This window comes from Bombus pascuorum, chromosome 15, assembly GCF_905332965.1.
Source record: "Bombus pascuorum chromosome 15, iyBomPasc1.1, whole genome shotgun sequence".
Taxonomy (NCBI): Eukaryota; Metazoa; Arthropoda; class Insecta; order Hymenoptera; family Apidae; genus Bombus; species Bombus pascuorum.
In genome coordinates, this window is record NC_083502.1 from 1,175,903 (window position 1) to 1,380,118 (window position 204,216).

Sequence of the window (204,216 nt, forward strand, 5' to 3'; positions counted from 1 at the left end):
GTGATAAAATTCTTAATAAATTCAATTCCTTCTCAATATATATAAATTGTACATAATTCATTTCACAACGTAAGCGTACGCATTTCATGCGCGCGAATTCTATGCGAACATAATGTACAGAATCGCGCATGCGTGTACGTACATACATATCTGTAAAATAATTACAATAATTATATTTTTAAGATCGCTAAATCAACACAGTACTATTCATTAATCGACTTTTTATTTTAATTTTAGTTATAGAGCTTCGTGATTGAAGAAATATATGAATATAGCTAACTATAACTGTTGAATATTTCTTTTAATTTTTCGTCATGCTTTGTTAAAATTCAACGAAATATAATTAGGTATTATCCATTTACTCGTTACTTTGAACTCCATAAAGTCGTTATTAATTATAAAATAATACTTTAGAGTTTTATGTTATGTAATATTTCATCGGCTGCTTTTAATGTACGAAAGTAAGTTTCGCGATTATGAATATATATGAAATATAATTTATGAGTTACTGATGATTGGTATTAATAAATTCCTGACACAGGCCAATGGCTTAATAAAATTACATTCATATCATGTCAATTTCATTCCTTCTTCCCTAACGAGTTGTATTCTATATATATTTATAGAAATAACATATTAAAGGAAAGCTTTACGAATATACAATGTAACAAGTATACATTCTTCGAATAACAAAGACTCAAATTTCAAGTCTAAGCATTGACTTATGTTTAAGTCAAGAACTTCTTATATACGTGTATATATATATTCTGTACTTATATATAATAAAAATATATTATGTCAATATTGAAATTGTTTTACAATTCATAAATAAAAATCTGATATTACATATAACAATTTCTGTAATACTTTTCCCTTGACGCAAACCGCTTTTCAAAAGTAACAATTTTTTCATGGTGTGCGTCTAATATGAGTGTGTATACAGTGTTTAATGAAGTTGTATATACACGCTCATGTACACACATAGTAGTATAATATTACAATTATATACATCCATCTCTACATTATGCACAATGTTTTCCGATCATGTGCAAATCATATGAAAGCTAAAGTTAGCTATAACACATTTAAATAATTGATTTTGAAATATCAAAATAGCCGCAGTTAGATCTCAAACTTTGTTTTGACAACTATAGCTGTTTTTTTATTTATACTATAATATATATTAGATGAATTGTTTTCTAGACTAGAATCAAACACGTACTAATATTATCCCTAATACACATGAATGTGTATATGGGTTTGTATCTTTTTCACCTTCCCTGTTCATAAATTTAAACCTTTGAACTAAAGCTGAACTGAACTAATGTATAAAACACTACAAATTGTCTATATATATACAATAACATTTATAAGATTTACCTATATCTTTTCTTTTGTACAATATAATTTCCTTGGAACGACTCTATGAGCTGAACTTGTGTTCTTACAAAACCATCACGCACTATTAAAGCGGTCAAATAATACGTAGTTTTAGATCCTCCATTTAGCATACTGCTGATACTTTGGTTCAAGATCCATTGTCAGTTGCTTGAATTCGTCAATTTCATCGTCAAAATCGTAAAGATTGTTATTTTCCTCCATATATCTTCTCTTTAATTCTGTGTCTTCATATTCAACAAGATGCAATTCTTCTTCTTCTTTTTCTTCTTCAATATCATTGATTTTATTTTGTGCTACAAAAATCACGTTAATGATTCTTATAAAGTAATTTTATACCGTCTCATTTTTATGATAAATTAATTCATAACATACATAATCATTTGATACAGTAAAGTAAAATCTTTACCACAACTTCTTAAACAGTTCTTAAGAGGTTCAAAACGGTGACTCAAAAATAAATGATACTTCAACAAAGTATGATAAATATCATAAATATGATAAAAAGAAATTGGAGTATTGTAACTCTATTCAATGCTTATATCTTATACCTTATATGATAAGGATAATATATAAATATTAATGATGAGGATACAATAAAATAAATAATATATACTTCTTAATTGCTTTAATGTGATCAATATATCATATACATATTATAAAAAAATACAGTAATTGTTTTTTCTAAAATTTTATGTTTAACAATGAATCAAATAAAATGTATATTCAACTTTTAAAAAATAAGATCTGTCATTAATTCAAATATCACTTTTAACTAAATAATGTCAGTTACATAAAATTTACAAAACACATACATATTTGTATCAACAATTTATATAGATTAAAAGATTTTCGTAGCACTTTACTGTATCAATATAAATAAATAGTTCTTACAAATATAAAATTCTTAAAAAAGATGCGATAAAGCTTTTAATTTCTGCTTATAAAACACTAGTGTTATGTGTTAAGTATTAAATAAGTTAAGTATTATATGGATCAAACTGTTAAGATTTTTTATTAGCATAGGAAATATACAAAAGTGAAATGAATTTTTATAGTATTTTTTAAAAGGAAAATTAATACGATTCCATTAGTCGAATGAAAGTTATTATAATAAGTGCAAGCGAGACATAAGATACTGTTGAAATCAGCATAAATAAAAGAAAAAGCATTACTTCTCAAATAAAATATAAAGTCTCACAAATTTTATAGGTATTATATTTTTCCACCAGATTCAAATCGTTTTTACAAAACAATGCGTTTTATAAATTTTTATGTTTATGGCTGTTGAATCAGTCCACTTTATACATAGATTAATTATATACAATTCTTAATTTCATATATCAAATATGATGCAGTATAATGAAGAATAAGCAGCATGAAATCATTTAGATAACATTAAGCATTAAAAATCTTTCTTCGCTATAATATATACAAGTATTCAGTTTGACTTTAATTATTTCCATTATTACATTATAATTTTATTTTAATAACATATATAAAGCAATTACTTAATAGCGTGTGTATGCGTGTGCGCGTGTTTGTGTTGCTTCAGCTCATGTTTAATTCAGAATAAAGAAAATTAAATTTATCTAATAGCTTCAATATAACAGAAGAAAATCATATCATAAGATCAGTCCAGTTAATTATACATGTGTGCCATAATACCAATATCATTCCAAATTAAAGCTAGCTTGAATATTTCAGATTAAAGGATTTTGTAAAAAATGAGACCATGTTCAATATATGGAACTTTGTTAATACAAAAAGCTTTATATTCACAATAAAAAGAATTTATTTTAAACTTCTTCTAAACATCAACTATGAAATATATGAAATAGCTCTTTCATATCGCTTTTCAATATTTAAGATCAAAATTACAATAAATTACATGTTCTTCAAATTATATATATTGGAGAGAAATAGAATATAAAAATATTAATATTAAATATTAATATCTAACTACAACGTTTAATAAATATTTTCTTCTGAAATACTTTCAGTGTAATATAGATTTATAATTTTCATCAATTCTGATAGCTTAATTTACTCACCTGTTTGCACGAATTACTGATGAAGGCTCAGCAATATTAGTATTCTGATCAGAAATAATGTCAACTGTTGTATTGCCCCTTGTGTTCACTACAGCTGTTGAACACATAGTTGTGGCAACTGCACATTTAATTGCATTTAAGTATTGTTGAGTCGTATCATTTATATCATCCGAATTTGTGCATTTTAAATGTTGAGCAATATTTGATCCAAAGTTACTGAGCATATGAATATTCTCTGGTGAGTTACTGCTTACATCATCATTGTCTTTCAAATAAGATGCATTTTCTTTTGAATGGACAATAGGATCAGCTATTACAGGTACTGAAGAATATTCGGAAACAATTCCAAAAGCCTCGTTTTCTTTGACTTTCTGTTCTTTGTAAAAACTCATACTTTCTTCGGCATTATCCTCCAGTGAAGAATTTTCATCGATTTTTAACGCTTCATTGTTGTTATGAATGTTTTCTGGCTTTTCAGTTATAGCATTCATTGATGAATGAGATATCTGAGATAGATCACAAAATAAAGTCTTTACTTTAACGATATTCGGCCAATTATTAGTTGTAATATCTAATGAAAGCTTTTTGATCGGAGTTTCATCAATAGAGATATCAGCTACATGATGTATAAGATTTCTAAGAATTAACACATTGAAGTTTGTCATAGAAGAGTACATTCTTGGTATGGGCATAACAATATTCATATCCTTGAACATATGATCCATAATATTTTTCATAATAGAACTATTAATTTTCATTTCAATTATATTACTTATTTCAATATATTTGTTATGTTTTATAACAAATGGCTCTACCATTTCTTGCTTTATTGGTGTATTTACATCTCTATAAAGTACTGAAGTACATGAATGTACACTATGATCGCTAAATTCGGAGTTAGTATCTTTACATGTACAATTTATTTTTGATATCTTTGCTTCTGGTATGTTATTTACAATTGCGCTTTTCCAATTCGTACTATTATTTACACGATATACATTTATTCCTTCTACGTCATTGCTTGTTGGCATATTATGAACATTTATAAAGACATTTCTATCACTATTACTGTCAATACTATACATTCTGGTAACTTCATTATTTAAACAATTCGTTTCTACATTTATCTTCAACGTATTATAACATTCAAGTGGTTTATTATTTACATTACAGACACATTTTTGATTACATACAAAACATGCTGTATTACTTCCTGTACTATTTACATTAAAAGCAGAATTATTTCCAACATTATCTTTTGTACTTATATTTAATATTACTAAATTGTGCATTCTGTTAGACGTATGTACAGTATGCATATCATTGCTTACATCATACATCATACTACACGACAAAGATTTGCTATCACTAGTAAAATTAATACTGTCTGTTAAAGTTTCATTATTCGTTTCTTTTATTAGTATAGGATCTACTTTATCTAGTATTCCCGCTATATTTCGTTTCTGTACATCGTTTTTAACTGCTTTTAAAGCAGAATATTCAGGTATACCTATTAATTTAGGTACAGGTACAATCGTGTTACTATTTGAAACATGCATTAATAAATTATTATTCACAATTTTAGAACAAGTATCAATTATATTCGAAACAATGCAATCTGCAGCTAATACTACATCTTTGTTAGTAACACCAGGAGGAAATTTTGATTGTATATTTTCAGATAATAATTGATTATCTAAAGTAGGACTGGACTTTCGTCCTTCTAAATAGACACGTAAGGTTTTGCTTTCTTTACTATGTTCAACAGATTTTTTTTCTGTATCGACTGAATCATTTTCACTATCTTTCTTGAGTAAAAGATCTACTTCTTTGGAACAAGGCTTATTACTTTGTCCAGAAGCATTTATATTACCTTCGAATCTAAACGATGGGATCATATTCGCTAAACTTTGTAAACTTGGCAATTGAGAAACATTGAAAAATTTTGATTTACTCTTTAGCGATACCGAGGACTCTTCCGTTTCACGATTATAAATCCTATCTCTCTTATCTTTTATGTAATAATGGAATTTATCTCCAAGAGTCATCATGCTGTTTATGCTACCTTGAAACGTATTTTTACTTTTCAACTGATTAATAGGAGTGGAATCAGAAAAAAAACAACTAGAATGTTGAAACAGCGAAAGTAATTTTCCTAAATTAGAAGTACTTTTTTGTATTGGATCGTGTTTCGTTTGCGACTGCAATTCTACACTTTCATTTGTACGAGTATTTGTTACTTTATCCGTTGCATCGTAATCTTTCTTACAAATTATTGGTTTATCACTTATTGTATTATAAGGACTTTTTCCGTTCCTATCTGTAAGTGTAAACGTTTTTACATCTTCTGTATTTTCGTTAAAACGATTTTCTACACTCTCGATATCTGTCATCGTTGAAACATCTTCCAATCGATTCGAAATAATTTGATTGTCTGGCACATCATCTTTCTTGCGTTCTAGATTAATAGAACTTATATTATCATCAGGCTGAGTTTCAACCCTTGTCTTAACAAAAGATTTATTTGTATTTAATTCTTCTACGGGATATCCAAGTATCGTTGGTGTATACGTTTCTTCTACAACATTTAAAGCTAGACGAGACAAGTCGTTTGAAATACTTCGAAAACTTTCAATGGTTTGATTATTTTTTTCTGATTCAGATACAAGTACGGTATTCAGATCATCTAAATCAGTAGATTCTGTAATATTAACTTTCGAACTTAAATCAGTCGATTCTGTAATATTAACTTTCGAACTTAAATCAGTCGATTCTGTAATATTAACTTTTGGATTTAAACCAACCATGATATCAGCCTCGGTCGTAGTAATAACAGGTTTAGATAAAGATACAGTATTTGCTGATTCAACAACTGAAACACGAAATCTAGATGACCCACTTGCAGAAGTGACAAAGGTAGGTGATGATCCAAGGGATGGAAGAACAGATGATGATGATGGTACTGAGGATTCTGTAGTACGTAACGTTTCTGGAACTCGGGATACCACAAACCGACTTCGCGAGGGACTTAATATCGGACTGGCTATGGGTGAAGAGGCGGGACTAGGGGCTGGAGAACGAAGACGACCTCCATTAATACGTTTCGGTTCGAGCATCGATCGTCCAGGCTCATCTTTTTGTATTGAAATCATGGGTGATAAAGAACATGGTAATGTTTGACAAGTAAGCGAAATTTTACGGGTGGTTGCACTACAGAATCTGCTATGATATGAATTATCAAAACCTTCGCTATTTTCTTCTAATATACGACTTTTCTCGTTTTCCAAACAACAGCTTCGAATTTCAGCTACAAGTTGCGTGTACTGAAGCAAGGTCTCGTTTAAATCATCCTATTATTAACATAAAAAAACAAATAATTATAATATAATATTTTTAAATATTTTTCTAGTGAAAAATGACACAGATTTGTTCACTTACCATTTTTATATCAGGTTTATCATCTAAATCTATTTTAGTAATATTTTTATTCTTTTTCATAGCAGAACTGAGAGCTTTCATTCCAGTCAAATGTATTCTATTATTTCTTAAATCTATCCTCTAAAACAATAAAACAAACATAAGTTGAATACAAAATGATTTTATATCTTTTTTTATATTCTAAAGCTTATGCTATTTACTTGTAATGCATGGTTTATTTCAATGATTTCAGATAATGTAACAATTCCATCACATGTAAGCTCAGTTGATTGTATTCCCAATTGTAATAGAACATGGTTCTTTTTCAGTGCATCTTTTATAATCAATAACAACTCATCAGACAACATATTTTTTCCAATATTTAGTGTCTCTAACGTCTTAGACAATGTCTATATAAACAGCATTAATATAATACAAGTGCATATAAATACATAAAGCAATAACTATAAGTGTATAATTTATACATGCGTAACTATAATGATAAAATAAAATTACATACTATAATACGTGCGAAATAGGGAGATGATTTTTTTGTCAGTTGGTTATTCCATAATACTAATATGCTTAAACCTTTACCATCTTTGTCCTCGTTTATTTGATTGATGAGACCTTCTAGGATATCACGTACACCATCGTCTTGAATGACATTATTACTAAAAGAACATTTTACTTAAGAATAATTTTCAATATATATTGTAAAATATGTAAATTAGTTTTTTATTAGAAAGATTCGTTAAAAACACATGTAATCATAATTAAAAGACAAATGCTACAGAGTTATAAATCTTATTGTTTTGTTTTATTATCCATTACCTCTGTTTTTACGTACCTAATATCAAGTAGCTGTATATGATTATTTAATCTAAGAAGAGAACCAAGCTGTATTGCATCATATAAATTCAGCCCATTGTCAGCTAAGTAAAGTTCTCTTATTCCAGTGTTCATTTTTAATGCTGCAACTGTTAAAAACACTATGTTACTGTAACATTATCAGAAACTTATTTCATCAATTTTATTTGAGTAAAGTAGTAAGTAACAGAGAGTAATCAAAATTATAGAATGCAATTTCAGAAACTTTTAATTAATACTATAGAACAAATTTTTTTTCTCAAGTACTTAAATAAAAGTACAGCATTTTATTATTATAATTTTTCTTAATTCTGAAATGTTTAAATAGATCTAATAAATAGAAGCAATCTACTTAACAACTGTATATAAAATGATGCAGAGAAAGAAAAATATAACTTCTTACTGCAATGAAATTGTATTTATATATAGAAACTAGTTAAATATCTTATAATTTTAGTAGTAGTTCTAATTATTTTATTAATATAACGAAATTTTAAATTATTAGGTTGTAACATACATAAGTTTAGTCAAATAAGAAATAATATTGAGTCAATTTAACTAAACTCATATTTATATTACAATCCAATAAATTGCATGAATAATTTCAACATTTTTAAAGTTTTTAAGAAACTTTTCATTTACTACAAATAATATTATTTAAAGATAAAATAGATAAAAGTATTTAAAACGCTATATTTTGTTCATTTTTTATAGAATTAAAATTTTTACATTATATTGGTTTCTATAACTAATCATAAATGATTGTATTAACAGGAGAGAAAAATACAGTACAATTACAGTATTAATATTCTGTAAAAAAATGTAAAGATGATATATCCGCAATTATTTAAAAAATGTCAAAATTATTCTCACTTTATTATGTATGTTTTACTTATGTCATATTTAATGATTTGTGAACCTCAACTAATAATCTTTATGAGCACTATAACATGACAATAAATTAAATTGTGACTACTTAAAAATAAATTAATTAAAGAAGAATGGAATTAACAAATTGTATTGCATAATAAATACCTAGTGTGACGATAGATCTTCCTGAAAGTCCACAATTTTCTAATTTAAGCACATGTAGATGACAGACTAATCTTAATGCACGACTCAAGATATTCATGTATTGTTCATTAAGGACTACATCCTTAGCTTCAAGATGTTCTAAGCATTGGGTCTAAACAAATAATGAACCATTAATTATGTATTAATCAACATGAAATTTAATTTTAAACACTCATATATTTAGTGTCATTTCTAATTTTTTCATTATTCATAGTCATTCTATACACAATAATCAATGAAATAATAAAAGATAATATTTGAAACTAATAACCATATAAATCTTTTCAAATGAAATGTATCATATTATATATACCTTTCTTATCATATTTGCACATGCTTGCCAACCATAAATTCCAATGCCTTGATTAGATGAAATGTTCAAGTGCCTTGCAGATTCATAATATTCTAACATATCAAATAATATCACAGAACTCTATAATATAAAAATAACAAATGATATCAAATATCATTTCAAAAGAAATTACTATTTTTGATCAAATTTTTAATTAATAGAAATACCTCATCATCCAAAGATGTAGCTTCTAAATTAACTTTATTAAATCGAACTCTTTTGAAAATTTCCTCCAATGGTTCCGCATGATTAATATCCAATGTTTGTCCTTTTAAATCTAACTCTTCACTTCTCAATTCAAATGTATCTATATTCTGCATAGTAATCATTATTATCAATACTAAATATCAAATAAATATATATATGATAAATGTATTTTCATGATACGTATAAACTATATTCATAGTTATGTTTAAAATAATTCTTTATATATTTAAAGTATTTAAATATTATTTTGAAACACGAAGTAAAATATGATGCAGATATCTAATCTTAAGTATTTTGAGCTTCAATTTAATATAATAAAAATCTTTCTTCTATATATGTATACATTTTTATATTTATATACTTATTTAAATAGATATTGTGTAAATATAATTTTATATTCCTGCTTTTTATGTTCTCCTCATTTCCTTTATTTGTATTTCAATATTTTATAACTTAAATATATCATATACATTTGCGCATATACTTGTTATATCTGTAACTACTAGTTTGAATATTAGTTATAAAACTACAAATAATTAATAATTAGTATGATTAGATATGTAATCATTATTTAATATTAGGTGCTTTGATATTCTTTTCAATCCAAACCAATATTGCATACAAATATTCGGAAAAGATGCACTTTTACCTTAAGTTGATTTATAACAATCTCCAGAGGATCTGAATTGTGTTTTAAACAGGATTCCTTGTATGATGAGATTACATCTTCACAATTCACATTTTCAGCTGTGAACAATTAATCAACATATTGTTAAAATATTAAAAATTAAAAGTTTAACATATTAAGATATATATGACTAACAGATGATGCTGGAGGATTCTGTCAATTATATAAGATGCAACATAATACATGTGATATCCACTTCAGAAATAGTTCAACAATTGAAAATAATTGAAAAGATTCATACAATATTCATACATATTTTTATTTTATTTTGTTTTTGTATGTTATTCATAAGAACATTTTTTTACTACTTTCAAATACTGAATACACCTCATGTAGTAGGTCTCACATATTATATTCTATTCATGATCAAACCCATTTGACAAAATGTTACTAACAACACATATTATAAATATAACTCTGAGCTTCAGTTTATTATTTGCATTTCATAATTACAATGTTTTTAACACGTTCGCTGCGGCATTCATTGGTGACTCACCAAACTTTTCATTTGTAGCAATGACTTGATCATTAACTAGTGTCTATATTTCCATTGAATGTTCACCTCTCTATCACAACAAAGCAAGTTGATAAATTTGACCCTAGAAGCAGAGGATCAAGCGGAAATCAACTCTCCATCTTTTTCTTAAAAATACAGCCAAATATTTACTTTAACATGAATGTAAGACATATATCAAAAATCAAATACTGTTTTTCTGCAGAATATAATTGTTTTTATTAAAAAAATTAGCTTCCATTTTATATGCATTATTCCACAGAGAACGTATTAATACAATGATGTAAATTAAATGTAACTGCATAAAAATTACAGATATACTAAAATACTCTCACATATCATAGTTTCATATTATTTCATTAAAAAAGAATTTATTTAATTCTCATGTAATGTTTTTAACAGTCAAATGTGTACTTGAATAAAATTGGTATAAATTCGAGAATATAACAAATTCTTTATTATATAAGACAATTTTATAATATACATTGTTCTATTTAAAATAATCTAATTTACAAATTACAATTAAAACAATACGGTTTAAGAGTAATTTACAGGTTAATTATATATTGTACATACTTCAATATTGCATCAAACTTATAATTAGTATATGGTTCACATTGTGAAATCTTAAACGTTCTGTATTTGGCATGACCTATAAAAAAAACCTAATGGCTTAGTGCACTACAACTATGTAAGTAAATAATTACAAAAATGATATTAACAAATGATGTAACTTATCATTTTATAGTTAAAATTATAGCCATTATGTTATGAGTGCTAATAACATCTTTAAAATAAAATTTAAAGAAGTTATTTTATCAATTTATAATTTATAAATTACAATTTAAATTTAGATTATAATTTTTAATTAATCATCCTATTTTGTTATTATAGAAAAGTATTATTAAATAAATACAGTTTCTATATAACTAAACATATATTCTTATTAATAAGTGCCAAAATAATATAATTAAACATATAAAATAAATTAAACTAGCTTAATACCTTCTGATATACTTTTAGATTATATGCCTTTGAAAATATTTGTGATTTTATTAAATTTTAAAAGTTCTAGTGCTTCTCCTAAAGAATTGTTGACATGTTAGATTAAACTTAAATTAAGTAACTTTATAAAATATGGATATTTTCTATAGTTAATTGGTAAATAATTTAAATGTCCATGTAATTAATTTAATGACAAATAAAGTACAGATTCTTGAATTATATAGTATAAGATATAGATCTCTATAAGTCACAAATTTCTCTAATTACGTTAATATACATTTCATACAGAGTTTTTACAAACATTTATATATAAATATTTTTTAATAATAACCAAATTTAATGCTTACATTATTACTAAGGATGTACAGTTTCTTGAATTATTAATGTTTATTAATCAATACAAGTATAAAGTACAAATCTCTGTAACTCACAAATAAGTAAACAAACATCATACATACATTTGTTAGAAACATTTATATTTACGTATCTATAAAGTTAACTTAATGACGATTAAAGTATTATCGTAGATAAATGGATTCTCGTGAATCATTAATATTTATTAATTAATACAATTACAGAGCATAAACCTTTAAAAGAGCCAGCAATATAAAATGGAGGAATGAATGTAAAGATGAGATGTAAGATAAAAATATTTATCCTCACCGAGTTTCCATGGATTGGCCGGTTCCAGGCATCCCGTAATCAAGTGATTGTCATTTGTTGGGAAATTCACACGTCGGGGAAGCTTTTTTTTGCTCAATGCCAAGGAGCTTCGCAATTTTCTACCATCGATCAAAATATAAGGCGACAATGGGACATTGCTTGTACCAAATCGCGACCTTCTCGTCGTGTGCGATATCGTTCTCGGAGGAAGTTCCTCAGGATCGACCTCATCTTTCAAGGTCGTAAGCGAATTCTCGCTGATTTGCGAAACCGAATTCGCTCCTTCGCTCATATTCAACAAATTTCTAACATATTTTCTCAAACAGAATTTATTTCACTATAAACACGCACACACGCATTCACATGCACATCGCACAATATGTCAACGCGGCTATTTCGTAGAATCGTTAACGTCGATATCGAAGCAAACATTAGCTACTCGTATGTTACATCCGCCATCTTTATTACTGTCAGGCAAGTCGACAACTGTGAAACTCAACACCTAAGTTGGTATTACTGTGCTGGTATAATTAATGTATTCAATATTTTTTAAATCCTCGTTTAATTGTTTTTGTAAGACATTTTTGATGCCATATAAAGTTTACTTAAAATATATCTTTATGAAAAATGACCGATCTATAAATTTATGGTTTATCAAATTTGTACTTTTCTCGCCTTATATGGTATCGAGTAAATTATAAAAGGAACAAGGATAGACATATTTTCTATCGCATAAACAATTTGACAGAAACGTAGATTCCTTATATGGTCAAACCGAAACCGCATCAGTAAGAAAAGCTTTATTTGCTAAAATTTAAAATACAGTAAAAATAAAATATTCTATAATATCGTATCAATTATCCACATATTAAAAAGTACTTATTTGTTCAAATATAAAATAAAAGCTGTTTATCTTTTTTCACATTGCAATATAAAATTACATATTAAGTTTGTATAATATAACCTAAAAGTTCCTCAGAATTTTATTTTTAAGTAGAAATGGAGACTATTTTGCAACAAAAAATAATAGAAGCAACTCACTGCGTTGAAAAACAATTAGACACAGAGATAGAAAAGTTGGAAAATCTGGACATTAGTGATTTTGAAAAGTTGCGTGAACAACGTTTAAAGAAGTTAAAGTTGCTTCAACAACAAAAGCAAAATTGGTTGGCATTGGTAGTATAACTTTTAGTATTTTATTATTATATAGTATTTTAATCTCTGAATAACACTGTCTTCCTGCAATCAATGTAATCTTTTTATCATAAGAAAAAGATAAACTAGTTAATTAGTTTATAATATTTAATTCACTATTTAATAATCCAATTTTATATACAATTAAAATTGTTAATTCAACGTTTATGACTATTTTTAGGGTCATGGAGAATATTCAGAATTATATGATGAAAAAGAATTCTTTGAAATTTCAAAAAAATCTCAAAACATTGTTTGCCTGTTTTGTAAAGACGATTCCCCAAGATGTAAAATAGTAGATCATCATCTCAAAATTCTTGCAAAAAAGCATATAGAAGCAAAGTTTTGTAAGTTAAATGTAATACGATGTCCATTTTTAACTGGTAAGTTAATTATTGTCCATATTTTCTATATTTCTTTAGTGTATTTTCTTAAATTTTCCTTAAATCTAAAAATTTGTAATATTAATCTATATTATACATTTATAGAACGTTTAAGGATCAAAATTATTCCCACAATTGCTCTCATTGTTAATGGTAAAACTAATGATTACATTGTGGGATTTACTGACTTAGGAAATCGTGATGATTTTTCAACTGAAACATTAGAATATAGAATTTCACTTTCTGGAGCAATAACATTTGAAGAGAACTTGTCATCAGAAAATAATAAAAAACCATGGTTATCACAAGTTTCAAAACCTAAAACTATTAAAGGACCTAATGGTTTAAATTCTGATGATTCGGATGAAGATTAAAAATAATTCATAATTTTTAACGATTCATTAGCTAATATTTATAAGCTTTTACGTGTATGTAAAATTTAATTAATAAAAATTAATAATCGTTAAACAAGTAAAGACAATTTTGATATATAAAATAGCTATATGACATAAAATATTTATATATTGTTTTATTTATAATATTATTATATATAAAATAAATCTTTTAATGTAAAAAATTTCTAAGAAATAAACATTTTAAATATTTTTTTATAAATAAATTTGCTTATAACTTTATTATTTACTTGTAACTAGCTTACTTAAATTTACTTACTAGTATGTACTATATAATTCTGTCCAAAACAATGTAACTCCTAAAGTCAAAAGATAATTTGTAAAGAATCTACGAATATTCATAAATAGCTTGCAGTTAAAAATATAATATATGAATATAGATAATGTACCTATGTGTAAAAAATAAAAATTCATATTTTAAGAAATATTAGAAAATATCTTTTTATTAATCAGATGTGATCACTCAAACAAATTTCAAATTATTTATCAATTACAACAGTTCTCAGAAAATTTTAAACATTATTCATTAATTTAATAATTCAAATTTGTTCAATACTTCAAAGAATGCTCTATTCATATTCAAATTTTATGTCACACATACATTGGCATGATAATAAGTTTAATTTAATTATTTTTTAAATCATTTTTATTTTTTACAAATTATTCTGTCTTTTCATATTAAAAATTTATGACTACTAAATAAATGTGTATTAATACCAATAGCAATTCCTAAGTTATTATATACAATTGGACAAAGGCAATTAAATATAATAAATATAATAAAGCAGAACTATTAATAAAATAAATCTAAACATATCTTCTTCCTAAATCATTTAAACCTATCAAAAGTAAAAAGTAAGAAAGTATAATATTTTGATGTTAAAGATAAAATAAACACTTTCTAGGAACAATCATATGAAAAGTTTATCAAAATATAAAATTATATCAATTTATAACTAAGCTTAAACAAAGATATACTAGAATAACTAATAAATGTTTAATTATGTCAAAATTGTATTAAAACAAGTACTAGATTAAAATATATATGTATACTTTTCCAATATATATTACAAGTATTTACGAGTAAATTTCACAGAAATGAAGGAAAAGCACAATATATTTTTAACACAGTTTTATTCTCTCACGTGAGCATCACTGACAAAGAGGTGTTATGAGAAGTTTATTATATGAAAATATTTAAAATTTAGATATAAATCAACTTCAAAGAAATAGTTGCGTAGACAAACATAATTATATTTTTAATTAAACAATTCATTATATAATTTTTATTATGATATAATGTCTAAAATACCTTTGCTACTCAGAATATCTACTGTGCAATTACAAAACCTTTCTAAAATTATAGCTTTAAAAAAGTAATAATATATAAAAATGGCAATATTTTTAAAATTATAATGATTTTAATCTTATGTTACAAAAAAGTAAAGCATGGAATTGTAACATCGTTGAAAGTAACTATTAAATTCATTTATGATCCAACTCCATTTAGTTATCATTTATCAAACCTAATTTGATTAATCACTCATGAAAGAATAACTTGTTATGTTACTTTACAATAGATTGTGATATTTTTCATAGCCATTTTATTACTAATATCATTCTTTTTATATTGAATTAATTTTAATTAAGAATATATATTGATATCATTATTACTTATATACATATGTCTTGTATTTATGTGTAAGAAATTTATATAATTTAAAATTCATAATATGTTAAATGTAAATTAAAACTTTTTGAATATTCTATTTCTTACGTTTTTTACATGTTTAATAACTAATTTTTAATATTATAATTATGCAATGTATCACAGAGATAATTTTGCATACATTCAAATTTTTTATATGTACACATCGAAATGGAAATTATATTTATAAACCCTTTACGGACGAGGTCGCTTGACGAGCGAGCGTCGCTGTGGACGAGAGATATTGACGCGCGCAGTGAAGAAAATATACACGTTGAATGTTTGCATTATTCATTGTCGAGGCTTGTATTATTTTCATCAATATTTAGTTCATCATCATTGCTGCTATTACTAGAAATATTGAAACGTCTGAACCGATTCCTTATTGAACGGAGTTCGTTCCACTGCCTGAAGCACTGTCATCACTACTATTGCTATCGAACATGTTCTTTCTGGATATTTTAGGCATCGTGTATAAGGTATTATAAAAAAAAAAAAACATATAAAAAGCTTGTTGATTCATCTGGTAATGTTAATGAAGGATTGAAATTCGTTTTAACTCCGACCATCATCCTACATCTCGAGTTTACGTTAAACGGAAGATAACATTTCTAAAGATCTATAATTTTCCTTCATCAAAAATATAATACTGTTTAATTTATTATACCCATACATAAATACGCATTAGATTATCGCTCAGAAAAATATACTTATGCCAGCCACTTCAAAATAAGTGTCCGGAACTGTGAACAGATTTAGGCGGCTATATGCCGACATGCGTCCGCAATGGTAAAAAGATTTGGGCGGCTATTAGCCGACACTCGTCCGCAAAGGGTTAACACTATGCAATAAACATACTTTAACAAATTACTAAAAGAATTTTTTAGAATATCATAAATGAAAATAAGCAAATATATAATACTGTATCTGCAAAAAGAACTGTAAAAAAAAATTACATAAATTACCTTATAATGCCCCTGCTTATGAATTATACGCTGTTCACACTTTTAGAAAATATTTTTATGAAATTACATTAATAAATATATTATGGATAGATAACATCTAGAAATCCTCTTTTACATAAAAGTAGAAGTATTGTTATTATAAAAAATATAAACATTTACGCATATATTTAAAGTATAAAAGCGTATGTTCTCTCTAAAACACATATGACATGGCAATTCAACTTTATTCAAATTATATATTCAAAATTAGATTTGTTAAAAATGTGTTTTATTACATATATATTATTTCTATAAAAAAAAAGAAAAAAGAAAGAACAACAAAGTGCCAAAAATATGTAAGAAAAATGTGATTACATTTTAACATAAACGATAGTCTGTTTTAAATTTTTTGCCTTATATAGAAGATATAAAGTAGAACATATTGCCTTTCCATGTATAAAATGATACCTTATTATTTGTTTTAACAGTACATCATAAAACAGATAGTAACTACATATAAGAAGTAATTACACACGATCATTCTTAAATACGTGTTATGAAACAAAAAATAATTACACTTTGTACATGCGTTTCTTACTACTTATGTTCTTTTTTAACAAAAATGCACACAAGTTTACTGTTACATTAACAAATAAGAAATATTTCATAGATAATTACATATAATTATGCTGACATTTATATGATATAACAAACTCAATTTATATCCAAAAAGAAATGCAAAAACAATCATTGTACTAAATATACTTCACACTGTTTTTATACCACAAAGAGTGTTCTCACTTAAGAAATTGAGATAACCTAGTAAAAGTTATCTTTCCAAGAGAACATATAAAAATTGTAATAAAGTTTGGAAAAGGCAAACATATTGCAGGAAATAACTTTGTTATTTAACCTGATTATTTAGCATTTGGAGTTGAATCAACTAGTCTAATTAGATTCTAGAATTCTTTTATAGACATTTTTAACTTTGTTCATTATCAAAAAGATTTTACGTTCATATAATTAATATAACTTTACATATTTTTAAAGCAAGACAAATATTTAAATACTAAAATAAAATTAAACTTTGATTCTTTTTTATTTAAAATCTATGTTAATCGATGAATGAATAGGTTTTGAAAAATTATACTCAATATATTCACATTATTTTAACAACTTATATATATTATTTTGTTCTCAATGATGAAAACAAACTTGACCAGCTAGTTTAAGTAATACGTCAATTTAACTCACTGTACATAGTTTGATGTTTAATAAAGTCATAGAAGTATATGCCTTCTACCTTTAATACGATTTACCAAATTGCATATTTTAAGTGCTGGTCCAAGTTTTAATCCCATATATTTCATCATCATATCAGAATTTAAAAGTAACAAAGCTTTCCCATCAATTTCCTGAAAATTTTCTTTGATTACTGATTTGAGCATATACTATTTGATATATAAATGAATCTATTACTCACTGTAATAAATACTATTATAAAATAAATACAAAATAACATAAAATGTTAACTTACATGTTTCCTGAATAAATCTGCATGCTGTCCTAATGCAGGATCAGTAACACCAATATAATGTATTACATCTTCAATAGTCCATTCTGCTGGTTCAATAGAAGGTGTGCGATTTGTGGAAGTTTCAGATTGGGTAGTAGATGTTGCAGCTTCAAGCTCTGATTATAATAATAATATATCACTTATTTATCAATATTTTTAAAAAAGAGAAATTACCTGGAACAGATTTTCGTGGTTGTTTTGCAGCTGTTGGTGAAGATGAATTGTTTATACTTTGTACAGAATTTTGTTGTGTTTGCTGCTGTGGGATAGTCGATGACAGGTTTTGCTGACTTGGAGACCACCTTCGTTTTTCTGCTGCAGTAGTACTATTAGTTGTAGCTGTAGCAGTATTAACTGCTTCTTCGCTATTGGTGGATTGTGGTTGCTGAGTATTTGGACATTTGTTGCAGGGTTCTTTCCTTCTAAATAACATATGTTCACATGCACAAAGATCCTCAAGTTGTCGCCTAATGTATATATAAAAATCTTCTTCTTCCATAAATATAGGTAACCTAACAGAAGTAGGTTTACTCTCTAAAATTAAGCTTATAGTTTCTCCTTCGCCACGTTTTAACAAACTCAACATCTGTCTTGGACTCATTGCTGCCATCAAGAAGGCTTGAAATATATCTCTTGTGACATTTAGTATAGGGCCAGTACCAAATTGTGCTGGCATTGCCTTTACTTTACGAGGATCAAAATAGGGACCACATGTGCAATTATGATTTACATAAATTGTAACTGTAACATAATAAAAATATTAAACAACAAAAGAAAGTATAAATTCAATTACCAAGAGATAAATTTAAGTGAAATAGTATATACCATTCTCTAAAGAATGTGGTTTGGTATTAGCTGTACTAGTATCAGGTTCTGTGGCTGGTTGTGGTGGAGCACTTGAACCAGCAGGGCTCACTAGAGCAACAGCTGGTTCTCCGTTACTGCCTCCACCAGACACTGCCATTACTGGTAAGATGTTACTTGTCCTAGACTTAAATCTATTAGGCCCTGTCGCTACAGATATTTATGTATATTACTTAATAAAAATATATACTTTAATGATATAAGTTAGGAAGATATTATAATTCTTACATTTCTGTCTAGGTGGCTGTAATGGATGACCACTTTTAAAACACCAACCAGCAGGGAAGATATCTCTAGAGTCAAAACGACACCAATAATCAAACGCTCCCCGCCAGCCATCAAATGTAATATGAATCATGTCTTCCTTAACTGCACCAACAGTTGCTGTGCAAATAAGTTGTGGATTCTTTTTATCTATGGCTTCCAATTTATGTCCAATTTCAAACATATTAGAACGCGGTGTTTTTGGCTCGCGTTTAAATACTTTTGCAGGTGCCATTTCAGCACCATTCAATGTTTTCAGAAGAAACATTGGCCAACTGGAAGCATTCATTCGGAAGCCCAATGGTGGTTGCAACATGCCACCAGATTTTTCGCAATGACCAATTGGATTAATTTCATTACTGTCGACTAAACGCCAAAAATCATTTTTATTATCTGAACCATCCAACCTAAGTCTGAGACGGGGACCAAGAACTCCAACTACAGTCGCGATACATGTTGATGTTAAATTACGAGGATCAAGAGCTTCTAATTTCATACCCATTTTGAATTCATTAGTTGATGGAATCTCATGCTAAAAGGTAATTTTAATATTATAACGTATACTTTTCTTTTTTATGATTTAATGTACCTGTTTAAAACATTCTATAGGTGCAGCTTGGCTGTTTGTTTCTTTTAAGTAAAGATCCCAATCAAAAGTTTGATACGTTTCATACTGAAATGGACCAGTAGAGGTTGATGGGGAGTGAGATATATTTGTATGACTTGTAGTTGTAAATGATTGAGTTGTAGGAGGAATATTATTTCCACTTATTAATCCCGATGGTGCAAGGGATGGTGCAGGAGATGACTGGTCCCTATTATCTATTTTAAAAAAATGCAATTCTCATTAAAATACATTAATACATACTCTAACTTTTTTTAAACATTTGTAAATTACTAACTTTTCTTTATATCCGTTTGCCCTTCCTTCTTTTGATGTTTATTTAAACAAAATGAGGAGCAAAAGTCTTTTGTAGGCCCATCCTTTTGCTCTAATCTCACTGGTGTACCTCTGATAACATTGTCGCATTGAACGCAAGCACCTCGTATATAAGCCTTGCGAAATTCTGATAAACAAGTTTCTGAACAGAATTCTTTCTTTCCATGTTGCGTTGGAAGAACATATTTCAAAGGCTGCTTAGTTTCTCCGCACCATGTACAGGAATTTTTTGATTTTGGTGGTCTTCCAGGACCTATATATTAAAGATATAATGTTTTAAATTAATTGTAACATAACATATATAATAATAGTTATCAATAATAAAAAAATTATTCATATCTACAATCGAAAATGATTGAGAAAAGAGAAAAATTTATAAAGTACAAGGTTACTTTGAATTCTAATATTTATATACCTCGCATTTTGGTTTGTGTAGACGACATAATTCTTCATAGAAAAACAGTATTTGATACTAAAACTTATTGCATAACATTACTACTTTAATTTAATAATTAAGGACATCTTTGCATCCATTAATAAAATAAATCTTGGAAGCACATCTAGTTTTAAACAGAAAAAAGTTACACTTTTATCCTACTAGCAAATAGGTTACAGTCTAGCTTATGTACCACCAGATAATTTCTCATACACCTTCACATAAATCAAAATTTAATCGGATTCTGTGATGATTATTTCGTTACAATCAAAATAATATATTCCGTATCAAAAGTTATTATGTCAAGCCGCCATATTGCTTTGATTTGGCCGCGCAATCCGCAGATAAAAAGGTAATAGAAAGGATTCATTACATGAATATCAATACCATAATTATACAAGCTATAATCTGTGCATATTATAAAAATTTTGTACCAATAAGTAATAATAATTGTTTGAAACCTTTTTTTACTAATTAAATAAAATGACAAAAATAATTTTTTTCATTTTGTAATTTTTCTTTCCCGAAAAACTATTTCTACCATTCCCCTCGATGTCTTAATGTTTATTTAAAAATCATAATACTATACATTCCAAAACTATCCTCCTTAAGATTAAAACGTAAAAACGATAAAATATCATTTAATTGATTTATGCGGTGAAATATATACGTAATTATGTATTTATGTAATGAAACAAGCAAATTATTAGTTAAATATTATCCGAAAACTTCATATCGTTTCGATGTTTCGTTTAATGCGAAGTATTCTTTTTTTTTTTTAACATCTGCCATTCTGCCATTCATTGTAAAGAAAGCTTTAACTTTGCTGTCGTTGGAATTGGAATTTCAGTTCAAGCAAATGGTATCTCACGGGTGGAGGTCGTTGCGTCAAATCTCACAAATCATGAATGAATTCTAAGTTCTGTTGTATATTTTCTACAAATTAGCAGCATTGTTGACAGTAGTAAGTCCAGCATTAACGGCTACATGTTTTTTACAAATTTGCATAATCCTACGTCGCGGAAATTCGCGAATTTATCAAACGGTTTGGTGGCATGTAAACAAACATTGAATCATGAAATGTTGTCATATAATTTTAACAGTTTTACGTACGTAAATTTATTAAAAATACATAAAGAAAGTTGCAATTTTACTCATTCTTTTGTAATTCATATTATAATAAAGAAGAAATTAATATATTTTTGGGAGGTACGAAAGTTCTTTCTAAAATTTATTACTTTTTTAACGTGTAAAACTTTCATCCTTTATGTTTGTAAATAACTTGTAATTAGTAAATATATAAATAAATTTGGTATTTATAAGCATAGTATTCTTCATCTTGTGATATAAAAACTTACTTTGCAACTTATGAAAAGACAAAATGTAAGGAGTGTTGATTAATATATTTTGTTACAAGATATTAAAAATAAAACATTGAGAACGTTACATATATAAAAAAGTATACAAATGTGATCAAATTTTATATGCATATGTAATAATTATGTGCTATAAAGTATCTATTAACGAAAATAATTGTGTCATATGTGTTATATGTGCTAAAGTATTTACCACAACGTGCATTGTACGATGAATGAAGTAAGTGGAGGAAAGCAAGACATACCAAATACTTCTTCTTGGGAAACTTTATCTGGCCAGTCTGCATCTTCATTGTCTACTATGCATCATCATCATCAGTCGTTACAACAAGATGCAACTCCAACTGTTGCACAAGTTATAGTTCCTACTCCTGTAAAACTTCAGACACCTATCTTAAGCTCAGCACAAAATATATCTGACCACTGTTCACAACTTGGTCATATGCAACAATCAGGTCTAATGACACAGGTAAATATTTATTTATAATCTATTATCTAAAATTATTAATTGCTTATATGAATAAAACATAAAACTTAATCTTTTATATATTAAAATTCAATTGTTGAAAATTAAAAGATTAAACTATTAATAATTATATTTCAAAAGTGAAATGAAATACAATATTTTTTTGTTTTAATGAAATGATAAATTATACAGATACAAGATTCATAAATAAGGAAATTATTATATCTAGGAGATTAACTGCTTAAAGGAGTTGAGAAATTTGAAGATAATGAAAACTAATAATCAAATATAATAATACTTTTTCCCCATAAATTATATATTTCTATTCAATTACAGGGTACACCACCAGGAACGTTCCCAGAACCTGAACTTTCACTTGAACTTCAGCAACAAGGATGGAAGAAGTTTTGGAGTAAAAGAGAAAATCGCCCATATTTTTGGAATAAATTAACTGGAGAATCATTATGGGTAATACCACCATTGAAACCTCAGGTACTAAGGTATAACCTTTGGTTGTAGATTAATAAAAACATAAACTTATATGTGTCAACTGCATCTATATTCAAGTTTGACCCAATTACGGATCCACTTGGTATATGCGGTGTACCACCTGTTTCTGGAAATGGAACGATTCCCCCAGGAGGAACACTTAAACGCAGAGCTTCTGAAGATAGTGTTGTTCCAGCTGCAAAGAAATTTGTATTAGCGTATGTTTACTTGACTGAATTTATATCATTTTTATATTAAGCAATTTTTTAAAATTCTAATATATTTTAATTTAATGATAGAGGACCATGGGATTTGGAAATTCCAACAAATGTTATAATATACGAGAGAGCTCCATCAAATTTACCTCATGTTCATCCTGAAGCAGAAGCATTACGGTGTAGTTTACTTGCAAAATTGAGACAATGCTATCAAGAATTGTGTCATACTCGTGAATCCATAGATGCTCCAAAAGATTCTTTCAACAGATGGCTAATGGAAAGAAAAGTTATAGACTGTGGTTCAGATCCCCTTTTACCAAGTCAGTGTTTCCCTGAAATTTCTATGTCTATGTATCGCGAAATTATGAATGATATCCCTATTAAATTAGTCCGGCCAAAATTCACTGGTGATGCAAGAAAACAGCTATCGCGATACGCAGAGGCTGCAAAAAAAATGATAGAATCAAGAGCAGCTTCATCAGAAAGTAGGAAAGTTGTAAAATGGAATGCAGAAGACACATTTCAATGGTTGAGACGAACAGTTGGTGCTACATTTGACGATTTTCAAGATCGTCTTGCACACTTAAAACGACAATGTCAACCACACCTTACAGAGACTGTAAAAGCTAGTGTTGAGGGTATTTGCCTGAAAATTTATCATTTATCAACAGAGTATGCAAAAAAGGTTAAAGATAAAAATAATCAAATATTAAAGGATAATGGTTTAGGAAATGTTATACCACTAGGAGGACCCGCTAGTGCACAAAGGAAAGTTTGGTGTTATCCTGTGCAATTTTCTCTTCCAACTCCTCGACTTCCACAAGTGGATTACCTTCCTGAACGTGAACAGACAATGTTACGTTTTCATGGTGATACTGCATGTATTAATAACATGCATCTTACTAAATTAGAACATCTATATAGATATAATTGCTTCGATGATAAAAAATTCGAAATGTTTTTACCTCGTGTTTGGTGTATGTTGAAACGTTATCAAACATATCTTGGAATTAATGAAGGACAAGCAACACAAATGGCTCTGCCTGTCACAGTTTTTGAATGTCTTCAACGATCATTCGGTGTAACATTTGAATGTTTTGCATCCCCTTTGAATTGTTACTTTAGACAATATTGTTCAGCATTTGCTGATACAGATTCTTATTTTGGATCAAGAGGACCTTTCTTGGACTTTAGGCCTGTAAGCGGCTCGTTTCAAGCTAATCCACCATATTGCGAAGAGCTTATGGAAGCTATGGTTAATCATTTCGAACGTCTTTTGGCTGATTCTACCGAACCTTTATCTTTTGTGGTATTCTTGCCTGAATGGCGGGATCCAGCACCTAATGCTCTTATCAAATTGGAAAGTAGCCATTTTAAGCGCAAACAAGTAGTGGTACCTGCAATGGAACACGAATATAGACATGGATTTCAACACATATTACCAAAGTAAGTTACAATATTTTGGTTTCAATATTTATTCAAGCAATAAATAAAAAATACATATAAAAGACCCTTTTTGCATTATAGAGGCGAAGTTAATATTAGAGCAGCGCACGGAACATTAGTTGTATGGTTACAAAATGCAGCTGGTACTGCTCGTTGGGGTCCTACTGAAGAAAGAGTCGAAGCGTTATTAGAAGCATGGCGTCCAGGAAGAGAAAGAGAACGAGATAGACAAGAACTTCTGTCACCACCAAGACAAACACATCAACAAATACCTTCTACGCCTATCCCTGTTTTAACAACGCCCACAAATCCAACAGTACCGTTACAAACATTATCCACGCATCCTATATAATTTTTAAACAATATTCGGAGAGTTGGAAAGAAAACTAAAATAAGTCTAACAATTTAATTTTAATTCTTTCTTAAAGAAATCGGTCTTTTACAGGATGTATTTGGCATGTAATTTAACAATTACATTTTATGTAGCAGAATTAACATATTAACAACACGAAACATCGATTTCTGCTAATACTGTTATGCCTATTATGGTAACATTCATGATATAGCGAATATAATCGTAAAATCGGAGACGTAATATAATTTACGTATTCGAGTATTTAAATAAGCGAATTACTTAAAAATTTATTAAAATAAAGGACAGAAACTTTTAATTTTGATTCACTGAGATCTCGCTATATTGTGAAAGATACTGTACTTCAATATTATTCATCATATGTGCTGTAAGAAATTTATTTCATCTAAAGAAGGTATACAAATAGATATTTACAATGTGTACATATGCGTACAGAAAAATTATTTGATTATCATGAATGGAATGAATATTATTATGCTACCTAAAATTTCATATAAAGTTTTTTTCTATTAAAAATTGCGAGAATTTATAACTTAATTTTAACAATTCTTTTGTGATGTTTATCATAGAGTGCAATTTCTTTACTTATTTCCAACATGAAATGTTAAAAATATGTGAGATGTGACAATGAAAAATATGTATCTATTATATAGGTATAAAAAATCATCATTCGACAATTGATACAAAATCACGTTGCGTGGAGTCTAATCTTTGTAATAGTGTTAATTGTTGGTAATTAATAAGAAGACTTTGTAAGACGTGATACCCTAATAGAGGTACTTGCCATGCAAGTAAAAATTGGTACTATTATGAAAAAGTTATGAGAAAATGCAATAGTGTGTATGTGTGTGTGCCCGTGTGTGTAAATAATGAAATACATAATTATATTTGCTTGTTTTTCATCGGAAAAATTAGTTTATATGGAAATAATTTAAAGTAATATCCCCTTTTTATACCTTTTATCCATGACAATCTGTTTCTTTTAACATGAAATGACAAAGTGCGATAGATACTCTGTTTTCTAAATGTATCATCAGTGCAATATTTTATATGAATTTTTAATAGAACTTATAAAAGAAAATATGTACAGAAATATATTAACTTCTTTTATAGAAGACATCTTTGTTACTTTTCGATGAATTTTTAAATCTTAAAACGAACATATAATTGATTTATAAATGATTTATAAATTTATAAATTTGATTTATAAATTTGTATAACACTGGATTATAATGATTCATCCCTCAATTTATGAAATTGTTCAAGATAAATTGATAAAAAATACTGTTCCATAAAATAAATATGTCTCAAATTGAAAATACATCTGTATATATATGTATTAAAAAATCAAATTAAGTATAGAATTTACAACTATTATTTTCACATGAAACGAAATATTTCTTTTTAATAATATAATGGCTTTTTCTTTAAGTGAAATATATATATATAAATCATATATATTATATATAAGAAATAATATAAAGAATATCATACAATATATTTTCATTATATTTCTATTATATTTATACTTTTTTTCTTTTTCAATTAATTACATAAGCAAATCCTTAATATACACATTTTATGTCATTCTAAGGAATGGTGATCAATTCGTAATTTTACACAGTTTAAAATAATAATTTGGAGATATTATATACACACATGTGACATAATATCACACAATTTACTTTGTAATTTTATTTTATAAATTTAAAAGAAACAACTGTGCTATATACATATTTTTCCCGATACTAATAAGTTTTTACAATTATTTGTGTTTATAGATAATATACATACTTATACATATCTTATACATTTTATATATGTTTATTAGTAGTAAATTGTACATAGTTGTACAATATGTATATGTATATATGTAGACATAAGACACTTATGCACATATAATTTGTAAGGCATAAGACAATATAAAAAAAGGTTTATGGGCACTTACTATTTTAGTACTTAAACTCCTATAAAAAAAATAAAATATACTCGTAAAAAGATTATATTATTGTTGAACACAGTATAAACAAGTAGAGTTCCACATTTTATAAAGCAACTTGCTACTGTTGAATTAGTATACTGCTTTTTTTTTAGATGTAAATATATTTACATTAATAAAAACTATATAAATAATTCATATTTCTAAAAACTGAAAAACTGTTTCTAATAAAAGTTATCCAATTGACAATGAAGTCATTTACTGAAGATTTTTTATTTTTAAGTGTTGAAGATTCAAAGATCACATTTTTTTTAATACAATGTCATATTTTTATATTTATATTGTGTTAGAGGTTGAAACATTTTGAAATAAAAAATAAAATATTCTAAAAATTATGAACAGAAAAGTATATTTACCACAAAGTAATGTATATTAATAAAACTTTTTATTACTCTTAAATTAATCATAGTTAAGTATTAGATGAAGAATAATACAAAATTTAATATAATATAAATATATTTTATGATTTAAAAATATTTAAATAAAAATATAATTGAATCTGCTACCTTTTTTATTTCTCATTATTTTATTAGATAGTTTACAGTACTTACAATATATCACTTTTATTTATGAAAATATATATTACAGATCTTTTTTTTCAATTCTAATAGGTGTAATAAAAAAACCAATGTTTTGTTTTTAAAAATTATGTAATTGCTTATATTCAATATTTACAGATTTATATAAAAATTTGTTGATTATATGTATTATATTATTTACATCATAATATTTACATCTATATAAACAGAAACAAGATTTTTATTTTCTTATTTCATTTTTAATTTTTTTGTCTTTTATCATGTAGATGAGTGTTCGGTTAAGTCATATGATTGCAAAAATAATAACAGCTTATTCAATAATTTATGGGCTTGTTGTTTTTCACAAATTAAATAATAAATAGATTTCTCTTCCATATCATTAATAAAGTCTATTAATGTCAATTTTATTGAATGGAGATCGAATACGCAATGGCTAAATCCGAGTTTATATCTATTAAAGGTAATTACGTCCTCTTTTTTTAAAACCATGCTTAAACGACGTTTAGCTATAAATGTCAGAAAATTAAAGAATAAGTTATAGTCCATTCCATACGTTGATTTCAATATTAATTGACACTGTTCTGCCCAATTGCTCATATCTTTACAGTCACTAACTTCTTTCATTACGGAGTTTAATTCCTTTTTTAATCCGTGCCACACATTTATAATATTACAGCCATTGATCCAATTATGATTGAGAGAAATTGTATCCTCCTAAAAATAAGCATCATAATAAGTATAGAATATTACTTAACTCAAATAATGATAATCAAATATACTTACTATATTCCAAACTTGATGGTGCCAGCCAGATGGTACAAATATAATTTCACCTTCCTTTTGAATTACATCAATATATTTTATCGATCGCTTATCATAGGCCTTATATACAGCATAATTTTCAAGTTCTTTGGATGTTGCATCATATATTAATTGACCATGTATATCTCTAAGAAAATCTTCTTGACCTGGAGGGAAAAGTAACCAACGTTTCTTTCCAACTATATTAGCAGACCAACTGTATGATCCAAATACATCTGCATGCAATGGTGTCCTATATGTGGAAACTAGTTTACCTTATTTACATAACATCAAACATTAATAATTTTATGTTTAAAAAGTATATTTTTACCATGTTCCTTTTGGGCCCATATACACAAATCTATAATCATCATTTAAATCAGGATGTGCCATGTAATATTCATTTAGCCAGTCGGATGCAAAATACTCAGGAACTGTATACATAGGAGCATTGGGGAATAATTTCTGACAATGCCAGTCCTTTAAGTACAAAAGCGCCATAGAATCTGCATAATTGTTTTTTGCATAATCCATCCAATAATCTAAGTAATCTTTCATTTTCATATCATCTTTAGACTGTGAATTGTAATATCTTTTTTTACAATCTGCGACTGGTACTATACAATCTCCTATAAGACAAATATTTTAATTAATAAATAATATGCGTATTGAGCAAATATAATATTTATAATTTGTTTACCAAACGATATATCAAGGACGTCGAAATCCGGTGCACCATCTAGATTCCATTGTCTTTTACACGACCAATTTTCAGTTATATTCGGCTTAAAAATACACGGTTTATTCTCCATTAAATATTTCGAAAAAAAGTCATCGTACGTTATCGATGTATCAACATAATCAATCCAATCGATTATGGTGGTCTTTTTGTTAACAGATAACCTCCTGTCTTGAACTTCGACTTCTTGTACCATCGCGCACTTTCACTTGAATTAAATTTAATAATAAGCGAACTTCATTATAATTTTTTCATATATATACATACCCATGTATACACGTATATATACATATATAGATACACATTAAAATATAGAAATCGACAATGATGTATAGTTGTTTTTAAAAAATTACGACACTTTTTTTGAATGGATACAATGTCACGAAACTAATTAAAAACTACCTTGAAATTTTGTTAATCTACGCGCATGCGTATATGTTATGTATGTTATATTTTTAATCATTATTATTTATTATTACATTTATCGTTATGTGATATTATGATTTAATACTTTTTGTTTGCTACATAACCATGCAATGTTGTAAACTATTCTTTTCTTAAAGTTGACTTATTTTGTTCGTTCAATTTAATTCATTTTACGTATATATTATCTTGCCTGAACTATATAACAATTTCATTAAATAATATTATACATATTTTTATTAATTTTTGTATATGGTTAAAAAAGTTATTTGATACCTTAGTATATATTTAATAAATTACTTTTAAATTTAATTTCGAAAAAGTATATTATAATAGATAAATTTATTTAGATTTATAAAATTGGAAATAAAATGGGAATAAAATGTTGAAATAATTTTTAAATATCTAACAAGTTAAATTCATATGTAACAAAATGTTGGATCTAGAATTTTTAAGTAATCCGAACTATTTTAGCATTATTGTATTATAAAAACATAATCTCGTTATAAAAGAAAATATCAATTTTCTTTTTAATTATATTTAATGTAAGATTTCTAGCAGAAATTTCACAATCGTAAAAGATCATATTATAATTTATATTTCAAATGTGTACAGGCGCAAAAGGCTGTAAGTACATACAAGAAATTCTAAAAATCCCTAGTTTTCGACCAATGATAACGTAGGTATATTAAGAAATCTGGATATCCATAGAAAATAGAAAACTTTTTGTCATAAAACCAATGAAAACATAACTTGCATACAAGGTAAAACTTGGTAAAACTGGAAGTCAAGCCTTTCTACCGTATATACACGTTATACTTTATGCATGAATATGCAATATCAAAACAGTAGACTAAGGCGTGCGATAAACACATAAAAGTATTGGAATATTCCCATTAAATGTTCCGTAATAATGAGAATGACGTACAACGACAACAAAAAGTATCACAGCTCGTGTACACGAGCAGAAATGAAATTTGACTGACCGATGATTTAAACAAATAAATCAACCGGCATGAACCGTGCTTAAAGGCGTTGTCAATGCAATAGACGTTTATCATATTACTAGCTGCAATCATTTCTAAAGTGGTTCTTCAAATTTTCAATCGTAATTTTCTGTGTGCAAATTAATGCAAATATTTTTTTCTTGATTATTATATGGATGCGTTCAAGCATCCATGTGGATGAAAGTAAAAGAAGAATGTATATTTATATCGCGAATAGTTTTGCCAGCTGATTGTCATCTAAACGCATCATGTGAAGGATGTGCCGTGAGAAATTTTAGATTATACCATCCATATAATTACCATAGTAACGAGTATCATACTCTGATTTATATTTTATGAACTTTCAACTGGAGGTAGAAACAGAGTGGAGACATCAACGAGTCTCTTGAAAGAATGGGAAATAAAAGTAGTTGCTGTGTTTATTCCAGTCCTCAAGTTGGACGTAAGGAATTAGGAACCGAAGGTGTTACCCGAGGTCTTGAGGAACATTTACCAGAAGGTGGAATTAGTGTTAATAATTTACAACATATTAGCGAACGTGAACCAGAAGACTGGGACTCAGATCCATCACTACACCCCTGTGCTGGCACTATTTTTATGGAACGATCGAAACAAGCTATTGAAAGTATGTAGACTTATTTGAAAATACTGGCTGAACTTATTTTCAGAGCATTATTATTATTTCTTTTATTAATTTGTTTAAAAAATATATTTTTTTAGATGGCATGGTAAGAAAAAAAAGTCAGCACCAAATTGCAGATATAAGGCCTTTAAAAAAGAGTAGCAGTTGCAGTACAATATATTTAGATGACAGTACTGTTTCACAACCAAATCTTAAGAATACAGTAAAATGCGTTGCCTTAGCTGTTTATTACCACATAAAAAACAGAACCTCACAGCGACAGATTGATATATTTGATGAGAAACTACATCCTTTAACGGTAATCTAGTTATATATATATTATTTGTTAGATCAAAAGGATAAAAGATGTACAATGTAATATATGGAAAGCACTATAGCTTTTTAGTTTGTGTTCAACATACAGCAATCTATACCTTTTACACAAAAATTTAAAAAGATGAATGTATAAAAATAAATTATTCTACAAAATGCAGTTTAAAAGTATATTTATAATGTCTCTCTCATTTATAGAGGGAGGGTGTTTCAGAAGATTATGATAAACAGAATCCAGAACATAAACAAATTTACAAGTTTGTGAGGACATTGTTTAATGCTGCTCAACTTACAGCTGAATGTGCCATCATAACATTAGTTTACTTAGAACGTCTGCTTACCTATGCAGAAATAGATATAACACCAGCCAATTGGAAACGAATAGTACTTGGAGCTATTTTATTAGCATCAAAAGTTTGGGATGATCAGGCTGTATGGAATGTAGATTACTGTCAAATTCTTAAAGATATTACAGTAGAAGATATGTAAGTTGACATCTATATTATGTTCAAATGTATTCAAAATATTTTTATTAAATATTTAATATTTATTTAGGAATGAATTAGAAAGGCAATTCTTGGAAATGCTACAGTTCAATATAAACGTTCCTTCAAGCGTGTATGCTAAATATTATTTTGATCTTCGCACACTCGCAGAAGCAAATGAATTAACATTCCCTAGTGAACCCCTCAGTAAAGAAAAAGCTCAGAAATTGGAAGCTATGTCCAGAGTTTATGAAGACAAAGTTACTGCTGAAGCTTTACGTACTGGTATTAAAAGATGGTCAAGTTTAGATAACATATGCATAGGTGGACCTAGACGTAGTATTGCCATTCTATCCTAAATTTTGGATATAAGTAGGTACATTACTTATATCCATACATTCTCAATCAAGGTACGTGAACAAGAAAAAGGTTTGCAGACCTATTTCTAACATAGTATTAATCAATTTCAATTTTTCATAAGCATATCATTTTTATTACTCAATAATTTGTATGTACATTCTTTTACTTAAGTATTTTAATGCAATACAAGTTTTATAAGCATTATTTAACGAATGTTCAATTCCTTTTCAATTACGTTTGTTTGATTGGATTGCACAGTTCTACATTTTTTATAGTTTCAGTTTGTACAATAATAAAATATTGTAATATCTATATATATGTATATTTATGTATATATATATATATATATATTTCAATTGTTAAAATTTGTTTTTATGAAAATATTTCTAATTTGATTTCAATTTGAATTCATGTTTTATAGAAATAATAAAATTATTGAGAATTGTCTACAGTTGCTGGAAAAATTAATTTTTTAATTGGGGACCTCTTAATATATTAAAGCAAATTATTCACGTGTTACATAAGTAAAAGTAATAAAGTTTTTACTCTTTAATTAACTTCTTTGATTAAAAGGAACAAATTGTGATATACGTCAGTTATTTTCTATTCAAAATAGTTATGAATTAATTAAATGATTTAATAGATAAACTTCTAACAAATTTGTTAATAATGATATAGACAAAGATGAAAATATTTCGCGTTATAAAAATTAATTTGAATCTAATTTTATCAAATTTTCTGTGCATTAATGTTATGCATTTTAATAGAATTTATTTTGAATAATTTCAATAAATATATTTGAGAAATTTGTAAGCAAAGTCTTATTAATTAACGTGATATGTGTAAAGTACCTTTTTATATTCAAATATTTTTCCAAATTTGTGTTCATATATAGTTTAAATTAACATTAGTGCGAAATATAATGAATATATAAAGTAATGTATATTTTATAGCATTAGCATAGATATTATATAAAATTTCAAATTTTTTCAATGTAAATTGCGTTTATGATTTGTATTAATTTTTCATTTATCATTTGATCGATTATCATTTCTAAAGTGCAGATAAAATTCATTACATATTATTAATCATGTATAATTGATTATATACATCTTGTATGATCAAAATCTTCAATAATTTAAAAACTATCATTTTTCCACTTTATTTTAACTAAACGAAATTATACAAATGTTATATTGCTTCGATCGCTAATTTCATACTAGTTACATCAGTATCATTAATCTCTTTCTTTCATACTTTCAATGTTATATATTTTGAAAAGATGTATTACTGAGGATTAATATAATATGATGGCCTTATACTGTTTGGTCTTATTAAGATACTGATGAGCTTATGTTTTGAAAAATAGTAAAATTCATTTCTATAAATATAGGCATGAATTTATTTATATTATTTGTAATTTTTAAATTATAATATGGCAAGAATATATTTTAACAAATTGCTTTACTTCTTGTGTAATTATCTCTGACATAGTAGCAAAAGATATAATAGCTACAAAAATAACAAAGAATATATTATTTGAAACAGTCATTTACATATAAACAAATCTTAATCGCAACTGTTTTTCTTTCTCTTTCAATTTATATATATCAATGTTAAGTTAGAAATTATGTAAATTTATGTTTGTAAAACTTTTGATTATTAGTGTAGAGATATTAATAATTAATTTGTCTATGATGATTTATAATTAATAAAATGAAGTAATAATTTGTAGCAATTGCAGCATTTTAATAAAATTTTTAGATCAGCCTGTTTATTATACAATTTATATAAGCAAAATGCAACTTGCATTTTTAATAATTTTCGATTATCTCAAATGGTGATAGTATTACATTCAATTAATTAGTAAAAGTCCTTTTTAATTAACAGCTTTGTAAAATTAGTACTAAAATTAGAATTTAAAATATATGCATAAATAAAAATTAATATTTCACAAAAATATTTAATACATTTTAATTTCAATATTTTGTTTAATTACTTTTAGAAATACATATAAATATCTAAGAACATATAAAACTTTTATTGCATTTATTAATTAATATGTTCTATAAATATTGCAATAAGTTTTGATGAATTAGTCCAATGAAATGTATTATGTTTTTTTTAAATTTCTGAAAAAAGACTATGTTTATTGTTGTGCAATGTTCTCATGTAAAGAATACTTCTAAATTATACTCATTTTGTAAAAAAAATTGTAATTAAATTGATGCATGTATTTAAACGAGTCACTTAATTTATTTACAATAGTTTGGTAATATTTGATACTCAGAGATTGAAATCACATGAATGTTAAAGAATGGCAGTAAGGTAACATTAATATTGTAACCGATTGTTTTTATAAAAATTAAAGTAATCTACATTTTTAATTGAATCTCAGATACATCATTGTAAAGTAATTGCAGTTTATTTTTATTTTTGTACTTTACTATCAGAAATTGAGCACACTGTTGTAAGGAAATTTAGAAAATAACAACTAAGTGTTAATACGAAATTGTATAATGCCAAAACGTAATAGCAAATAAGTAATTTTGAATGGCATTCATAGTGTATTGAAATAAGGATAATATTAACATATCTGCACTTTTGCCTAAAAAGGACTTTTTAATTTATGAACATAAAAACAAAAAATATATTTTTTACTATAACAAATGGATTGGTTTTATATATTATAAAAGATAAAACAGAAAAATGATGAAATGTAAATAAATGAATGCATTAAGACATGCCAAATACTTGCTTCAAAGTAGCCAAAAAAGTATATGCAATACAAGTTTTGTTTGTTTGAATATTCTTATTTCCCAAAGAATTAAGATTTACAGTTTTTTATGCATAACTATTTTTAGTATAACTATTTTTATAAATAGAATCGCATTGTAAAGACAATCTCGAAGTCTGGTTGCGTCCTATAATAAACTGCTATACACTTGGTCTATGTACTTCTCATAAGGTTGTATTATAAATGAAGTAATTTTATTGACACCTTGTTGTGTGCGTGTGACTACTGTAATATTAATACTGAATTGTTATTTATTTAAAAATTATTAATGAAACTTATTACCCCTGACCGCTGTATAATATTCTATATAATTTGTATATGTATAATATATATTTCTCTAAATTATTATTTCTAAAGATTATTTATATAAATGAATATTAATTTATGTTCTGCTACTATTTCATAATGCATTGTTTTGTATAATGTATCAATGCAATGGTTAATAAGATGTTAATATCTGTAGTACAACATATTGTACTTGGAAGAAAATGGTATAACGGTATCAACTTTCAAGTCTTCCATTTTGACAACAGTTTCAAGATTTTTTCTTAGTTTACAAGATAATACTTCTGTGGTATATTGCAGTAATGCTTCTAAAGAAATGAATTGTGATACATAGTTATATACACTTACTATAGACTTATATATGATTGCTTTAATATATTCAGAACAGATATCCGTTTTAATTATAAAGCATTCTATTATTAAAGTGTGTCATATTATGTACTACAATTACTCTTCTTTTATTTCTTTTCTATATTTTCTAATGTTCCTAATATTTTATCTGTGCTTACTTAATATCTAAAGACATTATTTTCTTTTTTATTCGTTTTAACTAAATCTACATAGCATGCAAGATGTATATTAATTAAATTTATGATGTATAATGATATTACGAAATTTAATTTATTCTATAATTACTTGTTATAATAACGAATTTAATAATTATATTTCGGAAAGTAATAGATGCATTTACTAAAAAGAGACCATAGTAGTGTAAGTTCTTTCCTTGATGAAAATTTTTTATAAGTAGAGACTTTGTAATTGATAAGATTTAAATAATACAATTTATATATATAGAAGTAATTTACGAAGTAAGAAGTTTAACAATGAGTGCCCCCTGAGATGTATTTCTGTGTATATGTATGTCATACATTTCAAAGGGATATTCGAAAAGATTAACTCTAGCGCATCTTATATATAATGTATATAACATATGCAATACAAACTTGCTTCATATTTCGTATAGACTTCTAACAAACTAATATTTTATAATAATAAACTGTATCTAAGAAAATGTCTTGGGATACGCATTTGTATTTATATTTTATATTATAACTTCTAAGATTTGTCAGAAATAAACAGAAATAAAAAAGAAAAATATTGCATTTCAAATATATTTTCTAAATATAATTTCATTCATATACACATTAGAAATAAATAATTACGTAATTTCTATGATCCAAATTTTTTTTTAATAAATTTTCAAGTGATTTATTTACATGAATAGAAATATCTTTACAGAACATATATTTATTATGTTTATATTTATATACAAATTCATTCTTTATATTTAAAATTTAATCAAATAAAAATTTTAATATTTTTTAATATAATTTTTTACAATAATTCATAAAAAATATTGAATAATATTCGAATTTAAAATACATATGTATGCATAATGAAATATAAGATATATTCATAATAATTTTATTACGCATTAGTTCTATTAGCCAATTTTCTTTTCATATAAAAGTCTCTAATATCGAATAATTTTTAAATAATTAAAAGCCTACAATTTGTTTATTAAAGTTGTTTGTCTCCTCTATACAATTTGTAATCTTCCAAATAAAAAGATTTATATCGGTGATAAAACTAAATTTATATTCATACATGTTTTCAAAATACTGTTAGTATTTATAAAATAATTCTTAGCGATATAATATATTTGTTTCTCCGTTCTTTTTTTTTTTCTTTTTTTTGAAAATCATTACGAAGTGATTTTTCTTGTAATTCTTTCTTCGTAATCGATTTATAGCTTTGGATGTGCAACGTTGTTTTTGTTGAGAACCACTGTTGAAATAGTTCCTATATGGCTACATATATACAGAACCTAAGTTATACGAAAACTGAATGGTATGCGTTTACTTTAACTATGTGTGTATCTGTTAGTATATACATGTATACAGATGCAGATAAGTTGAAAAACAACGTACTAAAAAATGTTTAAAAACTCACATGTAATTTCTAAATTAATAACGATAGTGCATGTTTTAATAAAAAACATGAAATAATATACATAATTGTATGTATTACTTTAGAAGATTTGCGACACAATCGTAGTATTTGTTTACTCATTTTTTGGAAAATTATAACTGTATATATGATAAAAGAACAATGATGTTGCATAAAACAAGCTTAAGGCTATGTCGCCTCTGTGGAAAAGAAAAACAGCAAGGCACAGATTTGTTTACAGATAAAGTTAAAGGGATTGTACTAATATCGATTATAAATAAATATTTCTCTAAAGAGGTATAATTCAAATATACTTTTTGTAAGGTATAATTTTTTAAGAATTTATTTTTACTCCTTTTTTGTTACAGGTGATAAATATTTCAAACTCTGATGCATTTTCCAAATATGTTTGTAGTGATTGCGAACAAAAGATATATGTATTTGATGAGTTCTGTTTGATGGTAGCTAATGTGCAGAAACAACTTGCAGCCCCATCTTTGGAAATTGATTTTGCAGAAGTATAAAATGATTTTTAACTATTTGCAATTAAATGTATAATTCTGCTTTAAATGTAAAATAATTTAAATTAAGAAAATTGATTTCCGCATCTTTTAAATTGAAGTTTTCAATAACTTCATATCAATAATATGTGCACAAAATATCAATCATATAATTTCAACAGATTTTTGACTGAAGATTTCCAAAAATTACTTCAAAATAGCTTATTTAATGTAAAAAGTATTCTATTTAATTATAGATTAATTATTACATCACAAATATTTTTTATTTTGGATAAATATATCAGTATTATATTTATAGGACATGTTATACCAATTGAAAGAAAGTGATACACTACCAAAAAATACCTTAAACAAGCAGGGAGTAAAGAAAAGTACATGCCCAATATGTGCTAAAAGTTTTAGATGTCAATCACATTTAAACAGGCATAAACGTATTCATACTGGACAAAGACCTTTTGTTTGTAATGTTCGTAATTATTTAGTTTATTTAAATAAATCAAAATTGAATACATTGAACACATTAAGAGATTATAAAAATCTTTTTGTATTTTAGTAAAATAGTAATATTTTTTTAGATTTGTAAAATGTCATTCAATCAACAAGAAATCTTAATGAAGCATAAAGAAAGACATGAAGGAAAGAAACTATTTCAATGTGCAAATTGTCATCAATCATTTCGTTATAAAGTTTCTTTGAAATCTCATATGATAAATTTTCACATAGACATGGAACAGTCTATTAATAATCAAAGTCTGCAAATGGAAAGCAATTCATTTACATGCCCTGAATGTGGTAAGCAATTTGTAACAAAATATAAATTACAAAGGCATTCAAGATGCCACACTGGTGAGAGACCATATCATTGTACTTTCTGTTTAAAAACATTCTCTCAAACTGGTAATTTAAAAGTGCATCAAGTGAAGTATCATCAAATGCATAGTTCTGTAACTGAAATAAGAAGACAGACTCAATACGATGATCAAATAGTTGACTGTGATATACCTACAACGTTAAATAATTTCCATACAGTTAACATGTCAGAGATCGAATTGCAAAATACGATAAACGAAACTATAAATTCTACAGAGCAGAGTAGTTCGTACGCCTCAAAAATATATGAAAATTCTTTATATATTGATGAGGAAATTGAAACAATTCTGGATCGCGATCTTGGCCAATTAGGACAAAATAAATATTCTACAAATGTACAAGACAAAGTACCGCTTTGCTTAAAACAACCAGAGACTCCTGAATTACTGCACAGTCTATTATATGATGATGGTTAATTTTCGCAAGTTGACTGTGTACTGTTAATTGTTTATTTAAAATAATATCAAAATTATTTATATTCCGAATCCGGAACTAAGTTATATACATATTGATAATTATAAAATTATACGTAGTTCTTTTCATTAATATACATTTCTATTTTGTTAATGATGATATATACATATATAATTTCTAGAAAGTAGTTTCAAACATGCATTATTAATAATTTAACAATATTTGTTAATGCTTTTTATAAGCTTTATTATTTAAAAATTTTTGTAAATAATTTTATACCTTTTATTTTTGTTGTGAATAAATAATTCCATGTGTATACAAGTTATATACATACAAATTAAGTCAGTCTTGTTCAACTTACTCCATAGCTTGGAAAACTTGTAATACTTTAGAATAATAGCTTTAAGCTTTAAGAATGAAATAGAAAAGGAAAGAGATGATAATAGATCTGTTGATTTCTAAGAGATCTAGAGGAGGACAAAGCCAAATAAGGGGCTTCTTCCATGGCCAGTAGTGGTTCAAATCATTATTCTGTATAAGGAATTTCATCTATTACGATATATTGAATGTGACAGTAATAACAATTCATTTATATTTACTCATCAGATATGGTATTATAAATATTATATAAAAGAATACTTTCATTATCATTAGTAGAAAAATTAACAATTCATACAATAACCTACTAGTTATCATATATTAAAATATTTACTTAAAATTATTTCTTTTTATATTTAAATGTTTATTAATGTAATAAAATTAGAAAACTCTTTAAAAATATATATGAATTTATTTATAAATCTTCCATTCAAGTACCCTGCGCTTTTTACTTTCAACAAATATGTACTAATATCAGCTAATACTAATACATTAGTCTTTTTGTAATATTGGAAATGAAAAAGTCATCTACACAAAAGGATTTAAAAATGAAAATAATATTGAAATCAAACAAAAATTAAATTTAATAATAAAATAAAAATAAAAGTGATATTTAAATTACAGCATTGTATTAAACTGCTTGTCGAAATGTATAATATTGGCAACTTAATAGTAACTTTCATTATGTTTCTGATAATATATCCCTTGAAAGACATGTAACAATAAACTTCTGTCTTCGTACACAATTGTTTTTCGATAAAATAATTGTATTGATAGTAATAATTTCTATTTTTACAATAGCATTATAATTACATTAATGAAGAATAGCTAATCGGCCAGTGTTAGTAGCATAAACTAAACCTTGGCCAGGTTGTGGTGCCCACCTGATACAATTTATGCTTGTATGTCCTCCAGTTGATTGATTATTTTGTAGTAAATCTCTAACCCACAACATAGTGTTCCTTTTACTCATGAAATGTAAAGATTTCGCTAGATTATTAAAATCCAAGTCTTGCATACGTGGTGTGTTATTTTCAGATTGTTTATGTGTTAGTCTGTAAATAATAGCCATAGTATATTCGTTTCCAATACCACTCCTTGCTAGACCTACTAAAAGATGCTCCTGTGTTGGCGAAATTGATACAGAAATCACAGAATTATATACTTCCGCCCAATAAATTTCTTCTCCTAACGTTTCCCACTGTAAACTGTAAACTCCTAAAAATAACATTGCGTGAGACTGTAATATGTGATATAAATATGTTATAATATCAAAATAATATTATTTAAAATTATACAAATACTATACACATATTACATTCATATATTAATTTTAAAAAGTTGCTCACCTGCAGCTCCTATAAAGCATGTTGCCAATAGTTTTCCGTCCGAGGAAATATTTATGCTAGCGTCATTACATATTTTGCACTTGTGTATAACAATATTTTTTTCAGCTATAATATAAGAAGTACTTTATGAATAAATTACTCTACTTCAAATATGGAATATAATAGTGATAATAATATTTACAGTTTGTAATATCAGGTATTTCCCCCTTAGAGAAGTCCCATGCTTGTACACGATAACTGTAGATTCCTGAGAAGTTTAACACTACTGCTGAGACATCTTCTAAAAAATTTAATATTTCATTGCATATAAATCCTATTAGTTCTGTTTTTATATAACGAAACCCATAATCACTGTCTGAAGGTGCATGTAAAAGTATAAGGTGCTTTAGATTAATTAAATAGCAGATACATATTAGATGATGATAAAAAACATTTTTTGTCTGATAAACGTATAAACTCATTTTATTTTTTTAGCATTAAGACTAAAATAATAAGGGGATAATTCTCAAAACTATTTTTACTTAGAAGTATGTTTTTATACCTAAAATATTTTTACAGAAATTTTGAATTAAAATCTTCTAAAAGACACATTGTGTACAAATAATTTCCTCAGCGTTATTTTCCAAAATTTCTTAACAATAAGTAAGTATTCAAATATGCTTTGTTCTAATTAGTCTTATAAATAACATACCATGATTCCTAAGTCACAAAGAAAATTTTAATTGAAACTCTATATTTTTTGTAGCATTACTTACCCGAAGAAGGTCTTTCGTCATCATCATGTGGAAGAATCAATTCCCCTCTTCCTCTTCCTGTTCGCCGCCTTGAATTATAGATATATTGTAGTATGGAGCTTTCATCATTATCTACTGATACACTACCGCGTAAATTCGATTGAGTACTGTGTGAAGGTTCGGGTCCCATGGTTCTAAACGATTGAATCGCTTCATTTTGATTAGTTCTTTCGGGATGGTTACTTGGTACTTGACTATCATGCGTCGTCCTCCCATGCCTTAAACGGGATCTGCATAATTTAATAAAAAATAATAAAATTCGATTACTAATATATTAAAGAACATCTAGTGATATGTATATCATACATACCTGAATAATCTTGATTCTTTTATATAATTATTTCCAATGCCTGTGATTAATTTCCTTCCTAAATTGTCAAAAGCTACATATCTGAAACATATAATCTAATATAACTATGTTTGATTCTAGCAAATATAAAATAAACATAAATCTTAGATTTTATTATTATAGATCAGTAGTTTTTATATAATAGGCACACTACAAATATTGCAGAAATATACACTTTTTAATATAGGGAAGCGGAATAATAGAGGAAGTAATAATATGGGAAATATTTTTAAATTATATTTTTAAAATATAAAAAGAAACTAATTTTTACAAATATCAAGTTTATATAAATTTGATTTACTTTATCTAGTATTTATCAAAATTTATAGTTTATAATTTACTTTATAACACACAATGTACCATAACTTACCTTACTTTTTCTATGCTAGTCTTTGTAGATATTACTGCAAAGGGTTCAGGTTGACTCCAATCCCAAAAGTGTATTTCATTATTTGTTGCTATAACAAGTAATTTTTCAGATGGATGGAAGGCAAGAGAAGCTATAACTGTCTGACTTTCCACATTCCAAACCTTGCTATCATCCTATTCCCATAAAATATGTTGTACATAAATAGTATACAGAACATTTTATAACTTGTAAATACTTTTATACAAAAAATACCAGTAATAAGACTAGTCAAATAATTGAGGTAGGAGTAAAGAAGTTATTAGGACATTATAACCCAAGATTATTATTTTATGATTAAGACTTTCAGATGTCCAATAGTTTATTCTTATAGTGAAATAAAGTTACTAACCCTTAAATCCCAAACCCGTACTTGACCACCAAGACAACCAGATGCTAATATGTAACTAGAAGAGGGATGAAATGCAATACACCATGGAGTGCGTGGATGACCAGAAAGAATTTTAATGTTTTTTCTAGTTGCTACATCAGTAATATAAACACTGTGATTTCCATGGGCTGATGCTATTTTAGTGCTTAAATTTAATAGAATAAATTAATTTGCAATAAAAAATTGCTTAATAATTAGTTTCTTACCCGTCAGGACTGAAAACCATTAAAAACGTTGCTTTAGGATATCCTGGCAGATCATATTCCTAAAAAGAATTAAAGTAATAGATGAGATGATATTAAATAGTTCTATAAGAGTAATAGTTATATAATTCTATAGAGTAATAGTTCTATAATTACCAATTCTTTATGCTTTTTTCCAACTAAATTCATTTCAGCTGCTGATTCTAATGCACGTCTTGTAGTTTTATAGCAATTGTAATATAAAAATCCCAAATCTCTAAGCATTAAGTCTTGTAATATGTTATGAGACTGATTGCAATGAAGCAATTCTGGTCTCTCCTTAACCTGCTCCATTTAGCAGGATATCCTGCAATATTTATAAAATTAATTAGGAAGACTGAACTAAAAATTAAATCTCTCTTAATGAAATTAATATACAAAATGTATAAAGCATAACAAAAATATTCATCAGCTTTCATAACTAAATCTAAGCATTTAAATCAGTGCAAATGTATTCAGGAGTCATTTTTACATTCATTTCAACTTTAAAATTCACAAAAACAAGCTTAAAATTTATAATATTTATTAATATTACTTGATAAATTGTTCTATGTGCAGACATTATACAAAAATAATATTGATCAAATAATTAATATTTCTGACCATAAGTGTTAAATAATAATACATACCACAAAACATAAATCATAATAATACATTTCTACAAATTAACTAAAAACATATAGCAAGTACATTTATTTACAGGAGCTAATTTATGCAATAACATTAGTGCAAGAACCTTAACTTATAGTTTTGTAGACATAATTAACTGTTGTATAATTTCTTTTCGCAACAAATGTATGTGAATAAAATAAAAATTTAACCTTAAAATTTAAGACCAAGATTCATTTTTCAAATCTCCATCGCTGCAGGTATCCATCTGTGAAAGCCATGATATTTTTTTTATACTCTATGCATAGGAATAATTAGAATTATTTTTCTTGTTTTGATATACATTTCCTGAATATCTGAATGCTTTTGCATAACTACGAATAAAATTTAAAAAATATTTCATTTACACCAATTTGCTTCCAGTCAGAATAAAAGAAGTGACAAAGAATTTATGAAATTATGTTATTATAGCAAGCATTTTCATTTTTGTTTTTATTGCATCCCTATTTTAATAAATTACTAAAGTTCTCTTGATAAAAATGAATTTAAAGGTTAAAATTGAAAATGTTAAATAGAATAACATTTTACAGGCTTAAATATTATTTTTAACACTTCTTCAAAGTAAAATTTTTAACATTATAGAAATATAGGAATAAATAAATAAATTTCTTATTCTATAAATATAATATAAACCTCAATAAATGTAATGTTATAAATATTATTATTTTTCTCTTTTTAATGAGAGAAACTCATAGTAGTTTTATATAAACAAGCCTACATAATAGTATATCTAATATTTATCAAATTATTTTAGAGTATTTCACAAATATCGTAAAAATTTAGAAAAAAAATTAATATATCTATAAATGTTAATTTTTTATCGCATTTAATTCGCTATATATATTTAAAAATAACAAAAAATACTTATATAAATAATTATTTAAAAAAAATGTATGATATTTTCTTAAACATGCTTATAAAACTCTATTATAAACGAAGTGTTGTATGTTTGACTGATTCCTCATTATGATAAATAAAATACATTCATAAATTTGAACAATCTGTTACTTAAAAATTCGTATGCATTAAAATAACTTTTAACAAATGAAATGCATTAAATTTAGCAAAAACTAATCTCGAAAATAAAAAATTCAATAACGAATAATCACTGAATTGTTGGAAACATCAAAAGTATAACATACAATTTGCATGCTAAACATTGTTATTTAACACGCGTATATGTTATCATAGGAATCTACATTACATTAATTATTCAAAAGCATAGCCAATACTACCTGGAAATACAGTGGTATCTTGTTAGAATGTGGCCGTATTGTCTGTGTTATCTGTTATCCCCACCGCTTCCTGAAGTTAACTCAAGCGAAAAACTAACCAGGTTATGTGTATTAGATATTCAAGCTTAAAGCTCAAAATACAAAAGCAATAGAGGATAAGCATCACCGATATGTATATATACTAATATACATAACAGTGATAAGCATAGTTTCATATCAAACACTTTAGGATCTATGAACTTTCACGCGGAAATACCTTATAGGTTATAGAATTGTTTTCACATGCATGTGTATTCCACACAACAGCGTTTATCTATAATTCGATACAGCTAGCGCCAATGTTCACAATTACTTCTTCATTGATATTTTGGCGCCAAAGTTCACAATCACTTTTTAATTGATATTTTGGCGCTAAAAATGGCTATAAGGCTTTTTTCATAATATAGTATCGGTAAAAAGGCGATTGTACGTGAAAAAATAAATTGGAAATGTAGAATAACAATTGTTCATAGAACCCTTAGTTTTAGAGAAAATAAAATTCAAAATTTATTAAATATAGATGTACCAATTTTTAAATTTTACTCCATATTCTTAATTGCTAGTTTTGAAATAATATCTATTTATTTTCAATTTATAAATTTTGTACATACGTCATCTGTAATATTAAATAAATGTACACTATATGCATTTTTTCTTGATTTTTATATTATGCAGCAGATAAACTTTCTTTTTATATATTATTTAATGATTCAAAATACGTAAATTTCCAGAAACTATCTTATTTTCTAAAATTGTGCCTGCTGGAAGATCGATGCGTTCTCCATGGTTTGCAATAATTATAACAGTTCCTTTTAGAGTTACACCTTTTCCAAAAGTAACATCACCTGATACCGTAAGGTGGTCTAATTCCAATAAATCTGGTATAGCTGGAAATCTAGTAAGGAATTCTTTAACCTATGCGGAAAATTTTACATTAATTACAAAATATTCCAGCTGTCAAATATCTGTGATTTATAATTATAGAAATGAAACAGTAACCTTTGAAAAATGATTATCGCCCAATTTTATAAGAGGTGTTGTAGGAAACATTCGTTGAGGACTCATTACTAATGAACCATTGCGAAGAATATACAAATTGCTCATAACAAGCATTAAATCTGAAGTCTTCTTCACTGGTAAGAATCTACTGCGTGGAACGTTTATACCTATTTACAGATTTATATATATGTACGTCCAACAAGAAAATTTAAAAGGTCACGCAGAACATACAATCTTGGTTTCCTCTTACCAATACTCCCTTCAAATGATTTCATAGCAGCTCCAACAGCTGTTTCTAATTGGATAATATTTAAACCATTCGAGAAGGTCTTATTATTTACAATAATCTCCATATTCAAGGAATTCTTCTCAAGTACCCTTTCAATAGCTAACAAGATAAGAAATAAATATTACATTTATGAATTGTATAATTGGAAGAGAGAAATAAGTACCGCTGAGTTTTATCCATAAATTATTTGTATTGAAAAACTTAAATGTTTTTATAGATTTGAAATCATCTACGTGGTCCTTTGGAACCTGAGCAATTTCAAGTAGGCGTAGCTTATCCTCATATTTGATTAGTGTGCCACCCTGTACAAATATATAAAAATATGCTTGTTTTAAAAAATTTTAACATTTCAATTTATAAGAAAAGATTATATTACCTTAACATCCGCTCGAGTTTTATCAGTAACTTCCATAACGAATTCAAGAGGCGAAGCTTCACGTTTGTCTAACAGTAATTTCAAAATTTTGAAATCTACGGTAGCACCTAGATTATCAATATTTGAAATGAAACAATATTCACGTCCCTGTATTGAGAGAAAATATTTATTAAATATAAATAATACTGTACGCGCATCACATATTTCTTAATTTAAAAAATCATAATGTATACATATGTACCTCTTTTATAAATTTTTTTAATAAACCTGAATTTCTGAAACTTTCATAGAAATCTCCATGACCAGGAGGATACCACCTATTAATGAGTATAAGTATCCATATATGAATAAATATGTGTATTTAATAAATAAGTGTCAAAAAATTGTTTGATATTAATCTTACGCTTCAATGTCATCATTAACATCACAGTGTTTTGCAGTCGGAAGTAAAGAATCTCTATTTATACGAGGATAACAACTTTGATTAAACGTATGAATATCAACATCTATTCCTTTATATTTTCTAATAATTCGTTGTGTATCATCATCCGTATTGAAGGAATTCATCAAAATAAGCGGGACATTTGCATTATAAGTTCTATTCAAATACTGCAAAAAAACAAAAAGAAAAAAAAAGAAATAATAAATAATAAGATAAATTTCCTTTTCTCTAAACATTTCCATATAACTTTAAATCATATATATTTTATAATACTATATTTACCTCAATTTGTTGTACAGTCAGATCTAGGAACGTAAGCCCATTACGTACTGCTATTACAGATTTAGGACCATGGCATCCCATACTAGTTCCCAAGCCACCATTCAATTTTATAACGATCAACTTGCTTAAAAGTGCCTTCATTTCTTCTCCTTCCGGAGTTGGTAAGGAATTGTAATCTCTTATCTAAAAATATAATTAAATTTTTTCTAATTATAATTAAATTTATCTTGCCTTTTCAATATCTTTTTCAAGGAAAAATGTTACAAAATTACGAGGTAATTCGCTATATTCAATTACGTTTGCAATTTTAAGTTAAAAACTATTATTTACCGCATCGTCGGGCAGCTTCTGTATGCGATCCCATTCTAGCGAAGGTCCTTCCTCCTGCAGAAACCGTTTGAAGAGGTGAGTGAAGCCGTCGAACTGTCGATGGACCTCCTCCTTGACCTCCCCTGTTGCGCTTTCCTCTAGTTTCTCTAATTCATGTTGGAGTTCGTTCAGGGCATCCCTCTTAGTCCTTTCGCGGAATGCCTGTGTATCTGAGGGACTGCGTTGATGACCGCGTGCCTGCGGATTTATTCACCAGGATATTTGAAAAACAGAGCGATAAATACCTTGTCTCTTGAAAAATACGCTGGGCCTGCCATCGCCACCATCCAATTTCGTAAGATCGTGCATGACGTATAGACGGTTCCTTATATTTTCTTTCCCGTTTTCTTTTTTTTATTTATTTATTTATTGTCTCTTTCTTTTTAGAATGTTATTTTTGTTTAGATTTGTTCGAGATTGTTACCGAAAGAACTTGTTAAGAAGGAGCAACTCGTTAGGCAGCCTTATGGAGAAAGAAGGTACTATTTTCCTGGTTCCCTTTAAACGATCCTTAATCAAACAAAGATCCTAATGGTTTGAATATATTTCTGTTTACGCATTCTTGGTGACATCGTCAATGATTATTTTGTTTCTCGATCGTAGTTTCTTTTTGAGAAAATGAATTGATATTTGATGAATGAATCAAGTTTTCCATATGTACAGTGGTACGAAAATATTTGGACGCTTATAGAAACCTTCTGCGAATGTATTATGAATCTTATGTGAAACATTTTAAAATTTCATTAGTGTTGTAATGAGACTATCGTGATTGTACTGATACATTCCGTGGCAAAACTACGAGACAGCTATGATTTTGCTGATATAAAAACATAATTTTGTAGAATTGTTAAAGTAGAATCGAGTTATTTCAGTAAACAGATATATGTATCCTGATAAAAATATTTGTAACAATTTCAGTTTAAGTAGAGATTATTTACAATTGTAGATTTTTCAATGAAAGACTAACTATGAGACAAGAAATTTTTTTATAAAATAAATAGGAATAATTCATGAAAAATAATTTATATTTATCCATTAATACGTAGTGTGTACTACCATCTTTGTTTCTTATCATTTCGATCATTTTCTTTAGTAATAATTCATGAAATTTGTGTATAACTATTGTATCAATTTTATACAATTTTATACAATTTATACTTTGTATAAATTTATGTTATTTTGATCCAACGATTCCTATTCATTTAAAATACAGTTGTTTAACTCTTTTATAGTATTGAATTGTCTGTCATGTGCATAAACTTGTTGCGCAAAAAACTAGCAGTTTTTAATAATATTCAGATTTGGAGATTTGAGAAACCATAATAATACTTCGATATTTTCTGTTTCCAGAAAATTTTTAACATACTTTGTTACTTGTGTTATTTGTGAAATTTTGTGTAGCCATTTCATAAGCATATTTAATTAACAGCATTTAAACATATTGTTTAAACATATAGAGTTTACTCTTCATTTTATCGAAAACAAACTTGACATTGCTTTTACCAGCGTAATCTATAGTTATCTACACCGTAACACCCTCTCCACCCATTTGTCTTTTCTGTTTAACGAGTTTGTCCTTTCTGAAGTCATAAAAAATAATGAAAGCCATTAGAAGCATCCTAAGTTAAAGCGTTCGTCTGAAAATATTACTTCCCTTCATGTTTTATTTCACTTTTCTCTCCGCGAAATCAAATCGTGCTTTTGTAGCGATGTCTTCAGCCGAATGCTTACAGATCCGAACACAGCGGATACAAAAAATATATAAAAAATAAAAAAATTTAGCCAACATTCACCGCATAGACTGTCACATCCTAAAACTAGCAAGAAATCACTTCGCACAAGCGTCAAAAATAAAAGAAAACAGCCTAATCTTCAGCGGCTTATACCCAAATGAATTATATTACAAAAATACAATGACAACAGGCTACATCCCCCCAGAAGCGTTCCTATACCTAGACGAGAAATACTACCTCCAAGACCAAAATAATATCCCGATAATTTTCCACATAAAAAGAAAAATAGGGATAAAGACAATACTCTACGAGGAAAACTTAAACGGACAGACCGCAGACACCAGGTGGAGGTACAACAGGGCCCTTCCCCTAAAAGACACTAAAGACAAACACAGAAAAATATTGGTGGATACCAAACCCATAATAAAATATGAGTGAAAACCACCAATTCGACAAAATCCAATTCTGCCACCGTGTAACCTAGGTGTAAATACTGTAAATATGTAAATACTGTAAACATTGTAAATAATCCAATTTAACATCCCCCTCCCCTTCGCTCTCATCCCGCCACCCCCCCAAAAAATCCCACAGCGCACAAAAGTAAACTACCGAAGAGTCCTGTTTTGCGGCCAAGTTTCAGAACAAAAAATACAACACAAATAAGAATACACAAAAGCTCCGCTCCCCAGCGGCTTAAATCCAAAAAACAAAAATAAAAAAGAAATAAACCACGACACATAATATAGCATGGCTACGTCTTGGCAAAATAAACGATTTAAAAAAAAAAAGCGATGTCTTCGGAAGTTTTGGCCGGTTCAAGTGGCTTACCCTTTAATTATTCATTGTACATTCCTTATACTTGTATCGACTACATCTTCTGTTGCAATTTGTCGTGTTATGAAAGCTGAATTCTATGTCACACTTAACAAGTTAGTTGTTGCGATCTCTTCGAGAAGTGTGTACCCAAAATGTGTACATTTAAAGTAAAATGTAAGCGATGACGAGTACACTCGTCAAACACAGAGTATGTGTGTTTGCTACAATATAGAATTAAGTTGTAATGAAATGACTGTTTGATTTCTTAATTTTATTACCAACAGAGTCCATTGTAACACAAAATATTGCTATTTCTTCATGACGAGTATACTTATCAAAAACAGCTAACAGCACGTCTTTCTCGAGTAATTGTAGCTTTTGGGCGTCCACAGGGATGCATCATAAAAGATATAACTTGGAAAAAACGAAGCTGGCACCCCGCTGGGGGTAGCCACCCACATGCTATATTTATTTTTATTTTATTTTTTGTTTTTTCACCAATAAGATATAACACTTTACCAAATGTCCATAAGGACAAATTGTAAAAAACTAAAATAAAAAAAAAAAAAAAAAACAGGGATGCTTTTTCGAGTACCTTTTCGTATCCTTTAGATAGTTACGTAAAGTAAGGCGGCTATTCTAATATGCGCGGTACTTTTGCCAATGAAAACTTTCCCTTTTACAAGCTACTCATTAATTTGCCTCCACGAGGCATCTTACTGTATAGTTAACATAAGGACTAGCATTTTTCATATATAACACATCCAGTAACACAAAACTAATTACTACAGTGAAAATTACACGAATAATTCATTACTTTCGCAAAGAAAATATGTTTATGTCGATTATCCAAATTCTTGGAATGACAGCCTTTGGTATTTCGTAGAACTGAACAATAGATATGTTTCTATATTGTAAACGATAGTATTACAAATGAAAGAAGATTCCTGAGTGAGAATTCCTCAGTTAAATATAATTTTTCTCAATTTTCGTGTACGTCTTGTAGTTTTGTCGCAGTGTGTAACTATTAATTGCAAGGACAAAGCTATAAATAAAATTATCGTAAGTAATTTTCCACATGAAGTAATACATTTGCAAATGAATAAATGAATTTTATAAATACTAATTTCTTGATAGAACCAATACGAAAGACATGTAACTGCGCACATTGATATTATTTTAAGCTACTTTTATCAAAATCATTATCGACATGCAAAAATCACTCGAAGCTGTCACCTTAAACTACGTGAATATTGTCTTTGTTCTAAGGAAAGACTAATTTCAAAAAGATTATCGTCAGATCGCAAGATAAGGTTGCAGTTGAATTTAACGAGTTCTTGTTTTACGTAAACACATAATTTTCTTTCCTACCTAACTTGAGATAAACATACCTTTTAATTATTATTATATTTAATTATTATTATATTTTATTTCTAATTGTCTCTGTATAATTGTAAAAAAATACATCGTTTTATTAATTGAAACCGAATAATTATCGGACTGGTTAAACTAAGTAACAAATAATATTAGAATTAGATATTTTCTGTGAGTAAAATGAACAGAAATAAGATAATGGTATTAGTCACATTCATTTTTTAAAGAACCTTAAGAGTCAACCGATAAAATTCATTAGATAAATATTCGCCGATTTATCGTCAATCGTCAAAGAAAAAAAATATGAAGAAAAGATTAAAGTGTTAAAAGTTCAATGCGATTATCAGCTTTTTATATCGTGTAAAATATTATTCTTTTTTAATTCGAACATTCATTCTCATAAATTTTGACTAACGACATTAAAATTCAAGGAATGAAATATTATCTGGATGAATTACATGGTATTTGGATTATTCTTGCTGAACCCTCAAAGTATGTAAATGGTTGCATTCTGATCAAATATGTCACGTATAATGTAAAAACTGAAACTTGAAAGTAATTGGAGATAAATATAAAAATTACGTTAAAATATCAGATTGTGAGAAATCAATTTTATGTTATTTATTAGTATCTTCCGTCGCTCTATCTTCAACATTAAACACCCTTGATAAATTATAGCAATAAATAATGATGATCAATATCAGTAACAAATGTGATAATAGACAATTTTTATAAATTTTCCACTTCTTGTATTTTTGAATTATTTGTAGAATTCTATTGTATAGATAAAAGGAGGATTTTTGAACGTAATATTCGAGCTAAGTTGCGAAATACATATTTGTATAATCAATATTTAAATAATCGGCACAAAAGCGAGAAAAATTCTTCATGATATCTTATAGTAAGAGTTTACGTCGTACATATTTGTTACGTAGCAATTCTTAGCAATTGTATTTTTTAGATTCCAAGAGTAAATAAAAATTTCTCGAAGTAATTTTTTTGATCTCTTAGTGTGAAAAGAGCTTCTGAAAGTACGTTTTTCCATAGAAAACGAAATTCACCTTACGACTTTTAAATAGCAACGTATACATTCCTTTTCACGCTCTTGTATTATACGAATAATCGATTCAAAGAGACATGTGAAAAGAAAAATACATAATGTCACTAAGAATAAGAAACCGCAAGTCGACTTCACTTTTTATGGAAATCAGATACTTTCATACGCTTCTTCGTATGAATAGATTCTTCACGATTGTGTCGAATCGTTACACAATTGAATTAATAATTTTAATATTTTTTTAGCTTTTTCTATTCAAATTTATCACCTACTAACTTACGAGGTAATATCGTGTTACGAGGAAGGAACGAAAAGTTCGTTCAACGAACGATAACGAATATTATTCAATCGTAGCGAATATATCAATTGGTCTTTGCATTCACTGCTCCTTCATAATTTTTATTTCTGAGAGAGATAAGAAACATGAAAAAGGGTGATTATTCCCTCTTTGTAACAAAGGACTATTCAAGTATTTAAAGGGATGATTGTAACAATGCTGAAACGATACATTATCTTCTACAATTTCTTTGAAAAGAAAACATTAAACAAAACGTTATTTATGAAAGAATGTTATCTCGTTGCATGAAAAATTGCATTTTATTTAATTAATTCACTTTAATCATTTTAACTGCATAATCTTACTTTTTATATTCTTATTTCCTTTGCAATTACTTACGATTTAAAAAGAATATTATATAATTTATGCTTATAGTTTCAGAAATCTTCAAAAGTTTATACATATAATATATAAATGTGATATACATACATATAATGTAATAAATTCGTTAATGAAATAAATGAAAATATTAATAAATCATAAATCTGTAATTAATAATCTCCGAATCTTTTATGTATTTTTTTTAAAGATACAAGGATACATATAGCATATGATAATATTATGATATCCAAAGTAAAGCACCTATTACTGTATATAGTATATGAAACAAATTTCTATTTAGATTTCATTCCATTAATTTCATTCATAAAAATAGAAAATTGCATAACTATCTGCAATCTGTTTATCACGTATTCATAAATTATGACACATAAAAAAAGTAGTAAGTAATATTAATTTCCATTCGTGTAGAACATTCTGAAATTATATGATAGGGGGCAAAAAGGGGGATCATGACACGCATTAAGAATTATCACTAGCGTAATACCCGTGACGAGTGCATTTCTGTTGATCCCTTTTAATAACACTGCTTTAAAGCAAACTCGAGATACCAACACTCATGATGTAACATACCGAACATATTTTAATCGTATTGTGTTAAGATGCAATTGCTAGATCTTAGATAACAGTGCGCATATGACAAAGCATTTATAAAGAACGATTGCACTCAATCTAATCGCGGCTTGAATTGACGTTTTCGATGATAGATTCGTTTGATTATCGTTATCTACCGAATGTGACAATGTGTTTTTCTAGAAGCAAAACAAAAAACTACCCTTTGGACAGATAACAGAAAATTTTAGAAGTTACATGAGAATGAATGGAAAGTTTATATGTATTTAAATTTACCAACTTGTATTATGTACAAAAGATAAATACAAAATACATAGAAGATCGGACGGACGTAAAACGCGACTTATATTTCATTGAACGTAGTAGACATCACGATTTGTTTGTGTGATGCAATATAGTAGATAAGTGGAACGAATTGTATATGTTGAATACAAGAATGATGTCAGTGTCGAAAGGAAGTTTTGAAAAAATTACTAAATGAACATCGCTGTGTATTCAACTGATTAAATAGGAATTACCAAATTGGATATTTTCTATACGTAGCAATATTTTTATAAAACTAACTATGATATTTTTATTTTTCTTCTTCTTCTTCTTTTTAAGTTTAATTGTTATAATAGGGATATGGTTATAAATTTAATTATTACATAAAAGGTTTAGAGAGGAAAAGCTAGACAAATATTTAAAATCATCCCAAAAGGTTGTTTTTACTTATATAAAGTCAATCAAATATAATTTAGGAAACGGTTATAAGAAGACAGTAATTTTCATACTACTTAAATATAGGTTAATAAAAGGAATTTTTGTATCTCTTCAACGAGAATTATTTTTCAAAATATAGATAAACTAGCTATTTATATAAATTAATAAACAGTTAGTAATACTTTTACATAAAATAGAGAGATATAATAAACAATTTTATTATCTACTTAATAGCTATGTAATATTTGAACAAACGTGCTAGTTAGAAAAATGTAATCCTCGAGATAAAAATAAAGATCGTGTTACATACAGGTTTCCGACAGAATACAAGTTCTATTAACACAGTCAGCATTGACTCGCAAAAGTCATAACGACTATTTCAGAACCATGAAAGCGAAATTTCCAACAGGTACGAAGAAAAGAATAAATTCGTACGTTTTATGCAAAACTCGCGTAAATACACTGACAACGTTCTTGCATTCGGTATTATGATTAACTTGGTCGCATTTATATATGGTATAGTCGCGTTTTGTAACGAACAATGAACTGGTGAATCGTTATCACTGATTTTGAAGAGAAATCCCAAAATCCTAGCAAAACCATGGAAAACAACACCCTCTGTTTCTTTTCTCCGGGTACACAATCACTTACATTCAACAAGTATACCATTCACATATAATATATCTGTATATCTCTCTCAAAGCTCAATGAGAAGAGCGAGAGCGTTTGCGCGCGCGTCAATTTTCCACTCGTGTAGAAAAACGTGCGAACAATTGTTTAAATTCTCGTCGGGGTTACGTGTGACGCATGCGGACCGAGCTTTTCGATTCTCGAACGAGCGAAACCTGACTGAACGCGACACGAGCGCCCGAGTCAATGTATCTTCGAGGAGCGTCGACGTGTTGTCATCGTGGTATAAATCGTCGTATCTCGATAGGAAGCACGTTTGCTATGGCTTCGGACATCATTTTTAACAAGTGAATCGCTGGGTTGTAAGCATTTATTAAACGATATAGCCGAGATATAACCAGGTTGTAAATTACAGAATTAATCAACGACAACCATTGGTTTAACGCTTAGCGTTTTAAGGTTAAACCGTGAGATTAAACTGTTTTAGTAGACTGAACAGCAGAAAGGAAAAATATTAATGATATATAAAAATAATATGGCGGAGATGTAGAAATAAAGAGAGCAATATTTTCCATGTTATTGAATATATCTAAATTTATGAAACTGTATATTACATATATACCTACGGACGCTTATGGTGGTACATAAACGTATACAAACAAACATTAATTACACTGTTTGATAACTTATAATGAAATAAAATTCATGTATGGTAACATTCCATCATGACAAACAATAGGAAATACTTATCGTTAGTACTATCTATTCCCACTTTATTATGAGTAGTTATCTGTTAAAGAGGCAAGCCTATAGAATATTATTTACAACATGGACATTGATTAATACTACTATACGAATTTTGTCTCGACAAAATATTATATTACCATGACGTGAATCTAGTCTCGTTATGATTTACCAAATAATATGACTAACCTTTATGTATACTTATAATTATCTTTTATCTTATTTACAATGTATGTAGGTGTCTGTGTATAATATATAGTTATGTATATTTGCATATATTTAATAATGCATTGAAGAGAACGTTTTTCCTTTATTTCTATATTCTAACTGTACGAATACTTTTCTCTTTTACTGTATGTTTATAAAAAGTATCTTGCGACTTCTTTATACGTTTTCAAATTGGTTTCAAATTCAACCAATACAATTGTAACGATCGTGTCTCATTACAATGTTAATACAATATTAAAATGTTTTATATAACACGTACGATATATATATCAAAGTTTTCCTTCGTAAGTAATCCATTACATGCGCGACGACCAAAGACATGTCTTTTGAAACTGTTATCGAGTTATCCTCTGGCCATGAATTTTATCATAATTGGACCAATCAACGTGACTCTGCAACTGTGGCAGTATAATCGACTCGATATCAAGTGATTTGTGATCGCTGACGAGGTCGTATAATAGCATCACAACATTAGAATTTCTTATCTGGCCGCGTGTCTGTGCTCCTTATCCCAATAAAACATTATTCAAAGTTCTTTCTCGATTTATATATATGTACTACGAAAGTGCAAATGATAGCAAATAGGAAAATATGCGTAGTGGTTGGCGACGTAAGCGCCACGATTTTAATGAGCAATGGAATAATTTGAACATTCTCAACGACGACACAGATTTGAACTTTGCTATACTTTTTGCATTCTGTTTCGTTCTATGGACGCAATTTAATCCAGATATGTGGAATTTTTTTCCGATGTTTACAAAGCGATGTTATTGTTGTTAGTCGAAAAATATTGGATATCTGAACAATTGCGAAACAATAAGATTACTTTTCAATCATCTTTTTGATTGGATAATAGACATATCTAAGTTAATACAATAGATACGACAAATACAGTACGCATGTAAACTATTGCACAAGTATACGCACGAGAATTGCCAAGTAATGGAGCAACTTGACTTTTTATACTCGTGTATTATATAATATACACGAGGAATTAATAATTCTTTCAATTGCGTGCTTGTTGCATCACGTTATTTTTATTGGAACTATATATTATATTTCCAACATATTAATTTTTAATTAGTATAAACTTTACGTCTTTTAAACTAGTAGTAGTTAAAATATTAAAACTCGAATAATAATTTAGTCGACTGATGAAAAATTTTAGTAAGTCGCTTTGTGTACATACAAATTTAGTAGCTTAATTGACGGTCGGCTAAATGGCTGACTGGCAAAGGATACCAGGTAAAGAACTCTAATCGACCAGAAAATTTATCGAGTTGGATTCAGTGATCGATGTTGAACACAACTACGTTTTACTAACAACTACATAACCAAAATTTGCGTTCGCACACGCAATTTTACTTGCCATTCGATCTTTAATCGACAGTCGATTAAGCTAGTCAATGAAATTTGCATTTACACAAAGCGACTTACTAAAATTTCTCGCCAGTTGGCCATTCAATCCACCCGCTTGTAGCCACCCTGAAGGTTATCATTCAATGAGATAAATCTTGACTCGTGAATTTTCCGTCGGTTTGAAACGAAACTTTGTAAAAAAAAAAATTAATCACAGTGAACGAATTAGAAGGTTATCAGTGTTTAGGATTGAAAAAGGTCGGAAATGTATAGTTGGAAATATACGCGAATCTATCTGTTATTCTTTCGGAAAAAAATTACTCGAATTGACTCGAATTACAATCCTTCGGTAAGATTATCTGAAGATAGCGTGTTACGAGTGCGAATCGTTGACTCGCTCCTACCTTGTAATAGTTGTATGTCTTGGCCTCAGAAAAAATATACATGTATATACATGTATGTATGTAATAATTGATAACATGAAAAAAGAACGATAATATTGAAATTTTAGGAATGATAATTTTAATAAATAATGTATGAATAATTTTTATAATAAATGAACTTAACGCATAATTGTTATAACAAGTTAATAAGTTGTTAATAACCAATGTTGATGCGACTCAGCCAATATTTAAAAGAATTTGATGAATAATAACTAACTTTCATAATAAATAAATTGTTTGCAGACAAACAAAATTGTTTTGATACATTTCCTTACAATTTATATGCATATAAAATAACAGACGAAATTTTATATACGATATACTTATCGTAAGTAAGCCTCTTGCGTCATAAATGTCTTACAAGGAAGAATATATACTAATGTTTACCCGTAGTCGAAATAAGATGTTTTGTACATAGGAAAACTGCCAAATAGTCTCACTACTGCAATAATTGAGAGCAATATTAAAAACACGTGTTTTCTAAATGAAACCAATTTTAATATCGTACATTTAATATTGAATATTACAATGTTTTCTATATAATAATTGAAACGAACCAAAATCTATTTTTATACAACATTCTCTGAAATAAACTTTTTACTTCCGATTTATTACAATTATATTATGGAATTTATATTTCATATTATGTTCTTCCTTGTGTTTACTTTTTTAATATAATTGTTTAATGTTTCATCGTCTTCTCACGTCGATAATTGTTTATTTGTGAGCCTCTATTACCCGAACTACGATTGAGTGTATTTCGTAATACATAAAAGACTTATTCTTATAACGAATACTATACATGCGTGTAAACGTCTATTATAGAAACTGTTTGGTTATCCGAACTACTTCATCCTCCCACTTGTTCGGATAAATAAGTTTCTAGGCATGTAGATTGGAAGAGTATGATCATAAAAAAGGATGAAACTCCGCACGATTAAAAATAACCGATGTTAAAGAAATTTTCTAAATTTTCTAAAAATATTACTTTTGTATCATATTGTCATACTTCCTATCATAGTGTGCCATGTACTCTTGTGACATGAAACAAATATTTTTATATTAACGTAATAAGCAAACGAAATTTTTATTTTACAAATTGCTTGGCAACATGAATGAATGAATGAATAAACCTGACCATAATATTTCAATGTAATTATTGTTTTCATACGATTTTTGAAATATTTATTATAGAATAAATATACGAAGTAAAAATCAAAATAAATCTTTAAATATTTAGTATCAAATTAGTAAACTGCAAGTTTAATATTCTAAAAAATATGAATTCGCATGAAAATCCGCAGTGTAGTAATAATAAATAATTGTTATACTGTATAACCTTATATCATTGAAATTAATAATAAGCAATATTTGCTTAATTCGTTACTATGACTTTTAGACTTCGTTACAGTAACGAATTAAGCAAAATGACTTTTAGACTTATGACAACTACGGCCTACAGATAACCTTCTGTTCTTGAAATAATATACACCTATATATTATACAAAACGTCTATAATTTGCATTTATATTTACGATCTTGACGTTTCATATTCACACATCTATTTTTATTTTACCATCCATAACATAATGACAAGGAAATTTATTTAAAGATATCATGCGTTCGACATGTCTTAAATGAAATAATCCAATTAAAATCACGCATAAACAAAAAGCAAAATAATTGATCATATGAAATAAATAATAAGGCATAATGATCGCAGAAAAAATACACATAACCTCAACGTGTAAAAAGGGTAAGATTTCTGTGTATATACAAAATTAAGACGTTATCAAAAAAATGCATCGATTATTATTTGATAATTTGAAAACATTTAATAGGTAAAGAAACATATGAGTATGTTATGAATTAACATTAAATTCTGAATAAAAATTCTATAACATAAAACTACGAATATTTATAGTGAATCAATGTTTCAGGATAAAAGTGGAGTGGGGAAGGAAACGAATAGATTTTTTACCTTTCTGTCATCTACTTGTAGCATCGTTATTAACCTCCTTAGTCCACGCAGAAGCTGTTTCCTAGTGCTCGTCTTCAGTAATCTTGCAAAGGTTACCAAAAGATAAAGTCTCCACTTTGGATCTCGGCCACCGTGTTTAGATTTTATATGTACCTATATATGTAGCAGTTGTACTCAATCTATGGATCCGGTAGACTATCAGACAACGTACAGTGCATACACATGCCATTGGCGAATTAAATCTGCATATATGTAAATTATATATATGTATGTATATCTGCAATATAATCAACTATTCATTCCTGTAATATATATAAATACAGACATGCATTAAAATAGCAATCATTATGTTGATAAGAATTATATGATTCTCATTCTTATATAGATTATACACTTGTATATGTATACTAACCTATATATATATATATATATATATATATATAGGTTATGCGTATAACCTAAGAATATTGTTTAACTTAATAATCAACAGTCAGTGATAAACTACACCAGAAAAGGTAATGTAATTTTATGGAAAGAAAAATAACGGAGGAAATGTTATTTATGTAATGTGTTTTTAATCAATTTTATGTAATTTATGAATTAACATTGAGGGCTGTTTGAAGAAAACGTCAACAATGGCTGAGATATCTTCTAATACCAGTGCGGATGAATGTACTCCAGCGAAAAAAATTAAAATAGAAACAGAAAATGAATGCAAAAATGCCACTAGTATACATGACGTAGAATTCTGCTCGTCTACATTTAATATAAAAAAAGTTTTGCAAAATAATTGCACAAGGAAACAGATATGTATAGAGGGTGCTTTTAAGGGATATGAAGGTTCGGCGGTTATTTTATTGGAGAAACAAAATTTTTCGGATGATGAAGCAGCTTTGAAAGAATTATTTAATAAAGATACAGTTTTACACAAACTTTATAACAATAATATTTATGGGAATTATGAGTGTTATCCTCTTAAAAAATATAATGGTAGACTATAGTAAATTTATAACCTCATTTTCCTTTTTCTTCTTCTTTGATTCTTGAAAACTTTTCTATCATTTAAGGTATAAATGCGACGATAATACATCCTGCAACGGCAAAACATATCGAAAAATTTCGGAGGAAAGATCTTCATATCATAGATGAAACTTATGAACTATATCAAAAAATTACTCTTCCATATATAGAGTCAAGCAGTTTTTCTATAGAAGTATGTGTACAAAAAAGTAGAAAAAGTATAATATACAGGAAAAAGCAAACAAATATTCGATAGATTTTCATACTAAACATATGAAAATTTAATTTGCTTTTACTGCTATAAGATTTATTTATTAGATTGAATTTTTATATTTTTTTAGTGGGTGTATAATATTTTGGAACATAAGGCAGAACAAGATAAAATTGTATACGAAGATAGAGATGAGAAGACTGGGTTTATAATAGTAAATGATTTGAAATGGGATGGGCAAACAAATACATTAAAATTTATAGCACTTCCATTTCAAAAGATTCAATGTATTAGAGAATTGAATGCATCTCATCTTCCTTTACTAAAGAATATAAGAGAAGCTGGAACTGCTGCAATTGCTGAAAAGTTTAATGTACCTGCTTCTCAACTTAGAATATATTTACATTATCAACCATCCTATTATTATCTCCATGTTCATTTTGCATATCTCATGTTTGAAGCTCCAGGTAAGTTTAGTTTGGTTTATTTTTATGACTTGCTACTGTGTCTGCATCTACGAAATAAGTTTGTTTTATAATAAATAATGTAACAGATAAGAAAAATAATTAATCTTCCAATCTTGTATAATTGTTTTACAAATTTATATTATGTTTTAAAAACAAATGTATCACAGGTTTTCAAATGTTTTTCTTACATAGGTATATATGTGGAGAAAGCACATCTTCTATCTACAATTATAAGAAACATTGAATTAATGTCAGATTATTATACAAAGGCTGTACTGTCATATGCTGTTGCTGAAGGAGATCCTTTGTACACTAAATTTGTAAAAGAAGGAGTTATAAATGAAGTATCTAAATCTAAAACTACAGAAGATTGAAAAATAGGACAAGAATAATTATGTATTAAAATGATTGTAATTGTTTTATAAACTGTGTATGAAAAAATGTATCAGCATTTTACAAATCAAATTAATATCATTTACAAGTGTAATTTTATAATTTTAAATTATTATAAATTCAATATACTTTGTAATTAATAAACGTTTTATATAAGAATCATATGAATCGCTTTTCATTTGAAAATTTCTAATTAAAAAAGAGTGTATCTGGAATGAATTCTTATTGAATTGACGTAGTCTCTTCGAAAAAAGATAGTATACAAATAAGACTGTAAAATTTAGAATATTTTAAATATATTTAGTTAATAGGTTATTGACAATAACATTCGTGAAGTATTTGTAATGATGTAGTGAAAATGAATATTAATTGTAGCAGTATATATTAGATATAAATAGTACAATTAAAAAACGGCTTTTCAAATATATTTTTCATTTTAATATTGACAAACTATATTTACTCAATTAAATAACAAAATATTATCTTTATATGTAATATCATTGATTATTATATTATTTAAAGTAAGTATATTCATCACATATATATTTACTTACGTATACATTAATTTTAAGTAACTTCTTAGGTGTTTTTATTCTTATTAATACGGAAAAAACAACTATCGTAATCAAGAAGAATAATATTTATGGAAATTTCAATTTCTCCCGATATTCTTGACCGCGTTAAGAACTAATCAATCGTTTTCAATTACAATTTCTTCACTCACATTAATCTCCTTTTCTTTCTTGCAATGTGTTCCATATGAAACGATAGGTGAGGTAGAAAATTGATGAAATAACGGTGATTTATATGTACACGTGACAATTTAATCATATTAATTATAATATATAAATTATACACGTGTCATTTTACAATATTTATTTTAATAAATATTTCTATCATATAAATGGTGGTACATAGTACACAATGAAAAGTCATTAAGTACCAATACCAAGAAGTACCTATTTTTTTTCCTTTTTTTCTTTCTTTCTTTTAAATCTTATAGCATAAAGGAAAGAGTATAGAATTTATTTACAAAAAATGTAACAAGATTGGGAGAAAGTACTGTTTATGCATACTAAAATATCATATTTATTACGTATGAAAATATTATGAGACATTTTGAGTTTTTAAATATGCACGAATATCCAAATTGTAATTCACTGTGCTGCAATTAAGAGAAGAATGAACATCTTTTTTGCTTATTATGTCGCATCGTGATCGATGTATTTGTATTCCTTTCATCACCATGCACGAAGAATTCAAAAAATTACGAAACGAATGAAATTTTAATAAAGTACGAATGATAATAATAACAAAGTACGAGTTGAGTACGAATTCCTTTTTAACCACCTAAAAACAATGATATAGAAGTATTTAAAAACTCAATCGAGGAAGTATAATCTTGTCACCGTTTTTTTTCAACGATATTCCTTAGCAATGATGTGTATTTTCGTCGAAGTATTGCGTGCACCTTTTAAAAACGAAGGAAAAAAAGAAAAGAAGAGATTAATATTAATTGAGCCGTTGACATAAAGACGTAGAAAAATTTACTTCCGAGATCAAGATATATAATTACAAAAAAGTATATATACGAATAAAAAAAAAAACCAACAACCATAATGTACTTACTTACTTACATGTCTACACGTAAGATTTTCTGATTTATTGTATAGAAGTCACGCAAAAACAAATTTCCGCCTCGAAAGATTCTCATCTTTCAAGCAAGACATTTCCTTCCTTTTTTTAAATATCTTTTATGCGAGAGACAGGGAGTTTAATAAAGTATATTTTTGTTTCGCAAAGTTCGCTTAAATAAATCGTAAAAATGTTCCACTCAGCTTGTCCTTAATGAACTACGCACATTCATACAGACTAGACCAATTTCAGTGTAATGCCGGCCATTCTATTCGAACTGAAACGATTCAAATAGTCGAGAATGGGATAACGAAGAACGTTAAAAGATCAGACGTTTTCCTTTCTTTCTTTAAAATATGAACGCATGGAGAAGAGAAGGGCATTTGCGTGCATTGTCATCACATTACGAGATCAAAATCATTTTTTTCATTTTTCTTTCTTTCTTAAGGTACATACCTTAACAAGATTTTGAAAATTACCTTAACACTAAACTAAAAGAGAGAAAGAGAAGCGAATGTACGATTATAAACGAAGATCACAGGAGAAAATCGTGATAAATTGACTGCACATATTTATGTAAATTTATATTTTTATGAATATAATTTAAAAAATGGGTCTTAGAAAATTGTTTTATTTATTAAACATTGTAAAAGTAACGTACTTTTGATGACATGATTTGATCCATAATGTACTGAATTTTAAAACTGATTTCTTGTAAAAAAATATAGGAAATGTGTCTTATCATGTTCTTTCCCTGTAGTCTTCAAATGATGAGATGCGAAAACTACGCGTTGTATTCTTATGAAATTGTTTAAAACGAAAGAAAAATTTATCACTATATCTGAATATCTGAATCGTATTAAACATAAAGTTCGTGATGATAGTACAGCTATAAAACATAACGATACATGTTCTCGAAAACATATTTTCGCTTTCATAATACACAAGGTCATTTTCAGAAAGATGTAGTAATTTCTTATTAACTCACACAATCACGATACACGTTACTTTTGATAATATACATTTTTTCAATCTTCTCTTTCTTTATATCACCGTCAAACTTTACATGTTTCTCATCTACGAAGTAAAAAAAAATACTTTATTTGTCCCACAAAGTACGAATGAAAAGTCTTAATATAGCAAACTGCCTAAAGTAATTAAATTTCTTCTAGTCTTGTTTCTTTCTTGTCAATACGTATGACGATAATAAATAAATTAAAAAAAGGAAAAAACCGTTAAAATGATTATCATCCTAATGCAGTGTTATTTCATCTTAATAAACTCATTAATTGATTTATTACAATAAAAATCACATAATACCATAGGGATGACGTTAATATATCACATGCATATACAAGTACATTACATGACTGTGCAATATTATACACTTCCAAAAGATCATTATGAACTGTACACCTAACATCTTGTTTTTATAATTGTTTATTTATAAAATCTCATAAACATAACGAATCAAGTACTTTGTATTCTATTTTTACGAGAAAAATTTTATCCACGAATCGTGTAATAAATATAATTATGTATATACATTTTAACGCATTTTAAAGCGTTCAAATAGAAACAAACAATCCAATTTTTATAAAATTTGATTGTAAAAGTATGTACATATCTTAAATTATGTTCATATTTTATTATTTAGCTGTAGTATGAAAAATATACATACAGCAACATCAGAATTTCAAGATATGGTTGTTAGAATACAGTAACATTATCTTTCTTTTTAGATTTCTTCACTGTTTCATAGTTAATCAATTATCCATCATATTTATAATTTCATTATTCAAAATTATCCTGTATAACAATATGTAAAAACATAAAAAAGAAATATTATGTTGCAAAACATAATTATTAATCACAATACAATATTCTATCATAAATTTAACTTGAATTCTAAAACAAACTTTCCTTTTTAAACTAAAAAAGTACTTTTTGTAACAAATCTTCATACTTCATTCGAAAACATTTAAATACATAACAAAATCAATATATCGTTATTGTCATAAAGAAATTATTTCAGTGCATTTCAAATAATATACTACAAAGTACTTTACTACAAAGTACGACATGAAACATACAATTCCTTACAAATGTGAGGTGCAATTACTATGCAGTCGCTCCGAGTCACATAGAAAGAATGCTTCTTCGTAAGCTATTACATATGTAATTAAATATAGACGACTAATCCCAAGCTGTTCTATACCAAACAATTAAATGTACGTGTATATGCTATATGAAAGTTAAATGGACATGTACAGCATGAATGTGAATGTCATGTGCCAAGTCATGTGCGTGTATATATGCTTATAAAATATATCACATTAACTCAATACAAACAATATGAATTAATTAAATAGCAAGAGTATATTCGTGAAACCAGCCTTATAGCGGAATTAAATCCATGATAAGTATATTAGCCGCAAATATTACGGCATCCCCTGATCAGGTACTTAATGTGCACTTGATAATGCGATACCTTGAAAAGAAAAGCATTCGTTTTTCAAAATGATATTTCCATACAAGCATTTTACACTTTTATCAAATTAACTCATTTATGTTCTGCATTAAAAACATTATTAAATTTCTTTTGTGTGTAATGCATTACACTCAACTGTATGTATATTCAATAAAAAAAGGTAATTAACAAAAATTCACTATGTTTTTTATATCATCTACATAATATTCTGTTTATTTATTTTTTAAATGATTTATCTGATAAATAATTTCTATTAAGTTGAAACATCATTTAGAAATTATTATATTTTATTTAATATTTTTAATTCGTTTAATTCATTATTTATCATAACATTTCTTGTTATAATACTGATTCTGCTTTGCTACTATGGTAAAGTAATGATGTATATTGAAAGCAATCAATTTCAATTTAATTTTTTCTAAATTTCATAACTGACTTAAGATAATATGATTAGAAAATTGATTAAAAGATTACGATCATAAATGAGTTAAAAGAGCTTTCACTTAAAATAAATTAAACTAATTAATTTTATATAATGTGCTTTAACTATGCTACGCAAGTGCCCAAACAATTTTAATAAGTTTTGCTTTGCGTTTAGTCTATTTTAAGTAATTATTTACACCGTTTCATTACATTATAAAGGCTTATGCACATAATGATACAAGTTGACATAGACACAAGTCTGATTGATCTTAACTATAAAGAAATTAATCTTAATGATAAAACAAATTTCCATACCAGTTGAATGATAATTATTGATGGAATAACGAATTTTAGCGTGTGTAAAATGAACTGTATCGTTTCCTTTATAAATCTTATATAAAGAAGCATTAACAAAATTAAAGTAAGCACATTATTCCCCTACAGTTTAATTGCCAACATCAGTGAATTATTAAATTTTAAATATTTTTTATGCAAATCTAGGAACGAAAAAAGATCAGCACTGTTTACATAGTAAAATAAAAAAGAAATATGAAGCATAGGTTTTCTCAGAGTTATATGACTTTTGTATTGATATGCTTTTAATTTTTTAAGCAAAAATGATGAAATTTCCACATTTTAATATAAAATAAAAATAGTTTTATAACCCGTAACATATGCATTGTGCATTAACATTTTGCAATTATATTTAGTACGTGGATCATCCAAGAAACACAAAATTGATTAATAAACTTAACAGTTTGATGATAATATCGACAAATCTTTTATAATTTTAATTAATGAGAAGAAACAGTAATTGTTATTGCTTTTTCATGTAAGGACAGAAATATCAAATGAATATTAGATATTTAATAAATATTTGTGCTTATAGAAATTCATTTGACTAGTTGGTCATGATCCACTATGTTATTAATAAATTGTCATGACAGTGCTTTATATATACAATCATGGAAGAATGACTTTTATGATATCAACCAGTCGTTAATTAATATTCATTGGAGCAAGCAGGTACTGGCTTTCTTGCGGATTTAAAGCATATATAAAATTCACATCTTTTTCTAGAGATCTTTTATACGTAATGCCATCTTTTTCTGAAACTTGCAACTCAACTATTTTTTTGTGAAGGAATTAACTTGTTTATTATACCTTAGAAAGAATATACTGGTATACACTCTAGTGTTGCTATTAATCTTTTAATACTTCATTAATGAAAAAAATTTAAAGAGAATTCAATTATTTTTCTACAAAATATTTAAGCGTTAATAATTAATTCTTATACATACACATCGTTCGGTGTTAAATATATTACTCTTAAAAATTATAAAAAATGAATTTAATGCTTTCAACATTAAACCTATAAATTAGATATGTAAAAAGTAGTATAAAAACGATGAAAGAGAAAGAGAAACGACGTATCGCGTAAGTAATATATATTATATAAATAGTCAATGATAATCAACTTTTACTAAATTACATCATCGCTGGTTGATAATAATGAAACTTATAGTATTATAAAAGGGACACACATTATACACATTAAATGTATCCATCAAATGTGTGAAAGGAAGACGTTTGCGGATAAATTAAAAAAAAAAATCTTTGTTTCATTCCTCCAGACTGCTCAATGAAAAACCGTATAATTCCAATATATATAACGCTATTAAAAATTAGAAGTTCAATTTGGAAAAATGATTCGGTTACCTATATGTACGATTTAATAATTTAGTACATAAATAAACACGCGCGTGGCATTACACATTAGTTTATCTCTTGAAGCTCATTAAACAAATTGGGTAAAATAAATCTATCCCTTCATTACCAATTATAATATACTTAACTTAAAAATTCCTTTGTTTACAAAATTTCTATCTATCACATAAAACACTGTACACGTTTCAAAAAATCATTATGAAACATTAACACTTATTTCGCACCGTTCGAAAGCCAATACACAATTGTACCACTAAACTAAAAAAGTTTACAGAGATATTTAAAAAATATAAAAAATGTAGAGAAATATGAGAGAGAGAGAGAGAGAGAGAGAGAGAGAGAGAGAGAGAGAGAGAATCAATAAGTTGGTGATTATTTCAAAATAAATTTGGCGTTTCTAACATTTACATCAATCCTCTCAAATGATAACGGCAGGTTTTTCAATGTGTATTAATGGCTGGTTTTGGATGATCACATGACTTAAAATGGCTTCATTTGCCAAAGACATTAAATACAGTTTGTATGCTGGACTAGCTTCGGATTACGACTTGAACAAGATTTGTGTCTATAACAAGTCGTCATAGATTTAGGCATATGCTGTAGGAGGATCGAATACAGATTGAGTCTTCAATTTTTCTATGCTTCTAACAAATAAGATATGCCGCTAGTCGTTCGTCGATCCAATTTATATCGTTTTTCTAGCTCTTTATATCTACATTATGGTATTTTTAAATAGAAAGTGTGTGAAAATCGATATAATTCGAACGCTATAAAAAATTAGTAAAATATACAGTTTTCTGTTAAACGTCAACAGTAAATTTATCAAACGTTACCATCTAAATAGAAGTACTAAATTTAATTTAAAATTTAATAATTGTCTATAACTAGATTACGCATGTCACTGTTGCCTCACTTTAGTTTTAATTCTTCTTAATACATCTGTTGCAAGTACCAAAAAGATGAAGAAGGTACCTGTTAGATCGACCTACAGCACGTTTAACAGAACGTAACTAATTTTTAAATACTTTTTTAATTTAGTATTAGTCACGTCCCATGGTCATAAGTAGTTAATAACGTTGTATTAGTTCAGGTGACAAGTACGATATAAAACATGTTTCCAGAAGCCTCCCATGGAAGACATTTATAAAAGATATCTCCTGTTATATGAAATTTGACAAATTTATAGCATGAGCCACGTTTTTTAAGCAAATGTTACACAAATATTCTACACTATAAGTGTTAAAAAGATCTTATATCTCATTAGTCCTATGCATTTTAAATATAAAACTTTGATTTCAATAAAACAAATATATGCACGTATAAAACATAAATTCATATTTATACTTCCATTGAGAAACAGACTGAAACATGTTTATGAAATATATACCCAACTTTTGTGAAGTCATAATGTGGCCAAAAATTGTTTCTTCAAGCTTCGGTAGACGCTATTAGGGAATTCTTGGGTGTATACGCTGTCGCATTTGGATCCAAATTTGAAACTGTACACCCTGGACAGAGACTTTCATTTGAACGTATTTTCGTACCTACTACTCGTACTTCATTATTTAATCGAAGCTTAGATGTCGCACAGGTTGGCGCAGGTCCAAATGTATCCTGTGGCATTACAGCTAAATCTTGAGCTATTTTTGCTTTTAACATTTCAATTTCCTTTTCTTGAGATCTAATTAAACCTGATTCAACAATATGCGATATTTAACATACACATACATACATAAATATATGTATATATATATTGATTTAATATACATATACTAAAATATATAAAAATATTGAAAAATTGATGTTTTGGTCCCACTTAAGTTTATACATTTCCTTGATTACCAAAAATATTTAAGATTTATAATTGTAAATCAAATCCTACTTACTTTCTCTGATTTCTAATTGTCGCTTGGCTTCACCAAGTGCAGAAAATAGATCAAGCTTTATGCGCGTTTCTGCACTTAAGTTGTCTTCTAAATGCGCAGTTCTATCTTGTAGCGCATTTAGTGCACCGAGTAAAATTTCAGACTCTTTATGATTTTCCTTACAACGAGTTACATCTTTTTCTAATATGTTGCATCTAAGAAAATATATAAGAAATTAACATCTGATATATAGTTTAGTGAATTTACAATACAAAAAGTATTTAATTATTAACATATTAAAAACCTTCGAACTTAATTTAATTGTTTACATTTGAATGAAATTTTGACTATTACCTAGTATATTTACGACACTATAGATATTATTGTTTTATATTTCGATGTGTCAGCTTATATTTATATTTAAAATATTATTTACATAAAAATTTGTTTATTATTTCAACATCTTTACCTCTCTTCCTTCGTTTTAAGTTCTCGCCGTAAGTTTTTGAGATCTTGTTCCATTTGTGTTCTACGACTTTTACAAGTATCTGTACATTCTTGTCTAATAAGTGGCGGAGGTGGAGGCGGAATTGCAGATCGTGCTTCTTCTGCAGCTCGTCGTGCTCGCCTCTCGGAAATTAAAGATGTTTCGCAAGCAGTGCGCTGTTTCCGCTCTTCTACGATTCGTTTTTCCAACGAAGCCATCGTTTGTTTATCTAATTGACGAGCTGTTACTAATCCGTGTAATCTATCCAAAATACAAATATTTATGTATATAAATAAAAATATATTTAATAGTGTAAAAATATCTACGCGTATACGCGTATTAGAAGAAAAATAGATCTTTTAAGTACTATTTTAACAGTATAGAAATGATACTGTGTGTGTGTATACGCACTTGCTTTGCAACTGATCATTATCATGCTGAAGTTGCTGTATATCACCCTTAGCTTGACGTTCTCCATTTTGTAGAGAACTAATCTGGGAACGTAGTTCCTGTTCCAGTTGTCGACTGGATTGCAGATCTGACTTCAAGCGTTTTATGTCAACTTCGAGCCTGCGACACATCAGTAACCTATTTAAACGATATTATATTACACTAAAGAAAAAATCTGATAATATAGAGTTACATATCTTTCAATTCAATAAAAATAATAATTACATTTTAAGAAAATCTTAAGGATTAAGGTATAAGGAAAGTATAAGTATACACAGTATTAAATCTCAATTTTATATATGGATATAAAAATGAAGAGCACAAAAAATATGTTGCATAAAATAACATTTTTGTTAATTCACTAATTGATGTAAATAACATACCTTTGACAATATTCATCTTGCTGCTTTTGCTGCTCAGTTATATTATCAACCGTGGCTTTCACTTGACGTGTTTTTCGTTCACGTTGAGTATTAACAGTGGACGATGATTCCCGATTTTCTTTTATATTATTCCACTTTCCTGTTACAGAACCATTAGTCTGTGATTTTATTGTAGTATGCCCACAATTTACACCTTTAATAAATTTGTCTTTCTCTACTTCATTGGCATCAAAATCATTTATTGATCTATAATTTTTATTTAAAATGTTAACGAATCTTTTATTACTTTACATAATATGGATACTGTTTAGTTTCCAAGATACACATGTCACCCAACTTACCCAATTCTTTCAATGAATTGCATATCACTGTGATTAACAGTATTCCCATTTGTATGTATAAATCTTTTATCGTTTTTATCAGATTGTGATACATTTGTTACATTATGCTTATTATGCTGCTCTTCTTGCTTTTCACCTTTGTCTAAGGACTTCCTATGATTATTTTTTGTTGTTACATTTTGGTTTGTTGATATAATTTGTGTCCCTATATGTAAACTACCATTTTGTACACCTGTTTCTACAGAATTATTACTGCTTCCTACAATACATTTTATGATTAAGCTATATTACTATTTTGCTATTATATATATATATTAAAAGTTGAAAATAAATACAAACTACCTCTACTTTTTTCAGGACTTGGATTGCACTGCAAATTTAATTTATTATTTTGTGACTTAACATGTTGCTCTAATGTTGTAATATGTGTTTGTGATTGAACTTGTATCGGTTGTATCGTAGTGGAAGTTTGTTGCTCTAGAGGCAGTGCTTGCTGCAATAGTTGTAGATAGAATTCATTCTCCTTCGCTACATCTTTTTGTTTTCTCTGGCAAAAAAAGGCAGTCATGTAAATAAAACCTTTAAAAATAGTCTTTGAATGATTATGTATTAATTACAGATTTACCTGTCTCATTCTGTAGCCAATATAGGTCTTAAAACCAAAACCTAATGTAACTACTGGATAACCAATGCTGAAAAAAGATAATACTTACAATTATTTTTATTATTACATTTGAATTAATATTGTCAATTCAATATTAAAATAGTAAAGTATGTTTTATTTATAATAACAGATTTTGTATAGTAATACAGGAATAGGTTATTACTTTTTTGTTAGTCATAAAATTGTTCCTCTGAAGTGTATCTTACAATATTCAGTGGCAAAGAATAAATGCATAAATAAAGAAAGGAAAGAGAGTATAATAACAAAAATATATATACCAGTGTGCTGCGAATGGTCGACAAAGATCCAAATGAAAGGGCATATGTCTCAAATCTCTTAATCGAACTGCTGCTTCTATGTATAGAAATAGTAACCATAACATCACAGTTGGAAGACACACACCTTTATCTGTTCCATATACAATATATTTATATCAATCTCATTGCAATTCAAACAACTTAAAGATATGTTTATATTTACCTGTGTGCCAAACATATTGTACCCAAACATAAGTGCTAGCAGCAAAAAACAACCAATGTACTGGTATGAAAAAGAAACAAATCATATCTGATGTAAGAGCAATAGAAATAAAAAATACAGAGAAGGCCTGGAAATATAATAATCTATGTTATTTTAAAATCAGGTATAAGCACACGTGTTTTGAAATGTAGATTACTTACCAAGCCTTGATATTTAAAAGAATCGTAAACAGTTCTGAGAAGTAGCCAAAACGGCCACAAAAATTCAAATCGGAATTCTAAAATGAAGTCTGCCAAAATTACCATGGCCCATAGTAGGAGAAATTTTAGATAAAGTAAAGTACTGAAATAAAAAATTTCATTATTTTATTATCATTCTTGTAACACAATTATATAATTAAGGATCTAAATTGCAAAAGTATAAAATATTTCAAAGGAAACAAACCCTGCGACAAAACAAAATAAACACCTCTTAACTAAATAAAATAAATAACAAATCTGAATTATATAATTATATGATGTAAGCCAACGTTAATATAGTTTTTAAGAAAAAGGAATAAATGAAGGAAAAGTTGTTGAACTGGCAAATTTCTTTGATGTGGTTAGACGTAAAAATCTTTCAATTACATGGCACGTTAGACGAAAAATTGTGAATACTGGTAAGAAAACAATTATAAAGATGTAACTCAACAAATGTTTTTGTAAAAAACAGGCACACATGGTCAAGGTTTTAGTGAAATGTCAAGCAGCTTCTGGGAAGCGGTGGATGATCACGTATTGACACAATGTATCACAGAGGTTTCGCACTTCGTATCAACCCGAAAGTACGTAACAGTTTTCGATCGACGATTTGACAAATATCTCGAGGAGCGATCGGTCAGATTTTTGGTTATTTTTAAAATTAGCCGTTCCAAATGAGAAGACATATGGCGGCGAAAACTTACCTTCCGTAGATCCCCTCAGTGAGCTTGTTGCGTTTCAAGGGCCTCCGAAGCTTACCACACTCGACATTTCTTCTCTTCATATTCCTCGACGCTTTCACCACCGGCCAAACCGACGTTATTCGCGGCGAGCAACAAAATGGAAAAAACCGCAAATCTTCACGGCGGAGTCGCGAAAAAAATCCACTGTCTCGCGCGCGCGACTTCTATCAGTCTCTTTTGTTGTCATTCGTCTGCGGACAGATTCGAGGTTTTACGGCGGTTTACCGAGCAGCTGATTGGTCCATTGTGGGATATGGCGCTAATCAGCAACAAAAATCACCTGCTGGGATATTTTAGTTTGCAATGCACTTGCGACTGATTTACACTTATATCGTACCCTACTCGGTAAATAAACAGGCATGGAAAGAACTAAGTAATTTTTGCAGAAAATGTTTCCAGATAATGGACTTTATCGATCGTACATGGTTTCGATTGTACCGTAGGTCAATCGACTTGTTTCACTTACGTTAACAGCGCTCTGACCTAGCGATACGTGAACTACCTTTCTCTTACTCTTTTGCTACCTCTCTATCTCTGTTTTGTTCCCGCTTCATCTTGTCACCTGATATATATAAGTATATTATATATAATATATAAGTTTATCTTGTTGTTTAACGCAAAGCATTTTCTATTAATCTTTTTTTATCTGCCTATCTATTTTATTTATTTATCTATAGTAAAAAGAAGTTTGAAAAATTATTTATCTTGTTCTTACTCGTATTCATCATTTGCCGATGTTGAGTTACAAAGGAGATTTACATAGGACATAAAAAAAGTCTGAAATGTCTTGTTTTATTAATAATCAAACAGGTACATTTATTGAAATAATTATTAGTAATAACTAATAATAAGTAAATTTATCATAGATAATTTTACTTATTCTATTTATCACTTGCAGTCTCTGCTGATGTAACATATTGATACCGATGATGAATGTTAAAATGGATGAGTGTGTACACTTAATTCTAGTGAATTGCATTGTTATGAGCATTACAGCCGAAATATGCTTTGAAATAACAAATAGAAGTATACCCACTGTACAAAATTATGTCTTTGTTATATTTTTTTATTTCATAATCTTGAAGATTTTAACCATTTTATTTCAGTGTATCCACAGTACAAATATTCTGATTGTAGAAAGCACTGATATTAAATTTAATGTAAATATGTTGTCTTACATTAATTTAATATGTTTTATTATGGTAACCATGACTAAATATCATTATATTTATAACTACATGCAAATATTTGACGCATTCACATGTTTTATATGCTCTGGAATTTCATATATATTATTACTAATCACGAACTCATATGAAAAGAGAAAAGAAAATAGTTTTGATATTAAGTCAATGAAGGGTTTGGATTATGGAACCTCTATGGCATACAGTTATTATTATGGATATTTAAGAATAATACTTCCTTCAACAGGATCTATTAACAAAGGTTTAATTGAAAAGATAGAAAATATTGAAGACAGTCATGGTATATATATAAGTGTTCACAAACTATTTATTTTAATTCCTTCATCATCGTACATTCCACCTAATCTGAAAGAAGCTTCATATCATTGGATGGAAAGTGCAATGAATTTAGAAAAGGAAGTATTGAATCGAGCAGGAGTTAAAGGGCGAACATATCACAATAGTGTATATAAAATTTATCCCAATGGTCAAAGATTAGAGACACCTTTCTATATAGTGGTAGAAGGTGCATCACCTTTGTTAACTTTCTATGAAGTTCAAAAACACGCTCACAATGAAACAAATGTTTATAAGAAATACTGCAAATTAATCATACAGAAATTTTATGAAAAATTAAAACAGTTAATAGATGCTGATCCAGAATGCGCGGATCTTTGCGAATTAATTTATTACAATGATTATGACAATAATGGAACAAAAGTCAATGTGGCGAAAGTTATTTTAGACAGAATATTCAAAATTCAGAACATAACTGGAGAAAATACATACAGTATATTTACCTGAATTTTAACGCACTCTAATGGCATAAAAAATAACACATTATTAAGCTATGTTAATGTGATATAACAATATAACAGTTATACAAATATTGGCTAATCTTTGACAAATATATAGTATATATTTGGTTTAACTCTTTAATAAATGAAAATTAATATTTTATACGAAATTATTTTATATGAAAGAAATAAATGTATATTTAAATACATAGAATTTTATATATTGATATTTAATATAATTTACAACTTATAATTAAATCTATATCATGATTAAGTCTGTTAAACATTTTGAATTTCTAAAATATCATTTTCATAGGAAACGAAAAATATATTTTCGATTTTCTTTACTTTTACCAAATTTTCCCTATTCTTCTCATAAAATAAATGTTAAAGATTGAAAATTTTTCATCTATTTTATGATATATTTTGATCTACAAAATTCGATTGTATAAAACTTAATTGTGAAAATATTTAATCATATTAAAACATTATATTGAAATAAAAGTCGAATAACTTAATTTACATAACAAAAATAAATTCTCTATGGACTAAAACAGCTCCCTAATAAGTCTGTAACTATGATTCACAAGTAATAACTTTTATTATCAAAATATCATTTATTCATTGTAGTACAAATATATGTGAAATTATAAAGTAATACATCCAATAGTGCAAACATGAATGTACTGATTAAAATTTTTTGTCACCTTTATTAGCATATAAGATGATAATGCAATGAATCAGTGTAACTATATCAATTATATTTAACATTTTTAGATGTTATAAACACTTATTACTATTTAAGGCCCCTAATGGCACATAGTTATATAAAAATTGCTAATATATTTTTCTGTTATATATTGATATTTACTATTCATTAAAGTGGCTGGCACAACATGAATATATTGTAATTACAGTTTCTTACATGTCCATCTCAAATTGTTCTGCAGATTCTTCAATTACTGGAGTATCTGTAACATGTTACAATCAAAAAGTTATGGCATAACCTATCCAAAATCTAAATCATATTATTGTAATCAGACTGCAGATGTTTATACAAAAAGATATTTTTATGAATACCATGCAATTTTGCACGTTTACATTTCCTATAAATACATAAAAATCTATAATTTACTAGTAGTCTTGCGAAATAAGTATTGACCTTTGTTAATTTGATTTTTCGCTGATGTTGAGAGACTTGATGTATTTTTTAATAACTCTCCGGGTATGGATGGCATATTTCGTGGTGGTGTTCGTGATATGGGAGAATTTCGTAAATTCATCAAGAAATCACGTTCATAAACAATACGTGTACCTAGAAAAAATTATTAATTATTTATATAATGAGAATATTCTTTACGCTCTCTCAAAAAATTATATACAATTATATTAATAATTATAGTAATATCTCATATGTACTATCACGATCATATTATAAACAGCTCTTGACACTCATACACTGAAATCTAGAGAAACTGTCCGAAAATTTAATTGTAATTAATTGTGAAAGATCAACATGGGAGACAAGAAGATTCTTGTTCTGCGCATGCATGACATGCTATAAATGTTTCAGACAGAGATAGAGATACTGTACTCGTCTCTGTTTGTTTCGTACAAACACGTACTTTATTAATTTTTTACAACTAGTCATGATTCAATTTTCGGATGGTTTTCTTTACTGAGTGTCTAGACCAATTTATATAATTGTGTGTCGCATATTTGAATTTTGAACAAATATTGTGATGTTTAACTAATAACTGAAATTTAAATTTAATTGTAAGATTATAATTGAACTACAATAAACTTAATCTCTTAAGAAAAGATGAAATACACTCCCAAAAAAAAGTTACTAGAACATGATAAATTATAAACATAATACAAAGTACAAGATGTTTTACAAGAATGAAAACTAATAAAATGGATGAAAACAATTGAAAAATGTATAAAGTTTATACAATTACATTAATATCTTCTATATAATAAAATTATATTGATATGTGTACATTATAACTTCACAATATAATCAGACCTAATCCATGCCAAAGTAAAAAGTATCAAAAATATTTTTATGAGTACTTCGGAAACTAGATCCGGACTGCGACTATACATACATATAAATAAAATTACTCAAAATCATGACCTTGACATCATATTTGAAAATCATGAACATTGGTGGAATATATTCTGATCAATATAATTACCTAAATTATTGTTTAATGGGTTAATAGTTTACTAGTAACGTAAAAGAAGAAAGACACTAACCTCCGGGTGTAGTTGAAAAAAGCGTTCCACCGGGGGTAGATGAATAATCAATAGGTAACTGACTGGGATCGTTAATAACGACTCGTTTGGAAGGTATGTTTTGGCTCTGGGTAGCTTGCCTAGCAATCGGCGATGCAGACATGCTTGATCTTTCAGTTTTTTCAAGAATAAAAAGAATTTCAGTTCAGGAAAATTGCTTTAAATAAAACATAAATATAAGGTTTGTAAAACGATTCGCTATGGCTGTTGACAAATAATTTTACTGCGTAATTTACAAAAAATGACGAAGTCCTTATGCTCGATTTGGAGATACGAATATAAACAGAATCATTGAAAGAATTGGTTTTGATAAGAATTTTAAACGAATTTCATGCCCACTGTTTAAGTCAGTTAGAATATTGCACGGACGCAATAAAATTAATTAAGTATAAACAAAGTATAACATACGTGTAACCTAAAAGATCGAATCACGAACGAACACAACAATTCACAACACAAAGTCTCACCATACGATAAGTAATTGTTTTATATAAGTTCACAAGTTCTCCCCACTTCTAAGATACTACAGAAATACTACCCAAAGCATTACCAATCATTGGCGCGAACTATCGTGTTATCATTGTACTAAATTAAATTCAAGTACGTTAATTAGTAATTATGTATTCAAATGTTATAACACGTTTTAAATATTGTAAACACGAGTATTCTATGTATTTACATATCTATGCAGCAAGATTATATTAAAAGCATTTAAATTCCAGATTATATTAATATATAACTTTATTATGAAATTTTAATATGTTTTTCAATCTTAATCAATAAATAATATATTATAAACAACAAAAATATTTAAAATATTAATCGAAATTTAATTTTAAATGTTCAATAGTATATAGCTATTCTATTTTTACTAATAATCATTATTAAAAATTGGAGTTTTTAATAATTTTCTAGTAATCATGAATTTGTTGAAGAAAAATTGAATAATTTGGATATATGTAACTTTGTGAAGCTAGTTGTGCAGTTAAGTATTTTTTGTTAGTGATCACATTTTTTATGCAACGTTAAATTATTGATTAAACTATTTAGAGATGAACAAAAGTATAATATAAAAAGTCCTCCATTATTAATCATATACATTTTTAATACATAGAATAAAAGTATATGATAATATCTACCTTCCTCGCCATATTATTATTCCTGCAATATTTTTTATTTTCTCAGATATTGTACTATCAAGTACTTAATCTATTTAGTTTGAATTATTACGGAATTAAATTTGTTTAATTATATAAAAAAACAAAATATAGATATTTACAAATATCTAAACATAAAAATCCATAACGAGAAAAGATCAATAATATTTGAATGTCATTTAACAAATGAAAAACTTTAGTTTTTAATTTATAAGTATTACTTAACGGTACTGAAGCCACAAAAATTTAAGTAGTTTATGACTGACCATTATCGATATTAAAAATATATAACAATTTAATTTTTTATTTAAAAGATTTTTATTGTAATTAAACTAAAGTTGAACGAATAAAGAAAGATAATGTACCTACTAATGTTATCAAATGTTCTTTAATAAATTAATCGTGTTCATGTACTTTTTAAATATTATTCCAATTCTCGTTATTATATTTGAAACATGATTACACATTTTACTAATACATTTGGTATTAGTATGTACATGGTTCAAAAAGTGTAAATAAAAGTGTATTCACGTCCGGCGTTTTCCACCATGGTGGCAGCGACATACTTCCGAATCATTTGCTATTTTTGATTTGAAGAATTTTTAGTTCAAGATCAGAATGTTTCTTAATGGAGAAGATTAGAATATATTACTCGAACTTTCTCCTTTTCGATATAAATAGCAAATATATAAACCCGATTAAAAATTCATAATTAACTCTTCCTTTTTTAAACAACTTATACATTTGACGAAGAAACTTCGTATTATTATCGAAATTCAATGCATCATTGGACATACCATATCTTAGTACACTTCCTCTTGAGAAATACAGCGACATTTCGGTAATTTAATAAGTTAGCAATTAATAATCGTTTGGTTAGTTATTCATCGATATTTAAGGGTCACTTGGAATTGAAAGAAATCAGACTTTGAATGCTTAGTTTCTAAAAGCAAATTTCTAATATTGAAATTATGAAAGCAACAGGCTTGAGAACAATTCGGGCTTTCGATCCATTTTAATATTAACTTGTGCCAATACATTACAGTCATATCGATTATTTGTTGTTACATACACATTATTATATATCGTTTGGATAAAGTAAATAATTACGTTGAAATGAAGGTGGATCTTAGGGCTCTTGGATTATTATGTTATATCGAGGATCTACGGTCATCGCAAACCCCTATTATGATCTTAACATGCTTAATAATCCACTTAATGTAAAATAAACATGAGTATTTTAAAATAAATATAGACAAGATAGTGATGTGATGGCTGTATGTAAACGACATGCACATTTATTGTGTTGATTTTAAGAGTTCAATTTAACCATATTGTTTTTCTATAATGTATAAATACAATAGAACTCACAATAGTCCACCATTCGAAAAAATCATTTGTAATATTTACAGAATTGAATAATGAACAGTTTTCGGAAATTCGAGCAGTTTCAAAATACGTATACATACGGAAGAAAAGATACCTTGAATTGTTCTAATAATATTAAATGTCGAAATGAAGAATTGCATGAAATTACTCCAACTTTCGAAAACTATCGTCGACGTTACAAAATAAGACTGTGCTTGAATAATCGAATATTTATTCGTAACACACTTTCTTCACGAAGATATAATATATACATACATATATATATATATATATATATATATATATATATATATATATATATATTTATATATAAAAGTTCTCACAATATACGAAACATTAAAATTTTATTCCCAACAAAGCACACAAATACACAACTAATGAATGAAAAATATTTTCATATGCCTTTTTATTGAGAAGATATAAAATGATTGTGTAAAAATCTGACTTCTATAATTATTAAAAATAAATAATGCAAATGTATGTATAAATAATTCGACATTTATATTATGTTGTTTATATAATAACCTGCAAAGGGCAGGAAATTAGAGAGGTAATCGATTTACAAAACTTCTATATTGAATCATGAAATTTGGTCTTTATTTCCAAAAATATCTCCCTCATTTCTGGACCGCTCAAAATTGCCTGCAAATACAAATAAAAACTGTGAGAACTTTTTCGATAATGCGTACAGTTTCGTAGAACTTGTTCTCGATATGATCTGGTAATGAAATTTATTGTAACCGTAATGATATACACGCGGTTTCCTTCCTTTTTTGTTTTAAAAATACCTTTTAGTTGGATTTTCCATTATAAAATGAAAATTCTTTTTAAAGTATTCGAATATAATAGTGAATGCAATAACAAAAACCACAATTAAAAGGTCAAACACTTTATTTCTTAATGAAGGTATGTACTTAGGATTTGGGACATACAAAAAATTCATATCATCTAAAGTCTGAATGTACATCTCCTTCGACAACGCTTGTGATTAAAGTACCCCTTCCAATACCCAACTAAACCTCTGCCTAGACAAACACGTTGTAATCGCGGTGGTAAAAGTGTTGAAGAGGGACAACAGAACATAGAATAAATCATCCAATTGGAAATGTTGTATAAGAAAGAAGACGAAATAAAATGATTCAAAATAAAAGATTTGAAACTCATAATGGAATTTGGGCACGTTAGATAAGATTGTAGATGCATTTACACAAAATGTAAGATATCTCTGTGACTTGAAAGAACAGAGAGGTAAAGGAACAACCGAAGTTGGCTGAATTGCCTCACTTCTCAGTTTCGTTTCTCCCTTTCTTCGCCTCACACTAGTAGCAATCGCAATGATTGTATCTTTATCGATGCGGTAATACTATTAATTCGTATTAGAAACTGCAGCAATCCCGGTATTTATAGTAATAATAACAGGGGTACGAGAGATATTAAGAATAAAGAGTTATATAGTAGGAATAGCAGCGGGAGAAGTAGTAGTAATAAATATTGAACAAGAAGAGAGTAGCGCAAGAGTATATACCAGTAACAGTAATAATAGTTAAGAGCAATAGTGATAGGAATAGAAATATAGTAGTATCCGTAGAGATAATTGTAATAATTATAATATAATAGTACTAATTTTTGTCTAGCGTAACGAATAACTATTTCTGTAATCTACTGTTATAAAATGAAATTGAGATGAGAACGTTTGGAATATTTCGGTAGATCGCGTTTACATAAGCGATTATAGTTCACCAACTCACTCTATATATACTCACACACCATGAGAGATCAGCTGAGAGCTCCGTATGTCACTTACTTTTATTTTTTTTTTTTTTAATTATAATGAATTATAGCCAATAGTCAGATTTAGATCAAATCTGCGACATTCATTGGCATTTCTTCGATGCTAGTATTATAGAATTGTTCAATATCTTTCAATGTTCGTTTGTCGTCATCTGTTACCAAGTTAATTGCCACTCCCTTACGACCGAAACGACCACCTCGACCGATTCTGTAATATAATTACAGTGCATAACGTTTTCAGTTTTTATAAATTGCATGTTTTTTAAAAATATAATTTTTAGAATTAATGAAATTTAAAAGATAATTTAAAATCATTTATAGGAAAATAATATAATATATATAAACATATATAATAACTTACCTGTGAATGTAATTTTCGCGATTGGAAGGTAAATCATAATTGATGACAAGAGAAACCTGTTGAACATCAATACCACGTGCTAGAAGATCAGTTGTTATAAGGACACGAGATGATCCAGTTCTGAACTGCCTCATAATGAGATCTCGCTCTTTTTGTTCCATGTCTCCATGCATAGCAGAGACTGTGAAGTCGCGGGTGCGCATACTCTCCGTTAACCAATCTACTTTACGCCGCGTGTTACAGAAGATAACTGCCTGGGTGATACTTAATGTATCATATAAGTCACAAAGAGTCTCAAACTTCCATTCTTCACGTTCAACGTAGATGAAGAACTGTTTAATACCCTCTAGTGTAAGTTCTTCTTTTTTAACCAGAATACGAATTGGATTTCGCATGAAGCATGTAGATACATCTAATACATCTGTTGGCATAGTAGCAGATAGTAATATAACCTGAAAAACAAAAATTTTACTACGTTGGTTCGTTATTTTCCATGATTTTTTTTAAATAGTTAGATAAATCATTCAAGAGTAAATTTCATCAGTAATATAAAAAATATATCGGATTTTTATATACCTGTACTTCATGAGGTAATAATTTAAATACATCATGAATCTGATCCTTGAAACCACGAGAGAGCATTTCATCAGCTTCATCTAATACAAACAGTTTGATGCTACTGGCCCGTAATGCCCGTCGACTAATCATGTCATAAACTCTACCAGGTGTACCAACTACTATGTGAACACCTTGTTCTAATTTTCGCATATCTTCACGTACATTGGTACCTCCAATGCATGCATGACATTCTGCATGCATAAAATCTCCCAAAGCAATAACAACTTTCTGGATCTAAAAAAAGAACAAAAAGATTTTTTTAGTTTACGTAAAGATAAGAAAACCTGTTTGTCTTAGATTTATAAAATAGATTATTAGACTTATATCTTATTATTTTGGTTCACAACACTAGATTATCTTCGATTTTTAAAATTTACTTTAATTTGGAATATCTTTTCAGCCATATTTATTTTAAATGTACTTTGTTCAGTTAGTAATATGCTAACATTTCGAGTTTTATTGTAACTTACTTGTTGAGCAAGTTCACGAGTTGGGGCTAGAATCAACGCTTGACATTCCTTGATATTGGTATCAATTTGTTGTAAAATAGAAATTGAAAATGTAGCAGTTTTGCCAGTTCCTGTCGAACATTCCACAAATTAGAAACGGAATTCTGTTATTTCTATATCAAGGCATATATTTTGATTTTGTTACCTGATTGTGCCTGTGCAATCACATCATGTCCTCTTATACATGGCAGAATGGCACGTTGTTGAATTGCAGATGGTTTCTCAAAGCCATAAGCATAAATACCACGTAGTAATTCTTCTTTTAGGTTCATTTCATCAAAGTTGTCAACGACCTAGTTTATATACAAAGCACAAAATTATTATAACAATCAATCCTTTTAAGAGAATATCCTATTAAACTCAAAATTCAAGAATAGGTAGTCTATTGTAATTGTTAACTTACAACATCCCAGTTGGATTCGATGATCCCATCGGGCTCCATGCCAGGGGGGCCATCGTATGTCTGTTGATCACTTTCACTAGGACCATTTTTTGAATCTCCTGCCCATTGATCATCGTTTCTGAAATACAAATGACACATCAGAATAAAAATTTGATTCTTATTTTAGATATATAACTGTATAATTTGCAGTAGAATATATCTAAAAGAAATTTATGTCATTTGTAGCATTTAATTTTTTAATTCTAATCAGTGGTACCAGGAATGAATAAACTGTTCCAGTAACTTGCATTATATGTTTACTCTAAAATTAAATGTATAAATAATGTTAAATCCTAGCGACCTTGAACCGTAAAAATCCGACATCATAGTATTTCAATTTCGCGACGAATGTTAAAAGGTATTTTATCTTAATAACGTAGAAATTCCTCGTTAAAAGTATCTGATTTCCTATAAATGTATCAACAAAGGTTTTAGATCATCTTGCAGATATGATAATGAATTTATCGATGACTTGATAGATGCGTTGACAGTGACTCACGCGAAAGCATGCCCCAGCAAGACGAGTCTCGATTGTATGAGACACATAATGCCTACAATTTTATGCAGCATTGTTGAACATTATTCGATTCGCACAATTTTTACTAGCCTTACCAAAGAAAATCCATTTTTTATTACGTAATTTTAAATGCAAAGTAAAACGTGTTTGCAAGTACGAGTAGAGAGCATGCAGTTCCTATAATAAAGCTTCTCAAATATATTTTTCTGAGAGTTTGGCGGCCCACCGTATGGATACCCATTATGACTTCTGATCACAACAATTATAGAGGTTATGAAAATGAAGAAGTACGAGGGATTAACGTTAATTTTGTGAACAATGTGACAAAAATGAATGCACGCCATGTTGTCAGTCTCGTGTCCCATGCATTCGCTGATTGCGGCACTATTTTTTAAGGACATATCGTGAAGTGTTGACGTCCAGCCGCGTGTCGCGCCAGATTTACAGAGGCACAACGTAAACAAGAAATTAGAGAAATATAAGAAAGCACGCATATTTCTCAATTACGCATGAAAAAACTGAACTTACCTTCGCTCAGACGTATGCGACATGTTCCACTCACGGTAGGTCGACGGAAAGGACGAGTTCCTATTGCGTCACAAGGAATATTCTTATGAGCACCGCACAATGGCGCTGCGAGCGGTCTTCAAATTTTCAATCGACTTTTCTCTGGATTCGACACGTAAAATTCTACGTGAAACAATTCGAACGTTTGGGGATATTAATTTTTAAAAGTGGATAACAGCTTTTTATTCAATTCCTTGGTTTTTATCGTACGCGATTTTCCAAATGTCTATTGCGCATAAAGGAAGTACGTCAATTGCCCACAATTCTCTGCGACCTCTTAGTGGGGTATTTGCGGCAAATGTAATTACATACATTGATAGCATTTCATATTCTTAATCTTTTTTAAATAAACAGTCAATAGCGATATATTTGTATATTTTTGTATTTGAAATAACGTTTATATACTCTATATTTCGGTTTAAGGAATAGATTTAATGAATAAATTGAAGAAGTAAAGAAATATGAACCGGAAGTCATTCTAAGCCAAAAGGTAGTTATTTAAGGTATTTTAATGAAATTATGCATATACAAATTACATTTTATTTTCTGCATTCATCAATAAAGGTATTGAACCTTTGTAATAGAAATATATACTTTTGAATATAATAATCAACAAAATAAATCTAACAATAAGAAGATCGTAGTTATCGTAATTATAGGCGAAAATACTTTTTAATATATCCAATACTATTTCATGCGACTTTTGATTCAAATCGTCGCACTACCTCATTTGCTTTATATGTTTCGAAATATTAGTAGCTAGGATGGGATGTTCAATATAGAATATAAGCTACTCATGCAACATCATAATAGCACATACTTTATACAATTCTTTATATAAAAAGATATATATACATATATAAGTACAGATATATTATATATACGTATATATGTACATATATGTACAATCAAGATATATTAATATGTAAATATATATTTACAGATATTTATATATTTTTAAACACATATATTGATGAAAATATTTTTGTATTCCACCCATTCAAGAATTTCTATCAATAGAATAATATCTCTTAATAATAATACGCGATTCGACCAAAATTCAACATTTGTGTTGATAAAAAAAATTGTAAAATGTATTACATGAAAGCACAAGTAAGAATAAAGAATAATACTGCAACAGGAAAGATTATATACACTTCCATTCGTGGATGACAAATTGATAAAAGCAGATTAACATCATCTATTTCGTATTCAAGACTATCTTTAGTTGGTATTTCAACAATTACTCTATCAGAAGATAGCATATTAATTGAAAAGGAACATATTGTTTGATTTATACAGGAATTTGTTATATTCTCATAATGAAAAATGGGTTTATAAATATCAAATAATGCATATATGTCATTTGATACGATATCATTATCGCTATAAAAGATATAATAATAGTAACCATCTTCTATGACATTGTGCACAGCTTGCATATGTTTGCCATTCAGTAAATAAGTGACATCAGTGCATTTTTCAGAAGGTGCAAATTCTTGAGTCATTAAAATTGATCCCCCGTAACATTTAAATAACTCATTTTCAAAACTGGATACAGAAGAATCCTTATCAGTATTTGTTACATTTCCTGCATTTCCACCATGTTGAACACCTTGATCAAATAAAAGTGTTGGGTTAACAACCCCTTGATTTCTTTTGATCCTTTTTTTTGATTCTTTTTTATTTTGCACATTCATTTTGTTATTAATATCACCTTTTCCATTATCTTCTAAATTCAAGCTTCTTTGTAATCTTTTTAAAAATAAACTGTATTTATTATATATATCTCTTTTAAAATAAGAATTCATTTTAAGATTTTTTTGTGCTTTTTTTCTTTCCTGTAATGTAATATTTTTTCTTGTTTCTTTCATTTGCTTTTTATACTGTCTCTTCCTAGCATGTCTTAATCTTCTGGTAGTATGTATAGTTTCTTTTTCCAGAGACCTTGTAATATGTTGAATATTTTTATCCTGTAATAATTCTTTTGCTTCTTCTTCATAATTTTCCATATTAGACATGAAACCATTTAAATAAGAATAGTGAGCCCCAATATTTTGATCAGTATCGTTCAATGTATGATCCCATAACAATTTATCTTCAATGTTATTTAATGTTTCATTGTAATTGTTATGTATAATAGTATTATTAGAATTAATTTGTTCTGCATTTGATTTAAATGTTACTTTAACTTGTTTTTTTGCTTCTGGTAAAAATATACCCTCCGCAATTTGTGTATTGTGATGCTCTAACATTCCACATGTTCGCAAATTTCGTTCTCCCTTAACAACAAGTATAGAAGCACCTTCAAATCTATACAAATAATTATTATACACAATTATATATTAACTAAAAAATATGATAATATTCTAACATTGCATTACCTTGAGCACACAGAAAGTGCCACACTTGATCCTTCTAGGAGATAAAATCCCCAGTACTCCAATGTATCATCTGGTAAAACCATACTTTTTTTAAGACGTATATGTTTTTTATATGAAGTTATTTCTGGTTTGTGCGACATTTGAAATGCATTAAATGTTCTATTCATTTGTAAAGTATGTGCCTATATATCATTATTAACAATAGTTTGTATTTGATTTTATATATAATTCATGTACATATATAATCAAAATTAAAGTGTATTTACAGAGCAAAATATTGTAGAAATACCATCTGTAATTTCCAAGATATCAGAGTCCGTTACAGCATATGCTACATTGGCATAGAAATTATGACGTAAATATAATGGTGTCACAAGAAGTAGAATTGGTAAAATGGTTGTTAATGTACAGAAAACTAATATTCTCTTGATGCCATGCATTTTTCATAAACCTGAAGAATCAGATAATTTAATGTCAATATCTAACTATTAATTAGTATATATTGTATCACATATAAAATAATACATGTATATATATCGTATCATAGTAGAGGTGGTACATGCGTATTTTATCTTGCACATTTAAAAATATTAAGTGATTAAGCAACAAATAATTCAATTTATTGTGGATGATCCATTGTTGTTATGAAAATTTCAATAACTTATTGCACTAGTACTAAAATAATTGATATTATTGCAACTTGATATTATCAATTGATTATTTTTAATAATAATTAATCATAACAATTAATGATTACCGATATTAAAAATTGTAAAAATAATTTGAATATCTAACAAACATATCATTGGATAAAATTATGTGAGTACAATTCCAAATAATAAAATTTTTAGCTTAAAAAAAATTTAGTGACATATTGTTATATGTTTAAAATATTTCTATACCAGATATATTTAATATTTCTATATCGAATTAATATTAGTCTATATTGAATTAATATTAGTAATTATAAATTAATTTCTTTACAAATATGTGTTTGTTAATATTTCGTATTAAATATTACATGCAAGAGGGAAGAGGTTAGAGTTTTTTTTCGGTGATAAAAATCGAAAACTTAAGTGTCATTATGTGTATATAATTTGATAAAAAACATCATATGGTTCTGATTCGTCTATTACTACTTTGACGTATGACATTCTTTTGGTACTCATTACGCATGCGTCTTCGATCCGATCGTGACATTTATCACATTACAAAAAAAAAGAAAAAAAAAAAAAAAAGAAAAAAAAAAAAAAGAAAAAAAAAGCAAAACGTATATTAAAGCGATCAAGTAACATTAGGTGAAATAAGAAAAATTACAATATTGAAAAAATAATTTATTTTGGATTTATATAAAAATATCATACATGAAGATCTCCTTGTTTAAAAAGTACAGAGAACAATAATGCTCTGGATCTTCAAGGTTTAAAAAACGCAAACGCGTTATATTTTTATAATTTTATAATTTCTTTAAAAGTTACTTGAGAAAATCTTAATATAATAAAAAGTAAATATATACTATATACCAATTTACATACAATACAAATTTTTGTTTGTGAATTGTTTGAAGATAAGAATTGTATTAACTTTAATAATAATTTTTTTTTATGGCAAACAATCTGTGTAAAACATTTTATATCAATCTCATTTTGAAAGTGAATATTGAATTTATATTTGGCTATTTGCACACATATTGAACTCATTTTGTGTCTCGTGAGCCATTAGTAATCTGTGATAGTTAATAGAAGTAGAGCATTCATTAAGCAGTCGAATATGTACAATATTAAATTGCTGAAGTAAAGTACATAAAAAAAGATTAAAGTGTCAGAAATTCAGTATAAGGACTATTTTCTAATTAAATATTCTAATTTAATAAATCTTTCTTCTATGCAGAACTGCAAGAAAATAAGAATAAATAGAGATTAAAAAAAGAGTTGAAGACTTACATTAAAATACTTGACATGAAAGCCTGAATTCATGGTACCTAGATTTTCTTTCATATATATTCACTAAAAAATGAGTTAAAATATATCTTTTTTAGTCCAATGGAAGCTTTATGTTTAATTGCTATCGTGGATTATTATCGGCCTGTGTGATACAGGATATGTTAATAAACACTTTTTATACTGTAACATATAAGACGGTTATCATAGCGATATATACATATAAAATAAACGAGGAAATATAAATTACCATTATCCAGCAATATTAACAAAACTGACACATATAATAAAATATTTAACTACATAAAGAAAATATCAATAATTTTTATTCATATGTTGTTTTGAAATTATTACTGGTATACTCTAGCAAACAGACAATTATGAAAACAGTTTGCACACTTACTATAAATTCATTTATTCACAAAACACTAAAAATATTGTCCAATCTTTTGAAAACATTTTTTGCATTTAAAGATTAAAGTTTGTAAGTACATAATCCAGGATATTTACATTATGAAATTATGTAGAATTTTAATCCAGAATATTTACATTAATATGCAAATATATCTAAAGAATGAATTATATAGGAAAATCTGTATTCATCTGTAAACATAAATACAACTCATCAAGTTTTAATGATTAATTACAATTATTACTTATTATAAATGCTTGTATTAGTATCATAGATATATTTAATATTATTATTTACCTTATGAAATACTTTAGTAAAATAAAAGCTATATAATAACAGAAATATACAAAATTTCATTTAAAACAGGATAATAACTTTAAAAAAACATGATAATATATTTTTAGAAAATATCTTATCTTTAAACCAAGTATTTCCTATACGAATTATTTATATCCAATTGCCATCTTATAATTTTGGTATTTTAAAAAATAATTGGATATATAAATTCATATACAATTCATTTATAAACCTTCAAGTAGATTAATTTTTGCAGTTGCTAGATAGTATCCATTACTACCAATTGTATGACGTTGCGATATGTGAATTTGTTTTAATATGGTTTCGCCAAAAGTTGTATTTTCATGAGCCTAAAAAATTTTAGTTTCTTAGTTGCAACTAGTATATTACAACTTAAATGATTAAATATATTTACCTTCAATATTTCTCTTGCATCAAATGTTATAAAGTTTTTACTATTTCTTTCTTCTTCATTTATTTGAAATTTTGTATTCATAAGAGTTAAATGCAGTTTGTTTGTCTGACGTTTACTTTTGATTATTAAACCTAAGCAACGTATTTTACTATCAGTATGCTTCTTGTTGTATAAGTTATTGATGTCTTTAACATATGCACTCATATTCTACTATTAAAAAATATTATTTGCTGTCTTACCTATCTTGACATAATAGTCTACAATTTCATCTACTATCTTTTGCAAAACCTCAGTTTTATTAACTAGCTTTGCATATATAACTTTTGCTTCACTAGGATCATCATGCATTATATCAATTCCTTGTAAGTGTATAGGAATTTGTCCATATTTTTCAATAGTAGGTCTATAATTTGTTATAAAAGAATGATATGAAATAAACTTTAGCGAATTTGTAAGAATAGAAAATATATATGTTTTATATCATGTTATTTTCTTTACCTTACAATATGCTCGTTACAATAATTTAAAGCTTCTATAGCTTTATTTCTTTCTGTTTCATCAAGTAATGTCATTAAACCAATAGTAAGATGTAATTTACTTGGTGTTTGGAAAATTGTTTCATCCACACCTCTGGATTGTTTTCCTGAATTTGTCAGGACTTCATTTTTAAACATATTAAACTTCATTATTATATGACCTTCATTTAAAGGTATTGATAAAAAGTGTGTAAATTCTAATTTCTTCCTAGTTGCTTCCATTAATAAATTTATTCTTCGACGTGCAGTTATTATTCCCTTGCGGTCAGAACCAATTATTACTGTTAAAATACAGATACATAATTGTATTATGAAAAAGTTTTATATTTTAATCAAAAATTTAAAATGTAATTACCAATATCTCCATCTTGGCCCAATTTTGGGATTTGTATTAACGTTCTAGTTTCACTTTCTAATCTTTTACGTACTGCATGTTTAGCTCCAATAATATATGGAAAAAAGGCTCTAAAATATTGTGGCAATCATTAATCATTGTTACATGTTGAATTTATTACATAACGTATCTTACAAAATTTGTATACTTTGGTACACGAAATGTATGTTTAAATTTTGTTGATCCATATGGTACAATTTCTATATCTGTATCGTAATATTCATCCTCAGAATCTTTGTCATCCAAATGGTAATTATTGTCTTCGAAGTAAGGAGGAACGTCGCGAGCATCCGTCCGTTCAATATTTTCTAATACTCTATAACATCGGCCATCTACCCAAATTAATTCGGGTTTCAGAATATCCATTGTTTGAAAAATATTTTATTCTCACGTCAACCGTAAAAGACCACTTTCTTCCCTATTGATAATAATATCTTATCTCAAGATAAAAGGTAAGGTTTTTTACCGTAAAAATCGTTCTATATTATAAATATTATATATATGTGACGTGACGAATCCTCAATCTACAGCGGAATCGCATTTTTATGTTGTCAATGTGCGTCAAATTTTTTTATCGCGCTTTCATTTTTGACATACTGAAATATGTTAAATTTTAATAAAATATGTGATTGACATAATCTAAGATGTGTAAGCTATGTCTTATAAAATAAAATCATTTACGAATTTTATTTAATTTATACGTAATATAAAATTACATGTACTTGAAACATTGTTATATCAGTTTCTTGAAACGCATCATGTACAGTACTCACTAGCGCCTCTAGTGACCAAAAGCCTTATCGATCTTGATTTCAGAATAACATTTGATAAATAATTTAAATAATTAAAAATTTAATTATTTAGAATAAAATAATAAATGTATTTTGTTATCAAGATTATATACAGTGACATACTACTTTAGAGATTTATTCAACTTTTTATATTTACGTTTAATATTTGGTGTAAAAAAATTTGTAGGTATGTATAAATATCTACACCGTGATAATATGTACATATATACATAATACAATATTCATATGTATATTACAAATTGTAAGACTGTTTTACGTTAATTTTTAAATATAATTTTTTGACAGCAAAAAAATAATCTCTACACAAATAATATTTTCTTATAAAAAATAAATTAACTTTTTGGTGTATTTGAAAACAATACTTCTGAGAAACAACCTCAATAAGTTGTAGCCTATTAATAATAAATAATTTTTGTATTCAAACATTTTTTTCGTTGAAACTTGCATATATATTTCTTTCGTCAAAAAAACTATAATACATAAAGTTTTAAATATATAGAAAAGAAGTTTATAAATGCAAAATTTATTATTTTTAATTTCGTTTGCTTTTTATACACATTAAGAAGATAATAATTGCAACTTACTTTTATGAAACAGTTAAAAATTCTTTTACAATTTATAATTATGTACAATATTTAAGACTTTTAATATTGATTATTTCACAATACAATATTTAATGTCATCTTTTAAAACTGATAATAAAAGGCAAAATCAATACTTGTACAAGATGTACATTATAGCAGGACATAAAATGCATTTTTTTTTTAAAGATATAGCATACATATTATTATCTACCAAATGAAAATATAAAGTTTATACACTGAATGTATGAAATTAGAAATTTGCTAATTTCTTAGTGGCTAAATTACCAGAATGTTTATGAAGCATGTACAAATTTATCTATATTACAATAATGATAATTACAGATATATATATCTACATACAGGCATTATTTAGATATATTTTTTTTAGTAGATATATTACAATGTTCAGAGTGAAGGATTCGTATAATAAATAACAATTTCATGTCATAAATTACATAATTAATCTTCATCAGTGCTTTTCTGATAAACTGCGCCGAATTTACTCATATACTTACGTACAAAATCTTTAGCTTTGTGTTTAACATTTTCATTACATTGTAATTCATCAACACTTTTACAGTGTTTTAATTCTTTTGCAAGTACAAAATGTGTAAGCTAAAACAGAAAAGATTTTTAAAAAATTAAATTTAACATTACTTTAAAAAAAATGATATAATTCGTAAAAAAAATTATTTAAAAAGATTTTCTTCTGTAAACGTACCTTTCTAGCGAGATGTTTAAAATCTTCTGTATTTGTTATTCTACCTTGTTTACAATCATTTTTCCTATACGGATTCAAAAAATGTACCATGACATTCGCCATATTTATCCTAAAAGTATCTTTAATCTTTCTCTCTGACATCGTGGATAAATCAGATGACGGTAGTTGTAATTTATTTAAACTGTGTCGTGAATGCGATTTAGATTTGTTACTACGGCGATGTCTTCGTATTTTTTCAACGTGTTCTTTAAATTTGGCTCTTTCTTTTTGACGTCTTAATTTCTCCTTTATTCCTTTGTGCGTTTTGTGGTCCATACGGTCTTCTTCTCGACGTGGCTATAAAATATACAAACATAATATATAAGAATGAATACATATTAATTGAGTGAATACGTATTAATTATAATAAAAAGGAAAAACATGAAATATAACGTACGCTAATAATTCTTTCTTGAACTAAACCCTCTCTTCTTTTCTTGCCTTCCGGAAAAAGACCTGAACATCCGCTTATATTATGAGCTGCACTTTTTTTAGGTACATTATGCTTAGAACCATTTAACGATTTTTCTATCAAAGTATTATTTAAGCTTAACTCCTCGTTTTTCGATTCTTCGTTATTGTCTTCGTCAATTTCTTCATCTTCTTCGTTGGATGAACTAGATTCTTCACTAGATTCTGAAGTCGATGACGAATCTGGTTGAACTCCAATATGATCTGGCGGAGGAGGCAACCACTGCGATATTCGTTCTTTTACATGATAATAATATGTTCTGCCTCTACTATCAGTTGCACTCTTCCATTTGGGTGGTAAATCTATAGGAGGTGCTTCAGGCTGCGATTGTCTGAATGTAGCAGAAAATTGTTGGTCTGACTGCTTTTCAATATGTTCGTAAAGAGATTCGGTTTGGAGCGGAACCGATGTTCCGCTGGAAACTAAATTATTCGAGAGTGGCAATTGGCCTTCGGGGTATTGTTGATGACAATGAGACAGTAAAGAATAAGCTGTTGTGCTTTGATTATATACAGGCGTTTGACTTAACGTGTACACCACTGGAGGTACACCTGAAGGTATATTACTCGACATGCCAGGTGATATTTCAGAAGAAATTGATGGTGCTAGGACATGTGAACTTTGCGGTACCAATCCGGATTGAGTATGGCTAGATACTGCCTGTGGTCCAGCTACGTACACTGAAGTACATTGCTGATTTATTTCTCCATCTATATAATAAAATTTTATATGAATGAAATAATCATATAAAAAGAAATGGACTTAGTTTCTAAATGGTGTAAATCAATTTCAATGGCTTTTAAGAAATATAATATACATAAGTATAAGTTATGACAAATTATCCTTTCTTTTAAGGCCAATAGAAATTGTTCATTATAAAGTCAAATTTTTGGACTTACATCACTTAAAAACTATGCAACATAAATGTATTAAAAAAATATATATATATATATGAATTAAAACCTTGCGTAGAATATTGTTGCCATTGTCCAATTGATGGATTGTAAAAAACAGGATATCCTGTTTGTGGGTCTACCATAGCCGTGGTATGAGGATCTATACCTAATGCCAAACATCTAGTTTCATGATCTTGCCACGATTCTTGCTGTTGACGACGCTGTCGTTCTTCTTCCTCTTTAGCTACTTTTAAAGCAAATAATTGTCTGCGCTCGTATTTCGTCATTCGCGGAATTGGAACTAAGCTACTTCTTTCTTCTATTCTCTTATCTTTTGTTCGAGTATGTTCAGATTCTGGAGATTCTCGTCCTCGTCTTCTATCCCCACGTTTCTCTACTTCGTTTCTCCCATATCTATCAGATCTATGCCTGTCATATGACGTTCCTCTTTTTTCATCTTTTTCTAATTCTTCTCTGTATCCACGATCTGCTTCTCTCTCATGTTCTTTCATTTGTTCAATTCTTTCCTTTTTCGGTATACGAAAAACTTCTTTTAAATTTGACCACTCAGCTAAAAGACTCAAAGCTAATTCAGGAATAAGATTTTGATCTGTGTTATCAGATTTTATGTCAGTAATTTCAATATTATTTTCTTGTTTTTCTGTATCAGTCAATGGATAAGAGTTTCTTTTTTCATTGCTGTCATAATTAACTGGCAATTCATCACTATTTGATTTTGATTTTCCTTGATCATCTTCAGGAGAATCTCCACTTAAAGAAAAATACAATCGTCTTGACCATTTTTCTACCACATTATAAATTTTACTATCCATTAACATTGTTTTATTTGGGATCGGAAGTGTATTTAGGGTTTTCAAAACTTCTAGTCGAAATTGTTGTGCTTCATCAGAATCATTAGTAGAAATATCCATAACGTAACTCCAGATCAAACGTAAACCATGATAATCCAAAAATAATCTTCGACATGGCTGTTCTCCGCTTTGTATGAGACGTAAAAGCCGTGTTCTGTGTTCTAATTCTCTGCTACGTACCATTAATCTACTTAATGTCAATGTATGGGCTCTATTTTTCAAACCACCTGAGCATAGTTTATCTATTTCTTCCTCTAACTAAAATAATATTAAAAATAGATCAAATGAATTATTAAATAGGTCAAATTAGTAAAAACGAAAATTATATTTATATTACTCACATCTTCATCTTCCATATAATCAGCTTGTTTCTTTTCACCTTTCTTTTTCTTCATATCTTTCTCACGTTTTTCTTTCTTTTCAATCTTTTCTTTTTCTTCCTCAGGCGTTTCACCGATCCAACCGCGACAATTGGGTGCTTCACAAAAACATTTTTGTGCCTCTTTGCTAATTGTGCGATAAAATTTTGCACAAAGGACATACTTTGTTAGATATCATTAACATACCAAAATACTAATCAACTAAAATACTATTAATATACATACCCATAACGTTGAAAATGATAGTCAAATGTAATTTCTTCACCAGCAGCTATAAATTTTTTATTAAAAAAGCCAATTCTCAATTCACCATTCACTGTCCACTGTACAAATTTCAATTATGAAGATAAAGCTCTATATATATAATTTAGAATTTATTTTTATTAGTTATACTTACTTTTTGAGTTTCAGAATTTGGATCGCAACTGTGATTTATGAATCGAGAAACATTTCCTTTCAGAGTTGCATCTATGATTTGATCTGATTTTAATGCCATAAAATAATAATGTTTATTTTTATCTTTTGAATATTCTTTTGCTCTACGTCGAAAATCTTTTGGATCAACTACTTCACCTACATATTCCATTATAAATTCTCCTCTGATGTTTAAAAATAGCATTTATTAATAAAGAATTTTATTATATTATAGTTGTAAAAAAGCTTACTTACGCTAACAAGTCAACCATAGCTCGTAATCCGAAACCCTTTTTTTCTGTTCTAAATACTTCACATTTTGCATATTCACAGTTTTGAAATCTTTTATTTGTGCAACGATCACCTACTACACATCGAGGGCCGCTAGAAAATACATAACATATTGTATAAGGCTTATTTTTTTATTAACGTTTTATATTTAATTTAAGTGTATGAATATGTAATATGTACCACTCTATCATAAGAAGTCTATTTAGACAGTCTTCTCCGCAACCTAGTTCTCCTCTTTCAATTTCTTCCTCTGTTAAAAAGCAATCACATACCATTCTCTTCGTCTCCTTATTTGTGTATCTAAAATTATTATTATTATACATATCATAATTTCATCGACTTTATCCTATTTACATACCTTTCTGTCAAATATAAATTTTCACGCAAATATTCAAACTGACTTAGCCTTTCTTCCATTTCTCTGTCTTTTATTTCAGGAACCATAGGTAATAAAATTCTTGCACCCACAGTTTTTGGAATTTGCACAATATTATTATTGTTAACTGATGTCGATACCTCTTTTGTTTGTTCTATCTCTGTATTAGATTGAAAATTTGTAATTGTTGCTGATCCAGATGGAGAATCTGAAGAATTAATATCTGTTAAAGATCCACTTGTGGTTTTAACAGTTGAACATGATCCAGATTCAGATATATTTGCAATTATAGTTCCAAATACAGATCCAATTGCTGATGTAGATACAGTCCCTGTATTTGATCCACCCATTTCAAGTTCACTTGATCTTCGCCAACGAGATTTTACTTTGACAGGTTTAGAGGAATCTGAATCGTAGCCTGTAGTATTACAAGTTGTTGCTAGCAATGTAAGAGACTCAAATGTATTTACTGTCTTACTGATATTAGTTTCTTTATCTAATTGTGATTCAGATATATTATCCATTTTCATTTCTTGAGCAATTGAAACAACATTATTAGCTACTTTTTCTCGTTCCTGTTGAACACTTGTTTTTGAAATATCTACATTAGGTTTCATAACTAAACCACGTCCTCGTGATCTATAAAATGGCATAAAAACAAATCATCCTTTTGTTTTAAATTCACCTAAACTCATGTATACATATCATTTTCAATAATATGATTAGAAAGTCTGTTTGTTTTAGTTAAATTGTTTAAAAAAATATTTTATATGATTTACATATTTATATCATATTAAAATACATACCTTTGTTTCATTAAACCAATTGACCTAATTCTACTACTCCTCCTTACACCAGAACTATTTGATCCACTTTCTGAACCTGTTGTGTCAGTACTACCACTTCTGCTTCTAAACTCAACCTTTTTATCAATATCATTCGAATTATTACATTTTGTATCAAATTCTGTTAATTTACAGTTACTCATAGATAATAGTGTATCATTACTATTATCACTGCTACTAGATAGTTTTGTATCTTCCCCATCAATTTTGCTATCCACTTCACTATCACCATACAATTCCTCATTAACTTGTTGCAAATGTACTGTTTTACGTTGATTTCCATTTTTTTTATCTGATAATACTTTTGATTTTAGTAAATGCTGATTTGTACAGTCCATCTTATCATTGCAAGAATCATTATTTAACTCTGTAACACTTTTCTCTACGATATCAACCAATATAGCAGAGTTATTTGATTGATGCAGTTGTTCCATTTTATCTAGTATTGAGGAACTGCTTTCTTCATCAACACTCATTGGTATCACCTTCTCTGTGTTTCCAGCAATTTGTAATGGAGACATTATGTTCTCTGTATTGGATAAATCATTAACTAATTTTTGTATTTCTTTTGAAGGTTCACTAATTTGCATATCTGCTAATTTGTTATCTATCTTACAGAACACATCATCTTTAGATAAAGTTTCTTGTAACCTTTTTGTATATGCATCTTTATTTGCATATGGGTCTCCTTGATCATTAATTATATCCTTACTATGAGTATATGATTTTCCTAAATTAGTTGATTTGTTATTTCTATCATTAGAAGTCATTGGCACATCTATACATAAGGCTTGCATGGAATTCCCCGTTTTATGTAAATGACACACGTCACTTTGCATATTGCAATAACATTCATTATTAGGTGTATTTCTTGAATCAGATTCTACTAACATGGATTCCATGCCATTCTCATTTTGTATCACAGTGTATTCTACAAAATTTTTTGTTTCCAAAGAGGGATTGTTTACAACTAATACTTCTTTTACAATTACATCGTCATTTTGTTTTAAGCTACAACCACTACCCTTAAGTTCTTCTTTAACCTCCATCTCTTCGCATATTACAGTTTCTTCTATTACATCTTCTGGCCATATTTCGATTTCAGCAGAATCAGATTCAGTTACAATTTCCTTACTCGGATTACCAACAACTACTTGTTGAACATCTTCAGGACTAAGTTTATTAGATTGATCAACTATGATGTCTATTCCATCTTGACTATCACTTTCACTAGCATCTTTTTTATACTGGGATGTTGTGGAATATGAACACTCTTCATTAATTGCAAGTACATTACTATTAGAAATGTTCTTATGCTTGTTATGCTTCCTTAAAGAATTTTGATTCTTTTTTGGAAGTACTTGAGTTTGGTATTCTGTGGTACTTTTACTATCTTCTGAGTCGTTTGAATAAGATATTTGTAAAACGTCTCCATTAATCTTTTTTTCTTCTAATTGCTTTTTGGCTATTTGTCTACTAGATTTTCGAACAGGTACATATTTAAGTGATGTTTTTACGGATGATTTCATTTCACTTTTACGTCTACGTGCCATTTTGATTCCATGTATTTTTCTAATCTGAAATATATGTGAAAAAGAAAATTTAAAACAATGTATACAAAACTATAATATTCACAACTATCTTACATTATTGAAATATATAATATGATTATAAAAAGTAAAAGAATATATATATGTAATCAATAATATATTGCAATATACTATATGGTTTAGATATGAAATATTACTAAAATAATATCATATAATTATATTAATTATACTGTATTTTTTCTTGTACAAAAAATATTAGTTTTGTATCACTTAGAAAGCTTGAGATCAAAAGTGAATATATCAGTATGAAGAAATGTCACCATTTGTTTTACTGCAGTCTTTTATTCTAGATAAACTCAATTTTCTTATATAATAATAACAAAATATAATAAAATTTAGATTAGCTAGATGATGATCAAAAATTAATTTCATACAAGTTATGTCTATTATAATAAATAATAGGTCAAAAAAATAATAAGGTTACATGTTTTCTCCTTTTCCTCTAATAGCTTTATTTGTTTGAAATAAAAGAAAAAATAAATACACATGCAAAACACAATGATTGTTTAGAAACTTTGAGCAACTGAGCTTATAATGAAAAGGTATTCCATTTATGCATTGTTCCAAAATGGATTATTCACAGCTTTCATGAAAATCAAAATCTTGACTTACAACCAATACCGATTCATTATTTTCTGTTGCAGTGATTTGCATTATATAGATATTTTAAACTTCCAGTATCGTTTAGGTGTTATACATTTAGGACTATTATAAAAATAGTTCTTATTAAAACTTGATAAACATTGTTTTTTATCAAGATATACATCTGCTCTTGTAATATCGAAAATTAAGCGGAATATATCATCAATTACTTACCATATGTCCCTAAAACTGCTTTTTTTAACTGAATTACAATCATTGTTTAAAATATTTCATCGACATTTTTTAATAATACACATTTTTTTACAATTATTAGATTTTCTCTGTAAGCATAAATGCGACAATTTTATCAGAGATCATCGCAAATATTGATGAAATAAATATGGAGTTAACAATTTTGAACGTTGTTAAAAAAATTTTGGAAGTTCAATAATATACAATTGTGCACTACACACATTGATAGAAGTTTGAGGTAATATAGATATCTTTCCTTGTCCTCTTTGATTGTTTCACTTTACAATCATCACCTTTGCTAAAATGAAACGATAACTTTTGTCCTAGCGAATATTTTCGTAGCTGATTTACGGTTTGTTTAGGCAAACATTAATCACCTGAATGGATTCATCACTGAGAAGCGCAAAGGATATGTGATACTTGAATGATAAAGTGTATATCTCAAGCGTGTACGTAGTCGCCACTGAATATTGCTTGTTTGTAACAATACCGACCACGGCCGTGATACCGACTGTACAAGATACAAGGCTGACGCTTTACTCTTTAGTAACTTCACGAATTCTTATTTAAGAAATTATATTCCCCTAGATATATGTTATGAAACAAAAAACAATTATATCACGCTATGCACTTGTCTACATAGGTAATAATTATAACATATATGATAATTACATACATATATATATATATATTCATAAAAAGTTACTATTTTTTAACATAAGATATTTTATTATATATTTATTTCTATGACCTTTTCATAGACAATTGATTTTATCATAGATTTTATTATATATTATATATTACCTTGTTATAAACATTAAATTCATAGACAAAAGATATAATATTCAGTTAAATATGATTCCGTTAAATATTAGATGTTATCAGTAATTCTTAGTAATTTATGTTTGAATTACACGCGCGCAAGTATTACCGTAAAAATTTCTAATGGCTCCGTGAATGTACAGTTATAAAACCACTAGGAACAATGCTCCGTTGATTGGTGGAATGTAAGAATGGCCGTTCCTACTATTTTAAATTCGAGTTAAGGAATATTTTATAATAGATATATTCGAATAACAGATAGCTTTTACCTGAATGAACTATGTCTATTAATGTTACTGTTAATGGGAATCGTTTGAATATCCGCAGAGGAAGAATGGTACTATCTGATTTAGATCAAATTAAGAAAAATGAGCGTGATCGTCGACGAAGGTTACGTTTGGAGCAGGTACACATATTATGAATTTATGTAAAAATTAAAAGATAAATTTAAAAAGTATGAAATAGAAATATGAGATGTATAATAATAATGAAGTACAGAGAAACAATCTTTATTTATTAATGATATAAATATAAGTTATTAAATACATACTTTGTATTGAATATTGTAACATTATAGTAATTATTTTATTGCATTAAAAGTAGATAAAATATTAATATGGTTGATGACAAGAATAATAATAAAAAGATTGGAAGAATCACTTAAGAAATTTGCACAGGTGCGCCAACAATCAAAAGAAATATCAGATAGACTTTTGAAACGTACAAAATGCATAGCTAAAGAGGAACTTAGAAAGCTTGAAAATAATGACAATTTAGGTTTGAAGCAAATATACAATGGAAAAATCATGGAAGTTCAACAAAAATATCAAGAGGACATGGCAGATATTGGTCAAGCACATATGTCTGCTGCATTGGAACCAGATCATGATGCATTGATCAAGGAGCAATTTAGGAAGAATCAATTAGCAGCATTAAAAAGAGGAAAAGAGGCAATGAAACAAATGAAAAATATTCAGCAGGTTTAATTTTGTTTTTTCATACATTTAGTTACATTATAGAAAATTTTTATAAATATTCATATATTGTGCTAGAATAGAATTTATGAGTGATTAAATAAAATCTATGTAGATGGATAATACACAACAGCAGCGTCAAGAAAGATTACATCAAGTGAGAGAAATAGAGAACGTTAGGTCTACAATGGTAGCAAACCTACCCAAGAAAACAATATCTGAAGATTCTGAAGAAAATACTATATGTATATCTATTCAGAATGAAACTGAAGAGAAAAATAAACAAGAAAAGATGTCTAAAAAGATGAAGAAACATGTTTGCAAGAAATCACCTGGGAAGACAAAAACCAATATAAAAGTATATTATTTCTGAATAACTCTGATATAACATCAGTAGACTCAAGTATACATATATATATTGGAACTTTTTTATAGGTTGTAAGAAATGATATTAAAATAAGTTCTCCAGCTAAATCTCCAGCTAAGTCTGCAATTAAATCTCCAGTCAAATCCACAGTTAAATCTCCAGTTAAATTAAAGGCAAAAACAATAGAAGAAATTCAAGAAAATGATTCTTCAATTCTAGAACAGCAATCTATTCCTAACTCAGTTATAGAACTATTGCCTGCACAAACTGCACATGCTACTGAACTTAAGTTTGACAATAAAACTTCTGAACAAAAAGTTCGAAATATTCGGATAAAAGATAAAACAACAAGGTATGTATTATAATGCTTAAAGTTAAAAAGAATATGATGTTTAACAAATATCTTGGATGTTAAAGGTATAATCCAGATGACTATGTACAAACAACTTCAGATTCTACTAATAGTGATAGTTCTAGTTCATTTAGTGATGATTCATCATATTTTTCTGATAGTGGCGAACAATATATAAACGGAGAAACAAAAACAACAAGATATGTAAAATGCCCAGCTACTGATAAAGTACATTTATATGATCATAAAAAGCATCACAGTAATGTGTATGATCAACCAACTGGTGTAGTTGAAAAAATACAAGCATGGGATGAGGTTTGCAATAAGTAGTATAATAAATATTGTATTTACATTCTAGTCATATGATCTTTTAGCCATTCATGATAATTTAAAAAGGAACATAAAAAAAGATTCATTGATATTAAACATGTGTTCACAGCCAAGTGCAATGGATTTGGCTCAAGAAATTGAACGAGCACAAACTGTTCAAACACGCGTATTAGAAAGTCGTAAACACAACGCGAAGAAACGAGGAGAAGATGCAGTATTAAGAGAAAAAGTACGCCGGGATTATCAGACACTTATGCAACATCTAGATCAACTTACGAATGAAGAACGTAAATTAAAAGCCAGTCAAGTCGAACATTATCCGGTATATATCTTATTTTAACGTTCCAAGTTTCACCATATACATATGTCTCATTAATTACAATGTTTCTTTTTGCAATTTCTATTTAGAAAGATACATATGTACAGGAAGAACGAAGAAAAATTTTACGAGACCAACACAAAACGAAATTAAATCGTGCATTAAAAACGTTATTAAATGAAGAACAATGTACGTCGTACCCTGTAGAAAGACAAATTACTCTTACACCAAGAAAGCATGATAAAAACATAGATGACTGTGTTAATTGGGAAGAATCATGTTGCTTTAGTCAATGTACAGAAACTAGCAAAATTCCACAAAGCAAATGCAAAGAGAATGGAATCTCACGTGAAGAACAAATATTAGATATGTTAAAAAAGGTTGAGAGACAGAAGCGATTGTTATTACAAGAATTTGGAGCAGATTTACCAAACGACATTTTTAATGCATCTATAAAGCCCTTGTTTGAAAAAGATAAATCAGTTCAGACTCAGTCACCTACTCAAGTCGTGCCTACCCAAAAACCTATATCGCCAGAAATCACAGTAATAAATGCATCTTTTGATGAAAAAAGTAAAAAGGATAAAACAGAGGAAAAAAGTGATATATCTGTGAAAAAAGTAGAAATTGCTGTACAAACTATGACAGAAGATAAGAGTAGAGAAACTGTAGCTCAAGATAAAGGTACGCAAGTAGAATTGGTGCCACAGAAGGAAAGTGAATCTACTTCTGTTACCGACGAAATTAAGACAATTACGGACCATTACCCAATTGAACCGAAAATTACGGTTATCAGAGCAGGAGTAGACAGTAGCGAATCAACAAGTTCTGAGACAATAAACGGAATTACTGACATTGATGAAGAAAGCCCGGAAATAACGCACAAAAAGAAAAAGTACGTCATGAAAACATCGAAGCCAGTTCCGACAAAAATGTGTCACAAATCATGTTCAACTCGTCCATGCAAACCTTCGACTCCTACAAAGAAATATTCAAAATTTTTGTCGAAATCGCAATATAGCAGTCCAAGAAGGTGTACGAGTACGGAAGATGTGCCTAGTAAAAAGATTAGAATGTATGTGGATAAAAGTGGATTAAATATTAAAGTACAGCCACCTCCGGTTGCAGAAATTGCTGTAGATGTTAATACGCAAAGTACTCAGGTTTATTCAATGGGCACTCACGAACAACAACAGGTTACTACGAGTAAACAACAATGGATTCAATCCGAGTCAAAAAGAATTAAAATAAAGGATGTTTCAGACACATCAACGTCTTTTGCTAGTCCACCACCAGTAAAGCCTAAAGATATACTTGAAGCGTTAAGCAATAATATCTCCATTCTCGAACTGTTAGATTCATCAACAAACGAAAGCTTAAGGCTTTTGAGGAGAGATGTTAGTCCAGTATCAACACCTGAAACCCCATCACCACGTACCATGAGGATGCCTTCAAATATACCTGATCTAGCTAGAATTAAAAAATTACTTAGATATCCATCCACAGATACTCAAACATATAATAATAGTAATAATAATAATAATAATAATAATATTAACAACAAGTCATCGTCCACCAAAAATGATCATTCAACATCAACAGATGTATCTCAACATCAGCAAAATGATCGTCCATTATCAAGAAAGATTAACGACGTACATTTGAAAGTTCCAGCTTCATTAGGATTTTGTTTATGTAATAATCCAGAATGTAAACAAGAACATGCTAAATTTGATGAAATTCGTAATTATGCATTAAAAAATTGCCCACAGATATTACAAAAGTACGAAGATCTTCAAATTACGTGCGCTGAGAGAATAATTTCTTTGACACATCTTATCGAAAAAGTTCGAAATGAACAAAAAGGTACCTTACTTTTATTAATTACTAACAATTAAGTAATGAAGTTTAAGGAGAAGAAAATTATTATTATATGATTTTGTTTAGGTATGGAAATGTCCATGATCGATCCATCTCGACTCGATGAAACCAGTTTGATGCAGTTACCTGAGCCACGAGAGAGGTCTGATCTGGAAAATGTTCATAAACTTGTAGAAAATATAGAAGCGATTCATAATCAACTTGCAAAAACATTAATCGAATCTCAAAGGATTATTAAAAGCAAGGCAATTATTAAAGAAGAACCTGATCAAATTAAAGAAACACAAACAGTAACTCCAACAACCGATGATAATGTAATTTGCCCTGATGAACAAGAAATAAAAGTAGAAAAAGAAAAAGCCAAGCCAAAGATTATAAACGAGGAAAAAGTGAATATTCAGTTGAATAGATTCAAAGTACATAAATCAGCTCAAGTGTTAACATCAACTCCAGAACATGATACTAAGCTGATGAAACATTATGAGGAAGAACTGATAGAAAAAATATCGAAAGAAATTTTGGAACAAAGTGAAGGTTTCAATAATAATAATTTAATTACATCAAAAGAAATTTCAACTATAAAACATTCCATACAAACTTCAACGGATAATGATGGTTTTAAAAGTAATATTTCCAGAATAGAAAGAGATGATACAACTACAAGGAAACATTCTAATAAAGAGGTATAACTTATGTTTTTTAATTAGTAATAATAACATTTATATAATTAAATATAATACGATATACTGAAAATATAGTAATATTGAATGGAGTCTAATTTTTCATAACAAATCATAATGAATCGAATATGAAGAATACATTTTTTGAATAAACCTTTTTTCTGTCTGTTAGTGCAACATTTTGTTACATAACTTATATATAATTATTTAGTTATTTATACATTGTCAATTGTTACGTTGTTCTAGTCAAAAAGGATTAAAGATTCTGTCCCAATGCTAACTGATGTTCCAAAAGTATCGAAAGCTGTAGATAATTTAGCACATTCTAATGGAAGAAGTAAACCACCAGTGAGTTTACTTAGTGGGCCATATAGGTAAAATTTTATTTTTTTCATATTTTTTATATTTTCATAATTTAATCTTACATTTTTGGTATGATTATAATAAAATCGAATTCCAGGCCGGAAATTGAATCATCAGGTCATGAATTGTCAACGATAATTGAATTCGACACGCCAGATACCGTAAATAAAAGTCAAAGTCATAATGTCAGAAGTCCATTATCAGCGAAGAAGGTAGCAGAGAGTCAAATAACGAAATCTACTGCTATAGTAAAGCCATCCGAACACATTACTTCTTCGCTTAATTTACATAATCAACGTGCAGAAAAGTTGTGTAATTCTTCAGTTACAAAATTATCTTTAAAAGAGTTAGTAAAAGAGGCTTCGATATTTCTTGATTCACCTAAAACGTCTAAAAATGTAGGAAATCAAAATTTAATGGGAAGTAAAAACGAAGGAAGAGAAGATATTGCCGAGGAGATGAACGATAAAAAATTACAGCGTAACACGGTTAATCAAAAACCATCGCAGATAGAGGAATTGCAGCTTTTCTATCCTAGTACTGATGCAAATAAGGAATGTAAAGATAATAAGGATAAAATCACATCTACAAGTTCAAATAGTTTTTCCGAATTATCGGGTGTTTCACAAATAGCAAGTACCCCATCTTCTACTATATTAAAATATGCATCATCTCCGGAAGAAATGGAAATTGCTCTTAAAAAACTTGGTCTAGGTTGGGCGATTACGACGTTGAAAAAAACACGCGAAGCAAGCGCTTTGAGCTCATCATCGAATTCTGATGTAACACCGATGAATACTGCTAAAAGAATATCACCTGTTAAGAAGCAATTCGATAGTAATTACGGATTACCAGATTTTAGTGACGTGTCTTCGATATCTATTAAAGAAGCTAGCAAAAGTACAGAGCAAGCAGTTCTCTTAAAAGGTAGAACTTCTACGCCAAAGCTGCAAAACTCGAATTCTAATAGCGAGAGGACGAATTCAATTAATACAAATATATCTGAAAATTTTCAAGAACCTGATAATGGTTTAATAATTTCAAATATATCTCTTACGAAGACGAAATCTAGTATTAAAAAGTTAGAAAATCTATGATGTATTTTTATACTTTTATCTAGTAACATTTATTATAAATATTTAAAAATATACAATGAATTAGTGAAAGATCAGTTTAAAATTTTGCTTCTTGTTAGTACCATTAATTCACTGGTAGACTGCACAAGATAGAGCACTGCACTAATTTCATGTAATTCTACAGAGATAATTTCTGAGAATTTCAACTTTAATTTAATTCCTGAATAGTTCAAGAATTCGCCTTATAGACCGAGAAATATAATTTTTTAAATTTCTCATAAAAAAATTAGTTCCGCGTTATTACGTTATTATTACGTTATATAATATTACGTTACATTGTGTTATGTTATAATGTATTACGTTATATAGTACTACGTTATAATGTATTACGTTATATAATATTACGTTACATTGTGTTACGTTATAATGTATTACGTTATATTGTATTACGATATTTTATATTACGTTATATTGTATTACGTTTTGCCCTTCGTACAAATACTGGGCAGAAGGCGTATGTTACCATGATCGCGGACGGATATAAAAATGGGCATAGTGGGGATATCGAAAGATAACGAAGGAAAGCATGTGGATCAACAGAGCAGTTGTGAATAGGCAGTCGTCAGTAGGAGTCGCGAGTCGAGAGTTGTGAAGTCACTAGTAAAGCAAATAAACTGTTGAACAAAGCGCCGAGTATTCATTAGGCACCTTTCATATTCTACACCTCATTCATATTGTATTACGTTATATCGTATTACGTAATATTTCATTACGTTATATTGTATTACGTTATAATGTATTATGTTATATAGTATTACGTCATAATATTTTACGTTATAATGTATTACGTTATATAGAATTACGTTATATAGTATTACGTCATATATTGTATTACGTTATATAGTATTTCGTTGTCCATGGATTGAACGATTTTTAAAACTTGCTTATAACTAAAAAACCGGGGAGAGAACATTCATATGAAACTAATCTTTATTAATTCCTTATTGTAATTAATTATTATATTAATTCATTAATTCTTTCTCTTCTTTTCCTAAACTTTCATTTGAGCCTTCAAAAATTGAAAAATTGTGCCTAGCAACCGAATAATATGGATTTTTTAATTTTGCCACCTATCAATTGAGCAATATGATTATTAAGGTATTAAACAATAAGGGATTAAACAATGTGATCATTGAATTTGTTCTTTCATGTTCTACAAGGATATCGAAAAATAAACATAAGATTCTATTTTAAAAAATGGTGATTACCTTGAAATACTGTAACTTCGTTCTAAGAAGTTTTTTCACATAAAAATAAATAAAGCAAATATTTAGCAATAGCTTATTTTTAGGAAATATAAAAAGATGAATTTTTTAAAATGACATATATTTATTATCACTTCCATTCCAATATAGAAAAAATATATTTATATATATAATTTTTTTGTACAATGTCTCTAAAGTATAAAGGCTATGCATTTTTAATCGCAATAGATGTTTTAATAATTCCTTTTTCTTTTTAATAAAAATATTGTAACATTTGGTGAATATTTCACTTTGTATATATCATTATTACATCATTAATATTACATAATAAAATAATTTGGTTTATCATCTCGTGTCTCTTGTGTACCAATATTTATTACTTTGTAGTATTATACAGGTATTACGTACGTTAAATGTAAAATTATATTTTAAATTTGTTATTGCACTCTTAACGAGTCCCATAAAAATGTTAACGCTGCAATTATTTAACATTGTGTTATAGAATAGATTTTTTTATACAAATACGTTAACTACTTATGTATAATAAATACAATTAGTGCTTGTATGATTTTGTTGATGTATACAATTATCAATTAGTACTTTAAGCGATTATATGTATATCGTACAATTGCACGAAGATGATTATCGATAACCTTTCTCATAAAGGCTAATTAAAACAATTTTAACAATTTAAGTTATAAATATTCGTGACATAAATTAAATACCCTTATTCAACTCCATACATCACTCGAGTAACGCTTCTGCGAGTCCATTTTCTTGATGTAATCTGCAGCATCTGATTCTGACATTTTTCCTTTTTCCATTACAACTTTTAATAAAATATTGTGTACATCACGTGCCATATTTTTTGCATCTCTAAAATACAAACAAATATACGTATATTTCATGAATATATATCACGAGTTACTACACAATAAAAAAATGTGTACATATATATGTTGCACATATTTTTGTTAATATGATTTTATACTAACCCACACACATAGATATGCCCATTTTGTTCACCGATAACTCTCCACAATTCTTCTTTATTCTTCTCCAGTAAGTGTGTAACATATACTTTTTGAGCCTGCTCTCTACTAAATGCAGTATGTAAGATTAGAGTACCACTCTTTACGTACTCTTCAAGTTCTTTTCTGTAAAGGAAATCTTCATCTTGTTTTCTACATCCAAAATATAAAATCGTATCTCCAACTTCTTTTCCTAAAAGATTAAAAATAATACATTTATTTAAAGAAATACAGGTAAATATAGAATTAACTTTTTTTTGTATTGTATTTACCTTCCTTTCTGGCAAAATCACGTTCTTGTATAAATGCTCTGAATGGTGCTATACCAGTACCTGGACCAACCATGATTATTGGAATCGACGGTCGGGTTGGTAAACGAAACTGAGATTTTCGCACAAAAATAGGAACATAACATGGTGGATCTGAAGGATGCTTTTCCTTTAACCAACTAGTTGTTACACCTTTGTTAACTCTACCTGTAGGTGTTTTATATTCCACTACAACTGCAGTAATATGGATTGATGTTGTGTATAGCTGAAAATTAATCAAGAAATTGTTTTAGAACTCCTTAAAAAGTCTTATTTAATTATAACAATAGAAAACAAAAAATTAAGTTTACAAAAACTGTACTTTTTATATAAATTTTTATATAAAACAATCTTATTATTTTACTATGTTTAAACATTTAATGTTATGTAATATTGCTTATATTACTCAATGTTCATTTCAAATTCAAATTCAAGTTTACGCAGTAACTTGCTGCAAAATAATTCCAACACACCTTGGGAGAAGAGGAAATCGAATAATATCGACATTGCAATCTTGGTAAAAGTTCACAAAGATGATCTAAGGCAGGCTTTAAACTAGGAATGTCTTCCAAGATATGTACAATATTTCTATTTTCTTGAACTACCCATTGCTGATATGCAGCTTTGCCTTCTGCGCTGGTTAACGCCATTAATTTTAATTTTTCTTTATCGTTTGGATCACTGCAATATTCCGCTAATTCCTTAAGAACGTGGGTGCGTGGATTACTAGTAATATCTAAGTAATGTGTCAAAGCAGTTCTGTAAGAACATGGACAAGGGAATGGATGCTTCTTTGTAGATTCCTCTGTAATATGTAAAAAAATTCACATTATAAAGACACTAATATTAATTAAATTCATATTTAGTTGATTTCTAACTTACCATCTGTATTTGTAAGAGTGAACACTGTATCTAAATGTACACCACACTTTTCTCCAATTTTATTTACTAGTTCTGCATTATTTACAGGATATACTGCTAAATGATCACCAGCTTCATATCGCATTTTTGATCCCTCTATGTAAAATTCTATATGCCTACATGATCTTTCTGAAGTTGGACCATGAAGTTCACGGTTTTCGTGTACTGGAGCTAAATAAGGATTCTTTGCATCGAAAGGTCTGTAGAAATTAAATTAAGTTAGATAAATAATTTTATGATCTCGATATATTTACAAAGAGATAAATTAAACATACGCTCTTTGATTCTTAAATGAGTGAAGACGAGCTATTTCACCAGTGTAAATGCGTTCAGGTGGTATGTCAACGTGTTCAGTTAGCTTGTACTGTCTAATGCTAACATCTTCACCAGTACCTTCGATTCCAAAGAAGTCACAAACTGTTGGCCAAAACTTGTCCTTCCATGTGATGAAATCATCTTCTATACTATAATTATTTATTTTATATATTATTATTTATTATATATATAAATATATATAATATATATACAAAATTATATATATATATATATATATATATATATATATAATTTTATTTTACTTTGGGGTTATCTTGTATAAATTTATACAAGTAACCTTAACATTTGAGATATGAAACTGTTTTTGGTATCTCTATAAACTTACTTGGCATCATCATCTCCCAAACCAAGTTCGAAGACGCGCGTAGCACCAAGTTGTTCTAATCTATGATCGACATATATAGCTACCTCATTGTAATGTTCATATGTTTTATTTCCAAGACCAAATACCTGCAAAATAAAGCGAAAAGAATGATAAATAATAAATGATTATATATTTCTTAAACTTTATGCCGTAATCGACGAAAATATTTGAATACTTATCATAGAAATATGTATATATATATTACATATGTATTATATAAAATATTTTAAAATTTTATTATAATGAGACATGAATGAATATATGACAAATTTTAATAAAACACGTTTACAAAATGTAATTGTAAAAATATAAACATCGGTAGACAAATTTCTAAATATTAGTTCATGTACCTTAGACGTTGGCGCTAAAACTAACATTGAAAAGCGCCGTTGGGTAGCGCTGTTGCATCTATAATGCTTCATCATCACTTGGAAGAATTTGTCGAACTTTTTTACGTTCATTGTCAGAATGTTTTTCGAGGAATGTTTTACAATTTACTAAAAGTTCTGCTGTTATTATAACCGTAATAATGATAATAAAGAAATATTTTTTCACGATAAAGAACACTATCACACGTTAATAAATGCCATTTATATAGCTGCACACGTGACTGCTATGAAGTACTTATGTAATATTCCATTATTGTTACATAAAAACTTTATCAGAGAAGAAAGTATTGATGATACTATTTATAATATAACATAGATTATTATAATATTTAATGTAAGACTCAATGCAAATGAACAGTATAGCAGTACTCTGATCTTGTACTAATCTAATGCTATAACCATGTGAAAAGATATACAACGCCATCTAACAACACGAAAATAAGTTCTAATTTACTTTTGCTTAAAATGGCTTAATATATACTTTACATTTGTATCATATTACATTTTACTTGTTATTTTAAACTATGATTACAAATATGCACACATTTGCACGATTGTACTATAATTTTAAAAATGTATTTTTAAGATTAAATGTTATTACATATCTATATGTGATACTAAAACCATATAATTATAATTTCAACTTCAATATCAGATATAAAGTACTTACAGCATAATTTAATCCATTCAAATCAGCATCTCCATTTTTTAGCCAATCAACAAATTCCATAGCATTGTCCGTAGGATCACCCTCTCCATATGTAGCTAAGCAAAATACTGCCAAACTGTTTGGAATTGTTTTCAAGTGTATTAACTCTTCCTGTTATAATAAATTATAATTATTTAAGATCACGAATAAGTGAATAAAATAATGAAGCATCAAAGTAATTTCCCTTTTGATTTACTTAATTTATACTTGAATTCTACTACACATTATTATTGGCTTATTTATTTCATACTTGAATTTCATTATTGAATTTATGTCGATAAATTCTAATGACAATCAAATATTTAGTGGAATTGAGGTATAATTTAAATTACGTAAATTAAAATATCAATGAATATTAAGTGTGATAAAGATAACTGAATATTAAATATAAATGAAATTAATCAATTTTCTACGAAATTTAATTTAATATTCTAACTATATAATCAATTTTTATTGAAATTAATTAATCTAACAAAAGAAAATGCTACTTCTTAAATGAAACAAAGATTAAGATTAGTAGTTCGTGTTTCTGTCTTAACAAATAAATCAATACCATATCACATTCTTCAGGATCAGCCACCATGCCTTTCATTTTATATCGGATGCCTTCTTTGGCCAGTCTACCGGCAAATTCTTCACCGGTTCCAGTTTGACTACCGTAAAATACTACTAAACTTCTCCCGGAAGCCTTCAACTTTTTTATGAATGAATTTTCTGATGTTTGTACCGCAGGGAACATAGTTGGCCTGTAACAAAAAGTTTGTTACGATATTCCGCCACAGGTCCTCTATAAGAGGGAATTCGCATAATGCAGAACGTATCTCCCATGTTATATGAAAGATACTACATACTGATAGCATTGTACATACTTATAGTTATATATATGATTATATTAACAATGATTGTCATCCGAATTTTATAGATTTTTCTCTGTGAGCCGTAATAGGTTTAAATATACTATACCATGGCATTTAATTAATGCAAAACATATCATTTACACTACTAAAAAAAGTTTAGTCCATAATATTTATCTTCTTTTTAATTATTCGAAAAAATTTAATAACGCGGGTCATCTATATTCACTGTGTCAATTAATGTGTTAATGATATTAATAATAATAATTCATTATTACTGGATGGAATAGGATTTCGAGATGGCCGCGTAGTCTTCTTTGTTTCTGTGCATCAACCACCATAGTGCAGCCAATAAAAGGGCAGTGAGCAGTATGATGTCGAGGGTGTTGAAGAGTGGTTCCTCGAGAACCTCTGTCTTGTCCTCCATCTCCAGCACCGGAGAACCTGCCATTCTTATTGCCTTTGGTTGTAGCGCGCCTGCAGTCTGAAATAATACAAGAAATTGTCACATTAATTATTATAATTTAGTTAGTTGACTAATTGGCTCTATTAATATTAAACAAGTAATCAAGATTTTATTTGATATTTTATTATTCCGGGGGAATCCATACATTTTGAAATATTGACTGAAAAATTAATATTCTTTAAGATATACGATGAGTTATTAACTTTGAACAGATTAAAATAATCCATGAAATTTCTTCTAGAAAGGTGATAATGTTTCTATATGTATTCATGGATATTTGATATATTTTATGATATCTTTATAGCTAATATTTTACTATAACTGAAATTTACATATTTTGGGATCCCTTTGATTAGTAATATCGTACATGGTAATCGATTATTCTAAATTTAAAAAAGACCCATTACATCATTTAAAACATTCAATTTTATTTTATGAACTTTTTTCCTATTTTCAAATCAACTCAGAGCCACTCAATTAACATTTGCAAGACTGCGGGTTGTGCGAATCAAATAAATGTCATAGTTTAATAAATTTCATTTAACTCGTAGAGTCACTTAATAAATTGGCGTTAAAGTCAGAAAAATATAATCTTGTTTCATTCTTCGCTAATGACTGTAGTAATATACAACACGTAATAAATTTATCACTTGGATTTATTCATTCCTAGATACTGAAATTCACTGCGTAATTACTTCAAAATAGCACATAGTCAAATAAAATGATCCACTATTTAACACTTTGACTGCCACGTTGATCATACATGATGGGCCACGGTTCCTCCTGTGATGTCACGGAGGTCACCGGAGGTCATTGGTGACCGGAGCAGACCTTGAACTTCTTACAATTGTAAAAATTGTATGGAAATTGACAGTTAGGGCATTTTGAATATAACCGATAAATAGAAGATACTTTGAAATAAAAATTGCCCCACTGAACAATTAAACATTTTTATTAAAACATCAATAAAAAAAGAGAGAACAAATCTTGCATCTAACGGTGCACTGTGTTTGCATCCGTATAATAATACTTGAGGGTAATCTACAGTATACTTTGAGGGGTAATCTACGAATATTATTATAAACACACGTTAGAAAATAATCGTAAATGCTGCTTTACAATCATATAATTGAAGTTACAAGTGTGCACATACCTTACTATTATAGATACAAAGAGCAAATACTGTTTACTAATATCTTCTACACAGTTCAACAATATGTTCTGGACGTTTTGCTTACGACGAAATAACGAATCCGAATGATTTGTTGAAATAAACGGAGCCTTATTATAATATGTCGCTATTAACTGTTACCAAGATGTTACGGTGGTCAGCCTTGATCACCAATAAGATAAACGGCCCATCGGGAAGAATGTTGTCTTACATCATGAATTTATTATTTTGCCATTATATGTTTTGAATAATAAAAATATTTCCATGGCACCTTGAGCGAAATGTGATTTCGGCGTATTAAGTAATTTAGCATTTCATAATATTCTCAAATATCTGAATATCTGAATATTCATGTAAGATTTTTAATAAAAAGTGAAAAAAGAAGCATAAATATCGAACGAACGAAGTCTGATATATCTAACAGCTGGTTCGAAGCGAATGATTAACAAAATAACACGTGTGAGCGTTTTCTTGAATCCGTTCGGCTTCGGTTCTGTCGTAATCAAGATGAGTAAGCATTTTCGTATTGATGGAATTTGACAATTATAATTTTACCGAGGGCACCGTTCAACATCTAGGTCATCAATTTTTCCTGCTATCTACGTGACTGCCTGCATAAATTATATTTGTCTCGCTGTGATAAGTAATACATACCAAGGGACCACCAAGGAAAAGGGGGAAATATCAATTTTAACGAATTTCGAGTTTCACATTTTCTCGTACACTCCGGCGTATGATCTTTATCACTGGCTATATCGCATTAATTTGAATACAAATTTTTCGAGTTTTATAGTGGTTACATAATAAATTTAGGTATACAACATACTTTTCATTTTGTACAGTTTAATGTATTATAATATATTTTTCAGAATTATATGTACAAGTTGAAAATGATGTAGAATAAAGTTAAATTATTTTGGTATAATATCTATGAGGAAATATAAGATTGTGACATTACGTATTGAAAAATAAATTTTTAAAACTTGACGTCGAATAAATGAAAGGTTTTGTTCGCACAAACACGAAATGTTATTCACATAAAATTTATTTACGTATAAAAAGTAAAAATTGTGATAGTGATTGAAAGAATTATCAGATAAACTTTTGAGACATGCGAACTGAAGGAAAAACTGAAAAACCTTGAGAATAATGGCAATTTAAATTTGAAGCAAATTTACAAGGGAAAAATCATGCAAATTTACCAAAATATATCATATTAATGACTCAGCAAACGGAAGGTAAGTAGCGTAGTAATAAACTATGTATCAAGGTATCTGATAACAATATCAGACTATCGCATGATTATAACAGTTATATCATCAGTGGATCTAATGAAAATGATTTACTAAAAGTAACAATGTTACTCTTATGTTTACGATACTTTATGATGCATATAGTAAAATTTATAATAGCCAACAAATTAAAAGAACCGTATTATTAAAAATTTAAGACAAAGATTATGTAACATGGCATTAACAATTTTATTTCTATTTCAGTGCTTGTTTCGCTTCTGAGAAAGATTCCTGACGTATCTGTAATGGCAATGAACTCTTTATATCGTTATATTTAGTGATATTCTAGCATCTATATATTACGACAGATCTTTCCACAAATAACGATTTGACGAAAAAAAAATTTACCCAGTAAAGATATTTTTTGTATTTAGTATTGCATTGTATTCAGATATATTCGTGTAGTTTGCGTCAGAAATTCATTGATTCGACCTACGAACTTTTCGCGTCATAATATAGTATGATAGCAAAAATTCTTGTTGATTAGATATGTATTTGAGAAAATATGAATTTACGTAATTTAACTTTTATATCCATGTATTTCAATACCACATTCTCAACTACAGTGCCTGAAATGTCCATAAAGCCGCAATATTTTTTGGTGAAATCTTATAATTATTCCATTCTAACGAGTTTGCGTACGATACCATTTTGGAAACAAATAAAAGAGAAATACAGATCTCGATTGCGGTAACAATAGAAGTGACGTTTACAAGCACGCACACGTTAAAATGTAATTTAACAGGAAATAAAATATAAAGTTTCTATATAAAGCTACACTTATCTTTAAATAGATAAAATAGAATTTAAATAACAAGTTTGTGTCATTGCCATTTTTTCCGAATTACATCGAAAATTGATAAAATTAAATTTTGGAAATCTTTTCTAATCGATAAGCGTGTCTCGTTGCGTTATCATTTTGATAAATGAAATTATCATCTTCAATTATTTCTGTGAACGATATTAAAATCATCTCTTTTCCAATTTTTCCAAAATCATACAAGTGTGTATATAACACACTGAAGAAAAAATTACATTTTTGTTAAAATAATTTATACTTGAAATTATATTTATTAAAATGATTTACAGTTAAAAGTCTTTGCCATTGCTTTTTATGCAGGTGGAACTTGTTTTTTTATATTAAAAGTGACCTTATACAAGATAAGAACATTAATAATGATGTACATAGATAAAATATATATTCTTCCTATATCATGTTTTTTCCCAGTATCTTTATTTATGGAAATTATTTATGATATGCATACAAATTTCCCTGTGACTCAACTATTTCAACTATTTCTAATATTCTAGATCCTAAAAAATCTGGAATAATATGGAAAAGTTGCATTTATTGTAAAATTCCCAAACTATACGCTTCACTTTGTATAAATTATTTATACATTTTATATAATTTTATTTTGTCCTATCTGAATTATTTTGTTGTTTTATTTTACGTTATGTATTACAACATATCTCAAATGTTATGTAATAATTTCATAAATTTTCATGATAGCAATTCGGCAAATAAAAACTACATTCGTCAACTGAATTCGCCTATTAAAATCGTTCGAACGTAATAGTATCATTACAGTCACTTGACACAAGTAAAAATTCTATTCGTATAGATGAAAGTGACCTCGGATCACTTTATTGTTTTTCCTTGATATCGCTGAAACAATCTTAAAAAAAGAAATAATATCAAAGATTTTTATCAGATAGTAATAGATTTGTTCGGTTTATTATTTATTGATAAATGATTGTATTTAGATCAATACTGTGATGATTCGCTGTCACATGAAAGAAACTGTCGATTATATTGGATAAACGTCTTTTAGATTGTAAAGTTAATCATACTGCTTTTTGTTAAATATTTGCTTGTATAAAACTCTGAAATCGGAATATTATAACTGACTAATCATAATTTTATTTAAGATAATTTAATAAACGATAGGAAGTTGTATCGAGAGACAATATTTTTGTAATATTATCGTAACCATTTTTCAATAAGAAAATTTGGAAGATGGAAGTTTTAGACATCAGTTGTGCGCAGTTTCAATATTATTTCCAATGAGGAATTACATGTATATGCTGTCTCATACAGAGGCATGGCAGAGCTTAACTCAGCAATAATTATAGTTAATGCTTTCACTCATAATACTGTTTTAATCAGGCCACGAAAGAGCTCACTATAATGAAATAAAAATATTCATTAATTTAGTAGATAAAATTGTAAGTACTTTAAATATAAGATTAATTGAACGATGTTTAAACATAAGAATTAAATAGATTGCGAAACAAACTGGTATCAAGGTTACACATTATTTATATAATTCGACTCGACTACCATACGAAATAATCTCCCGTAGCATAAAAGAGAACTGAGAAGATTTATGACAATTGATATGTATGTGTGTGTGTAAAAACGTCGTTTCTCTAAGTATCGTCTTCCTCCAGCTGTTATTTGCAAGTCTGCAATTGAACAGTTACCGAGATATTGGCTCGCGCAATAGGTTACGTGATTCTCCCTAAAGAATAGCAGAATAGACCAATAAGACAGACATTTTTCCACTTTATTGTCTCGTTGAATGTCTTTGTTGCAGCGCTATGGTAAACGTTACAATAAAAATAAATCGTACGATAAGGATTCATTTTTAATTAGATTATCTTATCCTTCATGCGTTATTAATTCTCTTTATTTAATTACTTCATTATCTTTTTATTTCGAAACTGAAATTACTTTAATTAAGTTTTCTATTAATACGTTCTAAAAAGAGCGAATTATCTTTATTATTTATTTTATTATCTGTAAAAAAAAATTTTTATTTTAATCAAGACGACATCATTGTATATTATTTCTTTCGTTATAAATAATATATTACTTCCTTAATTTACATGAAAATTAAAATACTATCCATTTAATGCTAAGTTAATAAAAGAGTACATAAAAACGTTTTAATTTAAAACAATATTGTCTATAGTGTTTTAATAATTAAATGCGACAGACATCCTAATTTATTTACAGAGGATCAATTCCGTAAAAACAGCAATAAAGTGTAACAATATAAAGAAGAAAATTAATAATCTCGTCGAAACGCAATAACTAAAATTATTATCAATTATTAAATATCAGTTAAAGTTTCAAATTTAAAACCATAATTGGAGTACTATTATCAGAAATTAAACGAATAAAAAAATTGAAAGCTTCAAAATGGTTAACTAGTTATATATAAAGACCGAGCATATCACAGCATCACTTATTTCTACCATTTCAATTTTTTGCAAAGTTTTTTGTTTTGACTTCAACACTGTTGTACAATTTTTTATTATAACATAAAATTAATAGTAATAAATATCAGTTGATGTATGCCGTTAATGAAAAACGACTCTAAAAGCATCTGCTAGTGCTTAAAAAAGTATTTTCATACTGTTTGTCAATACTAATAAACACCAAACGCATGTGAGAACATTTAATAAAAATCACCATACGCTAGTATAAAGTAGATGATTAGAAATATTTGTTGTAAAATATGGTTAATGTAGTTAATATAAAATATTAAGAAAGGAAATCATGAAATATTTCTTTTCAATTATATTGCAAATATTTAATTGTAATATACTTCTTGTTGGATCTAATAATAATAATACATAGTAATAATAATGGCAATAATAATAATAGTTGCTTATCTTCTTTCTGTTATTGCGAACTTATGTAGTGGGCACAAAAATTTTTCTCATTTTACACTTCTATATTCTAATTACAATCATCCTTAGGTCTATTTACTTAAATAGAAAGCTTCGATATAAATAAATATAAAAATAATGTAGGTCTACAAGTAAGCTTAAAGATAATCTCAAGCTTACTATGTGTACTTTTCGTTATTAATTCGTGTTTATCATAACAATAAATAAGGAAGCTTATCATATTTCGAAATGAACTTTTAAGTGGTTGATGTTTCCAAATTCATAACATTTTTTATTTTGCCTAATAAAATGTTTGTAAAATCTTAATTCAACTGAAAAAGATTTTTCAACTCGATTGAATAAAGTTATGGTTATATTCCCATGATAATAGATTCTCGATCTAAACTGTTAGCACTTAGCATACTAAAGAAGTTTTCTCTGTATCTCACGCGCACTCAATGCTTCTCATTCTAACCTTAAAACTCATCCAGAAGCAAGCAAGCTATAGAAAAAAAGATAATCGTTAATTTCACGAGAGATCGTTTGCGAAGTTAGGTCGTTCAAATAGCTATAGAGATAACTAGACTACGGATTTTTATACAAATTTATATATATATATATATATATTTTCTCCTTTTTCTTCTTTTTTTTTTAGTACGAGGAAAGAATCTAGGGATTTGTTGCATTTATGAAAAGATTATGACAGATTTACGCATTTAATCCGTTTTTGCGTCATTAAATTTTGCATAAGTATATAAAAATTGACTGCCAGGATATAACATTTCAAATTAAAGCTAACTAAATGAGCACGAAAATAGTAAATACACGATGTTCATGCGCTTACCGGTAAATCCATGCTTCCAAAAGACGTCACGATGCCTCGTATCGATAAATAGGAGAAGTTATCAAACTAGAGCGAGTTCTCAACGCGACGATCATACACGGCCCGTTTCGGGACGACACAACATGCTCACGCCACAACGGACACGTAACTACCAGCACGTTCGAGACACGCTGGACTGATGCACAAGCAGAACGAAACGGAAAATCAGCGAGTCATTGTCGACCGAGCTTGTGTTTGTAGAATGTATATGTATCTACAGAGTGTCCCTCGCAATTGGAATTATTTATTATCGTATGGTACATATATGATACATATATTATCGAGCATGTCTAATGCGCATAAATATTTAAACATTCGCAAATTATTGTAAAGACATAAAATATATTTCAAATAAATCACGTTAATCTATTTTTCTATTTTTTTCTGTCTATTTTTTAAATTAATTAAATTAATTTTAATTCTAATTTTCTTTGATCTTATTTCAGTTAATCATACACAGTTACTAAATATTGATAAAAATAAGTTGATATTAATTAGTATAAATAAAAAAAGAATAATTAATATGGATAAAAAATACTTCTACGGAAGCAAAAAATATCAATTTTTTTTAAATAGCTTCAAATATCCAAATATTTACATATGCAGTCTTATCTATAACTGCTTCGAGCACAGTGTTGTTGTATCGGTCTTATCTCTGCTTTGTTTTGTATAGTTATACTTTCAGTGTAAATATTATATAGTAATGACATTGTTGTATTAGCACCGAATGCGTTAAAGACATTATTTACTCCAATTGACTGAAACACCCTGTACAGTATTTGTACACGAATCTGCGTGAAGTAGCACATTGGGTACATACACAGCGACACAATACGTATGTATGTACTTACATTTCCGTATTATATACACTTTAATAATGTTCGATCATAACACGTTCGTGCAACTGATTGCTATTCTGTTGTCGTCGTTTTCTTCACATAATACTTAAATTTCTCGTCATAAGGCTCGCATGGTTTAAATCGAGTTCGTTTGAAAACGCTTACATAACGTGCGTGGAAATGTTATCGATAGACTAGACGATTCGTTTGCTTGCTGCATGACAGCAGATTTTTCCCCGTTTCCCCAAAACGTTCCGCCCTTTTATTTCCAACAGGTCCACTGCCCTTTGAAATTCTCCCAAAATAAGATTCTTATTGAATAATTTTTTAACTGTTATTTAAAAATGAAGCTGCGGTTTTTTAGGTTAGTTAAGTTGGAATAAGTATGAAAACTCTATGTTCGATCTTAAGATTGGAAACGCCAAATGATATTAGCGAAATAGAAATATACTTTGGTAAATATTGTTCAACAACTTTCGAATATAAAGAAAGCTTTCTCGTCAAGCAACGATATAAAGTGAGTCAACGATATATAAAAATAATGCACATACATCAATGTATAATGTGATATGCAATATGTATAATATACCATTGTTTTATATTATGTTCGTTGATAACATATTTGGCCGAGAAGGAAAATTTTAATTATATATCTAAAATATGCAATTACATTGATATTTGTTTCTGAGAACGCGATGTTTAAGCGAATTTATCTACTAACCTTCGTCGACTACACGTATATTGTTACATTGTGTAATTCATGATAAAATACTTAACAAATGTTCTGTGTTTTCTGATTAATTTTCTGCTTTTAAATAAGAACATTATTAAATATCAATTAACAGTTGATTTAGTATTTTATAATTAATTAATAGATTAAAGCGGAATTGTTCCATTCCAATTTCATTGATATCATCAATTCAATTCTGCAAACTGTATCATTTGTATGACAAAGAAATGATCTACCAAATCAATCTCAATGACATTACTACAAAGAAAATCATGCAGTAATGTAACTCAAATCTAAATGTATAAAATAAAAAAACATAACTAAAATTGATAAAATAAAAGTTATTATGAAATATATATAAATATAAAATTTGTATGCATCGAGCAACCTAACCTAAATATAAAACAAATAGAATTCCTCGAATGACAATTAATCGAGCATTATGGTGATAATGCATGTATGTATTTGTAAATTTTTGTATAACTTATCGAGCTCGTGACGAAGAAATAGAAAGTTGAGGTACCAGTATTTTACGAAAGTATTAACGCGGTAAAAATCCAACAACATAAACGAACAACATGCATAAATTTATCTCACCGGAGAAAGTGAAAGGTAACAAGAAAACTGAATCGTTTTCGTTGTAAAAATTTCACTGGTAAATATAGTTTGATGTTCCATTATATGACGCTCGGTAGCAACTATTAATACAACAAGCTCTATCTAAAATTATAGGAATAATTTCCTGGATTATTAAGTGATAACTCGACTTTATTCAATCCTTATCATTGATCGTTATGTATCCCAAGGAAGAAGTATGTACTCCCTCTTTCGCCTTATTCATGGTTAAAGTATATAGGATGTTTTATTTATTTGTGTTAGTATTTTCCTATTTTTAGACGTGAGTTATCATGTTTTTCTTAATTTATCTTTCCAGTTACTTATTATTTGATCGTCTGCATTTATATTAATATTATTTATTATTATTCATATCAATAAGCAACCGTTTAATTAATATTCGTCAAATGATTTATACACTACATGAAATCAAAGGATGAAACAAATAAAGAAGATAATTCGTAATCAACTTGCAATAATGTTGATTATTTATGACCTACGTAACATGTTACTTTAATCCGGTTTGCGTACAGAATTCGATACGTATGCAACGCAAGTCATTACAACAGCGATTGTCATCTGTGTCATCCAACATTAGAATCGATTAACTACGAACGACTGAACAGTGAACATTTTGATAGAATTAATACGACTGAACATTGACCTTCTTCATAGCAAAGGTCATTCGAAGATTGTTCAATCGAGATTCTTTAACTAGTAATGAACTACGACTATGATCTGGCAAAGGATGACTTTGACATACAGTAGCGGACAAAAGTTTAAGACGATGATTTGTAAACCGGATTACAAACATCTTATACGCATATTGTTCTTCTATTCGGTTTGTCTCTTTGGAATAACGTAGCTGTATGTTTGACCTTCGTAACCTCAGACAGTCAGTTGTTAAATACAAACAATGTAGGAGTTACAACAGTTAGTTACCGCCTAGCACTTGGAAACAGTGGACATTAGTTTAAGACGATCTGTGTAAAACGTGAGTACGAGTACAGTTTTTGAACATTTTGATTCTGGAATGTCAAAATCATTGTTTAGTGTACCTTTTATTGCTTAAAATTCATTTAGGTAGGAACAGACTATGGGTAAATCAAAGAATTTACTTGAAAACGAAAGGGAACAAATCGTAAGGCTGCGAAAGCAAAGTAAAACCTTCACCGAAATAGCAAATATAGTGAACAGGTCAGAAACAGCTTGTAAACAAGCTTGGTATAAATGTTTAAAGACAGGCATGTATTGCGATCAACCGAAAAACGGAAGACCACGGAAAACAACACCGAAAATGGATCGCCGGATTCATCGATTGAGCGAAAAGGATCGTTTTCGTAGTGCAAATAATATTGCTGCGGAGATAAACTATGAAAACGATACACAAATTAGTGCTAGAACTGTTAGGAGAAGATTAGAAGACTTTAACTTAAGAGGACGAAAACCCCAAAAGAAACCACTGCTGAGTTCTAGGAATCGAAAAAGACGACTTGCATTTGCTAAAGCTCATAAGCATTGGACAAGTGAAGATTGGCAAAAGGTATTGTTTTCTGACGAATCGAAATTCAATCGCGTCTGTTCTGACGGGATACGGTACGTTAGACGTCGAATTGGCGAAAGTTTGAAAACACAGTGCGTTTTAAAAACTCTTAAACATGGTGGTGGCAACGTTATGGTGTGGGCGTGTTTTTCTCGAAGCGGCCCTGGTCCGATATGTCGTATCAATGGAATTATGGACCGTATTCAATACAAGGACATACTCAAGAACACAATGTTACCTTTTGCACGCAACAATATGAGTGATGATTTTATTTTTCAAAATGATAATGATCCGAAGCACACGGCTCGGGTTGTGAAACAGTTTTTTCAAGAAGAAAATATCACCGTGCTGCCGTGGCCGTCGCAATCACCAGACATTAACCCAATCGAGAATTTGTGAAGCATCATAAAAAAGACAGTACAAGGTTATAAACCGAAAAATTTAAATGAACTTTACTCTACGATTGAAACAGCCTGGAATAATATTACGGTAGATTAATATAAAAAATTAATAGATTCTATGCCAAGAAGATGTACCGAAGGGATAAGAAATAACGGATATTGAACAAAATATTGAATTTAAACAAAAATTGTGTATATTTTTTAACCAAAAATTAATATTTTTTGTATAGTCTTAAACTTTTGACCGACGAAATATTATACAGATTTCGTTCCTTTTTTATAACTTAGCTATTGAGCAAAATATCAAAATGAAATTTTTTTTCTAAGTGTACAAACAAATGTACAATTAGTTAATACCAAAAGTAGAACACCGTATTTATATTTTTTATGGAAAGTAAATCAATTATTTATTTCTTCCATTTCGTCTTAAACTTTTGTCCGCTACTGTACTTACATAATACGTGTGATATAAATGTAAGATAGCGAATGTCTTCTCGACATTGTTTCTTCAAAGTATAAGTACAACTATAACGCGAATTCAATAAAATTCACAGGATCCGAATTTAAGTCTAACAGAGAAGTTATAATCGTAACTCTTTTGAAAATTTTAGCACTTATCTATTTTAATACGACTACGTTGCTGTAATGAATAGAGCTAGATTGCCATATTTTGTTAAAAATGTTTTTGCTTTATATTTAGAAGAGATGGATGATTATTTGGCTATTATAAAAGAAGATCGCGAATTAAAACAGATTGGAAAATCCTAAGTTATGAAATATATTCGATATTGAAGCTTTATTGTATCAATATTTGAAAGTATCTGTTTAGGCTATAGTGAAAAATTGATAAGCAGTATTCTAAGTTCCAAAATCATTATAGCAATTTTAGACAATTTTATTGATTGTTAATTACTAGATGCAGTTGTTAAGTATATATAATAAGCGTTTTATAAGTGGATATGTAATTTTTTTACATTAATACACACTTTACTAATGTATATAGCTTCCTGAACAACATTTATTTCATAGTTTTATTTGTTTATATCATATATGATTTCATTTTTTTTCTTTCACTGTAAAACTATAACTATAAAGTTTTAATCAACATTTTTTTTAAATGATTTATTATTTGATTAATTGCTTGATTTCATCTATAGAAATTTCAATGGTTCACTGTTATTCACTACCTAATGTCAATAAGACAGTAGTAAGATTTTACTATCACTTAAATGACATTGTATTATTCAACATGAACCGTGGTTGTAAATAAAAACTAGATAATTGCAAGGTGAAAAAATTTCTCATTATGTTTCATCATGCTTATATAAATATATAATGTACTCTCTGAAAGCATATTTCGAATATCATCCTAAATCGCAGATTAAGTGAAAAATTGCGTTGGCCTATTACGTGAGATGAATTACGTTCGTAGAAAACATTAACGTCATGGTAATACCTTTCCCTAAATGCATTGTCTCTTTTCGTATTGTAACTTCATATTATGATTGTTTTTGATATTATTATTAGATTGTTAACCGCGGCGAATTTTTGTTTACTAATACGTACATATTCTGTTTATGTAACATATATTCTACATATTACTTTTACGCCATGATGTAATATTTTTTCACCGAATAACGATTATTCTCAATGTCATTTTAAGATTCATTTACAACCGTTTTCAAAAATAATATATTACTGGATTGCAATCTTTTTAATTGTTCTAAAGATATAATATCTTTATCTAAATACACAATTGTGAAAAACATATACTTCGTATCCTGTTGCAAATATACTATATGTATAACATATCGTATAGAATACATATATACATTTACATAAATATACATATAATTCCAGGAAAATTAGACGTATTTGTACGTATAACTTATATATACTTTACGAATGAGAATCGCTCAAATTCCCTAAAATTCGTCATTGTCAAGTTATAAAATATCTATCATAATTATATGTATTGATAGATAAAATTATCTATTACTTATGGAATAATAATCTGTACTGTACGTAAATCTTTTACGAGGTATATTTTTGCAGTAAATTTCACCACTTATCATAGTTGTGTCATTACAATGCTAATAAAACCCTCAAAAACCTCGCATGGCATATATGATATACATAGTTGTAAAAGTTTTTCATAGTTAATGTTCAAACGATTTTTTCAGTCACTGTATACAATAAGGAAAAATCGAAGCAATATTCATTTATATATATTTGCCATTGATTATGAGTGATGTACCAATTCCATATGTTTCAGAATTATGTCAAGACATTTAGATAGAGATATTAGACGTACAGGTGGTTATGATGAATAAATATTTAACGGAAATATCATTAAAGCATATAACCGTTAATTTTTTTAATCTACGTTGTCATTCTTTATATATGAAATTGTATTTTATTTATATAATTCATAATAAAATATATAATTTACAGTAATATAAATACAAATATACTATTTTCTGCAACAAGATAAGCTAGTCTATGCGAATACTTTTAATCGTGACCGAGTATATTATAAATATTACTATACTGTATTGTGAAATTTCAAGAATTATGGAAAATCCGCGTTAAAACTAAATAGTGATATCGAGTCTTAATTTTAACTTAATATCTTTCAATTTTAAGAAATCAAATTTCCTTTTTTCGAAAATGAAAATTTTTTCCCCATTGATACATTTCTATGTAGTAAAAATTATATAATATTATTTGTAGAAACGTTTGTGTATCGTATATTTTTATTATAATATAGCAAAAATCACGGACGAAATATTATAAGAATTTTACGTACAAAACCTAACTTGTCATGTTGATACAGAATAAACAGCGTCGGCAAAACAGTAAGTACAGTAAGTAAATATTGCTTACCAAAAACAGAAACATCCTATACATCAACTGTCATAAAACTGTTTTATAAGCAGTTTTTGAAACTCATTTCAATATATGCTTATGCCTTCTATCTACTTTGTTATTACAACGCATGACGCACGTAAATTTGAAATGCATACAGTCATAAAAGTCTACATACACCTAAATCTTTTGTACTGTCCTACCGAAAAAATTAAAAACATACTTTGTTCACTATTATCTATAATTACGTATCAATACAAATTACCCTTAATGAGTTTCTTGAAAAAACGACAAAAATTAAAATGATTCACAGAAAAATTTTGCGATAAGATTACATCATAAATCACAAAACCTTTAATGTAATGTTTGAATAAATCAGATTTTATAGTATTGTGAATTTAAATTTTTCCTTAACTATAGAAGTTAGTTTAAAGTAACTGGAATTTTGATTATTGAAATTTTATGAATCTAAAGAGATAGAATGATATAATATTGTACTATAAGAAGTAACTCAAAAACAAAAATGTATATTATTTATTTCGATTATACCGAAAATATACTTTATACTCTTGATAAAGTGAATAGAGGCATGAAAAGAGCAAAATCATTTTTTAAATATCTTAAACAAATAATACTGTTTTAAGAAATTTATATCTGACTGATGTGATAACGCTATCGATTACTGATTATACAACAAAATCGCAGATTATAAAATATATGTATTAAGATAATATGTATAACATTATAACATATGTTGTATTTTCAATTTTTAATTTACAATATAGAGTCACTATAGTGTTATCAATAAAAAGTTATGAATAGTGAACAATTATATAGCTAATTTTAATAGAACAAATAAAAAATTACCATATATCAAGTGAAAAATTATAACAAAAATATGAAATAATAACGAACTAGTTGTTTGATAAATGATACATGCAGACTACCTGTATAGTGATATTTGTGTTAGTTCGACTTCTAGGAATTGAATTCATTACATGTTAAATTCCTCCATTTTCGTTGAGTACATTACGAGTTGTTTGTTAATCCCAGATGCGTATTGATTTTTATTGTGCATAAACATTATTCTTTAAAATTCTCCACAAATAAAAATCTAGTGCCGCAGAAATTCGCGAACTCGAAGCTCAAACAATTGCAGTGCATTTCAAAATGTGGAAAAATCGATCCATTCTAATATTCATAACATTTTTTCCTCATTTTTCCTCGTAGAATAAATTTGTATTGTTTCATGAAAAAATAAGAACTTTTGGTAATAAAAAATTATTTAATTTTACAGAAATCAATGTAGGAAATAAGTTTCTGAACACAATTTATGAAAATGCATAAAATAAATATTATAATAAATATAAATATTTCATTCATAATTACTTGTAACAAAACGAATATTTAACTCCAAACATTTTTATATATAACTTGATCAATTTAATAATAAATAATTAGAAGTAACGATTAAAATTAAATAGAGTTAATAATTAAAACAACATATTCGTACACAAATACATATAGTAATGATAGAAATAACATATACATTTTCAAGAATTAACTAAAATTATATCAATGACTATACATCTTATTGATAACTGATTTTTATTTCATGAAGATATATATGTATACTTACAAATAAGGAGAATATACTACTTTATTCATAAAAGAAAATCAAGAAGCAATGCCGAGAAACTACCGTTATTACATTCCACGAACATTTTTTTTACACATTTCCTCGATCGATGATCTTCACGCACGTATATACAATGTATACGAGTCTAGTAACTACCACCTGTTGGAATGCAACATAACACTTACCTGAGGAATTGAGTTCGAACGGAGAAGATTTTAATTGAGAATTTCTATCCGATCTCTTTCAGGGAAGGTACGCAATGACCATGTGATGACACTTTTTTGTCAATTCGGTACTTCGCTTGATCCGTTACACTCGCGGAAAAACAATTCTAATTGCACTGAATTCACCACTGATCGAAATTCATATACGTGCAGACGTGCGCGTGCCAGACACGTCGACATCGAACACATGAAGCGATTTCTTTCGTCTAATATTATCGCCAACTCTATCTATCGAGTCTATCAGTAAAGAACGTACTTTTTCCGAGTAAATCCGATCTCGAGAAAGACAGACAAGTGTAAGTGAGAAAGAAAGACTGCCGGATGGAGTCCATATACGTTACGTAGCCGGAAGATAGTTTTACGCGCGGGGTATTTGAACAACGTTACGATAATAAATCTATTTTTGATAATTAGGCTGATTATCGTTTCTATGATTTATTATTTTTTGGATTTTTATACATTTATAAGAAATATGAACATGCAAAATTACTCAGAATACCCATAAACGATATAAATTAACAGTATGAATTACATATTGCAGATATATCTACCACATATATACTGCTTTGTTTTAATTAAAATCTTAGTATCTGATACTATTGTCCATGAGCAATTTTTAGTGGTTAATAAATTTCTGCGAAATATTATTCACGTTGAACAATCGAAACACGTATTTCTTCTTTTCCTTTTTTTAATTCTTTCTCGTTGATCATTTAAAGCTGAAATATGAACGTATTTTATCATTTTTAATTGAATGAGTAAAAATTAGAAATAAAAAATTAATACAATCCAAATCAAATTAATTTTAAATAGTAAATAGCTGATAACCAGATTTAATGGTTTAAGAAAAGATTGTTTAATGTCGTACGGTATTAAAACATTTTAGATATAATAATATATTATAATTAAATATAACAATAACATTTTAGATATATAACAAATATTCATGATTTCACAAAATATTTCTATTTTATAGCTATAGTGCTACGTACTTATTAAATCGGAACCAATGTTAATTGATTCCGGCTTCATATTTTGTAACTCATGTAGAATCATGGCATGAAAAGATAATACGGTTGCTCTTGTGAATAATTCTGATACACCGTCTCCAGTTCTAGCGGAAACAGCCCAAAACTCAGCTTTCATTCTCCGCGCTACCTCAGCCGCTCGTTTTTCCATTATTGTATATACCTGATTGGACTAAAAACATTTATTTTATTTTGTAGTTATAGTCAATCAATGTAGTTAGAATCAATGATAACAATAAAATTTAAGTATTTCGTAATTATTGTAATTAAAATAATATTAAATAAATCTACTGTATTATTAAATTATTGTAGATTATTGTATAATTAATGCAATTTTTAATTAATGCCCTATACAAAAATTTGAAGGTCTTCTTTTCGCTAATTTAGTTAATCACATAATGCATTAGAAATTTAACTATTTCCTTATAATTTACATTCGATTTTTGTATATGTCAATAAATTCTGCGCGATTTACCAGTAAATCTCGTTTTGTGCCTATTAAGAATATGTAATATGGCTCCGTATTACTTTGAGCAGCTTCATTTAACCATTGTTGACAGTGTCCCAAAGATATTAAGTTGGCTAAGTCAAAAACAACCATGATTACTAAAATAAGATATTTATAACATAAAACTTTGATACAATTTTTATATTTTACTACACATTCATAACAACAAATTTTTTTATACCATTTGCACTTCTGTAATAAGATGCAGCAATGGATTTAAATCTTTCTTGTCCAGCAGTATCCCATCTGAAATAAGTAAATAAATAATAAATTTTTATTTTCTAACATAATATTTGATAAAAAAAAAATTAAATAATAAAATATGTTGAAACGCGAAATGAACGCACATTTGTAAGTGAAAAGGTACACCCAGAATATCAAACCTTTCTACTTCAAAATCTACACCGATTGTTGCTTTATAGTTATTGTCAAATATTTTGTGGCAAAATCTGGAAAGCAAGCAAAGTTATGTTTATTTTTTTCTTAATGTAAAGTAAAAATAGATATTGTGGTATATTACCGATTTACTAGACATGATTTTCCAACCGAAACATCGCCAATTACAATTGCTTTTGCAATTTTCAAAGATACGCGTTTCGTTTGGCATGATCGTCTAACAATTGGATCAAAATCTCTTTCATTATATTTCGTCATATCAGACGAAAACGGTGGTGGCCAATTATTAACCTAGAAAACGTTTTTATTTTATTATTTGGTACATTTATCTCAAAATTTAATTTTTTAGCAGTATATGTGAATGAAATTAGAAACAAATTAATGTGAAATAATATCTGATATATAATATTCTGTATATAAATTTATTATTAAATATATATATATATATTTTAAAATGCTTTATTCTGAAATAAAGAAACGTAATTGCTTCTTATTCCCTATTTTCATAATTGCTTTGAAGAAAAATATTAATCGATAAAATTACTGAATCGAATATTGAATTTGATTTGAATTTGATTTGAATTTAATTTCCATCGGATGTCCGGCAGCAATTGACATACTCAGACTGATTTAAATATGTTTATCAATAGTATAATTATAAAGTTATGAATTGTTCATTATTTTTCATTAAAAATTATACTCGTAGAAGAACAAAATTTGTAAGTCATACCTGTCTATCATTACGTGCCACTTCAATCATTTTGTAAATAGCTGAACGTGTTTCTAACATTACTTACACTGTATACTGCTCAATATTTCTTATATCGTAATGCAAATATATACAGTTGTACAGCCTTTTATATTTACAATATATATTTATAAATTATTATATTATATTTTATTTGTATAATTTCACTTTGAAACATGAGTACAATACACATTTGAAGACTTCATACGTTTAATATTTATACTATATTCAAATACATATTTATACAGTAAGAACTAGAGAAGCATTTGCATGTTATATGTTGCCTACCCATCGCTAACATAAGTAAGTTTGAACCAAATGAAAACATTGGTTGCTACGGCAGGTGTATACCATTTAATCTACTCTGCTACAAATCAATTACATATTCTAGAATTAAAATAAAATTTTTCTCATAAGTTTCCGATAAGTAAACTTTATCTAAGATACCAATACCAAAATGTAAAATGTATGCGCAAATACTCTTTTTTTATTAAATTGCATTATGGTATAAAAATATCTTTTTTGCATAAATTATAAAATATAAATATTTTACTATAGTAATCGAACAAGGAATGTTTTAAAACGTACAATTTTATATTATAATTATATAGTCATTATTTTATAAAATTGAATTTATACGTAAACGTCTAACGTAGTACACTGATTATTCACATGCTGTTTCCGGCTAAGACCTTCTTTTTAGCAAGATGGCTCCTAAAGCGAAGTCCACGGAAAAGTCAGGTATATTTAAAAGTTTTTAATAACATTTAAATTCCGTCTAACAAGTTTGAAAAATGTTTTAATTTAAACAAACTTATAAAACACGATTAATGCGAATTTGTGATGTAAAAAGTTTGATTAATAAACACGTGCTCAATTTCAACCTTAAACACGTGGCTTGTTGTCTGTTTTGTATATATTTAAAAAAAGTATCGATATATATATCATTATATCATTGTTCTATATTATTAAAATATTTATTATATTTATTCGAGTGGTAAATTTGAAAGAAATTTACAATTTTAATCAAGCTTTTGCATGTTTTACGTAACCTAGAAATTATCCACAACAATTCCTTAAGAACTTTGTGTTATAAATATTTGACTAATATAAGATGTAGAAAGTATAATATTTTGATTATTTATTTAATTTTTTCTAGCCGGCAAACCGGCTGAGAAAAAAGCAGAAAAGAAAACTGAGAAGAAACCAGCTACTGTAGCTTCTACATCAAAGGTTACAAAATCAGCTGCAAAAACATCCACCACTACAAAGAAAGCTGCAGCTGGAGCTGCTAAAACGGCAACTTCTGCGAAGCCTGCAACAAAACCATCAGCAAAACCTGCAGCAAAACCTGCAGCAAAACCTGCAGCAAAACCAGCAGCAAAACCAGCATCTAAAGTTAATGCAAAACCAGTAGTTGCAAAATCTAAGAAAAATGTTCAACCTCCGAAGAAAACATCTAAGGGTGGAAAAACAACTGCCCCACTTCAAAAAGCACTTAAAACTCAAAAAAAGGTTAATATACATAATATTAATGAAAAAAATTGATTTTCATATATTTCAATATACATGATGATAAATGTTGGGGAATCTCGTTGAATGACTGTGATAAAAATATAGCCTACTGCTGATATATCAAATCATAAAAAATGAACATTTGGTTTATCGTATATATATATATATATTTGCATATTGATCATACTTATTTATTTGCAGGTATTGAAAGGTGTTCATGGATCAAGAGTAAGGAAAATAAGGACATCTGTCCACTTCTACCGGCCAAAAACATTTAGGCCACCAAGGGACCCGAAATATGCGAGAAAATCTGTTCCTAATAGAAATCGGTAAGCATTAAATACTTGTGTTACTTTTATCTACCTATTTACGTACATTTAATTTTAAATATTTTATGACATGTATCATTTTATTTATTTATTATAGTTATTATGATGTTATATGAAAAATGTCTAAAACGATTTTATTTTTTTCAGTATGGACGCATTTAATATCATCAAATTTCCATTGACCACCGAAGCTGCAATGAAAAAGATTGAGGACAACAACACATTGGTTTTTATCGTGCATACTCGTGCAAATAAATACCACATCAAATCTTCCATTAAGAAACTCTACGACGTTGATGTGGCCAAAGTGAACACGTTAATTAGACCCGATGGGAAAAAGAAAGCATATGTACGTCTAACACGTGATTATGATGCGCTTGATGTTGCTAATAAAATTGGTATAATATAAATGTACCTATATCGTGAGTAGGGAAGTGTATCTTTCTACATATTATATTGGTTTGGCAATTAAATGATTGCGTATTTTGTCATTACCACCTAATGGTGGTGGTATCCGCAATCACTTAGTTGCCAACCCAACGGAACAAATTTTATATTTACATTTTATTGAAATCATTCATACATTTCATTGAAAATCTGAACAATTATAATCCCAATCTACTTGGAGTTTTACGATAAGGAGCAGGTGTACCCGGTTCTCTGATACCTGGCGTCAATATTTCCTTCCTGTAAACAATATAAAATAATATAAAAATTAATGATACAAAATATCAGATAAATATTATAAAAAAACTTATATTAAGTTTTCTACGGTAATTCAAATACTTTTATGAGATACTGTATGTATTATAAATTTGAAGCACAAGACACTTACTTCCTGATAGAAGCTTGTTCACGTTCAAGTTGTTCTTGCGCCCTAGCTTTCATTTCTTCTTCCGCTTCTTTCATCTGCCCTTCCATTTCATGTAAATGTTGCATGGCTTGTCGTCTTTTTGCTCGTCCACTTCGTCCAGTTTCCTTTACGCTAAAAAACATAGGACCCAATTCGGCTAGCCAGTGGCCATCAACGGCAGTCACACATTGCATGTACTCCTTGCCAGTCATCACAAGTTCATGATACACTACGTAGTCTGGCGTGAACCCCATACCGAACAAAGCTGACGTCGGATGAAGATGGCATGGCATTCCAGTACGACAATTCACGTATTCGCCAATACCTTTCAAACGAGCTGCTTGGTGAAAGTATGCCGAACAAATACATTTCCGTACAATGTCCCAGTCCGTGCCACAGCTTACAACTTCCATCTTTTGTTGTTTGAGAATTTCTTCCAGCTGTTGTCGAACTTCTCTTACTTTCCGCATAGCTTTCGCGTGAATAAAGTGAGCGTTACACCAAGAACTGGAATAACCATTCGCCTTCCATTGATTGTAAACATTTAGATATGTTAGGTGGTCAGACTCTGGTACTTGAAACTTCTCTCGAGCTGAATCGGAATCTTCTTCGCGACCTTTGGGTCGGTAGAATATCGAAGGCACTGACAGCATAGAAACTATGATAAGTATATCTGCAGTGCAACCGAGTTGAGAAGCAACAATAAGCATCTGACATTGTGGCGGGTCTAAGGGGAATTCTGCCATTTGTCGTCCCAAAGGCGTTAAACGTCCTGTATGATCTAATGCACCTAAAATCCACAACTGATACAGAGAATTTAATATGTTATCTTGTGGTGGAGGATCCATAAAATGAAAACCTAATAAATCTTGAACACCTAAAGACTTCAGTAACAATACAGTATTTGCCAGATTGGTTCGTTGTATTTCTGGAACTCCAGTTAATAGTAGTTCGTCTAAATATTGTCTTCGCGTGTATAACCTGTAGCAGGTACCAGGACCAGTACGTCCTGCTCTTCCTGCTCTTTGATCAGCATTTGCTCTGGACACTGGATATACTTGTAAAGCATCCATACCAATTCGTGGGTTATAAACTTTCAATTTGCAATAGCCCGAGTCCACGACGAATACAATTCCGTCGACAGTTAATGAAGTTTCAGCTATATTTGTTGCTACAACGCATTTTCGTAAACCTCCCTCTGAACGTTGAAAAATTTTAGCTTGTAAATCCGAGGGTAGTTGCGAGTAAATAGGTAAAATGGAAAGTGGAGGAGCAGATTCGATCTCTGCTAAACGTTCTTTCAAAGCCTCGCAAGTAACTTCAATGTCTTCCTGACCGGGCATAAAGACCAATACATCCCCTGAACGAGGTTGTAAATGAATTTGTAATACTTGTTTCACCGCAGCGTCAACATAGTCTTCTACTGGATTCTTAGCGTGTAAGACTTCAACTGGAAATGTGCGACCTGGGATTTGGAATGTTGCAGCATTTCCAAAAAATGCTGAAAATTTGCTAGAGTCCATTGTAGCGGATGTTACGATCAATTTCAGATCATGTCGTCTGGCTACAACCTCTCTCAACAAACCAAATAAGACATCAGTAGATAAAGATCTTTCATGAGCTTCATCCATGATAATTACACTATATCGATCCAAATCTCCTTCCCTTAAGCTTTCTCTTAATAAGATACCATCAGTCATATATTTAATAACAGTATCTTTTGAAGTGCAATCCTCAAAACGAATAGCATAACCAACTTTGTCTCCTAAAGCAGTAGCCATTTCATCAGAAACTCTTTTTGCCACAGACATAGCTGCTACTCTTCTTGGTTGTGTACATCCAATTATGCCATAGCGACTATAACCGTCTTCATGTAGATATTGAGTCAATTGTGTTGTTTTTCCACTGCCAGTTTCTCCAACAATAACTACTACGCTGTTTTCTCTAATTACATTTAGTAATTCTTGTCGTACAGCAAATACTGGAAGACTCCTCCTCTGGTGTTGAATGGACCTGTATTTAGCTTCTCCAGTAACTTCATCTCGTATATGACGCGCATATTTTTGACCAGCTTTGAAGTCAGTTTCTTGATCTTCCTTATCATCTTTGTGTCTATCACGTACACCCATGATATTACCAATATGAGTTCCAGCTAGTTCCCAATGTTTTTTCTGCGCCCTTTTCCGTTCTTTTTGTTCACGATATGCTCTTACCAAGGCCGACCCTTTTCTCGCTACAAGTGCCATATCAGAAGTAGGATCACGTACAGGTACAACAGGCTCTGGCTGTTTAGTGAATACAATTCGACCATCCAAAAATGGTGGAACAACATTATGGACTAGGAGATGTACTCCGGTTTCTCCTTCATCATCAGGATCATCATCATGATCTAAAGAACTTATGACACCAGATATTAACATTCTGTTACGTTCCCACAATTCGTTATCTTTATTTATCTGTCGCTGTTGTGCGGAAAGACGCTTCTGTCTGGATTTTCGGCCTGTTAACCAGTGCATTCGTCTCCTTGCTGTCTGTATTTTGTCTATTATTGATTTGATATGCTGTTTCCATCTGAAATGTGGATCTATGTGAAGTCCAAGGTATTTAACTTGCCTTGTTTGTGTTATTTGCGTGCCGTTCAGGAAGATGTTTGGTGTTACCTGTTTTCTCAGTGTGAATGTGATGTGGTTGCATTTGTTAGGGTTAGCTTTAATTTATTTGTCTTGTAGCCACTTTTCTATTTTTGTGATGTGTTTTTGTAGTATTGTGGCTGCTGTTACAGGGTTAGTGTGCCTGACTAGTACGGCTGTGTCGTCCGCGAATGTCAATATTTTGATATTGGTAGTTGTTGGTATGTTGGCCGTGTACAGTATGTATAATATAGGTTCTAGGACGCTTCCTTGCGAAATCCCTGCTTTGATGTCTTTCACTTCGGAGTATGCGTCCTTGATTTTTATTGTGAAGGTTCTGTTGATTATATATGATTTTGTTAATTGGTATATTTGTTCCGGGAATTGTTTCTTGATTGTTTGTAGTAGGCTTTCGTGGTTTATTTTGTCGAATGCTTTCTCTATGTCCATGAATAGGGCTGTACAATATTGTTTGTTTTCTATTGTGTGCATTATTTCGTTGACAAGCCTGTGCATTTATTCTATGGTGGAGTGTTTGTTCCTGAATCCAAATTGGTGGTCTGGTATTAATTTTTCCTTCTCTGTTATTGGTTTTAGTCGGGCGTATATTACTTTTTCTAGTATTTTGGAGAGCACGGGAAGTAGTGATATTGGTCTGTAAGATGTTTCGTGTGGGTCTTTGTGCTTGTTTCCATAATTTTGGATAGTTTTGGATTCTTAGTATTGCATTGAATATTATAGTGATTAGTCGTATCGCTTTTGGAGGAAGGTTTTTCAAGATTTTACCATTGATTAGGTCGATTCCTGGTGCTTTGTTGTTTCTTGTTTTTTCGTTTATGTTTCTATTTTCTTGTGCTGTTGTTTTAGGTATGGTGTATTGCTTGTCAATTGCGGTGCTAGTGTTTAGCGTATCGTCGTCCGTATGACTATTGTGGTTGCTGTTATTGATGTTGTGTGGTGTAAATGTGTTGCATAGGTGGTTGGAAGTTCGGGCGTTTTCAATGGGATGTTGCAGTTGATTTTGCTCTCGATTATTTCTTTGAAGGTTTGTCAATTGGTGGATTTGTTGCATAGTGTCTCTGGGTTGTTGTAGAGTATTGGCCTGTTTCTGTATGTAATTATTATGGGTCTATGGTCGGAGCTAAGCTAGATGCTGGGTGCTATATTTATTTTATTTCCATTTAGTCCCTTTATGACTGCAAAGTCGAGTAGGTCAGGGATTTTGCTCAGGTCTGTCGGCCAGTATGTCGGTCTTCCTGTGGATAATATATTGAAGTTGTTTTTCCTGATCTGTTTTTCCAGGGTTCTACCTCGAGGTGTAGTGATTCTTGATCCCCATGTTGGGTGCTTTGAGTTGTAGTCTCCTGCTGCGATATACTTGTCGCCTAATTGTTGGAAGTATTCTTCCCACATTTGTGCTGTGATTTTGTGTCACGGTGGTGCATATACTGCTGACAGCTGTAGATGGTTGCTGCTAGTTTGTACGGTAACGGTGGTTGCTTGTATGTGTTCTTTACTAATTTGACTGTGTAGGTGGTGTTTAATGTCGTTTCTTATTATTACTGCGGTGCCTCCGTGTGCTTTTCCTGAGGGGTGCTTGGTATCGTATATGGTATAGTACGGTATTTTTATGTAGCTTTTTGTTGTGAACTGCGTTTCTGATACCAGTAGTATGTCTATGTTGTTGTGATACAGGAATGTTTTGGTTTCTAGGGCCCTTTGTTGTAGGCCGTTAGAGTTCCAGGCTGCTATTTTTAGTATGTCCATTTTTATTTTTTGCTTAGCATGTTTGTTATCAGTTGTATCATAGCTGTGATTTATTGTGTTTGCTGTTTGAGTGCTGCGTTTTATTCGCTTATCAATTTTGTTAACATTTCGGTGTTTTTGATGGATTGCTTTAGTAGTTCTTTGATTTCTGCAGCGTCAGTGGTGTTATGGTTCTGGTTTTGGTTGACTACGGGTGTTATTTGCTTGGTTACTTGCGCGTGTCTTCGACTACCAGAGGTGTTGGTATTATTGTGGTTGATATTCGTTACGTGCTGTACGTTTGTTGGTGTCTCAGTTTCTGCGCTATCTTGTTATGTGTGATAGTTATTGTATGTCCTGCTTCGAAGCGACGAAGACAGTTTGCGTTGAAGTATTTTTCTGGCTGGACAGCCTTTGTAGCTGGCTGGGTGGTTTCCGCTGCAGTTGTAGCACTTTACCTCGTTTATTTTTCCCGTGTATGGGTAGTACGTTGTTAAATGCTTTTCTGCGCATTTGACACACACCGGGTTTCTGTTGCAGTAGTTTTTTGTGTGTCCATATTGTTGACACCGCATGCATTGTGGTATGTCTTTTTTGTGCCTGGGTGGTTCGACTGTAATTATTGTGTTTAGGATTTGTTTTATTTCGAAAATTTCCTTCTTATTGCTATTCAGTTCGAGTTCAATTAGGAATAGCGGCAGTGATTGTTTAGTATCAATTTTCTTTATGTTGTTAATTCCTCACATATGTTGTTTGTGTTTGTCTTTGGGTGTAGTCCTCTGATTACTGCTTTATGGCTTTTGTCAGTTTTGAGTTGGTAGGTATGGTACCCGGCGTTGTTTTCTTTCAGCACATTTACCACTATTCTGTAGGTTTCTGGGGCGTTGGTTAGCACTTTTACCTGGTCCAGTTTTAATTGTTTAATTGTGTAGTTTTCTATGCCTGTCGTGATGTTTAGCAGTTCGAGGAGGGGGTCTATTATCTGCGCGTCGATGTAGATTGGTGGTGGTTTGTTGTTGTGTGTTGTCGGTTTTTCCGTTGTGTCTGGTTCCTTCTCTTGTGGCAGTGCGTTGAAGGGGTTTTGTAGAGGAATTTCCTGGAGCCATTGCTTTCTTTCTGTTTCTGCGGCCCTCCTAGTATTTGTGTTTGTTGTTAGTTTTCTTCTTTTGCTGCGAGTTACGACCTTCCAGCTTTCCTTTTGTTGTGTTAGATCGTTGTTGGTGGTGTTTCTCTCGTCGCTCATTTGAGTGATTTCCATTTTGGTTTCTGTGCATTCTTGAACTTCCATGGTTTTGTATATGGCGTATGTTTCGCCGTTGTTTGATATCCTGAGCGGTGGCACCCGCTGCATTGCTTTGCTTTCCCCGCTTTTCGCACTTTCCGTGGCACTGTTTTTTACGTCCGATTTCGACGGGGAGACCTCTCCGGGCACCAGGCACGTCTGCACTCTTCGGCTGTCGAAAGGGAACTTGATTTGAATTTAATTTCCATCGGATGTCCGGCAGCAATTGACATACTCAGACTGATTTAAATATGTTTATCAATAGTATAATTATAAAGTTATGAATTGTTCATTATTTTTCATTAAAAATTATACTCGTAGAAGAACAAAATTTGTAAGTCATACCTGTCTATCATTACGTGCCACTTCAATCATTTTGTAAATAGCTGAACGTGTTTCTAACATTACTTACACTGTATACTGCTCAATATTTCTTATATCGTAATGCAAATATATACAGTTGTACAGCCTTTTATATTTACAATATATATTTATAAATTATTATATTATATTTTATTTGTATAATTTCACTTTGAAACATGAGTACAATACACATTTGAAGACTTCATACGTTTAATATTTATACTATATTCAAATACATATTTATACAGTAAGAACTAGAGAAGCATTTGCATGTTATATGTTGCCTACCCATCGCTAACATAAGTAAGTTTGAACCAAATGAAAACATTGGTTGCTACGGCAGGTGTATACCATTTAATCTACTCTGCTACAAATCAATTACATATTCTAGAATTAAAATAAAATTTTTCTCATAAGTTTCCGATAAGTAAACTTTATCTAAGATACCAATACCAAAATGTAAAATGTATGCGCAAATACTCTTTTTTTATTAAATTGCATTATGGTATAAAAATATCTTTTTTGCATAAATTATAAAATATAAATATTTTACTATAGTAATCGAACAAGGAATGTTTTAAAACGTACAATTTTATATTATAATTATATAGTCATTATTTTATAAAATTGAATTTATACGTAAACGTCTAACGTAGTACACTGATTATTCACATGCTGTTTCCGGCTAAGACCTTCTTTTTAGCAAGATGGCTCCTAAAGCGAAGTCCACGGAAAAGTCAGGTATATTTAAAAGTTTTTAATAACATTTAAATTCCGTCTAACAAGTTTGAAAAATGTTTTAATTTAAACAAACTTATAAAACACGATTAATGCGAATTTGTGATGTAAAAAGTTTGATTAATAAACACGTGCTCAATTTCAACCTTAAACACGTGGCTTGTTGTCTGTTTTGTATATATTTAAAAAAAGTATCGATATATATATCATTATATCATTGTTCTATATTATTAAAATATTTATTATATTTATTCGAGTGGTAAATTTGAAAGAAATTTACAATTTTAATCAAGCTTTTGCATGTTTTACGTAACCTAGAAATTATCCACAACAATTCCTTAAGAACTTTGTGTTATAAATATTTGACTAATATAAGATGTAGAAAGTATAATATTTTGATTATTTATTTAATTTTTTCTAGCCGGCAAACCGGCTGAGAAAAAAGCAGAAAAGAAAACTGAGAAGAAACCAGCTACTGTAGCTTCTACATCAAAGGTTACAAAATCAGCTGCAAAAACATCCACCACTACAAAGAAAGCTGCAGCTGGAGCTGCTAAAACGGCAACTTCTGCGAAGCCTGCAACAAAACCATCAGCAAAACCTGCAGCAAAACCTGCAGCAAAACCTGCAGCAAAACCAGCAGCAAAACCAGCATCTAAAGTTAATGCAAAACCAGTAGTTGCAAAATCTAAGAAAAATGTTCAACCTCCGAAGAAAACATCTAAGGGTGGAAAAACAACTGCCCCACTTCAAAAAGCACTTAAAACTCAAAAAAAGGTTAATATACATAATATTAATGAAAAAAATTGATTTTCATATATTTCAATATACATGATGATAAATGTTGGGGAATCTCGTTGAATGACTGTGATAAAAATATAGCCTACTGCTGATATATCAAATCATAAAAAATGAACATTTGGTTTATCGTATATATATATATATATTTGCATATTGATCATACTTATTTATTTGCAGGTATTGAAAGGTGTTCATGGATCAAGAGTAAGGAAAATAAGGACATCTGTCCACTTCTACCGGCCAAAAACATTTAGGCCACCAAGGGACCCGAAATATGCGAGAAAATCTGTTCCTAATAGAAATCGGTAAGCATTAAATACTTGTGTTACTTTTATCTACCTATTTACGTACATTTAATTTTAAATATTTTATGACATGTATCATTTTATTTATTTATTATAGTTATTATGATGTTATATGAAAAATGTCTAAAACGATTTTATTTTTTTCAGTATGGACGCATTTAATATCATCAAATTTCCATTGACCACCGAAGCTGCAATGAAAAAGATTGAGGACAACAACACATTGGTTTTTATCGTGCATACTCGTGCAAATAAATACCACATCAAATCTTCCATTAAGAAACTCTACGACGTTGATGTGGCCAAAGTGAACACGTTAATTAGACCCGATGGGAAAAAGAAAGCATATGTACGTCTAACACGTGATTATGATGCGCTTGATGTTGCTAATAAAATTGGTATAATATAAATGTACCTATATCGTGAGTAGGGAAGTGTATCTTTCTACATATTATATTGGTTTGGCAATTAAATGATTGCGTATTTTGTCATTACCACCTAATGGTGGTGGTATCCGCAATCACTTAGTTGCCAACCCAACGGAACAAATTTTATATTTACATTTTATTGAAATCATTCATACATTTCATTGAAAATCTGAACAATTATAATCCCAATCTACTTGGAGTTTTACGATAAGGAGCAGGTGTACCCGGTTCTCTGATACCTGGCGTCAATATTTCCTTCCTGTAAACAATATAAAATAATATAAAAATTAATGATACAAAATATCAGATAAATATTATAAAAAAACTTATATTAAGTTTTCTACGGTAATTCAAATACTTTTATGAGATACTGTATGTATTATAAATTTGAAGCACAAGACACTTACTTCCTGATAGAAGCTTGTTCACGTTCAAGTTGTTCTTGCGCCCTAGCTTTCATTTCTTCTTCCGCTTCTTTCATCTGCCCTTCCATTTCATGTAAATGTTGCATGGCTTGTCGTCTTTTTGCTCGTCCACTTCGTCCAGTTTCCTTTACGCTAAAAAACATAGGACCCAATTCGGCTAGCCAGTGGCCATCAACGGCAGTCACACATTGCATGTACTCCTTGCCAGTCATCACAAGTTCATGATACACTACGTAGTCTGGCGTGAACCCCATACCGAACAAAGCTGACGTCGGATGAAGATGGCATGGCATTCCAGTACGACAATTCACGTATTCGCCAATACCTTTCAAACGAGCTGCTTGGTGAAAGTATGCCGAACAAATACATTTCCGTACAATGTCCCAGTCCGTGCCACAGCTTACAACTTCCATCTTTTGTTGTTTGAGAATTTCTTCCAGCTGTTGTCGAACTTCTCTTACTTTCCGCATAGCTTTCGCGTGAATAAAGTGAGCGTTACACCAAGAACTGGAATAACCATTCGCCTTCCATTGATTGTAAACATTTAGATATGTTAGGTGGTCAGACTCTGGTACTTGAAACTTCTCTCGAGCTGAATCGGAATCTTCTTCGCGACCTTTGGGTCGGTAGAATATCGAAGGCACTGACAGCATAGAAACTATGATAAGTATATCTGCAGTGCAACCGAGTTGAGAAGCAACAATAAGCATCTGACATTGTGGCGGGTCTAAGGGGAATTCTGCCATTTGTCGTCCCAAAGGCGTTAAACGTCCTGTATGATCTAATGCACCTAAAATCCACAACTGATACAGAGAATTTAATATGTTATCTTGTGGTGGAGGATCCATAAAATGAAAACCTAATAAATCTTGAACACCTAAAGACTTCAGTAACAATACAGTATTTGCCAGATTGGTTCGTTGTATTTCTGGAACTCCAGTTAATAGTAGTTCGTCTAAATATTGTCTTCGCGTGTATAACCTGTAGCAGGTACCAGGACCAGTACGTCCTGCTCTTCCTGCTCTTTGATCAGCATTTGCTCTGGACACTGGATATACTTGTAAAGCATCCATACCAATTCGTGGGTTATAAACTTTCAATTTGCAATAGCCCGAGTCCACGACGAATACAATTCCGTCGACAGTTAATGAAGTTTCAGCTATATTTGTTGCTACAACGCATTTTCGTAAACCTCCCTCTGAACGTTGAAAAATTTTAGCTTGTAAATCCGAGGGTAGTTGCGAGTAAATAGGTAAAATGGAAAGTGGAGGAGCAGATTCGATCTCTGCTAAACGTTCTTTCAAAGCCTCGCAAGTAACTTCAATGTCTTCCTGACCGGGCATAAAGACCAATACATCCCCTGAACGAGGTTGTAAATGAATTTGTAATACTTGTTTCACCGCAGCGTCAACATAGTCTTCTACTGGATTCTTAGCGTGTAAGACTTCAACTGGAAATGTGCGACCTGGGATTTGGAATGTTGCAGCATTTCCAAAAAATGCTGAAAATTTGCTAGAGTCCATTGTAGCGGATGTTACGATCAATTTCAGATCATGTCGTCTGGCTACAACCTCTCTCAACAAACCAAATAAGACATCAGTAGATAAAGATCTTTCATGAGCTTCATCCATGATAATTACACTATATCGATCCAAATCTCCTTCCCTTAAGCTTTCTCTTAATAAGATACCATCAGTCATATATTTAATAACAGTATCTTTTGAAGTGCAATCCTCAAAACGAATAGCATAACCAACTTTGTCTCCTAAAGCAGTAGCCATTTCATCAGAAACTCTTTTTGCCACAGACATAGCTGCTACTCTTCTTGGTTGTGTACATCCAATTATGCCATAGCGACTATAACCGTCTTCATGTAGATATTGAGTCAATTGTGTTGTTTTTCCACTGCCAGTTTCTCCAACAATAACTACTACGCTGTTTTCTCTAATTACATTTAGTAATTCTTGTCGTACAGCAAATACTGGAAGACTCCTCCTCTGGTGTTGAATGGACCTGTATTTAGCTTCTCCAGTAACTTCATCTCGTATATGACGCGCATATTTTTGACCAGCTTTGAAGTCAGTTTCTTGATCTTCCTTATCATCTTTGTGTCTATCACGTACACCCATGATATTACCAATATGAGTTCCAGCTAGTTCCCAATGTTTTTTCTGCGCCCTTTTCCGTTCTTTTTGTTCACGATATGCTCTTACCAAGGCCGACCCTTTTCTCGCTACAAGTGCCATATCAGAAGTAGGATCACGTACAGGTACAACAGGCTCTGGCTGTTTAGTGAATACAATTCGACCATCCAAAAATGGTGGAACAACATTATGGACTAGGAGATGTACTCTGGTTTCTCCTTCATCATCAGGATCATCATCATGATCTAAAGAACTTATGACACCAGATGTTAACATTCTGTTACGTTCCCACAATTCGTTATCTTTATTTATCTGTCGCTGTTGTGCGGAAAGACGCTTTTGTCTTTTTGCTTCCAATTCCATTTCCTTTTTACGGGTATATTCTTCAGAAACGTCAGCAAATGCATGATTTTCTCCATCATCCAAGGCATACCATTCTCTATCCAGTCTTTGTTGCTCTTCTTCCCACAAGTCCCACAGGTCCTTTTCCTCCCCAGATATGCTAGGTGTAGCACCACTAGCTTTGCGATCTTTATTCCAAGGGTTATATTTATACGAAGGCGTAAATTCACTTCTAACACTGTCTCTACCATCTTTAATATTATATAGGTTGGGTGTTGGATGATCCCAACTGGATTTTCTTGGTTCTTCATCTTCGTCATCATCCCAATTACTTTTAGATGTTGAATCCTTTGTTTTAAATATTGGAGTTTGCGGTTCATCTTTAAACCTTAAGGGTGTTTGTCTACTACTATCTCTAACACTGTCTCTGCTTCTACTCCTTTCCCTATCCCAATCTCTGTATCGATCCCTATTTCTATCCCTATCTCTATTCCGATCTTTGTCCTTATAATTGTGTCTACGATTTTTGTCCTGTGCACTCAATCTTTGATGCTTTAATCGTGCTTCTAATCTTTGTTGTGCCTCAGTATTCACCCCACCAGTATGAGTTGGAGTTTCTTCAGCATAAGATCTGTATTTTCTTTCCTTAATCTCTGATTTTGATGAACTTGATTCAGATCTCAATGAGTTAACTTCCTGTGAATTTTCTTGCCTTTTTCGTTTTGCAAGTTTGTCAAGACCCAAGACAGATACCTGAGGCTTTTTAAATGTATGATCAGAGGGTTTCTTCCGAATAATCAAACCTCCTACTTGATTTTTGTCACTCCCTTCTAATCTATACAAACTCGACCCGTTTAATGTATCCATCTTTTTACACTGAGTAATATACGTTACTCAAATTTTATACGTTCAATAGCGCACAAAGTAGTTATTTTTTAATAAATATGTATAATACTACAATATAGAATATAATTACGTTTCAGACACTACGTTTCAGACACTATCCTTTGGACGCCACCTTACAAATGCTACGTTCTAGACGCCATCTTGTAAACGCGAAGTTTTAGACGCCATCCTGTAAACGCAGTTTTAGACGCCCTCTTATAACTAACTAACTAACTAAAACTAAATTAGTTTCATAATCTATGGATGGAACTACGATAAGAGAAAAAATATAGTCAATGACATCCATTAATAGCAATTCATTAAATTCCTTAGAAATTATTATTACTAGTTATTACATATTCATTTGAGTACATTATGAACATCTCATCTATTATAATTTTTATTCGTGTAAATAAAAATTTTACTTGTGAAATGAATTTTCGGCAAGATAATTTTCTATTTTATATTTCAAAACTGTAAATGCACTAATATATATTATAAACTGGTGTAGACCTGCCGCTCCTTCTGGCGTGAATATCTTGTACTATAATAGGGTAAAACCTAGCGCGCCGAATTTAACTGCACAACAACCTGGCAACGAACAAAAGTTTATTTAACAATTTATTGATTAAATATCGAAATTATTAATCAGTAATAATTGCGATCACTTTCAAATTTCGTATTTACTTTCGTTACCATAGGAAGAAACATTGTCAAGGCATAAATCGATCGCTTTCTAATATTATCAACTCCAATCAAATTAATGTTTATCAATATTAATTATTGCAACTTATGTTATTGGATAATAAACAAATCATAGATTGTCATGTAAAATTCGAGTAGATAAATAGGTTATTCTGTGACCCAAGAAGCTAAAATCGTTGAATCGTAAAATCGTTAGAACCGTCACGCTGAGCACAGAATCTAAGTAAATTTCATTAAAGCGTAAATTTTGGTTAAAAATTAAAAAATTTTTTAAATTAAAAAATTCAATCTATTATAATTCAGTCTTAAATATAAATTATTGTTCACGTTAATTTTTCTCTGTGTGTATTTTTTCATTTAAACGTCGAGTTAGCTTTTAGAATTGTTTGAAGTTAAAATACGAGCAGAGTACTGAAGCACTTTACGTGCTGCAACCTCGCGAAGTTCTCCAAAATTTTGGAAAATTCACACAATACGTCAATACATAAATGCAACCTTATTTTCCCTAGACTTTGATCACATGGTTTTATTTACTTGTGACTCAACTCGTTGGTCAGACGGTACAGTATAGTCTGTATAGTGCAGTACTATCAGCTATCAACCTTTCATGATATCCACTTTCCAATTTTGTTTTTTGTAAATATGTAAGAAATGATAGTATCATAATAGTAGTTAAAAGTAATTAAAGAAAGTACTGCTGGAAAGTGATGTTGAAAAGTATAGGATGGTACTAAAACATATGTGAATTATCAAAAGATATGTTACAAATTTGAAAAATACATTTTACATGTCATTTATTTGAAATCAATATTTTAACATATTTCGATTAACGGTAGCAAATATACGAAATAATAATGATAGAATCATCAGCATGGAATTCGAAAAAGGACGAGACCATATACAAAACTGCAGGTTCGATACATTTACGAAAATATGGACAGTTTTTTGAGAATTTAGCTAAGCAAACATGGAAAAAAGATTCTACATTAGAATATTTTATGGAAGGTCCTCTTCGGCTTGTATACAAACCTGTTGAGGATATCAGCTTGATAAATTTAATAGAAATGGAAAATAAATATTTATCAAAGCTACTTGCTGCAGTTGCTGGTACCTGCAGAGAAATTAGGCTTCTTGTGATGGAAGCTAAGATGTTCTATAAAAAATTGTTTACTCATGGTGAAAGAGGGGCAGAGAATAATCAGAATAATATCACATATCTTTTGTCTGATCTGCAAGATCTATTTGTTTTTGTGAATAGGATATGGACTGTAGCACATTTGACAACAGAACAGTTATCTAGCCTAGCAGGTGACTCTAACGATATTTATTTACCTGTATTAATAGAACACTTTATTGATTTGTTTATAATAGTTTTGACATTGGATGAAATTATTGAATCCCAGCCTTCATTGTTGGAACAATGGAAAAAGTATAGAATGAATGTGCGTTCTATCATGCACAATCCGTTGCAATTTGGCATAAGTGAATCTAAATTACATACACTGAATAAGTTATTAAAAGATTTACAAGAGAATTTATTGAAGAAAGTTTTATTTTCCAAGACGATTGAACGTATAATGGATGTGAATAAAGCATCTATAATGAGTGAACAGATTACTAATTATTTAAAAAATTTAATGGTAGACATAGAAAATAAACCAAATGATTATGTTTCATTGAATAAAAGTTGGATCAAAATAAATATTGGAATTGTTGTAACAACAAAATTATTTGGCACCTGTGATAAAAGATTAATTAAAAGAGTGCTTGAAAATAATAAAAAGTTTTATGCTGTAAATTTAATTGGAAATGTCATATGGATTCCAAGTAAATTTTTAAGTGATTTTTTGCCAAAAGAAGCTGGTAATGCTGTCAGTCAACAAGTAGGAGAAAAAATACTATGTTTGAGGATACAAAAACTTTCCCAGACTGTGAATGGCTTAATTCAAAAAGCAGTAACATGGTGCATTGAAATGCAAAGTATTTTAATGAAAACAAGTCTTCAGATTTCAGATATTGGGCAGAAACAAACTTTATTAATTGATTTAGTTGCATTGTTATCTCAGATTAAAGAAATTGTATCTTTTATAATAAATATGCATGCGATTCTTATTAAACCAATGAATCGTAACACTGTTCAATTAATTTGTAGATTAATAGAAGTACAAAAGTCTTTGCAGACTACATTTTACATATTCGGACCAGTTATAGTGCAATCACAAAGTCAAGTATTACAATACTTGAGTTATTATATTTTAATTACATTGGAAACTGCTCGAAAGAGTTTAATTCAGAAGGACAAAGGTTATAGCAGAGAAAAATTGGATGCATTGTCACTAGTAGGTTTAAGTATGAGATTATTAAATGGACCACCAAGTGCAGATAGAAGATTAATAATCAGATGTGCTCTAGCGTGTGCTAGTCAATTAACAGATACTTTTAAGGAAGAGGACATGGTGAAATTGAGATTTTCATTGAATAATTACGATATTGTTGCGGAATTGTACAATATTATTACAGATATCTGTGATTACTCTATATTACTGTATCATCAGAATATAATTCCAGCTTATTTTTCTTCTGTAATAGATAGTAATTTAAGTATAAATCACATAGTTCATTTGTTTAATGCATTTAACAGCACCATTAGTGAACAAGAAGGATTAAATTTAAAACAGAAAAGAATTATGCAATTAAGAGAAATGTTGACTAAGAATATATTAGAACCTGTTTGTCATGAAATTGAAACTAATCTAAGACTTCATGTCCATTCACATTTAAAATTGGATTCTACAAATCCATTCAATATTGGGGCAAAAGATGGTGGAAGAATAGTACGATCATTACCATTACCTTTAACAAATAGTATGATATACGCTAAAAGATTCATTGAACATTACCTTGATGATATGTTTTACAATCTCACTACAGTAGCATTACATGATTGGAGAACATATAGAATGATGCATGCTTTGGCACATTATAAATTAAATCTACATACTGTACAAAACTATTTACCTACACAAACCTTGGAACAGGGCTTAGATGCTTTAGAAATTATGAGAAATATTCATGTATTTGTATCAAAATATTTATATAATTTAAACACTCAAACTTTCATTGAACATACTAGTAACAATAAACATTTAAATACTATTGGAATTCGACATATAGCAAATTCTATCAGAACACATGGAACTGGTATTATGAGTACAACAGTTAACTTTGTATATCAATTTCTTCGTATAAAATTACACACATTTTCACAATTCCTTTTTGATGAACATATAAAGTCGAGATTAATGCGAGATATAAGGTTCATCAAGGTTCAAAGAGAAAATGGTAGAACGCCTTATACATATGAGAGAGCAGAGAAATTTCAGAAAGGGATCAGAAAATTAGGTATGACACCTGATGGTTTAAGTTATTTAGATCAATTTCGACAATTAATAACTCAAATTGGAAATGCATTGGGGTATGTACGATTAATTAGATCTGGTGGACTGCATGCTAGTTCAAATGCTATTTCATTTCTGCCAAACATCGATTCATCTGTACCATTTGAATTAATGTGTAAAAATTTAAGTTATGGTGTAACAACTCAATCAGCAGCAAAGTGTTTAGAAAATAATATTGCAAATTTAATACGAAACTTTACAGAAGGAATACAATACTTCAAACTTCTTGTTGATGTATTTGCATCTGCTTTTCGAGATACTGAATCACATCATCTGCAACAATTTTATGCTATTGTACCTCCATTAACATTAAGTTTTATTGATAACTCAATATCGAATAAAGAAAAAATGTTTAAGAAAAATCAAACAGGTGCAGCTTTTACTGATGATGGTTTTGCAATGGGAATTGCTTACATAAATGCTCTTTTAAATCAGTCATCAGAATTGGATAGTTTACATTGGTTTAAAACAGTTGAACAGCATATAAATGCTGAACAGCAGGCTGCAGAAAGTAAAAATGTTCAAGGAGATGAAAAATTGCAACAAACAAGAGCATTAACATTAAAACGTTTAGGTGAAAGAAGTGCTGAATTCCAATTGCTCTATTATAGTTTGTCTGGCGCTAGAGTATTCTTTAAACAGTCTGATATGTAATATTCCACAATCTGTAAAATGTATTATTGAGTTAATTAATTACAATGTGATTGTTAAATATTTTTGTTTCATATTTCTCATTACTATTGTATAAAGAATGTCAAATTATATACTGTATAATACTATTATGTGCTTTATAAAAAATAGCTTTAAAACACTTTATATGCTATAAATTTACTTTATTTTCGTAATCCTTTTGTAACTTGTATTATATATATATATATATATATATATTACAATAATGAGAAAATAAAAATACAGGATAATATGTCAAATGAATCTTAACTTATTAAGGAGACACTAAAAATTACGTAGTTTATTTTTATATAGTAAAGATCGGTATTCTTAAGCTTATACTTATGCCTGTGGCACATACCATGTTTAATTACACTCATTTATATATATAAAGGTCTTCTACACCAACATATATATATGTATAATTGCAATCCTTGGTATTTGTTACTCAATAAGTAATATGGCTAGATGAACAGACTAGAATTTATTACACTTACAACTCTAAATAGATAGGAGTTTCTCGAAAATGTAATTATAAATATGAAAGCATCATTATTAATCCGCATAGCAATATAAAAAGAAATTTATTTTTATATCAGCAAAATATCACGTAAAAATCAAATATGAAGTGACAAATTCGCCAATTCTAAATCTTTCTTTAAATGTTTACTTTAACATTATGGATAGAAATTTTTTACTATAATTCATGATACCTATAAATATAATTTATTTTATACTTTAACAATGTTTACCAATAACTATACAAACTTTTTTTTAAATAAATATAAACTACAAAAAAATTTTGTAGAAAAAACAACTATACATTCTCTAAATCATTGTCAACGATCAAATATAAATAATACACATAAATAATATCAACTATCTGTAAATACATTGTTTGTAAAGCTTCACAATGTCATGTTAAAAAAAGAAAGAAAATATTTATAACAACATTCGACAGATCCTTATTTTAACAGTATGACTGTTGTAATTATTGTACTGTTACTATCTAAAATGTGTACTGGTTCACAGTACATTATTAAAATACGAAATATTTTATAGTTTTGCAATTTTTTTTTAGATAATATCTAGGGCTATTATTCCTACATTTTATCTTTTGATCTTTCTGTGCTCCTGAATTAAATAGTTATTCAAGCAACTTAATAATATCATGTTAATTAAACTGCACAGAATATGAGTCTTACTAATTGTTTTCTAATTTAAATAATCTGCATTAATAAAACTATTTCCATCTAAATTTTCTTTGCAATTTGCCATTCAATTATTCATATTAATACAGATATGCTTCTTTCTCACTTCTGGACTGGATAAATTGCTGTAAGTATCAATTACTGAAAAACTGTCTTTTCTGGTAGAATAAAGAAAGTGTTATAATTTCTAAGATTGAAATCTAGATGACTCCTCTGGGTCCAATAAATCATCACAGGAAGCTGTTGGGGGTAATAACTGTCTACCCCCTCGTTTTTTACTGCGTGTAAATACTTTAGTAAGTTGTGCAAACTTACGTCGAGACACTAGAACATAATTAAAATAATAAAGGTAAAATATAAATTTTGTAATTTTTACATTCATTACATAATAATATACAACTGCCAAAATACCTTTGCCCATATTTTTTAGTCTTTCTTTAAAAAGATCTTCATCATCATGACCAATTTGACTGCCACATTTTTCAAGGCTTGTTCCTTGAATTTTTGTATCTATGATAAAGATAATGTAAATAATTGGAATTTTATGTCTTTTCTACATTGTTTGCACTATAAAAATTATAACTGCATGTTACAAACCACTTTCTAAAGTTGACAAAAAGTCTTCATTCCAACGTAGTTCAGCCATAAATTCTTCATTTTGAAGAAATATAGCAATTCTTTCATCTTCTAACATCGAATTTTCTTGTAAACATGAAGAATCTAAACTATCTTCACAAACTTGTTGAGGAAGTCGAAGGAATGTATCTGGTAATGGACCTAATAAAGCAGGTTGCCATTTACGTATACTTTTTAAGGATATTGTTGACTCTGTTTTCTGTGACTTAGAAGTACTTGGTGATTTTTCATTTTGCTCTAATTCACTTCTAATTTTTTCATTTTCATTATCTGTACTCATAGTAAGCAACTGATCGATTGTCGTATCTACGGCACCTTGGTTAGATCTTAACACAGCCTAAAAATTTTGAAATAATTTCTTCATTTATTATGTATCATTATGCATCATTTCATAACATACATTTAGACTGAAGACAGTTTCCAGTTACATAATGTAATTTAATACATTTATTAAATGAATTTACCTCGATCACATCATCATCCATTTGTGGAAACATGTTTTTGAAATCAGCCATTGCTTGATAAAATTCTAAAGTTGTTTGTTGTTGTTGTTGCTGCTGTTGCTGTTCCATAGCAGAGGCCATTATGTGGTGATTGTAGAATTGTTAATCTAAGTGAAACAATTAGCTTAATTAGTTGCAGTTAGGAAACTTTCAACAAAGATTTCGTAATATGACGTTATTTAATTTTACTTTGAAAATTCAATAAATCTAAAACGTTCCAAAAACATGAATAGACAAATCGTCATTCATAACGAGGGATATCGGTTTCTGATTATTACGTGAATGTCATGTTATTTGTTTGGGGAAATTAATTACATCTTATTTTGTCTTTATGTTATAATTAGTTATGCACCGCTGAGTTATACGAAATATCCATGCACATAATTGAAAACCGAGACAAGACTGTACCCTGTCATTACACATGCAAGAAAGATGACCAACTGTCAAAAATTTGGTGAGTGAGACCTTTCTTATGAAAAGTAAACTTATTCCAGAATTGCGAAACCACAGAACGGATTTATCTAGTGATTCGAGCTTGATTTTTATTGGTGTATTCTGGACAATTTATGTAACATTTTTCATTTTATTCCAACATGAAATATTTAATATTAACTATTTTTAAAATAGCATGTAATAAATATAAATAATTGCAGAAACGAACAAGTGAAATATTATTTATATAGAACTAAGGAATAGTATCCTTTTGCATTTTTAGGTTAGGTTGATTGAATTTTTGAACGAATGGTCCGACCAGGGTCATATAAATTATAAATAGATCGTGACCGGGATTCACATATGTAATCGTATATTAAAACCGTATACACATTGTGAGGATGTTTACAACTCTGAAGTTTAATATTTCAAAATGAGATAGGTTATGTTTTCACAAGTTTTATTTCATATGTTGTTAATTCAATAAAAATTGTTATATTAGGAGCAAAAATCATTTCGAACACACATATTTTAGTTTCAGAAAATAAATATTTATGACAAAATAGTTGTTTTTAGTGTTATTTCATCTTATTTATGAAGCATCATAATTTAAAATTATGTATGAAAAATTCATAAAATATTATTGATAAAAATAAATATAAAATTTTAATAATTCTTGTATGAGACATGGACAATAAAATGAATTGTAACTCGTTTAATGTGGATAATTTAATTGAACATTTCCTATATTGTACACCAATAAATACAATAGACATTCTTGTATGTAAATTTTACAATCAATCTATAAATAATCTTTCAAAGAATTATAGAAATTTCACATTTATATTTTAAAACTTGCAGATTTCAGAAGAAAATATTAATTGTCTAGTTAGTTCAAAAAAACAACAGGAGATCTTGGAAAGAACAGTAAATAGTGACTTAATTAAAAAATATCCAATTAAACAATCTTATCAGAGGGCATTTTTAAAATGGCTTATGAAAAAGGTATAAATGAATTAATATTTATAAAATTAATTCATTTCTAGAGTTAAAGATTTAATTTTTATAATCTAGATTGAAGATAAAAATGGTGAAATTTATGACGGTATTTATACAACATATTGTAATTTAATATCTTCCACTATAGAAGAATCTATTCACTATCGGCATTTTCTAATGGAAGATAATTGCATTAGTATAAAAGAAAGCACGAATATTATATCAGAAGGTACAACAGGATTGTGTAGTTGGCAGGTATTTGGAAACTTGGCAGGAAACTATGATTGTACAATATGATTTTTCGAATTTCCAGTTGTAATATCATTCATAATTTGCAGGGAGCCATTGAGTTAAGTAAATGGTGCTTAGAAAATAAACAAAAATTCTTTGGAAAAGTTATTTTAGAACTTGGTTGTGGTGTTGGATTAACAGGATTATCCATTATTAAGACATGTTTTCCCAAACAATATATATTTACAGATTGTCATAAAATTGTTCTTGAAATGGTTTCTGAAAACATTAAACTTAATTTATTATGTAATGAAAGGAAAATAGAAACAGAACTAAAACATGATAGATTGAAATTGCAATTAAGCTATAATCATACAGATGTTAAAATAAAAGAGTTAAGATGGGAAGATATTAATAAATATGTGAATGAACAATGGATCATACCAGATATAGTAATTGGAGCTGATATTTTATATGATGTCAATTCATTTTCTGAATTAATATCAGGATTAAAAGAATTTTTATCTTTTCCTAATAGATATGCAATTATTGCAGCAACAATTCGCAATGAAAACACTGTTTTACAGTTTCTATATCAATTAGGTATATTTTTTACTCTTAGATATTAAATTTTCTACCAAATACATATTAAAAATTAATATTGTTTTTTTAGCTCATTATGATCTTTCTTTTGAAGAATATAATATACCACAGAAAATGGTACACCAAAAGTTGGCAAGCGCACCTGTTAAAATATTAAAGATTTTTCAGAAATAAATTTAAGATAATAAATTTTTATTGATATAATGTTTTTGACAATAATAATTATTTTAAGATGATCTTACTGGATTTTAAAGGCAATTTGTTGAATACTTATTATATAGTAAATTTTACTTAATACTTGTTTTATATATTTACATTTGCAAATAAAGAATATTTATTATAAATGTATTTAAATATACTTCACCAACAAGGAAAAATGTACATAGTAATTATTTATATTTCAATGGAAATTAAATTTATTTAAAAAAATTAAATACAATAAAAATTATTTATTTGTAAATTTACTAATATTAAGCGGATAACTTTATTTCTTGTACTTACCAGAGATTTTCTCTCAGTGTCTCTCAGATTCACAAAAAAATTGTACAAATCCTGTTTCATCAAATGGAATGATATATTTAGTTTACAACATTTGAGATACTGATAAAAAGATTGCGAGAATTGTCATTTTAACACGATTTTAAATGTAAATAAAAATCTGAAAAATATATAACGTAAAGATTTATATAAATATGAATATAATTGCCAATAACCATTGCTTTACATTTGAATGAAAAATAATGAGAGACTTATATCAAATGAAAGTTGTTTATGTTTGTATCAATAGTATGTGTTTCTTTTTTTAATAGCTCTTTTTTAGTCACTGATTTTCTATCATATGTTATTGCGACTATCTCTCAAAAACCTCATGCCATAATAAATATTATTATAGGTACAGTTTTCTAGTGCAACATCCTTATCGAATCATTAGAAGCAAAAGCATATTTGTTATATATTATTATACGTATTATATGTATAATCAGTTATTATCATTAATAATATGCTAGCAAATTGCAGTAAACGATATTGTGTTTTTTAAATAAAGCAATAAATAAAACAATTATTCCAAAAGATTAACATTATATTTTCTCTTGTTGCATTATTTCATAAATATTTAGGTTTAGTAAAAAGCTAATTTTTAGTAATCAGTTGTCAATTACTTTGGTCGAGTCTTGCTGGTTTTAAATGTAACCTTTGAATTACATATTCAGGCATGCAATATGTTGGATTGATCTTTTTCAGAGGATAATCAGTATTTAAAAGGGAGAGTGCAGTTAAGCCAAAAAGAGTATGAAAAGGATCAGCAATATCTCCTGGACGATCACTAAACCCTCCTGATTCTGTATCTTGACATGCCAGTACAAATTTTATCTGTAAATTAATGTTGTAATAAAAGTTGATTAACTTTATCCATTCTTAATATAATATTAGTACTTTTTGCATTCTTTAATTTTTTTGAAGAAATACATACCAATTGTTCTTTATTAACCCAATGAAGGCGTCCTAAAATTGTTAGTGCAGAAAGGACCCACCAAGAATAACAAACATCAGGTAACTTTTCTGGTCTACCATTTAAACCCCCAGATGGAAGTTGTCTTTCACAAAGCCACCAACTTAATTGATCTGCATCTACTAAGTGAAGATTACCTGGCAATATTTAACACTTTATGTTATTTAATTTGTAAAAAGAATTGTATATATTTTTTCTCTTTCTTTTTATTTTATTATATTGATTTTGTTATATACTAACTGAAGAATAATTAAGAATAAAATAAAAATTACCAGTTATTGATAAAAGCCCTATGGAACAATAAATCATACCAGCATGACTTTCAGCTCCAGGTTTTGATCCAAATCCACCATCAAAATTCATGCATTTCATCACAAATTCAACTGCCTTATCAACATCTATTGCATCCAATCGATTCTAAAATAATATTATTATAGTCTAAGTTAATTCATAAGCTTACTATTTTTGTAACTTTAAGTATTATATTATTCTATTATCATAAAAAAATATACAAATACAAAAATATAGATGTAATTTAATACATTTTTGTACAGATTTAATATTTGTCAACATTTATCTAATATCTATCAATAGATTAAATCTCTTATTACTATATTTATTTACCAAAAGTGATAAAGTTGCCACAGCACAAAAAGAAAATCTTGTATCAACTTCACCCCAGATATCACCTGTGAAACTTCCATCTGGTTGTTGTCTTTCCTTTACATATTTTACAACTCTTTCTATGTCAATAGTATCTAATGCATTATAGATACAAAGTATTTGTACTGCACTCAAAGTGTAAAGAATATGTGGGTCATGTTGTAAACTTGCAGCTATACCACCACTGTCTGTTTGACATTGAGCAATAAATTCTAGTACCTCATTTCGATTTGTCTGTTCAAGTTTACCCATAAGATCCAGTGCTGTTAAACCCCAGTACATTCCAGACATTCTCATATGTTCTGTCATACAATACATCTAAAATATTATTATTTCCATTAATTATACATTAAACCTATTTTAATTATGTATATGCAAATAATCCTTATACTACTTATAATATAAAAAATATAATACATAAAATTTAAAATAATATTATAATATACTTACATATTCATCTTTGTCAGTACCATAAGAAAGTAAAAAGTTTGCATGCTTTTCCAATAATAATTCAGGAACTGAAGCTGGAAGTTCGATGTCATGTTTTAGCACTGGCTAAAGCATAAATTAAAAAACATTGTTAAAGCATGTATCATATAAATAGTAATAAATTTATACTTGTATAAATAATTTCCTATTTTATTCTACGTTTTTTTGTAAAAACTTATTCTAAGAACTGTATAAACCATATTCTATTTAATAAAAAAATCTATAAAATAAAATCATTGTAATAATATAATACGCAAAAAAAGGATAAATTAACCTAAGACAGAATTAACGTTTTAACCCAGAATAAATAATTTGTATTAAACTCTTCGTCCACTTACCATGTTACAAAGTTATTTTTTAAAAAGTATGTAAATTACTATGTTTTATTAATTTTCATTCATTTAAGTCAATTTATGAAAACTTTTTACACTTCTTACACCTCTGATAAAAATATACCTCATCCTTCGTTGAAGAATAACTTCATTTTCAGCCTAACCTCAAAAACAGAATTTCTTAGTGATCACAAAAAGGCGCGGATTTTCAAAAAAAACATTTTAAAAGAGAAAGGAATAAAATATTATAATAAGTTTACATAAAGTAATAACATTGAAGTTGTAGTTATTTCTATTTTCCTTTTAAAAAAGTTTGTTTATTTATAAGTAAATACTTAGTTTATTTTTAACTTAAAATCAGAAGTATGAAATAATTTCTCGTTTAGAATAGATAATATATATTTAATAATTTGAATATTTTTTGTAGAAAAACGACATTTATTTAACAATTTCAAGATTTCAATTGTTTTCTCTTTTTCTCCATATTCATTACATTCAGGAACTCCAATGTTCACTAAAACAAACAAAAACTGAATTTAGTAATGTCATTATGTGATAAACTGACCTATACTAATTTTTTAAATAGTGATTCTGATATAATATTGTAATAAAATAATTTAGTGAAGCATTTAAATTAATTCATGTAAACTGCAAAAAATTTAATCGTAATTTAAAACCAATAATTTTTTATAATTTCGTTTTTTATTTTACCTCAAATTAATATTCAGCTGGATACAGATTCTTCATCATCATCAACATTATCATAATGAGAATTTGTACTTGTGACATCCTCATCATTCTCCTGTTCTTGATCACCTTGATCTTCTTGTTCATCTTCGTCCTCTTGGTTTGACATTTCTTCCCATTTCTCATCTGACTCGCTTTCTAAATCTTCATCTTCAACTCCACCATCTTCATCTGATGAATCTATTTATATTTATTCATGTTTATTAATTTCAGCTTTAAATAAATACTATAAATTGTAAAAATAGTATAATATATCAAATTAGACGGGAAATTATGTATTATTAATTTTTATACAAAAGTAAGATTTTGTCCAAAACTTATTTTAATTTATAAATTGTATTTTGAAAAATAATTTTAAAACATCGATTACAACAAAATAATATTTTTACAGATACAAACCTGTATCTTGGTAGACAAGGCAGTTTTCGCTAATGTCTTTGTCGTGTTCTTCCATTGTTTGAGAAATTTGGCCAGTGATAAGAGATACTCGACCCTTAAGTTTCGAGAGCTCTGTTAAAAGAGTTAGTTTAGCATCCATTAAACTTAAAATTGGCCCAAATAATTCTACAAGGTCTGCTTGTGACAATAAATGTCCCGCATGAGTTGTTAATAATGCTTCCAACCATCGTACAGCAATTTTACTCCTGCAATATAATCAATTAATAAGAATTAAGCACGATCTTTAGGCTTCTATAGTTAATGATTTTAAATATACTATAAAAATTAGTTAACGTTTGATAATCTTACGTGTATGTTTTACCCTGAAGTAGGATGGTAAGTTCTTTAAGAAGAGGACCAATTGCTTGAATTGGTAGCTTGGCAATAGTATTCCTAATAATAGTCTCATTTTTTGTGAGAAAAATGTTGCTCAAAATAGTTTTATCTTTACTATTTAAGCCTTGTACTAAAAGTTGTGCCCTACTATTGCCCGTGCTCGTGATTTTGCCTGTAGGATTGCTTTCAGCACTTAAGCTTAAGTTTTCCAATCTATCTTTTAATAATAATTGTGACCCACCACTGCTTCTAATCTTTTTTTGTGTAGTTTCAATTATTCCTACAACAGATAAATCAAAATTAAATTACAAATCTGATTTGCTGTTATGTATACATGTTGCTCTGTTTAAATATCAAAGATAAATACCTGATGTAAGATATTCAACATTGTCTTCAATTATAGTGGTCTTCACTTTAGAAATTTCTTCTTTTCTGTCTTTGCTTTTTTTATATTCTGAACGTACTAGATACTGTACTTTATCAGAAAAATCTGGTGTCACTTTTTCAAATATAGGATTAAGATATGTTCCATATGCTAATAATAATTTTTCATCTTCTGTCAATTTTCCATTTAAGATAGAAATTTGTTGGACACTATCTTTTTGGCTTATATCAGAAGCGACTGCAATATTTAAACTTGGCTTCAAAGGTTTTGACCGACCATTTGGTTGGTATTGAAATAGATGTGCTTGGCCAGACCTTGTTACTACCAACACTATCATTTGAAAGTTTTCAGAAATGTGTGTAGAAACACTTATTGGATCATCTTGCAAAGCTAAACTTGCCACAGCAGTTCTTTCATTTCTTTGCTGAAAATATTTTCTTAATTAGTAGATATAATTGTATATTTAATTAAAACTGAATAAAATTTTGAAAAGAACACATATAATACTTCTCTTTTTCTAGAAATTAATTTGGGAGCTCTAATAAAATCATATTTAAAGTCCATTATCAGAAATTTTTAAAAATTAAATAGATTTGTATTTTATATTGTTAACAATAACTTTTTTTATTCAGATATATGGGGAAGTTACCAATACACCACAAATTGTCAAATGATTAAATGATTCTTTCTTAGCATACTCTCCTTATAATGCAGGGAAAGGACAGAAAATATATACCTTTACAAAGAATTGTCAATTCTCATATAATAATGTGTTATGGTTAATAAGTATAGCATATTAAAAAAGACTAACGAGAATAAGAAGTTTAAAAATGCATCTTACTTCATCTAATGCCCAAACATTCAGGTAACCATCCCCACAAGCACCACTGATAACATAATTGTTACCAGATGTCATTTGAACAGTATGAAGACAGGACACTTCATTAGCATGGCCTGTGAATGTCCTTACTAATTGCTTAGTATCTAGATTCCACCATTTAATAACCCTTTCTCCTGATAACAAACTCTTTCCATCTGGTGAAACTGCTAATGATACAGTTTTTCCTTTGCCTGATTTCCATTTACATCTTACACCATTTTCTTGCAAATTCCACTGAATAATGTGGTGATCATCTGCTGCAGAGAATAAACCAACATTTTCAGACCAAGTCACTGCAGTAACATTACCAGAATGACCATTTAATTGTGCAGTAACTAAGGAAGTTGTTGTATCATAAAGTGTGACTCTTCCATTTGTTGAACCCATGGCAATAATGCCCTTTTGATTGGATTCTTCTGAAATTGATTTCTTTCTGCGTTTTTTCCATGGTGAAGGCTAATAACAAAATAAAAAAAACTATTTTCAATTATATACTCAAAACACTTTATTAATCAAATTACTTGAATTATTATTAATTATTAAGTAAATATAATATAACATTAAATATGCTATAATTTGGTTCTTATATTATTCATTAATGAATGGTATCAATCTATTTTAAATTTTTATATCATACTGCTATACTCAAGAAATTGAAATTTTACAATAACATAAACATTTGTACTATGTATAATTATAATACAAAGATCTTAAAAATGATTTATTTTATATTTCGTTTATATAACAAAACAAAATACCTTTATAAATAAAGATATTACATCTACACGATATATAGTAAAATATTATAAGAAAAATAATAAATTTATTGCTTATTCTGATATAAATGTAATATAGAAATGAACAAAGATTATAACCTCAAGTACCATTTAATTAAAGAAACATGACTTAATAATAAAGACAAGTGAAAAGGAAAAATTCATGAAATAAAAGATATTCACAACTTAAAATACTTTTGTGAAAGTCTCATTTCAGTGTTTATTTTAGTATAAAATTTGTAAAAAATTGCGAAACGCATGGAAAGCATAACCTCTAAAAGTACTGAGAAGTATGATTAATCAAAGATTATAAACATTCATGATTCATGATATGACTCAGAAGATAGGTTGAGTTCGGAAAAAGTTTTATTTTATCATAATATAGAATAAATCTACGAAAAAATAAGAAAATCCAATATTTATACGAATATAGAGTAAAGGAGCACATGGTTTACCGATGTATTTGTTGTTCGAAAACTGACGTAAAGCCAAGCCAAAACACAACATGGTGAAGAAAGATGAGAATTAGAAACATATTCTTGTTTTAAACGGCCAGTGCCAGTGTCCCAAATTTTTAATTTTCCATCATTACCGCAATGTGCAAAATATTCACCGTCGGAAGAAAAAGCGTAATTAGCGGTAGTCACCATTTTTTAACTATTACTACTACCAGAGAGGAAATGAGAGTGCTCACGCCCGTAGTTTCAGTTGTTTCACAGTACAGGTGCTGCACCATGCGGCCAAGTGCTGACTTTAATTGACATTAACATGTACAGGAGCCTATAAAATTAGGGATCTGCCCTTTTTGGTTGGCACTTAGCATAGACAAGAATCTATGTATTTAAGCTTAAAGTTACTACCTTAAACTTAAGTAACTTAAATTCTCCTGAAGAATGTTCATAATTAGTAGTTTAGAATAGTCCTGGAGAATTGATTGCAAAACTATCATGAAAAGAGAAATTAGTTTAACTGAAAATAATTTATCAGTGTTTACTTTGTTACTAATTGTATCATATAATATGATACAATTATGAATTATATAGCAAATAATATGAGCTAATTAGCTGCTGTCGCAATTATGTTTTTATAGGTAAATTCCTTCAGTGATTCTAGGAGCACCCGAAGGAGCGCTTTTCGTTAAAGTTGAGTAAGATTTGTCTCTGAGAAGACATCAACAAAGAAGGGCGCAAGTCTCAAGAGTCAAGAACAAGGGTGAAGAGCAGTTAGGATTTTATCAACGGCAGAAATTTATTTATTTTCTTTGCTTTTTGTTAATAAATTATTATATTCTGACATTTTGTATTATTTCTAACACTGCTTTATATGTGTCATCGCCCAAAAATGTAGTAAACAATTAATTCCTTTTTCCTAGGCAAGATACAATAGCTTTATTATTGCACAATTTTATTGTTGTCATTTTTATACTTGTCTATCAAATAGAATAGTAGATATGGACTTTTCCAATAGTACTAATAATAGTACTACGTGGTAATAGTAGAACTGTACAATTAAATACGTTCTTGTAGCGTGGGACTCAATAGGTTCCTGTCTATGCTAGTGTGCAACCATACAGAGCAGAGCCCTAATTTTTAGGTTCTTGTATATGCTAACGTGAATTAAACTCAGCATTTGACCGCATGGTGCAGCACTACTTCGTGAACAACCAGATCCATAAGAGTGAACTCTCATTTCCTTTCTGTTACTAACCAGCTATTCAATTACTACAAAGTAAAGTAAGCTACGAAGTACAACAATTATTCTGTTTCCCTTATGTATCTAATTTCAGTTCGTCCTTAAAAACTTGCTTTTAAACATTTTAAACACTTTGCCTCTTATGTATTAATACAACCACATATGTATTACTTGTTGGGAGAATTTGTTTTAGATAAAAAATATTCCTACATATTTCAAGTTAAAATATAACCACTATGCGAGTAGTAAGAAAATTTTAAATGCTACATTTCCCACCATCAAAATTTCTAGGAATTGCTGGAACTTTGTATACGACATATGATAATAGTACGTGCGAATCTTAACATAATCATGAAATAACATGATCTATAATTTTAATTTATAATTTTTATGTAATTATATAAATCATATATTAATAAGTTAACCTACAACCTTAATAACTATTTTAATAACATAAACTACAACTCTACTATCAATTTGAGTTTAATTGAATTATTTTATTTTTATTATATTTCTTCAGAAAGCAACATAAATCTAACTATTTCTCTTAGTTTAATTAGCAAATGATCTGACAACGTTTATATAAATTTCAAAACATTACTCAATATATATTTTTCTTCCATATGACATTATCACTTAAAAATTTGTAATTACCTTAATATTAAATGTAGAATATTAATTTTTAGGAGTATTCATACATATGAAAAGAAGAATAAAATAAAACGTATTGGAAGATAAAGAAAGTAACGTTTATTGCAAAATTGTGAATATTATAAAAATAAATGTAAGAGATACAAGAGAAAGAGAAAGTTATTAATAAGTAATGTTTATGTCAAATTCCTCCTTGTGATAAATAAGAATGTCTTTGAATAACATATTAGGTCCATCATAGTTGAAATTATCAAGAGGTTTGTCTAGTGGAAAACCAAATGGTCTCTTGTCAAATTTATAATCACCCCATATTCTGGAAGTGAATTGGTATTCCGTAGAAACTGGACTAACATATAAGAACAGTTGGAATGGCATCCCTTCTTTTTTACCCTTTGGTAATAACAGTCTTTCTGGGAATCCAAAGATTCTTTCATAGTAATTGAATGTTTTGTCACCATAGAGAGATGCTTCGAGTTTGCTATAGAAAACTTCACTTGGTTCTTGATCATTGATTGTAAAGAAGCATTCCTGACTATTACGTGTAATTTTGTTCAGGCCAGCATTCACTGTTGAAAATTTGTGAAGAATAGTGTTAGTTATATATCTAAATATTAATCATAACGAAAATTTATACATTAAGGATTAAGGATAATAGTAAATTAAAATAATTTTATTAATTATAATGACTTTCCAAAAATGATTTGAAAAACATAAAACTTCTTTGTTAATCTAAAAAAATGTCTGTAATTAGTTAATACCTTTTAATTTGAAAATATATGAAAATAATAGAATATTTTTAGAAAAGGAAATAAGGGGGGATCAAACTAATAATGAACTAATAAACAAAATTGAATAAACTTACAATCAAGAATCCAGTTGTCAATTTCATAGAAGTATTTAAGATTGTCTGGAAGTTCATATAGTTTATGGTGTGAATTATATTTGGGTCCAAGGAAAATTCTGATAGCTGCTTTCGTTGCTTTATCAGAATTGATGGTAATGTGGAAATTAAATGGTTTGTGATTCAGACGAGGCTGTCTAATTTTAATTAATGGCAATTTGTCATCTTTTTGTGCATCCACGAACAACCCATTGCTGATTGTTGTATCAAATTGCTCAAAATATGTAATGAGTTTATCAATAGAGAAAGATTCAATTTTCAAATTAGGGTAGATGAGTTCATCTTTGTTGTATGGTGTCTGATGCATTTTGTACCTTGAAATAAACATTTTGTTAATTAAAGTTACAATGTAACAAAAATAAATATGAATAAATAAAAACAAATGTTTAGAATTAAGCTAACTATGTTCAAAAACAAACTAAACTAAATTAGAATTACCTGTAGTAAAGGTCCACTATTCTCTTATAGAGACGATAGAAAGCAGGGTCTCTTAAAGAAGTAGAAAAGATTTCCAACGCACTGGGAAGGATTCTATACTTGCTTGATGGTTCTAGATTGTAACCAAGGATTTTCCTGCCAAGGGCATCAATACTGCCATAGTATTGTTGGTTAAAGGAATCTTCGTTGCCTTCAATGATATTTCCAAGAATGTTTAAACCATCCTCGTTATAGATGTAATACTTGGTAGTACCATTGCCGAATACATAACCAGTATCAATTGCAGACATTATTCTCGATTCTTTGTCTTTGATGTCCTATAAGAAGTGAAATTATATTAACCCTTGAAAGGCGAGCGGTTCGGTCGACTACATGCAGTGCTGCGGATCGTTTGGACGCAACACGCAATTTATAACACACATGTGAGATTTTAAGAAATTCAAAATTAAAAATTTCAAACGTGTTAGTTTTTTCTTACCGTAATGTATTTGTATTTGTAGCTAGGGAAGTTGCTCCATTCTGGTCTCTGAGGGAATGGTAATCCATTTTGGTGTGTCATAGTAGGATAATAACCAGCATAGAACAGTTTCTCCCAGTCGAAGTCTTCGAGATTAGGTAATTCATTCGTAAGTCTTTCTAAATAGTATCTGTTCATTAATTGTTGATGCCCATACAAGTATTCTGCTCCGCGATAATCTTGAAAACCAAATTCCGAGGATGACATCCAGAATGGGAATGATTGTCGGAAGAAGAAGTAGTAGGCATTTAAGCCGATATCTTCCATGAAGTAATTCAACTTATTTTCCAAGTAGTATTCACGATTCATGTACCAACCAGAATAGTTTGCCTGGAGTATGTATGTCTTGTATTCTCCACTTGTTTCTAAAATGAAATAGTTTGCAATTATATTAAATAGTACGACGAAAATAAAAAGAAAAAAATTAAAAACAATTACCACGGAGGCCAAAAACTGATGGGTGATGGGATTTTTGCAGGACTTCTGAGTTAAAGAAGAAGTATGGACAGAGTTCGTATGGGGGTGGCAATTGAATGAACTTAGTGTCTTCTCTTCTGATTACTGCATTGTAGAAGGCTATGATATATTCGCCCTCGTTTATGTTGTTTCTTGCCCAAAGGGCTGTTTTGGAGAATGTTTCGAAGTCGTTTGCATAGTAAAACAACCTGAACAGGGCTACCATTTCTTTAAGGAGATATGGATAGTAAAGTGAGAATACTTCTCCTCGCGGAAGCATACCGTTCTTGTACATGTAAAGGAATTCCTTTACCGCGGCCTGAAAATTCATCAAGAATATTCACTTTACACAAGGTTATATATATTATTAGATTTTTGTTCAAATAATTATTTAAAAATTTGTATTTGTTTTTTGTTATTTGCTTCATCACTTTATTTTACTACGTTCAAATGCTTTAGAATGTAATCAATTAATATGCAGAGACGACTATCGTGATTATGAGTAATATAATCATGACAGCTGTATCTCATTACATTGTTAATGAGATTTCAAAATATGTACTTTTGAACTATTGGAAATACGAAAAAATGTTTCCTATGAAAGTTGTTTGATTTCGGAGGGGACATATTCTGATGTTATTAGATTCTCTGTAGGTAAAGAGCAACTTCGTTTCCTTTTTTTAATGTATTAAAAAATATATGACTCCATAGAAGAAAAACAAAGTTGTTCTTCACACAACCCTTACGTGCGTGTCTACAGAAAATTTAATAACATTAGAATATGTCCTCCCGAAGTCGAACAAATTTCATAGGAAACATTTTTTCGTATTTTCAATAGTTAATGAAACAATAGCGTGTATAGTGCGTACGAATAAATTGGACATACTGTATACATATAAAGTTTTTAGAAGTGTTTGAGCCCTCTTGCTCTGCTACTTAAGGATGACTTCCGATCACATCCTATGTATGTTATACTAAAATATACAAATTTAAACATCAAGTAACATAAAAATCAGTGAACCAACAGAATTGCATCTATCATATTTTTAACCGTTGTGCAGCTAGCAAGGCAATCATTATTAATAATCAATTTTTATTTTAATGGATAATTACTAACCGGGTTGGAGTACAAGTTGATGTTCGCTTCGATGTCCCATTTCTGACCCTCTTCGTACCACGTGTAGTTGATCTCGGCTGGTTGGGTGATGTGATAGAGGAGATTGTAGACCTTCTTCTGTTTCAACAAGAAATCCTTATCAGCGGTTTTCGTGTTGTAATATTCTGCATTGACCAAACTGCAGGCCAGTAGCCCCAGCAGCCACAGCCGTGGAAACATATTTTTGAAAAGTGAAAACCGCGGAATCCCAGAGCGCAGATGCTCAGCGCGCAGCTACTCTTATACTCCGTCATCCCCTCCCTCGATTAATTCTTACTTATTGCTCCATTAGATATTTTACATAAATTCTTATCTAATCTTGATGAAAATTTCTTTCAAGGTTTCTTTCGCGACACCCTCCACCGGAATAGTTCCAATGAATAAAAAAAGATAATCTGTGCAGAATTTCAGCTCGATTGGATAAGGAAAAGGCGTGCCCCTGAGCACTTAAACGTCGAAATATTTATTTAAATTTTTAAATGCACACAAAGTCGATTTTATTTGATTATCTAATATAATGTAATATTACATATCCTATGTAATAATATATTTCTAATATAACATATCTAATATAATATAACAAAAGCATGTCAGACAAAAATTGTAGACCTAAGAAAGGAGAGCATCTTTGATGTCCTACTACGTTTTTTCGCGCCACGAACGGTTTTCGAGAAAAATGAAAAAGAAAGTCTGGAAGAAATCATTAAGATTTTGTTCTAAATTTTGAAAATTTAAGCGTGCCTCGGTCAATTTTTATCAGAAAAGGCTTTATTTCGAACGTTAGAAGGTTCTCGTTCTTTTAATTATAATGCACTTCATCGTAATAAAGTTGTACGATATGGCAGAAGTAAACACTGTTTGTCATTGACGATTTAACTTCGATCGAAATTCGTGTATTGACTAATTTTATCTTCCCGATTACAAATTATGTGTTAATTTTGGGCCAATATAAATTAAGAAGAATAAAACACGCATGCGATATCGTTGGTGTGGATTGATTAATTGAGAGACAAATTTTCAATTGATTTATTACCTGTGTAACAGGAAGTATATTATTATACAATATAAGCATAATTGAGAATTTCTCGATACGGAGTAAGGTAGAGATTATTATGTTTACTACAATTCAATATTATGTCACAGAATAGTATGACAAAAATCGATAGCGAAGAACAAATACTTTTACTTTAGCTGCATTGTTGTTTTAATTATTCGAGGTTAATCAAAAATTTTGTTGTTTGTATGAATGTTCGGTTAGAAAATATCAGTCACTGTATTTCCGGCGCCTTACCTATGGCAACTTTTCTTTTATCAATATGTTGTATATTTAAATGCAAGAAAATGAAAAAGTAAATATCCAGATATCGGTGCAGGCATAAATCTGTTTCACACTTTGACAATGAGACGTGCGATGCGGATATTTCGTTTTGCTAAAAGAAATTCATGCAATTTTTATTCAATTGATGCAAATCTATCACTCCGTTCTGAGCCGAAAAACCTTTATTGCACTTTCTTACATGGACTAGGGATAAAAACAAAAGAACATCTTAAACCTATCGATTAAATCTATCGATTGTATCTAGAATTATCTTCTAGTTACTATTTATTGTAACTAGCGCATCTGCATATGGATGGCGAGCGCGAACTCACGTTGTCATTTTCAACAGGAATAGTTGTTAATTATGTTTTCAATACATATAAATTAATTTTACATTATATACATATACATTGAGAATCAAAATTTATAATAAGTTTTTTTCAAGAAATATTTAATGCACATATTTCCAATACTTATTATTTCAAAGTTCAAACAACTAAGAAATTATATCTTTTCTGTCTGTCTTTATAGACTTAACCAGATAGAAATATTTGCTTATTGATGTTCTGTGATAAATTACAAAAAATTCAAAATGAAAACAAATCTAATTTTACACTATTTTCCTTATCGGAACAAACTTTGCCTCTCAGTTTACGATGATAGCGATTAGCTTGTTATAATATCCACTTTAAAATTTATAAAAATTAATGATAAATTTATGACAACTGGTCTATGGATTTTTATACATTTATAGGAATTCTGAAAGTGCAAAATTGCACAGAATGCACATAATATGAAAAAATGTATAAAGTATCTAAAGTATAGTGTTTCCTAGAATAATTGGTGGATAAAACATTTTTCTACCGGAGTTCTGCTTTTTTAAATACATATATTTTCATAGATATGAATTCGTATAAAAATCGGCTTTCTAGTAATGATTTTCATCTAGTTAATTTAGTAATCGAAAAATGATGTATTATATCGTACAGAGTACTAATAAAAACAGAGAAATTGGTATGAAGAACACGAAATAATACAGAAATTTAAAAAAGCGTTCTTGAACTTCGATATAACTAGAAAGCAGTTGCGCATGCGCGCACGTATCGGTACGCATTTCTATTAATGCAAGTTGAAAATATACGTAAGTAATTAAGAGAGATGCGTATGTAAAAAAATTTGTATATACAGGATGAGTTTTATCTACATTGAACTTTTAGCATGCAATAAGTACTTTCACGTAATCGCGTTTAATTACACGAATATATAAAAATACGTTATCGTTGTTTGATTAGCATTATCGTATGATTCGTATGGAACACTTGCTCTCACTTTCCTCTCTTATTAGTCTAGATAGTTCGTTAATAATAATTCACGAAGATAATATTGTCTCGACGATAATTGGATATGATTTATGCCGGAAATGAAGTTTTCTTGTCTGCACAGCTGTTGTTGTGAACGGACGTTTGATAGTTCGATAATTAGTTTGGTCAATAGTCTGGTCTTTTAATTGCTGTTTAATATCTCGACAATTTTGTTAATGTCTCTATGTCTTATCTTTGTTACACTTAATGCAATGTTTCAACTGAATAAGATCAACTTTCGAAATTGATTTTTATTTTCTGTTAATTTTAAGGGCATTATGCCTTTGATATGATCGTTGTGTGGTTATAAGTACATATGTATGTCTTGGTATCGTTAGGTTTGTTTATTTATAGGTTAGGTTTGTTTAGGTTTATAGTGGTTCTAATTATGCCTTCTTTCGATTGATATAACGTACGTAGGTTTAGAATATTTACTCCATTTAAATTAATCGTTGTGACAATTTCTTTTCTGTTTCATTAAGGCTTTTATAGGATAAGTTGGTTTCCGTCTCTAAACGAAACATTAGTTTAACGATATAATTGTATGACTTACCTTTGAATGATATCGATCAATGATAATTATTAAATATCGTATTATGCAAAGTTTAATTATTAAAAATTGAAGAAGAGAAGTTTAAATATACGTAATAAACGCTTATATTCGCTAGAATATTCTAGTTCAAGTCATAAAAAATGTGATCTTTTTTGACCACGTTTAGTTATTTTAGTGAGTGTATAAAGAGCTAAGTTCGAAGACGAAAAGATTGAAATATCATTCCTTCAACTTTTACGTTAAATATTATTCATCAGACGCAAATGCAGCTGTGCAAAAAATCAAGTAAAAGTCGAAGAAACAGGCGGACACATTAGACGTTTCAAACGGATAATCAGTTTTAAAAATTGACGATGTAATTACAAGAAGCAAAATCAGCAGACTAAGCTAATCAACTATTGTTGATCTATCAATATGTATCTATATCAATATTTATTCTTCATAGATAAGACTAGCGCTGCTTATACATCGCAATATAGGATAATAAAATAGTCAAACATCCAGCCAATAATTTTTACATTATTTTATTTCGTCTCTTTCTACATCTCTTTGTCGTTTCCTCTTTAGGAAAATTATTAAGGAGTTACTAAAGAATTAACATTTAGGAAATAACTTAGAAAAACTACATGGAAAGTTTTGTTTCATCGACAGTGTTCAGTTCCTGCTCAGTTCCATGATGAACCAGAACTTCCGTGAGATGCACGTTAGGAACATTGAAGAGTAGAGAAGTGACAGGCCTGTCTAGAGGGAAGCCCATAGAACGACCATCGTCGGTCATGTGACCCCATATGGGAGAATTTACTTGGACGGTGACTGACTGGTCGACCGGCGAAACGATGACGAAGAGGTTATAGGGCATACCGCCCTTTTTACCTTTTGGCAGAAGGAGTCTTTCAGGGAAGCCATAAGGCTGTTCAGAGTACTTGAAAGTTGTGCCATCGTCGATGCTATTTACGAGCTTTTTGTAGAGAATGTGGCTGGCAGTCTCGTCAGGAACAACGAAGATGGATTCGTGGCTGCTTCTGTCGATTTTATTGACTCCAGACTTCACTGTAACGCGAATAATCGAACAAACATTAGCGTTGAACGTGAACATTAATATGAATTGATGAATAATAAGAATAATATATATATATACGTACGGTCAACCATGAATTCATCCACCTGCATGAAATTCATGTAGCTGTGAACCAAGTCAATTTCATGACCAAATTCATCGTATTTTGGGCCAAGGAAAATGCGAACTATACCCGTGGTGGCTTTGTCGCAGTTGACGGTAATATGATAGGTGAATGGCTTGTGATTCAGACGGTATTGACGAGCCTGGATCAAAGTGTTCTTGGCTTCTTTGTAGCCACGAACGGACACTCCGTTGCTGAGCAAGGACTCAAAGTGATCGAAGTAAGTGACGAGTTTGTCTACAGTTACTGATTGAATGGTCACACCAGAGAAGCTCAATTCATCTACAGTGTAACTGGGAACATTTTCTTTGTATCTGGAAGAAGAATCTTTATTTATTAGCTCCTCTATTCTTGAGACCTCTTGGAGAGAGATTTAAAAGAGTAACAATGATACATGACAAATGTAACAAGGAAATTAAACGAGGTAAAACGAACCTGTGGTAATAATTGAGGATAGTCTTGTAGATGCTGTAAAACACGGGGTCTCTCAAACTGGTGGACCAAACTTCGAGAGCAGATGGTACCACTTGGTGTTTGACGTCCGATTCATGACCAAATCCAAAGATTTTTCTTGCGAGCAAGTCCAACTGTCCGTAAAATTGTATGTTGATGCTGTCAACGTTACCTTGGACGATGTTACCAAGAATGTTCAATCCATTTTTTTCGTAGATATTGACACGGTTACCATTGGTGTCCAAGACGAAACCGAGATCGATGGCCGTTGAGATCCTAGTGTGCAAGTCCTGAAGCATCTGTAAATAGCGTGCACGTAGAATGGAATTTTCACATTTGGTTTTGATTTAATTTGATCGAAAACGATGGGTCGTACGAAAAACTTTTACTTTATATTTTTGAAAAATATATCTTTTTCACCTTCTCGGAATCACCTTCTTCTCAATCGGCGATTATTATCGAATGAATATAAAACTTACTTGGACGTATTTTTGCATGTGAAGAGGCACAACAGCACCGGTTTCTCTCTGTGGGAACGGAAGCCCATTGCGGAATTGCATGGTGGGATAGTATCCAGTTACTATGGGGTGGTTTACGCTCACGTAACTAATTTCACCCATGTCGTTACAGAGTCTCTCGAGGTAGTATCTGAAAATATGAATTTTAAATAGCAGCCATTAGAAGCGACGTTAATTAGTATTATTTTAAATTTCTATAAAGTAAATTTACATTTGCATGAATGGAACGTCTTCTTACAAATAAATTATTCTGTTACATTTTTATACGAATGGAATTATATCTTGCAAAAGAAATTGTTTTTCCAAAATTTAGACAAATCACTATATCATTCATGTCATAGGAAAGTGTCAAGACTCGTGTTTTTATTTGAAGTAAATTGAACACATAATTGAGCAATTCTTAACATACCTGGCCAACAATTGCTGGTGGATGAAGAAATAATATTCACCACGGCTTTTTGTGCCGTGAAGCATCTCGGAAGACATGAAAGGTGGGAAATTGTGGTTGACCATGAAGTAGTAGTTATTCAGGCCAACGTCTTCGGTAAAATAGTTCAATTTCTGTTCGGGTACATTGTGTCTCGTCAAATACCATCCGCTGTAGTTGGCCAAAAGTACGTATTGGTCGACATTACCCACGGTTTTCTTTTCGTCAACTGTTCAAGTTCAAACAAAAACGTTGCATGGCAAACAAAACATGTTTCTAATATTTGAAGAGCATGTTTAACGTAAGATCCAAAATTCAAAAATCATACATACTAATAACAATTTTTTCATATTCAGCTCAGACTTGAGCTATCTTTTAACGTTAAAAGAATATGCTTGGGTCGAGAACAACCGAAAGAACGGAGCGGCATTAAAAAAGAAGAAAAGATTATTGACATAGCCAACCTGTGCTGCCCATTGCGATATCGTAAGATCTTTGCATGACATCGTCGTTGAAGAAGAAGTGTGGAAGCACTTCGTACAATGGTGGCAACTTGATCAATTTGGTGTCGTGTCGATGGATCACAGCCACGCTTAAAGCGTACGTGTACATTAGCTCGTTTACGTAGAATCTAGCCCAGACAGCGGTGTTATAGAACACGTCGAAGGTTTTGGCACTGTACAGAACACGGAAAAGCGTCACAGCTTGGTGGCGCATCTCGGGGTTCATCACGGTGAACACTTGTCCACGTGGTAGCATTCCATGTTTCAGGAGCTGAATGAACTCCGTCACTGCTTCCTATTATATTATCAATTATACGTTAATCGTTAGCAGCGAGAAGATGATTCTTCCAATTAATAGACCGCAGATTTTAATATTTGCGAGTTAAATACCGAATATAACACTCTATTTTCTCCTTTTGCTGCGTTCACTTAATAATACTCTTATACGAAAAGAGTTCTTGGAGACAGAAAGAAACAGTTTCTTTCCTTTAAAGAGATTTGCGTTTCAATATATGAGAAAAAGAAATGCGTTCAACTCTACAAAAATTATTCGAGATGCTGTAAAACAATATGCATTTACAAGCATATTTATTTGGTTCACAGTCTACTCGTTACTAATGAAATTTGTAAATGTACAAGGTATATGAACATAAACTGTTGTACAAAATTTAGAGATACAAAGATACATAACTCATCTGCATCAGAATATTGTAATTTTTAACATGCAAGACGAATCTCTATTTCTTGAGTCCTATTCGTAAGGGTATAAGTTTGTATAAAAATCTGCAGTCTATTTATGAGTCAGCTGTATATCCTACCTGGTCCTTGTATTGGACGACATTCTCCGCGATGTTGAAGGTGCGAGCCTTCTGGTAGAGTTCAGGATGGTATACAGTGGGTTGGTCGACGTGCCAAAACAGTTCGTAGATGTTCTTCTGCTTGGTCAGATAAGTACTGTCAGCGACCTGGTTGGGCAGTTGGTGCACTGCCTGGGCCAGCAGGCAGAAACTGGCGAAAATGACTAAAGCGGGCTTCATCGTTGAACCGCGGTTGGAGGAGACCGGTTCGGTGATGAGTTTATATACCGGACTCAAAATGCTTGGACTTCGATAAACAAATCTATAATCTGTATCGGGGTCGATTTAGGGTAAGGTCGCGAGGGTGGTGAAAGTAAACGACTTATCACGCGTTCGGTTTCGTGTCGCAATTGCTGATAAAGATAAAGGATGCAATTTGGCTAATTCGATCGGTATATCGGTAGAGTTTCGCAATTCAACGAAGAACTACGATTCGTTGTGAATTTGAAATTTGTTAAATAGCTATAGTTAATTTTTAGTTGATGCAGTGGCGGATGAAAGAATGGATAGACTATGAATTTCAGTAACTTTTCTGCTAAAAATTTCTATTAAAAATTGCTTCCCATGTTTATAACAGCCGTCTATTCGGCGCTACATATTATTTATACGTTTATTCGTTGCTCTTATTAAACGTAAGTCCATTTTATAAAATTATGCTGTTTTTTCATACTTCTTAGCTTGCAAACTTTCCTTTGTCTGCCACTGTAGGAGGAAGGATCTAGTGTAAATACTTTAATCGTATTAAAGTATTCGACACTAGATCCTTCACTAATGGTTACAGTGGACTATGCTACAGACGGATTATGCGTTCAAATATGCTCATATTTAAGTATCTAGATGTTCTTCGATTCTATTAAGGATATACTATCAAGTTTCCTAATAAAATTAACTACGGTGATATGAGACATGACAAATACATGGATAAATATTGTCCTGCCAAACTGAAACCTGAAGAATTTCAAACTTCATATGCATGAAGCTAATAATTTTGCAATTTCGAATGCATGGATTAAAAATAAAGAAACTATTCTTTCTGGAAAGAACACGATTACATAAAAATCAGTCTCGAGTTGAAATAAACAACCATTTTTATCATATATTATCGCCGTCGAGATTGATTCGAAGACCTACGTTAATAAAATATTTTCTGCTCGTTTCTGCAAACACTACGTCCACCTAATCACCCGACAAACGTTCCGAATCATTTTTTGCATGATAACGATTCGATTTTAATTACACAATTTGCAATTAACGAGAATTCTGATTTAAGAATTTTTAATTCTTCTAGTGGGCTCTAGACATTTTTGATTAAAATATGATGACAAATAAACAAGAAGAATAATTGTTTCGATAGAAAATAATAGATAAAAATATTTGAAAATATAGATCCATTACACAGATATTTGATCATTTCAGGCAACAATAGGAAATAAAGATCAATTTGCTTCCAAATAGCCTAATATTGGAACGTTTCGTTAAATGAAGAAATTGAAAGGAAAGTACAAGCGCTAGTGTAGTATAAAAGTAAACACTGTTCGATAAAAAAAAACCATTAAAAAAGGAGGCTGTCTGAGATCATTTTGAAGAGCATTTGCAAGTTATCACGTTTTTGCATAATATTTAAAATAGCTTCTTATTACGTTATATCATAATCGAGTTTAGTGACCTATGACACGGTGATGTCAGAGAAATCCTTTCTTATAATATACCTATCACATATTTTGCACTTTTGGCTTTTCTTTTATATATTTCTAGTACATATGCATATAATATTTATACATTTTTTTGTATCACTATTGCTCTCATTACCTTTATAATAGTCTGTAAATTAACGACAAGTTTATATATATAATTTGTATGTAATTACAAACAGCATTTGCTACCTTTTCTACGCAATCGACAGATTATAAACTTAAATTACCCGTTAATTAGCTGTCTTAGATCGGTTTGCGAGTGGCTTGGCGAATGATAGAGTGAGAACCGATACCACGGCGGTGTTAAAAATCGTAGAAGCGAATGAACTTTCTGTGTGTCGAATGTGAACGAACTTCTTATATGTTAAGTTGCATCTGAAGTATGTTTAAGATATAGTGTAAGACTATGAGCGAGACATTGTTATAGAATATGGTCCAGCTAAATGACATTGAAGTGACGAGTATCTTATTTATTTTGTTGCATGAAAAAGGTTCTCGAAACGAAGTTCACGCTATTTCAAGGGACACGTGTAACGGTGAGAAGAATTTTTCTTCGAGGTCATTTTTTTACGAGTTTCGAAGACCATGGATATTTTATTAAATGGAACTCTATTCGACCAATTGTGCGATAATAACTATTCACAATGTTAATTAATTTAATTAATTAATTAAATGAATTAAACTGGCAATATGCTGCAATAGCTATGTGCTAGCTACCAAAGCTATAGCTACCAAAATCTAAGAGAAGTAGTTTCGCGTGGATTTTGTATATGTAGTTATCTATTTATTAATGAATATCGTATATAATTTATGGATCTATAGATTTTAAAGTAGCAAAAATGCGATAACTCGTGTCTCGTCGTAACAAGTTATGAATCCTAATATTTTGTCTACAGGAGATGCGAATTCGCGTCTTACATACTTGATGCGCCATCCTATAAGAACGTTAACTACTGTTGAATAAATTAGTAAAAAAAGCAATGAATGCTATAGATAAAATGTTATATAATATAATAGAATATTGGTCGCTCGGAAAGTTCGTTTTGATTTTTAAGGAATTTAATAAAATAATAAATTTTGCAAATTGTCCTCAAGCATATTGCACTGAGAAACGTTACTAGAAGTATCTTTAAACATGCTCATTGACTTTTAATAAAATATCACACTCGTTAAACGCTTGTGGGAAAGTTGGTTCCAATTTTGAAGAAATTTCTCCGACATGAAAAATCACATTGAAAAGTTTTTCGCTAAGAAATCTGGAAGGTTGCAAAAGATGGAACAAAGTGTCAGCTTTGTATTTCAGTAAATGTACATTGAATCGAAGTGTAAATCAGAACGAACATTCTGAGCAACCTTTTGAATCTTTTGGATAATTCCAAAAATACGCGGAAATTTAGAGTGTTGCTTTTTTCGCCTTCAAAGTATTAAGAATTTTGTAGTTTTCGGCGTGCTCATATGTACAACGTGCGGGCCTCTTAATGACAGGGATAGCGAAGGTACGAGAAATAAATGAAACAAAGGGAATCTTCTATAGCTGCTCGAAATGCGTATTCCTTGCAATCGGAAGTATAAAAATAATAATTTGCAATGTTGAAAAATATTGCATCATTCGTTTTATGTACTACGTTGAGTTAGTAGTAGATCTAGAGCAGTTTCAGTTTGTTGTTTGCAGAGTGAACATTATAATTGTTGACTTTGCGCCAGCGGTGAAATAAGAGTAAAACTCGAGTCTCGAGACCGACTTATTCTTAAAGGATAAGTAGGTTGGAAAAGTATCAATCAGGATGTAAAAACGAATGTTTAAACCGGTGGTTCTTAAGTTTGGGTGCTGTGAAATTTCTTAAATATCAGGCCGTTCCAATAGTTTCTTTCCTTTTATAAGAAAACAATAGACACACAACATTCTTTGATTTTATTTTGTGGCAACAGAATAAAATGGATCGTACATAATTCAATAAAATAATATGAAACAAGAAATGTTGTGCATCTGTTATTTTCTCAAAAAACGAAGGAAACTTTTGGGACAATCTAATAGATTGGTAAACTGTTAAAGTTATGTGTATTCGTAGGAAGAGGTGATGAAAGTGCGTTGAAAGTGCGTTCTCTGTCTGTACTTGGAGACAGAAGATTGAAAATGATAGCAGACGCGACGAGCACGATGCGGATGTTGGAGAGAAAAAAAGTGCGAAGATGCGATTCGTGAACTTATTGGCTGATCAAAGTACGTATACAGTGGCTCACGAAAGTGCTCGAGCACACACACATACATATAAACTACAAACTTTATGTGTATACGTATATTATCCAGAAACATTAAACTTAAAGCTCATTAGCACTATATCACGAGAGGCGACTACGTGATTATATTGATAAAACTTGAAAGGCATCTGAAGATGTACGTAAAAGTTACGAGATATTTATTGGGAGCATACTTTTTGCGAAGATATCCATATAGTATTTGAATGGTAAATTATTAATTTTATATCAATAAGCCAGGATATTCAGCGAGGCATCAGTTGTATGTTTCAAACTATTATTCATGTTGTATGCTAATTTTCCTCCAGGTGTTTTTGATAAATGTCTCGTAACTTTTACGTTTATTTACGAATTGGTTTCAAATTTTATTGTTACATCTAATCACGATAGTTGTGGCTCATTGCAGGGCTAACGAAATTTCAAAAAGTCCCCTTTAATGCAAATGTTCTGTGTAGGTGTTCGAATATTCTCATCGAGACCAATCCAAGATTCATGGAGCTGGAATGCTACTAATAAAACGTATGCGATAGTTGGTTCATTGTACTTACCAGATATTCGATCTTCGACTATAATTCGTATAAATCTTATATTTTCTATCGTTGTTCCAAGTTGTTTCACGTTTGTTCTACGTTGTTCCAAAGCAAATAATGATTTATTTCAAAAGATCTCGGAAGCAACCGCGAGAGGTTGCACTTTTGACCTGCCCTTTATTCCTTGAAAATGAACGTATTTTACATATTTTACATTAGAAGATGTTCCTCAACGTGTTCAATCGTTTTAGCTGTTCTAGACATTTTTCCAAAATATCGTCTCAATATCGTAATTAATTTAGGAAAAAATTAGCAAACGCTAACATCCGTAACGCAATGCATATTTCTCTTTATTTTAACAACAATAATGTACAGGCAAAGAGTTCTTCTTTTGGAACACGTACTTACATCCCTAGAACAACTTAGAATGAAAATTTGAGCACCGTAACACGAACGCAAGGGTGACTTTACTCTCGCTTCGACAACTTCCATTCTCCAGAAAATTGATAAAACGTCGTCAACGAGGGAGTACAGTCGTTTCGTCGTTGGAATTGAATTCTTCCAACAAAAGGAAAATTATAGAGAATCGTAGATGGTAAACGAGATTGCTGTAAATCTTATTTGAACGATTGTCGTACTTGTAGCTATTTAAGAACGATAGCCGAGAGAAATAACTTTGAGCGAATGGAAGATTTATAGATACTCGTAAAGTCTCAAAGTTGTTCGGCCAGTGTTTCAATTCTACTTAATGCTTTACCGACCGATAGCCGGTTAATCGGATTTTTGTCATCGACGCTTACCGATCGATAGCTTATTAATCGGCTTTTTGTTACCGACAATCTTTCTCATTATTTGAACAGTAATTCGTTATTTAGTACTAAGGTACCTTGCTCAGTTGCGTCAGTTGCGTTGCTTTGTAAGCTCCGACAGTTTTATATCAATTTAAAAAACATACCATTCGCGATGAACAAAAAGAATGGTGTTGGAGTGTCTAAAACGAAACAGAGTCGGCACCAGGGAGAATCTGCGCCTGAGATGCCGGTCGGACGTGCGTATGCTGTTGAATTACTAGCAGTCGGTAAAGTGTTAAGAATACCTTCTTTATCTCCAAGTATCCGTGGAGGGTTCGAATATGTCGCGTTTAGCTTCGAGTCTGCTGGAGGTTTCGAATTCATTCGATGAATGTTCAAATCTGCTTGCAACTACTTGAGGATATCGCTAACGATCACGTTAATACGAGAAACGAGCACATAAATATATAACGTACGAGGAGACCGATAAAGTTAGAAGACATAACGCTAAAAAATTATTTGATTAATTTTGAAATGATCTTATGAAGAAAGCTGTTGATACAACGTGTATAATAGAAGGCCAATACGTAAACAGTAACATAACAAAGAAGTTCGTTTCATTCAGAATTCTTTATTCGAAGAATCTTTTGCAAAATCGTTAACAATCGATAAAGGGAAAACACTGTTTATAAAAATCTCATCGGTTCAGTAATTCATCCTTTCCTTCTCGTACGGGCGATTGTAAATGTACACGTCCTTGAAGAACATGTTAGGAATGGTGTAGTTCCATGCGAACATGGGTCTGTCCAATGGGAATCCGAATGGCACGTTGTCGAACGTCATCTTTCCGAACAGAGGCATTTCGTACGAGTTCATGCTGCTTTCTTCGAATGAGCTCAGGAAGAAGAACATCTTGTACTTCAAACCTTCTGGTTTACCACGTGGCAGAGTGAGGCGTTCTGGGAAACCGAACACCCTTTCGGAGTACGTGAACGGCTCGCTTCCACTGATTGCCTTGTTCAGTTTGTCGTAGTATATGTCACTTGACATCATGCCAGGTGCAGTGATGAGGGATTCCGAGCTGCGACGTTCGATGCTGTTGCTTCCAGAATGGACTGTGAGAGTAAACAGAAGGCTCGATTGAATATCGATCTTTAATCTTCTAATAATAATAATAATAATAATTAAGGTCGAAAACAGCTTGCTTCATCGCGAGCTGTTTTATCGCATCGATCAAGGACTAAAGAGGTTCTTTAAGCTTGATTGATCAAGTTAGCTGCTTTTGACGAGTATACTCGTCATGAAGAAATTACAATATTTTGTGTTAGGACGAGTCCTACCAGTAATAAAATTAAAAGACAGTCATTTCGTTACAACTTAATTCTATATTGTAACAGCCACGAAGACTCTGTATTGGACGAGTATACTCGTCATCGCTTACTTTTTGCGATACGTTTTTGGTTCACGCTTTCCAAAGAGGTCGCAACAGCTAACCGGTTAACACTAACATTACCAAGCTCGGTCGTATGACCGGTTTCAAAATGTAATTTTAAATTGTACATTCGTTTTTATTTCTTTTGTTCATCCAACTTCCTGCAAGTTCTTATATTAACGAAAATTGAAAAAATGATTAACCAGATAATATAAGAGTTTACATGAAGTTAGACGAAGAAAAGAAGTAACGATGAATGGTACAACTTTAAATAAATTTTGAAATTTGACCGGACCTGGTAAGATTAGCATTAAATAGCATATTATTCGTATGGAGAATAATAAAGAAAAATAAATAAGATACTAACGGTTCACGGCGAATCTGTCCATTTCCACGAAGTAGTAATAGTACTTCTGTAAGTAGATGATATCCTGTTGCACCTCGTCGAAGGCTGGCCCAAGGAAGATTCTCAGCATTCCCTTCATTTCTTTGTCGGCATTGATGTTGATTTTGTAGGTGAACGGCTGGTAGTTGAGACAAGCGCGTCGTGCCTTCAGACGAAGGTACATTCCACTCTTGAAGCTCTCCACTGATACTGCGTTACTGATCAGAGTGTCGCAGGTGTCGAAGTACGTGTACAGTTTGTCGATATTCACGGACTCGAATTTCACACCTGGCACTTGCAATTCGCTCTGAGAGTACTGGGGCAGGAATCTCTTGTATCTGCGTGAACATAACGTGTAACAATTAGTAAGAAGTAGAAAATACATCAAACTTTTCAAATTATTGTAAAGAGACTCGTCCACTTTATCTGACTGGAAAACAATTATTATGGTAATATAACAAAGAATAGTAGTTGAGATTAATTATAATTATCTAATAAGACGTTTTTTAAGCTGAATCTTATGAAAGAAAGTTTGTTGCAGGATAACAAAATTTAGCTCTTCGTCGAGACTTCTGCTTGTAACGATACAAATACGTTAATAACGATCTGGTGTCGTTCGCACATCTTTCTAACATCTTCTAAACAGCCAACATACCTGAAGAAGTAAGTCATAATATTTTTGTAAAGCATATAGAATGCCGGATCTCTCATGCTGGTACAGTAGCTTTGGAGAGCGCTGGGGATCACCTTGTTCTTGTTGTAGAAGTCGAAGTTGAAGCCAAGGATGTCACGTGCAAGTGCGTCGTACATGCCGTAGAATCTGGTGTTGCAGGAGTCTACATTCCCTTCTATCACGTTGCCGAGCATGTTCAGACCTTCCGGTGTGTAGATGTCTACCTTCTTTCCATATTTGTCTATCAGATAGCCAGAGTCGATGGCGTCCATTATACGCAACTCCAGAGCGTTGATTTCCTAAAGAATCGAACGTGCACTTTGAATTTTCATTTTACTCTTCATATCGGACATCACGATTGTTATTTTCGGGAGATTCAACGTATACTTTGAATTTTCTTCTTTGTTATTGTTGTTGTTGAGCATATTGTGCTCCTGCTAATAATTCTTGCACGGTAAATAATTTGGCTTTTATCGACGGTCTTTGTGAATTATATTATTGAAATTTTTTCAGTTTAAATTGAAGGTTGTCAGGTTTTAAGTAGTACTTTTTTTTTCGTGGAGGAAATCCGCACGGACACCCGCCGACTAAAACCTCCACAATGACCGTCCCTATTGCGACCGAGGGGTGCCCGGGAACCGCTGTGGCAACAGACCGGGCCCCCCGAGGTTTTAAGTAGTACTACCTTGTAATTAACTTAGTCGTAAAGAAGCAAACTATTTGAGCTCGTTATTATTGCGATAACACTCACCTTAAGATATTTGTATTTATAATAGGGTAGAGCCGAGTATCTGTCTCTTTGTGGGAAAGGTATGCCATTGGGGTACATCATCGTTGAGAAGTATCCAGGGTAGATCGACTTGCTCCAGTCGAAGTCCTCTATCTTACCAAGATCGTTCGACATTCGTTCAAGGAAGTACCTGGCCAATAATTGCTGGTGGATGAAATAATAAAATTGTCCACGTATCTCTTTAGGCATGTTGTATTTGCTGCTGGACATCCAGAAGGGGAATATCTGTCGGATGTAGTAGTAATACGCGTTCATTCCGATATCCTCCATGAAGTAGTCGAGTTTATATTCGTCGTCCATGTATGGCATCATGTAATTGCTCGAGTAGTTGGCGGTCACTACGTAAGTTTCGACGTTGCCCATTCCGGCACCAGTTCCTGAAAGAAGAAGGTTGACTTTCTTTATTTAAAATCGTCGGATGGGGACTTTTCCAAGACTTTTCGCTATTAGAATCTTTATGTCCCTTGTTCCCTTTTCTATATTTCCTTTAGAAGAAAACAGGGTCTGCGTATGTTTTCGAAAAATAGATTGCCACTCGCGTATTAGACGAATTATTTGAAATTCAATCTCAGATTACTATTTTCAACTACTCTAACTACCTTTTTTTTTTTCGTGGAGGAAACCTTCATAGACGCCCCGCGCCCTCCGGGGAGAGGGCGCCAGGTAGTGCCGGATTCGTACCGGCTAAAACCTCCACGGTGGCCGTACTTGGCGAAAGGGGCCCTAGAACCACTCATAAGCATGACATCACGAGCCCCCTGCGCGCCGAGTTCACCTCGAGTTATGCGAATCTAACTAAACTCGACTACTCTAACTACCTACTCTACATCTAACTAGTAGTATGTAACTTCTTACGTTTACTCTATAACTATACTGTAAAATAGAAAGGTATAGCTACCTCGAGACATCTTCAAGTATTGTGCTTCCTGCATCACGCTCGAATCGAAGAAATAGTTAGGGTAGATCTCATAGATCGCTGGCAATCTCATGTATTTACAGTCGCTTCTGTAGAATACGGCAACGGAGAACGCCATAGTGAACATGCCGCTGTTCATGCGAAGTCGGGCCCAACAAGCAGTTTTGTAGAACGTTTGGAAGTCCTTGGCGTTGTAGAACAACTCGAACAACATTTTCATTTCGTACACGTGCTCGGTGTTGAATGGTGTGAAGATGGCATCACGGACAAGGAACATTCCTTGCTTGTACCACCAAAAGAACTTTTGTACGACATTCTGAAACAAGTAGATGCAAGACATATATAATGTTCAAAAATTAGAATATATCGTAACAACAATTATTCCTACAATACATGCATCGTAGTAGAAATTAATGCATCATGATCGATTGTTACTTTAATCGAATGTTGTTAAATTATAATGGTTAAACGTTCGGGGTCGATTCGATGAAATGGTAACAGGTATAATTCATCGAATAATTATAGCTATGGTCATGAAACCGGTAACATGAAGAATCACCTTGTCTTTGTACATGTCCACGTTTGTCTCCATGTTGTAGTTCCTTCCTATGTCATACCATTCAGCATCGCTTAGGTCTGCCTGTCTAACGTAGAGCAACAGATCGAAGATCTTCTTCTGCTTATGGAGGAAGTCCATGTCGGCAGTGCGACTTCCGGAGAACGATGCGCTCTGCGCTACGCAAATAGCGACTAGTGCCGCTAACAAAGTCAACTTGAACATCCCCGCGATGAAAATTTGGCCGCACCCTGGATTCAGTTGGTCGTTGTGTACCGGTTAACGATCCACCGCGTGCTTTTATACTTATTCGGAATACAATAATCACGCTGAACCTCTGACCCACATCGTGCTCACGGAGATACCGTGTGTCATCAGTATCCCTGTATATTCGTACGGTTGATTATTAACAGGCACATCCGTCAAAAGGAAAAGATTTGACATAGGATTGTGCGCGAATACGATTTCGATACGTTCGAAACTACCACGTGCAATCATACAGCGATCGATTTACGTCTACTTGAAATATTTCGATTCTTGGTAGGATACCGTCAACTATTCGTATTTTATTTCTGGGAAAAATTTTATAATCGGCTTCAGACGCACGGATCGTCAAATTCTTCACGTTTTAAGCTTCTACCAATACGTTACAAATATTTTTGTTAATTTTCTTTGGAATTCATTATTATTGATTATTATTACGTATTTACACGATGCATTATTTATGTTACGTATTTTGCTACTTGTTTCTAGTGGCGGATTTAACCCTCTGGCGGCCTGAAGTCATCGTACCGATCACGATGTTTAAACCAATAGGAAATTAATATTTAGAGGTCCTTTGGTTAATCTACCAAATTTTAATGTTCACCTAGACGGTGAATATCATCTTCACGCGTAGTAATTAAAATACTCGCGACTTCAAGACTCTCCTGGTAAGCGTGTCTCGTTGGAGGACTTAATTATTTTCCACGCATTTTAAAAAACGCAAGAACCCTCCGGAGAACGCTTCTGAATGAGCACATTGAATGCTCGATGGACGTTTCGAATATTCTAACTACTATACGCGTTGATTCAACGAACATCGTCTTGGCCAAGCTAGAACTATATCCCAGTATTTTATGTAATTCTGATAATCGTTTAATAATCTAAAAGCACTTTTGAGAGCCTCATTATAGTGTTTATTATTAGCGTCAAGGTAAATACATTTATTTCTTATTATTATTCGTTATGTATTCCTGTCTCCTTTTCTATTAAGCATTGTTAATGGAAACAATTATTAATCATTTGTGTTCTACTTTCTGTTCCTAAATCGTAGAACCTTTCAGTCACTCTGTTGTGAATTTTCCAGACTGCCCCACTACGTTAGCTAACGCAAAGAGAGTTATTTGAATGGAAAATTCTTCTATGATCTGGAAGCGAGTAAATATGCTAACCAGGCTCGGTATGTTCCTCCATGTATGTTTAACATTATATCCTCTCTTCGTAGAACAATAAACGCTTTGAAATTGAAGTCTAAATTTGTAATGAAATCATTCGAACGTATATTATATAATTCGCGATGTTTAATAAATAAATAATTGTTTCTTTCTTTCGTTATTTGCAGCTACATCAATGAAACGATATTACGGTTATTAGAGCGTCTTACTTAATTTAGTAATTCTTATATCGATCCGCAATCTTTTAAATTATTCTCCATGCTGGCTTTCATACTGAATTATTTTTATACACAGAATATATCTCTGTCATTTCTTAAATTTAAGTATGAATTTTTAATCTGATCAAATGTATCAATCAAATGTATATTATATATGTAGCTTAAGATATCAAGTAAAAGTACGTCGAGTATTGACAAATTTCCTTACACGAACGAACGTAAGACGATGTAAGCGATAAAAAGGATGCAATGACACAAATCCATAGAAATTTGTTAAATTACTTCTATTAACTATAGGAACAAAATATATATATTAATAACGTGCAAAGTAATTAAAACGGATTGGCGTATCTGTTTCTCACTTTTCTGTCGGTTCTTTTATCTCAATAATATTCAATGTCGCAGACGAATATGTAATTCACGGGTCAGTGAACAAGTAAATAACATTTGTCTCTTAATTGCAGAGCGTGACGTGGATCAAAGGCAAAATACGAGCACGAAAAGTGTTATTGTTTCAATAGATTAATGTGAGAATAACAGGCATATGGAAAAACACTAAAGTTAATGGCATGGATTTCTCAGACTTTTACGGAACGGTATGTTGAATGTAAAAAAGAAAAAAAAAAATAACTATATTTGTCGCGTAATTTTTTTTTTTTTCTGTAAACGAAATAGAATTATACTATTTTGGAAAGCTTATTAATTAATACGGTGGCCATATGATAAAAATGTTATAATATTGTTTGGGTTAAGAATAATGTTGAAATAGGATTTATCAGAAGTCAAACATTTATACGTACATAATCTTGTAAATGGCAAAATAAGATTGTGTAATAAATAAAAGAAGAGGGAAGATAAAATGAGAATATTTTTCTGTGAGACTTATACTACAATAACATTATTTATATTTTAATTATTATTTATAATATTATCTTATATTTATTATTCATGTTTTAATATTAACAAAATACATTAACGAAAATTATACTTAATTTGATGCTTTTCGTTGATTTATTTTGTTAATATTAAATCATGGATAGTGCGAATAAATAATATTATGAATATTATCATATTTACAGAAAATATTAATTAGACAACGTTTTATTATTTTTTCAAAAATATTAAATATTATACTACTTCTAGTAAGAAATAAGAAGAAGATAGAAATAAACATTTTTCTTAATAATTATCTAAAAGATTATTAGTTAATTCTTTAATTTCATTATTCCATTCTTTTGGACATACTTTCGTTAAAATAAAAATACTTTCGTAGAATAAATAAAATACACATAGGTGTATAATTTCGTTATAAATTTCATTGATAAATATGGTGCATAAGGTCAATGCCTTGAACATTCGATTCAAGGGAAAATTTCGTACACTTTATCTGCTACACTGATAAGTAATGAAATTATACATACATACATACTTTTACTTCAAGTCGGTAACTAAAGCAACAATTCTACAGTTATGTTATAATGCAAACTTATAATACCAACCGCCATTTATAAATTGTATATTAAATTGTAATATGTGAAACGTTAGATTTTGTTATATCAATTTTGTTATAATAAATGTGAAAATTTAATGTTTATAAATATCACACTTTTATTTAATGCGTAACTAAATTCAGTTTGTTTACAGCAAAAATATTATCTATTTATTTTATTAGTCATTTTGAATACATAAATATATTTCTTTAAAATTCGAAAATAGTAAGATTTATATATGAACATATTAATTTCGTAAAGGTAAGGTAATAAATCATAATACAGAGCATATAATACAAAATTAATATAGTATGATTCATTATTACTACTATTACTACTACTACTATTATATAGTGATTAAATATATAGATTTTTATGTTTTTTTATTAAATACTGCTTCAAAACTAAGTGTTGAATATTTTCCAAATAAGAATATAGGAACAAAATTATTTGAAATTAATTTAAATTAAATTATTTTCTATCTCTTATAAAATTAAACTATATTTGAAATAAGTTTCATTATATAAACCTTAATCTATAAATAGATGGAATATTTTCTTGAATTTATTTCAGTATCAAAAACTTTCACCTCAAGAACTATATAGTTTCTAATTCGAAACTAAGTTACAATTTTATACATTAAAATTACAAGATATTTTATATAAAATATTACTTATTTTAGATATCAAATCACCTAATATTTTGAAGACGGGTAATAAATACTTGTGAGAAATGCACCTTCCACTTTCAGAGAAAGATATAATTCTAGCATCCTCTGAGTATGCTAATATGGCCATAATACTTAAAATGATTATTGAAAGATTAAAAAATAATATACAATGCCTATATAGGCATGAAAGTTTTGAAAAGAGCCTGTTATCATGGGTGACAGAGATACAGGATCGTTTAAAAGAATTTGAGTTGTATGGTAGAGTAAGTTATAGTTCTTATGCCCTATTTACAAAAGTGAATCGTCATTAAATCTACTTTAAGTATACTTTTAAATGATGATAAATAATGGTGGATTAATATCATATTTTGTTATAGTAAATAATTAAATTTATATAAACTTGCTTAAAATTATTGTTATTACTTATTATAAATATATCAATAAATAAGTTACATACAAATATTTTCTTATTTATGTTTATTAATTTTACATTGAAAATCACAATGAAGTCAGAATTGATTGTGTTGCTCTTTTTTATACAAATTGATTATATAAAATGTAACATTAAACATAAAATATTTCAAATTACATAAAAGAACATGTATTTCAAAATATTACAATGATAACCCAGGAAATTTTTCTAAAATAAATTTTCTAAAATACGTTAAAATTGAAATCAATTAATTTCTATGAATGTTACTTTTAGAAAGTAGAATTGTTACTTTTAAAAGTTACTTTTAAAACTTTTAGAAAGTTACCACACTCAGAACATTCTTGGGTCCTAGTAACTATCTATACATTTTGCGGTCACCTATGACTAGAGATAAACAACGCAACAACATACCAGTGTACAATATCACATTTCCAAAGCACGAAGAAAATAAATTATCCTCTGCATTATATAAAATGAAGAAGAAATTTAAACGGAGATGCACAGGTAAAAACTTAGCTAAAGGTTCTGTCTGTGGAGCAAAACCAATAGAATATTCATAATACGTTACTTAATGAAAAAAGTACGTCTAATGTATATTTAATATATTAAAAAATACCACTGGTTTAATAAATATAAATATTTCATATAAGTATAAATGTGAACTATTTCTTTCTACATCTTTTATATACATAATAATATCCAAATCTTTTTCTGTAAAACACTCGAGTCCTTAATTGAATTTATAGTCCAATAAATATCAATTACCGGCCCCAGGTAAGAAGAGGAACAAAATGTTATAAAAACATAATTACAATTTTGTTCTAAATTCTTTGATTTACTCATATTCAAATATTATTCCATACAATTATACGTCACTTTATTGTCCGACTTTTTGGAATGTGACAAGATTATATCACACGCTTTGCCAAGAATTATCAAGCTATTTAAGATCTTGAATGTTACCAGAATAAAGTAGGCTAGAAGCAATAAAATTATATTGGCTGGTTGAACAGGTGGTGTAATAGTCGTACAAAGAACTCTTCCTATTGCAACTCCTAGAGGAAGAGGAATAAAACCCATCCTACGGGCTACTACATCGGATGGATCAGAAAAGGCGCTCTCTTGCCGAGTTTGAGCCATATCATAGGCTACTTTAATAGTATAATCTCTGTATACTGTTGAATGAATTTCATTGAAACGGGTTATAAAGGCGTGTTTAACCTATTGTAGAAAGTAATTCGATAAATGCCTTAAAAAGACAAGTCTCTCTCTGATAGTTATCTCTGAAAACTATGATAATCTATTTACCCAATCTACAAGAACTTCAGCAGAGAGCAACATTATACAATCTGGAAGAAGCACCGCGAGTCGTTCAGCTTTCCATGCATATTCCTTCATTGTTTGAAGATTTACAGCAAGAAGGAGCATCATTAAATGAAAACGTTCCCTTACGTCTGCACAAGATAGTTGAAAGAGATTGTTCTTGTCAAATTTCTTAAACACAGAACCTTTCAATTCTACAAACTGAAATAGAAGTTCACGCAATAGCATTATTATGTTCCACTGTAGAATGTGTGTTTCTTGATCTTTCTTATTATTTTTATACAAATAACTTTTTTTATTCAATTCTTTTAAAAATGCTCTATAAGGAGTAACATATTAGTAATGACTTACATTATTAGACATCATTATAGTGAGCAGAGCTTTGTTGCTACTATTTATAGCAACATTCAAAGTCGTGGCTTGGAAAAGTACCAAAATACTGTGTAATACTATGAAAGTAAATATTGCATAGGAAAATATTAAAATCATTTATATCTCAATATAATGCACTTCACATAATATAACTGAAATATTTTCAATTTTTAGTGATAATAATGCACCAGAAAGTTTGATATGAATTGTAATTATTATTTTGATATTTTTAAGATTAAAAGGTCTTAAAAAATTTGATTAATACAATTAATATTTCCAATACTGTAGTTGCAATAGTGATTTCATTTAAACATCCATTAAAATATAGAAAACTAGTATCTCTAGTATCTTCTCATAGATTCTAATAAATCTTCCAAAGTAATATTAAATGTAGTACAAAATTCTCTCCTACACCCAATGTTTATAGAAAGGATACAAACATAGGTAAAAGCAAACAATAGATGAGGTAGGATGCCCAGATGTTGAGATCTTGCTTGTGACTTTGATCTAGGCTCTGTAGCTGTCCAGAAAAGAGCATCTATTATATCTTGCCCAAAAGCACTGAATAATTTATCACCGACTTCCAACATATTATAAAATATGTAGAGTTTTATCACAGACTGACTTTTCACCAAATGGTACATCATCGAAGTGTCAACCTTCCATGTAGCTGCCCAACAGCTGATCACCACGATTCCTTTTAAAAGGTCACACATTTCTGCTGGTCTTAGGTATCGTTCTCCAACTCTTAAATTCCTCTTCTTTCTAGACCATAAATTTATTTTATATAGAATAGAATACGTGTAATCAAATTTTAATGCGGTATGAATGAATATTTGGGAGTATTTATGAATAGCTTTTGTCCCTTTTATGATTCATTATTTGTATAAATCTATAAAAAGTGATACTTAGCAATTGACCCAGGCTATATGAGCATAATAAATAAGGCAGATATTTAGGTGATCCCATTTAGCTGAATCACCTTGTATATTACTTTAACTTTCAATCAATATCAATTTTGCTTTTCTACACACTTTCATATGACTTTATTTTCCTGATATCTGTGGATATTAATATCTTCCTTAGATGTATATATGACAATGTTTTTGTTTAGATATTCTATTGCATATATATGACATTGTCAATCTTGAACATGTTAACCAATATAAATATAAATTTACCCAAGACAATGCCATAGGGGTCTTGTAACCATTGTCCATAGTGCCATCATGAATCTTAGTGGTAAAAATGTATAAACAAATAGAAAAGAATCCGCACACTGCAACAGAAAATTGTTCTATTATATACTTATCTTTAACACACACACATATATGACATAGAAGAACATTAATCTTAAATTGAGGTAAGCATTAAGATTATGTGAAATACTATAAAAAATAATTAGATTACTTTTACAAACTGCATATTAAACTTATTTAATACTTATAAAAAAACATTTCATATGTACATACTTGTAAAAATCCATAGGCCATAAATTTTTCAACTTCTTTTGGAATTTTCATAAATGAATAAAGTTTTTCTCTTCTTGCAGAGAAACTTTCCTCATCATTCTCTAACTGATAGCCTCTTGTTAATTCTGTTCGTAGAAATTGTGTAAGAGACACACCTGTAATGACAATGAAAAACATTTACAATACAAAAATTTACAAAAAAAGAAAAGATTGCTTTTAAAACCTATATTTCTTAAACATTTTTATTCTTATTAGTGAGCACCATAAGCTTTTAAAGTCTTAGATCCCTCATTTTATAACACTTTGTACATTATTACGAAAAATTTATAATTTCATGTTAATAAACAATTTACCAAACAGATGACGGTTCAAACAAAATTACCTGGTTTTCTATGTTGATATTCCCCAATGTTTAATTGGGCTTTCATATCTTGAATTTTATTAATATGACTATCCAATTGTTTCGTAGGTTTAATTTTTAGGTATGTTTTATCAGTATAACTTCGCCAATTTTCTTCGGTATTCATTTCTGCGTATTTTTTATTTTGTTATTTCCTAACCTCAAAATTTCTCGTTTCACTATAAGACTGTTTTTAACTTTAAATTTCTCGTCTCCTGTTGATATATTCCGAATTATTTAAATTACTTCTTTACTTCTAAATCTCGATTCACCGATTATGTAAAGGATCAAGTTATCATTTTCTTTGCAAAACATTATATAAATTAAAATCGCTCTATATTTATGAATATGAACTAACATGGACGAATAAGAACGTTTAGCATAAAAATAATATCTCTACCTATGGATGAATAATTGTGTGTGTAAGTGATGTTTACGTTGAACTTTTTGCAATATTGACTCTCAAGCGTTTTTTAAAGTGTAAATTGTCTTATACTATTTTTGTATCTTGGATTTATTTTACTTTGTTTTGATTCATTTTATTACATAATAAAGAATTCATCCGATAGTGCAAATTACTCCTATAATATAATATGTAATATGTTATATACTATGTACTATATAATATAATATAATATGTTACTATACCCAAGTACTAATTACTGAATGTAACACGTTTAGTCTGTAATTGAAAGATACGTATTAGAAAATACATTACATTATAAAAATAATTTGATAGCTAAAATTTTTAAATAGGAAATAGATATTTATCTAATCTAAGTTTATCAGTTTGCTAAATAATATCTTATAACCTTCAAATGTTTAAATATAAGTTAATCATTTACTGTATGCCAATTTTGAATTTGTAATGTAACTCATAATGTGCTATTATTACTAATTATAACTTAATATAAATAATTACTACTTAATAGGTAGTAATTACTGCTTAATATAAATAAATATTAACGAAATGATAAATTACAGGATGTAGGTTATAAACTCATTTATAATAATTTCACAACTTTAACTGAATTAGTTGAAACAGTTGATATGTAACATATAAAATTTATATAACATGTTTTATTACTGAATTTACTCTTGTTATGCAAGAGAATTTACTATTGGTACAGTAAATTTATATATGTAGCATAAACATACATATACAATAATATAAAATATTAATTTGACATTTTGTGATGAGAAGTTTACGTCTTTGAATATCATAGTTTTCTTCTCTACGACTTGTACGAAGTAAGCTACCGCCCATATGTCGCTCGGATTAAGGATTACTGTGCACTCCTTTGCTTAGGCGGCTATAGCCTTTCTTTCGTGTAAATAGATTTGCTGGCGTCAGGGATATTTTGTCCGATTTTTAATTGTCAATAACTAAAAAGCAAAGTCGAAAACGCAATTTCTTTATTCTTGATTTTCGTCTTATTTCGGCATTTTTGGCATTAAATTATGAAAAATCTGTAGCCAAACACCCTGTTTATATGAACTTGTAATAGATATGAAGATTATACATATATAAAATATCGTAAAAATAGTCATCTTTATGCTTCCTATTTATTAATCAATTACGTTTAATTAAATTAAATATGACATATTAAATTACTAATATGTAATTAGTGCGGGTAATTACATTTCAAATCCTTAAATTTTCTTCGTCCAAAATGGACATATTATCACACGTATGTTTACTTTTCACGTGCATAGACGCATATTTAAGTTCCAGTTTAACCTCTTATGTATCTTTTTGTTTGGGATATAATGTATTCGTTCACCTTATTATTGAAAATTCCTTTGCAGGAATCTTACGACTCCTATTCGTACACAGTTGAATTACGCCCTCACGCCCCGCCTCATCCATTGAAATTGATGGGGCAAGCTACGCAGCAGTTGCATGTGGAAAATCGAACTGATGAGATGTTTTTAATGTTACTCCGCGTCAGGTATCTGTTCTTCCAATACTTCGTACATTCTTTCGCGCTTAACTTAGTTTAATTGACGTATATACGTCCATATTCAATAATTTTTAGCATTCTAATCTATTTTAATCTATTATCTGATCATCTCTTTTTCCTTGCCCGTATTTTTGGTCATGATATTTGCCCGTAGTTCGTACAATGAGCTTTCAAAACGGAATTTGATTTTGATCATTGTTTTATTTTTATATAATTTATTCTTTTTATATATTTATTTTAAAGCTTTCGTCTTCGTTTGTGCATATTATTGATCCATTGCGAGGGAAACTTGGATGCATTAGAGTGGATTAGATTTGTTTTTTTTTTTTTTTTTGATACATTTTTGAATTTCACAATAAACAATGAATTTGAGTAAAGTGTGTTAGGCAAAAGTACCGATACGTAGCCATGCTATATTATGTGTCGTGGTTTTACGGTTTTTGTGTTTATTTTTGTTTTTTGGATTTAAGCCGCAGGGGAGCGGAGCTTTTGTGTATTCTTGTTTGTGTTGTATTTTTGTCCTGAAACTTGGCCGCAAAACAGGACTCTTCGGTGGTTTACTTTTGTGCGCTGTGGGATTTTTTTGGGGGGGGGTGAAGGGGAAGGGGAGGGGAACGTTACGAAATTCGAAAGGGCGCTGTGATCGATGATGAATCCGATAACTTGTCGTGATGATTTGGTAATATTTGATTTATTTTAATAAAGGCAAATGTATTTATAAATTTATCTCTTATGAATCATTGCTAACATTTATTTAAGTATTTAATCAATATCTGCATTTTAAAGAATAATTATCGTTACTAATACGTAATAAGACAAAGTATGCGATAAGAATATGAAGATGAAACTAGGTTAAAGAAATCATTTCTTTTTATTTCGAGTATAAATTGGTTTTTTATTTCAAGTAAATCGAACAATTCTTTTTCATTGTTTAATACTAATTTAATGTGGATTTTCTAGATTTTGTCATATTTTACGCTTCGCTGCCTTTTTCGTCATTGTCATCAATGTCGTCATTTTACTTTTTTCAGGAATTTTCGTGATATTCAATTATATTACATTATTAACGTGATATTCTTCTATCTATGATAAATTAGTAATAATTAATCAATAATTTTATAAAAACAACGTTTTCTTCAACGAACACTTGATACTCGTTACGAAGAAGGAGAAAACCTCTATCCTTTAAAAACTTTTCTTTTAGAAAATTTCTATGACCACGCGCAATGTGGTCGGTAGAGTCAGTTTACTTTTTTCACGAGCCTCTCATTAAATTTAATTACAATAATCATACACAAAATTAGAGTCAGTGTGTCCACCAATTGTGATATAAACAGACGACTACTTTTATTTTTGTTTTTTCTTATACATCTTCTTTTAAACATTTTAAATCACACGTTTCGCAAGAGAATAAAGCCTATCCTGATGTTCAAGAATGTAAGTATTTTTGTATATTGCACTATAATTTAATTTATTATTTGTGTTTTAACTAAACTACTAACTTTTGAGGTTATTAGAGGAACGCGTGGATAAATTGTAAAGTAGAAAATATATTTTAATACAGAAGTGTAAGTACAAGTAGGAATATAATTTGAGCTGATCCTGATCCGCATGCTAACAGTGTTACCCTGTCACTGAAAGCCCTGAAGCCATCGTCGCCTGTCTACTGTCTATGGTCTGCCTTCGTCCCAGTCTATTGTCTATACGCTGTCGATGGCATCAGTACTTGAGAAAACTAAAAAGACCAGATTTTTTTTTATTTTTATTTTGTTTTTTTTTTTTTACAATTTGTCCTGAAGGACATTTGGTAAAGTGTTATATCTTATTGGTGAAAAAAAAAATAAAATAAAATAAAAATAAATATAGCATGTGGGTGGCTACCCCCAGCGGGGTGCCAGCTTCGTTTTTTCTAATTTATATCTTTTATGTAAAAAGACCAGATGTCGAATTTTCTTAGAAGTGGTAACCACTTCAACACTAGCAACTTCTTTTAAAATAAGATGTTAAAGATTCAATAATGAAATATACTTTACACATGTTTTACGTTGTTCACAAATCATTAGGTTCTCGATTACTACATTTTCAATTCATATCTTAGAGTTCCAATTTATATAGTAATTGTTCGAGACCATAGAAATGGGTGAGAATTTATGACACTGCTGAATTGGCCCTCAGAGGGATCTAGGCCAAAAAACTCTTGGATGGCCAAGTGTCATAAACCGCTCGGTAAGAAAAGCAATCTTTTCAATTTTAACTTCCAACCTCATCTTGAGCAAACAACTGCGGGGAGGATGCGAAGACTCGGTTGTCAATAACTGTTGTTTTTTGTTTTACAAGAATTAAAGATTATAGTCTGGACGTCGTACACGATTTGAAGAATAAAAACAAAAGAAGACACCCAGATGCGAAGAATCAATTCTCAAAAGATATTGTCATCCGTTTGACGTATACTCCTCGTCAAAGAGATAGCCCAGGTGAGCTATCTTTAATTTCTCAACGACGCGTGTAAAGTTTTTCGTCTGTAACGTATAATATCAAAACATTATGAGCTCAGAATATGCGGTTTGTTGAAAATAATTAAAAATATTACGAGGTTTAGTGTGTAACAAAAAAAAATTGTTTTATTTTAAGAAAGAAACGATAGCACATGTACAATAAGAAAATAATAATCAACTTAAATTGTAACTAACAATAATTAATTATCAAACATATATACTTATTTAATAATGGGTACATCCCCCTTTATTTTCTATTACTTCTATTGTAGGATTTGCTATTGATTTATATAGTTTCTGGATGTAATTTTGGCTTAACGTATCCCATTCGCGTACAATTGCATTTTTTAATTCTTGTACGTGTTGATACTGCTTTCCATTCGCGTATGCGCCGTGAACAAGTTCTGCCCAGCAATTTTCAATAATATTAAGGTCCGGGGAGAGTGCAGGCCACGGCAAAATAGATATATTATTTTCATTAAAATATGATTGGACCAATCTTGATGCGTGTATAGATGCATTATCTTGTTGAAAGATGTAATCAGATCCAGAAATGCGTTTTGCACGATTATTTATTTGTTCTGTGATTAAATTTAGGTATCAGACACTATTCATTCTCTCAACGATGAACTTGATACTTGTCTTATCGAAATAACCAAACCATCACGCTGCCTTCTCCCATTTCATCTTTTTCATCTGGAAATAGTACCCTTCTCCGTTTCTTTTTCCAATGCATTCTTTCTTTTGCAAAGCGTAAATGTCCTACTTTGTGTTTCATTGTTAACGAAGGTTTCCTTTTTAATTTTAGCCTCTTAATATCTTCGCAGGGTAGGACGAATACTTGAAACACTGGCACTAACACTAAATTTTTCCATTATTTGTTAACTGCGAGTTGGAAACTACACGTAAAATTGCTCACTTATCACGATCGGATAACGATGACGACCGACCAGTACTTTTCCTTTTGCTATAATCTTCAACATTTTTTAAAAAATTGTGTATTACTTTACGACTTCTTCTTATTATTTTCGATATTTTTATTACTGATAACTGTCGCTGTTTTAGTTCAAGAATTTGCTTTTTTTCAGACTCGTTAAATTTTTTTCCGTGTCTCACATACTTACAAATTTATATAATATTGTACTGTAATCTTTACTCGTTTTTCTTAGTTGTATGCAAACACCTACGACATTGTGATTTATTTCCAGCTGCATATCCTCAGCTCATGTTTTAATATTATACAGTGCTGGACAAAAGTATTGGCACAGCAAGATTGTTATGATACAAATGCTTATAACTATTAAACAAATTGATTTAAACAAAAAACTTTTTGACGTATTTATTTATTATCTATCCTAGTTTATTACATAACAAGAGCAACAATATAAATAAAATAATACGCAAAATAATAACAAAAATATATTTTTTGAACATTTTATGGGTGGACAAAAGTATTGGCACAGTAGAATATTTACGCTTATAACTAATTACATAATAAACTTCTAATATTTTGTTGGCAGTCCTTTTCTTTTAAGGACTTCCCGTTAGTCTTTTATTATAACACTCGATCAGTGAAACTGGAGACTTCAGTTATTAAACAACAAAAAACCAAGAAAGAGTAATAATGTCTAGAAAAACGAAAGAAACCACAATTGAAGAAAGAAAAATAATATTAAATTTATATAAGATGAATAAATCTTACAACGAAATTGCACAAATCATAAACAGAAGTCGTTTTACTGTGCGTTCAGTCATAAAACGCTTTAAAAGTGAAGAAAATCTAGAGAATCAAATTAGGAGTGGTCGCCCTTCTAAGGTAACAATTCGAGAAAAAAGGAAAATCGTAAATATTGTAAAGAAGGATCCAAAAACTAATTCGACTGAAATTGCTTCGATGTTAAAAGCTGAGTGTGAAAAAGAAGTAAGTACCAAAACTGTACGTAGGGTATTGAAGGATGCCGGTTATTCTGCCCGTGCAGCACGAAGAAAGCCCTACATCAGTAAAATAAACCAAAAGAAAAGAGTGGAATTCGCGAAAGAGTTTGTTACGAAAGATACTGATTTTTGGGAAAAGATCATGTTTTCAGATGAAAGTAAGTTTAATATTTTTAAATCTGACGGCAGAATATTAGTATGGCGAAAACCCAACACAGAGATGGACGAACTGAATCTGCAAGCCACCATGAAACATGGGGGTGGTGGTTTAATGGTGTGGGGATGTATGGCATCATCGGGTGTAGGAGAACTTATATTCATTGATGAGATAATGGATAAATATGTATATTTAAATATACTCAAGCAAAATCTTTTGAAAAGTACTCAAAAATTAAACCTCCCCAGGGATTTCTATTTTCAGCAGGATCGAGATCCTAAACATATGGCGTATATTGTTCGTCAGTGGATAATATATAATACTGCCCACACATTAAACACACCACCTCAAAGTCCCGATATGAATCCCATTGAGCACGTGTGGAACGAATTGGAAAAAAGAATTAGGAAACATAATATCACAAGCAAGTCTGAACTGAAGAAAGTTCTTCTGCAGGAATGGAGCAATATTGTACCTGAATTCACTAAAAAATTAGTCCACTCGATGCCCAGAAGATTAAAGGAAGTCCTTAAAAGAAAAGGACTGCCAACAAAATATTAGAAGTTTATTATGTAATTAGTTATAAGCGTAAATATTCTACTGTGCCAATAGTTTTGTCCACCCATAAAATGTTCAAAAAATATATTTTTGTTATTATTTTGCGTATTATTTTATTTATATTGTTGCTCTTGTTATGTAATAAACTAGAATAGATAATAAATAAATACGTCAAAAAGTTTTTTGTTTAAATCAATTTGTTTAGTAGTTATAAGCATTTCTATCATAACAATCATGCTGTGCCAATACTTTTGTCCAGCACTGTATGTTTCAGACGAAAAACTTTATACGCGTCATTGAGAAATTAAAGATAGGTCACCTATGCTATCTCTTTGACGAGGAATGTAAACCAAAGGTTGTGGTGGTCTGGTCGTCATATACGAAGGGCAAAGGTCCCAAGAAGCAGTCATCAAGAGTAGAATTATTCCCCGCTTTACGACACTCTCAAGTGATGGTATGACCACTGGATACGACGGGGCAGATTTACCTAGGTAGATCTGTGTAAGCAGATTCACGGTTCAGATATTAACATTCAGTTGTAGTGTACGATTCTCCTCTGTCTTACGAAGATCAACGGTCATGGATTCGTAATGGATTCATCGAGTATGGCTCATCTCCGTCTCACGAGGTTCAAAGGTTGTGATCTGACCGTCAGGTATGACATAACAGTTGATATTGTATCATATCTAGAAGGGACAGCCCTTTAATAGTCACGCATCCAACAAATTCATATAATCCACTTTGTCCTTCGCAATCTAATTGTGGGTCGCATGTATTTTTATTCCTCTGGTTATTCAATCATGTCGCAAAAAGTTGCATGCATTTTTGTTCCTCTGTTCACACAGATGAAAGGTTCAAATCGACACGGATGACTGACTGTTACATACAATTTTTGACGAGCATAGCTTTTTTTTTTATTATTTAATTTGTATTTTACAATTTGTGCAGCTGAGCATTCGGTAAATTCACGAGCATAGTGACCACGGTTATTGATTATGGCAGATAGCGTAGTACTTTTCTTGTCTTGCTTTATTTATGTTTCATTTACTAGTTCAGAATAGGATTTCCTGCACATCGTGTTTTTAAATGTTGATAATGTATTAATAACTAATATATATATATATATTATAATATTACAATATAAGAATTGATATGAATAAATTAATATTAATAATTAGTATATGTATCATGATTAAAAATCACAAAATAAATTCATTATACGTAATGTATAATAATCTTTTGTAGTAAAAAAGTCTGATATCCTCAAACTTCGTTACTATGAAAATTGATATATAATTTTATCATCTGTTTTGCCATAATACGATAAAACTTTATCACTCGTGTTCCGTATCCAGTATAATTTTAGTAAAATTTGAATGGAAAAATATCAAAGCATCGAAGTCTAACTTTGTCTGTTCAATGTATCAAATTTCACGTGTAAGATTACACTTCGCAATAGGCAGATGTTAGGATCAAAACAAGGTTTGATGTTTCTTTGTTTTTCTAAAGGTGTGTTTTGATGAAAGAATCGCCTGAAGATATTTCTA

The 204,216-nt window shown here is 29.4% G+C and overlaps 33 protein-coding genes and 2 long non-coding RNA genes across 74 annotated transcripts; 13 read left to right on the top strand and 22 right to left on the bottom strand.

Moving 5' to 3' along the window:
* Nucleotides 1-1,550: 1,550 nt before the first annotated feature.
* Nucleotides 1,551-12,699, bottom strand: LOC132914933 (uncharacterized). Its single transcript, XM_060974456.1, has 11 exons — nucleotides 12,243-12,699; nucleotides 10,022-10,119; nucleotides 9,333-9,479; nucleotides 9,127-9,246; nucleotides 8,775-8,925; nucleotides 7,720-7,849; nucleotides 7,390-7,543; nucleotides 7,091-7,279; nucleotides 6,891-7,010; nucleotides 3,453-6,802; nucleotides 1,551-1,694 (listed from the first exon to the last, which is right to left on the bottom strand). The coding sequence occupies exons 1-11, from the start codon at nucleotides 12,532-12,534 to the stop codon at nucleotides 1,685-1,687; spliced, it is 4,761 nt and encodes a 1,586-aa protein (XP_060830439.1). The 5' UTR covers nucleotides 12,535-12,699; the 3' UTR covers nucleotides 1,551-1,684.
* Nucleotides 12,700-12,886: 187 nt separating this feature from the next.
* LOC132914958 (thioredoxin domain-containing protein 9) lies at nucleotides 12,887-14,454 on the top strand. 2 transcript variants are annotated; one of them, XM_060974504.1, is made up of 4 exons: nucleotides 12,887-13,030; nucleotides 13,240-13,418; nucleotides 13,618-13,819; nucleotides 13,925-14,454. In XM_060974504.1, exons 2-4 carry the CDS (start codon nucleotides 13,242-13,244, stop codon nucleotides 14,191-14,193), a joined length of 648 nt encoding a protein of 215 aa, XP_060830487.1. In that variant the 5' UTR covers nucleotides 12,887-13,030; nucleotides 13,240-13,241; the 3' UTR covers nucleotides 14,194-14,454. The 2 variants fall into 2 exon arrangements, with proteins under 2 accessions (XP_060830487.1, XP_060830488.1); XM_060974505.1 differs by lacking the exon at nucleotides 12,887-13,030 and adding an exon at nucleotides 13,101-13,117.
* An 895-nt stretch (nucleotides 14,455-15,349) lies between these two features.
* Nucleotides 15,350-21,320, bottom strand: LOC132914939 (polycomb protein Scm). Of its 2 annotated transcripts, none has more exons than XM_060974468.1 (8): nucleotides 20,944-21,320; nucleotides 20,491-20,781; nucleotides 20,178-20,410; nucleotides 19,553-20,120; nucleotides 19,286-19,468; nucleotides 18,635-19,201; nucleotides 18,422-18,576; nucleotides 15,350-18,299 (listed from the first exon to the last, which is right to left on the bottom strand). In XM_060974468.1, the coding sequence occupies exons 1-8, from the start codon at nucleotides 20,969-20,971 to the stop codon at nucleotides 18,165-18,167; spliced, it is 2,160 nt and encodes a 719-aa protein (XP_060830451.1). In that variant the 5' UTR covers nucleotides 20,972-21,320; the 3' UTR covers nucleotides 15,350-18,164. The 2 variants fall into 2 exon arrangements, with proteins under 2 accessions (XP_060830451.1, XP_060830450.1); XM_060974467.1 differs by having other exon boundaries at nucleotides 19,286-19,474; nucleotides 20,944-21,318.
* Nucleotides 21,321-21,589: 269 nt separating this feature from the next.
* LOC132914937 (mRNA (2'-O-methyladenosine-N(6)-)-methyltransferase) lies at nucleotides 21,590-27,335 on the top strand. 3 transcript variants are annotated; one of them, XM_060974460.1, is made up of 6 exons: nucleotides 21,590-21,928; nucleotides 22,527-22,809; nucleotides 23,143-23,298; nucleotides 23,374-23,513; nucleotides 23,595-24,959; nucleotides 25,041-27,335. In XM_060974460.1, the coding sequence occupies exons 2-6, from the start codon at nucleotides 22,552-22,554 to the stop codon at nucleotides 25,309-25,311; spliced, it is 2,190 nt and encodes a 729-aa protein (XP_060830443.1). In that variant the 5' UTR covers nucleotides 21,590-21,928; nucleotides 22,527-22,551; the 3' UTR covers nucleotides 25,312-27,335. The 3 variants fall into 3 exon arrangements, with proteins under 3 accessions (XP_060830443.1, XP_060830444.1, XP_060830446.1); XM_060974461.1 differs by lacking the exon at nucleotides 21,590-21,928 and adding an exon at nucleotides 21,950-22,173; XM_060974463.1 differs by lacking the exons at nucleotides 21,590-21,928; nucleotides 22,527-22,809 and having other exon boundaries at nucleotides 23,145-23,306.
* Nucleotides 27,336-27,962: 627 nt separating this feature from the next.
* On the bottom strand, nucleotides 27,963-29,879 carry LOC132914921 (2-oxoglutarate and iron-dependent oxygenase JMJD4). Its single transcript, XM_060974439.1, has 4 exons — nucleotides 29,372-29,879; nucleotides 29,003-29,300; nucleotides 28,654-28,924; nucleotides 27,963-28,584 (listed from the first exon to the last, which is right to left on the bottom strand). Exons 1-4 carry the CDS (start codon nucleotides 29,604-29,606, stop codon nucleotides 28,129-28,131), a joined length of 1,260 nt encoding a protein of 419 aa, XP_060830422.1. The 5' UTR covers nucleotides 29,607-29,879; the 3' UTR covers nucleotides 27,963-28,128.
* Nucleotides 29,880-30,529: 650 nt separating this feature from the next.
* LOC132914903 (cyclin-Y) lies at nucleotides 30,530-32,930 on the top strand. Its single transcript, XM_060974409.1, has 4 exons — nucleotides 30,530-31,465; nucleotides 31,561-31,781; nucleotides 31,994-32,280; nucleotides 32,351-32,930. The coding sequence occupies exons 1-4, from the start codon at nucleotides 31,234-31,236 to the stop codon at nucleotides 32,637-32,639; spliced, it is 1,029 nt and encodes a 342-aa protein (XP_060830392.1). The 5' UTR covers nucleotides 30,530-31,233; the 3' UTR covers nucleotides 32,640-32,930.
* A 4,584-nt stretch (nucleotides 32,931-37,514) lies between these two features.
* Nucleotides 37,515-40,257, top strand: LOC132914949 (gastrula zinc finger protein XlCGF58.1-like). The gene is made up of 4 exons (XM_060974493.1): nucleotides 37,515-37,969; nucleotides 38,041-38,190; nucleotides 38,492-38,659; nucleotides 38,769-40,257. The coding sequence occupies exons 1-4, from the start codon at nucleotides 37,835-37,837 to the stop codon at nucleotides 39,477-39,479; spliced, it is 1,164 nt and encodes a 387-aa protein (XP_060830476.1). The 5' UTR covers nucleotides 37,515-37,834; the 3' UTR covers nucleotides 39,480-40,257.
* A 210-nt stretch (nucleotides 40,258-40,467) lies between these two features.
* Nucleotides 40,468-45,631, bottom strand: LOC132914945 (activating molecule in BECN1-regulated autophagy protein 1-like). 5 transcript variants are annotated; one of them, XM_060974481.1, is made up of 11 exons: nucleotides 45,291-45,630; nucleotides 44,208-44,263; nucleotides 43,504-43,693; nucleotides 43,351-43,409; nucleotides 43,106-43,289; nucleotides 42,718-42,890; nucleotides 42,309-42,389; nucleotides 41,960-42,228; nucleotides 41,386-41,484; nucleotides 41,205-41,309; nucleotides 40,468-41,073 (listed from the first exon to the last, which is right to left on the bottom strand). In XM_060974481.1, the coding sequence occupies exons 3-11, from the start codon at nucleotides 43,678-43,680 to the stop codon at nucleotides 40,670-40,672; spliced, it is 1,551 nt and encodes a 516-aa protein (XP_060830464.1). In that variant the 5' UTR covers nucleotides 43,681-43,693; nucleotides 44,208-44,263; nucleotides 45,291-45,630; the 3' UTR covers nucleotides 40,468-40,669. The 5 variants fall into 5 exon arrangements, with proteins under 5 accessions (XP_060830464.1, XP_060830466.1, XP_060830463.1 ...); XM_060974484.1 differs by lacking the exon at nucleotides 44,208-44,263 and having other exon boundaries at nucleotides 40,831-40,910; nucleotides 40,967-41,073; nucleotides 45,291-45,631; XM_060974483.1 differs by lacking the exon at nucleotides 44,208-44,263 and having other exon boundaries at nucleotides 41,386-41,451.
* Nucleotides 45,632-45,973: 342 nt separating this feature from the next.
* Nucleotides 45,974-60,560, bottom strand: LOC132914947 (UTP--glucose-1-phosphate uridylyltransferase). 6 transcript variants are annotated; one of them, XM_060974488.1, is made up of 11 exons: nucleotides 55,669-55,924; nucleotides 48,332-48,549; nucleotides 48,048-48,256; nucleotides 47,718-47,900; nucleotides 47,397-47,602; nucleotides 47,235-47,310; nucleotides 46,994-47,140; nucleotides 46,781-46,919; nucleotides 46,579-46,716; nucleotides 46,329-46,495; nucleotides 45,974-46,244 (listed from the first exon to the last, which is right to left on the bottom strand). In XM_060974488.1, the coding sequence occupies exons 2-11, from the start codon at nucleotides 48,393-48,395 to the stop codon at nucleotides 46,032-46,034; spliced, it is 1,542 nt and encodes a 513-aa protein (XP_060830471.1). In that variant the 5' UTR covers nucleotides 48,396-48,549; nucleotides 55,669-55,924; the 3' UTR covers nucleotides 45,974-46,031. The 6 variants fall into 6 exon arrangements, with proteins under 6 accessions (XP_060830471.1, XP_060830468.1, XP_060830469.1 ...); XM_060974485.1 differs by having other exon boundaries at nucleotides 48,332-48,596; XM_060974486.1 differs by having other exon boundaries at nucleotides 48,332-48,614.
* Nucleotides 60,561-60,826: 266 nt separating this feature from the next.
* LOC132914952 (m7GpppX diphosphatase) lies at nucleotides 60,827-62,657 on the top strand. The gene is made up of 4 exons (XM_060974496.1): nucleotides 60,827-61,392; nucleotides 61,470-61,615; nucleotides 61,764-62,100; nucleotides 62,293-62,657. Exons 1-4 carry the CDS (start codon nucleotides 61,038-61,040, stop codon nucleotides 62,472-62,474), a joined length of 1,020 nt encoding a protein of 339 aa, XP_060830479.1. The 5' UTR covers nucleotides 60,827-61,037; the 3' UTR covers nucleotides 62,475-62,657.
* Nucleotides 62,658-63,295: 638 nt separating this feature from the next.
* Nucleotides 63,296-74,910, bottom strand: LOC132914938 (macoilin-1). Of its 4 annotated transcripts, XR_009659732.1 has the most exons (13): nucleotides 74,384-74,909; nucleotides 73,641-73,782; nucleotides 73,441-73,567; nucleotides 73,239-73,368; nucleotides 72,922-72,988; nucleotides 72,636-72,843; nucleotides 72,297-72,555; nucleotides 71,956-72,201; nucleotides 71,534-71,710; nucleotides 71,105-71,383; nucleotides 70,657-70,850; nucleotides 64,131-70,461; nucleotides 63,296-63,964 (listed from the first exon to the last, which is right to left on the bottom strand). XR_009659732.1 is itself a non-coding variant. In XM_060974466.1 (12 exons), the coding sequence occupies exons 1-12, from the start codon at nucleotides 74,461-74,463 to the stop codon at nucleotides 70,199-70,201; spliced, it is 2,154 nt and encodes a 717-aa protein (XP_060830449.1). In that variant the 5' UTR covers nucleotides 74,464-74,910; the 3' UTR covers nucleotides 63,296-70,198. The 4 variants fall into 4 exon arrangements, 3 of the variants coding, with proteins under 3 accessions (XP_060830449.1, XP_060830448.1, XP_060830447.1); XM_060974466.1 differs by having other exon boundaries at nucleotides 63,296-70,461; nucleotides 71,534-71,692; nucleotides 74,384-74,910; XM_060974465.1 differs by having other exon boundaries at nucleotides 63,296-70,461; nucleotides 72,639-72,843.
* Nucleotides 74,911-75,344: 434 nt separating this feature from the next.
* Nucleotides 75,345-77,085, top strand: LOC132914951 (stimulator of interferon genes protein homolog). Its single transcript, XM_060974495.1, has one exon. The coding sequence runs from the start codon at nucleotides 75,349-75,351 to the stop codon at nucleotides 76,408-76,410; it is 1,062 nt and encodes a 353-aa protein (XP_060830478.1). The 5' UTR covers nucleotides 75,345-75,348; the 3' UTR covers nucleotides 76,411-77,085.
* Nucleotides 77,001-79,267, bottom strand: LOC132914959 (eukaryotic translation initiation factor 4E-binding protein). Of its 4 annotated transcripts, none has more exons than XM_060974506.1 (4): nucleotides 79,113-79,267; nucleotides 78,666-78,814; nucleotides 77,566-77,718; nucleotides 77,001-77,374 (listed from the first exon to the last, which is right to left on the bottom strand). In XM_060974506.1, exons 2-4 carry the CDS (start codon nucleotides 78,805-78,807, stop codon nucleotides 77,325-77,327), a joined length of 345 nt encoding a protein of 114 aa, XP_060830489.1. In that variant the 5' UTR covers nucleotides 78,808-78,814; nucleotides 79,113-79,267; the 3' UTR covers nucleotides 77,001-77,324. The 4 variants fall into 4 exon arrangements, with proteins under 4 accessions (XP_060830489.1, XP_060830490.1, XP_060830491.1 ...); XM_060974507.1 differs by having other exon boundaries at nucleotides 78,666-78,861; nucleotides 79,113-79,255; XM_060974508.1 differs by having other exon boundaries at nucleotides 79,172-79,190.
* Nucleotides 79,268-82,123: 2,856 nt separating this feature from the next.
* Nucleotides 82,124-86,166, bottom strand: LOC132914948 (eukaryotic initiation factor 4A-I). The gene is made up of 7 exons (XM_060974492.1): nucleotides 86,017-86,166; nucleotides 84,933-85,050; nucleotides 84,675-84,822; nucleotides 84,491-84,600; nucleotides 83,979-84,254; nucleotides 83,403-83,854; nucleotides 82,124-83,249 (listed from the first exon to the last, which is right to left on the bottom strand). Exons 1-7 carry the CDS (start codon nucleotides 86,037-86,039, stop codon nucleotides 83,105-83,107), a joined length of 1,272 nt encoding a protein of 423 aa, XP_060830475.1. The 5' UTR covers nucleotides 86,040-86,166; the 3' UTR covers nucleotides 82,124-83,104.
* A 415-nt stretch (nucleotides 86,167-86,581) lies between these two features.
* Nucleotides 86,582-90,511, bottom strand: LOC132914943 (uncharacterized). 4 transcript variants are annotated; one of them, XM_060974473.1, is made up of 4 exons: nucleotides 90,383-90,511; nucleotides 88,706-88,890; nucleotides 88,440-88,621; nucleotides 86,582-88,368 (listed from the first exon to the last, which is right to left on the bottom strand). In XM_060974473.1, exons 2-4 carry the CDS (start codon nucleotides 88,877-88,879, stop codon nucleotides 87,153-87,155), a joined length of 1,572 nt encoding a protein of 523 aa, XP_060830456.1. In that variant the 5' UTR covers nucleotides 88,880-88,890; nucleotides 90,383-90,511; the 3' UTR covers nucleotides 86,582-87,152. The 4 variants fall into 4 exon arrangements, with proteins under 4 accessions (XP_060830456.1, XP_060830457.1, XP_060830459.1 ...); XM_060974474.1 differs by lacking the exon at nucleotides 90,383-90,511 and adding an exon at nucleotides 89,461-89,569; XM_060974476.1 differs by lacking the exon at nucleotides 90,383-90,511 and adding an exon at nucleotides 89,197-89,348.
* Nucleotides 90,512-90,884: 373 nt separating this feature from the next.
* Nucleotides 90,885-93,139, bottom strand: LOC132914950 (activating signal cointegrator 1 complex subunit 1). The gene is made up of 6 exons (XM_060974494.1): nucleotides 92,582-93,139; nucleotides 92,395-92,504; nucleotides 92,002-92,320; nucleotides 91,743-91,906; nucleotides 91,504-91,634; nucleotides 90,885-91,438 (listed from the first exon to the last, which is right to left on the bottom strand). Exons 1-6 carry the CDS (start codon nucleotides 92,797-92,799, stop codon nucleotides 91,313-91,315), a joined length of 1,068 nt encoding a protein of 355 aa, XP_060830477.1. The 5' UTR covers nucleotides 92,800-93,139; the 3' UTR covers nucleotides 90,885-91,312.
* Nucleotides 93,140-93,749: 610 nt separating this feature from the next.
* LOC132914931 (probable histone-lysine N-methyltransferase CG1716) lies at nucleotides 93,750-102,407 on the bottom strand. Of its 4 annotated transcripts, XM_060974451.1 has the most exons (13): nucleotides 101,957-102,182; nucleotides 101,562-101,877; nucleotides 99,097-100,712; nucleotides 98,273-98,929; nucleotides 98,095-98,214; nucleotides 97,879-98,007; nucleotides 97,607-97,808; nucleotides 97,435-97,532; nucleotides 97,171-97,336; nucleotides 96,025-97,087; nucleotides 94,987-95,771; nucleotides 94,551-94,886; nucleotides 93,750-94,444 (listed from the first exon to the last, which is right to left on the bottom strand). In XM_060974451.1, exons 2-13 carry the CDS (start codon nucleotides 101,562-101,564, stop codon nucleotides 94,289-94,291), a joined length of 5,331 nt encoding a protein of 1,776 aa, XP_060830434.1. In that variant the 5' UTR covers nucleotides 101,565-101,877; nucleotides 101,957-102,182; the 3' UTR covers nucleotides 93,750-94,288. The 4 variants fall into 4 exon arrangements, with proteins under 4 accessions (XP_060830434.1, XP_060830436.1, XP_060830435.1 ...); XM_060974453.1 differs by lacking the exons at nucleotides 101,562-101,877; nucleotides 101,957-102,182 and adding an exon at nucleotides 102,384-102,407; XM_060974452.1 differs by lacking the exon at nucleotides 101,562-101,877.
* Nucleotides 102,408-102,593: 186 nt separating this feature from the next.
* On the top strand, nucleotides 102,594-108,833 carry LOC132914932 (myb-like protein P). The gene is made up of 10 exons (XM_060974455.1): nucleotides 102,594-102,807; nucleotides 103,079-103,381; nucleotides 103,491-103,733; nucleotides 103,811-104,094; nucleotides 104,160-104,409; nucleotides 104,534-104,746; nucleotides 104,833-106,609; nucleotides 106,691-107,307; nucleotides 107,551-107,678; nucleotides 107,765-108,833. The coding sequence occupies exons 1-10, from the start codon at nucleotides 102,682-102,684 to the stop codon at nucleotides 108,762-108,764; spliced, it is 4,941 nt and encodes a 1,646-aa protein (XP_060830438.1). The 5' UTR covers nucleotides 102,594-102,681; the 3' UTR covers nucleotides 108,765-108,833.
* A 1,530-nt stretch (nucleotides 108,834-110,363) lies between these two features.
* On the bottom strand, nucleotides 110,364-131,510 carry LOC132914940 (NADPH--cytochrome P450 reductase). Of its 3 annotated transcripts, none has more exons than XM_060974470.1 (11): nucleotides 131,234-131,510; nucleotides 115,199-115,404; nucleotides 114,620-114,812; nucleotides 114,028-114,177; nucleotides 112,930-113,054; nucleotides 112,544-112,732; nucleotides 112,230-112,468; nucleotides 111,821-112,152; nucleotides 111,312-111,573; nucleotides 111,004-111,232; nucleotides 110,364-110,884 (listed from the first exon to the last, which is right to left on the bottom strand). In XM_060974470.1, the coding sequence occupies exons 2-11, from the start codon at nucleotides 115,369-115,371 to the stop codon at nucleotides 110,740-110,742; spliced, it is 2,037 nt and encodes a 678-aa protein (XP_060830453.1). In that variant the 5' UTR covers nucleotides 115,372-115,404; nucleotides 131,234-131,510; the 3' UTR covers nucleotides 110,364-110,739. The 3 variants fall into 3 exon arrangements, with proteins under 3 accessions (XP_060830453.1, XP_060830452.1, XP_060830454.1); XM_060974469.1 differs by lacking the exon at nucleotides 131,234-131,510 and adding an exon at nucleotides 122,375-122,543; XM_060974471.1 differs by lacking the exons at nucleotides 114,028-114,177; nucleotides 114,620-114,812; nucleotides 115,199-115,404; nucleotides 131,234-131,510 and adding an exon at nucleotides 113,319-113,444.
* Nucleotides 131,511-131,646: 136 nt separating this feature from the next.
* LOC132914960 (ras-related protein Rab-34-like) lies at nucleotides 131,647-133,994 on the bottom strand. Its single transcript, XM_060974511.1, has 7 exons — nucleotides 133,935-133,994; nucleotides 133,329-133,495; nucleotides 133,156-133,257; nucleotides 132,990-133,054; nucleotides 132,776-132,906; nucleotides 132,265-132,472; nucleotides 131,647-131,991 (listed from the first exon to the last, which is right to left on the bottom strand). The coding sequence occupies exons 1-7, from the start codon at nucleotides 133,992-133,994 to the stop codon at nucleotides 131,921-131,923; spliced, it is 804 nt and encodes a 267-aa protein (XP_060830494.1). The 3' UTR covers nucleotides 131,647-131,920.
* Nucleotides 133,995-134,571: 577 nt separating this feature from the next.
* Nucleotides 134,572-136,240, top strand: LOC132914956 (large ribosomal subunit protein uL23-like). The gene is made up of 4 exons (XM_060974500.1): nucleotides 134,572-134,693; nucleotides 135,112-135,467; nucleotides 135,669-135,796; nucleotides 135,944-136,240. Exons 1-4 carry the CDS (start codon nucleotides 134,660-134,662, stop codon nucleotides 136,203-136,205), a joined length of 780 nt encoding a protein of 259 aa, XP_060830483.1. The 5' UTR covers nucleotides 134,572-134,659; the 3' UTR covers nucleotides 136,206-136,240.
* Nucleotides 136,241-136,295: 55 nt separating this feature from the next.
* LOC132914936 (pre-mRNA-splicing factor ATP-dependent RNA helicase PRP16-like) lies at nucleotides 136,296-139,272 on the bottom strand. Its single transcript, XM_060974459.1, has 2 exons — nucleotides 136,632-139,272; nucleotides 136,296-136,483 (listed from the first exon to the last, which is right to left on the bottom strand). The coding sequence occupies exons 1-2, from the start codon at nucleotides 139,163-139,165 to the stop codon at nucleotides 136,402-136,404; spliced, it is 2,616 nt and encodes an 871-aa protein (XP_060830442.1). The 5' UTR covers nucleotides 139,166-139,272; the 3' UTR covers nucleotides 136,296-136,401.
* Nucleotides 139,273-143,289: 4,017 nt separating this feature from the next.
* On the top strand, nucleotides 143,290-144,958 carry LOC132914955 (large ribosomal subunit protein uL23-like). The gene is made up of 4 exons (XM_060974499.1): nucleotides 143,290-143,411; nucleotides 143,830-144,185; nucleotides 144,387-144,514; nucleotides 144,662-144,958. The coding sequence occupies exons 1-4, from the start codon at nucleotides 143,378-143,380 to the stop codon at nucleotides 144,921-144,923; spliced, it is 780 nt and encodes a 259-aa protein (XP_060830482.1). The 5' UTR covers nucleotides 143,290-143,377; the 3' UTR covers nucleotides 144,924-144,958.
* Nucleotides 144,959-145,013: 55 nt separating this feature from the next.
* Nucleotides 145,014-148,876, bottom strand: LOC132914934 (pre-mRNA-splicing factor ATP-dependent RNA helicase PRP16-like). The gene is made up of 2 exons (XM_060974457.1): nucleotides 145,350-148,876; nucleotides 145,014-145,201 (listed from the first exon to the last, which is right to left on the bottom strand). The coding sequence occupies exons 1-2, from the start codon at nucleotides 148,718-148,720 to the stop codon at nucleotides 145,120-145,122; spliced, it is 3,453 nt and encodes a 1,150-aa protein (XP_060830440.1). The 5' UTR covers nucleotides 148,721-148,876; the 3' UTR covers nucleotides 145,014-145,119.
* A 1,114-nt stretch (nucleotides 148,877-149,990) lies between these two features.
* LOC132914935 (WASH complex subunit 4) lies at nucleotides 149,991-153,717 on the top strand. The gene has a single exon (XM_060974458.1). It carries the CDS (start codon nucleotides 150,298-150,300, stop codon nucleotides 153,553-153,555), a length of 3,258 nt encoding a protein of 1,085 aa, XP_060830441.1. The 5' UTR covers nucleotides 149,991-150,297; the 3' UTR covers nucleotides 153,556-153,717.
* Nucleotides 153,718-153,856: 139 nt separating this feature from the next.
* LOC132914957 (CUE domain-containing protein 1) lies at nucleotides 153,857-156,435 on the bottom strand. 2 transcript variants are annotated; one of them, XM_060974503.1, is made up of 5 exons: nucleotides 156,329-156,435; nucleotides 155,882-156,027; nucleotides 155,379-155,754; nucleotides 155,193-155,291; nucleotides 153,857-155,105 (listed from the first exon to the last, which is right to left on the bottom strand). In XM_060974503.1, exons 2-5 carry the CDS (start codon nucleotides 155,999-156,001, stop codon nucleotides 154,969-154,971), a joined length of 732 nt encoding a protein of 243 aa, XP_060830486.1. In that variant the 5' UTR covers nucleotides 156,002-156,027; nucleotides 156,329-156,435; the 3' UTR covers nucleotides 153,857-154,968. The 2 variants fall into 2 exon arrangements, with proteins under 2 accessions (XP_060830486.1, XP_060830485.1); XM_060974502.1 differs by having other exon boundaries at nucleotides 156,110-156,346.
* Nucleotides 156,264-158,601, top strand: LOC132914954 (protein-lysine N-methyltransferase EEF2KMT). Of its 2 annotated transcripts, none has more exons than XM_060974497.1 (6): nucleotides 156,264-156,374; nucleotides 156,636-157,132; nucleotides 157,214-157,357; nucleotides 157,427-157,606; nucleotides 157,690-158,185; nucleotides 158,256-158,601. In XM_060974497.1, exons 2-6 carry the CDS (start codon nucleotides 157,040-157,042, stop codon nucleotides 158,357-158,359), a joined length of 1,017 nt encoding a protein of 338 aa, XP_060830480.1. In that variant the 5' UTR covers nucleotides 156,264-156,374; nucleotides 156,636-157,039; the 3' UTR covers nucleotides 158,360-158,601. The 2 variants fall into 2 exon arrangements, with proteins under 2 accessions (XP_060830480.1, XP_060830481.1); XM_060974498.1 differs by lacking the exon at nucleotides 156,264-156,374 and adding an exon at nucleotides 156,457-156,488.
* Nucleotides 158,602-159,245: 644 nt separating this feature from the next.
* On the bottom strand, nucleotides 159,246-161,346 carry LOC132914963 (geranylgeranyl transferase type-2 subunit beta). The gene is made up of 6 exons (XM_060974513.1): nucleotides 161,186-161,346; nucleotides 160,809-160,913; nucleotides 160,320-160,676; nucleotides 159,968-160,112; nucleotides 159,657-159,832; nucleotides 159,246-159,556 (listed from the first exon to the last, which is right to left on the bottom strand). Exons 1-6 carry the CDS (start codon nucleotides 161,186-161,188, stop codon nucleotides 159,338-159,340), a joined length of 1,005 nt encoding a protein of 334 aa, XP_060830496.1. The 5' UTR covers nucleotides 161,189-161,346; the 3' UTR covers nucleotides 159,246-159,337.
* Nucleotides 161,347-161,560: 214 nt separating this feature from the next.
* On the bottom strand, nucleotides 161,561-165,518 carry LOC132914962 (WD repeat-containing protein 43). The gene is made up of 7 exons (XM_060974512.1): nucleotides 165,197-165,518; nucleotides 163,927-164,421; nucleotides 163,068-163,509; nucleotides 162,674-162,980; nucleotides 162,326-162,570; nucleotides 161,891-162,106; nucleotides 161,561-161,693 (listed from the first exon to the last, which is right to left on the bottom strand). Exons 1-6 carry the CDS (start codon nucleotides 165,389-165,391, stop codon nucleotides 161,904-161,906), a joined length of 1,887 nt encoding a protein of 628 aa, XP_060830495.1. The 5' UTR covers nucleotides 165,392-165,518; the 3' UTR covers nucleotides 161,561-161,693; nucleotides 161,891-161,903.
* Nucleotides 165,519-167,160: 1,642 nt separating this feature from the next.
* Nucleotides 167,161-170,787, bottom strand: LOC132914924 (hexamerin-like). The gene is made up of 6 exons (XM_060974440.1): nucleotides 170,514-170,787; nucleotides 169,379-169,715; nucleotides 168,902-169,305; nucleotides 168,424-168,740; nucleotides 167,947-168,299; nucleotides 167,161-167,650 (listed from the first exon to the last, which is right to left on the bottom strand). Exons 1-6 carry the CDS (start codon nucleotides 170,730-170,732, stop codon nucleotides 167,247-167,249), a joined length of 2,034 nt encoding a protein of 677 aa, XP_060830423.1. The 5' UTR covers nucleotides 170,733-170,787; the 3' UTR covers nucleotides 167,161-167,246.
* Nucleotides 170,788-174,292: 3,505 nt separating this feature from the next.
* Nucleotides 174,293-177,933, bottom strand: LOC132914887 (hexamerin-like). Its single transcript, XM_060974384.1, has 7 exons — nucleotides 177,685-177,933; nucleotides 176,828-177,161; nucleotides 176,346-176,592; nucleotides 175,898-176,066; nucleotides 175,401-175,717; nucleotides 174,927-175,279; nucleotides 174,293-174,834 (listed from the first exon to the last, which is right to left on the bottom strand). Exons 1-7 carry the CDS (start codon nucleotides 177,901-177,903, stop codon nucleotides 174,407-174,409), a joined length of 2,067 nt encoding a protein of 688 aa, XP_060830367.1. The 5' UTR covers nucleotides 177,904-177,933; the 3' UTR covers nucleotides 174,293-174,406.
* A 3,052-nt stretch (nucleotides 177,934-180,985) lies between these two features.
* LOC132914890 (uncharacterized) lies at nucleotides 180,986-190,465 on the top strand. 10 transcript variants are annotated; one of them, XR_009659714.1, is made up of 8 exons: nucleotides 180,986-181,225; nucleotides 181,487-181,638; nucleotides 184,943-185,260; nucleotides 185,353-185,474; nucleotides 185,575-185,692; nucleotides 188,500-188,941; nucleotides 189,095-189,201; nucleotides 189,350-190,465. It is a non-coding gene; the product is annotated as an uncharacterized LOC132914890 (long non-coding RNA). The 10 variants fall into 10 exon arrangements; XR_009659713.1 differs by having other exon boundaries at nucleotides 180,987-181,225; nucleotides 184,943-185,176; nucleotides 185,343-185,474; XR_009659715.1 differs by having other exon boundaries at nucleotides 180,988-181,225; nucleotides 184,943-185,176.
* Nucleotides 183,606-188,021, bottom strand: LOC132914888 (hexamerin-like). Its single transcript, XM_060974385.1, has 6 exons — nucleotides 187,750-188,021; nucleotides 187,173-187,506; nucleotides 186,236-186,651; nucleotides 185,467-185,783; nucleotides 184,794-185,149; nucleotides 183,606-184,109 (listed from the first exon to the last, which is right to left on the bottom strand). The coding sequence occupies exons 1-6, from the start codon at nucleotides 187,969-187,971 to the stop codon at nucleotides 183,700-183,702; spliced, it is 2,055 nt and encodes a 684-aa protein (XP_060830368.1). The 5' UTR covers nucleotides 187,972-188,021; the 3' UTR covers nucleotides 183,606-183,699.
* Nucleotides 190,466-192,020: 1,555 nt separating the features above from the next.
* Nucleotides 192,021-195,934, bottom strand: LOC132914889 (protein TAPT1 homolog). Its single transcript, XM_060974386.1, has 8 exons — nucleotides 195,543-195,934; nucleotides 195,161-195,315; nucleotides 194,870-194,967; nucleotides 194,125-194,453; nucleotides 193,668-193,765; nucleotides 193,302-193,517; nucleotides 192,296-193,214; nucleotides 192,021-192,259 (listed from the first exon to the last, which is right to left on the bottom strand). The coding sequence occupies exons 1-7, from the start codon at nucleotides 195,685-195,687 to the stop codon at nucleotides 192,846-192,848; spliced, it is 1,410 nt and encodes a 469-aa protein (XP_060830369.1). The 5' UTR covers nucleotides 195,688-195,934; the 3' UTR covers nucleotides 192,021-192,259; nucleotides 192,296-192,845.
* Nucleotides 195,935-197,414: 1,480 nt separating this feature from the next.
* Nucleotides 197,415-197,835, top strand: LOC132914897 (uncharacterized). 2 transcript variants are annotated; one of them, XR_009659723.1, is made up of 2 exons: nucleotides 197,415-197,569; nucleotides 197,768-197,835. It is a non-coding gene; the product is annotated as an uncharacterized LOC132914897 (long non-coding RNA). The 2 variants fall into 2 exon arrangements; XR_009659722.1 differs by having other exon boundaries at nucleotides 197,415-197,512.
* The last annotated feature ends 6,381 nt before the right edge of the window (nucleotides 197,836-204,216 follow it).

Bases quoted from the DNA above. Each gene is read 5' to 3' on its own strand.
- LOC132914933 (XM_060974456.1), bottom strand. From the start codon at position 12,534: ATGAGCGAAGGAGCGAATTCGGTTTCGCAAATCAGCGAGAATTCGCTT. The intron at 7,544-7,719 runs GTACGTAAAAAC...ATGTTCTTTTAG, and splicing joins ATACAGCTACTTGATATTAG to TAATAATGTCATTCAAGACG. The intron at 7,280-7,389 runs GTATGTAATTTT...CTGTTTATATAG, and splicing joins CCTATTTCGCACGTATTATA to ACATTGTCTAAGACGTTAGA.
- LOC132914958 (XM_060974504.1), top strand. From the start codon at position 13,242: ATGGAGACTATTTTGCAACAAAAAATAATAGAAGCAACTCACTGCGTT. The intron at 13,419-13,617 runs GTAGTATAACTT...GACTATTTTTAG, and splicing joins AGCAAAATTGGTTGGCATTG to GGTCATGGAGAATATTCAGA. The intron at 13,820-13,924 runs GTAAGTTAATTA...ATACATTTATAG, and splicing joins ACGATGTCCATTTTTAACTG to AACGTTTAAGGATCAAAATT.
- LOC132914939 (XM_060974467.1), bottom strand. From the start codon at position 20,971: ATGTCGTCTACACAAACCAAAATGCGAG. The intron at 20,121-20,177 runs GTACATTAAATC...ATTACCTTTTAG, and splicing joins CTATAGAATGTTTTAAACAG to CATGAGATTCCATCAACTAA. The intron at 18,577-18,634 runs GTAATTTCTCTT...TATTATAATCAG, and splicing joins ACCACGAAAATCTGTTCCAG to AGCTTGAAGCTGCAACATCT.
- LOC132914937 (XM_060974460.1), top strand. From the start codon at position 22,552: ATGAATGAAGTAAGTGGAGGAAAGCAAGACATACCAAATACTTCTTCT. The intron at 23,299-23,373 runs GTACTAAGGTAT...TCTATATTCAAG, and splicing joins TACCACCATTGAAACCTCAG to TTTGACCCAATTACGGATCC. The intron at 23,514-23,594 runs GTATGTTTACTT...ATTTAATGATAG, and splicing joins GCAAAGAAATTTGTATTAGC to AGGACCATGGGATTTGGAAA.
- LOC132914921 (XM_060974439.1), bottom strand. From the start codon at position 29,606: ATGGTACAAGAAGTCGAAGTTCAAGACAGGAGGTTATCTGTTAACAAA. The intron at 29,301-29,371 runs GTAAACAAATTA...TTTGTCTTATAG, and splicing joins CGTCCTTGATATATCGTTTG to GAGATTGTATAGTACCAGTC. The intron at 28,585-28,653 runs GTAAGTATATTT...GCTTATTTTTAG, and splicing joins ACCATCAAGTTTGGAATATA to GAGGATACAATTTCTCTCAA.
- LOC132914903 (XM_060974409.1), top strand. From the start codon at position 31,234: ATGGGAAATAAAAGTAGTTGCTGTGTTTATTCCAGTCCTCAAGTTGGA. The intron at 31,466-31,560 runs GTATGTAGACTT...ATATTTTTTTAG, and splicing joins ATCGAAACAAGCTATTGAAA to ATGGCATGGTAAGAAAAAAA. The intron at 32,281-32,350 runs GTAAGTTGACAT...ATATTTATTTAG, and splicing joins GATATTACAGTAGAAGATAT to GAATGAATTAGAAAGGCAAT.
- LOC132914949 (XM_060974493.1), top strand. From the start codon at position 37,835: ATGATGTTGCATAAAACAAGCTTAAGGCTATGTCGCCTCTGTGGAAAA. The intron at 37,970-38,040 runs GTATAATTCAAA...TTTTTGTTACAG, and splicing joins ATAAATATTTCTCTAAAGAG to GTGATAAATATTTCAAACTC. The intron at 38,191-38,491 runs GTATAAAATGAT...TTATATTTATAG, and splicing joins TGGAAATTGATTTTGCAGAA to GACATGTTATACCAATTGAA.
- LOC132914945 (XM_060974481.1), bottom strand. From the start codon at position 43,680: ATGGAGCAGGTTAAGGAGAGACCAGAATTGCTTCATTGCAATCAGTCT. The intron at 43,410-43,503 runs GTAATTATAGAA...AATTCTTTTTAG, and splicing joins GAAAAAAGCATAAAGAATTG to GAATATGATCTGCCAGGATA. The intron at 41,485-41,959 runs GTAAGTAATGCT...TAAATTTTTTAG, and splicing joins TGACGAAAGACCTTCTTCGG to AAGATGTCTCAGCAGTAGTG.
- LOC132914947 (XM_060974488.1), bottom strand. From the start codon at position 48,395: ATGCACGATCTTACGAAATTGGATGGTGGCGATGGCAGGCCCAGCGTA. The intron at 48,257-48,331 runs GTATTTATCGCT...GCAGTCCCTCAG, and splicing joins CGTATTTTTCAAGAGACAAG to ATACACAGGCATTCCGCGAA. The intron at 46,920-46,993 runs GTAATATAATCT...ATATTTGTACAG, and splicing joins AAACTCGAGCGGATGTTAAG to GGTGGCACACTAATCAAATA.
- LOC132914952 (XM_060974496.1), top strand. From the start codon at position 61,038: ATGGCTGAGATATCTTCTAATACCAGTGCGGATGAATGTACTCCAGCG. The intron at 61,616-61,763 runs GTATGTGTACAA...ATATTTTTTTAG, and splicing joins CAAGCAGTTTTTCTATAGAA to TGGGTGTATAATATTTTGGA. The intron at 62,101-62,292 runs GTAAGTTTAGTT...TTTCTTACATAG, and splicing joins TCTCATGTTTGAAGCTCCAG to GTATATATGTGGAGAAAGCA.
- LOC132914938 (XM_060974464.1), bottom strand. From the start codon at position 74,463: ATGAAGAGAAGAAATGTCGAGTGTGGTAAGCTTCGGAGGCCCTTGAAA. The intron at 73,568-73,640 runs GTAAGTAATCTA...TTATATTTCCAG, and splicing joins CTTTTAAATATCAAGGCTTG to GCCTTCTCTGTATTTTTTAT. The intron at 73,369-73,440 runs GTAAATATAAAC...TATATGGAACAG, and splicing joins ACAATATGTTTGGCACACAG to ATAAAGGTGTGTGTCTTCCA.
- LOC132914951 (XM_060974495.1), top strand. From the start codon at position 75,349: ATGATGAATGTTAAAATGGATGAGTGTGTACACTTAATTCTAGTGAAT.
- LOC132914959 (XM_060974506.1), bottom strand. From the start codon at position 78,807: ATGTCTGCATCGCCGATTGCTAGGCAAGCTACCCAGAGCCAAAACATA. The intron at 77,719-78,665 runs GTTAGTGTCTTT...AATTTTTTCTAG, and splicing joins TTTTTCAACTACACCCGGAG to GTACACGTATTGTTTATGAA. The intron at 77,375-77,565 runs GTCAATACTTAT...AACATGTTACAG, and splicing joins GAAAAATCAAATTAACAAAG to ATACTCCAGTAATTGAAGAA.
- LOC132914948 (XM_060974492.1), bottom strand. From the start codon at position 86,039: ATGTCGCATACGTCTGAGCGAAG. The intron at 84,601-84,674 runs GTAACAAAATCA...AATGTTCGACAG, and splicing joins GATTGCACAGGCACAATCAG to GAACTGGCAAAACTGCTACA. The intron at 83,855-83,978 runs GTATATAAAAAT...TTTGTTTTTCAG, and splicing joins TATTACCTCATGAAGTACAG to GTTATATTACTATCTGCTAC.
- LOC132914943 (XM_060974473.1), bottom strand. From the start codon at position 88,879: ATGCATGGCATCAAGAGAATATTAGTTTTCTGTACATTAACAACCATT. The intron at 88,622-88,705 runs GTAAATACACTT...AATGATATATAG, and splicing joins TTTCTACAATATTTTGCTCT to GCACATACTTTACAAATGAA. The intron at 88,369-88,439 runs GTAATGCAATGT...TTATTTGTATAG, and splicing joins GCACTTTCTGTGTGCTCAAG to ATTTGAAGGTGCTTCTATAC.
- LOC132914950 (XM_060974494.1), bottom strand. From the start codon at position 92,799: ATGGATATTCTGAAACCCGAATTAATTTGGGTAGATGGCCGATGTTAT. The intron at 91,635-91,742 runs GTAAGACAGCAA...TACGTTGCTTAG, and splicing joins AGACTATTATGTCAAGATAG to GTTTAATAATCAAAAGTAAA. The intron at 91,439-91,503 runs GTAAATATATTT...AAAATTTTTTAG, and splicing joins ATGCAAGAGAAATATTGAAG to GCTCATGAAAATACAACTTT.
- LOC132914931 (XM_060974451.1), bottom strand. The intron at 97,533-97,606 runs GTAAGTATAACT...AAATTTGTACAG, and splicing joins CAAATTCTGAAACTCAAAAA to TGGACAGTGAATGGTGAATT. The intron at 94,445-94,550 runs GTACGTTTACAG...TTTCTGTTTTAG, and splicing joins TTAAACATCTCGCTAGAAAG to CTTACACATTTTGTACTTGC.
- LOC132914932 (XM_060974455.1), top strand. From the start codon at position 102,682: ATGTCTATTAATGTTACTGTTAATGGGAATCGTTTGAATATCCGCAGA. The intron at 104,095-104,159 runs GTATGTATTATA...TGGATGTTAAAG, and splicing joins ATAAAAGATAAAACAACAAG to GTATAATCCAGATGACTATG. The intron at 104,747-104,832 runs GTATATATCTTA...ATTTCTATTTAG, and splicing joins GTCAAGTCGAACATTATCCG to AAAGATACATATGTACAGGA.
- LOC132914940 (XM_060974469.1), bottom strand. The intron at 114,178-114,619 runs GTATTGATTTAT...TTATTATAACAG, and splicing joins ATCCTGAAGAATGTGATATG to GAAGAGTTAATACACTTGAA. The intron at 113,055-114,027 runs GTAAGTACTTTA...TTTATTTTGCAG, and splicing joins TGAATGGATTAAATTATGCT to GTATTTGGTCTTGGAAATAA.
- LOC132914960 (XM_060974511.1), bottom strand. From the start codon at position 133,994: ATGTTAGAAACACGTTCAGCTATTTACAAAATGATTGAAGTGGCACGT. The intron at 132,907-132,989 runs GTATAAAAAAAT...ATCTTATTTTAG, and splicing joins TTATTACAGAAGTGCAAATG to TAATCATGGTTGTTTTTGAC. The intron at 132,473-132,775 runs GTAAATCGCGCA...AAATGTTTTTAG, and splicing joins GCACAAAACGAGATTTACTG to TCCAATCAGGTATATACAAT.
- LOC132914956 (XM_060974500.1), top strand. From the start codon at position 134,660: ATGGCTCCTAAAGCGAAGTCCACGGAAAAGTCAG. The intron at 135,468-135,668 runs GTTAATATACAT...ATTTATTTGCAG, and splicing joins CACTTAAAACTCAAAAAAAG to GTATTGAAAGGTGTTCATGG. The intron at 135,797-135,943 runs GTAAGCATTAAA...TATTTTTTTCAG, and splicing joins TCTGTTCCTAATAGAAATCG to TATGGACGCATTTAATATCA.
- LOC132914936 (XM_060974459.1), bottom strand. From the start codon at position 139,165: ATGCACTGGTTAACAGGCCGAAAATCCAGACAGAAGCGTCTTTCCGCA. The intron at 136,484-136,631 runs GTAAGTGTCTTG...TATTGTTTACAG, and splicing joins GAACAAGCTTCTATCAGGAA to GAAGGAAATATTGACGCCAG.
- LOC132914955 (XM_060974499.1), top strand. From the start codon at position 143,378: ATGGCTCCTAAAGCGAAGTCCACGGAAAAGTCAG. The intron at 143,412-143,829 runs GTATATTTAAAA...AATTTTTTCTAG, and splicing joins GAAGTCCACGGAAAAGTCAG to CCGGCAAACCGGCTGAGAAA. The intron at 144,515-144,661 runs GTAAGCATTAAA...TATTTTTTTCAG, and splicing joins TCTGTTCCTAATAGAAATCG to TATGGACGCATTTAATATCA.
- LOC132914934 (XM_060974457.1), bottom strand. From the start codon at position 148,720: ATGGATACATTAAACGGGTCGAGTTTGTATAGATTAGAAGGGAGTGAC. The intron at 145,202-145,349 runs GTAAGTGTCTTG...TATTGTTTACAG, and splicing joins GAACAAGCTTCTATCAGGAA to GAAGGAAATATTGACGCCAG.
- LOC132914935 (XM_060974458.1), top strand. From the start codon at position 150,298: ATGATAGAATCATCAGCATGGAATTCGAAAAAGGACGAGACCATATAC.
- LOC132914957 (XM_060974503.1), bottom strand. From the start codon at position 156,001: ATGGCCTCTGCTATGGAACAGCAACAGCAGCAACAACAACAACAAACA. The intron at 155,755-155,881 runs GTAAATTCATTT...CAAAATTTTTAG, and splicing joins TGGATGATGATGTGATCGAG to GCTGTGTTAAGATCTAACCA. The intron at 155,292-155,378 runs GTTTGTAACATG...TCTTTATCATAG, and splicing joins TTTGTCAACTTTAGAAAGTG to ATACAAAAATTCAAGGAACA.
- LOC132914954 (XM_060974497.1), top strand. From the start codon at position 157,040: ATGGACAATAAAATGAATTGTAACTCGTTTAATGTGGATAATTTAATT. The intron at 157,133-157,213 runs GTATGTAAATTT...TAAAACTTGCAG, and splicing joins TAAATACAATAGACATTCTT to ATTTCAGAAGAAAATATTAA. The intron at 158,186-158,255 runs GTATATTTTTTA...TTGTTTTTTTAG, and splicing joins ACAGTTTCTATATCAATTAG to CTCATTATGATCTTTCTTTT.
- LOC132914963 (XM_060974513.1), bottom strand. The intron at 160,677-160,808 runs GTAAGTATATTA...ATAATATTTTAG, and splicing joins GTACTGACAAAGATGAATAT to ATGTATTGTATGACAGAACA. The intron at 159,833-159,967 runs GTAATTTTTATT...AAATATTGCCAG, and splicing joins AGGGCTTTTATCAATAACTG to GTAATCTTCACTTAGTAGAT.
- LOC132914962 (XM_060974512.1), bottom strand. From the start codon at position 165,391: ATGGTGACTACCGCTAATTACGCTTTTTCTTCCGACGGTGAATATTTT. The intron at 164,422-165,196 runs GTAAACCATGTG...TTTTGTTATTAG, and splicing joins TTCGAACAACAAATACATCG to CCTTCACCATGGAAAAAACG. The intron at 162,107-162,325 runs GTTTGTATCTGT...AAATATAAATAG, and splicing joins CCTTGTCTACCAAGATACAG to ATTCATCAGATGAAGATGGT.
- LOC132914924 (XM_060974440.1), bottom strand. From the start codon at position 170,732: ATGTTTCCACGGCTGTGGCTGCTGGGGCTACTGGCCTGCAGTTTGGTC. The intron at 169,306-169,378 runs GTAATTGTTTTT...ATTTCATTTTAG, and splicing joins ATCAGTTTTTGGCCTCCGTG to AAACAAGTGGAGAATACAAG. The intron at 168,741-168,901 runs GTAAGAAAAAAC...CACTTCTTATAG, and splicing joins ACAAATACAAATACATTACG to GACATCAAAGACAAAGAATC.
- LOC132914887 (XM_060974384.1), bottom strand. From the start codon at position 177,903: ATGAAGCCCGCTTTAGTCATTTTCGCCAGTTTCTGCCTGCTGGCCCAG. The intron at 175,718-175,897 runs GTAAGTTTTATA...CGCTATTTACAG, and splicing joins ACATGCAAAAATACGTCCAA to ATGCTTCAGGACTTGCACAC. The intron at 175,280-175,400 runs GTTCGTTTTACC...TTCTTCTTCCAG, and splicing joins ATCCTCAATTATTACCACAG to ATACAAAGAAAATGTTCCCA.
- LOC132914888 (XM_060974385.1), bottom strand. From the start codon at position 187,971: ATGTTCAAGTTGACTTTGTTAGCGGCACTAGTCGCTATTTGCGTAGCG. The intron at 186,652-187,172 runs GTAGCTATACCT...TTCTTCTTTCAG, and splicing joins ATACTTGAAGATGTCTCGAG to GAACTGGTGCCGGAATGGGC. The intron at 184,110-184,793 runs GTTAGTATCTTA...TTACTCTCACAG, and splicing joins GGACAGATTCGCCGTGAACC to TCCATTCTGGAAGCAACAGC.
- LOC132914889 (XM_060974386.1), bottom strand. From the start codon at position 195,687: ATGAATACCGAAGAAAATTGGCGAAGTTATACTGATAAAACATACCTA. The intron at 194,968-195,160 runs GTATGTACATAT...TTTCTGTTGCAG, and splicing joins TGGCCTATGGATTTTTACAA to TGTGCGGATTCTTTTCTATT. The intron at 193,215-193,301 runs GTAAATAGATTA...TTTCTACAATAG, and splicing joins CTGAAGTTCTTGTAGATTGG to GTTAAACACGCCTTTATAAC.